Below are 246,525 nucleotides of genomic sequence, written 5' to 3' on the forward strand. Positions count from 1 at the left end.
CTCCCTCCTTTGAGTGAAATATTCTGTGATGAGACACTGCAAGGTGTCTGTGTTATTTTGAGCAAGCTGCAAAGGCATCGCAGTGAGCAGCTCCCTCGCCCCACAGTCACAGAGTTCAGGCCGATTTGGGACAGAAATGGCAATACGAAGCCCTCGAGCGCCCTGAAAAGTCACCGAGTCCCATGGGAGCCAGGTTGTCCCCATCTCCCCTTCCCCGCTCACGCCTTCACCTGAGGAGCCACTGCCACCTGCATGGCTGCTGCCCGGCGTGGGGAAGGAGCCCCTGAATTATTTTACTTTACAGGGCGTTTCTGCGCCCTGCGCGCTCACCTGCTCTGCGCTGCAAAGTCCCGCTGTGCACGTGGGCTCTGCCCACCGGGAACTGTCTCGTCCCTGTGGGTGCCACAGAACCTGGGGGGACGTGCCAGGTGTGACCAGCCTGGGTTGCACCTCTCTGCCCCAGGAAGCGTGGAGGGTCAATGGATCACTTATTTCTGGACAGGTAAGGAAAAGTCCAGTGATGCAAGCAGGATTTGCAGCTAGATGCTGGAGGGGAAGAGGGACCATTGAAAGTTGGGGTTTTTTCCAAAGAAATACATAGCCAAGTTTGTTGTGGGTTTTTTGTGTTTAAATAAATACAGAAGAGGTAAAATTACCTCTTTAGGTATTTCTTTTATAGCCACTGTTTCCCTGACACCTCCATTGGAAAGGACTGAAATCCATACCTACCTCCTTCCTCTGCATCACCTGCTGCTGCGCTCGCCCAGACCAGCGCCCGGGGAACCTGCTCTGAACTAGGTAGCCAGTGCATAGATGGGGATGGGGATGCAGGACATGTTCCTTTTATGTGTCTCTCTCTGTAAAAAAAAAAAAAAACAAAAAAAACCAATCAAAACCAATATGTGTGCTGGGGGAGTAGTATTCCTTTTTGGAGACTTGTAAGGTTGTCTGTAATAAATTATACAGTGTGATGCACTTCTGGAGTGTGTTTTTATAGTTAATTGAATATTTTGAGTAATAATATTCTATGCAATACGGTTGGTTTTATTATCCTACTTTATTATAGTTTTACTGTGGTAAACTACCGCTACCACTAACATAAGCTATGCCTACTGACAAGGGATACAGGGTATGGCCAGAGCACAATGGCTTTGGAGGATGTATTGCGTTTACAGGTGTAATGAGTGCTATCTCTGTAAATGCACTATCTTCTTCCTTCCTGCAGTTTATATTTAGAAGACCTGCAGGTGAAATTTGGTGGAGCGAGTAGTCACTGGCAAGTTAGGCAAATTCACCTGCGGGTACCAGCTGGGGCCAAGCTGCTGAGTATGAACAGCTATTTCCGTACCTCCTTTCTGCACAGAATTTGCACTTAATTTCCTCGATTCCTCTTTGCTGGAATGTGGTTCACCAAGCCTCACCTCACCCTCGCCTCCCACCGCAGAGGATCCAGCCCACGGTACACAACACCGGTCTGCGCAGAGGGAGCTGGTGGCTGGGACGTGGAGAAGAAACATCCCCTGCGTGCCTGCATCGCTCTGCTGCCCCGGCCAAACCCCCACTATCGCCCACTTGCTCTGTTTTTCATGGGTCGCTGCTGGCCGGGGGCAGAGGAGATCCCTCCCGCCTCACCGAGCATCCCTGCATCTCTCTGAGCCACGGGGTTTGACTTTCTGTTGCTGCTACCAGGGAGATGTGTTCTGTCCAGTTAAATCTCAGTGTGCTGACTCAGTGAGTGTTTTATGATAATAACACAAAACTACTTTTATGTAATAAAATTGCCAGCCTCACAGGACACTCCAAGAGCCTTTAGCTCATCAACGAGCTAAGCTACCGGCCCCCAAATCTGCGCAGGGCAGGAGAGACCCCGTTTCTCTCTGCAAGAGCTCAGCAGCTCCGTCGTACAACCCGGTGTCTCACCGAATGCGCACTCAGGGATGGAGGAGTGCCTGACACACCTGGATGGGCTAGAGAAACGACGGGAACCTCATGAAGTTCAACAAAGAAAAATGCAAAGTCCTGCACTGGGGAGGAGTCACCCCCCCCCAGCACGAGTACCAGTACAGGATGGGTGCCAACTGGCTAGAAAGCAGCTCCGCAGAGAGGGACCTGGGGGTCCTGGTGGGCACAGAGTCAGCCGTGAGCCAGCCATGTGCTCCTGTGACAAATAAGTGCCCCAGCACCCTGGGCTGCGTTCAGAACACGGCCAGCGGGTCGAAGGAGGTGATCTAAAAATACAGAAGTGAGCAATACACGCTTCAAATAGTTACCCAGACTGTGATTTTGCTGTGGATGTTCCAGTTTATGTGTTCTCTATTGCAGAAAAAGTAATTAAAATGCAGGTTTCTGGTGTGAACTTCTGTAAGGGGAAGGATCCCATTCCTCCAGTCTTCCTTCTGCCGGGAAAGCAACAGGAGTTAATTTTGTCAGGGTTTGAATGGAATCCATAGGCCCTGGTGTGCATCCAGATTTTTCCGACGTGCAACAATAAACCACTGAGATTTCAGCACTTGACCCAGTGGCCAGATGCTGCCGTTCACAAAGACTCGGTGGCAGCATTGTGGCTCTCACAATGGAGCACTGCGCTACTGGCACGCAGCCCCAGGAAGACCAAAAGGAGCCGCAAAAATAATTTCCTTTCAAGAAGAGCCAAACTGGAAATACGCAGCACCCTCGTGGATGGAAAACCGCTTGGTTTTGGCAGGTGTCATTCTGTTCACTAATTATCCTAAACAAAAGAAAAGTGAATTGTCTGTGTGAGGCTCTAATTAATTACTACCCATCAGGAGCTTCTTATGCAAGAGCTGTCATCAGCAAAGCAGGGAAAGGCACCGAGAAACTCTCTCTAGGAGATCTGAAAATCTGCCTTGATGGCTTATGAAATACCGCAGTGTCCTGCTGTTAGGGAATGAATGGAAAAACAAATGATGAAGAGCGATGGAGGAAAGGAGATCCTGGGGGGGGCTTTTAATGTTGATGAAAAGCCGCAGACGGCGAGGTCTCTGGGCTGTGTGGAGCCTGTGCATGATAAAGGTCACAGCAGTGCACACCTCTGTTTGTATTTCAGCTGTAATTAGAGTATCTTGTCTTGCCTTTCTTACCACCAGCAATGCAAAGCACCTCTTTGCATAGTCCTAGATGGGTCCTTTCTGAATGCAAATGAAGCTCATTTCCTATCCCTGAAAATTACTTTTAAAGTATCCATTCGTGTCTTTAAATCTGCACGCAGCATTAAGGACAGATAACAAACACAAAACTTTCTGGTGCCAGTTTTACAAAGCCGATTCTCAGCAGAGAAACTCATTTCAATATTGAAACCAACGGCTTGTCAGTTGTGTCACTTTGTGAGGAAGAATGGATGTGATGGGAAAACCAAGGAGCAGACTCACCGTTAATTCTCCCAAATCAAAGCTGGCAAGGCAGTGGTGGGAGACTTACACATAGGTGGGCAGGAGACACAGCGCGCGCTGGAACTTGGGCTGGAAAGAAACACTCAAGAGACTTATTTCAAGCTTCAAATGATGATTAAAGATCTGGGCCAGAAGAGCCTGGCAGTGAAATAATTATTTAGTCTTCTGCCTGCCTAATGTCAGAAGCGAGTTGCAGAGACCTGATGCTGTTTTGCTAGAACAGCTTGCCTTCCCTCTGCTTTCAGTTGCGTGGTCACGAAAACACCAGCTGAAGAGCTGCACGGCCGCTGCTCCTCACCAAGTGGGGACCGACTGGCTTCTCAGCTCTGGGACCCACTTTCTGCCCTCGTGGGGGGCTCGGGCCTGAGCCCCCTTTCTGCCCTGCGCACCGTCCCGCACGCCCTGACAATTTCTTCTGGCTGGTGCAGGAGGAAAGATGGCTACAGAGAGATTTTGTCCTACAACTCTATCGCATATGAAGGATGCTTGCTGGGTTTCTTTTTGTTTTCAATCCACAGGATTTTGAAATGCACTCTGAAAATGCAGACAATTTTATTTGCTGCTTCTCTTGTAACTGCAAGTCCCTTTTGCTCTTTTTCCGATCAGTTGGATATGAAAATAGATGTTGCATTAGGAGCCTTGTCCTTATCACTGTATGATGACTAACATCCAATTTCCTTTCAGGGGTTTTAATAGATTGCTCCCTAAACCACTTGGAGCTATCTAGCTGAAGCAGCCACTCCTACGTTGTTGCATTAGCAAGGTTAAAACTGCACTAGCTTTTGCAGAAATCTAACTTCAGCATATCTGAAGACATATTTCAATGCAAGTGCTGCTTTGTGACACCTTCACGGTGCTGCCCAGAACCATTACGTGGTGGCAGCGCCCAGAAACACAGGCCCGGCTAGTGTCAGTGTCTGAGGCAGACGAGAAGGGCCAAATGCCAGCAAGAAATGAGCTCTTTGCAGCAAAGGAAGGAAAAAATCTGCTTGGATGATGATTTGGATAGCATGGGTTTGGAAGAACAGATTTTGCCCCGTATTTTCAAAGCTGACCATGCATCTTCAGCATCCATTGCTAAAACCCTCCATCCCGCTTACTCCATCACCAGCAGACATAAACCAGCTGGCCCGGTATTTATCACTCCACTCTGCTGCTGTCGAATCTACGGCAAAATACAGGGGGGCTTCAGAGAGCATATGTTTCCACTGCTGCCATGTATGTTAGCAAAACAAATAATTAGAATGGAGGTTAATATACATGACTCAGATCACACCCTCAATCTTGTCTTGCCTGCCATTAAAGTGCTCAGAGATATGCCTGACATTCATTGCTCTAAACAGCTGTTGTTTATTTGATCTTGTTTTCTTCTAACTTCTTTTTGTTGGATCAGTTATTGTCAGGCTAAAACACAGAAGGTTTTCTTGTTGTTTTAAAAATTTGCTCTGTTTTTTGTAGGCAAAATGTAGTGTGTGAAAGACAGTGGGACTTTTCTTGCCAATTTGAGATCCTTTTTCACACTCCAAAAAATCACAGGGTTAGGGTCTAAAGTCTAAATGGCTACTGCTTTGGTGTGTTTTTAGGGAGCTGATGTTAATTAGCTGAGCCTAGTAAATTAATTGTTTTGTAAAATTGGTCATGTTAGTGGAGTTGCACCCTCACTGAATTAGACGCATTTTTTGGACAGGATTTTCTAAATCTACTGAAAAACCTAGATGCAAACAAGAAAGCTAAATAAGACCTTATCTTTGTAAGCCTCCTTACGTGGAGAAAAATCATTTCCCTGTGCATTTACCAGATTAACCCTACAGATCGTGTAGCTGTCTTCTTTAGCCAGCGTTACTGATAGACCAGGAGCACTTGTTCAGGCTTGCTCACTGCGCTGACACAGAGCAGTCCCCCAGGAGAAGAAAGCTGGGCTACAGCGGCTGACACCGCTGTGCAAACACTGCGTGTCCACACAGTCCTTCCGCCGGCGGCTGTGGGTTATTGAGGACTTCAGATGTTTGTGCATGAGATGTAGCTTACCTGGGCTGTAGTCTGGATTTGTGAATTTGTGTGTGCATGCGTGGGCGCACAGGCAATGGTGACAAAACCTTGTACTGCAGACCAAGCTGGAGATGAGCTGCAGAAAAGCAGCAAAGAAAAACACCTTGTAAAGAATGTCGGGTGATAGTAATGGGTGCTGGCAGTCTGCATACAGCACTGAGCAAGCCAAAGGACACACGTTGCAGCAGACAGCTACAACTGTTCTGTGCCCTGTTTACGACACAGAGTGACCTGGAAGAGGAAAAGCAGACAGTTGGCTCAAATCATCAAAAGACTATGATTCCTAAGGGGAATGATGTCATCAGTCAAGATGAACAACTGGAAAAAGGGACGAGAAGCATGGGAGCGCTAACAGCCAGCATAACGGGATGTGTTCATCCTGCTGCTGAATTTATCTCAGGAAATACACTGCAATGTACAAATCTAATTGTAGCCCTTAACAGGCAATTTGGAGCCATCCATTCTTCAGGGCTGATCAAAACACATCGAGAGCTGAAGGAAAGAAGGGTGAAGTGGTAGGGGACCTGTCATCTAGACACCTTATGGGCTTCTGAGACAAAGTGTCACAGGCCAGTTCACAGCCATTTGTCTAGGCTCAGACTTGCAGACCAAGACCAGAAAAGGGAAGCCAAAGTCTGTGGCAGAAGTGCCCATTTCATTATGTGCAGCAGTGCAAAAGATGGGATGAGACTGCTGTACGTGCCTCGTGCTTACGATAGTGACCCCAATGCGGCTTTTGTCATTTTCCTGGTGGCAAAAGAGAGCAAATGACTTTGCAAGGCACAGGCACATGTGAGAAGTGGCAAGGAGGGCCCTGACCAGCCTCACCTGGGACCTCCACCCTCAGCCCCTGCCCAGGGGCTCTATTTAAGCTCAGCCCTGGGCCATCAGACCCCCCCGGGCTGTGCTGGAGGAGCACTTTGTCTGTGGCTCCAACACAGCTGCACGTGGCCACGGACCCTCTTGATGCTAGCCTGTGGGCTGGCTTCACCTCTGGCCTGTCTCATCGCCACGGACCTGCCCATCAATCACTGGGATGTGTCTCCCCCAGTTACTGTTGTTGGACCTGATCCAGCCAGAGCACCACTGCCCCTGGAACCTCGAGATGGAGGCTTGGAAATCTGCCTGGGGGAATGGTGAGGTAGTGAGGTCCGTCTTAGAACAAACCAGGCATAAATCTCATAAAATGCAATAGCTGGGTTGGGTTTTTTTTTTTAGATCACTTAAAATGATTTCTCCTAAGCAGCTGTAAGGAAATGGTATGCAGAATAGATTATTTGGATGAGCTTGGGTTGGTGATTTGCAAATATCCTGCCAGAAGTACTGCTGCGTGAACAGAATCATGGAATAACAGAGGTGGGAAGGGACCTCTGGAGATTGTCTAGTCCAAGCCCCCTGCTCAAAGCAGGGTCAGCTAGGGCAGGCTGCCCAGGACTGTGTCCAGTTGGGTTTTGACAGCTGAACAAGTTTAAGGTATAATTTGCAAACGCATTATTTTCCTCTATGGAGAATTGGTTGTGCAAGAATCATCACTTGGGATTTCCACAACTGATGTGGGAAGAAAAAGGCCCACTGAGAGAACAGGTTGAAACTTCATTGAAATTTGTGGTTGTAGCTATCTGTTAAGGATAAATGATCTTAAACCTGTGTTTCATGGTAGTGTGGAGCCTTTAATAGTTGTTTCAAAGTAAACCTGTTTTCCTTTTCCATGTAAAGTATTAATGTTTGTTTAAGTGGCTGGATTACTGGTACTTTACATAAGCAAACATTTCCCAACAGATGAAGAATGCTAGCTTTAATGTTAGGACTTAATTTCTCATGTCTGTTACCATGTATTACTTGTGATCAGATCAGTTTATTAGATAGAACTTCAGCTGGTTCCTTCATAAAATACAAGGACCTTCCAGCCTTAGCTGTTATGCAAGACAAGAGCTGAAAAATACTGTTAGCGGCTATTTTTTCACAGATTTCATCAACATCTAGCCAACAGACCAGCCCTCCCTCCTACAGTTTTATAAACTGGGCTGGATGCATCAACACTTGGGTTTTAGGCTGCCAGCCAGCGAGTCCTCACTGTGAGGATTAGAATTATTCACCAGCAGGTTTCTCTGAAAGTGTCAGCTGTGACCCTGACCACCGCTTTCCACTTTGACCCTCTCAGGGATGTAGATATTCATAAAAGGCCCGGTCGAATGAATCAGCTCTGTGTCTGACAGTCTTGTCAATTAATACTGGGTGGCTGAGGGGGAGGAAGAGGAGTGAAGTTCATGTACTGATCGCTGTACAGAACCAAGGCTGCGGAGAAGCTACAGCACACTAGCAAAGTGACGTAAGCTTCTTCCTTTCTCAGTGCTTTGCCTGAAAGAAACAGTCTTGTCCCATCCTCCCGGCTAAAACCAATACCTGATCCCTTGGGGCAGGGGTTAAGGTGGTGCCTTTTGGGCCTATTACGAAAGCTGTCGAACCTTGAACTGAATCGATGGGAACACCCAGCTTTTCCAAAACAGGGCACAAAATAATCCACCTTCCTGCTGGTATTTTTTCTGCTCTGTTACATATATTTTACAGGACATCCAGTGCTTCCCAGCTAATGTCTGTGATGATACTCCAGGGCTAAGAATTCCCCTGATGCCCAGCCTCCCTCTTAGAGCCCAGTCTATAGTGAAAAATGGGAGTCTGAGCCGTCTCAGCCTCACATCCCAGGAAGTGCTGTAACATTACTTCTGCACTGAAATGCTGTTGTCTTTAACCAAAATATTTTGGTTTTCAAACTTATTTCAAAAGGCGAAATTATCTGTGGAATTACCCTCATTGGCTTTACACTGTGATAAAACCTTTCATGCCACCACTGCTTCCCATGTCCTGACATCCTGACCGCTGCAAGCTACACCTGCATGCTGGTTTATAAATGAGACATTCCTGTGGTTGCATACTATCCTCAGCTTTGCTTTAGGGCTGCACAGAAGTAGGCTATGTTTAAAAACTACATTGCATTTTAGAAGATTTTAAAATTAATAGAATGAGCTTCAGTGGTTTAGTAAGTTACTGCCCTTTTCATACACAAAGCTAGTTGATCTTTTCTAGGGAAGCTAGTCTGTTGGGCGGTGGGGGTGCCTGGATTGCTGTATTTATCTGTTTAACATGCATGATTTGGGAGTCAATAGCAGTCTTCTCATCTGTTCATGAGAGTGAAAAGACTTATTAACAGCCTCCCAAATGAACTTGTGAAGGGATAGGAAGCACATCCTTCGCAGCACAGCTGTTTCATGCATTTCTCACAAATAGGTTTCTAGTAATACTACAAGCAAGCTAAGCCAGGACGGAGTGCCTGCCCTGCACCTTGTCCCTCTTTGCTCAGTCTGTCTTGTCTCAGCTCTTGAAAGCAAAAGCAACAATACTTCTACTTCTGGTATTAAATGTGGAGGGTGAATTTCATTGCCTGGTCACAGGGGCACAGACAGCATCTGTTATACCCCATTTAATTCCCCTCTATTTGATATATATGAGCTATTTCAGCTGCAGTGGAAGGACAGAGATGGGAGCGCAAACATTCATTAATTCTGCCCAATGAATTAATTCATTGATCTCTTACAGTATTCAGGGTATTTGTTTCCTTCCCCTATTTCCAAACTGTCCTATTAATCTCCTAGCAGTCTGCAGCCTCCCATCAGTTTTCACCTGAATTCCTTTTTCTGGTACCAAGACCTTTATGGAAGAGGAGAGAAGATGACAAAGCCATTTGGGTTTGAGGAACTGAGGGCATGGAGGAAAGAAGACAATTGTGGAGGGAGGTACTGGCTGTCCTCTCTGCTTGGTGTTGCAGTACCAAGAAATCTTCTCCTGATCCTCTCTGGAAAGATGAATTTTGGAGGGGGGGGGGAATAAACCAAGAACAAACCCAGAAGATTGTGCAGAAGACTATAAAACAGGAACTATCTTCTCAGTGGAAGTTCTGGGGCTGCGCTGCCTGTTGGGGGAGCGGTGGAGGGCACAGGAACTGCGGGAACGGGGAAACCTTTCTGCCCGTGATGTCCTTCATGGTGCAACCCCAACTAGCTAACCAGCAAAGGAGAGATTGGGGAGGGAAGTAATTTCACCTTAGAGACAGAACAATTGTCCTTTTTCTTTTGGCAGTGGAGTAAGGGCTGTGTTCCCCTTCGCTTTCTCTTATTTTAGCATCGCTAATATCGGCCATCCGCATTCAAAACACATTTGCTTTTACTCCCTTTCTATTTTAATAGGAAACATATCTTCTTTTTACTGTGTTGACACTACCTCACTGAAGGCATTTATTCTCTTCTGTACAAGCTCTCCTACCACATTTATCGCCAAAGTATCTGAGTGCATTAAGCAAAATGACTAACATCTGCCAGGTTATTTTTTCCTCTCAGTCTTCTCCGGAAAAAAAATATGGATGCAATAGCGTCCTATTTTGGTAAGTGGGACTTCTTCCCCATCCGCTTTTACATACACATTGCTCTGTTTTTTTATAGTAGAGAAAGCAAAGCCCAAGAAACATATACTTCACATGGAGCAATAACTGGCGACACATTTATTAATGATATTTAGTTCTTGGTTCATTCCATACCCTCAGATTTGATCCTGAGACAGTTCTACTTTCTGGCCACAAAGCCGTACCATCCCTCCACTGACTGGCAGTAATGAAGGTGTCAGCAACTCTTCATCCTACTGGGCAACCTTTTGGCTAGAGTCGGCTTGCAGCACAGAGGATTAGGAAGGTGAGAACCCTGCATTTGATTTTTGTTTTACAGGGAGCTTGAGTCCAGGATGGTTACCGGTGCTGCTGAGGTGATGTTCTGCAGTGTCCTGTATGCTAGCTGGAGTTTCAGAAGTGCTGTGAGCTTCCTTCCCAGCTGCATCACATTGCTGTACTTCAACTGAGAGGTGACGAAGGCATGAAGAATTGCGCTCAAGTCATGCACCAGAATGGGACAGAAATGGTAAGAAGTCACCTGGAGATGATGAAAAGCATTACTCAGACTGGTGAGAGCTCAGTGTCAACAAATGCATCTAGAAACACTCCCGACTTACTGCCTGAACTGACCACTTGCGCATCATCTCTACATCATTGGCACTTGAGTGTTTACTGTCAGATGTCTGTCCACTGACTGATATGGGACCTTGTAAGTGAAAGGTCCAGCAGTGGAGGAACACGGTACCATTACTGTGAAATAGATGTCCCCCTTCAGAAAGCGTTCAAAGCCTCGTAGTGTATTATCCTGCCAATTCCTGTACGGAAGGCCGTGGGATCCCAGGGTTAAAAGTTTAAGCATGAAGTGACTCTGGAGAATGAGAACAGATGCCTCCCTCCTACCTACTGAGAGGAGGAGACCAATTCATCGCTGCCAGTAAAACTGCTTCATCTCTATGCCTTGGCCTAAATTTGGGCTGAGCTGTGAATGTTAGCTTCAGAGAGATGCACTTGGAGGTGGCCTTTGGGCAGCTTCTCTGTGGACTCTCACAGGAATGGGGAGGTTTGGCCATGAACAGTAGCTGGATAACCTGATGTGCCACAAGCGGGAATCTTCAGGATTTGCCCGACTACTGTGTGTTTGAGAGTTAAATAGATGTCTGTGGGGAATGATAAAGGCATCGATCTTACAGTATTGGTCAGTGTAAGTCACTTACAACCTTTTCACGAGGCTGGCAGGATATCAGTCAGATTTATGGGTATCAAGTCCTTCGGGATGTTTACAGCTGCTTGATAATGAAAAATTTGTGCTCATGAATGGCATTTGGTAAATGCTAGTTAGTACAGCAGTGTAAGAACGGTAAGCTTTGCAGCTTTCAGCATTCAGTTGTAGTGCAGACTATGAGTTCTCAGGGTCGGTGGAATATCTTAATGCCAGAGGCGACTTCTTGAAGTTGACTTGGCAGATTCAGCGGAGCAAGATAAGAATAACACAGCCTGCGATACGATCACAGTGTGAGCTCTAAGGAGTTTCTTAATTCCATCCTCCCTGTATCAGCCTTTGCTATCAGTATTCGAGTTTCCAATAGGACGTCAGAAAGCCAGAGAGCTGTGAAGAGACGAGGATCAGTTGAGTCTGCTGCTGCAAGCTAACATGCAGCAGTAATGACCAGGTCCCCCTCCTATCAGGGTGAAGCTCTGCTGTCTCTTATTAGGCTTTGGAACTTTGTCAGTGTTCACGAATTGTTGACTGAATCAAGATTGCTGATACTTCTTATTGCCAGGGAGTTACAAGATAGTATGTGCTGCCTGAAGGCTGTGAGGAACTAAGAGCAAGACTTTCTTTTTCTTGGCCTTGTAGTCTAGAAGATAGAGGTTTCTTTTAGCCATTTGAGAATTTTGTGTCCTGACATAACTTACATATGTTCTGTGCTTACAGATGAGAGAAAACTCTCCTAAATACTCCATATGCAGCAATCAAGGATTTGCCTGGACCTAAACCACAGAGATTAAATCTAGAATCTAGGGAAGGGTTGCTGAACCTGACCTCACTGTAGAGTTTCACAAAGTTTAACACCCTCACACACCAGACTCTTGACTAGATTTCTTACACATGACTCTCTGACCAAGGCAGCATATGGGGCAGGGGGGAGGCGGAAATCACCTTGTATCTACTCACTGCTCCTGCATGCTATCGAAATGGTTTGATCTACTTGGCTTATCAAAAAGTGGATTAAGCAGTGACTTGATTAGCATGTAAAATACTGTAAGTTTTTGGTTTAGCAGGGGACGGCATAAGAACCACTGTTTGAAAGCTGAAGTCAGACAAGTTCAAATCAGAGTGTTAAGTACATATTTTATTGCTGTCAGTGAGCAACCAGAGGAACAGACTGCTAAGTGGTGACTTCTCTGTCCCGTCTTCTGGCCCAGGCTGGGTGTCTTTGGGAGGTAAGATTTGGTCAAATACACAATACTGAGCAGGAGGAAACTGATGAAATGTGATGGCCTATAAAGTACAGAAGTTCAGGTTAGATCTGGTGCTGGTCTAGCTTGCCTCTTTTGGAGGCAATTGGGACCTGTGTGCCTTATTCTTTCCCAAAAGCACATCCTTCACATGACAAAAATGAAGGCGTTCTCTGCCTAAGGGTGAGGCTTGGGGCAGGGAAAGCCTGTGTACTGGTGCAGATCAGTACGTGCCCACCCATGTGGGGCAGCATATGGGGCCGTAAGCCACCCCAGCACTTTCAGACCTACAGTGCCATCCTGACGAGGGCTTGCAAAGGCTCACAGCTCTGTCTCAAGCAGGGCTCCTGCACACACTGCCACACAGGCTGCTTTGGCCGTTGTTGCTTTGCACCGGGGTGAACTATCCCTGGACAGCCGCCTAGTAAAGCAGTGTGGCACCAAGTGGCCTTCCTCCGCACGAACTGGAGGTGGTCACAGTGGCGAGAGCCTACCTGGCTGCTCTGCAAGGTGATAGCTCCTGTTTCTGCCAAAACTCAGCTGGAGTCCCTGTTGCCCCTGCCTCTGGCATCTTGCTTTTGTGTGAGACAACAAAGTTCAGCTCCTGTGACGAAACAAAAGCATCCTTAGTTCCACATCCAACCATGACATTGGGAAGAGTTGTTCAAGATAGATAGTGGTGCAAATCTTTCTTTTTTGGTACTTCAGACTTGATAGGCTAGTCAATGTTGGGAGTGGTATTTTACTGGCAAGGGAAAGGATGAGGGGATAAGTTATAATGGTGCAAAACATTCTACAGAAATGCTTTTCAGTTGCTTTAAAAATTCTGGCACTGCAGCATTATGTATTCATGGAGGCTGCCTATCTTCTGTACCCTTGTTTGTAATATGAAGTAATGAAGGAAATACTTTATATACCTAAAATCGTGATTTGAATTATAACTGTTAGCAGTCTTTTACACTTTTTTTTACACTACATGCACAGAAATAAATTTGCCCTTATTTGGGGGGGGCGGAATTGAACTTTTGTTCAATTTGTTATATTTTGTGTATGCTAAAAAGCAACTCCTGTATATTATAGAAATCTATCAAGCAGTTATTAACTCTTCATTTTACCACAGCGTAACCGAATAGCTATACAGACAATCTTTTTTCCTTTATGATTGTGTGGTACAAAACTTTCATTCAATATTGTTCTTTTACACTGCACTGCATAAAGACTGGTTTATCAAGGTCTGGTATGGTCTGTACTGCGGGTCTGTGGGATACGAGGTTATGGGATGGTACTTGAGCAAGAATTACAACACAGCAGCCTTCTGTTCGGTTTTCAGAGGCTGTAGTCATTAATCCCTGGAAAAAAATCAAGGGTCTGTGTGTCATCCACAAAGTGTGAGTTTAACTCCTAATTCAAAAGGTTTTATAATGAATACATTTTATTTTTGTGTTCTGAGGTTTTGGGAGTCGGAGTGGGTTCTTTCAGCCTTTTAAACACTGCTCCTCGGTCCTGCAGACTAGAAACTTCCTCTTTCAAAACGCGAACCCCGTTCTTCACATCATGACTCCGGGATACTTGGCCTTTGATAACGACATCAAACACCCAAAAGGTCTCGCATCGCTGTTAGGATCAAACAGAAGTTCCTCCCGTAATGAAACTATACGAAACGAGTTATGCCTACCGTCACTGGCGTTAAGGGGGTGGTGGGGCCAGCCCCCGCCTTTAGCAGCCCGCGGTGAGACGCGTTGCCGTTGCCCCTCTAAGGGACCGGTGGTTCCTCTGCCACGGCCGCGCCGGGGTGTCCTCTGCTCCGCGCCTTAGCCCGCCGGGCGCTGAGGGCCGTGTTTCCTAAGGCACCTCCTCCTGAGGCCGCTCCCCCTCCTGCCCTGCCCCTAGGGAGGCAACGATAAATCGGCTTTCTGCTTCATTCCCGGCTAATTTCTCTCAAAACTCACCTTTCCTCAGCGTGGTCCTTGGCCAAACCCGCCCGGCGGGGCCCGAAGGCGGTCGGTTCCCCTCAGCGCTGGCCGCCCGTCCCGGAGGAGGGCTCACACCCTCACGGCTTCCCGCGGCGGGCGGTGCCGGGGCCGGGCTCCCGCGCAGGGCAGCTCCGGAGGGTCGTTCCCGCCTCCGGCCCTGCCGTCCCTCTCACAGCGGCCGTTGCGCAGCTCCCACCCGCCTCAAAGGCCGGCCCGCCGCCGTTAGCCGCCCCCCGCCGCCTCACGCCGCCCGGGCGGGAAGCGGGACGCTGAGGCGAGCCCGCCCCGCGCCCACGGCGGGGGGAAGGCGTCGCTCCCTCCCGGCAGCTCGGTGAGGGGAGCGGCACGGGGCCCGGCTCAGCCCCAGCCCAGCCTCCGGCGCAGCCCTGGCAGGTGGTGGCCCCGAGAGCTCCGCCGCCTTAAGCCGCCGCTCCCCGCTCACGCCCCGCTGCCATTGCCGGCGCCGGCTGGGGAAGAGCGGCGGAGCCATGGAGCGCTGAGGAACGGCGGCGGCGAGCGGGGCTTGGACTGGGAACCTGCGCCGCCGCGGGGATAAGCGGCAGAACCCCCGCAGACGAAGCCGGGCTGCCGGCGAAGGTAAGCGCTCCCCGGTTATACCCTGCCCGCCGCTCCGGGTCGGGTCGGTAGCGGCGCCGGGTTGCCGCCTGCGCCTCACCGCCGCTCGCCTCCCCCGGCCGCCGCCCGGGGCCGGGTTTCTGTCAGCCCCCGGCGCAGGAGGGACGGGGCAGAGGCTGCCGCCGCCGCCGCCGCACTCCCCCCGGGGCTCCGTTAGCCGGGGGTCCCGGTGGCGGGGGGCGTCGGGGTCCCGGAGGGCTGGGACCTGTTAACGTGCGCGGGGGTCGGTGGGTCGGTCGGTCGGTCGGGGTGCGCGGCATCGCCGCCTGGGCGCGGGGGGTTTGATGGGAGGAAAACATCTTAGTCGCTTGCGGGTTGTTTCGGTGGTTTCGTTAAGTTTTGTCGTACTGAATCACATGGCGTTAAGAACTGATAGTTTACCGAAAAAAAAAAAAAAAAAAAGGCAAAACACAACCAACACGCAAAGCAAACGGGTTGCGGTTTTCCAGAGAGGGAAGGCGTACTTTTAATTGTTGGGTCTTTAAATTATTTTCTTGCGTTTTTTCCCAGATTTCTGTTGGAATCAGTCATTTTATTTTGGACCTGTTAAGGCTGTCTTGTCGTGGCATCGCGTTTCTTTTAAACGTGTGTCCAGGAGTCATGCTCTCCCCGCATGGTGCCAGCGGCTGTGGGATGCCGTGCCTCCCTCCACCTCTGAAATGGGTCAGACATCGGCTGTACCTCCAGAGTGATCTGCAGCCTTGGGTCCTTGTAACCTCTTGTCGGGTCAGCCCTCCCAGCGTCGATGTCTCTGTGACATTTTCTCTTCTAGGCTTTACAGCTATGCATCATGTTCGCTAACATGTGGTTTGAGTCAGTTTGTTTTTTCTGGTTCTCCTTTTCTCAGTTCGGTGTCTGGTGGGAGTTGTGAGTTTAGAGAGGATCTGGAAGTTGAGCGTTTCCCCTGCATAGCTCCACATCAGCTCTGAGGCAACAGCTGCCTGCAAGCCCGTGGGGTGCCGTGCAGGAGAGCAGAGAGGGGTGCTCCTTTCACCTCCTTGGGTGAAGGTTGAGGAGTGATAAATCGGCTCTGATATGCAACGACCTATTTACTGTAGGTCCCGCGGTGTGGAACGTAGCCATGGAGGTAAGGGGTTGTTTTGTGTGGTGCTCAGCACCTGTTGCAATGGGAAGTAGCCCAAGAGGTCACCCAGACTGAAGAGAGAATTCCTGATAGATTTGTAAGTTATCTTAACAGCAGAATTCACACATTGTTTTTTATTTTTTTCCTCTGAAATTCTGATGTCTAGAGGAAGCAGCAGTGAATAAGTTGAATAATTGCATTTGCACATTTAGAATCCAGTGAAACAGAGAACTTTTTATACCGCTTTGAGAGACGCTCATTTTCTGTGTCCCTCACTATTGGCTCCAGAGATGGTGGCCAGATTGTAAACAAATCTCTGATTTATAAATCATCTAGAATCTAAAGCTCTTTAGTACAGAGTGCTTTTCTAGTACACTATTAAGTATACTGGCTGCATACAGCAGATTATTCATTGTGATTATCTGTTTCTCTTGTCATCTAATCTATTTTAATATGTTTCCATGTGCCTGCTCAGGTACTCCAGGTACACCTATATCTTGCTTTGTTCTCATCTTTGGACATTTTAGATTCTAGTAAACCATTTTTAATGCAATGCTTAGATGTGAACCTGAAGTAAAATACAAGATTCAGCCTTCTCCTTGGCTGCTTCTTCCAAATACCTATTCAGGTTGAATTTGCACTCAGATGCAAAAATTCAAGCAAAGTCTACTCTGTATCATGGAGATAAGTGGTATACCAAATCCTGATCCCACGCTATTCTGATATTTGTAGGTAGGACCCTTTTCCCATTTTCTGGTAGAAAATAGGGTGCTACCTTCTGCAAATACAGCCTCTCCTCTTCCTAGCTAGGTTGCAAAAACTCTTCATTGATCTTTGTGTCTTCTGGTTACTGCAGTTTCCTTCTTTGCACCGGTATGTGCCCTTTGTATCTTTGGTGAAAATCTCACTGTCCAAACTGTTTTCCCTACCTGTTGGTCTGACCATGCTGAACGTAATAACTAGATCCTTCTGCTGCTTCCTCCCTTGCTGCTCTGAAGTACCACAGAGACTTATGCAGCTGTGTTTGTCATCTTTCTCTGGCTTTTCCGGGCACGCACCAGCCCCTCTGTTTGCCCAGCGCTTGCCGCTTTATGTCCCAGACCTTCCTATTCTTCCCCAGCCACCCCTGTACTTACTTCCCAGCTCTTTCCACCTCACATGGAGGCTTCCTCTTATTTAGCATTCAAATCCTTACTCAAGAGTCTGACTTCTCTATCAGGAAGTTTATAACAAATTAGCGGACTAATTGTCTCTCTGAACAGTAGTCTTGTTTAAAAAGTCATTGCAATCAACTATCTTGAATCTCCGCATTTAAAATGTATAGCCATGGATAGATTTGTAAAATCCTTCCTAAAATGGCAATTTTAAGCGCTGACAGGTGGGGCCAATTGGGATGATTTGTTTTACCCAAACAACCCTGCCCTGGAGTGATCCACATGGTACAAGCTATCCTGGTATAGATGTGGGTAGTTCTTACACGTTGAGAAAAATAGTGACAAAACGGTGCATCGAGACACCGTTGTTGTTTAAATTAAATGCGTGTTATGCAGCAAACAAAGCACGTAGGTCTTTACACTAGTTCCATTAATAAATGAAATTGTATAATTGTGGCAGTAGGATAAATACAGCCTTAGCAGATGGAAAAAAAAGTATTAGAAAGGCATAGAACAAATGACGATGTGAAGGAACTCCCCTAAACTTGAAGGCTATTGCAAATGAATGCGTGTCTACATACATTAAATATTGCTTCTAAAGCAAAAGGATATTACTTTGGTGTTATTACTCATGCTCTGGGTTTTTTCCCCCCTGTATTTCCCTTAGTTTAGAGAATCAAAATAATTTGTCAGCTTCACTTTCAGATTCTTGCTGCTGCAATGTTTTGGTTTCAGGCAATGCAGAGGAATGGTTATTTAGCTGTTCTAGGTAAAATGTTTTCGCTGAATTTCTTTAGTTATGAATTTGTTTAATTTTCAGCTTTAAAAACTTGTTTTTACAAAAAAAGAACAAATCGATAGTATCACGTTGCTTGCTAAAAACATGCATGAAGGGCGTGTTTCTGTCTTGTTAGTGCCATTCTGCGAGTGTCAAATGCTATTGGTTCTGTTTGTAAGCCCTACATGCCATTACATCTCAAATAGTTTAAGCGTATATGCCTTATTCAGGTTAACATATTAGAGACTATGATGAATGGTACAGAGAAGGTAAGTTAAGAACCTTTCTCCTGGTCATACAATATAAGAACAAGTAGGCATGCAGGGAAATTGAAACATTCAAGACTGTTAATTTTTTTTTTTTTTTTTTTTTTTCACTAGATGTATAATTAGACTGAGGGACTGTTTGCCAGAGTGTTCTTGAAGCACAGAACTTGGCTAGATCCAAAATAATTTCTGTAAATCACAGAAGTATCCAGAAGTATGAAAAACTTTGCAAATACTAAAAAGACAATTTTGGAGAGCTGTAGAAAAGATGTAAATGTTTATCCTTTATAGCTTAAGCCAGTCTCTGAGAAATAAGGCTTGGAGGAAACTTTCTAGGAGAGCAGATTATTCTACGTCTGCCTACAGTGGGATTTCTTGCACTTTCTGTTGAAGCATCTGGTGTTACCGTCAGTGATGAGAAAATAGATTAGTGGATGATGACGGATTAGATCTGTGGCTATTCAGATGCTTAAAAAGTGTAATTCTGTAAGTGCACATGTGCACTCTCAGTTTGGCACTTTCTCATGTTTGTGCACTTAACAATACACTTTATTAATAAGCCAGGGGAATAAGATCCAGAAAATTCCCCTGTAGTTGTCTTTGCTCCTCCCTTTTCTTTCGGTCTGTGTGGGTTTTTTGTGTGTGTGGTTTGTGGGATTTTTTTTCCTCCCCTCCATCCATCTCTCTTTCCTGAATGTTCTCTTCTCTTTGGAAGCTGAGCAAAGAGTGTTATATATATTTTTGCCAATGGGGAATGAGGAGGCAAGTGGAACCAAAAGCTATGTCGTGGGCTGGGTAGTGCTTTGTGCACGTGGTGGCATTTGACTGCCTCCTTCAACCTATGCCTTCCCTTTCACCTGCTGAGAGGTGGCCAGCGGGCAGAGAGAGGGAAGGGAAGATGTCTCGTTATGGGGGGAGGCGTTATCAGGTGTGGGTAGGACACAGATAATGCATTTCCATGAGGGCAACCAGCATTGCTTACTGTTGGTAGGGGAGCCATGAAACCAGGCTATCACAAACAGAGACGTAGGATCTGGAGGGGTCTGTGCAGGTTCAGGGCCTGGAAGAAGTAAGGACAATCTTGGTGGTACTGAAAATGTAGGTTGTGAATTGGGACAGTGTAGACCAAAGGTATTGTATAGAGTGAGTAATTTTATATAGGAAAAAAAGATAGCTTATTTGGGGTAGAATTATAAAGCTTGGTACCTTATGGGCTGAACATCTTTACTGTTAAATCGTTACAGAGGTGAGAGACGGGTAAGAGTTGGTGCTAGCACAAACAAATGGTTTATGATGGGCTGCGGGACAGTGAAATGAGGCTGGATTGGATCTGGCATTTGGGCTGAGGGTGACGTGGGTGGGTGATAGGGAGTTACTGTTGGCTTATGTGAAGTTACAGTAGATTCTGTGGGGTGGAAGTAGCTGAGGGCTCGGTGCAACGGTGGCAGAAAAAGCCACTGGAAATGAGATCTGTCAGGAGCTTAGGTGTTTTTCCCCATGTGTAGAAATGCTACATGTAGTAGTATGACTAACATTAGGGTTAGGGATTGGCAAGCTGTGAGTTGATGACTGTTTCTTTCTGTAACACCAATAAGAGCTGATACTAATGGAGAGACATGCCTTGAAGGATAAGTCTTGACTAGATGGCCGTTAAAGCCACAGGTGGGGCTAGGGTGGAGTTTCTGAGCTTGGGTTTGGAAATGAGAGCAGCTAACACACTGTGTGCTGACTTACGGTCCTTAAACTGTGGTGGCTGGAGCCAAGTAGGCAAATGTCTTTTGATGGGCTCTGAAGATGAGCAGCCTTGCTGAGCTGGAGTTAAGATCCAGGTTTCCATTAAAACTTGCTATGCTTAGATGTTTCCTGGTAGGCAGTCACCCTTGCAAGCAGCAATATAGAGACTGCTTTCCTGTCCCAGCAAGTGGAGTCAGCTCTAAGGTTTGTAGAGCCTTCACTCCATGAAGGATTCCATCTTACCCTTGGTGTAGCCATGCTGACCCTTCCTTGACAGTAAACCAAGCCATTTGTCCCTTGCCTCGCTGGCTTTAGCCTTAGGAATAAACATAGATGTTCCTTTCAGAGACCTGAATCACAAGTTTAGCTAGAGCAGCCCTACCACTGTGGGACGTTCACTATCCAATGTTAAACAGCGTGTCTGCCCCTTTAGTGCCCTGTACCAGAGGTTCCTTCAAACCAGGCCGTGGAGTCTGTCTTGGGGAAGCTAGAGCCAGAGGAATGTCCTGTCTGGGCACTTACAGGAAAGGTGAACTTGATCAAAAAGAGCTGTAAGCTTCATGAAGTTTTGTATCATTGAAGACTTTAATCCTTGTTACTACTCTTCAGGGGTATTTTCCCCACTTGTTGCATTCCATTCTCTGAAAAGGAAAGCACTAAGCTGACTGAGTCTTTTTAAGTTTCTTGTTATAATTGAAACACTAGTTAATTCAGAGGACCTTTCTTTCTCAGGTGATTGAAGTCTTCTGTGATTTTGCTGTTGGTTGACCAAGAAATTTTAGAGCAGTCTGTTTTCCTGTGGGCTCTAGGTTATTTGATGAAATGCCAGTATTTCAGTGTATGATGTACTTAATCTTATGCTGACTTAGTTTCTGATAGCAGAAAAGCAGTGGAAGCCACCAGGATCCTTTGCAATGCATCAGAGAAGTTGAGGTGACTGATGTTCTCTTTATTTCTTGGAGTGCCGTGAATGATGCCTAGAAGAGGATGGAAAACCTCCTCAGCAATTTTGCCTTATGTTGAAGGTCTAGGCTATGTTTCAATGGGAGCATGAGGATGCAAACTATTAGATGACATTTTTGAGAAATACTTTGAATGTCATTTGCTGAAATACACTTCATTTGCAAACAGTTGCCTGTTGAGAACATTAAACTGACCTGACTTAGCTGCTAAACAGTTAATATGTACTCATCTGCTCTCCAATTATTTGCAGCACGGCTGATAATACCCTACTTTTGACCTGATTATAAGCAGCAGATTTTGCAGGGAACAGTGGCTGTTGGTGGTAAAATGTATGCCTTCCAAGCATGAAGTGTTAGTGAGCAGCACAGAACTAAAATGACTGTAGTTAAAACATAACAGGTAATAAAAGGTTGACTAAAAGGGTAACCAAGCAGCAGGTACTAATACCTTTTTTATCAAATACTTGCCAACTTGCACGAACTAGGACAGGTATTGTTTGTGTGATGTTTGCAATGAAAGAATGATTTTTCACAAGGTATTCAAGGCATATCTTGTAAAACAACGCACAGAGCAGAAGCTCTGTTCTACAAGTAAAGAAATAGGAAGAGAGAAAAGGGGAAAGACATCATCTAAAATAAATTCAAGGAAACAGTATGGTCTTGAAGACTAGAGAGAGCTGGGCAAGCATGGCAGAGTGGGGAGCTGCGAATAAGCTGATGCCGTAGGGTGGCTTTGTAAGTCATGTCTGGAAGAGAAGTCATCTCTGCTCTCCTAAACCCAGAAGGAAACCTGACCTGTTGGCAACGTTTTGGAGACAGTATTCTACTGAGGTGGTTAAGTGTTTTTTACAGACAAAGATACCTCAGGGAAGCTGTGAAAGATAGCTGGAGTGAGAGCTTAATGCCAGGATTTTCTCCTCAGTGTACTTTTAGATGTTTTCCTTTTATAACAGTGTTTCTAAACTTGTAAACAAGAAGTTGACCCTTTCCTTTGCTAGAATAAATAATCATGGTATTTTTGTTTTTGCCTGGGGTCCTGGGTGAACTCAGGTGCCACTGACGCACGCAAGAAACAATGTACCTACTGGAAACTAATGCAAATAAAGTGACTGTCTGCAGCATATGAGAAGTCTGGGAGTTGTCGGTGTGGTGGTGTTTTCTCACTGACGTGTAATAATCAGTTTTGGGAAGTAAACTATGAAATGTCAAGAAAAAAGGGGAGAAATTTCCCATGATGGGGGAGAACCTTCTCTAACCTTCTTGGTGCTAAACAAAGCTTAACATTTGAGTCATGCAGATTGATGTGGATTGAATGCTTTCTGCCTGCAAGATGGTCACCAAGTGAAAAATTACTTCAGAGCATTGGCTGAAGGAACGGTACTATACTCAGATTGAAAAATATTCTTGCATTTGATTTTTGTTTCATTCATGCCTTTGTAATTCAGTAATTGCTCGAGGAAGTAATAGACTGCATACCACTTGAATAAACAGTACCAAAAAAATCTTCTGAAATTGCCAGAGCACTTGTTAAATGTGAAAGTTAAATCTGGAGTGGAGCTCCTTGCAACAGGGATACTTTCAAGAGTGCTTATAAATAGTGAAAACAGGAACTTCAGGAAGAGAGGAATCCAAAATGATTAATCCTCAGTAGTAACCATTTCTGAAACTACAAGCCCAAATAAGAAACAGAAAATGATCCAACCTCACAAGAGCTCTTGAGAAGAAAATAAGTATAAAACATATGGAAACCTTCAGGGTGAAGCTGCTCTGTTTGATGGGATTCTGTTCAAAGAAAATCATATTCTTAGGATGCACAGTGTGCTCAGGAATACTAATCATAAATCTCACAGTGCCTGTGTGTGGTATGAGAGCTAAACCCACTACTGCCTATTTTGGTCATTCCACCTGAAGAAAAGGCATCCATGTATAACATTTGCAATCGCTGTAGGCATCAGCTTGGAAAATCGTCACTGAAATAGCACAAGATTCTCCATTTTTCATCTGAGAATGGCTAGTGGTGTTTCGAGTTCACAATAACACTAGCTGTTCTTGGGTGGGAGACAAAGAACGTTTAGAAGCAGGATGTTAAGTGTTATTTTGAGAGCTTGGATTCAGATCACCGCTTCTTTCAGAAGTGCTCCTCTTCCCTCTGGAGAAAACTCTCAGGGTATCTAGGATATATCTTTTGGGATCCTCAAAGGAGAGCAGGAAACTTGTCCCAGCATTGTCATCCTTGAAAGTTACAGAGGCTTCTCCAGGGAGCCTTAGTGGTGAGGTACAGTGCAAAAAAACCAGAGTTGGAGGGTCTGATCGGGTGTAGCAGCGTCCTTGCCTGCTAACCCCGAGGGTTTCGTGACAGATTCCTGCTTGAGACAACTCCAAAAGAGGTACATCATCAAGAAGCTCTGGGCAAATGGTCTGCTATCATAATAATTAATATTCTGCTGTAATAGTTCTTAGGATACCATTCCCCACTTTTTTTCCCCGAGGTATGCAGGGTTGGGAGACGTCAATATACCCCAGCTGGTTCTGTGTTTTGGTTTTTTTTTTTCTTCTTTCTTTTCTCTGTCTCAGTTTTGCATTTCCTTTCTAAAATTCACTCAGAAATTTCTACTATAACCCCTCTTCACTGCACTTTCCTAATGAATTATGTATATATGTAACTTACAGACCTTTGGATGAAAACCATTAACAAAAGAGAAATACTTGGATAAGCAGGATGATTAGAAGCCTGGCACTTTTATGAAGCTGGTGATCTTCTTTTGCCATTCTGAGCTTTTCTTTTGCTTTTAACATATACATAACGTTTGGTATCCTGAAATCCCCTGCCTATACTGTTAAAAGTTTGATGCGTTACTTGCCATGTGTCCAATGTTTCCCCTGTTCTCTATCTGAATTGGGCCTGTGTGCTTTTTCACATTTTTCATTCGTTTTTATTCATTTCTCCAATTTTTGGAGGAGCCACAGGACCATTCTTTTTTCAAGCTGTGTGTGGGTCACTGATTAATCAATTAAAATGTAAACTGAAGACTTTAAATGCCTTTTCTCAGAAAGGCAAGAACAAGGCAGTGTTCAAATGAAGTCGGGCATTAAGAACTATAAAAATAAATACTTGTTTACCTAATGGTTAGTTTTCTTCTGGAGCCTACTGGCATACTCACAGAAAAACATATTTTTTAAAAAAGGAAAAATAATCAGGTCACAGGCAAGTAGCTGACTAGAAGGAAGGAGAAAGATACATTCTTTAGGATCTTTGCTTGTTTCTTAATCGTCCAGTATCAGTGGAAACAATATCTTGTACAAGTACTAGTCTACAAGATTAGTACTCTCTACAAGACTAGTACCGTTCTGGTGTAAGACTCCTGTCATATAACAGTTGTAATGGAATTAATTCCCCAATTCAGTTACTTGTGGTAAAAGTTAGGAAGTACTTGTTAAGCAAAAGACAAGGTATTTGTTTGGACACATGTAAAAACAGAGAAGCTTTATGATAAAAAATAGTAACTTAGCCCTAAGCAAACTCCTATTGACTTTGTGCACATCAGTAGAAATCTTTGGATTTTTCTAGATTAAATATTGCTTCTCTTCTTTGACCTGAGGTATTGCTGTTGTGGAGCTTGCTCGTTGCTCTTATTAACAGGAGGAATTGATGTTAGCGGCACTTTTTTTGTGAGCGCCTTGTTTTATTTATAAAACAAGGAACAAGCATGAAACATCTTCCAAACTCCTCTTCATGGAATGGCTTATGCTTCCACATGCCTCTTCACCAGCAGAAACACACATGCTCCTCTTCTGCTTCACCTTAGGGTAGTGGTAGCAATGTTCCTCCTGCAGCACTCATCTTTTAGGAAACTCCTTTTCTATGCTGGGGTTGAATGCATCAGAGAAGGCATTTGCAACCAGCTCCCAAGAAAAAAATGCCCTTCTGCCTCCCCATAATTCACTATATGATTAGACTGCAATATAGTGCAATCCCTGGAGTAGTTATTGCTTTTTCCATTTTACTCTGCAGAGATGCCTAATTGCTTCTTTATTTGGTAGGTCTTGTGGCTGTCTAGTGGATCGAAGACCTGCATATTGGTAGGCACAGGCACTTGCTTTCCAGTGTAACAATGTAAAACCAGTAAGGAAATGGTGAACTGAAATGGAAGCCTCTACATCAGAGCTGCAATGCTGTCAGGTCCAGGCTCAACTTTTTAAAGTTTACTTGCATGGAGTAGGCTGGGCAGTTGCAGAGCTTTGGATATGTTTTTCAATTTTTTAAGAGGTGTATCCCAGGCAGGTAAAAAGAGTGGATTGGTATGGCAAGGCAAGTGGGCGATGACCGCACGGAGGCGGCTGTATATGTCTGGTTCTGAAGGCAGTGGTTTGCTGCTGCCTGTAGCACTGTTGAACTTCTGTTCAATATCTTATAGTGCACTGAGCAGCGCAGGGGATCTTTCCAGTCTGCAGATTAGCTGTGGATTTGGGAAAATGCAAGCGATAGTTACAAAACCATCTAAAGGTCTACCTGCTTCTTCCCAGAGCCACGGCAGTCCCATCTGCAGTACTTCAGGGTAAATACATAGGCATTTGGTAACCACTCCCATCGCTGTGCCAGAGCACTTTTAATCCAGAGCACATTTATTCTCTTTCTACATTTGTACCAGTTACTTTGTGGTTGTATAAAACAGGTTTTTCTTTAAGAAAGCTTATGCTTTTCAGGAAACCAAACCTATTTTGGTTTTCATTATCAATATTGTGCCTTTGGGAGCAAACGAGCTGCACCTGGATTAATGCTGTGAAGTGCAGTCATGTGGCACACAGCTGTTTCATATTGTTTTTTACTTAAGACATATACTTTCATTATTACTTTTTTTTTAAAGTATGGTTACAATGATAGGTTTTAAAAGGTACTTGTAGGTGTCTAACAGCTGTACTTTATAATCAGAGTAATTAAATTCATAGACATTAGTCGTTGGAAAAAAAAAATTGCAAGCAGCATAAAATTGTTCCCCTGTGTTCTTGTATTTATCACTGCACACTTGGTAACTAAAATGCAGTGCGTGTTTTTACACTGTAAATATAAACAATTATTGTTATCGTTTCCATGAATTTTTTTGATTTAAAATATCTGGAGAAGGTTTTTTTTCCCCTGTTAGAAGTCTGTAGGCTCAGATCATCTTTCCTTTTTCTGCAGAGGAGGGTGAAAGGAGTGTTTTCCATATGTCTGTGGGGTTAAAATTATCCTGAGCGCTGTGTGGCTATGGTTCTGCAGATGAGTTCAGTTCTGCACTCTACAGCTAAAATGGATAAATCTAAATGGAGAAAGTAGCGGGAATGCTTCATTCCCACGTCATTCAGGCTGTAGGAAGTTCAGATTCTCCATTGCACCCAGTTGTCCCTATACTTATGGTTTCACCCTTTTAAGTAGGACTTCTTTTTCTTTAAGTAAACAGTAGACATTTCTGCAAAAATAAGTATATAAGGTGGTATTGTAATTTTCATGTATTAACTCTCTGAGTACCTGCCAAAACTTCTATCGCAGAGACCTGCAGTCATTTGTAAGGATACACAGGCTATCTCCCAAGCCAGATTAACTCAGCTGGATGCTGAGAAGCCTCTGCCTGTGGGAAGGATGCAGTGTGGTGGCTCCCCTTGCTCCAAGCTGTGGAGGAAGGAAAACAGCCAACAGCTAACGTCTGCCCCTGAATGGGCATACAGCAATCCATGCTGAACTCTGACATGGTGCAAGTGCCCCTCTACAGATCTTGACTTACTGATTTTTCAGTCTTTTCCAGCCCGTCACCCTCAAAACAGCTGGCAGTCATCTTGTGGCCTGCCAGGGTCCCACTGTCCTTCGGAATTGGAAGGAATTTGGTGTTTGGAGCCTTTCTACATTAATTAAACACTGTGCAGGTTTGAGGTGGCAGGAGGTCAGTGCTGTTTCATCCCTGCATGAATGGAGCAGGCAAGTGTCCTTCCCTGCCCACCTTGTGCAGCCAGGCTGAGAAAACTTGTCTGTCTTCCCCGTCCCATGGCACTGCCAAGGGAGGTGAAGTCTTCACTTTTCTCCTCTGTTTCTGTGCTGTTGGGTAGAGGTGGCACTTCTGATCTCCAGCTCTGAAGCTGAGACAAGTGAAAATGAAGGGGGCTGATTCTGCACACTGCAACACTGCCGGACCTTGGGATTTGCCTCGAGTTTCTTGCAATTTCCTGCCATTTCCAGCAGCAGAGGTCTGTGTGTTCATACCCTGAGGCTGTGAAATGTAGACCTAATAAATTAGATTCTGACTGATTCTTTGCTTGAGCTCTCAGTAGTTTTGCTTGCAAAGTGCTCAGTCTTTCTCTTCTGGGATGTATTATAAATGCCACTTTCAGCCAGGTTACAAGCTGTTCTGTGCACCACGTTTACTGTAGAAAAACAGCTGAGGATACATCTTTTGCAGATTTATTTTGGGCATCTTATTTGGTTTCAGGAAAAAACCATTTCCTTCTATTCGGAGTTCTGAAAGGAAGGAATATGAGCATTTCCTTATCTCAGTGGAAGGAGATTTGTGGGGGGAGCACCTGAATGTTGGAGCAAGTTAGGAATGTAAAAGCCTTTTGAAAGGAGAAGAGAAGCTATCATATAGTGCCTCCCCCCAAATCCTGTATGAACAGATTAAACTGAATGTAATTAATAACATCAAGAAGAAATCCATTAAGTTGTTATAGTAACTGGGAAGCTAAGGTTTAAAATGTATGATCTGAGTGACTCAGCTCTGGGGGAAGGGATCTGAAAGCCCACATATGGAGAGCTGGCAGCGTCCTTTTCCCTGGTCTCTTCTCTGTCCATATCCCAGGAAGCTCTGCTGTAGGCACGTTCCATGGTTAAGGCTCTCATGAAATCCTGAGCTTATTTGTCAGCAGGAGGGAGGAGTTTATGCTGTCCATCCTATCTGCTGCAAAAACCCATGTGGTTTTCCTGTTGTATATCTGCGTAACGATTAATGCTCATCTCTGCAGCGCGTCTGGTGATCCTTGAAGAAAGTTGGCAAAGCTCGCCCAAAATAAGTGGTCATGGTAGCAGTGCTAGGGCTTTCTGAGAGGCTCTTTCATAATGGGTAATAAGGAATCTGTGGGTTCTTGTATCCTGCAGAGTAGCACCACCTCGTTTCTGGAGGTCCCCTGGAAGGAGGATATCTACTGAGGTTTCAAAAAAGGGAATTTGTTTCCTGTAACTTACTTGCGATCTTCTTATAGATATAGAAGGAAGTACATTAAAATTGTTGACCTCGCTAAAAAATACTTGTGTAGAGTGAATGTGGGAAGGGATTGTTTTATTTGCATTTCTATGTACTTTCATTATTTGCACTCTGTGTTTTCTCTGGATGCAGCTGCTACCACAACAGTACATAAACATTTACCTGCTTCTCTGCAAGTGTTAATGCCAGGTAATGGCATGGATGTCTGAAGAACAGAATGCAGAAAGCTGGGACGCTTCTTTCAGCCTGGTGTGAAGATGTTGTAATCTGGCTGGTTCTTAGCGTGTAATTCTGTACCCAGAATTAATAATAAACCTTTGAAATAGCAAAGGCTTACTATTTTGTAGTGTATCTCTAATGACTGTGTGTAGCTTCTGCCTTAGGAACATTGAAGGTTTTGTTGAGCAATGAATTGCCTAATGGCAAGCTCTAAACCTAGAAATAATTTGGTAGTGTAATGGTCTATGGTGATCCTAAAGTATTTAGACAATATATAGTGATTTATTGCATCTGTTCAGTTAAAAATGAGTATTAAAAAGGCTTGTCACTTTTATATAAGAATTTGGATTTATTAAAAAAAAATACAGCGGTAAGAGGCCAACTGTGTTGGATAACCAGTGTAGACTTCTTGGTGTGTGTTTGACTGGTCTGATTTATCAGCTGGCCTAGTGTTTCAGTTACTTCAGGTTTATGTGGAATTCACGTGCTGTAGATAGACACTAGTTTCTGATGAAATTTAAGGGTACCTGAGTATTTAATTTCTGATCCAAACTTAACATTTTGTCTATCAGTAATTAAGGTTAGAAGTAATCAGGCTCTATTTAGTCAATAGAAATGTTTATTATATTCACACAAGATAAATGCACGTATATTCAACTGTACAAAAATTGCAGGTGAGTATATGGTTGTACTAAAGACCCCAAGGAAATACTCTGTTACTTGTCTAATGTGGGATTCTTTGATCTGCTCTCTGCTGGGGTGACAAGAACAAGGTGAAAAGCTGATACTTCTTTTTTTTTATCATGACATTCTCTAAACTGTAAGAAAGATGTTGATATATTTCTTTAAATTTTGCAGAGAGAATAATCCCTGCTGTAAAATCCATCTAGTGATTTAATACTGCTGTTTTACTACAGGAATACGGGTGCCCTTTAGCTTTTCAGTAGGGTGATCCCAAAAGATGAGAGTTTTAAAACTCATCTGTACTGTTTACACATTGGGGATTCATGTAGCTGGGTGGTAATTTAATGATTTGGTAGGGCCATAGTAAGTCATATATCCTCTTTATCTGCTATCCGTCTTTGAAAATCCTTACCTTTATTTTCATACAGCAATTTATAGAAATGAAAGAAAACATGCAAGTAACCCTAAATCAGTTCTTTTTCTTAACTGACTCAAAATTGTGTTACCTGGGAGTGGTGCGGAAAGCCCTTGGTTGCCTGATGATGCTCTAAAAAGTTGGTGGGTTTGAAGATTTTTCCGTACTGGCGAGATGAGTCTAGAGGGCATGTACAGCGAGGGGCACATTACCATGGCAGTCACATTTTTGCATGGCTGAAAACGGGACTGTACTAGCTCCGTACAGAGGCATCGTGTCTGCACGCGGACACGGGACGATCCACGCAGCCTCCGCAAGCTTCTCTGATGCTCAGCGCAGCAGCGCTGCCTTGCCAGTGGGAGTTTTGTTCTTGAGAGCAGCAGCAGCAAGGCCAGGTCTCCAGTGTGTGATCTTATTCATGGGAGAAGAGCGTAAGCCAGGCAGGATAATCTTTTGTCTTGAAAGCTGGCATTTTTTCTGCTCAGAAGAAAAGTCTACTTTGCCATCCAGAGACAGGAGCGCATTTTTTTGTCTTGAGTAAAGCACATCATAACAACAACATGGAAACCTTGCAGAAATGTTAGGCCGCTCTTGTGACTTACAGCATTTTGTAGGCTGATGTCTCGTGGCATAAAAAGATCATTTTGTGGCTACATCACGCTGTTTTGACTTTTTTGCACTGGAAGAAGCAAAAGCATCATATTCTTCTGCCCTAACCTAAGGTTGGTGTGAAAGAATACTGTATTGATAATACCTAAATATTTTATTTCTGGAAAAAAGATACATAGGGTGGTACATACTCATCTGTGGCGAATAGAATTACCTGTTTTAAAAAAGAATTAAAATATTTCAAATACATTCTTTTGCTTCATTGCTGCAAATGAGGAACTGCCTTTCACCACCAAATTTTCAAATCTTATTAGAAGAGCAATATTAATTGCAATTACCAGCCTCCTCTTTAGCAGTAGTTGAATATCTCTTACTTTATAGGCCAGAGACTATTGAAATGGTACTACCTATTGCATCTATAGATACAAATGCTGACTTTTGACATCAAGACTCCATTTTCAATTGCTATAATTTCTCAAAATTGCCAGCTGTGTGCAGAGCAGTAGTCATTTTCTCGGTGAGGCTGGATGTAGCCACGTTGGGATTCCTCTGACCATGCTTTGAAGAACCTGGGACACTCATACATCCCTATGCTTTGGAATTTCCAGTTTTGCAATTCCCTTTGCAATGTCAGTGTTGAATAATTTGGACAGAAGAGCCAGAATTTTTGTGGTGACGCACACAAAAGAACCGTGACACGAAGCTTGTCCCTATGAAATGGTAAGTCTGTGCTCTGAAGCATGGGAATGCTGCAAGTGGAGGTTACTGAACAGTGCACTCCTCATTAATTGCACTCTCTGAAGTGATTGAATTTGATCAAAACTTTCTAAAGTATGCGGCATGAGGCAGACACTGAGTATTGGAAGTATCACCCCACATAATTAAAGGTTTGAAGAGTTTTAAATAACTAGGAAAAAAATTACAATGACAAGTTTGAAGGAAAATGCTGGCGTTACCACTTTCACCTAACATAATAGCACTTGATTTCTGAGAAAATTGCAGAGTGATCTAAAGTATTCTTTAATTTTTTAAAATAAATTGCTGATAATTTCAGCCTGGAATCTAGAATAATGCAAATATTTTCCCAACAAGCGAAATATCAGATACTGAAGGAAACAAAACAGCAGTAGGATAAAGAAACAGTAACATCTGCTTTGGCTAGAAGAAAAATCCTGGAATAAGAAAGCTTAAATGTTTTTCTAAATCTCTTGTTATAAATTAGTTTTTCAGAATACAAAAATGTCATAGATGCCTCTTAAAGTATATGAAGTAAATATTTTAATGGAATTTAATGAATCAGGTTTGTAGTTGACCATGCTCAGCTAATGCAGTCCTGTCCTCTTTAATACTCCGAATGCCATGCTTTGTCTTTGCAGGTGAGATGTGAAATTTAGTTTGAATTAGTCTCTGTTTCTGTATGAAAAGGGGACTTTCTGAAACGTGGAGCCATTTGATGAACTGCTTATCTTCCCTCCAAAGTGAGAGTGTTATCACAGATGCTTTTAGGTATGAATTTTGGAATGGGTTGAGTTCTCCTGACAAGCCTCAAATCCTACATTTAGCGTTCCTTAGTTCTAAATGAACAATTAAGTTATTTTTGAAACCTCAGAATGTAACTGTTTTCCAATAAATAGTAAATAGGGGAGTTAGGCGAAGATTGTGAGTTAAAAGTAGGTTCTCTTTTGTAATCTGTGCATACACAGCTTGTGTACTCTTTCCTGGGTGCTCTTGTGCAATGGTAAGCATAGCTGGTTCTCCATCTTATTTCTGGCTCTGCTTTGACTCGTAAGTGATTTTGAGTCAGCCCCCCCCCCCCTTTTTTTTTCCTGTGCATTTGTGTCGACTGCTGTAAGGCTGAGCACACTTGCCAAATGCTTTGAGGTCTGTGGGTGAAAAGTGTTGTAATGTTGTTAAATGTATCCAAAACCTAGGTAGATGCTGAGGCAACAGTTAGCTTTACTGTTGAGATATGGCTGTTTTTCTCATGAGAGATGATGTGCATGTTCCAGTATATTTTATAAAATTTTTGAGACAATGCACTGTAGCACGGAATGATTATTCCTGTACTTAATAACAGAGTAACAGCAGCTACTGCTGCACAAAATCTGTGATTTAAAAAAATAAATCCTTCGTATTTCACTAACAAAAATCATGCTGCAGACAGGCAGTGTTGTTAGAAACGATGTATCGTGCGTGGCTAGATGCTGTTACCCTAGAAGTAACCTCATTTTGTACTCATTTGACAGCATGGAGAGGTCTCTCCCAGACTCTTCTTTCTCCTTCCTTGGACTCCTTACAGGATTGTCTTTTATGAGCAGTCTAGGATGCACAATTATGAAAATGCAATTTATCAGCTGCAGAAATCTCCTTCCTGGTGAAGAGAGGACACAGGGGGGCAGGAGACAAATGGCAGCAGCTGTTTACCTTGGCACAGAGCATCATTTTTCCTTTTTATTTAGTTTTTGTGTGTGTCTGTGGTCAGAAAAAGTAGGTACCTGATCTCGCTGTTACTGCTACGGAAGCACTTACTCTAATTGGCCATGGAATAGGTTTTGCTGCAGGCAATTAAATTGTTTTGTTCGGTGGTTTTTCATGCAGTGTTGTGGTTTGAGACTGGGCTGTGAGATGAGCAGGACCTGCCGGAGCGTAACTATCTGGTACAGAAAAGGACCGTGCCGCAGCATGGAGAGCTCTGTCCCCAGCTGTTGGCTAGTGCCTTCTTGTTTGAAGATGCTGCTGGGTATCTGATCATGATTGTTCAGCCCCTCATCTCCCATTTTATAAGCCATCTGCAAATAAGACAGAACAGCAAGAAGTGTTATGGGAGACTCAAGGGAGATTCTTGTTAATTTTTATGGGATTTTTACCTGCTTAAACAGTACAAGAGGAAAAAAAAAAAAAAAAAGAGGGCTGAGTGCCTGGCTAGGGAGGGACTGAGGTGATGCCTGGCTCATCGTGGGGTGAGGGAAGGCTTGTGGAGCAGTGTGGAAAGGGCGTTTATAGCAAGACTCTTACTTGCATGGGGCCTCACCAGAAGGAGCCCACCTTGGCTGCAGCATCGCACCACGACTTCTCCCCTCGCCTGTAGACCTCGTTGGCCCGGCACAGCTGGTCAGCAGGTCGGAGATCTTGCCGCAGCACTGGCTCCGGTATGCAGGGTGAGCTCCTGCCCTGTGATGCAGATGCAAGGCACAGATGTAGCAGTGATAAAAATGGAGTAGCTAAGCCTGTCTCTTGCATAATATGCAGGATTTGAGGGGTCTGCTGTTCACAAGGCTGTTAGCATTTCTCATGGATGCTTTGAACTTTCTCTTTCAGCCTCTTACTGTGCAGTGGGGTGTACAGTTCAGATTTCTTCTCACTTTTGTGGGTCCCCTCCTTTGCAGGTTTCAGCTAGCTTTATTTTGGTTCTCTAGGGACCTCTTGCTGTTCTGATTTTGCTTTTCATCTTTCCCCACTATTCTTTAGCATTTTTTTCAATGGGAAAAATCGGCAAGGTTAGGAATTTTCCTCTGTTACAAGAGTTCTGGAGGATTTGTTCTTCTGAGGATGGTGTTTATTGGTAGGCTTGATGATATACTTTGGTGCTTAGGATCATTGCAATGCTTTGGTGCATGGCTCCGGTATTAAAAAAAAAAGGGGGGGGGGGAATCCTTCTTGGAAGCTATTTGAACTTGGCTCTTCCCATAAAAACTGTAGGGGAAAGAGAGAGCTGAGGATTTTAGAAAGTCTCCTCTTGGACTAGAGCAATATCTGGGTGAGTTTAGTAAGGTACGAAATAAATCGGTGGCATGAGGCAAGTGCCGCATTAGCTGCTGGTGACACAGTAAGTAAGTTTCCCCACGCTGTTCATCCAGCACATGCTAATCTTGCCTGATCTGCAGTGTTTCCATTATCTATGTAGACCAGCAATGCTTAGTGCATTATGCTCCTTTCCTAAAAAAAACACATGGGGAACATGATTTCTATTTTTTTAAAAAGCAACCTACCAATCTAAAGGGGAAAAATTTGTGTTGCGTGCATTTTCTGTTGCACTGTTTTTTGTTGTATTTTTAAACTTACTTTTTTTTTAAAAGCATAATTAATAATTGTTCTTTGCTCTCTGAATGCTGTTCAGCTCCACTCTAAGGAGTGGGAGGCTCTGCTAGTCATTTGCACATGGAACTAGAAAGGTATAAATTGTATCTTTTAATAGTATGCTTCACTTTCCTAAGTAATTACCTTGAAAATCCTGTATGTGCTGGTAGGTAGCACTATTAAACTGTATCCTTTGTTGCTGTCAGAACTGATTTTTAAATTAATTGTATTTGACAGCAATAGTAGACAAACTGTTTTAGAAATAGATTTAAAAATCATTAGCATAGTAAAGAAAACAGAGTAGCATTTCCTGCAATTCTTTCTTCTGCCCAGGCTATTAACATTTGCCTGAAAGTTTCCTGAAAAAAATGTTGTCATATTTTCTCAGCAGTAATAGTGAAAAATATTGCTTGTATTTCACGGGAGTTCTGCAGAGCACATTAGGGCTAATGACAGTAAGCAATGTAATGATACATTCAAATTAGTATTGATTTTCCTATTATAACTGAAATAAATGAAGAGCAATGACAACCTGATTGTACCCTCTGCTGGAAATCAAAGAGTTACTGGAATTTCTGGAATAGACTGACTTGGTTATTCTCAGCTTTAATGATTAGGTTGCCAGAGAAAAGATGAGTCTTTGCAATCCTCTTACCCTTGGAGATATCTCAGTAAGAAACCTCCTAATGAAAGTTAAGACACTGTTTTAATAAGGATAATTTACCCAGTGATAACATGGGAAGGAAGGGGGTTTTTAGAGGTTTTTTTCTGGTCCTGCACAACTTTGACAGAACTGTCTCAAATGTGTACAAAGAATATCCTGCATATAGCATTCGCTTTTTATAAAAAAAAAATTGGTTTAATTTATATTGTAGATAAATTTGCAACTTTATCACATTGCACAGATGCCTGATACCTTAAAAAGAGCAAACTAATTTAGACTTGGTTTGCATTATCAGGCTGTAATTCACAGGTTGGCAATTATGAGAAAGCTTAAAGCAGCCTTGGAAGAGGCCAAACTGGAGTAATCACCTCTCTAGTTTGATGATATGGGTAGATCCTTAGCACTTCCATAGCAAACTTAGTTTATGTGAGAATGGCAGTGACAAGAAATAAAGCTAGTTTTACCTCTGAGGGCAAACCCTTCTTTTCTGGGTCTGTTTTCATAGGTTACAGGCATTTGTGCTAATAGATGCCCTTGCTTTTATTTTGTGTGGTGCTCTGAAGTCTTCTCGGCATTTTATGGAAATTATAATAGGTTGAGTTTTCTGAGGAGGAGTGAGGTTCTTGGTCTGCAGAGCTTACTGCAACTCCAGTTTAGTTGTTTCTGTTCACAAGAAATGGGAAAAGACCACTGAAAAAACAACTTTTTGCTCTCTAAATACGTAGTAAAAAGGGCTCTTTGGGAAATTCTTGTGTACGCGTTTCTGGGAGGCTGTGTCCAAGTAGCTGGACATAATAGTGGTAGTCACAGAGCTAAAAGTTTAGGGCTCAATACTGGAAAAAATAGCCTAGCAGGCAAACTGGTGAAAGGGAAGAAGGTACAGTTAATTCTTACGTGGCTCAAGATGTGTGTGTGATGCAAAAAAAAAAAAAGTGGTAAAATTCCTGAAACTAATTTTTCAGGTGAATGTAATTCAGCAGAAATATTTGACTGTTATTTCTTTGAAGTCTTATTTGTTGTATGTACAGCTTGTAAACATACTGCATGCTTGTTCCTGCTGTAGGTGGATAGCTCCAGTACCTGTGGTGCTGCTGCCATGCTGTGCAGCCAGTTGGCCATGACCTCCGTTTCCTTTTTTGTAAGCAAGCTGACCTTCTTAGCAATCTGAGGGCGAAGTATTGCGCTCGCATTTTGAACTTGCTGGTTTTGTTTAAGGTAAAATACAAACCCATCGCTGTTCAGGTACCAGTTGCTGTTTATACCTCAGCTTGCCTTTGATCAATGTTAAATCCATGTAGGGTTTATTTTTCTTACAAGAAATTGTGTGCAATTTCCAAGCCTGAAGTAAGAGGCCATGTGTTTCGTCTAGAAGAGCTAGACCTGAGATTATAACTTTTTTTTTTTTTTTTGGTGACTGTCACCCTGTCTGAGTACATGATCTTTAAGGAGGATCAAGTTATTTGAATCCCAGCTCACAAATGATGTAATTACCTGTGTGATCAGATAATCTCCTTCATCCCAGCCCTTTCCTTAGTAAAGCTTCTCTATTAATTCACCATTGAGGTTTCTGTTTTTATCTCTGATCATCTTTAGGTTCTGCTGAACCTGAAAGGATCAGCATTTTGTTGCTAGGAAAAATACTGTCCCAGTAATATGTGTCACGGCCCTGGCAGCGCTGCTGGCAGTTGGGAAGAAACAGGTATGGTACTGCAGAATGTGCTGTATTATCTGAGTTTCACCAGGTTTTGTTTTGGTTTTTTGCTATCTTTCAATCTTTGTCTTGCCTTCTTGAAAAGTGGGAGGAAATGAATTTAGAGTATGAAGGAGCCAGATAAACAGCTCTGCTTGCCAAAACCTTTCGTTAGTTCAAAGAACTAGCACTGCGTGAGCAGCAAAAAATGTAATCCTCCTGGCCCTGCTTTGTCTGTGTTTCATCGGCAAGGGGAGTATCTTTAGGAGTGAGAGGGTTAATCTGCTTGTCATGTAACCCTGTGGCTTTAAACCTGCCCATGCAGAAACCAAAATGTGTGGGAAAACAGCGACATGGTAAAATTTGTGTCTTGTATGCCAAATCATACCAGAACTTGCACATTAAGATGCGTTTTAGGAATTTCTTTAAATAGTGGATTTCACACTGGATGAGTTGAATAGCTATTTTTAAAAAAGTGTGTAGGAAAAGCAGGCTTTATCACACGCATCCATGTAGTTTTATCCTCACCACTGTCAGTTGCCAGTTTTGAACCCTGTTAATTCATACCTTCGCTATAAGGCTTTATCACTCTGAAATTGCTGGAGCGTTTACTGTCATTTTTGAAAAACACGGTCACTGAACACAAAAAACTTCAGGTAGAAGAACTAGGTCAGCTTGGTGTAAAAAGAGATCTCATACCCTACCTAGGATATATTCCAGCAAAATGGATTAGACCCAACTGCAGCACTGAAAGAGTACTTTTCCTTGTGGTCTAATATTAAATGCAAAGCCTTGCTGCTTTTAGGCATTCCCTGTTACCCACACTTAACCAGTCCGCTGGGATATAGTTTCTTTTTTGAGAATTTGGATAGTGGAGAGAAACTCCTTGCTTGTAAAAAAAGACTGCATGAATTAGAAAATGTGCATGGGAAAAATTTTCCAGTAAGCCTTTTTGGGGTGTTTTTGTTGTTTTTGTTCCCCTACCCCCCCCCCCCCGGATGTTCATCCCAGGTGTCAGATCTTTTATGTAAAGAGACAAGAATGACTCAGATTTTAACAGAAATTTAGTCATGACTAACAGAAGTCTTAGATTTTCTTGGTAGGCTCTTCAGAAATGCAATCCACATTGAACAAAATATGTATTTCATAATTATTCATGTTTTGCTTAAACTTACATTGACAAATTGGTAAATATTTATAAAGGAAAGGAAGCTGTGGTATAAGAGGACTCAGGCTTCCCCAGAAATGATCTGTTAGTCAGTCTGGTCTCTCTCTCCATGTCTCATCTCCTAGTGTCAGTTCTGATCCTAAAATTCAGCAAAATTTAGGAGACATTCTTAGACTCTCATTCTTTCAGATTTTTTTTTTTCCAAAGGTGTTTTCCTGGATACCTATTTATGTGCGTGTTTGTTTACTTTATTATTTATTTACTTACTTATTTATGTTGGTTTGTGAACTGACATATATTCAGGAGGGAGATACATTTGTTAGTCCCACTGTGGGACGAGCCACAGTGTGAGCTTGTTTGTGTTGGGTATCACAAAGTCTGCACAGCAGGGCAGTCACGATCATCTCAGAGTTGTACTTTATTAAGCACAAATCTGTACTTTATTAAACACAAACCTGTAGTCTGCTTATTTCTTCTGCTTATGCAACTGCTTCCTTCTTTTGTTCTTTCTGTGAATTTTGTCTACATATTACAGTGGAAAATGTATTTATTTCTGGCAGCAAATAGTCATGCCGTATTATTCCTAGGCTGTGCATACATACCACCGTCATGGTCGTCTTTACCTGGATGATATCTGGGACAGTGTCATCTAATTTGCTGTCTGCTGTCAGTTTTGGATTCTTTTTATAACAGGGCTTTTTAGTTTCTCCCAATTGTTGAAGATTAATAAAATTGCTAAACATTCTAGAATTTTATTCTGATACTGTAGTATGACTCTTATGCTGGTAATAGGGTGATGACTTTTCTCACTTCTAGCCTGCTCATCTAATTGTAATATGGATCAAAAGCTAGATAAGGTTTGGAGGGAGAAGTGATGTTGCCGCACAACTGTGCTGCCACACGTTGGGTTTCTAATAGCCATACCACTGCTCTGATGCCTAAAACCACCCCGATTGCTTAGCTGGTGCATGCATGTGGCCTGTTTGTAAGAAGAGGGTTCTTGATCAGGGCATAAATCTGTTTTTCTCACTGGCCTGGGTCTGGTGACAGCCAGCGGTGGATGCCAAGAGGAGAGCAAGCCTGGGGGGATGCGTTGCAGAGTGCTTTCTGTTGTTTTCTGTCCTTTGCCCCTGGATGGTCCTCTTCATCCTTTTCTGGAGGGAAGCTGTTTAGGTGCTTTAGAAGACAAATCGCTCTGCTCTTTTCCAGTGCTGCTTCATACAGGATAAAGCGTTCAGCCCTGTGTGCTGGCACTTGTGCTGAAATGGCTGTGAGTTATGTCTGGCATGGATCTGAGCACTCTGAATGCTTTGGCTGGCAATGAAGGGATATATGTGTGTTGGATGTATGAACCCTAAGGAAATGAAAACAACTGGAGGTGCCTGTGCCACAGCCAGAACTGCAGGCAGACTCAGCTACAGTGCTGGCGTTGTGTGTTAGTGTTTCCTTTGAGTTTGTTTTTGTTGTCTTTTTCTCTCTCTCTCTTTTCCCCAGAGTGATCTGGTTTAGAGGGAAGCAGGTTTGTTACAGCACTTCGCTTGTGCATGGAAGAGCAGATAAGCAGTTAGCTCTTGGAGACTAAGATGTCCTTAGACCTCTGTCATCAGAGGCACCACTCTGTATTCAGATGCTATGCCTGAGAGTTAGTGTGGTTCTTTTTCTTTAAGCTTTTTTGATTTTTAAATAGGTAGAGGTGCAAGCTAAATAGTATTTCACTTGGGCACGATGGTGTTAAGCTGAATCTGAACCCTTGATGACACAGTTGCGTTGTGGCTGTAAGCCAAACTGAGCTGCCACGCTTGAGTGTGTAGACTCCTGAATTCATTGAGGGGGGACGACGACACCAAAGAACAGGTTTGTATGACCAGCCATTGCTGTGGAAGATGGCTTTCAGTACCTGCTGCCGGGGCTTTGAACCTCACAATAAAAGTGAGTGGTGCAGGCTGCCTGCTTTCTGAGACCCCGACTGCTGGTAGTGGCAGGGAAGAGAATTTGGTGCCTAATTTTGATGCCGTATCTGCTCCTCATCAGCTGGGTAGATGGCCAGGGTCTGGCAGCCCTTTTTTGCAGGCAGTCTGAATTGCTTATTGCTGTCCTGAACTTGCACTGCGTGAACAGGTGGTCTGAATACAGTTAAAAATCGCTGATTTCTCAGAGTTAACAACATGTTAGAAGTCTAACATCGCCAAGCCTGAAACTGTTGCACAGTTTTTTGTGGAGGCTTCAGCAGCAAAGTTTATGAACGGCGGCCCTTCAGCAGTCTTCTACCTCAAAGATAATCCTTCCAAGCAGGGGAGAAAATTTGTCAGCACACAAAAGTGGCGCTCCAGCTCTACCTGTTCTTTGGGGAAAGAAAAGAAAAACCCCACAACCCTCAGTGTTCTCTCTATATAATCATGAATGTAGCTTTTTTTTTTATTAGCACTAAATCCACAGCAAGAAAGAGTAGGGGATCTGGGAACACTCCAAGGGGGTTTGTTTGTGCTGGTTTCTCCTGCTGCTTCAGCTGCTCGGCTGTGTTTCATTCCCCTTAGCACGCTTCCATAGTTCAAAGTGGCTGCAGTGTCACCCTCTAAAGAAGGCTGTAATTTAGTGGCTGAAGTGGTGTGTGCGTGCCAGTGTAATAATAAATCATGTTTGTGAGTTATGATTAAATCTTAGAATTGCATACAAATGCAATTCCTTTTCTATGAGACCCAGCTCAAGCCATTCTTGGAGACCTTCTATACTGTACCTCTGAATAGGGCTCATTTAAACAAAACTCTCTGCAAGTACAACCTGTTAGCTTTGATCCCATATTACTAGACATGTTTCAAGGCTTGCTTAGATTGCAGAGCCTTGTGAATACTGGGGTTACTTTTAACATGATTTTACTAAATATTGAATTGTCCTTTCACTAATAGAGAGCTACACTTGCATAACATGCTGCCAAGTGTTCTATGAAAATGGGCAGCAAGTTATCAATCAGCTGGGATGTTAGCAGTTAGCTCCATAGTTTCTTATCAAAACCAGTTTGTTATTGAAAAATACAATTTTTTTCTTTCAGGTTGCCTGTCTGAAGAAATTGGATTTAACAATAAGAATTTTTTATAACGGGGTGCGCTTTAATTTCGATAATGAAGAAAAGCAGAAGTGTCATGACAGTAACTGCAGATGAGGTAAGTTTCTTCTAAAGGCATGTTTTATTTTCCCCAGTACTTTATGAAAATGAGATAAAAAGTTAGTTTTGTCGTCTTTTGTAAGTATCAGCTGGTTTTGCTTTGGTTACTTGTTGATTTCCTTACAGTTGCTTGCAGCTCATATAATAAGCAGAAAATAAGCCTGGCATGTTGAAAACAAACAAACCAACACCCATACTGTGAGAAGTTTAGAGGAGTCTTAAGCAGAGCATACCCTTTACTGGTCTTGGTCAGTGTAGTGCTGGCAGGCAGCAGGGAACATTTGCATACCTTATGGAAGCTCTGTTCTGGATCCCATCTTGGTGCATGTGCTGTACTTGTCTACTTACAAGTGTTTCAGCATCTCTCCCCACTGTTGTTGCTGAACACCTAATGTGATGATGCATGTGTTATTCCATTACTAGACTTGCTAATCATCATTATAATCCCCTATTAATTAAAATCCGGTTCTCATTCCCTGGAGAAATGTATCAGTTTGTAGTGATGGCATGATAACTGCAGCCTTAATTGTCTTGTTTGTCACAGCTGAGGCTCACCAAAGATGGAAAACCACATGGAATGTATATGAAAATATAGTGGAGGAGTGGAACCTAATAGTTAGTGTATCCTATAGCACTCCTTCAATAAGTGTTTCTCGTACACTCTTGGACCACATGTTGCACTGCTTCATAGTCAGTTTGCCTGAGCTTGATGCTGGGTCCACTCAGTTCTTGCTGATTTTAATGAAAGCAGATATCTGAAATCTATTGGGAAGCTAGAATACTCTGCTGTACATTTCTTAAATAATAACAAAAAACATTAAACAGTCTTACAAAGATTATTAATAAAGGCAGGTTAAGTCAGATCCTCATATAGAAGACAGGCTTTCCTTTCTGGGTTTCCTAGGAGTATTTTTGACCTAACTTTTGCTGTGAAAGAGTAGGGTTTGGATCACTGAAGATCTCTAGCATATTTTTGGAAACACAGCATGCCAAACATTTTATACTTCCAGCTAGGTCTTTATGATTTTGATGCCTTAATAACTTCATGAATCTGCACCAGCATGTCTCATAGCACTTCAGGCTATATACAAGGAGTAAAGTAGCTGTGGGCCATGTTGTTTCTTGTCTGGATGCTTCTCATGGTTGTGGGATGGGCAAGCAAGTAGGCAAAGTTGAGAAAACTGTTAGTATGCCTTTCTCTCACCAGTTTTGCTTTTCCTTCCCATGTTGAGATTTCTTGCTGAGGTAAGAGAGTAGAAAGTACCACAGAGTTGACTACTTTAATAGTCTCATGACAATGGAGAACATATTTTCCATTAGAAACTATGAGGCAATGGAGGACTCATGCTACTTGCATTTGTTCGTGAAGGACCTAATAACTGATTATGGAAAAATCAAACCACTCTTTTTTTTAAGTCACTCAGTGCTGGCTGGGAGACCGCAGTGGTAGCAGTTTGGAGGGAAAGTGAACCAAGGGATTTGGGGAGGCTGTAAGGTGGGCTTGGAAAGGTCTGCGAAGGGTGGAGAGAGCAGGGCGGAGATCAAAATTCAGGAGCAGGTAGAAGAAGAGGAAAAATGTAGAGTGGTTGCTATAGATATATATATATACTGATTATAATAACCCTCCAGCTTCTACTGGTAGCTCATCACACGCAATACAGAAGTATTCTCATTGATATTGGGCAACTATATTTGACTAGCTAAATTCTCTGAGTAAGACCAAAACTGACAATCCTCTGGCAGTGCTGTTCCGCTGTGAGAGAACTTCTGGCTTGGGTTTCAGAAGACTTGACAGCCAGTTCTGCAATCATGGTGATGTTTTTAAGTAAAAATTGCTAGAAACTAGAAGAGGAAAAACTGCTTGAACTGATCAAAACCTTTTTTTGAGACTACTTCTACTAGTAATGCCAGACATAGGGTAGGGTAGCCTAGCCAGGAGTTCCTCTCACTGAATAGCTTTTGGATGATTCAGGATGTGCCTAAGTCCAGTATTCTTGGCACCTTTCTCTGACTGGTGATTCCTCAAAAAAAAAGTGGCAAACCAATGTGGTTGTGCTGTGCAGAGAAATGATACTTTAGATGGATGTTGAGTAGAATGTTCTCTGAAAAAGTTTAAAATATCAAAAGTTTAAAATATCAAAAGTTTAACATATCACCAAGGTGACCTGGATTATTGAAGTGTTCAATTAGATTAGAATTAGCTGTTGAATTTAGCGTCGACAAGTTATGAGTGAATTTTCAAGTTCATTCATAACTTGATAAAATAACAGTGCAGCGCAGCCAGACTCTGCTGAGATTTCATCATACAGTTATCTTTTGTGAGTAGCTATAGGCTGTAGAACAAAAATTGAATGTGTTTTATCCTCATGTAGGAAAATGTTTGTTTGCAGAACTTCGTTTGCAGTGGCTTTTCTGTCTTTGCAGAATGCTCTGGATTACCTGGAGTGTGGGCTGAGTAAGTCCTATAGTACTTCCAGCCATGCTTTGGGCATAGACCTCTGGAGAGGAAGAAGATGTTGTTCTGGTAATTTGCAGTTACCACCACTATCCCAAAGACAAACAGAAAAAGCAAGGACACCGGACAGAGACATTGTCTGTAGACCAACAACTCTGCCTTTGTTGACACCTCCAAGTATTGCAATCACCACTTACCAAGACTGGTAGGTTATTTCCCTTTGTTATGAATCTTACACAGTTGGGGTTTTTAGTTTGTTTTGTTTTGTTTTCTGGTTTGGGGTTGTGGTTTTTTTCTTTTCTTTTTTTTTTTTTTTTTTGAAAGGCACTAGATAATCATCTTGTATGTATTAATCAGTATTGTTGATGTCTATCAGTTGGTGTATCATGGATATAAATTTACAAAGTAATTGTCTTTTTTTGAAATTCTACTTCTGTTAAAACCTCTTCTGTTCACTTTTTTTGTGCATCTTCGTGAAAATTTTGTTGTAAATTCTGATCTTGGCCAGAGGATTTGTGTTACTAGCTTTCCACCCACAGAAGAGTTCAGGATGATGGTAGACTCTTCTACAGCAGATTGAGGAAAAAGCGTTTAGTTCTCTGGCTGTTTCCTGTCCAAGTGTTAGCAGAAAGGCTTGGAAAAGCATTTGAATCTGATGTTAAGCTCAAGAAAAGTCCCAAAGAAGCTATAAGGGAGCTGATTAAAAGGGGATTGCTAAGAGGTGAGTTCCAAAACAGAAGCTGAATGTTAAGTGCCAAACAAGGAAATTCATCTAGAGGGAGGAGAGGAAGACAAAGCCCAGAGTGTTCATGTGTTGGAATTGCAATGGTAGATTTTAATGGCAAAATAAGGTTAGATATCCAGCTTGCCATATGAATCTTGAAATGTCATTGCAATGTAACCTTAAAACCTGTACTTTAAACTTCAGATTTCAAATGTGCTTTTGATTCTCGTTTTTTAAATACTCCACTCTCAATTTCATTTGCTGGCTGCAAGACATGTTCACATCATTATTTCCAAGTCTGAATCTGGTTTTAGCTTCTGTTAAGCTCAGCACTCTTCAAAGCTGGCATTTCAGTTTGCATTTGAACAATTAGAGAGGACATCCTAAATTCATTTGTTAGAGTCCTTTAAAAACAGTTTTGCTACTGAAAATAGTTTTTTTAAACTATGCACTTGAATAGATGAGATACAGAAATCCAGGAAGAATTTGCAGGAGCTTTTGTTCAATTTTTGCATTTAATTGCTGTGGATAAATTTAACAAAATGAGTTATCTAATTTCAGATGGATTGTGAATTTTGACAATAAAAGGGTTGGTTTACCTTTATGAGCATTTTATGAATGTTGCCTGTTGTGTATCTTCAGCAATTTATTATCTTGACTGCCAGACAATTGAGTGCCTACTCATAAGATGTGCTTTTAAGAATGACTTAGTTCTGCTCTTTGACTACACCTTCATACACGATTTAGGAAAATGCAAGGAATTGCAATGGATTTATCATTAGTTTCCCTTGTAACACAAGGGGGCATTGCTGCTCCTCTCTTCCATTACAGCAGAATCAATACGTGTATTGTGTCGCACAACATGTATTTTTCTTGAAGGGTATGCCAGTCAAAGAGAAAACACTTGTAAGTGGTACTCAGGTTACTGCTATTTCTTTACTGCTGTTAATCTCTTGTAAGTGAGCAGATAGCTTCCGACTTGTCTGTTTTGCTTGAATCTATCATATCTGTTTATAGCCGTATAGCGAGTTTGGTGTCGCTGGTTAATGCGACCGTGATGCAGAGTGCTGTTCCAACACGTGCTTACGCAGGCATCTTTGCACCCCCTCACCTTTCTGACTTGGGCACCAGTTAAATTGACTGCTCTTACAGCTGGGCAGGAAATGGGTCTAATCTTTCCCATTTTCTGTTTAAGTTCTAGTCATCGAGGGCTTTTGACTAGTTTAGCAGTGTTCTCTACCCCATGCCAGGCAGTTCCTTACCTACGCAATTTCTAGTGACTCGAGGCCTGACCACGCTCTCAGGGAGCACAGTCATGATCCAGATTTTTTTGTGTAGGAGCAGTGCAAGCGGGATCTGGTCCCCAAGCTGTTTGGGCTTCTATATTGTGATTCAGTTCTGCATGAAATATACCCCAGATGCAGGTTATATTTGTGTAAGCCCAGTATGTGCCATTCTGTTGAAACAACTTTGAAATGATATAGGCATTAAGAGACTCAGTGAGTGGGCAATAAAGTGATAGGAAAATTTCAGTGTAGCTAAATACAAAGTGATATATCTGAGCAAGAAAGATTTGTAGCTGCACAACGATATTACTATGCAGGAGCAAGATCCTGGGTATAGGATAGAATCATAGAATGGTTTGGGTTGGAAGGGACGTTAAAGGTCATCTCGTTCCAACCCCCCCTGCCATGGGCAGGGACACCTTCCTCTAGACCAGGTTGCTCAAAGCCCCATCCAACCTGGCCTTGAACACTTCCAGGCATGGGGCATCCACAGCCTCTCTGGGAAACCTGTTCCAGTGCCTCACCACCATCACAGTGAAGAATTTCTTCCTTACATGTAATCTAAAGCTACCCTCTTTCAGTTTAAAGCCGATACCCCTTGTCCTATCACTACATGCCCTTGTAAAAAGTCCCTCTCCAGCTTTCTTGTAGGACCCCTTTAGGTGCTGGCAGGCTGCTCTGAGGTCGCCTCAGAGCCTTCTCTTCTCCAGGCTGAACAAGCCCAACTCTCTCAGCCTGTCTTCATAGGAGAGGTGCTCCAGCCCTCTGATCATCTTCGTGGCCCTCCTCTGGACTTGCTCGATCAGGTCCATGTCCTTCTGGTGTTGGGGTCCCTAGAGCTGAGCGCAGTACTGCAGGTGGGGTCTCACCAGAGCGGAGCGGAGGGGAAGAATCACCTCCCTTGACCTGCTGCTGGTCACGGTTCTTTTGATGCAGCCCAGGATACGGCTGGCCTTCTGGGCTACAAGTGCACATTGCCGGGTCGTGTGGAGCTTCTTGTCAACCAACACCCCCAAGTCCTTCTCCTCAGGGCTGCTCTAAATCCTCTCCTCGCCCAGCCTGTATTTGTGTCCAATAGAATTGCAAGTTCAGTGCTTATTAATGGTCAAAAAATCAAATTAATTGTTAAAGATTTGAAGGAAAAGAGTAGTGGATAAAATATAGAACATCAGGATGCCATGGTAGGAACCCATTACTTGGTCAAATGTTGAATATAGTGTACAGTCCTGGTCCTTCCTCTCAAAAAAGGGTATAATAGAACTAAAAAGAGTTAAAGGCCTCTAAGATGATTCAAACATAAGGAACAGCTTTTGCACTGGGATTGACCAAGGAGGTTCAAACTCTTCAGCATGGAAAAGACACAGCTGAGCAAAGGGATAGGACTGATATCTTTCAAATAGTATGAAGAGAAGAGGTTGTTGATCTATTGCTTATTGTCCCTTCCAGTATGAGAAAAAGGGGGCATCAAATAAATTGGTATGGCAGGCATGAAGCAAGTGCAAGGAGGTGGTTCTTCATGCGGTTCATAGTTATGCTGTGGAACTTTGTGCCGTAGGATACTGTAGGTTCTTGGAGTTTGAACAGGCTCCAGGGAAAGCTTAAGAGATCCTTGGAGGAGTAATCTGTTGTGGTTTCCTTCTGAATACATGAACTCCATCCCTTGTTCAGCTTCTAAGCTGCAAGTTGTTTAGGAGTGGGAAAATATCTGAGGGGAAGTATCATACATGTTTGCTTCCTGTTCCTTTCTGTTCTGTGCTTTTAATATCTTGTGGGAGACAAGATCATGGGCTAGTTGTACTACTGGCCTGACCAGTAAGACCATTTATAAATCTGGTGGTTTTTTTCACCTCTCTTTATGGGTCTTTTTCCTTGGAGCTTTAATAAAAATGCTGAGGCCACAGGCAGAAAATTAACATGTTTTAAGCTATCGGGGCAGGGAAAAAAGCCTTTACATGTAGGGAGCCTAATGTCATTAAACATTGTAAATCTCAGACTGGAACGGGAAAGAGGATGTTCCTTGTGAAAAGAGTATTCTACTCTTAGTTCCATAGGCTTATAGGATAATTCAGGCGGGAAGGAACCTTTGCTCAAAGTGAGGTCAGCTGTGAGGTCAGACCAGGTTGTTCAGGGGGCTTTATCTAGTCTGACCTTGAAAACCTGCAAGGATGGAGACTTCACATCCTCTTTGGGCAACCCATTCTGCTGCATGACTGTCCTCAACTCAGAAAAAAGTCTCCGTATGTCTGGTCAGAATCTCTCTTGATTTGTCTTCTGCCAGTTGTCTTGTGTTTCCTAGTGTTTCAGTGGAAGCTAATGGTGGTGTGCTGTTCCTTGGAAGTGTGGCGTGTATCTTTGTTAGTCCGCAAATCTACCCCATTAATGCAGCACTGAATATTCAGGTTGCGTTGCTTTAGGCCCCTGTCCCTGGGCTATGGAAATTGTTCGGTAGATTTATTCCCTGGGTTTAACTTCAGGATGCAGAGGTTTCCTGACCTTTGTTTATGTTCCCAAAGGTAGACAGTCTTGCTACAGCTGGTACAAGATCAAGTTCATTGGTACTGTTAAGGCAGTGGAGTTAGTGAATCATGCAAAAGGAAACTCTTTACTGAGATTTAAATCATCATTTGGGGTCCACACAACTAAAATGCATAAGTAATGTAAGGTCCAGATTTAGGTTTTCTGTAAGGTAAATCATCATAACTCTTATGTGTCCAATATAAATTGTTTAACATTCACTTGGTATGGTGTGTTTTTCCTGAGGGTCCATAGAGTTGTAGCTGGGAGATGCATTCTACAAGAGATCAATAGGACTCATTCAGAAGCGTGTAGGTTTACCCAAGCTTTCCATAATCTATTTCTGTCCATATGAAACCCCAAAGGCAGATGTGAAACACCTCATTATTATGACACGAAACATGATTTCTAGAAATAATGCCTTTATTTCATTTGTCTAGTGTGCATAGTAGCTATCATCTTTTATGTAATGACTGTAAGATTGTTAAAGAGCTTCCTAGCAATTTTGTGATGACAGTTGACTTTTCATGCTGATGTACAGGTGCCTCATTACACTGTAATATTTAGTGTATATTCAGAAACACATACAAAACTTCTATAAGGGACACTGTCTCTTTTACTAGGGCAGGTAGGGTGGAAGTGAGGCTTTCCATGGGCATTTCATACTAAACAAAGAAGTCACTTCAGTCTGGGGTTTTGTTTCCTATTTGTGCAAGCCATTGTAGTCTTTGTAGAAATTTATCATCTTAACCAGAAAAACAATAACGAAGTTTCTGGAGAGGCAGGGATAGATCAGAACCTGATCCCAGAGGATTGCTCTGAACTGTAAGGTGCAAAAGCTCTGCCTCTGTTGGGGATATTTCTGTTTTCTCCTGTTAACTTGATTAAATCCATGGGGAAACTCTCGCTGTGTGTACTTGGGGTGTGCATTCTGCTGAGCCATTCTTCCAGTTCTTCCATTTCCTGTTAGCACAGAATCTCCGCTATATGCTCATTATTTATCTTCTTATTGTTCTTGTGTTGGAATACTGTTTTGTTTTCTTCTGGATGGTTTATTTAGGCTTACTCTGATCTCCATTGCTCCAAAGCATTTCACTGTTTGTGCTCTGTATTGAGCAGAATGCCAAATGGCAAATATTTCTGTTATCAAATGAGATTTCTAAACTGAGAACCTGGAAGAGAGTTTATGTATAATAATATATCTGTGGTTCTTCCTGGAGCAATTTAGGAAATGCCACATCTGTGAAACACAATGCTTCCCACTACTACCCGTGCATCTTGCACAGCTCTGTATGTTACCAAGCTCTTTGCAAAACCCTACCTATCAATGGAGAATATAGTCAGATTATATTACAACAGCTTCAGTACTTTGCTTTCTTTTAAAAATATTGTTCCTTATTGGTTAGGTGAAAATTGGTGGTATCATCACTGAAATGGTACAAAATTCAACCTGCAACATCAGCACTGTACTACAGACTATGTCCTAAGAATGCACTGATTGTGGAAATTTTGCTGTTCCTGGGATTGCAGTAACTGTGGTTTGAAGTAAAAATTAACAGAATTCAAATACAGAACATATTATTTGGGAGGGGTAGAGGAAAATAAACCTATTCCTTCTGTAAGTAGTAGTTCTGCTGTAGCAGGGAACCATCTGGAGACGTGAGCCGAGTAACAACCGGACACCGATACGGTTAAAGTTGTTCTCCCTTTATTGCCCAAATAGCGTGCTTATATACCTTGTCAAGCTAAACATCAGCTGTCCATGCACCAAAAGCTAAAATATAATTGGTTATACTATCTCTGTCCACGTGCATAAACATAGGACACAATTGGTTATACTAACTCTGTACACGCGCCTAAACATAGGACACAATTGGTTATACTAACTAAAACATGCGAAACTTGTCTCAGCCTAATTGGTTAAGATAAACTGCCGAATTGAGGTTCTTCGTGCCAAGTTCCCTTTATCTTGGAATGTGCACCTGTGTTCTTCTAATTGGCATCTTTCTTTTTTTGTCTTCTTGTTTATTCTGTTCAAGGCCTTCTGAAGGCGTCTGGAATACTTTTGCGACCGTTAGCTAAATATGTGTCCGCAACATTCTGCCACATTTTTTTCAGAAATCACCTTAAATTTAACTTCCAGTGGTAATACAAAAGTAAGAACCGTGAGAGACTGAGCCATGACTTATAAAAATATTTTAACTTAAGATACATGGGAACCTAAAAAATAAATCTGCTTCTGAGGTTGGGTTTTTTTTGTTTTCTTTGTGGTGGTTTTTTTTTCCCCATTTTCTTTATTAGAACTGTGTTTTCTTGAGACCGGTGCTGAGCTGACAAGATCTGTAACCAGCAAAGAAAAAATGGGCAGGCTGACTCCAAAGCAATAATTCCAAGCCAGGTGCAATGTAATAATATTTTGTGTGAAAATAGCAAGGCAGTACACATATAAAATAGCTTTCATGAATCATGCAAGGGAAGAGGTATACAGGATATAGATCTTCAAGTGGCAATCTGAATATAGAAGTCTTTTAAGTTTCTTTTGCACAAATTTTGACTGTATTTTCATAAAAGCTGTTAAAATGTTTTCCACAATCCTGGTCCATATTTTATAACTAAAGCTTTGTGATAATAAATCCAGGCAAGAGGGAAGAATGAGGGTATGAAGAATATATTTGTAGCTACACTTAGAGCATCCCAAATACTTCTCTTACCCTATTTTTTGATACTTAGCAGCTCCTGGGTTAGGTTTGACAGCTAGCTTCTGGTTTACACCATTTCGACACATTTGACTCAGGTCCATGGAGTCATTTTGACAGTTTTGCATCAAGTTTCTGTGTTGAAACAAAAATAAGTTCTATGATGAGTCCCGAAGTGTAAGGAAATAAAGGCCTTAAGAATTCTATTAAGAGTTGATATGGTTAATATTAAATATAGTAAGGAGTGCACTTTTTCAGGGCACAGAGATTCTGTTAAACATTTAGACTGGTATTAAATGCTGTATTGAAATATGTGTGTTGCTAATTGTCCAATGCAAAAGCTACCTCACTCTTCTGCGGGACCAAAATGAGAGCTCACTAGGTTTGAAGGAAGTTGTCTGCTAACAGAGTTGGTTGCTATTTGAATCACATTCTTGCCGCTTACTAAAAAAAGTAACCATGAGTCTGTCTTTGCTTTTTAAGATTATTTTTTACAGCATTCATAATTAATCAGCAAACTGTAGTGTTTTGTGTGTTTGTGAGCTTGCTATATTATTGCTAGTCATTTGTCAGTGACCAGGTCTATAGCTTGCTTGCTTGCTTCTGAAAGAATTTTATTGTGCAGGTTGGTGGTCAGAATCTAAAAAGAAAATATTAAGGGGTTGATCCTGTTTTCCACGTCCATCTGAAAAATCTTCCTGAAGTTGGGGTGTGCAAAGAAGGGTGTGTGGTTGCATTACTGCATTCTGAAGTATGCGTGTGTGGCGAGGGCTGGCGCGTGTATGTAATGTCAAATCTATGCTTGTAGTACTGCACGTTGTTCTCCAGATGGTGATCGTGGGCAAGCAAATTAGATGCAACATTAAAAACAAAACAAAACAAAAATCAGTATAATTTTAGGCCACTGAGTCTGAGACCAAACCGTCAGCAGAAATGCTGACTTCAGCTAGGGCCAGCTCGTAGCCACTGTGAAGCTGCTAGGCTGGTGGTAATTAATTGAGGGATAGATATGGAAAGTTAGAATGATAAAGGAGGATGGTGATTTGCACGAAGGATTAAAAAGGATAATAAAACTGTAGTCAGGCTAGTAAACTAAGCAGAAGGTAATATGCCCAGTCACTCCTTTACATATTTGAAATCTGTAAATCCCATGGAATGAAAGGAAATATTTAGGGTAATAGGAAGCTTAAGTAGGAACAGTGGAAGGAAAACCAGAAGTTCAGAGGGAGTAATGCTGTTTTGGAGAAGCGTGGGACTTTTTTGTTTTGTTTTCTTAAACATTGTTGCAGACAGTGGGATAATACCCTGTGAAATAGGTTGAAGTCTTATTTCTTATATCATTTCAAATTCAACTAGATAAGAACTGAAGAAATATGCTGCAAGCTTGGAATAGAAAAAAAATAGATGAACTGGTTTCCCGTATGATGTGAAAACTAAGAACCTAGGAGGAAAAAAAAACCCCTTAAAAACACGTTTTTGATTTTTATACCTATATTTAAATCACAGAATGGTTGAAGTTGGAAGGGACTGCTGGATGTCATCTGGTCCAAAACGTTTATTAAATTGCATCAGTTTTTGTTGTAATAAAGCAGGATCAATTATTCTGACTGAACATGCTTCCTGTATTTCAAAAGCCTGTACCGCATTCTGTGGGGCATTTACTTATCTTGAGAAAGGAGGTCAACTGTATTCGTCATAACATCTTATATATTCTATGGGGAAAATAGTTTTTAATTACTGTTTCTGGAAAATGTATGTGATAGCTTAGTTTTGAAAATCAGACTTAATTATGATTTGTCCTAAGTTTCCTAACAATATGAAAGATGTAGAGAGTATTGAAGAGTATTAGATCTGGAAACAGTCCTAAACGATTTTGTCTGCTCAGTGATTTTGTTTGTTCTTCAGTAGGTAGAAATATTATCTGGTACGTTCATTTCTGATGCTGAACACTGTAATTGTTAGGAGCTTGGCGTGCCCTCAAGATAGGCTCTGAAAAGCTGAAAATGTTCTGTTGTGAGATAGTTCTTATGTTGCCCACAGGTAGATCATAAAAATTACATAAAGAAGTTCACTAAGGCTTAAATCTGTTTCAGCTCACCAAGGTAGGAGGCAGGGACTGCTTGTCTAGTATGGGAAGAGGAAATTCCTTGAATTTGTTGTCATTGTTGGCCCCCCCGCTCCAGCTTCATTTTAACACCTCACAAAGACATGGAGGAAGAAATTTAGATAGTGAGCTAATTTAGAGAAATGCCTTCTCTAAAATTTTGCTACTTTCTCCCTTAGTAAGATGTTCCCACCAGAGAATATCCCATTCTCATAGACCTGTTTGAAGGAATGGTGGTTCTTCCTGACCAGGAACTATGTAGAGGGATCAGTCAAAGAAACAAACTTAAACCATGATGCTGTCTCAGCACTCACAGTTAGCCAGCTCCCCTGGCTCTGCTACGAGAAGGCTGGGTTGGGGGGGGGGGTGCTGGTGGACCCCCGTCCCCATCTGACATTACACAACAAATCCTGGAGATCTGTTCATAAAAAATCGCAAGAATCCTTCATAATAGGAAAAATGGTGGGCAACCCAAATATATAGGGGTCACTGCTTGCTTGTTTTATACATAGTCAGTACAAATGCAAACCTATCTAAAAAAGAAACTGCTGCAGAGATAATTTGTGCTATCTCTGAGTTATCACTGAAGTTACTTTCTCAGCTAAAAATACACAGATAAGTGTTTTGACTGCCTATATTTAGACATTGTCTGTTGCTGTCAGTTTTTGAAGCTCTTGGATCTTCTTCTCAGTTGGAATGTTTTTTTATTTTTATGTGTTCTAGGCCTAAATAGAATAACTGATTTATGTGTGGTGTAGTTGGTATAGAGGAATTTTAAGACGAAACATAATATTGGATTAATCATAGCTTTTGAATGAAAAATGTCATTGTTTTATAAATGTCTTTTTGTACATAATTTATATTTTGTTATTGCAATATAATCTTTTTCTTAGTTTGCATCTATTTGATTTGTTGGATTTTAGTCTGCTTACATGCTCAAAATGATAGCATCCCCTTTTTGTATGAATTGCAAGGTAAGCCCAGTAATTTTATTGAAGATGATCCTGAAGTTTGGTGCTGCAAGATTTGCCTGGAAATACTAGTCATTCAGAACAGAGGTAGCTGTAGGCACATAAAAACAGCTTTTAATGATTCAATTATAATTATATACCTTGATCCAGAATGAAATAAGACAGCTTGAAATGTATCTAGAATGGAAAGAAATGAGTCACTGTTAATTAGCAAAAGACAATGAAGCTTCTGAAATATTATGTTCAAACTTCATCTTCCCAAGAATATAAAATAAATGGAGATTATGGAAATACAGTTGATATAAAAGCTGAACCAGACAAGACTTTGACACAACTTTCTTTTATCTTTAAACTTCTGACTAATGATAACTTCATCTGAAAGGAAAGATCAAACCCAGTTTGCTTTGTTACCTGGAGAACTACCTTCTGGTTCTCAGCTGATCCATGGCATTAGATAAATTTTTGTTCAGTATTACCCATGATGGTTCTGGTGGTGGTCTGTTCTGTGCTGTTGTGCAAGCAAAGAAGTTGTTTTAAATTTTGCTGTGAAGGTGAGTGTACCTCTAAAACTCACAACAGAACAAAAGTAAATGTTACGTGCATCAAAATGATCTGTCTTTTCCAGTCCCTCCCAGCTTTCTTTCCATGCCTGCTTGCTGGCAGCAGACAGAGTCGTGCCCCCGCAGCATGGTGACCAGCACTGTGCATGGCATGTGCCTACATGGTTTTTCAGCGATGCCTGAACTATCGCTGAAGCTCTGGAAAACAGTGCAAGAGAGAGCGTGAATCCCGGTGCCAGCATACCAATTTGGCCATGCCACGTGGCCTGCACGCCGTCATATGGCCCCTCATGTCTTACACTGCTGTCAAGCAGTAGAGGAGTAAGCCATGGAGTCTAACATTGTATTTGAGAAGGGATTAGGGAACAGAAAATATGAGTGTATTTAGGTTGCTCTGGGGCTGGGATGGAACTCTATTTTCCAGCATTGTGCCATGCCTGTTTAACAGACCACCTGCTTCTGCAGCTCCCACCCTGGATGTTGTGTGTCTGGGAAGCTTAAATGCTTGGAGTTTGATTCCACAGACAAGCACTCATCTCCCAGCCAAAATTCAACAAAGTCCACTTATAAATCACATTTCTAAATACTTGTAAGCAAGCTACTAAATCAGTTTACTAACAACAATCAGTTATCTCTGATCTGTGAGCGGTTCCTCTGATTGCAAGTCCCCCTTGAGATAGGAGTGCTTCTGTTGTCAGGACAGAATAAACCTATTCACTCTGCCAGTGTTAAACCCTTCGTCCTTGGGTTCGGTTGTCTTCAGTGGTTGTGGCTAGTGCCAGACAGAGATGCTAAGGCAGGCCAGTGGAGCCTGCCCTTCGTCTCCAGTGATTGCAGTTGTACCGTGCGTCTTGGGGTCTGTGTCTGTGTGAGGAGACAGCTCCTGCCCGACAGCCTCGCGTGATACGGCTTGTGTTTGTGACTGGTGACTTCTTCTGTGTGTGGATGTAGGAAAGCTGTCCCTGGATGATTCTTCTTGGTTTGTGTTTGCCAGAACATCTCCAGGATAACTGGAAATCAACTCCTCCAAGTACTGACTAATCTCAATAAATTACTTGTGGTCTGTATCTACCTGGCACTGGTGGGTGTCAAATGCCTTTAGACTTTCTCATATGTGTTTTCAGTAGCTATGTTGTGTCCTCCTGGAGTCTTTTTAAAGTTATTTTTTGTATCAATTCCTTCTTGGGTCCTTTGAACAGAGACCCTGATAACATTGAGAGCATCATTAGAAAGAATTAGAGGACCAAGAATGTAGCGTTGTCCTCTGCTGCCGGCCTCAGTCACGTTCTGCAGGTTCTCACCCCGACTGCTGCTCTGGGAGGCTCGTTACCTGTCGCTGGACACTCTCTTTCCATTAAGAAAAACAGGAGACTTCTATACTTGGACAGGCTACAGCTACCTCCTCTCTTTAACCCTGTTTTTATTGGCACTGGCAGTGCACTGGTCTCTAGGGTTTTGGCTGTGAATTTATTCCTTTAATTAAACTGTAATGGACAAAGCTGTATGTGAATTCTGACAATTGTGCACAATGTGGTTTCTATTGTTTCCCAGCACCAAAACACGAGGCACTTGGCAAAGCTGGTGGTTACAACCATGCTGTTGAACAGTAGGTGTAGTGAGCTTTACCTGTCTGTGTTGGGGCTTCTCTAGGGAAAAATAACTATAAATAAATGCACATTGTAAACCTGATACTGTTTAATTTGAGTGAGCTGATAAGGTGTAGATGATCTGAAACATAAAGTAATTAAAGTAACTTGCATGCAAACTGGAATGATGTTTTATCAGTCAACTGCTGCAGACGTAAGAGTCTGGAAGAGCAAGAGTAAAATACAAGACCGAAGCAGACTCGGATTAATGGTGAAATTTTCTGTTCCTATTCAGCTGTCACAGGTGAGACCAATAACAGAGAAATATGTTTGCTCATGAAAATGATTTAAGTCCTTTCTTTGAAAGGAGGAGGAGGAGGGTTGTCCAAGGCTAAACATTCATTTTTGTACCCTTTCCATTGCCTGTGTGAGTGGAGATGTTGCCAACCAAACCTAGCTGTAGTTTTTCAGGGGAATGTATGGCAGGATGCAGAAATGTCCTGACAAAGTGGGTGCCTGAATTGGTTACATAGGATTAGCTCTTATCAGTAAGAATGTTGCTCTGACAGAACAATGTTGATTTTTTTTTTCCACATTTGTTATTGTATTATGTCATTTTCATTCTAGTTACATGAAAATTACAGACACTGATGTTTGTTTGCTTGTCATATTTAACAAGGAGGTTATCTGTGACTGAAGTACAATGGGTGATACTGGCCAGTAGCTATGGTGCCCATAGCTGCCTCTGGACATGGACATGGAGGCATCTGCAGAGGCATCTAGACACGGGCGCGTAGGCATCTCCGCACAGCGGTGAGCAAAGACCTGATCCTGGCTGTCGAATGCTGGTGACTCATGCGAGATGAGGTGCTTACTCACCGGCACAGGCAGGTGCAGCTAATGCTAATCACAGTTGGAGAACACACCACCAAAGGAATAAAACAGCAGCCTGGTGGGAAGTTAGCTAGCCTGTCCAAGCAAATATCTTTCTAGAGATTCCTTCATGCTACGTCTCTGTAGTAGCATAAAGCCTTTTCTCATCACATCGGATGTAAAGGGTTTCTGAAATTGTAAGACTGTTTTGCATTGGCTTCTCTTTTGTCTGGAGTCACCCCAGAGGTCTCTGCCTGTGAAGAATAAGTTGGTTTATTGAATTAATTTGTAAAATATTAATCTATAGCTCTGAAATGAGAAAATAATCGCAAGTAATACAGATTGGTCTGACATATGTGATTACTCACTATGGATAATATAGAAGGCATTTAAATGTTCCCTGAGAAATACTCTAAATCAAGCACAATCAAAGTTGCTAAGGAAATTACCATTACAAATAAGGTATCTTACATCATGCCCCAAGGGCTTATAGTATATAAATTTATTTCCTCATATGTATCTACTAGGAGATAACAACATAAATACCTGTAAGAAAAAAAAATGGCATTGTGACATGATAAGAAATTGTACTTTTTTGTTTAAATACTAAAAAGCACAAGGAACTCACGTAAATTGTGTCTCCATCTTTCTATGGTGTGGTTTACTGTGGGGAAAAAAAAATGTACCAAATCCAGTTTAAGGACTAAATAGCAGGTGAAAGGCATCAAGCTTGCTGTTACTACTGAATTCTTCATCCACGTTCTGCATGCAAAAAATTTTTCTGTGACAGAGGACACCTTGTAGTGCTCTACTCAAGTGGTACAATGACCTGGTTAACATAGATTACTAATTCAGTGTGAACAGATGAGCATCCAAGCCACTCAAAACTCTCAAGGTACATTTCTTAAAGATGAAATTCATTTATTTGTGACTAATCTGAAAAGTGTTCTGGATCTTCTTGACCTTGTTAGAGATACTAGATGTTTTAAAGACCTAAAAAATGAAATAATATACAGAGGCTGCAACTGTTGGGTGCTAAACCAAAAACTAATATACAAGTTGCTTATGGAATGAGGAATAGCCTGTTTGAAAGCGACTGAATGCTAATGAAATGGGAAGAGCTCAAAAGGTCGCCTTTTATATAGGGTGAGTCCTGTTCAACCTTTGCTAAGCTCATAGATGTGGGTAATTTCTTTGTGCTGGTGTCCTGACTCTAAAATAAATAAGGACAGACTTTTCCAGTTGCTGCTTTCTTTTGCAGTTGGCTCAGCTCTTACACTGCAAACCAATGGGTTGCTAGGTACTGTGGTTCTCTCTTCTGTGACCGTTCATAGCGCTCCAAAACATCGCTTCAAAGGCCTATGCAAGAATTACTAGTGTCTGCCCTTCAGAAAATTTCAGAGGCTCCTAGATCTGTGGGAATGGAGATACAACCTATATAATTTTAAACTATTAAATATCGAAAAAAACGTATCTTCCAATGGTAATATGAATTGCAGTGAATTGTTGTTGTTGGCTTTTTTTGCCTCTTAAATGTGGGAAATTTGTCATGCAAACCAGTAATTAGTGATATATTTCTGCCTCTCATTCAGCATCTCAGGCTTTGCTCAGCCTTCTATTAAAGAAAACCTTATTAAGTGAGGGTTGAAGAAGTTTACTACATCAGCATATCTTCACAGGTTCCAGATAATATTTCTTTGCTGTTACATTTATATTATTGTTAAGCACTAGGTCTGTATTGCATTTTTTAGAAGCTTGATCACTGTGCTGTGTTGTGGCTTTCCTTTACTGTGTTGTAGGAAGATATGGCTGATCAAATGCATCTCAAATTAGAATGGTGAATTCTTATTATTCAGGCTAAATTACTATTGTAAAGCATCAGAATTTGGTATGATGGTTTAAAATGTCAATCATAGGTATATGTTTAGGTAGAGGCTGTAATCAGTTTTGCTGCTACTCTGAGGGAGCTAAGAGTAAAATTGGGACTAGGATGGGGTAGAATTAACTAATACTGATTCCGCCTCTAATGCAATCAGTAGCACTCATGAGTGGGATGAATAGTGTACCTCTTGGTCATGATAGAAAGGAAATAAAGAAGGCACGAAGTACATATTTTTTCGTTTCCTTTTGTGTCAGTCTCTTCAGCTTATACTCTTCACCTTTCTTTTCCCTTTTTCTCCCCTTCTGTTGTGTCTAGAGAACTAATTCCATCACTGGAAAGATTTAAGTTCTCCACCACAAACACATGCTTATGTATAACACTGGCTGTACAGCTTTTTTTATTTTCTTGGAATCTTTTCCAGGTTTTAGCAATACTGCATCCAGCTCTTCATATCACTGTCACCTTCCCAGCTCTGTCTTACCAGCCGTTGCTCTGACTTAAAGCCTTGGCTGTCATTTCCTATCCTTAGATTTTTGTCCACAGTGACTTCTATTTTCACATTGAAGCACTATTCCTTGGCATCTGTTTTCCTGGCCACTTACTTTTCTACAGCTTCCAGTTCATTGATGTATTTTTTTGTCTTGCTCTAAGTTTCCTTCTAGACATTTCTCTTTTGTTTGATTCACTTACCCCCCCCCCCCCCCTCGCACCTTTGCCTGTCTCCCATTGCCTGGGTTGCTCTTATTTATTCCCAGCGCTGGCTCATCTCAGCAATTACATCTTCTGCCTTAGGCGTCAAACTGAAGATCACATCCATGTCAGACCTGTGACATTTCCACCACAAATTTATTCCCTCCTCTACTGCAGTCTTTTTAACTTAGTTCTTTTCCAGTACAAGTGACTGTTCCCATATTCTTGACTCTCTATTATACCTTCTCATTTCACATGTCTTTATTGGTTTAGGCCAAGAGAAAATTGTCATTTTATAGCTTTTTTTTCTCCCTTACCTTGGTTTACTTTTCCCCTTTTCCTCAAAATCTTGTTCTTCTGTCCTTTCACAAAAACAGACGTTCATCAGCTGCTCTGTTCCTCTAAACTCATCACTTGCTTCAATGACCCAATTCTAGTTCCAATTTCTAGTCTCCTGCATGATCACTCCTACTCTGATCAACCCTTTTCTTTTATAATGGCAATATGATTTAGCTGACCTGTTGGAGGGGAACAGTGATTTCACTGCCTTCTTGGGATCACATTGCCTGTTCATCTCTCTCTGAGCTAATGGAGCTTATCGGCTTCTAGAGTTTCTCTCCTGGAAGTCCATTGTAGATCCTCTCTCAGCCCACCTTCTACCCTGTACCTTTGGCAGAAATCCAGATGTTAAGTAGCAGCAGTGCTGTGAGATTCCGTAATGTTGCTGGCCCAATAGGTTTTTTTACATCAAATGTGTTCAAATTATAGTCTAAAAGAATGATACTGGCTTCTAATACTCAGATTCTAAGTCCTTCCCTTGTGCATCCTCAACTATTAATAAAGGTTGTAGAGATGGCCATCTCTCCTGAGTGACCTTTACAATCCTGTGTTTGCACAGATGCCAGACTTAAACCAAGCAAACACTGATACGTAGGAGGGACCATCAAAGTCCTTCCAGGACTAACAAGTACAAAGGAACAGATTCTCTTTATTGCTTCGGGAGCACATATTACATGTATGCATTTAGACAGCAAATTGCTTTAACAACAATTAAAAATATGCGGGGGATCTGTGTTTTACATTTTATAATGACTGGCAGACATAATAGTCTTAATTTTCAAATTGTTTGAAAGCTTGAAAAAGATCTTTATCTTTGCTTTTGAAAACAGAGTACTAGAAGCCAGGATTTCTGAAAAGGAGACTCTCTACTTGGTTAAAAATAAGTTTCACCTACATTTCCTTCCTTTGAAAATGAAGTAAAAGTAGTACCAGCAAACCGCAATCCCTTGAAATAATTTTTCTAATTAATTTGTTGTCAGGTTGGCATCATCTTTTGGGGATGCCTTGCTAATGTGTATGAATGGAACAATGACCTAAGTAACAGAGGGGAGCTTCCTAACTGTTTTTATCTAAATGTGCTTCTAGAGAGTGTGCTGTATGGAAGAATTAACTAATTACTCTGCCACCAACTGAAAGTGCTGTGAAAAGTCAACTAGCCAGTCTTCCTTTACTCTTCCCTGGCTTTTTATTTAATCCTGGCAATTATGACTTAGAAACAGGTAAATAATAGTGGTACTGTAAAGAAAAAGTATGTATTCTTGTTGCTTAGCAATTGCTTTCAACACGATGAAGATCAGCCTTTGATGGGAAATTGCATGCTTGAAAACATTGTTTACCACCTATATCAGTTATTCTAATAAAATATATTAAAGTATATTAAAACCTTCTGCAATCCTAGACACTTTGGTAAGCTAGGAAGCTTGTACGAAAACTCACCCCCAAGTATACTTAAACTTTTGAAAATGTCCTTAATTGTCCTTGTTCTTCCAAGTAGTTTCGTTTTCCTGCCAGTGCTACCAGGCCCTTTTCTTTAATCATCTCTTCTCCCTCCTCAACTCTTCCTTTGTATTACCGGCCCCTTTTCTGATGAGCTGAAATTACTTGTTACTCTCAGACTACTGATCCTATTGCACACAATAATCTATATTGATAGACAAATTATTGCATTACACTGTGTTACTGGGATGTTACAGAAGTTCAGGAAAGAGCAAGATGCCTGTTGACCATTTTTGTTTGTATATTAGGGGAACTTCAGTAAACTGGTCCTTGTACCTGGTAGTCTGTCCAGGTGTTCTGGTACCCTAGGTGTTATGTTTACCATTGCCTCCTGTTGCTGATGGTAACCTCAGCAAGTACAGCAAAATTCATTTTTCAGAATTACTGCCAAGTTTATTCTGATACCAAGCTTTCATGCCAGTTAGCTCAAGTCTCTTGAGATGTTCCTGTTCTCACCTCTTCTTGGCTTATCCTGGAGTAAAGCGGCATGTCTTGACAGAATTCCAATACTATAAAACGGTAGAGACTATATAGGCATTGGCTGCACGGTCCTCTGTGCATGCAACGTCAGAAGTTGGCAGCATGAAGGATGGTACCTGAAACGGAGAGAGAGCTGTTCTACAGCCTTTTTCAGGTAATTGTCAGCTCCCATTGCCACCAAGATCTGGAAGATATTTAACAGAAGAAGTACCCTGTGCTAGAGGTCAGCCTTCAAAATACTCTGAGGTTGTGTACCAAGCAACTAGTGTCCTAGACTTCAGCTTGGAGAAGCATCTGCATTCTGGCTACCCAAAGCAGTGGGTGGCACTTTCAGTTTTCATTCTTTATGCTTCTACAAGGGAGAGTAGAGGCTTGCTTCTCCCACAGTCTCCTTTTTCCATCTTATTAGCTTAGCCTGACTTGTGTTTCTTCCCTCCATCAACAGCCTTTGCACATCTTACCGCAGTACCTTCTACAGGCTGTGGGGCTGACATCTCGTTACTAATTTATGAATGTCCAAATAATGAGAAGCACTCCCTTAATGGACAGTGCTTCTGAAACATCTCTGAACTCAGGTAAGGAAAGTACACGCTCCCTACGTACTGAGGAGCATGCCGTTGTACAGCATGTTTTATTGCAGAGTGCTTTTAAAAAGTGAGTTTCCCTTTATTCTCCTTGCCGTTTTAATAGCTTTACGAAAAGGCGTGGAAATACTGTTTCACTAATATCAGATGTATTCTCACAACCCCCCACCCCCCAATATCCCATTTTGCTTCCTGGTGAGTTAGAAAGTTCATTTTTTCTGTTTGGAATTCTAGATTCTAAGCATTTGTGTGGATTTTTTATTTATCATTCAGCATAGCTCTCAAGCTTTCCTTTGTCTTTCACTGGCTGTCAGTACAGTTGAGATGTAGAGTAACAGATCACAGTCTAACACGTCATAATTCCTAAAGCATTAAATGTTTCTGTTCTGCTACTGCGTGAACCTCTCAGTATTAAATAACACTGCATTTCCAGTGTCCTTAGGCTAGGCTCAGGCAGATCTTTCTCTTTTTTTTGTTGTATTTTTGTTTTGTTTTTAAATAAAAGTGAATGGTGAATGGCATAGTAGCAGGTTAGGTGGAATGTCTGGTAACTCCTTTGTAGTCTCCTGCTATGGGGAAGCTCTCTATAGCAAGCCTTTTGCTTGAAGCTGAGGAAGGCACGCTAATGTTTTTGTAAAGTGTTTCGGGATAGATGAGTGAAAAGAACACTGGAATGGGTAGGGACTGGTGGGGATTTGTTGTGTAATTGATGCCTATACTGTGCAATCAACCTCTTGCATGCAGATCAGAGCACTTTCACCGTAGGCTGGCTCTCTACTCTTTCCTGTCTCCTTCTTTAAAAAGAATTATTGTATTTACATTTAAGGTCACCTACTTTTGACCAGTTAAAAAGATGCTTGCCACTCCCTGTAGTATTTATTATGTTCTTACTATCAGCATCAAATCTTGTCTTTAACTTCCTTGCCTGGATTTTTTTTTTTTTTTTTTTTTTAGCCTTGCATGTGTAGAAGTTGGTTTCGTGGTGTTTATGTCCAGAAAAAAATCCTGGGTTTTGTGTTTCTAAATACGTGTATTGCTTAAACTAATTTGAATTAATTTATATTGTCTTTCCAGGGAAGTGCCAGGTCCCCCATCCTTTGGTGTTTCCCCCTATTTTCTCTCCCTGTGCTAGCTTCTCCAATGTTGGTTGCTGGGTTGGGGCTGTGCAGTGGCTGGCAGTGATTTTGCCCTTTGACCATACGTAGATTCCAGGACAGCAAAGCATGCTGCTTTGGAAGTGTTCAGCTTCATCTGTGGAGCATGCATTCTTGCACGCTTTGTTCTTGCGGAATATTATTCCTTGCTTTGTTGGTTTGTTTTTTTTTTTTTTCCTACTAGACCTTTTCTTCCTGGCCCACCCTGAGCACTGCGCACATCTCCATCAGTGCCAATGCTGCTGCCGTCCCGGGGGTCGCACCGGGTGTGCCCGGGGTATGCTCGGCAATGCCCAGGAACAATGTCATGGTGTTAGACGGCTCGTTAAAATTTCATGAGAATCCGACACGCTCATCACACAAGACGGAGCCGAACAGAGTCCAGTTGTCAAAATAATACCGAGCCAATAAGCATGTCATGGGTGGAGCTACTGCAGTATGGGTAAAACTAATGCTGAATGAAGACCTTTTTATTAAACATACTGGGCCTGAATGAATCGGGTTACTTGGCTTGCGACAGACTAGGGAATTCCTTGATTTTATTAGTGCACACTGAAAAATCCAGTGTTTTTCTGTTAAGTCTGTGAAGCCAAAATGCTGTAGGAAAGGGATTGATCGGGAGCTGGCTGTTATGAATTTTTCATGAGCTGGTGTGCGGGGCTGAATGGCTCCGGCGCGCGTCGGTGTGTAGCTGGCAGGCAAGCCGCATCCACAGGGAGGCTGCTGACACAGAAACACTTTGGCGCATTTTCAGAGGGAGAGCTGGGCTGATAAAGGGTTTTCTGACAGCCCTGGCTTATCGTCCTTCGATTTATGCTGCTGTTGCTTCAGGCAGCCTTTCCATTTGGAGCCCAGCCTTGTGAATGAGCAGGGTAAGCTCTGCCGATTTATCAGCGTTTTTAATCTGCGGCGATGCCTGTGTGATGTGTTTTTGTTACGTTTTCTGAATGGTGAGAGCGCACATAACGTCTAAGCTATGACAGCAAAAGATTCTTCTAGGGAACTTGCTACTCCAGAGTCAGAGATTTACATAAGGACTTTCAAAGAACAAATGCATCTAGAGCTCGAGCTTCCCAAGCTGCCTGGGAACAGACCTACATCTCCAAAAATTTCTCCTCGCAGTTCACCGAGGAACTCTCCATGCTTTTTCAGAAAGTTGCTCGTGAATAAAAGCATCCGCCAGCGTCGTCGCTTTACGGTGGCACATACATGGTAAGATCTGCTGGGTATCAGTGCGGGTTTACAAAACTGTGTGTGTAGCTGTGGTTTTAACAGGGAAAAATGAGCTGAGATTCATTCACGGTACTCCCTGCAAGTGTTAAATGAATAGAGCAGAAGGCAGCCAAAGTATGTATAATGCAGTGCCTCCACAATTGTCATTCAGCTTCTGTTCTCTAGAATAAATCCAGCCCATTATTCATGTGTGCCATGGTTAATCTCTGTCGAACAAAGACAGCAGCCGGTAACTTTCCCAGGCGTTATGTTGTTGTAGGTAGACCACATAAATTCATTTCAGAACCTTCAAGACATGTTTTTTTTTCTTTGCCCCTGTCAGCTCCGACTGCAGATGACAGTACAGCGCAGACCGGGCGATTTGGGCAGGGTACTCGTGGAGTTAAATGCTGGAAAGGGCTTTAACTTCACTGTGAGGGGCTTTTAAACAGTTTTTGCTGGCTGCAAATATCCCTTCTTTCAGCCATTTTTTTCAAGGAAACTCAGGTTAAAAGAGTCTTTTTTTTCCCTCCCTTCAAATTACGAACCCCAAATAGTCAATTTGCATGCCATTACAGTTGCTCGTGAGCTGCCGCTGACTGTCAGTTATCCTGGTTAAACCATGCCATAAACAGTAATCAAAATATATAATTCAGGAAAATCTGTAAGAATCTCATTGGTTCCTTTTCTAAATTTACTCTATATGTGTCTTGTACAGTCCACCTTTTACATTCCAAAAGTCTCTATAAATATGCACTAGTTGACTGTGGGAATTAAACCAGAAAACTTTCAGTAACATGAATATTTTTAAAGCCTGCTTGCACATAGCCATATCTGTTACCTTACTATTCCATAGACTGAATCAGAGGAGAGAGGATGAGGCTATCCCATTTGTATCTGTATGGGCCAGTTGTTTTGGGGTATCTGAAATACCCATCCTTGTCTGCTACTTTTTAAAATAGAACATTATTTTAAAATGGTTTATTTGAGTAATGCCGAAATATTTCAAAGCTGTATTTACTTCTAAAGTGAATTACTAATTGCTTAGAGTAGATTAGTAGCTCTTACAGTTGTTCTGTGCTGTTAAACAGTAAGAAAAATAACAGAAAAAACTGTAAACTTTGATACCAGGGAATTGTACTGAGTAGAACTGGGATAACAGACTTTTAAAATGCATTTGGGGTGTAGCAGCATTCAGTTTGAATTAGAATTCTAGAATCATGCAGACTTTCTGCTTTTCTTTTTTTTTTTTTTTTTAATCCAAACAGTAATAACAGCCACCCAAACTGGTTACATGCTGTAACGGTTTCAGTATGTTCTTTAGCTTCCTCTAGCATTTTAATTGGTTGTGGTTAGTAGTGTTTAGGTTTATACACATTAATTCCCTTGAACATCTGTCATATCTCTCAGCATTGAAACAGTAGGGTGCTGCTCATCTTACCCCCACAAGCGTGTTTCAAGAAATGCGTGCTGTGGAAAGACGGTACTGCTGGGAATTAGTAGAGCAGAATGTGGTCAGACTCAACACAGGGTATCTGTATTGTTTGGTGGGGAAAAAAAAAACCCAACCAAACATATATATGTACACAGAGACGTTTGTAGATGTAACTAATAATCTCTACTTGAGTCAACTTGTAAAGGAGGTGGGATTACTTTAGGTTCATTTTTTAATGGAAAGATGGAAGGTTCTCATACTCTTTCAGTTTTTTAAAGTTTTTAATATCAGGTGGTTATGAACTGCACATAAGTGTTTTAACCTTAGATAAGGAGTAAACTATTGCAGAAACGAAGAAAATCACCCTTAGAAAGAAAGGTTTCAAGAATATTTGTGTGCGAGTATGTTTAACGCAGTCAAAACATATAGCAAATCCAGACATATTTTCAATTTGCTTTAGCGTGTTACAAAGCAGGAGGGAATTTAAACTATCTAAGTGTGATACAACATTTCATTAGAAAGTGTGTCCAGCTGTTGCATGTGTGTTGTAGACAGTGTACTTTCAGCTATGTAACTGAATTTGCTTACTAGTTGTAAATTTGTTGTGCAGTGTATGAAAAAATCATCACCTGTGCTAAGCAAAAATGCCACTTACGTAAGGTGTTCTTTTGTGTTGAGCTGGGAAGTAGTATCTGGGTAGCAAAGGAATTGCCTCAGGAGTAAATGTACAAGAAATATCAAGTGCACAGTAATACAAAGCAAGGACATTAATTCATACTGTTGGATATCATATAATCTATAACTTTCATAGCCTCATAAACAGTAAAATTCCTCAGTTTGGGGATTAGTGGTGTGGTAAATTATGATCTTTCATCACCTTTATAATCATTGCTAATGTTGTTACTTGACGAATCTTCTGTTCCCTCTTCTATGCCCCCTGTTTTCAGTTTTCTGTCTTCCCTTGCTCTTCTCCTTTCCTTTTTAACTAATTGCCTTTTCTAGGCATTTTCCTTCTTTTATAACAGAATACATTTCAACTTCTTTCTCCTGATTATGCTGATGAATTCTCTGTCATCACCAATCTTTTCCAATATACAGTCGTCAGATCTCATCTAAAAAGAATAAGAAAAAAAAGATTTTTCAGTTTTGTTTTTTTTTTAAAATCAGGCCACAACTCAAATGCTTCTGTACTCTGAATCTTTCTTTTCCTCAGGATCCAGTTCTGACGACAGTACATGACCAACATGTCACCACAGTTGCCTTCAGACATCTGTCAAGCTGATTCCTTCCTGCTCCAAACCCCTTAAACAGTTTGCCATGGCTGGTGTTGCTGTGTCCAGTCTTCAAATACCTCATTCATGTAAAATAACAGTACCAAAATTCTTAAGCCTTCAATCTTTTTCCTCCACCGGAATCCACAAGTCTCCTTCTTTTCTTGCATCTAGCGTTTTTGTCCTGGAGATCCTAAAAGCCTGTATCCTATTTCTTCCTTTCTGCTCATTCTCCTTGTATCAGATGCATTTTGGGGCTTTTGTGAGGAAAAGAGCAGGCAGTAGCTGACATGACTTGATACCTGCTAGTAGCCATCTAAATTTTGAACATGCAGTGCACCCTAGTTGCAGAGTTTCCTTTGCAGTCCACTGGAGAGAGCACAGCATCTCCAGAAGACAAGGAGACACACTTGGTCGACAGCGTTTTCTCGTGTGAGCCAGTGCTAACACAGAAACAGCACGTTCCTTCTCTGGTGCTCACGGTCTGTTCTCCCTCATTCTGGCCTTTAGCCTGAGGACTTTCAAAGTGATAGTTTTAAAAATAGTTTTTATTTTCTACAGGTCTGTCGTCTTATTTTTGTGAAGTAATACTGTTAATATCATTGGGATTACACCCAAAGCAAGGTCCTTCTCAGCAACGTCTTGGAAGATCCTGAATGTCTTCTAAAAGAAAGTAGATATTTTCTAAGTGCACTCTGCTGCTTATAATACAGTTTTATTTATCTTGCAATATTTATCTTCAAAATTATAAATAGTTCTTCAATAATATTTATACAACCTGAATCACTTATTCAGTTTCTTAATATGTAGACAGTCATTGGCTATGCTGTGTGATGAGCACTAGCTTTTAAATGAAGTGATTTTTGAAATTGATGTTTATTGTCTTTTCTTAACTAAGACTTTTGTGGTTTTTTTTTCAAATTAATTCACATTTAGCTTTCATCACTTTAGTGGTTTTAAGCCTGTTTTTTTTTCTTTATACCTGTTATCTAATTTATAAAGAAAATACAGGACAGAACAGAAATCGTATACTAGGAAATTTTGCTCTGGTTTTTCTTTTGGTTATCCTTCAATGCAATTGAAATACAGACATGTATTTGCTTTTTAAAATATAATGTAAAACGTAAATCATATGCTATCCTTAATTTTTTGAAAACATGATCTGTTTTCATTACACAATAATCTTCAGTGGTGGAATTTAGCAAGTTAAATAGTATGGCACAATCCAGTCAGAGGGGTAGCATTTGAGTTTTTTCCAAGCCTGGTGAATAACAACTGATCGGTTTAATTACTTGAAGCTGCAAAATGTGCTTATAGGCAAATGAAAGCTATCAAAAGATGTCACGTTTTGTTTTGTTTTCTGATTGTTGTGCTTCCAGAACCAAAAAAGAAAGACTTACCTGGTGGCAACCCACACTAGGAATAGTGCTTCAGAAAATTTGATTTTTGGAGACTGTCTATGTACTTGAAATTGCTGAGGATAACAGGCATTTGTAAGATCCATAAATTTCTCCAGTGGTTTGGTCATGTTATGGCGGTGTGTACAAGTTGAAGGACAGAACTCATGCAGTGGAGCGGAGCTCCTGCTGGGACCTTGTCCCAGTTGGCGTCCCTTTCAGCACCAGGCCTCACCACGTCCAACTGCGGTGAGGTGGCCTCTGCCCTGTGCTGGCACCCCATGCCCCAGGGCCCCTGATCTGAGATCTCTTGGCCAGCTTCATCCAACACTTGGGCTAGAGGAACTGACTTCTGCTTTTGAGGCAAAGCTAGGGTCTCTCACCATAGCCTGTCTCCCTGAAAGTACTGTATGATATGCTTTTGGACCTGTTTCAGCTTTGCTATATATATTTAGCAGGATGCATTTCCATAGTTCTAGCGTTGAGTAACACACTTGTCTTTACTTCGATGAGCTAATCTGTTTGTGTTTCTCACTGACTGTTGATGTGATTTCAACCTTTTTTTTTTTTTTTTTTTTTTTCATTTTAGAGAAATAGGATGATTCTTTTGCTTTCTGGAGTTTCTCTTTCAAACTGGGACTGGTATTGGACACACTGCGTTGCTCAGTTATCTACTGAAAGGCCTAGGAGAAACAAACTGTAGTGAGTAGGGAAAAGGATGGGGAAAAACCAGAAGGTTCCTCTCTTTCTGTCTGCTGAATATGTTCTCCCATCTGTCCTGAGGAGAGTCCCTGAGTGCTAGCAGCAAGTGGCAGGAAGGATTCCAAAGGACGTGAAGGTGAGGAGGAAAGAGCCTTTCAGACAACAGAAATAAGCATGCACAACAAACAGAGCCAGCTGTGTAATCTTTAGATACGTTCTGACTGTATATATTGCCTCTAAACCCTGTCTACAACCACGGAGGACAGAAAGGAGAAACTTCTTTCATCCCCCAACCGCTTATGTGGGAAAACACGGTGTTAAAATACTCATGAGCTGTTAAAGATTTAAGCAAAGTACAACAGATTATTATATTAATGATAATTTGATTTTGGTAGATTCAGCCATTTCTGTGAGAGAGGGAGAGAGAAAGAGAGTGGATCCCTTCTCAGAGAAATAAACACTATTTCTGGAATTTGTAATACCTTTAAGTTTTTAATGTTTACAGTGTGCTAATCTATGAGGAATATAGATTCAGAGAGGTATCATGACTTACAGTGGTGGCTGAGACCTGCCTAGAGAATCCATGACCTCCAACTCTCATACACAGGCTTAACTATTAAGTTAATGTTTTCTGTGCCAAAATAGTTTCTTAAGGAAGCTTTACCATTGAATTTAGCTTTGTTGAAAGCTATGTTGATGTGTGAAACTTGCCGTTGTGATAGCATCTACAGATTCATGCTGTATGTCTCCAGGAGGTACAGTTTGCTTCTTACGTGCTCGAGTTGGTTGCCAGGACAGACTGATAAACCATGAATGTGTCTGCCACATAATTTATGCAGTGTAGATTAGCTTCACTGCAGATCTATACACTCTCTGGTCCATCACTGTATTTTTTAAATTTTTTTCAGCTTTTTTGTTTCTGAATAACCACAGCTGGCTCTCCTCAATGTTCTCTGTGTTTTACTTGTATTACCTGGCGTTACCTTAGGAGAACATCACGTGGGTTCCACAATGGTGGCATGTTTCTGTGTCACATGTCATGAGTTTGGGGGTAGTTTGACAAGGTGGGTTTGTAGGTTCTTCTATAATGAACGTCATATGGGCATTCTGCAACAGTCAAAAAATTACTTCAGGTTAAGACATAGATGATGTTCTTGGCAGAGGTGAATTAAAGCAGTGCCACAGAAAATGCTCTGCTGATTCTGTGATGGGTGGATTTGCAAACATAGATTTGGAGAAGTAGAAAGAAGAGAACAGATTTGGGAAGCTACAATGTTGAAAATTACAGTTGCTCTCAATTTCCTGTTGGACTACCTGAATGGGTAAGATACACAAAATGTAAATGGGATGCTACAACTTTTTCCAGGTTTATGAATCAATAGGCAGCATTGCTTGACATGCATGAGTTCCTGTCTCAGCACAATATAAGGCTATAACTGATGATAATAGACATTCGTGTAATGTACTGAAATAGTGACACACAAGCATCATCATAGAATCATAGAATGGTTTGGGTTGGAAGGGACGTTAAAGGTCATCTCGTTCCAATCCCCCTGCCATGGGCAGGGACACCTTCCACTAGACCAGGTTGCTCCAAGCCCCATCCAACCTGGCCTTGGACACTTCCAGGGATGAGGCATCCGCAGCCTCTCTGGGCAACCTGTTCCAGTGCCTCACCACCCTCACAGTGAAGAGTTTCTTCCTTACGTCTAATCTAAATCTATCCTCTTTCAGTTTAAAGCCGTTACCCCTTGTCCTGTCACTACATGCCCTTGTAAAAAGTCCCGCTCCAGCTTTCTTGTAGGACCCCTTTAGGTGCTGGCAGGCTGCTCTGAGGTCTCCGCAGAGCCTTCTCTTCTCCAGGCTGAACAAGCCCAACTCTCTCAGCCTGTCCTCATAGCAGAGGCTCTCCAGCTCTCTGATCATCTTCGTGGCCCTCCTCTGGACTTGCTTGATCAGGTCCATGTCCTTCTGATGTTGGGGCCCCCAGAGCTGAGCGCAGTACTGCAGGTGGGGTCTCACCAGAGCAGAGTAGAGGGGGAGAATCCCCTCCCTCGACCTGCTGGTCACGCTTCTTTTGATGCAGCCCAGGATACGGTTGGCTTTCTGGGCTGCAGGCACACATTGCCGGGTCGTGTGGAGCTTCTCATCAACCAACACCCCCAAGTCCTTCTCCTCAGGGCTGCTCTCAATCCTCTCCTCGCCCAGCCTGTATTTGGGCTTGGGATTGCCCCGAGCCATGTGCAGGACCTTGCACTTGGCCTTCTTGAACTTCATGAGGTTTGCACAGGCCCACCTCTCAAGCTTGTCAAGGTCCCTCTGGATGGGCATGCCAAAGTAAAACAAGATGACTGGTGCAACAGCAGCTGATAGTGTTTTAGGCTAAAATATTGCCATACCTACACATAGAAAAATTATTAATATAAAATATGGTTTTATTTTCCAAGAAATACATGCATAGATTCAATCTCTTCTTTCAGATAAACCTCTACCACTGGGAAGCACTGGAAGAAAATATTAAGTTTTTAAGTTTCTCAAATTTTTTTGTTCTCTCAACACTATAAATAAGTATTGCTGAGGGACAGAGCAGATGTTAAATAATATACGAATAACACTCTGGAGAAACAGCAATATATTAGCTGATTTATTTTCTTCTTGCGGTAAAAAAACCCCCTAATTCTTTTGTGTTGGACAAAACACTTGATTAATCTACTAGTATCTCCTGATAAATATAGACCTTCCCTGTGGTGTGGTATGCTATAGTATCCTAACGTTTTCCACATCACCAGGATGGTGCACTTAAATAGGAATCAGGTTTGACCCAGATTGCCTTGAGTTTTAACTATTTCCAATAAAATGGATTGACAAAAATGTAAGAAGAACTTGGAGTAAGAAAGCTGACAAGAGTATGTAGATTCAAGTCAGCCATTAAATGAGATGAGGAGGGAGGAAAGACATGCAGATAGGAGGAGGGGGAAATTCTGAGGGACCAAAAATGTCCAGTTTGAGGTATTTTTTGACATTACAAACAACATCAGAGTAGGAAAAAGAACTGTTTCAAAACTTCCCGGTGGTGCAGACAGACTTCTGTTGCTTCAGAGATGGGGCCCTACCACGAATGGTAGAGTTGAGATGGATGGCCAGAGTGAGACAAGGGGGTTACAACTGCAGGGGCTGGACTGACCGACCCTGCTGCCAGACGGATCCACCAGCCTCTTTATCTCAGCAGCTTCCCTCTCTGCAGCAGCAGCCACCAGCTGGCTTTGCCGTCATAGGCAGAGAGCGCACTGGGGACATGGATGTTTTTTTGTTGTTGTTTTGGTGTTTTTTGTTGTTGTTGTTGCCATAATAATCTGCTACATTAGGAAGATGCCTACTTTGCTACTGTCTAGAACCTGTTTGGACTAGAAAAGGAGAGTTTTTATGGGTAGCATTAGATGCCTGCACTCACTAGAACTGAGTTAACCTTTATGTGTTCGATGTAACATTGTGTAAAGGCCTTCTGCCTTTTTTTCTAAGCCAGCAAGTTGCATTTTATCATGATAGAGCAATTTATTGCAGCTTTCTCCACAACAGATTTAAATGCTATGAAGGCAAAACATCTGCACAGCAGTTGATGGAATTAAATGGGAACCATTTTATCAATGTGCCCTGAATCAATCTGTACTCGTGGAGAGAGAGTTTTTGTTGCACTTCCAATAGCTCCATGTGTCCAGCATTATGTAGTTCAGTTATTGCTAGGAAGATGATTTTTCATTGTGCAGTTGTGTACAGTGTATGATGCATCGTGATGCAGACCTCGGAAAAGGAGTCTTATTCTGAATAAAAATGTACTGCAGGTCGATTATTACATATGCATATACTGAATAATTTCCATTTCATTGCATCTTTGTATTGGTACAGTAACTGCCTGGATTCCTGTTTCATTGATTTCCGACGTAGCTAGCTGTCTAGACATTGGCATGGAAAAGCAAGCACATCATACCATCTGAAAGCATGCCTCCTGAAAGGAAACATAAGGAGACATTAATCTCATTTTATCAGTAAAAGAAAACAGAAATCAATTGATTTTTCTCTCAGCTCAGGCACAGCTTTTACACTGATACAGGTTGACAAAGTGCAAGTACAACAAAAATGTTACAGAAATTACCTCCTTTTATGATATTAGCATATAGTTTTTACCATAATATCATAGTATTTACTGTATGCTCTTAAAATGTGCAGAACAGCTTGTAAATTAACAGTTGCTTGCTGGCTTTTCAGTATATGAAGAACCATATAAAGAGGTATCTGAAAATTAGAAACATTTTGTGCTGCTACTTTGTTTCAAAAAGCTTTAATGAACCCTGCTGACATTGTACATATGCAGGTAATAATTGCATAATGATGAACAACTTCATTAGGCTAGAGGGAAAGTTTTCTTTCATAATAATAATGCAAAATTAGCTCTTCTATTTTATTGGATTCATTATTACTAAGATAATTGGGGAGTCTGAGCCCAGAGCATTCTGGAGCTTGTGCCACAGAAATGAGGTCTAAGGGAACTTGGCCACGTTCAGAAGGCATTCAGTTCTTGTAGGTTGAAGGGTGTTCTCAAATCTCTGTTACTTAAAATGGTATACTAAGTCAAATTATGTATTACTGTTTAAAATTAATGTTTATCATAGACCTAATCATCCCATTATGACTGAAGTTCTGTTCGTCAGGTGCTATGTACTGCAGTGTTTCTCTTTTTTAAGCAGAGATGACAAGATGGGTGGGGGTGGGGGAGATTTGCCAAAATGAACAAGTTAAAAGCATCCTATCCGATATTGCTTAAGATAAGCTATCCTCTTGCTTATCTATTGATGATTCTATTTTGTATTTTTTCTGAGGGGGTTGGGGTAAGAATGAAAAACAATCAAATATGACATGTGGAAACTCAAGAAGAGGTTGACAAGGAACACAGAGCCAAGGCAAAGAGGAGAATGGAGAGGAAGAAGGGTTGGACAGGAGGAGCTGGACAGCACACTAATCCTGCAGGAACCAGTTTCCTGATGACTCTGCATCAATTCTAATTGACACAATCACTGTTTGTCACTAGCATGTCAGGCTGTCCTTAGGCAGTTACAGCTCTGAGAGCCAGCTGCTGGAATTAAAGACCAATGCCAGACCTGAGCCAGAATTCTTCTCAGCCTTCCAGATCTGACCATCACCTCTGAAACTCCCTTCGGATTCAGGCTTTGGAGGAAGTTTTGTCTGTTTCTCTCAAGTGAGGACCTGAGGTTAGTAACCTACACACTTAATTGCCTCCAGGGTCTTTGCATCTGCAAGCGGTTGTGAATACGCCATGAATACACTGCCAGCCTCAAGGTGGCTTGTAATGCAGCCATCTACTTTTCGGTTAGACTTCAGTGCCAGCTTCCAAATCTTTATTAAACCATCCTTAAGAGATTTGAATGCATGTCTCCTGAAGACTTGCAAACATATATGCGTACTATTACTGTTCAAATGTTGCAGAAAGGAACGTGGGGACTAATTTACCTAGCTAAGAAAGTAAAATCAAGTAAATCCAGGTCCTGATGCTATTCATACAACATTGTAAAACTACTGGGAAAATAAGCAATATTCACAGCGTGAGACACTTCTGCTCCTAGCCCTACCTTATCTTCAAAAACTAGAATTTTATCCTGAAAAATCAAGTTCCCATGAATTTTCATAGCAATAGCATTTGCTTTTAAGAGGCTTAGGTAGTGTACTCTGGCAGGAGTATTTGCTTAAGACATACAGGACCATGTTGTTGAGAGGTTATGCTGGAGAGCCTTACACAAGCATCTGCTTCTTGTGGCTCAGTGCTTTAGCTCTCCCCAGGCACTTAGTCCAGCATTTGAAGTTACTTCTCTGCCCAGTATTGTAGATGTATTTTATAATACTGGTGTTTTCCTATGAATATGCTAAAAGCACAGAGTAGGTAATATAATTTTTCTGAGTTCATAGAATCATCATAGAATCCTAGAATGGTTTGGGTTGGAAGGGACGTTAAAGGTCATCTCGTTCCAACCCCCCTGCCATGGGCAGGGACACCTTCCACTAGACCAGGTTGCTCCAAGCCCCATCCAACCTGGCCTTGGACACTTCCAGGGATGAGGCATCCGCAGCCTCTCTGGGCAACCTGTTCCAGTGCCTCACCACCCTCACAGTGAAGAATTTCTTCCTTACGTCTAATCTAAATCTATCCTCTTTCAGTTTAAAGCCATCACCCCTTGTCCTGTCGCTACATGCCCTTGTAAAAAGTCCCGCTCCAGCTTTCTTGTAGGACCCCTTTAGGTGCTGGCAGGCTGCTCTGAGGTCTCCGCAGAGCCTTCTCTTCTCCAGGCTGAACAAGCCCAACTCTCTCAGCCTGTCTTCATAGGAGAGGCTCTCCAGCTCTCTGATCATCTTCGTGGCCCTCCTCTGGACTTGCTTGATCAGGTCCATGTCCTTCTGATGTTGGGGCCCCCAGAGCTGAACGTAGTACTGCAGGTGGGGTCTCACCAGAGCAGAGTAGAGGGGGATAGATATCTCCATCTATATTGGCATGTCTTCTTGCACCTTCAGATAACCTTAGATTAGTAGATTTTACTCTTCTGGACGTACATGTTTCTATGGGATTTCCTTACCTCACAACCTGGAGTGTGTGCCTGTTTCCACCAAAGACTGTTCCTACTGCAGCTTTCACAGAAACAGAAATAGCAGCATAATGACCATCAATATGAGTAGACTGAGTTAGAGCAGTATTTCCTCTCGCAAAATCAAGCTGTTCTTATGCACCACAGATGGAGACACCTCTCTGCTGATGGGTAAATGGCACGGCACTCAGTGTGAGATTTGCATGGGTTTCTATTAATGGCTGAGTGATTGGGAGTCCCACTGTAGGATTTCATACACAAGTGTGTGATCAGCTGAGGATCTAATTCCTGTACATTAACATGTGAGTGCTCATTGAAGAGGTTCTCACCCCATTTGCCTTATTCCATCCTCTCTCAAGCAAGTTAGGTGGGTAGGAAATTTTTGTATATTTGTATAAAAAACAGATGACGCAGGTAATCCTAGGGAGGCTCATTTTCCATAAGTATTCAGTTATTACAATCATGAGCGCTCTCACACTGTATACAAGGGCTTGATTTCCTGAGGGCTGTTGCCATTATAGAGCTCCTAGCATCCTTATTGTGTATCCTTTATGGTATGCAGTGCCTAAGGGAGCAGTGTCTTTGCTGTGTCCCAGCCATCAGACCGGGCTGGGGCTACCTGGGCACTGTGCTTCTCCATCCATGCTGCCTTCCCCAGTTGCTACTACTGTGGCAACTTACTCTGCGATCATGTATTTGGCTCTGTCCTTATCCCAGTTGCCTGAGTTCTGTTTTTGTCAGGGAGGGATGTGGGATCACAGAGTATTGTGACTGGGAGACATGTGCTTTCCAGTTTGAAGCAGAGAGCTTTGACTTACCCCATTGCATAGGTGGGGCTGCAGTACTCCAGAGATAAACTGGGTTTGCTCGTGGTTATCAGATTAAGTGGATAGAGTTCTGTATTTAAGTATTTCTGAGTGGTTGGCTGAAGCAGGAAAGTTTTCAAAGCAAGTAGTAATTATACCCATCTCTTAACTATGATAACTATAAATTAATGATGGCAAGCTGCAGCCACCCTTAACTTTTGAGATCTGAGTATTAGTGTGTTTTCCAAAGCTTTCTCTTCCCCCTTAGGGAACGTGTCCTTTTAAATCTAGTCAAGGTCTGTATTGTCAGACTGGATCCCCTTAACAAACTATTCTGTTGAGCTGCTGGAGGTCAGAGGTAGAGCAAGGAAACAAATGGCTCTTGCGTTGTCCTTCCAGTATTTGTAGAGTGGCCGCCTCCAGCCGTTGTTGGGCTTGCTGCTTACTTTTCCACTGGTCTGCTGTTAGATTAAACCAATGTATACATTCAGTAAACATACTTATCAAGAGGTCACAGTGTATTCATAAATTATTACAGGGCAGCCCTTTTTATTTGATACTGAGCTCCTTCAGTTCCAGGTGAAATTGATGAAAGTTGCAAATGTTGCATGTTTCTGAATCATAGCCACTAAAGCATTATTTATTTTTGCTCTCAAAGACAGCTGGTAACAAATGATAAACCGTGTCCTTACCACAAAAATCCCCACACCTCAAACCCCCAGAAACCCCTTAAGAACTCTGTTGTAATTTAACTGATATTTGCAAGACAAATGTCCTTAGATACTGAGAAGAATGTAAGAGGAACAATCCTACTGTCTCAAGAGATCTCTTCACCATCACATTGGTAATGAGATGCAGGTGATTACACTGGTATTATGGCAAAGAAGGATCAAAAGAGAGAAGATGGTCCAGGATGAAGAAGGTAACACTGGAAGATGCACATTGAAAGAGAAGCTGGTGTAATGAGAAGCCCACACTTCTGCAAACGTGACCTTGAAATAGGCTTCTCTGGAGTACAGTATCTTGGCAATCTCTGTAAGTCTAGGACCTACAGTCAGCTGCTGCCTTTTCTTCTAGCTTACAGAAGTGTTAAGCTATCATCTCCATAGACATAAGGATGTTTTCTCACACTCTCTGCCTACAACAAAAACACCTCCTTAAGTCACCCAAGACCTAAGGCTTTGCCCTGTTTTCAAGAAGGGATTGATGAAAATCTGCACTACTGTACTTGAAACCTGCCTCCATAAGGAAAAAAAAAAATCTTTAAATGTCAGGCTTTGCTATTTTTACAGCATATCCCAGAAAGAAGATCTTGCATTGCTGTATGCATTCACAATTGTGATACACTGCATGCTTGCTGCAGACAATTATTACTGTTTATCTTGTACTTGTCAGTTGTTACCTTACAATGAAAAAAAATTTGTAACAAGCTGTAAATGCTTTCAATTGGTCAGCCTGTTGTGAACTGAACGCGAATCTTCTTCAACTGTGCTTGGAAAGCCTTGAAGTTTTTTTGAGAGTAGTCTTCCTGCTTTGGCTTGGAATTTCATTTACTCAAATTCTGTAAACTAGGACTCCACAGAAGACCAAGTAAAAAATGTCAGAACTCTGCTCTGTAGGATAGAAGTATTTTCTGATAGGTTGTTTTATTGTATTCAGAGTGTATTTGTATTGTTTAGGATTCACATAATATTAACCATGAACAATATTAGACAGCGTACTCCCTTTGTAGTGTACTCGCTCAAAATAGCCTCAAGGTGGACTTGAGAAATGGGTTTGGTTTTAATGGTTGGTTAAAATAATTTAGAATTAATTAAAAGGACTTAAATTGATGTTATTTTGCAAAGTGAAATTTGAAAAATATTACGAATTAAGATCATGGATCTATTCTGTAAGAATAGATGTGGAAGAAATTACAAATTCTCCCTGTGGCCCGAGATGACAATTGCATTTCTGTGTCAGAGTATTCCTGTCAATCCTAATCTAGATCACTCACTCGCTCACCATCACCTCTATCACTGGACTTCTCATTATTCAGACTCAAATATCAGATCTGGCTTTTTACTCAGTCTTTCTGTTATTTGCCTTATTCTCACTTGTTAGGTAAATCTCAAAAGAACAATAAAATTGAGAAACCGTGATCTTGCTCCTGTGCTGAAGGGATGGGAGATGAAGCAAATGAACGTGGCAGGAGATAGTCAGGCATAATATTGAGAGCTGTGTTATTGACTGTGTAAATAATAAGTATGGAAGCAAGCTTAGAAATATATAGGGCTGAAGTTTTAAAAACTCATTTAAAGCTGTGTGCATGACAATATAAGGCACATATTCACAGATCTTCAAATTATGCAATTTATTGATCATATTGGTCAAAATTTGCAAAACCAAGAGCGTAGCATTAAGTTTTGAAGTTGTCTCTGAGATAAGTGACTACACATTTGAAAATGCTGTCAACAAGAGAGCAACTCGCCCCCCAAGCTGGTGACAATTGGAGCAGTCAACCTGGAGGTTTAAGTCCCAGGCATTTAGTTGTTTGGTTGGGTTTTTTTAGTGATTCCCATCCAAACAAACACTGTATTTCATTGTTAAAAATCTAATTTCCAAGTTGTTAAAGATAAAATTGCTCTCATAAGAAATGTCTTGGTTCATTTCTGATTTCTCTTGTTAATGTGTTATGAAGTAAAGCGAAATAAATTAAAATTATTTCAAGACTTTAGGGAAAACATTTCCTATGTTATAAACACCACAGCTCTGTTCATTCAAATGTACTGGGGTGGAAACTGATTTCTTGGTGAAAGAGCAATTGCTTGTTGTAAATGAGTGGCAGCAGTCATTGTCAAATCCAAATTTTTTTCTTTGTAAACCGAATGGTCCTGGGTAGTAGTGATACAAACTTGAAATGGCATTGCCTGAGGCAAATAATACCCTGTCTAATGTATTTGATTTTGCAAAGATAACAAGCTGAGTTACATTTTTGCTTTCACTTATATTAATGGCTCAAGGAAAGGGAAGATAAGAAACTGAAACAGATTATTAAATCTGCCTTTTATTGTGGTATCACTTAAGGTAAAAGCTAGTGATGCCTTAAGGAATCTTTTGAAAAAAATGTAGTATTTGGTGCTATATAGAGAAAAATAGACTATATATTGTATTTTTGTTAGATTTATAGCAACTGGAGGTTTTGGTAGAGCATTTGGTTAAATACCTAATGAATAATTCGGGGTCACTAATTTATGAACCCTGTCATATACACTAAAAGCCAACTTTCAGGACCTTAGACAAAGAGAATAAATACCCAGCTTTTAGCTAAACAACGACCAAACTGGGAATTTAGTGCGGTGGGAGGGGATGCTGTGATAAGCCTATCAACCTTTGAAGGGCATCAGCTCCTGGCTAAGAGCGGGAATGATTTAATTCTGATAGATTTTTTTTTTTTTTTAATAGTCAATATTAAAATCTCTCACCAGAAGCAATAAGCCTATTATATTAATAAAACACTAAGTTATATGAGCAGAAGCATTTTGATATAAGCACACAGGTGGACTTCAGGACCTTCACATCTATACTCTGTAATTCTGTGAAATTATTTTGTTGAACCAAGTATCTGATGCATTTTTGATGCTGTACTTCTGCCAGGCGTGATATGGAACTGGAAAACAAAGGGGAGGATGTTTCCCTGATGAGCTTGCAGTCTTAATTAACAAGACTTAACAAAAACAATTACCACAGATAAAGGTTAAAAAAAGATAGGAGAGATAAAAGTAAATCTCAAATAGGGACCAGAATTAAAGCAGAGATGTTAGTGTTCAAGAATACTTTGCCTCCACTGAGAACAGCAGACAATAATACAAATGCTTTTCAGAGCTGCAAATGGCCTATTTTCATCCTGGATCTCTTGATCTGCATTTTGAGAAATTTAAATTTTGGATTTCAAAGCCAAATAAAGAATTTCAGACACTTATAGAACAGTGCATTGTAACATGTCACCTTTCCAAGTAGACACATTTTGAAGGCATTTGGGGTTTAAAGTAATACAGAAATCTCTAAAACCAGCAGTATGTTGCAATTGGAAATAACCTTTTATTTTTCATTTCAGTGTGACCCTAGTGTAGGCAAATATCTGATATTCCTCATTTGACATAAAGACCCTGGGCTGGGAATCCCATAGCTTGTAACAATTGAGTAGATATGCCTACTCTAAGGGAGAACTGTTCACAAAAGTTACAGGTGATTTTATCTGAGTGAAAAGAAATAGCAGTGATCACTTAAAGTTCAGAGCTGTTCAGTAACCTTCAGTTGGCCTTTTCTTGTGGCAGACATCTCCTTCAAGTAACTTTTTTGTTGATATGTGCTGGTACAGTTGTCATTTGGGGGTACAATTTCATTTATTTATTTGTTTATTTATAAGAGGCAATAGAGATGTGCTTTTTTTTATGGTGATCTCATCTTTCATAGGGCTTACTGAGTCTCTTAGGATCTAGGAACCAGGAAACTGTAACGGTGAGAATTTTGTGATGTTGAAAAATTGATCTCTGCAGCTGCTTGCAGCTGAAGTGAGTTTGGCTTTGTGCATTGAAGTTAAATTGATGTGATAACTGTCACTGGTTTTGTCACCAATAATTCTTGCCTTGCGCAGGATATTAAAAAGGGCAAATGAATTAAAACCAGAACTGCTACTGACTACACATTTTTATTTGACTTTCTTAATGTTAAATTAATTGTTGACAGAGGTTATTTAGGTAGATTGGTTTTGTGCTGTAGTTTAAATTAAGCCATTGTGGTATTACTTAACATGCAGAAAAGATCCTTCCAAATTTTGAAAAGGTTACTACTGTTAATCATTTCAGGAAGGCAATAAAATATTCTAGTAATGACTCAACTGAAAGGAATAACTAAGATTAAAAACTTCTTAGTGCTTAATAAGTGTGATATAAGGGGGCATACCAAAGAGGAACCTTTGCTGCAGTGTTCAGATGGAAGACTACTGGCTACGAGTGTTTGTAGCTATTTGTTAGTTTTGATTAATTCATGTTGTCAACCCTTGTGGCAAAGGTATTCAACTAAACATGTTGTATAGCTGAAGAATATAATTTGGGGGTGGTGGTGGTTTTGGGTTTTTTGGCTTACTGCCACAATTAAAAAATTGGAGATTCATCACGGGTTAGATTTTGGACTTGTCAAATTTCAGAGGTGTTTGCTGTAGTAGGTATTTGTGGATGAGTTGGATTCTGATGAGCTGCAGAGCTCCCAGTGACTTCACTTTGAGTAAAGTGAGAAACTTCTGCACATTGAGACTCTTCCTGTTTTCCGGCTGGGTACCCCAAACTGGAATCAAACTTTATGCATTTTTAATGTCTTTGTCAATAATATTGGTATGTCTTTTGTGCTACTAGAAATGGCATTCACTTTGGTAAGGTCTTGGTAAGGAGGACTCGGTACAGATCAAAAGAAGGTATGAGCACATATGAATAATAGGTACCTAATGCAACCATTCCTGTTCAAGAATTACTACAAATATATTTTCCATGATATAATTTCTTTATTGAAAAATTGGCACAGATCTCATAGGAATGAGATTCTATTTTTCATTTTAAGACTGTTTTATTTTTAATAATTTTTAGTCATCCTTTCAGGATCACAAAATTATTTTTGAAAATATTCCACTAACCTTCTCTACAGCTTGGTATTTATGTTAAATAGGATGTATAGATATAGCACAAATAAAAGAATTGAGAAACTATGAAGTAACTCAGCGTTATTTGTTTAGCCATGCCACTAATGAGGTCTTCCTTCCCCTCACCCCCAAAGTCTGGAACTAATGAAGAGTTCCTTTAGTTTACAGAATACATGAGCAGAATAAATATTGAAGGATTTAGCATAGTGACATTTATTTATTGTATTTTTGAATGTCTAGCCCATGTTTAATTGTATTTTGTAGATACCCAATGATCATCTGTTTCCTATTGAGCATTCTATTCTGCACAAGCTAAACGATACTCTGACGATGCACTCAGCATACTCTGTGCTCGCAGACTACAGGGCGAGAGGAACTCCTCATCCAGCACAGATCCAGCCTGAAAGGTGCATGGTTTCCTGTTCTGATAACCTTGTTCAGCTGTTAAAAATATACGGATGAGTATTCCTACGGGTTGAGAATAAATTGTCCTTAGTATCAGAGCTTCAGCTACTTGACAGACTACTTGTATTTAGCAAACATTGTGGTCTAGAAGCTTCTTATAATAGTCTACACTTCTGCATTTCATCCCATTATTCCTAGCAATGCTTTTATCTTCTACCATTCTAATGTGTTTTTTCCTTCTTGTATTAATAACTGGAAACAAATGTTGACAATCAGCATAACTATATTAGATGTAACATGCCTAAAAGATGACTGTTTTCTTATTTTAATCTTCCTTTATATGAATCTCACGGGGCCTTTTATGCTTGTTTTCTATTTTCTTTCAAACCTATCTAGTTTCTCCGTAGCACAGACTGTCATTTCAGGTGTCAGCATTGTGTTTGTTTTTCTATGCCTGGAGTATCCCTATCATACTAATTTTTACTGATAAACAAGGGAATTTCGAAGGTTTTAGACATATGATCTAAAGAATCCAATTTCATTTGAGTGTCCTGCTGTTCTTGCATCTCTTGGGCTAATGCATTTTCCTGTAGACAATTTATTTAGCTGAGGTTTTAATCAGCTGTAGCATCCATTTTTTGTTCCTGCTTTTACCCATCTGTACCTTCTGGAGAGCGTATGAATCGGCATTCAAGCTGAGGTGGAATATATTGACTTCACGTTTCTAATCTTGCATTTGATTTTTAGAAACATGGGGGACATCTTCATATCTTTAAATATTTTTAAGATACTGGCTAGCTTATTTAGCTTTTAAAACAATGTTTTTTTCATTCCACTGCAGTAATCCTTTCCTGAGCCGTTTGGGTTGGTTGGGTTGAGCCGTTTTGATTGGTGTGACATGTGTGAGCCTCCTGCTGCTATACTTGGATTTACATTATATGCAGAAGATTAATCTCCAGGTCATCAAGTTTAAGTCTTCTGAGGACAGACCAAGAGGAATTTTCTGTGCTGAATGTTTCTGAGTTGCTGTTTGTACAGAAAGTGCCTTACTGGCATCCAGATAGTGGTTCTCCTTACTCTTCACCTGTGTCTTTTGATTTGCAGCAGTCACAGTCATTGACTGTGAATGCCAGCCTGCACGGGGCACGGCTGTGTTGTTTTGTCCCTGGTGTCCCCATGGGAGGCGGTGACGTTGGTCTGCACTGCCGACGGAGAGCAGCAGGAGTCGAAGTGGCTCCTTGCTCCCGTGGGACTTCATCTCACGGCTTGAAGCATGGCTGGTGAATGTCACGGTTGGGTCTGAGGAGCACAGTTATCACTCAGGTTCATGCTTCGATACTTGGGGGGCTTGGATAATTTCAGGGTCTTAGAGACTGGAAGCAAGACCTATAGTCTGGATGTTCAGTGAGGAGTGGGTGCTAGGAGCTCTGTGTCCAGAGCTCTGTGTCCATAGGTTAGAGGAGACAGGCTGATGGCAGGGGGAAAGAGCTCTGTTATCTACATGACGTGCCACATTTACTTCTTTAATTTGGAAGCAGCACTGCTGCTGCTTCTCTAGCCTGAGAGAGCCTCTCCTGTGCAAAGTGTCAGTCCTGTTTTCCAGAAGAACCCCTCACCATGCCATCTGTCTGTCTGTCTGAGGAAGCAGCCTGTCATCAGCCAGGCAAAGGAGGTGTGTGGCTGCTGGGGCACCGAGCTCCCTGTCAGCTGGAAGGGCTGCGAGGTACCAGGCATGGAGCTATCTCGAGGCACAGGCAAAACAGGTAGCTGCCCGCAAGGGCAGTGGGAAGAGGGCAGCAGCTCGCCTGCTGTGCCCCCAGCTCAGGGGATGGAGAAGGATGCGCAAGAGTATCCCTCCCCAGTACACCCCCAGGCGAGCTTGGAGCGTGGAGGTGCAGGACAGTCCCTGCCACCAGCAGCAGGACGAAGCCCTGCTCTGCGCCATGTCCTGGAAGAGGAGAGGTTCTCGTATGGGCCGTACCAGAAGATGGAAGTGAGAAACACCCTTCTCCCTGCCATCAGCCCCAGCTCGCTGCCCTCGCCTCCACATCAGCCCCAGCAACGTTACTGCTCCCCGTCAGACCACTTGTGCTGCTGCGATGAAACGCAGGCTTTCCTTCACTGCCGAGGAGCTGTGAGCTGGCTCTGCAAGGCACCCTGAGAGACCCCAGGTACTCTGCTGCAACATCATTTTTAAGGCTACAGTAATTAATATACAAATTCTCCTGTAGCCAGGGTAAGTCCCAGAATGTGAGAGGCAGTGTTGCTCTGGGACATGTGCATCTGCAGGAGCATGTGTTTTGACAACTCCCATATGTTGCCACCTACATAAGGAAATGTAATTTCTGCCTGATCAGCCTTAATCCTTCCTCGGTGAGAACACTAATGTTTTGCAAGGCACTTTACTGTTGACCAAACTCCACCGCTTCATCCATCATCGTTCCAGATCTGTCATGTCATTTCTAGGGTCTGTAGATAGATTTACAGTATTGAAGTCTCTCCTGTTCCCGATGCACCAGCACCACATACGTTTTCCAGGAATGTTTAAGCCGCAGCGTGTTGGACAGGGGGCTCGGGAAGCTCTATTATGGGGAGGCTCTTTCGAGAGCAGGAAACCGTCCTCTGTGGAGTACCTGAGCAATACACGCTGTCTCTTCATCCATCCCCTTCTCCTGCACTGAAGGTTTCATTTGGCTGTCACCAAGAGATTATCCCAAAGTACAAATCAGATCCATGAGAAGAGATTAAATTTACTTTTTTTTTTAAGCTGAATTCATCCCAGGTTTTGTTTGTGGGTTTGTTTTTTTCTTTTTTATTGGCAGACTGGTATTGCAGGGCACCATGCTGTGATTGAAACAGTAGTGGACCGAATCCAGTAGTTAAACCAATTGCTGTTTAGGTTCATCTACTATTTTTAATTGGTCTTTTGTCCCTTAATAAGCTATCTGTTGTCCTGTGGATCATGCTGTTAAGTAGTGCAGTGTGTATACTTTGTTTCTGCATTCTCAAAATGTCTGTAGATAAAACAACCACAGTTAAAACAGCAGTCCCTGACAGAGCACCACTGGATTTTGGGGAGCTGAATTTTATGAGTTTTGGAAAGCAATTTGCTTTTCAATATAAGTAGCCCTTCGGTTAATGCATTAACTTTTAAGGGCTGAAAATATCGATGGAGTGTCCAGATGGAGTACAAGTGAAAATGGTTTCAATTTTCTTGTTGAAATAAGAACTGGAAATTTGGCCAGTCCAAAATTTGAGTTGCTGTGTGATTGTGGGCAGTTGATGATCTCTGGTAAAAATGAGGCTGAAAAACAGAAGGTTGCACCATAAACCACAATTCTTTGTTCTGCTTCCAACACAAATTAGCCAAACTGCTGCCTCATTTTGCTAGTCTTGTTTTCAGTGCCTGTTGGTATGCTTTTAATACAACACAGCATGAGAGGTAGCATGCAGTTTGCATGATGTATTTCATTTGTACGTTTTTTCTTTCGGAAGTTCATGGTCATCCCATAAATTGTTTTCTGAATTTTAGTAGTTTTTTCACTAATGGAATTAATACGTATTGCAGATGCAAATAATTCGTATCCGTATGACTTGGTTTAGTGAATGTTGTGATCAGGATTTATGGGCATTAAGTGTACCTAGTTTGTTGACCTCCAGCCAAAACCATGGAAAAAAGAGTTGGTGGAAGCTCACCTTGACATAACCATAATTAGCAGTTTCCACCAGGCCCTGGTGTAAGTTAGTTCACCGTACATGATGAGAAAGGAGAGGGAGAGGATGTGAGTACAGTATATTGGAGACTTCTGCCTTGTCTTGGCTGCTGACTGATACCCAGTGTAGAGGATTTCCTCTTTGTGGTGGAGTGACCATCCTGTTGTTGTTTTTCATGGCTGCCTTGGGACTGCAGTAATTGCAGATGCCAGTCAGGTGAGGAAAGACTTGGCTTGATGCAGCACTCTGCAGAACTGGCAGCTGTCTCTGCTGGGTGAAGCTGGTTGTGTGGAACACCCAGTGTCACCTCCTCTGGCCGAGGAAGAAGGGGAAACTCTGACGAATCCTGATGAGCCTCCGTTGCCCACCCCAAAGCGGTGGGGCATTCTGGAAACGGAGTCAGGAGAGATTTATTTATTTTTTATTTAAACATATTCATGGATGATTTTTTCCCTCTGAGAAACATGACTGTTCAGATGATTCACGGTTGCTTTCTTGTAGGAATTTCAGCACTACAGAATAAGCAATCACAATAGCATGTACTCATGTTGCAGCTTGTTTACTTGAGAAAATATTCATAACACAAATTGTAATTCATTAATCCGTATGCAGCTTCTCAACTACAATTGTTAAATTAATTTTAGAATATTTTTAGCCAATTTCATGGTTATGATCTGCGTGTCAGGTCTGTGTGTAGACATCACACTTGAAGAATACTTCCACTGAAAAGATTGCACTTCTGCTGAAAAGCTGAGCTGCTTTAATATTGAATTATTGATATTAGGCCAACAGAGTGGATAGATACTTTTGCCTACAGCACTAGAAGCATATTGTTTTGTGCATTGTAATCTGTTACAATAAAAATTTTCTTGTTCTTGCAATACATATCTCTGTTTGGCTGGCTGAGCAATATTTTTGCTTGTAACCTCTATGTCCAGAAAGGCAAATATAACATTAGAGAAGCCTGAGGAAACATCCTTGGAGCAAATCACTTGCATTTTCGCATGTTACTTCTATCAGATGTTAGAGAATGTTACTGTGAAAAAGTGTAGTAGACAGAAAGAAGCAAGGTAAGATATTCATCATGAAGGTGTTAGCTTTTGTGGTTGTTTTTAATCTATATATAGAATAGCAACAAAGCAAAGAGTTGTATTGCTAGTAATCATCCTAGTGGTCTGGAGATGGCTAAACGCAGTATTGTCGGAACGAAAATCAAGTTACAACTGATGCTTTTTTCAGGCTTTGAACACAATGCTTGACATCACTGTTCTGAGAAAATGAGGCGGTTATGAGATACTCTGCCCTACTGCAAGTAGTGACGTTACAGCTGCAGGATTGTGTCCAGTTCAGGGACCTCACTTCAAGAAGAAGAATTTGAGAGATTCTGAAAGAAAATGGCAGAAATAGCGAACATTGCCTATCGGGAAAGATTAAAAAATTGGTATTATTTACTCTAGAGGCAATTACTTTCTTTTAGTTACATAAAAAGTTTCAGGAGAAGGAAACTTCTTCCCATGTCTACTGCAGATAGGGCAAGAAATAATTAGCGAGTCCTGCAGCAAGGCAGTTTATCAGGCTATAGGCATTCAGAAAAGATTTGGTGGAAGGATGATGAACAACTGAACTCCATTGCTTGCGCAGGCTGTAAGGTCTTCAACCTGAATCTTTTGTTGAGTGAGGCTAGAAAACTTTGGATTTAGTTGAACCTAGTTTGGACTGTGGGAAGAGACCAGATGCCTTCTTGAAATCCCTCACAGGGATGTCTTTCTGCTCATAAAAGAGGTATGGTGGATATTCAAGGGAACTTCTGTGACAGCACTGAAAAAGATCTTCTGTGACAATGTAATATGTATAGTAAAATAACAGGAGTGAACATGAAAGAGCATTTATCTTAAAAAATATTACTCATTTATCTACTTAAAGTCCCTTTTTTATGCAGGCATGTAGGTGAGTACAAATCTCATTCTACTACATAAAAACAAGAGAAACGAGACATCTGATAACACTACTGCTGTGTAACGATGTTCTCCATTGTAAGTCATCGTACTAAACCTCCCACCTTTTGCCTATTTTGGTGTATGTTGGTACAAATGACTGCAAGGTATAAAGGCTGTATCTGCACTGAAAAGAAGCTGGCAAGGGTATGTAATGCAGTGAAAAAGGAGGATTATAGCATTCACATTACTGCTTTTATCAAAGCTCTTTTCCTTAAAAAATCTCTTTGTTTGATGCACTGCTGGTCTTGCAGTTACCCTGTGCAAAGTACAGTGGCTTCTTAGTAATTGTAATTAAAGTATATCCCTCCATACTCACTATGAAGGCATAAGTCACCTTACATATGTATCTGTTGTTTTGAACCATAGGTCAGAGTGGAAAATAATTGCTGGAAAGATTGATGATTGCAGTTACGTAAGACAGCGCAGGTCATGTATCCCATTTTAGTCGCCCCGACAGTCACACTCTGGTGGTGTTAAACGTGTCAGAGATGTTGCCAGGATAACCTTCCCATCCTCAATGTGACTGTTCCCCGGGCAGATTTATTGAGCTCCAGGGCACACCAGGCGAATCTCAAATCCTCCTGGTCTCTTCAGTGGGCTCCTTTTATTTGCTGGGTTTTTGTCCTCTTTTTACATAGAGGTGCAGCTGTGATCTCTTCTGCTTCCCTTCTCCAAATATTTGTCATCTGTACTGTTGGAAAAGCTAGGTTCCATTAGCAGCCCCTCAACGGTGTGCATCCCCTCTCCCTGATGAGACCAAAGTCCTCTCTCCAGAGGAGGGAGATGATCTGTGAAGTTTTATTTTAAGTGTAGATCCTTAATTAGAGAGGGGAAAAAAAAGGCATACTTGAATGAGACAGTGCAACATCTGCTGTGGACTAACAGTAGTGAAACTGTTACCAGCTTTTTAGGTTTTCCGTGAGAAAAAAAATATTCTTCTTCTGCAACAGGCAGAGGTACACAGGCTGACTTAGTTTGGTCTTTGAGGTCTGCCACCTTGATGACTACAGGAAGATCTATCATTGCTATAGCCAAGTTTTGTCCGTGTTAGCAAATAATGGTAATGGGAGGCTTGGTAAGAGCAAATCTGGAGAGGAAAACAGTGGGGAGGAACCAGTGTCCGCAGAGATTTGTTGTCAGGGTTTTACTTTGGGCTGGTTCCATAAGCTGAGTGCCCGTTAGAGGCTGGAGAGCCCTGGGTGCATCTGGGGTGCACCTTCCAGTTCAGTGTCGCCTGAGAAGCTCCAGTTTGTGTACCTCGAGGCTGCCCCAGATTGCAACCAAAATACCATTAACGAGAACAGCTGGGAGAGTTGCTTCCAAAGTCAGCTTCCAGTGTGAACAAGAGCAGGAGTACAGGGCATAAACGTGGTAACACCGATTGTTGGACATTGATCGTGGTCCCTTCTAGCAGGAAATACATTTCTCTTCTGCTTCAAGCAGTAGTGGTAGAAACCACGGCACCGGTTTCTGCAAGTGGGGTCAGTGAGTATCTGTGTGCCTTGCGTGGTGGTGTCCATCATCTGTATTTCTTCTTCCTTGCTTACAATTAACTTGAAGGTTTTTTGCATGATACAGAATGTGGAAACTAGTGTCGTGAATTGCCTTTATACTCACCTCAAGAATAATAACTGAAATAAAAATAAGGTGAGGTAGTCGGCTACAAATCCGCTACTACCTGGTTACTATGGCAGTTAATCAAGGGACCATGGAAATAATGCAGTCCGTATTTCGTGGCTGGTGCTGTAGCTCTCACCTTTAAATTGGGTCAGTAAGAATGAGGAGGAGCAGAGTCTGCTGGAAGCCTGTATACATTGAAGTGCTTGTCAGTGTATGTGTCTGTAGAAGGTGTATAGAGAGGAGGAAAAGCCACAGTGTCATGAGGCATGAAAGGGATGCTGCTGTTAATGTAGTGCATAGCATGTACCATTTTTAAACAAACAAACAAGATCCTCCCAAAGAGGAAATCTTCCTAATAGTCTTGTTAACCCTAAATTATATCCATGTTGTTTATGTAACAGGAACGAAATTTTTAAAAAAATCCATTGTAACTGTGTCTTGTCTAGCACTTTACTGAGAATGAAATTACTTTATTCAAATTATTTAAATGATGTCCTGTGAAATCCTGATTATTATTATTTAAATACACATTTTTGATTCGGTTGAGAAACTGACAAATGGTACAGCTCTCCCACAGGAGTTTTCACCTGTTTTCATTATTGGTGAATGATTTCAGTTATTGCCTGTATCCCCAAATCTCATTTGCATCTGACTGTAGAGATGAAAATACTGTTAAGAGTGCAGTGGCTGTTTCTATATAATCTCATTGAGAAGTTAAATAATACCCATTTATATTCTGCTTACCATCCATGCCAGAAGATAATTTTTTTCATTCTTTTTTTCACTGTTGTTGTTTCAGAGAATGTTGTAATTGGTTAGGGATGTACATAGGGCTGAAAGTCCAGCCCTCTGGTGTCAAAAAACAGGAGGATTTTCATGGGCAGGATTTGATTTCATAGTTGTCTTTCTTACTAAAGTATAAATCTTTGTATCGTTAATCTAATTCTTGGGTCTCTTCTTGTCTTACAGAACAAGAATAAAAGGCAGGTCTTTATGTTAGCCAGGAACACTTTATACAAGGTTAATTATAATTTTGCGGATAATCTCTTACTCTGATGCCAGCTGTTCTGGACAGAAGTGGATATACCTACCCAGGGTTTGAAATACAGCAACATTACATCCTCAATAAGCTTTTATTTTGTTTATAGTGCATCTTGCATGGCAATTGGCAGCCTGGATGAATGTAACCACTTAGGTACCAGCCTCAGTGGTGTATTTTTCGATTGTTTTATTTTTAATTTAGTAGGACTTGCACTGTGAACCCTAGTCAAGCCATCCTTCTTTTGTATCAGTGACACTTGTGTTCTACATATTTTATTATGAATGTTACATTCTGTCACTTGCTCTTACGTTAATAGCTGCTTTGCTTCACGTGACATGTTGTATGTCCGCTCACCTAGGATTTTGTTCAGTAAGATGAAGTCATGCAATTTTCACTACAAAAAATTAGATTTAATTTTTATTAATGAAGTATGTTATGGAAGTTACCTAACATTTTCAAGGATTAAAACAATGATTACTTCTTTTAGCTGTCAACATCTCTTCTTACAAGCCTCGAAATGTCATTTATATTATGGAGAATTGTAAGGATGTATAGTATAGTATAGGTGTCTAATTACAGGGCCACCTGAAGGAAGGGGCTGCCATGAGAGTGTACTTACTCTTGGCAATGCAGTGTTTGATGGGTGTGCTCTTAATAAAGAAGCCTTGCGGGGGGTTCAGGTCCCTGCAGTCAAGGGGAAGGGAAGCGCATCTCTCCAAAGGTGCCCCGTTATGTCATTAGCAGCTCCAGTGGTTTCCTTACGAACGTCAGGACAGCACAGGGGACAGGCTAACGAGCGTCAAGTAATCCATCTCCTCTGCAGTGGGTAGCACTTCAGTACAATTAACCTTCTTATTTCATGTTTGTGATGAGATGCCCTAATGAATTCATAAATGGAGTGAATTCTGTCCTGTTCCTGGGAGATACTGCTTTGCTCCAAAGAGTCATTGAGTGCTATCAAATTCCTGTCCCAGTAATGGGAACCCTTTCTGCTGTGGCCTGTCGTTATGTCTTTCCTGGTTGTGAATGGAGATCCTTATTTTTAAACAAATTATATGATTTTCAGATTGGCAAGATCCTGTCGTCTGCAGGATGTAGTAAAGTTTAATGCAAACAAATCAAGAACAGTAGCAAATGATTGCATATTTCTCTGGGTTAGCAATAATGAAGAACTAATTCTGGGTATTTATTTGTTTCGGAGAAGGAATTATGATTTTTTTCATTTTCATTGAAGTGGATTCTCTATTGGGAGCAATTCCTGAATGTCCATTTCTTCATTACACAATAATTCTTACCATAGGCATGGGGAGAATGCTTAAGACACCTAAAACCACATACACACAAAGAAGGATTTTTAGTGTTATTTGTAGTGCTTTAGAAGAGATAGCATTAGGATTTTTGACCTTTAAATATACACGTTTTGTGCCTTTTTGATATTTAAATTGAAACAGTATTCTTCCTTTTCACCTCCCTCAGGCTTTAGAATAGTTTTGTGAGACATGTAAATGAAAACTTGAATGGCTTTAAATTTTACATATCCTGATGAAGAAATTAAGGCTGCCATTGTGACTGTGAAGAGGGAATGTGGAAACCGTGATCACAACAGAGGCAGGCAGAGTTAAGGTCTGCAGCTGTAAATAAACCTGAGAAGCCTGAGGTACTTTGGGACAGTGAAAGTTTAGCAAGAAGTTACAAGGGAAAGGTACTGAAACTTGGCTAAAATAAGAAAGAGGATGAAGCAGGGTCAAATAAGCAGTGAGGGGCATGCTAAAAATTTGGATTCCTGTGCCTTTTCTGTGTTCTGTGGTTATACACACACTAATGAGGTGCCAGCACCCAGGTACTGCTAAGATGGAAATGGTGTAAGAAATAAAATACTGCTTTCTCTGTTGAGTTATCCCAAATATGGGTAGTGCATACAGAGAAAACATCCTTCGTGTTGGGGGACTGGAATCAGCAGAGGCTGATGAAGGAAAATAAATGCCTACCAATAAAATAATTCTTTTTTAAAAAAAGTATTTCTTCAGGTGGAAATTTCCATTCTGTCTTGCAGTTTGATGTGTCTCTGTGCTCGGACTTCCAAGGCACTTTGTGAAATGCCAGAAGTTATTCAAACAGTGAAAGCAGCAGGAGTTACTCCTCTTTAACCATCAGAAATCAGTAGATTGTGTCTTGTGGTAAGACTTAAAGTCTAATAGCATTAATTTCTGGCAGGTATTTTCCTTGCATAGGATCTGATTCTGCTGGAATCTTACAACATGTTTTTGTAGTGACTGTTAAGGTTTAGAGTGAGGAATGTGGATGCTGTAGCAACGTTAGGGTGTTTTGTCTTCAATGAATCTGACTTTTCTTGGGTTTTTTTCAGTAGACAGTCTTACTGACTGCATACACTGATTTACTGATAAAGAAAACATGAGGGGAAATTAAGAAAGAAAAAAGTTATTAAAAAGTCTTGGAAAACTTTCAAGTCAGTATACCTGTGTGTTTCATTAATCATATTTGCAGGTGGGAACAAAGCCCAGCAGCATTGCAGCAATGACCAGGCGAGCCAGTCTTGCTGTTATTGGAACCTGCTCCCTCCAGCGAGGCTGTCCTTGCCCACTTTGCACCCGTAATTCAGTGGGACTCAAAGGATCTCTTAATGTACTTCAAATGTGTCAAGTTCTGTTGGCTGTCTGAAACTTTGAAAGGCAAGCAGATTTTAACAGAAATTGAGGGGTTTTTCTTTGGCCTGTTTTTCTGTGGGCGATCATGCCAAAGAATGAGCATCTTTAAACGCTAACATGTGCCAGGCATTCAGCTGATGGATTAAAAAACAAATAAAGGGGGGAAAGGGCAAAAACTGGCAGAAGACAAACTGGTGTGGGTTTTTGCCCTTTTCAAACTTATTTGAAAAATAATTGGGTTTAACTCTGTTGATACTGTGTCAGAGGGGGTGGCCAGACTGACTGAAGTATATTCAGTCACAAGTCATTCGCCATCGATCTGCCAGTTTTCTGCACTGACATTTAATGGCTGTCAGTTGCTCATCATGTTAAGAATAGTGGTGGAGGGAAAAATGGTAGTCTGATAATGGGAAAGCAACCGTTATGTCAAGAAAATGTTTGAAATTCTGCAATTTAATTATTGCCTTCTACCATGAAAGACACAGGTGGGAGTCATTAACTCAAAAATAACCCCCCAAAAACAACCCACCCCAAACCAACCTCTTCTTCAATTCTGATTTGAAAACAGATAATAGTGAAATTACACTAGTATTCAGTAATGTTAAAAATGAGAAAATTGCATAATAAGAAAAAGATTGACCACAGTAATCTTCTTCTCAGGAAGGACCAACAGGTAACAGAAAAGGGGTTATCTTTTGAAATTCAAATGAAGATTTAAAATTGCATACAAGAGTCGAGATACAAGCAAATATATAGTGGAAAAAAAAATACTGTGAAGCCCAGCTGATGAGATTTCTGCCTGAATAAGGTTCACTTATCTGTACTTGAAATCCCTTATTTGGTTCTTAAGCTCGGTAGTGTTTTGGCGAGATGAAAAATTAGTTGCTTTGTATTTGTAAATGGGGAAAAATAGTATGTAGGACAGGCTTAAATTACACCTCTCAGGAAAAAAGGTTCAAAGACCTCTCCTAGAGCTTACAGAGACTACTGAGTGTCCATACAGCCGGGAATATTGCTTGCTTGTTCTTTGTTGCATGAAATAGGGACTTTGAAAAATTACAGAATAATAAGCACAGCTCGGAGTCAGCTAAGGAGCCTTCGCAAGTGCTGACTAACTTTTTTAATAAACAAACACCATTAAAATATAATGAGGAAATGAGGGTTGTGTACCAGTACATCCTGTTGTCAAATACCGCTGTACTGAGCAGCAGCACTTGGCGCAAATTGACCTTCGATTCCTGCCTATGCCATTAAAACAACAGCCAGCTGCAGACCCCTCGTACTTCTCGTAGCATCCCTCCGAGCCGCCTTGGATGCGGGCGTTCGCCCCCCGGGCAGGGAGGGGGTCAGCCCCACATGGCGTGGGGAGGGGAAGGGAGGTGGCGGTGGCTCAGCTGTTCCCAGCGAGCTGTTATATCAGCGGGGAGAGGCGAGAGCGATGCTTTATGCAGCATTGTTGTAACCATGACACTAAGGACGTCATCCCGTGAAAATAGCAGTTGGAACATTTGTGGAACAAAGCTGAAGCGGCTCCGCTTTTCCGTGCGAGGGTCCTTAACAGAGCGATACCATATGCATACTGTTCATTTACATATAGATTAACTATCCACTCTCAGCTACTTTCTGGCTTTTTAAGAACATGCTAAGAATTAAGATTGGAATTGCAAACCAATCCACAGGCTCGAGGAATCATTCTAGTTTTCAGAAAGGGGATTCTTTTACTTGCCAAGAAAGACTGTGCATTACAGGCATGAGCCGGCTCCTCCGAGCGCTGCCCAGTACTTGCAGAGGGGTGGTGGGAGAGGAGGGTGGTGGGATGGGGAGCAGGCACGTTTCTTCTCAGCATTGCTTTGAGTGGCAACTCTGCTGATTCAACCACCTTCCACTTAATAAAACTGATGAAAGCCAGAGCTGGCTGTGCTGTAATGTAGAAGTATTAGTGTGCTGGAAGTGCTATTAAAGTGATTTTTATGGCCGTGTTGAACCCAGAGCGAACCTGTAAATAAAAACACTGGGGGAGGGAGGGCAGCAGATGTAAAAACAGCCTAAAGGTAAAAGAAAGGGATGAAGTAATGCCAGTGAAGAGGGAAACGTTGAGGGAAAGGACAAAAGGGATGGAGGCTGGAGGAGGAGCGAGGAAGGAGGGAGACAAAGCAGGGCAGGGGGTCAGCGGGGCTGACGTCAAGCGCTGGCACCGCCGCAGCTGCCTGCACCGGGCTCGGGCGCTGCCGGCCTGATGTACCTCCTCTTTCCCCATCGTGTCAATGTTTTATACTGCAGCAGGTTTTTCTGTACGGTTTTGTGCCTAAAAGCTGGGAAGGGGGTAGAGACACGAAGCTCCGAAAGAGCATCCCGAAGGCATGGTCCTCTCTGAGTTACGCCGCGCAAGGGAGACGCGTGTGAAATCCCTCTGCTCGTGAGAAAGCGGGGCATCGCGCTCTGCGGGTGCTGCCGTCGCCTGTCAAGGCAGAGCAGGGCTGAAGGCGCGTTCCCTCTCTTCTTCCCTGGCCACCTCCATGCCACGGGCATGGGTTTTTCCACCTGGGAGAATCTAGCAGAGAGTACGGAGATTGCACCTGAGGGCTTTCATGCGTGTCAGTGTGCTGGTGTGTTAGAGTTTGTCACAAGAACACTCACAGTTGAATTTTTGGGGGTGTTTTTTTTTGTTTATACCAAGACCTGTCAGTTCCAATTCAGTTTCCCCCGGAGTGGTGTGAAAAAAGAATGGGATTATAAGGGAATCATCACATTTGTAATGCTAGAAAAGTAAATCCTTCTTTGTTTGTAGCGGAGTTGTTCGACAGGAGGTCATATGCAACAAGGCATGAAGAAAAAAAAAGTAAATAATTACAAGGGAATCCCAGGTGTGCTTCCAGGCTGACACTACCTTCCTGGAGATTTGCAGGATCTGTAGCCCTCTTGCAAGGGATGGTCTTTTTCCCATGAAAATTGAAAGTTTACTGATAATTAACAAAATCAATGAACAGGAAGATTAACTGCTATTTTGGACATTTGACCTCCTTTTCAAAAAGAATGAGTTGTTTATGTTCATAGATAAATATTATTAATAGAGCTCTTTTCTGCTTTAAATAAATTGTCAGTAAAGTTGATGTTAAGCATTTTTGTCTCTAGCATTAAAAATGAGCTACAAGTTTTGAATAATTTTCAGACTTTTTTTGTACTACTCAGAGAAGTAGAGGAAAAATTTACTTGACTTCAGGGAATCAGTTCAGCAGAAATGCTAGAGAAATTAAGATTTCTTTTAATTCCTGTGGGCTTTTCAAGTCTAGAAACTGGATATCACTTTCGTATTAAATGTTCAGGGTCATGTAATGACTTGCCTGCTCCCTTTTAAGCTAAAGGTGCATTTTCTTCCACTGAACGTGTGTTGAGAAAGTCCAATAAATCATAAAGGAGTTACATACCGTGTTCCATGAGGCTCCTGCGAATGTGATCCTCCCAGCTGAAAGAAGCATTTGGGTAAATTTTTCCCAGTGCACTTGAGGGCTTCCATATTGTCTCCAATAGTTCAAAGTCCCTCTTGCTGCCTCTTCATTGAGTGATAGGTCTGACTCATCTTCATCTTTAGCTTACTCATACTTAATATTGAAACATTCTTCAAAGGAAGGAGGTCTAGAAAAACTTTTCACTCCTGGCAACACCCACAACAAAGGCTTGAGTCAATATATTCAACACAAAATAATTGACATAAAAGGAATGAAAATTTTATTTGGCAAAAGACATTTCAACCTGAGAAGAAAGGTAAATCCCTTAACTAACAGCACAACCAAGACAGCATTGCCAAAAACAATCGATCATCTGCATCAAAGGCACTGCCAGTGCTGCTCTTCTGTGTCCTCAGATCAAAGTTTCCTCTATCCATAAATTATCTTCACTAGAGTTCGTTGATGAGGTTTTCATCAACTCCCTTGCACTCTACAAAATCCTGAAGGTGATTTTCGGGGTGAACCGCAGGGAGGAAGGAGGAGGAGAAGACAGGAGGAATGAGCTCACTGAGCAACTTTCTGAAGAGCAAAATAAGTGGCTGCTACATTGATTCTCTTCTGTGGGCTGGCCTAATGCATCCTGGCATTTGTATTCTGTTTTATTGACCAAAGCGATTACTTCCAGTCCTGTTGCAACCTGGTAGGAGACTGTTAGAGTAAGAAACATCCTTGGTGCAACTTGAAGGTGTTTGAGGTTCTTGCGTTGAGCCACGGGACATAAAATGGCAGAAGTGCCTTGATGGCTGCTTGGTCATCAGCACGGGAAGCAAGTCCAAACCTCAAGAGTTTTCGGAGCTGCCAACATTGTCTAGCCATATCTCGATTAGATACAGTATTTAATAAAGATAGTAGTTCTTCGTATTTAGCCTTTAGGTAAGCATCTTGGGTTGGAAGCTTCTCTTATTTTCTATCAATGTTGTATATTTTCAGTCTAGGTTTTCAGCTAGGACAAACTCTTCACTAAAATACAACGTATATTTTAGGATGTTGAGCATTTCCCGTGACTTCAGGCATGGCAGCAAAGTCAGTAACCTTCACCTTACTCTACACCATGCACTATTATGCACTATCGTGCTGTCCATTTTCACACAAAGGCTGATTTTCCAGTGGGGTAAGAAAAGTATTTATTACTATTATGTATGCACGTACAGCTGTATGCTCTTTGTCATCAGTTCTTAAATTACGTTTTCACTGCTGCATGGCTGTCAGTATGTTACATGTATTTGGCCATATTTCTCCTCATATTTCTGGTGTCTACAGCTTTAAAAATGAGCTATACTTATTCAAATTATTTCCCAATGACACGTTGAAGTGCGATTTGTACTACTCCATCTGCTACCTGAGGAGGAGGAAGAGAAATGCACTTTAATAATGAGAACTTCAAGAAGACAAGCATATGCAGTTCAGAATTTGGTTGGGTTATTTTTTTTTTTTAATAGTTTCAGGCTATCAAAGTGGGGCAGAAAGCATTATAGTTCTCAGTGAAAATGCATGGGGAACATCTCTCTAATTGAACCTGAACAAGATAATGTTAATATAAAACAGGGCGTACTGAAACAGCTTGCCGAGGTAGATTCTCCATCATTGAAGTGGAGTTTTACAGGAGTTCTTTCTAAATCAACAATTTAAGATTAAAAACCCATACAATTTCTTAGCTGGCTTTTTAAGTGTAACATGATTGTATAAATTTGTAAAAATGGAACAACTGGGGGCTTCCAGCACGGTTACAAAACTATCACACTGTGCTATTTTTATTGCATTTCGAAGTGGAGTGAAGCATACAGCTATACCGAGTATTTTTTTTGTTACAGAACAGACGCATTAGGTATTTGCCATTTGTAGCTGTAGTTCTTCCCTGGCTTCTACCCTTCAAAAAAAGTCCCCTTTGGATGGCAGGTCGCACACAGCAAAGTTGCATCTCTGACCCCCCTGTGCTGTCTCTTCTCCCTTCTGGAGCGGGGTCCTGATTCTTCTCATCAAAGAAATAGTGCTTTCCACCTAAAAGTTTCCAGGTTTTTGCTTCCCTTTTCTGGATGTCATGCAGAAACTTCTGAGTTTCTTTAAAGGTTTTAAAATTAACTTTTATTTAAAAATAAATAATGCAGAAGAGTTAATTTTAATTGAGATTTTAAGAATTCAGAATGAAAGAATTTAATTTTAGAATTAAATACGAGCGAAGGATACCTGCATGTTTGTTTAGCCCTATAGCACAGAGGGATCTATTAAACATTTAAGGGACGATTTTGCTGTCATTAAAGTCAATGGCAGAAGTCCCTTTGACATCAGTGGAAGCAGGATCAGGCCTTTAGCGGGGTAAAATATGACTCCTTTAGTGCACTATCCATTCCAAATATAGGAAATACCACAGTGGTATTGCCACGGTATTTAATGGTGCTTTTTATATATTTAACCTGTTCAAACATTTATTTTTACGGATTCACGCACTCTCTGTATTCTGACTCATAGGCACTAAAAGAACTAAACTTCAATATTTTATTCTAATTCCTAGAGTATTTAAATGACTTTTGAAAAGAGCTTTGCCATAAATAATTCAAGTACTAGAATATACTTGGTTAAATACAGATTTTGTGTTTTCATAATATATGTGAAATATGGGGTTTTATTGCTTTTATATATTTAGCATTTTTACAAACTCCCTACATTTATGGAAGAGTTTCTAATTGCCAGCCATGGGCCTTGGGAGTTTCCTTCTTTGTGCCTGTGTGATGAAGAGTTCTTTCCCAAAGAAGTCATTAGAGTTATAGGCTAGTAAGCAGGTAGGTACTCTTTTAATATAAGTGTGTATATACGTGTATATAAAAACATATATGTGTGTGTATATACGTATATGCATATAAATACGTGTGTATATATATAACATATAAAATACTGAACTGGCAAACAACTCAAATATTTCCACCCTGCCCCACAACCTGGTTGCAACTGTTTCAGAAAAATGGCTCTCAATCACAGAAGCAATTGAGAAAACAAATGGTGTGCCATTTTTAGTATATTGTCTCAAGAGAAGGGCTCATAAAATGTGCATGAAGCTAGTCACAAAAATGGCTTACAGTTTTCCTTCTGCCCACATTTTTTTTGGTCCAAATGCTGTGTTCTGCACATTGCAGGAAGAGTTCAAAAAGGTCAGCCCTTGCAGCAGGCTACACCGTAACGCGGCACTGGCTGATGTATTGGACTTGGCAGCTCCTTGTCTTCAGGGGTTCCTTGGTAACTTCATTGCTGAAGTAGGTGACCTGTTGTTAAAGTAGAATTAGCCTTTTGTGTGCCTTCAGGATTTTCCCCCTCAAGTTGCCCTTGCCTTTGCATTTTTACAGATTAGCTATTGATTTAAAACATTCGTCATCATTTTGAAGTGATGTAAAATGCAAAGCAACTGTCTCCCTGCTTGACGCATCAGGTCAAACGTATCCTTGGACCTACCTTGGACCAGCACTTGGAGAGGTGCCACCGAGGGCTCGTTTGCCTCATAGAGATCTATTCTTGACTTTCTTCTAGCGTGCTTTAGTCAGAGATAGCCAGCCCATGATTTGTGCGTGGTTTGTGGTTCAGAGGGGACGCGGATGCTGCCTGAGTGCTCCCTCCTGTCCCCCTGCGCTCTGGCTGACAACTGAGAGCTGCTGCTGCCACCCGGGATGCCACCAGATAATCCCTGGTGTGAGCTCAGGCTAGCGTAGGGTTTAAACCTCTGGGTTAGTTTGGGGAATTTTGTGTAATGTAGAATATTACATAAACAAATAGATCCTTTCTACTTTTCTTCCCGCCACGTACACTTTGGTTTTTCTTTTGTCCATGATTAAAAAAAAAAAATACTAAAATGCACTTTTTGGCTCAGGTTTCTGTGCCATCCTTCCCTAACGGCGATGGGCTGAGCTCTTTACAGAGCCGTTGGCATTGTGAATGCAGATGAGCCAACGCACGCTAACAAACATAAACTTTAGCTGGTGGCTGCTTTATATTCCAGTTTTGCTTGTTTAAATGTAGCAGACCTGATGCACAGCTAAAGCAGTGAGGTCAGCTGAATGCCACATCTTCCACTTTTCTGGATGTTTTAACCGGAAAATAAATTTGACCAGTTAAAACAGGTAGAGAGGGATCCGGCCAACCTGGAGTTTCAGAGCTGCTGCGTTTCTATGGCAGAGGTTTGTGAAGCAAGCAGTCACACAGTTCACAGTGCCATGGGAACAGCACTTGTATAATGCTTTTTAATCCACTGTAATCAAGTACATAATCAACATAATTAATTTCTATACTGTTGCTCTCCTTGGTTCACATGGAAAGCTATCAGAAATTGCTAAATTGGTCCTAATTCAGGGGAGTATTTTCCTTAAGTATTCTAGGTAATTTCCTTTTTAGCTAGCTGCTAATTGCTAATCTTTATATTGATGAAATTTGTTTTACCTGATGTTACCTTTACCCTCCTGCTTTGATTTGCCTATGTGGAAACACTACTTTGGGAGTGATGTCTCTTTCTTTGCAAAAATTTAAACCCGGAGAATAATTTTGCTCAAGATCTAACTTTTCATGGCTATGTTGGAAGGCCTTTTCACTGTTAACTGGAGCTCAAATACTGACCCGTGCGAAGCATGAAGTTTGCATTGTCGCTTCATTTTATTGTTTGTTTTAGTTGAATGATAATGAACATTTAAATGATGATTTCTAGGAAGTTAATGACTAAGATAAAGGACTCGGGGCTGTTCTCTGCAGTGCCTCATGAGTGATACCCAGCATTTCTGCACGTCGCCTGGATGATCAGGTTGGATGTGGGTCCAGCGTGGAAATAAAACCCTCCTCCCCCCGCTCTCTGTGATTATTTATTTTGTCACTAATGGTTCATTCTTTGCCATTCCTTTTCTCCCTGATGTTCTGGACTGGCACCGCCTCGTTCTTGTCCCTGTCAACGTCAGCAGGGTGCCAGGATAAGAAAGGAGCGCTGAAGGGTAGCAGCGATGCTCACAGCCTTGTGCTATTCCTTCACGCCATGGGAAATCAGCCCCAAAGGCTCTCTAGTTTATTTTTCTCAGTTTGCTGAACTTGGCTGCACAGGATTGAGCCCAGTACTGGGCAGAACCAACTTTGCATCCTCATCCTCAGATTCCCAATGAAACTTCCATCTAAACTGAACTCCAGCTGGGTTAATTAAGCACAAATTTTAAAGTTATTTTCATCAAGACAAAGGAGTGTGTTCTGCTGTCACTGTTGCAGACACAGTCTGTGTTTCTCAAGTTGTTTTGTTTTTGCTTTTATACATTCCTTTTATACTGAAAAGGGGGATTATTATAGTTGCAATTACCATGGAAACAATTACCATAAAGTATTGATCGACCAAGATAGATTAGTAAGCACAAAAGGATAGAGGTTGTCTCTATGGAAACATGGACATTTAGAGCTTTTTTTTTTTCCTTAAGAAAATAACTAGTTTCTTTCCCTTAAACAAGTTTATAGTCCAGTTTAAAATCACTTTGTAGTTTTAATTAAAATTGCTTGTGTAATCCACACTGGTTTTTAATATCATTCATTTGCTTTTTATCTTGAGAAAATCTCTGAAATAGACCTTTTTTTAAAAAAAAAGGACTTGCCTCATTTGCACAGCATTTTTTCATATTAAAAAGTAGCTGAAATGTATCATTAATTGTTCATGAAAAACAGGTCAACAGAATAGGCCATTTGCTTCTGAAAGTTAGCATTTAGTAGGGTTTTGTGTTAATGGATTAACAAAGGAATAACTAACCTGTTATTATTTTGAGTGGCACAGGGAGTTCAGCATTCAGTAATGCATTGTAGCATTAGCTGTTGGTTATTCCAGCTCCTGCTGTTGGATCCAGGTGAGCATTTGTATCCAGTTCACATACAAAATGGAATTCAAATACTTCATCACTCAGAAGCACACCCTCCTCTTTTTCTAGCAGAAGTTGATCGTATTCCTCCCGGTGGCTGTCGTGACTTGAGTTCCTTGTGTTTTGGGTTTGGCACCAAAGTGAGTCTGAATGTTTTTGCCATGCGGTCACTCCTGTCAAGTACTCTTTTGTTTAGTAAGAGCTGAAGTTGGATGACTCCTTCTAATATAAAATATATAGTTACTCATCTTGAGAATATGCAGCGCTTAAGTAGCTGGAGGTTTTTTTAGTCACTTCTTGAATTCCTCTAGTGAAATGAAATGAGAATGGGGTCTTTCACTGTTTCGTAAACGGTTTTAATGCTCAAACCTCTAACGGCAATATTTAGTTCTTCAAGCAAAGAGCAGTTTCATTAAGCTGTATTCTGTGTATCTTTAACTGCTTGTCTTTTCTTTTTAAATTTTATTGTAAGTCAGTTTTTGCCAGTGCTGGAACTTTCTGGCACGTTCTGTTGGGAGATGGTCACTCCCATGCAGGTTTACCTTTCCGGTGCCTTTGGTGAAGGTGTGGGTTTGGTAGCAGCTCATCCAGGATCGTTTACATAAGCCTTCTCTCCTAATCTGGAGCTTGGTTTGTGGAAATAGGTCTTAGCACTGTGGAGATGGGTTTTTAAAATGGTGGCAAAGGAAGACAAAAAGGAGAAGAACTTGAAGGGTGATCTGATAAACAAGCAAATTACGTAATTTTATTCTTTGTTGGTCCCCCCCCCCGCCCCCAGTGCTGAGAAAACCACCTTCTTTTCCTTTCCCCTATGGGGAAAGCAGCCCTGAATGCAGAGATCAGTATTGCTGTTGCTAAACTTGTTGATACAATAGTCGTAGTCTCTGCTCTTTAATAAATGGAATATAAAGCTTATTGTTTGCCTGCGTTCTCCTCTTTGTTGTAGTACATACTGCTTAATGCAGTCGGAGAGGTGCCCACCAGCGTCCACAATCACTCAGTTGCTCCATCTCTTTGCTAACTGGAGAGGACTGTTGTGTTTTAATGGGTATTTTTTTACTTGACTGTACATAAAACATTCAATGAGCAAATCTGTTCTTTTGGGATGTGAATTGCCTGGTCCACTGAAAGGGCTGGAGAAGTGTCATTGTAACTGGAAATGTGTCAGCGTCCTCTGAGGGACGCGTCTTTCGTTGCGCACAGAGGGAACGTGTTTTCATCGAGGCAGCTCTGATTTACGTGGTCAGGAGTTCTTGAGCCTAACGGGCACGGCATGAAGCTAGAGCCTCATCAGGGTATTAACTGACAGCTGATCCCAAACAACAGTGGAGCAGCGTGCTATGCAGGGATCATTCTTCCTAAGTGCTCACTCAAGTTCTAGCGGACAGATAATGAGATTTAATGTAAACCGTGTGCTAAAGAGAGAAAATACGGAAGTCCTGATTACTGTAATGTCCTGCCGTTTTCACCTTCCCAAGTGCAAAACTGTTTTGCTCAGACTGTCCCAGATAAGGAGGAGGTAGAAGAGGCTGACCGGCCATAAAGGTGGGCAGGGGTGGCTCCGTGATCCCGCTGCTGGGGAGGTTGGTTTTGCTCAAGTTGCACCTTCTGTTATCACCAATTAGTACAAGTTTCTCAGAGCTGGGTTTTTCTTTAACAGTAAGTTTGTACCACACCAGAAAACAATGACAGCTTGCTCCACAGATTGAACGAAACAACACCACTATTTGGGCTTGCTGTGCATTAGCGCAATCCTGCAAAGGGTGCAGGGCTTATCATTTATCTATTCCACCGTGCTGCTTTCTCATAAGTACTATACTCATTCATAAAATATAAGAAAAGGGGTTATATCTAAAGATGGTAATCCAATATAAACATTTTTTTCTGTGTACTATGAGCTATAATTTAAAAAATGTCATGCTATGCTTATACATAGCTGAGCCTTCATTACAAATGATGTAATTAAAGGCATAAGATATTTAGTTCTGTGTCAGATTTTTTACAAATTGCTGGTTTCAGTAGCGCAGGTGGTTTGTGATGTTTCTTGCCATAAGTTGCTTGAATTTATTTTTCCAGTTGTTTGTGTAGGTTTACAAATTCAACAGCCATATGTAATATTTATGCCTTTTCAGGGGAAGTTAAGATTTTAAGCTTTATAATAAAAATGTAAATCTATATATAGCACCTTTCTTCGTGAGAAATTCCATGTGTCATCTAGATATGAATTACTGAAATTTCATGGCAATCTAAAAATATTTAGCATGAAACACAGAGAAGGGGCAAATGCAGAAAAAAAAAAAAGAGAAATAGGCAGGCTTCTGCTGGATAACAAGGTTCAGCAGTAGAGCAAATACTGTGTATGAGAAACGTAAAAAGGTACAGTCTCATTACATTTGAAAAAGAGGGCTACATTTTACTTAAAGATATTCACCTGACTTCTCTGTTTGCTAGTCTCAAAATAAGTAGGATGAAAACGATCTCTTACCCAGTCGACAAATGGAGAGGAGAGCTGAACCCCGTCGCACGAGGCAGGGGTGTCTCTGCCGCAGCCCCCTCTTCCCCACGGCTGCCTCCCACCCCAAACCTGCCCTCCAGTATGGATTGTATAATGCACCAGTGCTAGACTGGGAGTGTTGGACTGTCAGATAAGGAAAGGCTCATCCAATTTCTGCATATTCTGCATAACACTTTGCCGCTAGTGATTATTATTACAAGTTAAGCGCAAAAAATCCTTTCTGCTATTAGATTTTCCTGGTCTTTGTCCTGGATTGCGTCGCTTAGACTTTTGAAAACTTTTATAATTTTAGACTTAAAAAAAAGTAAAATAAAAAAATCCAGACATCCTAAAGGTTCTTCTTGGTCATGGAAAATATTTTTCAGTATATACAATGGCTGTCAAAATCACGTTGACAAATTACTGTAACATGGACGTTATGCTGTTGACAGAAACATGCTTAAGAATTTAAAGAATTACTATTGAATGCTAATTAGGTTTTGATTAAATGAATTCTGTGGACAATACTTTCTGTTTCCTGGGGGAAAATGTGCACGGATTATACCAGCACTGCTAAATATTTGAAAGTTTATTTCTGTTTTAAAATTTTCTTTATGTGCAAATTGTATTATAAATAATCAGACTGCATTTTGAACATTGGTTTCATGGAAATTCTTGAAATTGTTAGGCAGCATTGCTTATTGGAAGTGCAGGCATGGACGTTAGAGCCAAGGAAAAGCATGACTAAATCATCTGTTGCCCTTTGATAGGCACATTGGATTCACATAATAATCTTTAGTTTCATTTCCTGTTTTTAATGTATTCAAAACAATAGCTCATTTTTCTAACTCAAATGTGTATTCTAGCGGTTGACATTATTTGTCATAGAGTCTTCTCCGTCAAAAACTTGTAAGGTCACCAAACACCAAGGTATGTTGTCCAGATAAACTAAATTCAAGAAGTTTAAAATCCAGATCTCTTGGTATAAACAAGCTTCATTATTACTGGAATATTTTTTTTGCCTCTAACATGTGAGGGCATGTTAAGAGGATCGTTTCAAGAAAGGTAAATTCAAGGGGTGGGTTTTACATTACGTTACGGATGAGCTGTGGGCAGAATTGTGTTCACCTCGTCTGACAGTTAATTCTTGGATCTGGGTCTGCCTCCTCCCAGCCTGCATCCCTCCTCCTCCATTCCTGCAATTGCATGAAGTTTTGACATTAAATTATCGTAAGGCAAGAGGTGAAATCTAAGGGGACACCTGGTAAAATGCAGACTTCTGAAAAACAAAAACAAGTAACAGGTTGCAGAAATGATTCTGCTGGATTTCTCTGTGCAATGGTGCAGCATTCGAGTGGTTAGAGATCTTTATGGTGCTAGAAGGAACCAAGCATCACCAAAGCAAGCTATATTTTGTATAATCGAACATGTGGGGTTAAAATAAACACTGACAGAAGGGGCTTTGCATTAGAAAACTGCAAGAAGAATATAATCAAGTACTAAGAAGTTTGTTAGACAAAAAGGAGAAAGGTCAGCTGCTATGCAGTGAGCAGGAGTTAAATGCTGACTTGGGTATAGGTCCAAAGCGAAGAAAGCAAGCTTATTTAATCCAACAGACAGGAATGAATTATTAAGACCTGACAATGTAAGCTGAAAAATGGAAAAGTTTAGTTTAAATTGCACGTGAGTAGGTGAATGGCGTTGCGTGTTCTGGTTGCTTGTGCTGTCAAGGCATTGGATTCCTTGACCTTGAGCAAGGTCTGAACCTTTCCTCTCCTGCGTCTACAGAGAGCTCCGAGAAATGGAATGTGGAAGACAAAAATTGTTCATCCACGTTTTAGCACGGAGACTAGAAAGGAGGTGGAGTGTGGGGTTTCTTCTGTTTTGTGGCTGTTAGCTTCAGCATCAGCATATTTGGAAAGGGCTCAGTTAGCATCTGGTGGTGGCCGGTCGGTCAAGGGAAGGGGACTGGATAAGGAGACTGCCCTAACTCTGTTCACATCCCCTGGCTCTCAGGAGCTGAGGGTAGCAGGCAAAGGCACCAGAAGCCCTCTAATAAAAACTAGTCGTAGAAAACCTCAGCTTTCTTTCCAGATGACCTGCGGTGACCCTGTCTCTACGGCTTCCCCACATTAGTATTTCTAAATAATTGTTTTAGAAGCCAGCTGTAAGCTGTTCTCACATTCATCACTTTAATCTGTGCTGTGGCTTTCAACGTATCAGGTTTGAGACAGATGTATCCTTATAAACTAATGGTGCTCACCTCTGATTAAATGAGTGCCTCTTAATTGTAAAACCAGAAGTTCACCCTGAAAATATTGCATAGAAATTGGTTTTCATATTTAGCTAAATACTCTTAAAAGGTTATTTTTTCTTTTATGCAATTTTACCCGTTTTTCAAATTTTAGAATATAGTGATTCTTTTGTATCTCCCTTTTAAAAATCAAACATAATATAGTCCAGAGGTCACCTTACTGACAGATGCTGTTTCCCATTCTGCTCTGCATTGTTCATTATGTTTATATCTCAATTATTTCTAGCAGTGTGCACACAAATACAATATTATTCCTGTTTGCACTGTCAACAAAAACATTTGCTTTCTGTTCTGTGTCTTTTTGTGGTCTGGTTCCCTTCATTAACACAAGATATGTTCAATATTTAGTGTTATGTAAATAAGTACCTTGATAGTATGTTAAACGTTTCATCAATTAAATTTCATATTAATTGAAGAGAGCTTGCAAAAAAAATGTCCGTTTAAAGGAAAATAAGTCCATTAAGGTAGGAAAAGTGGCATATAAGAAAGAATGCAATGTCCTTGTCTGCTACAAAACAATTGCAGGCTTCCAGATTGTATGTAGTTATTTTCTAATCTTTGTAAGCTCGTCTCCATGCAAAGTGAGCATGATAACTTGCTGGAGATTCCCCTGCCAGCATCCATAAACAGGAATGTACAAACCTCCTCCTTTTCGTCATGAAACAATCAGGCTGTTGAGACAAAACAAAGCAGTTGGGTTTTGGGGGGGGGGGGGGGGGGGGTCGGGTTTTTTTTTCATCCCAGGGTGTCTTTTTTGCCTTTTAGACTCTGGTATCATGAAGTGTCATTTTTTGTAACTCGGAGTCATTTGACTGAAGTCGTTTCTACTGGTATTGGAATTTGTGTAGTCAGTCCCTGCTTTAGCTTGAAGACTTGTTTTAGCAAGCGAGCGTCACAATTTTTTGCCATCCAGCGCATGCAGCAATCAGTCTATACATGTTGGTCCAGATGTCTTACTCAGATCTCTTGGGGAAACTGTGAGTAATATTAAGGTTTGTTCTGCAAACCTCTTCCCGGGAGGCAGGTGTCAAGAGCAAAAATTTGTTCTGCCTGTCCTTGACATGGGGACAAGAAAGGTCCTCCGGTGAAGGCTGGGTGGCATTTTAACAGTACGGGGTGGAGGCTTCAGAGGAGAAAGCACCATAAATTTGCTGTCATCTGTAACTCTTGAGAGATGAAGACTGATTCTGATGAATCTAGTTGTAAATATGAAGTAGCTATTAACATACTTACACAATGCTCAGCACCACTTATCAGAATATAACCACTAATATTCTGGCTGTGTGTTTAATTTTGGAAATTAGGAAAGCAAGCGGAAATTACTTTACACAGTAGAGTGATCTGATAGAGCAAGAGGAAGGGAGTAGTGATATGATACAGGAAAAAGCTGAATATGTAATAACAGATGAAAGCCAAGATGGGCGTACAGATGAGCCCAGAAGAAGACAGAAGATACGTTAGTGTGTGGGCTGCCAGTAAATGTATATTAGTAGGAGACAGAATACTGGTGTCTGGGGCAGGGGTGGCAGAATGACAAGGCAGGTATTTAAAGCTGAAAGATGAGACTCGTGTAGAGATTTTCTTCACAGATTCTTGTTTTAGTACACTGTTGGCATCAAAAAGAACTGCTTACGTGTAGCTGAAAGCAGAGCTTGCCCCTGGAGCTCTGCACACAGAGCGGCAAAAATCAGCACTGCGGCAGGCAGGAAAAATCAGAAAGTTTGTGATGGGGACAGAGAACATGAAGTGCAGTACTTGGAGATGACCAGAGAAAAGAATAGCGAGTCAAACAATACGCTTTCGTGTTCTTCTTTCTAGAAGAAAGTATACAAATCGTCTATGGGAATGACCCAAAAGGTTTTCTGTAGTAGGACATGAGATTTCTTTGGGCTGATGAGTTAGTTCATGTTGAGTCAATGAAGGCATCAGCCTTAGAAAGCAAGACATTCCCGCTGCTCATTTGTGTGGCTGTCGCTGCGGATAACGAGTTCAGCCCACACTGCCACTTGTGGGCTCCATATTAATGGGTTTGTTTCCTTCTGGTATCAAAACAAGGACAGTGAGAACTGAACCTCTGCCCACCACAAGAAATGGAGAGAAGAGGAAGAGCGCTAGAAAATCTTCAGCCTGGGAATTTATATCACCGACATTACCCTTTTCAGTATTGTCTGTTGAATCTGGTGGTGCTTGGGAAGGACCTATCAGTAACAGTGGATGTTCTCATCATGTTTCTCCTTCATGTTTATTCTAAAAGAAGTCTGAACAGGGTCACAGAAAAATTAGGTCCTGCAATAATCAGCCCCTCGAAAGAAGCATAAAGAACTATTTATGCTGTATTTGTAATGAGAGCCGGTTCGATACCGTTAGTCGTACCCCTAATTTAGTGTGAGCTAGAGCCCTAGGTGGTCAGCCCTGTGCACTGCTGAACCTCCAGCCCCACGGCACTGCTCTTGGAAAGCCCTTCCAGGGTAAAGAGCCTGACGGTCCTCCCTGTGCAGAAGGACACGAGCCACCCCAAAACTTCCCAGCCTGGTGCCCGGTCAGACTTGACGCTGAAGCGAACCAAGAGGAGCAGTCCTGTAGGGTATGAGAGGGCATCTCATCTCAGCCTGGAGCTGTGAACACGTCCTACGCGTTTGTGGGATGCAAAAGAAGCAAAGCTGGCCAGCGCTTGGGCGCTTTCTCAGTGTATTTCAGTTTTAACAAATCCCTGTTTTCTGCTTAATGTTTTCTGATTTTTAAATGTAATTCTTGGTGGCCTTGGGAAGTATCTTCTGAATCCCCTCTGGAAGTTGGTGCAGACAGTGTCTTTCCATCGCCTGAGCCTTCTTCCCAGGGGTTGCAATGTCTCTCCTGACCGAGTACAGGCAGTACCTGTGGCTGCACGGTCTGCTTCTTGTCCCCGCCGTGTATCGGATGACCATCTGAATTAGTTTTGTGCTTTTGAATTTCAGGAAGGTGATTTGTGGACGTGATTATTTTATAGAATCTGTAGCCATCCAGGTCCTGTTACTATTTATTGTTCTTATAACTTGCTCTGGAGCTGTAGGAGCTGGTGCAAGATTTTGGGTTCAGGTATGAATTGTTTGTTCTGATGGTCAAGATTTTAATGGGTTTAGTTAGGACGATACCAATGCAGATGACTAGGTCTCCTTTTAATTTTTTTTTTTTTTTTTTTTTTTTAAATCTTTGGCCCTTTAGCTGCTTTGCATGTGGGGGGCCTGGGTCCTGTTTTGGCTGGGATGCCACCAAGTAGAGCCTCCACCTCCATTTGCTGGTTGCAGAAGGGCTGGGCGTAGTTCTCCTTTCCTCCCTCTCGCAGGAGCTTCGGAGGACCCGAGGCGTTAGTTTACAGACCAGTAGACGTGGTGTTTGCTGAGGTCTGATCGCTGTCGCCGTAAGGAATCGTTCCAGGGTGCTGCCCATGCCTGTGCGCAGGGATGTGCGGAGCTGCTTTGCCATAGGAGCAAGTCAATGCATCGCAGCTGAGTTGTCATTTCTGGGTTTTGTCTATGTTATAAACATAATTTTGATGCTATCTAAATCAAATTAGGGTACAGCAGAACTGTATTTCTCATGGCGGTGGCTGCATGGCCCCTGTAAATCAGTTTTTTACAAGGTTAAACATATTCATGTTGTCCGTTGTGAAAAAAGTCTGGGTTGAATATTGCAATATACAGAGAAGTAACCCATTTTCTATTTAAAAATGAAATTTATCTATTATCAGGTTTAGCAGAATTCTGTGATTAGAAACATTAGGTAGAAAAGATACTTTTTTTTTTTTTTTCTTACTGAGGCCTTCAGTGAAATTTTTAATCTCAAGCTGAAACGCTTTCATCTTCTATAAAAAAGGTGTTATGAGATATCCCTGCAAGCTGCAGAGCAAACCTCAGACTTGACATCTCTGCTTGTCTCCCCACCACACCAACCCATCAGGTCAATCAGCTTTAATTCCAGCCCCCTCCCCACAAGCCCCAAGCTGCTAAGAAGCCCATCTGGAGCTTTTTTTGAAATTCAAAGTAGAACTTTTCATGTGTAAGTGTATCAGTTGCTACTTCCATTTCAGTGGAAGTTGAGGGATTATTTTTCTGTTACTTCAGAAGGAATATTTTAAAAATTACAGGATGCTATCCATCTATGACAGTAAATTGAGAAAGCCCAGGAAGTACGGGGTAATACTGTACAGCATATACAGATTTAATGTTTAAAACAGTTTATAAAATCTCGTGTGCTTACCCATTTTATATTTGCCTCTGAAATCCAAAAAGAAAAAACACATCATAACTGACAGCCTGTAAATCTTTTCAAGATTTTCAGTTGATGGTATAAAGTACTGTTAACAATGGTTAGTTTACACAAGTTTTTTAATGAATTTTATAAATCTGATAGAATAAATGGCCCAGAGGAAACCGCCAGTATATACACATCCCCAACGGGCAGCATCAATGCTAGCAATGAGTTCTTGCTGCCAGTGGAGTATGACATAGGTTACATGACAAAAAAATTAATAATGCTCCTCAGGGACTAGTTTTATGTTAATTTTCCAGAGTTTTTCAGGGGACACTTTATGATCTGAAATGTTCAGCAGATTCAGGAAAAACTTGTTTATGAAGAAATTCCTGTTCTTTTATGTACTGTATTCTGATGGTCTTGTCAAAAAGGGAGTGGTAGATGGGGCAGATTTGTAGATAGGAAATACCAGGAGCCATGAATAAGAATTATTGAGCTATGATGTGTAAGGGAGAAATCATATTGACAAGTATTTGTGCCTGATACTTGTTATCATGTGAAGTTTCAATAACCTTCTTTGAAGGTTTTATTTTCTCTAGCCTGTTTAGTTCAGTTCTTACAATTAAAAACATGTTAACTTTGAATTATAAAAGTATTATTCTAATTTATTATTCTCAAAAAAATGCCTCTCTCCTGAAGAAATGCATCACACCTTTTTAGAAGTAATATTAGAGATTGAATTTCAGGTTTTAATTTGTTGTATTACAGCTATAGGGAATAAATTTCGTAAACTGAAAGTTTACTCCTGTGAAATACTCCTTTTCGATCCATCTTTTTCAGCTGTAGTTTAAAAGCATCGAGTTTTTTTAAACATCTAAGTAAATAAATAAATTCCCTCCCCTCAAAGGAATATTACTTTTGTATAACATCACTTAATCTATATCTCTGTCGTTCTTATTAATTAGTAGGTATACCTGGGACATTCCTGGTTTCTGGGTAGATTTGCATGTTTGCCCATCACCTCTTAAGGCATTGTGATAAACTTCACTAATCCTACCTCATGAGCAGCACTCATTGCTCATACTTCTGAACAGACTAATAAATATGTATTTCTTTGACATCAGTTCAGACATGAATCATACAGATTTGCATGCACAAATGAGGGCAGGGTTGCTGGATTCTCAGTTTGCCAGTCCCTCCCTCCAGCTGCCCCATATGTACTTATTAAACGTGGGGGAAGGAAAAGCATCTCCTGCGACCAAGGGTTTGCCATATTTTCTTTATTTTTAACAAATACTACAGTAAATGCAAAAAGAGAGTTTTCATTGTGTACATACCAAATAAGAGAGATTTCTAGACAACCACTAGTTGATCTTTGTTTTTTAAAATGTAAATTCTTATCTTTCTAATTTCAAGAGCATCTTCTATCTTCCTTGTATTTTCTTCTGAATAGCAGCCACAGCTGTTAAGGAGAATGTGGACAGACTATAAAGTCACCCAGATGGTCGATAGCCCTGAGTTTTAGGTAGAGCCAGTGCCCCTTTTGGTCCCACATCTGCTGCCACCCTTTTTTGCACGCCTGCAGGCGGTCGTCCATGCGTGTGTCTGCGCTCTCCATGCACTGAGTGAAACAGGGTCATCGAGCAGTAGACTTCAGTTCCTGTTCCTTATTTCTATAAAAAGGATTGCTGTGGATCTTCGCTTTCCAGAGAGGTGAAGGAATGAAAAATTCTGCATAATATGTCATAAGTAGGAATTTATCCAGGCACAGCAGGTCGCTGGTAGGAGCTAACCTACGTTCCCTACATTCAGGATGATTAATAATTAATGCCAAAAGCGTTAGAGATCTAACTCGAGTGCATTGCTAGTACATACAGAGGGAATATATACCTCCTGTTTTGTTTTTTTTTTTATACATATATTGTATTTATCTATATCACAACGAATTCCACATGCTTTATAAGAGTAGGGTGGGCAAATGACTTTTGCCCAAATCTGATTTTATTGACGTGGGGTCATGGGAAAAATCATGTACATTGAGACCCGTTCATTCACTAGGGTTTGCCAAATCAGGATCTCATCTGATGATCAGGTATCAAAGTGAATGAACAAAGAATATGGAAGGTATGGATCTAAGGGCAGCTATTGCAACCTGCATAGGGGTTTCTCATGGAGCATATATCTCCATCAGTGACACCATAAGTGATGTGTTGCATGCTAAGCCTTGTAAATTTGTTTTGGGTAAACCTGATTATTTGCTGTATTCAAGGGGCAAATAACCTCTTCCCTTTATACTTGATACATTATTCATACATCCTTCTTGGAAATACCTGGTGGCAGTACTAGAAGAGTCAATTACATTTTTTAAAACAAAATCTTCCTATTGTGTTTTTGAAGGGTATGTATTTTTTATAACTGTAATGTGGATGGTCAGTAAGCCATTAGTATTTTTTAAAGACAGTGTTTTTCAAGATGCATACTTTCCTCATGAAAAATGCATGTGTTTTGATAACATAAATTATCCCTGTGCTTCAGTTCAAATTAAAATCAGTTCTGATGATATAGTGAATATTTAAAAAGTCTGTTGTTTGTTCATAAAGAGCTGATGGGAATGATGAGTATACTTTTAAAACCAGCAACAATTTCTGGAATGAAAATCAGATTCCAAGCAGAGGCGAAATAGCATAGATTTAAGTGACAACTAGAAGAAGAAAGTAAAGACATCTAGGCTAACTAATACAGGAGCGTAGTAACACTGACAGTTACATCAGCTTACCCCACACGATGGTCCGGCTGGGTGCTGAGTGGGTAGAAAGCAGCTCAGCAGAAAAGGGTTGGGGGTCCTGGTTGAGAAGTTGAGCTTGATCCAGCAGCCTGCCCTCGGCAGTGAGGGAGGCCAGCCCAAACCGTGCTGGGTTATCAATAACGTAGCTGGTCGGTCAACATGGTGTATCAGCAGAGGCTGAGAAAACGGGGTTTGTTCAGCCTTAGGGAGAGAAGGGGAACGGGAGATCTCATTGCTGCTTCTAGATGCCCGATGGGAGGGTGTAGAGAAGATAGAGACAACCTCTTCTTATAACGTGGGAAATTCTGACTTGCTGTAAGGAAAAAATGTTTTGGTTGGGTTGGTCGTCAAACACTGGGACAGGGGCCAGAGTGGCTGTGGGATCACCAACCTTGGAGATGCTCAAAAGCTGACAAGGCAAGGCCCTGAGCAACCTGGTCTAGTTAGACCTGTTTGCAGCAGGGTTTGGATGAGACTCTTCCAAAGGTCTCTTCTAACCTAAACTGTTCTGCAAGTCTGTGATTTCTGTGGTCCAGATGGATTAGAGTCCTTTCTTGCATATTGGCCAGCTCAGATATCTCAGGAAAAAATGTAGATGCCTTGCAGCTATGGAATAATCTGATTTCTTACTCAAGACCAGCTGTAACACTTGCAAGTTCCTGCATATTGCTGCTAGGAAAAATCTTCTTACAAGACCACTATGAAAAGAGGAGGAGAAAATAGAGGAGGAAAGGGGAAAGTATGGTGATGAAGCAGAAAGCAGATGAAAATGGTGTACAAGTATTACACGCTGTCATATTCTGCATCTCAGCTGTAACCAGCATTATTCTTTATTGCAGACATTTCAGTTGGGTGTATGTCAAATGCAAGATTTTCAGCAGGCAATGAAGGAGTGAATCTTGGTAAAAACTAGTCAGAAAGTTGATTAATTTCCATACTAATCCATTCAGGTAGGCTTCCTGGGGTTTCCTCCACCCAAGGTGTTTCATGGTGTCCTGGCAGCCCCCCGTGCCTGGGGAATCCCTGGGCTACGGGATAGTGCATCCCCACTCCCGCTTCCACCTTAAATCTGGGAGGCAAAGCACAGTAAATCCCAATAGTTTTAACTTATACATAAAAAGCAAGATGAATGACATATTCCTACTATTACCTATGAAGGTAAATTTTATAGAAAAATTACCATCTAATGTAAGAATATGTAATTATTTAGAGGATCTTTCCAAATTAAAAATGCTATCAGAGAGACCTTTATTCAGGTGGTAACTGATACCTTCTTGGAAAAATACAGACAACATAAAAATCTCATCCACTTCAATCGTTTATGTTATTTTAATTTCTTTGTGTTCTTTGTGAGAAGACTGTTTTCAGAGAAGCTTTACAATTTAATTTGCTGACTCCCACACGTGGCACAATGCTATTGCCTCACAAATGCAGCAGGTTAATGTGTAACCTGGAGCAAATCAGACTGTAATAAAAAAAATGAAACATTTTGTTTTGCTTGAAACCTAATGCTGTTATCTGAGTTGCCAGTGAGGGTATCAGAATGTCTTCTACTGTCTTTTTACTTTTGTATTAGATTTGCCTCTAGTAAGGGGTTATAAATAAATTTTATATGTTGGTTCCTAGAAATTAGTATCTTTTTAAAAGCCTTCTTTCTGCCACCTGGGCTGCAGTCTATGTGAAAATAACTTATGTAGTTCATGGCAACACAATTTTAATGGTTCCTAGCCTGTAGTTTGCCTGAAAACTTTTAATTCAGAGTTGACATTGTGTTTAGTTGATGGCAACTCTTCCTCTCAGTTAGCATGTGTGGCAATCAGGTCAGTGAGAGCAACTCAGTATTCTTTGTGTATCCTTCAGTGACCTAATGCTGGAGCTGCATCATGTCCCCTTCTTTCAAGGCAGGTAGTTTTCCTTCTTGCGTTAGCCACAGTAGCAAAGAGCGTTAGGAAGAATCCCACCCTAGCCAAGAAGCCTTGCTAATGTAGTCTCGATCGGCAGGACAGCTAGAAGAGAGCGCTTGAGTCATCACATTTAGCCCTTTGCAGAGACAATCCAAAAGTGCCCCCACACCACCACTGCATTTTCCAGCACCCTTTAATAAACTTAAAACATGCTCTAAAGGGCAGAGGCTGCATCTGTATTTTGGTCCAGGAAGAAAGAAGACGACACTAAAGATGTCATCAGTGTCCTCTCTGCAGTTGCAGAGCACTTGTCCACTTGTCCACATAACTTCTAGACGATCCCATGGTTGGTCATTGTACAGAAGATTTAATGCTCCTCTCCATGACACTCCTTGGTGGTTTGAGCTGGTAGGAGAATTTCTCCATGGCTCCAGATGTCGTCCGTTGGCTCCCAGCAGGGCACGCTTACCAGCTCCTAAAAATGTAATGGTCCTGAGTGCAATTGTGCTTTTGGCATCCGTACTGTGGAGGGAGGCAAAATGCTCCTCTTTGCTCCCCGCAGAGCATTATCTTCCTTCCCCATGCAGACCTAAGTAATCTGGTGTTCTCTAGAAGGCCAGCTTAATAGGCGCTTATGTCCAGAACTACTGTCATTGGCCTTGCCATGCTTACACATTGCCAAATCTTGCTGGATTTGGACCATTAATATAAAATTTGGAAACCATCTCAAAGAAAAAAGACACGCTTCCATAGCTGCATTGCCTGTTATGCATGGTTTAAAAATGAAATACAAGAACTGAGAGTTTTTTAGCATAAGCATTATCAGTATTTGGGGAAAAAGAAACCTGAATACATTTAATTCTTGTTTTTGAAAATTTGCAGTCAAGTGGAAAAATAAAATCCTAGAGGGGGTATTAAATGACTGCTGTCAAATACTGCTGCATACAAAAAACGAGAGGGTATTGCTATAAAAGTATGCCATCACCTTGCTATTTTAAAAAGCAGTCCCTCATTTTAATAAATGTTACAGCTATGACAGTGGACAGAGTCGTTTCAGTCTAGCAAGGGGCTTAGTTTGCACCTCTTCCCCAGAAGAAGGGCTGCCATGAGAATGTTTCAAGGTCTTAAAGTGTCACAAGTCTGACATGGGTGGTGTTCCTTTTTGGCATAAAGCAAGGAACAGAGTTTATTGACTCTGCTTTCATGGCTGTGAGCCGCTGCATATAGATGATTGCGTGGGTTTGTGCTCATGGTAAGCCAGGCTGAGTCCTCACCTGTGCCAGAAGGGACAGTCGCGTCATGGTCAGCCATGCCACAGCTGATCCAGTAGAAAATTAACTTGCAAAACAAACAAAAATATCTATTTCTGTGCAGCTCAACAAAGTGAACTCCTCAGCCAGCAGCAGGAAGGAGAGGGCTGAAACCGCACCGTCCTCCGTATTTTGACACCTAAAGTGGACAGTTTTGTGATTGCACCCATGTTGACCTTCCTGAGCTGGGCTGATTTAAAGGCATTTTAGGTAATGCTTGTGCTGTATGAACTAACTGGCAAGGCATTTACTGGGCATCTGTGATTTCTGCTAGGCTTAGTGCTTCTGCAGCGCTTGGTTCGAGCAGCACTGGGTTGCTTACAGCCAGCGCATTCGTGCCCAGGTGAACCGCAGTGCAGAGGAGACTTCAATGGCTGTGAATAAAACCTGCAAATCTAGCAAAGGAGGGAACCCAACGAACCAACCAATCGTAGTTGTTGACTCTACAGCAATATATAGGGGAAATGCAAGAGTCTGCTTTACCTGGAGTCATTGCCACAGCTGTAAGGACAAGTTTTGTAAAGTGCCTGAAGTCCCATGATGAGGAGGTCCTACAAGCTCAGCCCTAGATCAGACCAGGGACTTGTCTTCTTCCTCTCTCCTTAGGTCTTATATTTCCTTTATATCAATTAAAATTTTGTAGAATTACAGTTTTTCAAATTTTTCATCCCCAGTATTTTACGGATTACATTGCTGCCTCACTGAGTTGCATTTAACAGTAAGCTGCGGAAAGGGAAGTTTCTTTTTCGTCTTCATGTTTTGTTTTAATTCAAGTTTTGATATCTGAATGTTGTGCATATTGAGCTTTGGACTAGCAGAAAGATTCATGACTGTATCTTGATTGTATTGAGAACTATGATTTTATCCATATTGTATAATGCAATGCCATGGACAATGCAGTAGCTTCATGAAAAAGTAATTATAGCACATATGTACAAAAATGAAGGCATATTCTGCCATCTCTTCTGGAAACTCCTTGATGTAAATTGAGGCTGGAGCCCTCATTTTGGCAGTTGACTTCCTTATGGTTTTAGCACTGTGATATTAATTCCAATACATGCCAGTTCCTTATTTTGTTTTGCATTTCTTTTGATTCGAATGAGGGGAAAACAGACATCAGCTCTGAAGGATTTCTTAAAAAAAAAAAAACCCAAACCCAATTCAGATTTTCATTGGAGACTCCTGGGTAAATCTAGCTACCGCTGCTGCTCAACAGTGTATTTTTATCTGGGAGCTCTGTCTCTGCAGGTAGCTGCGGGGGGTAGGCACTGTAATACAGGTTTTATGGTTTCCTGGTGGAATCCCACCGAATCTCACAAGCCGCTTCCCGTCAGCAAATTCCCCGTTCAGCAGTCTCCGTTGCAGGCATTTGGAGAGATCATCTGAACGCTTTTTATTTACCAAGCGTATTAAAACGCCCACGCAGATGTCACTGTGGGTTTCTCGGTGAACACTGTATTTAAAATGTTTAGACTGCGTGTTACTTGACTGATGGGGTGCAAATGGCTCATTTTCAGCCATTGTTTCTACTGGTTAGATTGTACCAGTTACTTTTTTAAAACTTCAGAGGTGGTAAACAAAGATGCAAGGATATTATTGAGTGGTTTTTATAGGATGGATCTAACTGCTCTCTCTGCTCGATGGCTGGGTTCGGGGTTGTGATGGACACATGAGCTGATCATCTCGCCACTGACTAGTGCTATCAAATGTACCAAATGTGACGGGACTAGCGCTGGGCCATAACGATGAATAATTATGAATCTATTTTAAATTGCATTAACTGAAAGACTAAAACTTCATTTGAAAGGGGATGTTGAACTCACCTGCAGGCTGGATTTCCTCAGCAAACCTCCCCTCCCAATGCACTGCCCACCACTTGGGCATACACCTCTTTGCAGACTTGGGACTGGTAATTTCAAATACCTTTTGCCAAGCAAATGAAGTGCTCGGAGGTATGTATCAAATGGGAGGAGAAAGCTGTAGGTGTTCACCTGAAGCTTGCCCCCAGCTTTTTCTCTCTCTCAAAGATTTAACTATTTCTGGAGCATCTGCAGACCTGCATCTCCGCTCCACATTGCCTGTAGCCCAGCATTATTGCTCACTGCTGCTTCTCCTTTGGGCTGAGAGTTTAATGACTTGCAGTTCTTCGGATCTGAACCTCTCTCCTCGGAAAACTGGCCGGTGGTTCTCCTGGCAATTGGGAGGTGGAGATTTTCCAACAACTGCTTCACCTCTTGCTTCTCCCAAGCACTGCTGGTTTTCCCTTAGAGCTACATATCTGTGACAACTGCTTATTTTCCCCATGCTCTTCCCAAATGCTTCTCTTGATTTATCTCTGTTGAAGACCAAGTTGAAGACTAGCACGGTTCCTTTTTTGCCAAACCACCACTAGACGTTGCTTAACATTATTAGCAGTACTACTATCTTTAAAATTAAAACTTCTAAGGACATTGATCCTTGTTTCTTTCTGAAGAGCAGTGGAGTATAGAAATAAAAGTTTGATTTTTTTCTTCACCTGGGGATGTCTAGGTACCAGTCTGGCCTTATGATCCTTAATGATGTTTTCTACTGCTTTATTTTTGTTGCAGTAACAGAGATAAAAAGTATATGGTTCTGCAGAGAAAATCCTTCTTTTGTACAATCTTACAGTGTTCCGACCTCAGAATTTACTGATTAGGCATCAAATACAGTAGTCAAAGCCAGAAGAAATTGTTTCGGAGGTCTGTAAGCTTTAATTTGATTCCCTTTTGAATTGGCTCGATGTACTGAATCCTTGCTCAAGTCAAGTCCATTCTTTCTTCTTACATGATCTGTGTATGCTCATGAAAAATAAATATGAACAGTAAAAGAACTCTGAATTTTTGTAAGTATCTTGCTCAGAATAATAATGCAGTACCATGAATTCAAGAGCAGCGGGGACATTTGGGAAAGTTTCACAATACACTGACAAAGTCTTTAGTTTTTCATTTCATAACTCTCATTAGGTGCTGCTTTGGAAAATATTTTGTTACTATAAACTATTCAACAGATTTTTTTTCCCCCCCTGTTTAAGTATTCGTGTATTTGTGCTGTAAAGATTTAAAGTAAGGATGTGGGAGAGGGCAGGAGGAGCCAGCCCAAACCTTTTTCTTTCAGTTTGCATCTGGTCAGCCTCTGGTGATCACGTTTTATGACTGCCTGGCAGAAGCAGATGGATCATACACAGGACAGCTTCGGGCAGGTGCTTGTCTTGGAAAAAGTGCTTTTTAAAAATCGGTCTTATGTGACTAGCTCAGTCATTGAACTCTATAGGAATTAAGTTACTTTGGAATTCTTTTTTTTAATTTGTGCTTGCAAAGCAATAGGGCATCAGTAGCTCAGGCTGTGCTCTGGGTTGCTGCAGCTGGATTGCTTTTCCACCCAACCCAAGCATCTAAATCGAGCTCAGGTTCAGCTGCCGGCTGCGGGACTCGACAGGGAGAGAAAAAGGCAAACTCCCTTCATGTACAAAAGTATTTTTTGCATTTCTGAATATCATGGCTCTGATCTCTGACCTCTGGCCAAGGCTAAACAGAGGTTGGCCACATTCAGGAAAGCTGAAGTCCTGTGAAAAACCACCTAATAGCTTTGTACTGAGACAGGGAGCCAAAAGAATCTCAGTAGATATAATAAAGGGAGTCTGTTTCCGCACGTCAGTACCCTGTCAACTTGCAGATCACTTCTTTTGGTAAGGCTAAGTCAAATGAGTTTCCACCACTTCTTTTTCAACTGTCTTAACTAATGCTAACATCTTATGAATTCTTATATATTCCTGAGCTGTTATTAAATAGGACTGCCATAAGTTCTGGCTGTGTTCATAGATATTAAGTGAATTTTATATGCAGCGCACATTTGGATGGTTAATTTTTATTCCAATAAACCAGTTCCACACCTTACATCAGCTCGCATCATTGTGCAGTTCCAGATGTTCTGTCTATTAAATTTATGTTTGCATGTAATGCGTAAAGTTTATTATAAGAATGAAAGTGTTGTTTAATTCTTGTTTTATCTCACACCTTCCAGTTCACATTAAATTATTAGTTTACATATTACTTTGCTGCAATGGAAAAGAGCTCTGCTTCGTGATAAAAGAGTAGAGTCTAATTTTAAAGAGTTATGTATTTGCTGCTGCTGTCATTTTGATGCTTTCCTAGTATGTGATTTTCGTATTTTTCTATTACTCATGTTTGAAATAATGAATGTTAATGCCCATAAATTGTCACAAACAAAAAATAGAAAAGGTTACAGATTATTATTGCATTTGCTTGACTAAAGATTTTTTTCCAAGATTTAACTTAGAATACCTTTTCATATTGTTAAAGTGTGGCTATAGCGAATTGCCTTTCTAGTTTTCAAGGATTATCTGATTAGAGTGTAGTGAGCTGATCCCTGTCTTGAAGCCTGCCATCACTGGCGTTGTGGCTTGGGCAAGTTGATCTCCGTGCCTTGGGAAGATATATGGGGAGATGTGCACAGGTAGTGTTGCGTTAAAGCATAAAGAAGTTTGGCAGAAAATAAACTCCCTTGCATTCCAGCTTGTCCTCAGATATCAGAGGGGCTGGGGGTGGCCAGGCTTAGATTCTGAGTGATGTCCAATTCAGCACTATAAGTCCGGTTGCGTTCAATATATTGAACTATCACAATTACAGATGCACTAATAGTGCACTGTACTTTCAATTTAGTCGCGTTCAATGAACTGTCATGGCCAGACTTAAGGAGTTTGGTCGCGTTCAATGCGAATGCTCACAGCTAGATTTTAATGAATAGTACAGTTTATTAAAGCAACGGTACAGGTTCTTTTGGATTGCTGGTGATAAATACACTGTCTGCAAAGCACGTGCAAATAATAATACAGTCGACTGCAAGCACACTAAATTATGGAAAAACTCTATAGAGATTTCTAAGTTTCCCAGGGAAGCACTCGGTACAGCCAAGGGTTGGAATCTCACCCAACAGGCATCCCTGGCAGGGGGAGAAGAGAGGTTCAGCCTGTTGGCTGATCCCAGAAATCAGCGATGTCCTCCTGACTTGTCTATGATGGTGTCTTCCCTAGCATTCCTCCTCTCTTAAGCCATTTTATACTATTTTCTTATTTTTACATGGAGCTTGAGTGACTCTAGTCATACATACCTTTATTAGGATTAGTGTAAAATCTCCTCACTTTACTTTTAAAGGTATAAGCTAGAGAAGTTGAGAGCCCATGCTCAGTAAGGAGTGGTCGGACCTTGGAGGCAGGTAGCCTTTGAGATGGAGGTGTGTTTTGGTATTATAATGAGATTACAATGAGCGAATTTCACCCAGAGGACATGATTTAGCGTGTCACTACTCCAGAAGCGGGCACTTATGATATAAATCAGAAGTAGGGCAGTAGGTTGACAGAACTCCCATTATTTCACCTCCTTGCTTCAGTGGATTCAATGCAAGGACCTACCGTTCTTGTTCCTATCATTCCAGTTCCCATCCCTGTGATGATATCGCAGAGCCTGGCCGTGGTGTTTCTGCTCTGCTCCACCCTCCGTGTTGTTTCTCAGAGTCAGCAAACCAAGCTTCCCTGGTGTTGCTAACATCTAAGGTTGCAGTTTGTGTTGCTTAGGGAATTATTATGGAACAGATTCCTTGCCTATCCACTGCATTCCACCCTGGAGGTTTACCTTCTTTTAAGAGGTGGGCGTATCAATAAGTCAGCTCCAGCAATCATTCCACAGGTAGTCCACAAGGAAGGTGCATCTTGCTGCCTCCAGCTCTTTATGGATCTCTCTCCCGAGGGACAGTTTGGGCATACTGGCCTGACCAGTGGGTCTCCAGCTCCAGGCTTGGGATTCCCTGCTAGGAAACTGCATCTCTGTCCCAAGCATGGGTAGCTGCCAAATTCAACGGGATTCATGTGTTAAGCTTTCCTGCAAGGGGCTGCCAGATCGGAGAAGCCTAATTTGTGGATCCCAACAGGTTGGGGTGGGAACTAGGTACAGTGGTACGTAAGCCTGTGGACTCTTGGATAGATGCAAAAATAGAATATTAGGCATGTGAATAACCTTACTGGTGAAAGAGAAATTGCATATTGATGGATTTTTGTGGATCATTTGCTCGGAGTTGATTCTTCTGAATTTACATGCAGTTTTGGATCTGTCCTTAGTAATTTTTTTTAATATTCATATTACATTTCAGTATTAAAGCACTACAGTTTGGCAGCATTTTATTTATACTGAATTTTTAGCTTTGTAAAATTCATAATGAATTCATAATGAGCTACCAGGACAATTAGCAAAAACGGGGCTTTAAAGTGATGAGCGTGTGTAGCGCATGGAAGAAGATCTATTTCATGTGCGTGGTGGTGAAGTTGGGCTTGTTGAGTTAAATTTTCAACAGTAGAACTGGGTTTTTATTAACAAGTATTATCATAGCTCCAATGTGCCTTACTTATGCCGACTGGCGTGCTGGTGACATGTAACCAGTTATGTTTAATTATTTGTTAGCAAAATATGAGTTTATCCTAGCAGTTACCTTCAGCCAGATCTCCTAACTGCTGATAGATCAGTCTCTAATTTTTTAGTCTTTCTGGGACAGATTTCCAGACATTCTAAAAAGATCTCATTGAAGTCAAAGGCAATTAGATAGACATACCGGCTTCCCTCAGATAAAGGAAGAGTTAAAAATTAGTGCACCATGAGAAGGATATAGCTGAAAGCACAATAAATTACTCTTTTCAGTTTTGAAAGCAGTGAGTGCAGGGAGGAGAAAATTCATAATGAAAAAGTTGGAATAAAATACATATTAAGCTGTTTTTTTTTAAACAAGCTGAATTATTCATGTGAAACTGAAATCCCACGGAGGGGCTACTGTGAGATTAATAACCCACTCAGCCTTGTTAATGTCACTCGAAGCTCCCTCGGTAGAATTACTGTCATGTACAATTAGACTAACATTAATCTATATGTTACTGTTTTCTTTAGCAGAAATGACATTAAACTTGTTTGTTTCTGATTCTATTAACTAGATACAATTTTCAGCTAATATCAGACATAACAGTTCTCAGTTGCTCTTCAAATAAAAAAAAATATATATATTCACTGGCCTAGAAACCATTTTGTCCAATTCTTGTGTCTAAACATACCAACATAGGGGGCTAATGTCTTCCAGATGTGCTTCTCACATTGGGGACTTAGAGAAAAATCAGGTTCAGTCCAAGTTTCCATTCTCCAAAGTTCAGGAACAAATACATCTTGCAACTGAGACTGCTCACCACTGGTAATGCTCTTTTGAGCTGTGAAGCCTCATAGGTTTTCAGATGTTCACGTTTAAGATTTTGGTGGAGCTTTTGATTCACCACAGAAAAATTGGCCGGTATCCATGTGTAACATGATGCAAGAACAGAGGCAACCGTAGTTGCTTAATCTTATTGACACAGACTGGTCTTGTTGCTTATGCTCCCAATGAGGGATGGTTCTGTGGTCCATATCACCTTCCACTACATTTAGGCATATTGATGACTTTATTTGACATACGACATGACTTACCATCTTTGTCATCCATAATGTTAAGTCATCTGTTGCAGAACAGAATCGGCTGTACCCTAGAGTTTGGAGGAATGAAAAACATTAAGAAGCTCAGCTTCCCATCATTCAAAACAAGATAGTTTTCACACCAGCTGCTTCCCAGTATATGTATTTTCTGTGACAACTGGGGCAATTTTCTGTCTCAGCAGGTAGATTGTCTCTTTGCAGTATGTTGAGCTGTATACAGCCGTTGTTTAGGAGGAGCTGAAGAGACAGAGGCATGATATTAGGATCGAACACAACTCTAAGTAAGTGGATCTTTTCTCTCTGAACAGTAGGGGTTGAGCTGCACTTCTAATGAAGCATTTCTTAGGCAGACAGAGAAGTGTCATTTATCAGCCGTGAATTGCCGCATTTAGGGGACTAGATCCATCTCTGGATTTTCTGCTGTTGTATCAGTTGCTTTCAGAATAGAGAGAGAATTTAATATCTAACCTGCTCTTTGGGGAAAAGTAGCAATATATTACATACTGCAGCAATAATTTGTATTTCAGCCGGCCGGTCTTCCTGCAGCTGGAAGCATGGGGCTGGGGGTATATGTGTAACACCCATACGATCACACCTTGACATTTGAAAAGGTCATCACTTTTGAGTTAACTACCACTTCTTGCTTCAAGCAGTGAGATCCTGACATGCTGTACATACAAGAGTATTGTAACATGAACGGAGAAAGACATTTCACGAATGCCTGTTTATGATGATTGCGGACCGTGCTAAATCTGTGTAGCTTTGCTGCAATTCAGGGTTGTTTATTTGCTGTCAATCGTAAAAACATTGGTAACAGTTCTGTCGTGATACATTACTCTTCAATTGCTGTATGAATAATAGAGAAACACCAAAAATACAGATGATGTTGGGTTGCACGTGGTCTCTGTTGGAGTCCTTCAGCCCTTTCTTTCAAAGGAAGGTGCAAAGCACAACTGACTGAAGAAAGGAGAGGATGTATTCTTCTCAAATCAACTTAAATAGAAAGGCAAGTCATGCTTATCTTGCAGGGAGTCACTTCAGTCCACAAAGTAGGAAACCTTGCTCAGTCTGACCCTACCTATGGTATTTGTAATGTCAATGTAATTCTAAATCCTGGTCTTTAATAGGACAAGGTTCTGTAGAAGTAAGAGAAGATGGCCTCCTAGCTCTCCATCAGATTTCTTTCAAGGCTGTCTGTGTTAACTTGTATATTATGGTAGTTTTAGTCATCTTGAACAGTTTCTTACTTACAGAAGCAGTAGACTCCATAACTTTTCCAAGTAGACTACAGTAGGATCTTCAACAGGATGTTCGTCATCTTCTTTTCCCCGTAATGATGTTTTCTGCCCCAAAGGCTGTTTATATCTTGTCCTAAATGTATGACAGAACTAATTCCTGGTTAATAGAAATACCAGATTTACTGCTGTTTGTGGTAGTATGTGGGGGTCATCTGTGAAAACACACATACCTCCCAAATCCAAAACACGACAGTCTTACTTTGCTGACTCAGGAGCAGTATCTACATACACACGTCTATTTGCTTGTGATAACATGAGGTGAAATTTTGCCTCAAGTCTCTTTTTCTCCTCTTGCCTTCTCTGCCTCCCATTACTTAATATTCTTTTTTTTCCCCCAGTACTTCCCCTGTAAATGACCCTACCATAGATTGCCCACTCAAGTCTAACAGACTATCTGCTTCTGATTTTGTGTGAATCATTTAAGGGCATATGTTCCAGTTACAGCACATTAATTTCCTTTTAAAGTATAGTCTAGACACATAAGAAAATACAGTATTTCAGTACAGAGCTTCACGTTTTCAGATGGTGATTCGAGATTCATCTCTGCATCGACTCTTCTCAGTAACTGCGATTCTTCTCAGGACAGTGCTTTGGTCATGAGATTAAAACTCTGTTTCAGCAAGGAACTTAAGCACATATTCAACGTTAAGCACAATAATCTTTATCCATAACAGCATTCAAATTCCATTCCCTGTGATTTACCTCTGTTTCTTCAACTGATTGAACTCACAAGTGTCATGACGCTTCCTTTTATTGAAACTCGCTCTATTCATTGTGGAAAAAAACCTGCAGTGTAATGTTTAATCAAAAAGACATGATGGTCAGAGAATAAATCTTCCTTATTTTAAAACATTTATACAAGGAAAAGGAAAATCTATCAGAAGCAAGTGAGAGGATCTCCAGAGAACAGCAAATACAAGTTAAGGGCTGTGAAACAGTTTCACTCCCGCGTTCAGTTTTGCTGTATGAAACACGAGGTTATAATTTTGTAAATCTTGGTTTTAATACTCTGTTTCCCCAAGTAGCCTAGTAGTAGAATTTAACAGAAATAATGTTTTGATAATCTGTTCAGTGCATAGCAAAAATACCCTATGATTTATAAAAGTATGAAAATTAACAATAGAATTAGAGAATGATATAAAATTACAGATTTATAGAATAAATAATTCTGTAATTCTTTAAAACTTCTTCTTAGGAAAAAATATCAGCTTTAGAGTAGAATTTAATAGATAATTCTTTTCCATTTATCTTTTCAATTAATTTTTTTGTAGAATTCAATTGGCATCTTTTTAATTGAAATGATATAGAGATTTTCTACAGTAAAAACACCAAGGAATCATAAGCAGAATAGAATTGGCCAGTATATTTTTAAACTAAACTCTTCAGTTCCTTTTAACTAAGTTCCTCGGGCCATATTTATATTTCTAGTGAAAGAATCTACCTACTTTCTGTGACTACAGGATTTTCATTCTTGAACTATTTTCATGTTGTGGATGTGTTTGTTAAGAGTGTAGCACTGGGACTGCAGTAACAAATACAAGCTTTTACCTTTGGTTCTGCTGGGAAAAGTAGTGCTGGTGAAAATCCAGAGCAGTTTACTCTTTGGGCCATTCTGTATTCTGACTCCTGGTCAGTTATATCATAGAATAGAATCATTGAGGTTGGAAAAGACCTTTAAGATCATCGAGTTGAACTGCTAACCTAGCACTGCCAAGCCCACCACTAACCCATGTCCCTAACCACCACATCTACATGTCTTTTAAACACCTCCTGGGATGGTGACTCAACCCCTTCCCTGGGCAGCCTGTTCCAATGCTTGATAGCCCTTTCGGTGAAAAAATGTTTCCTAATATCCAGTCCGCACCTCCCTTGGTGCAACTTGAGGCCGTTTCTCTACGTTTATGAATATAAAGATTTGGCAAGTGGACATCGTGAAGACCAGGACACGCGTGTTTCTTGATCCCGCTGGCTGAAGCAACCATGCCAGCTCTTGCCAGCACTTGTACAAGTGGATCTCTGGTGGTCCAGCATCTTACTGCGGTATGAGAAAGGATTTTGCTCCTGACTACAAAAGCTCTATAGCTAAGCCAATCAATATTATGTTGAATTTTATACAGTAGTTTATTGTAGAGCAAACAGTATTTGGCTAAAAGTCAGTGCTAACAATAGTGCTTTGTACTAGAGCCCGACTGACAAGGTATGTGCGGGTGGTGGTACTTGATGGTGCTTCAGCCTTTGTGGCCAAATGTTGTTTACAACAGGCACTAACAGCAGCACGTTGATGGTTATTCAAGGTTTTAAAGTCTCCTAAATGAATAAATGTTAGCTCTTGATTGTTTCAGTTTTGTTTGTAACTTAAAGGTTTTCTTTCAATCCTGGTGCAGAGTATAGCTAAATCCAAATCTACCAAATTCTTTTAAATGGGCAAACAATTATATTTTTTAGTGTAATTCAATGGTTTTATTGTTTTGGTTGATACGAAGACTTACTACTCCAATAATTGAGATAAGTGCGTTTTCATTGTGTTCTATTGCTAATAAAATAGTTGCGATTTAACATCTTGCTGGCTAAAAATAGCTAGACCTTGGGCCTAATTACAGAGTTTTCTTTTGCTTAAGATGGTGTGCGATGGAGGTTGAAAGGGTTTGTTTCCAAGGAAACAAATGCACTGCACTTGCCTTGCATCAAATGTTTCCCGTAAGAAAATGCCATAACCAGGCTCCCGGGAGAGAAAAGTGTCGGGGGGTAACGGTGGCCCGCGTGGAGCCTTTTTCTAAAAACATCTGGGTTCGTGTTTTCCTGAAAGTGGGAGCGTATTTCTCAAATTGCTATTTGGGTGCATGAAAAAAGCAGTGTAGTGTCAGCATCCTAATTCTGGCGTCTCAGGCTTTGTCACCCCGGCTCAGCGGGGTTTCTTTTGTGCAGGTGTCAGTAGTGCTCTTGAAAGAATATGCGGTGCTATAAGAACATCCTTTACGGTTAAAATAATACACCTGCTATTTTATATTACAGCTCTACTTTTCCATGTAACTTTTATTTTCCATATTAGATAAAGAAAGTCAACATATTTTGGGTAGACATATTTTTGGCATTTTTATGTGTCGCTACTCTCAGGTGTCACGTAACACCTGCAATGTGAAAAAGGGCTGAAGAGTGCAGAGGGGAGATGCTTCCCGATTTCTTGCCCTTTTATCTGAAATTTGGTTTTGTCAGGGAAATGGGAGCAATAAAAAATGGTTTGAAAGTCATAGTAATGGGCAAAGAAATTGGAAAGAGTCCAGATGCCAAAGTCCAAAAGTTTTGTGCGTGTGTGTATGGTGTTGCCCCCACCCCCCCCCAAAGCTGGAAACATTTAGGAAGAGCATACCTTCTCCCTCTTCCTGAGACAGTGATATTTAGAGGGTAGGGTACGTAAGTGATAAGGAGTAACAGTTAAATATATACACTCACGATGCCAGGCTGCGACGTGGACTATTCTGAGATGCATGAGTAAGTCTCTTGAAGGACTTAAACCTCTTCATGAAATCTGTTCTGGGAATAGTATTTTTTCATCATATACCATAGGTCATCTAGAAAGCCAGGCAAGAGCAGTCCATAGAAAACATCACTGATGACGGTGGGAAAGGCTCTTCTAAGGGGCACCTCTCTGCCAAGAGAGGCAGATTTTGTGCGGAACAAGTCTGTCCTTCCTACCAGATCCTGGACTAGATAGGACTGAAATATCTCATTTCAGCCCTGGGGTCTTTAGAAACCATGTGTTTCTACCTACAGTGTTGAACTGCCTGGTCAAGCTAGATTAATCAGCTTTATCTGTTTGAAATTAATATGTTTGCATTAAATTATGTGCAATGTCATTTCTCTTTCAAAACGTTGTTACAATGCCAAACCTCAGTAAAATAGATGTATGTTTTCTGTGGGGCTTTGGCAGAGCTTGCACTCTTGAATAGCAAGATCCCCAGTTTCCTGCAAAGCCTTTGCTGGCAAAGCTCAGAAATTTCACCTAGTTCAGAGAGTGACGCTTTGGGGATTGGTAAATCTCAAGTCTAATGCCCTGGGAGAAGCGGTGCTTCCAGCAACAGCGGGAGAGGTGTGTGGGTGCTGTAATGCACACCGGCATCGCCCAAGGCTGCCGAACCCTGGGGATTGGATGCTTTTACACTGCTGGTAATAATGGCAGGAAAAAGAGCATCATCTGGGCGAACACCTTCTGTACTGCTGCGTGTTATAAACCCCTCCGGTGCACCTCTCAATGACAGGGGGGTACACGTGCTCACGTGAAGCCGATCCTCATGACGCTGTCTTTGAAAGTGCTTTGCCTGGAACAAAAGTAGGTATTCCCTCAAATTCCATCGGGGTATACCTGTTATCTAATTAGGTTCAACCCGGGCAATAAACTTAGAAAATCAAAAAATAATAATGACTTTAAGAAGTCCTTTCCCTCTGCGTTTCTTTATGTCCATTGTTTCTGTTTTGCAAAGCTGATTTCCCACTGGGGAAGATGGGAACATGAGGGAGATGGATTCTTGACGTATGTACCTTGAGAATAATGGTTCTGTGTATTCAGTGAGAACAAAATATAATAGTTAGTTATGTTAAGTGACAAGATGTGTTGCTAAATACACGGGAAGAGCAGGTTTGCAAAGAGCACATCATTTTTATTCAGTCCCATTTCAGCTCATCTGTCTTGCTGCTGCACTGCATTTGAGATCTCTGCAAAGTGATCCCGATGGAAAGTATTCGGATGGATGTTTAAATGTCCATCTAGCTCATACATACATTAGTTTAATGGCCACAAGACAGCAGAAGTATTTGTAAGAGATGAGGATTGTATAAAAACAGTAAATGTTGTGGCCATGAAGCTGTTCTCTCCTTGATATAGCTTCCAAGTATGTTTCTTGAAGTTCGCTAACCTTTTTGTTAAACTATAGTTAATATTCTCTTGTTTTCACCTTGCTTGGCCACTGAAGGATTTGAGTGGGGTTCCCCATGCTCCCCTTGCTTAGGGGTTTGCAGTTGTACAGGAACAGAGACTACAGCTCAGCTAATATAGCAAAAAAGGAGAAAATGTCCTGCGCTCAGCAAACCACCACCACTTCTTTCATGCCCCCAAGTGAAGGAGATTTAAAACCAGAGACCAGCAGTGCTAGGAGCACTGAGAGGAGGTAGAAGTACCCACAGCACGTCTAAGCCACCCTGGAGCTCACCCACCTTGGACCTGGTTCAGAGCAAATTATTGCCATGTGCTATATGTATTTCACAGTGTGCTGCGCTCTGTGACAGGCATTTAATGACAAAGCATGACTTACTTTGTAGAGCTAACTCTGGGAAATGTTCTGGGATAATGATGGCACATTCACTGTTTTCAAATTATTTAAAAATTATCACTGTTCTGATTTTTCACAGTTTTAGCATGCCAAAATCTCCTGGCTTGGATGAATGCATAGAGACGTGTATTATTCTGCTGCTGGAAGTTAAAATGAGAGTGATTTCAATAGGAAAAAATATCTATTGTCAATATAAGTTACTTCTTTGTTACAGAAACATAATATATCATTGAGAGGGAAGTTTCAATATGCCAAGGAAATGATGTATTAAACAAAATCTTAACATTGGTAAGTTTTGCAATATTGTCTTAGCTTTTTTAGTTTTCAGAAGGAGTCTGAGAAACTGAACATTTCCTACAGGGTTCAAGATACTGTATTATCTTCTTTAGAGTGAAAATCAGGGATTGTAATATTTGTTAAAGGTAGGTGAAGAGCCTTGTTCCTAGCCTTGTAGGTAAGAGCCTTCTCTCTGGCCTGCCCCAGATGGTTGCACTCAGTATTTGACTGCTGTAAGGATGTGATACCTGGAGATGGGTGCAGTGGTGACAGGCTGTGCTGGGACCAGCCTGTGTTCAGGAGCTGGTGGTGGCCATTTCACGTCCAAACAAGTGCTAAGTGGTAAATTTGCAAAGATTTGGAAGCTTCTCCTCTTGGGGTTCGCTTGGGATCACCATGGCCATGGCCAGGGGTGGATGTAAAATACTTGCTTGCAAGTGAGAAAGCATATGGAGAATGTGATTGAATTTTCCTGTCTGTTCTGGGGCTTCCTCCCTGTCACGAAACCAGATGTAATAGAAAATATTTTAAAATATTTTTGTGCAGATGGATTTGTACTCAAAGGAAATTGAGAGCATGATGGGAGTTAACATTACAGGAGAGAGCAGAAAGGAGCAATCTGAGTGCCTGAGGAAACTGCTGCTTTCCCTCGTCTCCTGTCACGAAATAGCTCCTTAAGTACTGCACTCCGAAATTGTCATCTGCTTGTTTTAACACAAAATGCCATCATGTAAAAATACCCCTTCTTCAGTCAAGGAGATACGAAAGCTAATGCTCTCAAAAGCTACAGCTTAAAGGGTTGAAGACATGAAAAAAAAAGAAAAAAGCATTGAGGGTTATAAGTCATAATATTATGACCTATGTTAAAGAGGGAATTATTTTTTTCATGTATAAATCAGTGCTGTAGGTGAGGCCTAGGGAAGCCAGCAAAGCTCGTTGCTGCTGAGTGCCTTCCCACCCGCCGCCCTGGTCCTCGTACTTTATCACGTCTAGAAATCCGGTCCTTTACGTAGGTGCCTAAATTTGAGTCAAGCTTTAGAGTCTGAAAACACCAGGGCCACGTCAGAGCCCAGGGCTGTGTTTATGGGGGTTTATTACTCATCCAGAAGACGTCCAGCCTGGTGTGGGGCTCAGATTTTCTTCCTGGCCTGCAGCAGGGAGTGGGAAGATGGAAGAGCGCGCCGGCGTCAGGCGTTTGTTCGGCATCTGCTTTTCCAGATGGCTCCACCGATGGCGGGGGGACCCAGAGTCATGGCGTGGAAAGCTTGGGAAGCCTCACGATGCTTGATACGTTACCACCTAACTACTCTGAGATGCCTCATCTCTAATTATTAGTCTGCTTACAGGTGATGATATTCTGATATGCAAGGAATTACAGCACTTTTTCTCTGTTACTTCATTTAGTTTCATGCAGAAAGCAGCTGTCAGTGTTTCTTCCCTAACCGAGGTAATACAGCAACTGCGTGTCCAAAGAAGTGGAGCATCGAGAGCAAACAAATGTCGTCTTAGGCACAGAGCCTAAGTTTCTGGTAGTTTCTGTTTCCATCAGATAAATGGTGCTTGGTTTTGGTTTAGTCACTTCGCGTGCTGCGGTGGGAGCTTGCATCCCCTGCAGCATCTCTTCCACAAATTGGTTTGCGAAAGCTTTAGAGGTTGGAAGTAGCCAAAGTGGAACATAAAATTAAAGCTCCCTAAAGATGCAGTAAAACTCAAAATATAATCCAGATGGAAACCTGTTCAATGCATGTACTTCTGTATACGGCACATTCCCAGCTTTGAGATTTTGGTGTGCTCTCACCAAAAAAGTGCATTCTAAAGATGTCATCATATATGCTGTTGACATAAAATAGATAAAAACTCTCCCACTAATTAATTGCAAGCTAAGTCAGTACTAAGACCCCTTGGAGATTGTTTTGAAGAACGTGGCACTTGGTATTCACAAACCAGCTGCTGTTGTTGATTCATTATGTTATTTTCTGTTGGAAACTTTTCAGAAACATTCGCTGGGAGGTTGCAGGATCGAGTATCAGCAAGCTGATTTTCCTTTTTTTCCCCCCCCCTTTGTTTAGTTTCCTCTCTTTTTTGTACAGGCTCTTTCTGACTCTCCCACTTTACCCACACCAGTCTGGTACATCGTTGGTGGCTCACTGGGCTGCGGTACGATGTAAGAGCTGGGTCCTGCATGTCGATGCACGCTCTGCAGCGCAGAAGGTGATGCCCCGCGCATCGCTCTGTGTCCGGTGCATGCTCTTCCCTGTGCGGTGGCCAGCAACAGTGGGCAGAGAGGTTTGGGGGTTTCTGCGAGGGAAAAGCCTGCGCTCTGGTCTGAAGGCAAATGCCGTCTCTCGGATTTAGCCCCCTTTAAGTGAATGGTTTTGCTTTGAAACGCCTCCTCTTCCATGTTAAGTTGCTTGGCTTGAGTCTTACCCGTTAGAAAATACGGTTTTATTTACGGGAAGAGGGGAAGGAAGGTGTTGGTGAGAAAGATGGAGGTGATGTATCTGTTTCGAAAAGATGAATCGTCCTGGGGGGAACTTTATTTTTGCATTTGTGGAGGAGAGATTCAGGGTATATTGATAGCATCGCTCCAGAAACTGCAGTTTCCTGCTGCCAAATGACTTTTAATGATACCGCTTTTGGAAAGCATAAAGTGCGTGTGCCATCTCCCGCCTGTATTTACCCAGAGCTCTGTAGACCGAGTTCAACGTGAGTGTAAGACAACGTGAGGGAGCCCATCATTCACGTTCAGCACCTCTTAAACACCCATCGCACAGGTGTAGGGACTGCACCAGCTGCAGAGCAGGGGAAAAAACAGCCCTGAAGAGTTGAGTTGACAATTAAACAGTCATCTGGATTGGCAAGAGATTTCGGTGAGCCTGTCCCTAATGAATACATACCTATAATTATGCTTGCTACTTTCTGCTGTCCAACACTCGGCTTATTTAGCTTTGTATTCCTGCGAGGTCTTTGGCATATGCATTTTGCAGAAGAGTGTGTGAGATCCAGGTCAGATTTTGGAGCCAGTAGTTTCCTGGCACACCAAATTACCTGCAGGTTTCAAGTCAGCTTACAGCAGGTGTAGCTTATTATTTGGTGAATAGAATTCCAAAATTCAAGAAAAATAGATTATCCTAAAATTATGTTTGATGAGCTAATTATTTTGAATAGATGTGTATGTTTTGTGATTGCATTTCTTAATTAAGTATATTTTTCAGTATTACATGGAGAACGCTGGTATTTAATGTAAGGGTTGGCAAAGTAATGTTCCTGGAGCTCTTGGGTCAGTCCTTGGGCAGCCTATTTAAGAGAAAGAAGGAAATTTGAATTGCAAATCAGTATTTCATCATTATGAATCAGTGTGGCCAGAAAGAAGGAATGAATGAAAAGCTTCTGCGTGGCTGAGTAGTTGGTTTGGTGCACAAGCAATTGCATCCTTTCCAAATCAATAGATAGCTTTGTACTCCGCAAAGCAGCCTGTGGCAGCGGCACGTGACAAAAAACCCCAACAATATAAACATTTGCGAAAGGGTCGATACTGCTCTGCAAAAGAGCTAATAAAATACCGGGGAGCAGCATTGGAGAAGTTAGTTTCTGAGTGGTTTTCATGCTTTTTGATTATAAGCTAGGGTGTTTGCATGTTATCCTGATTATTCCACTATTAACAACGAGGAGGAAGACAAAATATTCCTCTAAATATATTTAGTATTTTATTTATTTATCTGGGGTGAAAACCCCATTATACTCTTGCATTAGGATAGGGTCTTTAACCTGGAAAGAGGCAGCATCGAATGTGCATATTTTTACAAATATGCTGTGCTTCTGGTTTGTCTCAAGATATCCAAAATATGAGCTGATTTTTTTCAGGCTGCTGTATCTGTGCCTTTCGAGGACAGAGAACATTCCTGAGCCTTCGCAGCGACCTGCTGTTGATTGAGGGAATAAAGGTAACGAAGTGCTGAAGGGCCTGGAGTGTTTCAAGCCAGCACGATACCAGGCCAGCTGTGCAATGGCTGCATTATGTAACTTTTCTGAAAGACATGGAAAAAATGTTACGTGCTGGTTGTCTAGCAAATGGTTTTGAAGAGTCTGTGCAATTTTTCACAAAATATTTGAAGTTTCCCTGGTGGAGCATCGGTGTTGGGGCTGCAAGGATGGACCGATGGGACTAGGACTCATCATCAGTAGGGCTTGCAAAGCCATTTTGTCCTCTAATTAATAAACATATTAAATATGTAGATGTGGCACCCAATGGATAAAGACCAAAATGAACAATCTGATGATTTTTTGAAGTGTGTAGGAGTAGGAGGCAGGGCACTCAGCGGTGCTTAGACCCAGAAGCGAGGTAGAAGTGGGTTCTGATCATAGCCCTGGGAGTTATATTCATTTATGTCATGTTGATACTGCAATTGCTAGTCTTTCATTTGGGTCTTCAGTGGAGGATAATTATTCAACTGTCTGAGAAGCTATAGGAGAAAAAAATGGGAGAATGACTTATTATTCTTCCCACCTGGCCACCATTTGATTACTGCCATGTTCCCTGCAATTATCCACATCAAGTTCAGGATGCTCGATGAAGGGAAAGGTTGGAAGCGTGAAGAGAGATACCATACAAATGGAAGCAGGGAGAGAAAATGCGGAATCTCAGTGGGGTAGGACAGAAAAGAAGCAATAGTGCACAAAAACGTTTGTTACCAAATTAGCAGTGAATTAATTTTATCTTGTTCGCCAAGAATAGTGTTGAAGGCCAACGTGGCAGACTTTCTATTCATGAGGGACATGCTGATGTTTTTTCCCAAGCATGGGGGGTGGAGAGCACAGCCATTTTAAACCTCGTAATATTTTAATGTACCAGCCTGGGAGCTGGGGAAAAGCTCAAAGGGCAGAATCATGTAGGACAAGAGGAGGACATTAAAAAGGAATTTCTTTGAGTCACATGAAATCGTGAGAGTTTTCAACTTGTTGGATGCGGATTGGATGAGAAGCCAGCGGAGTGATGGGTGGGAGGTTTTTGGGGGTGACACTGGTTTGTTTCTTCCCAAGCCCACGATGTTGGCACATCCAGTGGGAATGGCCCAGAGGCTTGGGTTAAGTTCATTATGTGAGCTGAATTTCTCTTATTTGACAGCAAATTAAATTTCAGCCTGCCCCATGGGGGGAGTTGCTTAATTTAACTCTCACACACAGTGTTTTTCATTTATGAAAACCATATGAGGTATATCAGTGGGTTTGTGATGCTGGGTTTTGCTGGCCTGACTGTAAGTGCCAAGCGTGTATAGAAGAAGCCTGTGATGCTGCGCTTTACTTCACAGAAGAAATGGAGGGCACAGTGATCTAGAATTCTCGCATCATTAAGAAATGCCTGAAATGTCTTCTGAGCTGAGTTTTCAACTATGTCCAAACCAACATGCATTTCCAGCATAAGAAACATCACTTTTGAAAAAGTAAATTCCCTTTTCGAAGGCAGTAACAGCAGAATTGATGTCTCTGCTGGCTGCATGTAAAAATGGCCATTTGTACAACTACCTGTTGTACCAGTAGTACAATCTGCAGGCTGGAGTTGAAGATGTGCGTGTGTCTGTGTATCTGTATATTTATCTCCATCCGTGTATGTTTGTGGGCCTTTTTCATATCCAAGATGCATAATTCTGTGGTCTACACTGATCTGAAAGCAAAATTACTCACCACTGCGTGTAAAACTGGCTCCTTTCAAAACAAATTGGCGGAAGAGGAGATGCAGCAAAGCAAATGAGAGGCGCAAACTGTTTGCGTATTGATTATCCATACTCTGTCTTTACAGGTACGCTCACTTTTTTATTATACTTTTAAGTTGCCCCTACATTTTTATAAAATGTTTTTTAATGTCAGTTGAATAAAATATGATTTCATGTTTCACCTAACAGTTACAGAAGAGGAGCAGGTAGTTCTTCCAGTCTGGGTTTTTGCTTAGCTTTGACTGTGTTGGTGCAAACTGTTGAGTTGTGACTTAGTATGTAACGACATTGCCAGTCTACCCAGTCCTGTGTATTTTGAAATTGGATTTGAGGTCTTAATTAATAAAACAGTTACTCATTCCCCTTTCCAGTTTGGACTTACAACGCATGGGCAGGGTGGTCTGGCAGGCTTCAGGTCTCGGCATAGGGACGAGACTCCTCGAGCCGTGGGGTGCCATCCCCTGCTCAGTGCCCCAGGCTGCTGGGCTCCCATCTTGCTGCTTTGGGTACCCTCCTCTCTGTGGGTAGGGAACATTCTGCATCACTTATGACTCTGATGAAATGTAAAGCCCATTTATACATCACCTATAGAAAGCCCATTTAGACATGTTTGCTTATGCGTTTGATTTCAGCTGATGATAAAATCCCTTGCTTGCGGTTGTCAAGGTGAAATGTCTCGAGACTTCACTGGGAGAAAAAAAATCCAGTAAACGGAAAATTTGCTTGTACCTAACTGTGCATTTCTTGACATTGAACTTCTTGTTTCCCAAACAGACGGAAGCGCAGCATACCCTCCAGCCTCATTAGCGTAACCCCCTTCCTTGCCCCCGCGTCGGGGTGGGCGGAGATGCTCCCTGGGCAGGGACGCGTGGGCAGATCCCCTTTTCAGCGTTCCCAAACCATCACACTGTTGCTGCTGGAAGCGCTTTATATTCTCCTTTATTTAACCAGCCCTCCCTTTGTCCCTAGATCCCCTCCCCGGCTCTGCGTCCCCAGCGCCGATGCCGGCGGAGGTGCAGCCTCGCCGAGCGCCAGCGGCAGCCCCGGTGCGGCTGTGGGTGCGTGGTGGGGGGCTGGCAGCCAAACCCCGGGCTGCTCTGCTGCAGAAAGCCCTTTTTTCGGGAGCTGCTCCCCGCACGGCTCCGTGGCGGCTGTCTTCCCACCACCCACCCCCTGACGTCTCGATGCACCAGGGAGCTGTGCTGGGTTTGATGTTTAGCGGCGGGATTTAGATGTAAATCTTGTAAAATTCCATTTTATGCAGAGACACGCAAATCTGCTCTCGCTCAAAGGCTCTGGGTGAAGTTGCAGCTGCGGACGTAGCTGCTGGGAGGATTTTCCTGCAGGCAGAGCACCTCTCCAGCCAGGGGGAGGGAGGGCTGGAGAGGCAGCTAGGGATGCCGTCCAGAAACACAGACCCATCCCTGAGTGACAGCAGTAACGCAGAGCACGCCCGTGTTTGTGCAGAATGACCCCTTGCAGGGAGCTTGCAACCCTCTGAAAGCTTTGCCGTTTCTTCTAGTTTGGTGGGATGGATAAGCCAGGCCTTTTGCTGTAGAGGCGTGCTCCCTCCTGCCTGTAACCCCTAACCTGGACAGGGACCTGGGTCCTCCTCGTAGCTGCCTGCACCCCGTCACCCCGGGAATGTCATCCCTCACGTCCGTGGTGCGGAGCGGGTTACGCAGGAGGGACCTGGGAGCGGAGTTTCTGCAGCGTCCGAAAACTTTGATTCGTCTGTGAAGGCAGTGAATGAACGAGGGATATGACCTGGAAAGGATAAACAGGAAAATGGGGATGTTTCTCCAGCTTGGAAAAGGCTTGCTTTTTTTTCGCCCCCTGTCTCAGGATCACTGGAAGGGATTATACAAATGAGAGCAGGAAACTGCAGTCAGGGCTTTGCCAGAAATAGATTTTTTTTCTTCTTCTTCTTCTGATATAAATGAAGAAATATGGGAGTCCGTAGAGGCTGTTCCACATGCACCCTCACATTTTGATTGCCAAGTCATTTGCATTCGTATATAAAGTGACATCCACCCTGCAATGGGAGTTGACATGTAATCACAAAGAATAAAAACTCCTGGAAACATCTACGTGCCACTGATACAACTTCAGAAAAGAAGTTTGGAACAAGTGGAAAATGTACTGAATATTTTCGGACCAGTAGAAGACAAGTATCATCTTGGAAGATGTTAAATATTAATTTTTTACCTAATCGCCGTCATTCGTGGATTTGGTAAGTATTACTTGGTTTTGTCCGGATCAGAGCAGTTCTGGTGGGCAAAAGAGCTTGAAAGTGTGCGATTTTACATTTGCAAAAAGCAGCTGCTGAACGGAAGCATTGATAAGGATATGCGTGTTCCCCAAGCTGTAAGATTGTCACGGTGCTTGCTGAATATTTTCTTTTCCTCTGTCTTTCCTGATCAGATTTTGATCTCACAACGCACCCTCACAATGCCTAGTAATTGGGGGGGTGTGAAGAGGATGGAGAATTTTCTATTGTGCTTAATTATTTTTGTTATAAGATGTGTACGAACATACATTTTCATTTTAAAAAGTAATGAGTCACTAAAATGTCTTTCCACTTGGGTGACTTCATGGTGTTACCTCTGTACCTTCTCAAGTCTGTTGTCAACTACTCTTGCATTTTAATAAGCAGATGGAGCTGCCGCTGCTGCCTCTGCTCTAATCTGGTCGTGTTAGGGCAGAGGGAGATGTGAGGGAAACTTCAGAGGCATGTCCCGCAGGTTTGTGTTTGATAGACTGCACCGAAATGGGTTTCCTTTTTATAGGTAAAGGTCCGCGGTTGGAGTTAAGGTATGAGGTCATTGGGTAGTGTGATATATATGGACTTACAGTTGCAGATATTCTCTGTAGTCTATACAGCATCTTGTAAGAATACAAAAAATAGAGAGAATTTTACATTCTAGAACTTCAAATACTGTATTCTGTAGTCTTACCTATACACATAGATATTCTGGTCTTACATAGAATTTATTCTATGTAATCTTATTATTGCTTATAATCGTTTAACTGTGGCTCCCTCTGCATTAGGCTCCGAGACGAACCTATAGCTTAGTATTTGTATATATTAATAAAAATATCAAGGCTCTGAGCGTTTAAATGGTGCTGTAAAGATACACAGTTAGCTTTCCTTCTCCAGAGCACAGAGTCTGCTCATCAAGAAGGGCCGTGTGTGGTGTTTCAGGGACAGGAGAATGGAAAGGTAAATATTTAGAGAAGAGGAAAAATGCATTATTGTATTATCGGAAGACCTCTGGTTAAAGCAAACGTTAAGAAAGGAAGAAACGGGGCCCCTAGAAACAAGGAGGCAGCAAGAAGGGGAAGGAGGGAGGGTCCCACCGGTTGCTTGAGTTCTCCGTGCGAGGTGCTGTGTGTGCTCCCTTCCCGAGGACAGGTTCACGTCGGTGAGAGGTTTTCTTAATTAAAAAAACCAACAGCGTCTGTCATTACATTGCATAAACATTAGGGCTGTGTCTTCCGCACTCAGAGAGGCGTGGATGAATCTATCAATAGCTGAGATGAGAAGTACTGCTCTGTGGGGTGGGATGGACGGCGAGGTTGTTCCCCTTCCCGCCGCCGGCTGCGCCGGCCCGGAGGAGCCACGGCGGTGGCACGGCGCTGCCCAGACACCCCCCGTCCTTCTGCCGGACAGACCTGGTGGCCCGTGTCACCTCGCCGGTTCACACGGCTGCTGTGTGCTGGGGAGGCCAAAGGGTGTTGGTAGCGCGTGTCCCTACCCGGCCGAAGCGGTCCAGCACGTGCTGTTCGGGTGGCTGTGCTGGCCACCTTGCTGTTCTCGCTCTCTTTGACTCCTGTATTCACTCCCCAAGCAGATGTAATGCTTGCAGAAGAATAAGGACCATGTAATCAAGGTGTCAGATGTACAACTGCTGTGCAACGCGTCACACAGTCTCATAGTTTCAGACAAGCACGTTACCGGCATCCGGCATCTTTGTACCAAAATACTTCAGCTTTCCTTTCTCCGTACGTGCCCATTTGTCTGCAGCGGTAGAGGAGAGTTCAGATGTGCTATCCAGGCGTGCGTGTTGAAGATCCTAGCAGGATCTCGACAAGCAGCGGCCACGGGAGCGTCAAAATCTGCATAACATTGCCCCTGCAAAACTTTTTTTGTGTGCGAGCAAGCTCCGAAGGCACCCGGCCATGGGGGATGTGGTCCGGTGCCGGCAGATCAGGCCGGGCGAGCTCAGGAAGGAAGATGTGCCTTTGCTGCCAGCACTCAGCGACGTGCCAGATCTGAAGGACGGAGATAAGTGAGGAACCATGCGGCTGCGCCTGACGCAGCAGCAGGTGTTGCTGTGCATTAGCAGAGCCCGTATTAGACCTATCTTGGAATTATTACCATGGCTTCCCCTTGACGTTTTGGCAGGGGGAGTTGTTGGTTGAATTTTACAAGTTCCTCTTGAGAAGAAACCCTAGTAGTTTAAGACAGAGGAATATTGGATCAGGAGGAAAGGGGTGGGAAGTGTTAATCGATTTGCCAGAATTGCAAATGCAGTGAAGAGGAGAGACTGTGTGCATTAGTTAGGGACGGTGCTAACGCCTGTGCAGAGCAGAGGGTGTTACGGAAAAAAGTGTTTCAGTCGCAGAAAGGAGAAATACATTGCTGTAGTTGCAAGAGCAACGTAAGTAATTGTAGCTCTAGGAAGTGTAGAACTGACATAAATGCTCAGCGGGACCGTAATCCTAAGAGGGAGGGTTGTCAGAGATGGGTCCTGCAGACAAGTGGGGCCATCGGAGCCGATTTGATCAATCAGCAGAGTTTCATGTAATTTAAAACTGTACAGCTCAAAGGGAGCCCTGTCAGTATATTGATTTACAAAGGAGGGGATAGGGGTTATCCTGTAAGAATCCACGTAACCTGTGCACAGGTGGAAATAAAGTATATTCTAGTTACAGCTTCAGACTGAATCTTGCTAATCATGACCTTTGTAACTGCCGGGTTGTGTGTTCAGAGCATGCATCGGGGATGAGATTTGTTGATTACTGTTAGCCATTTGCACTGTATCTTCAGGCATTTTGTTCCTCTTTTATGCATTCTTGGTCCTTTTCTGAGCTTCCCTTTCCTCTGTCCCATCATGCATAAGCAAACTCTTTAACTAAACTTTAAAAAAAAAAAAGTATTGTAGAGGTTGGTGGAAGCGTAACTGTTCGCTAGCCGGAACTATCCAAAATGTATTAATTAAAATAAACAAATCAACCAAGTAACCATTCACTGACAGGTGGGTATGTGAGTAAACGAACAACTGCTCCATATTGCAAAGGGCTCGTTAAAACCAGAAGCTAACGATGCGTTTCAGAGAAGCTGTTTAAACAGTGCAGCCTGGGGCCAGCCCGCATGGCCTTTAGGTTTGGAGCACTGAGTTCTCCACCAAGTTCAAGAGAGGAGCTGGTGGTTCCCATCCATGCGTGGACGATACGGGGCATCAGTCGCTGCTGCTTTCGGGGGGGAGAGGGGAGGGCTTTGCGCTGTGCTGAGGGGTGCTCTGGCTGGACTGGGGCTTTGGAAGGTGTTGTTCTGGGGAAATGGGAAATAGTTGACTGCAGTTGGGAGTACACTAGCCTATCTGTTCTTGTAAATGCACGGTGGAGAAATGGGAAACTTCATGGTCAGCGTTTGTTCATAGGGACGTTTTAAAACTCAGGTCTGTCCCCTGCACAAGTGATGGAGAGACTGAACGGCAGCTGCATTGTGTCGATCAATAGAATCATAGAAGGATTTGGGTTGGAAGGGGCCTTAAAGATCATCTAGTTCCAACCCCCCTGCCGTGGGCAGGGACACCTTCCACTAGACCAGGTTGCTCAAAGCTCTGTCCAACCTGGCCTTGATGGAGGAGCAGAAACTCTGTCAAGAGACGATGGAGCGGTGGAATGAAACCCCAGGTCTCTGCTTCTGGCTGGGAACACTGGGAGTTCCTCGAGGTGCTCCACAGCCCGCAGATAACTGCAGTCAGAGTGGCAGGTGCTCTTGGCATATCTTTGTATCAGTACCGAAACGTAAACGTATTTATCATAGGGGTGATAACCACGGGGTGCAAACCAGCCGTCCTGACACTAACTCTTTCAACTCACTTGGTTCAAGCTGAGATGTTTGCAGTTGGATATGAGGCTGGAAGTGTTTTTCATGTTGTGGTACCATCTATACTGACTATGATTTTTAAACTGAGTTTTGAAGTACTCAGGTTTTGGTCTGGGAGTTAATCCTCTCCAATATCGTGGGTAAAAATCTGCTCTACCTTCAAGTTTTCTTGTTTTTGTGGGGCTTAGCTGTAACTTTAGATGTACTTAAAACATTTTGGTTGTCTTCATGTATTAATTCCATAGCCTTCTATAAATAGGTAGTATCTTCAACAAAGGAACGATTTATATGCAGAGGGTAGGTTTGAGAGACATAACTCTAACTCAGAAATCTGTAGGCACAATTTAGAAAGAGAAGGCCAAATATTTCTCTTGTGCTCACAAATGGCTGTAGGAAGCATAAAGAATACACTGTTGAAATGTGTCTGCAGCGAAGACAATGCCTGGCTGAAACGGGATTTTTAACAATAAAATAATGGGGATTTAATTGGGTCTGAGCAATGCAGCGTTTGCTTTCACTGTTTGAAAAGCTGGTTACGGAGGGATTCTGGTGGAGGAATGGTGCTTGGTATTTAGTGACCTTTCCCTTTTCCCTTTTCTTCGTGCTGTATGTTTTCAAGTTGTTTCTGGCTATATTTTCATGCTGGTCTTGCAAGGCAGAAGATAAGAGTTAGAGCATTTGAGGCTGCTCTTGTTGTATTTACATTATCATATTTACATTAATTATCTTAACTTCCAGTGAAATAATCTATGTAACTTTATTTGGATGGGAAACTCTTTTTAGCCAAGTTCATGTATATCTATCTTACGTACATGAAGTTATTTTTCCAGTCTTTTCCTTCTCCTTGTTGACTTGTCTAAGATGCAGAGGTCTAAGTCCTTGATGCAACCACCCCATGCTGTGTGGGTCCCATCGACAGATCGGGGTGAGCCTGGATGGAGGAGCTGCCCTGGTAGCTCAGTAGATGCTATTCCCCAGCCTGGCTTCGGTGCGTCTGCAGTGAATACCCTTTAATTTAGGTGGCATCCAGGGATGACCAGGAAGCCACATGCCAACTTTCTCATATGAGTCCAGGTTCTCCCTGAATGATTTTAGAGGGGAAGGCAGTGGTCTTCATCCTAATGAAGGGGGATGCCATTGGGTGCTCTACTGGCTTGCAAAGGTCTGCTGATTAGCTTCCCTGCTCTTCAACCTCTGAGCATGCTTCTGCGTCTCTGATTTTTATACTTCCCTCATCACCGGTGTGCATAAGCTTGAGAGATTAGTTTTAATTGTGCTACAGAGAGCTAAGATAATTTTAGTTTTTTCTACATGATCCGCCCCACTTCCCCGCTATTGCAGCCGCATCCTGAGACCTTGTCCTGGCCACCACCACGTTTCCACCGCTGATACCTGTTCTTCCCAGCATCTCCCCATCGCGTGCTCTGTGGTGGCTTAGGAGATGCTGTCTGGCTCTTCAGACAAGTGCTGTGCAGAGCGGTCCTGTGCCATACCGTGCTCGTGCAGCTGGATTTAATGTCTCAGACAAGAAGGGCTGGATGAATTGGGACAATTCCTTGATAAACCGAAGGTGCCGCGAGATGAGTACGTGTGGCTTCACAGCATGCAGCAGTAATTCATCGGATCAAGCGGTATCACGGGTTGATTTCTTGCTGAGCTTGTTTTCATGTTTAACAGTTAGGTTGATAGAATTAACACATTTTCATTTGCTTTCCTTAAAAAAAAGCTAAAAAAGATAAACTTCTATTGAAGGCTTGCAGTCATTTTCTTTTCCAGAATTTATAGTGAGAGCTACATAAAAAAGCAACAGAACCGTACAAGTAATGGGGGGGGGGGGGGGGAATATATCCTGTTAAATGATTATTAAATCCCTTTATATGCCAAGCAACACTTTTGTTACTTTGGAATTTTATTTTTTCTTCCAAAAAAATGAAACTTCCAGAATTTAGTGGAGAGCTTTAGCGCTTCAATACGCTCGCCATCTGCAGTTTTTAATACCATTTTCATTGTCAATTGTACTGAACAAAAAAATTATTCTCCAAGTAATGGGGAGCGTTTGCCGTTGTAAAGGCTGAAGCAGCTCTGCTTTGGTGCAGTGCCAGGGGTGCGTGATTGATCGTATCTGTCTGAGCTGTCACCCTGCGAGGAGCAGCAGACCCGCGCAGGCTGGGTGCGGTGCCGCTGTCTCGCAGAGCTCTAATTTCGCTGGCCCATTGACGTCACTGGGAGGTTTCAAACCAGCCCGGTATGTCTAGTAAACTTGCACATAAATGAAATAATGAAAAACCAGAAAGGCTGATTGCTAGCGCAGCAGTCGTGGGCGGATCGGGCTGCTGGGTTTTCTTTGAGCATCAGGGATCCTTCTCTTTTTAAGAATATATTTTTTTAACCTTTTTGTACCTAAACGTAAAGAATGGCTTTTAAGAAAGCAGCAGCATCATTACAAAATGATTCTAAAGATGCAAATAAAGGCTTTGCGGTAAGAGAGTCACGTTTCTGAGAAGTCTCTGCCTGCCGTGTCCTCAGGCCAGTGTCGGACGTGGGCTGTGTGAATATGGATGTGTGAGCTCTCATACCAGAACAATATTGACTTACAGGGATGCATCACTGGTAGCTAATTCACAAGAATAAAAATGAGGTTTCTTCTCTCGGAACACCTTTCCTGTTTCATTCTTTTTTCACACCCTTTATTTAGTTGGTATTTTAATAAAGAAAACTACAATTATAAGAAGCATTGAGGATCATCTGTGATAAATTGAACAAAGGCTATAAAATGCTGAGAAAGGGGAGGCTGGAGGGGGGGCTGCAGGAGAAGACCTGCTGCTGCTTACCTGCTACACACAGCCTAGTCTGCCCAAAACTGCTTATTATGAATAGTGCCATCACGTAGCATTTTAATAATTTTGCCGGGTGTCTGCAGAAACGAGCTGTAGTTCCGTGAGGTCTGTGATGCTCCTGCTATGTCAGGTAGATCAGCTGAAATGAAGCATAGCTCATTAGAACATTGCCTTGCTGAGAAATACCGGCACCTCCGCTCAGATGGATGCTCTCTGTTCTTCCGGAGTTAACCAAACAGCTTTTTTTACTGTAGTTCAGACAGTTTAGAATGTAATTTTACAACACTCATAAAAAATAAACATGCTGTCGACATTGTTATATTATGCGGAACGGCATCTTTTTGTGTTCTGCGTTACAAGCTTCAGGATCTTTCTTTTGTATATGGTTGCCCTCAAATTTATGAAGCAAAGATGGCTCACTGCGAACCGGAGGGTGACCAGTGCATGGTTCGAGACGGCAGCCAGACGCTGACATAAATCTGCCATAATCCAGAGTTTCCCAGGACAGAACCAGTGGAAATAGGAGTTGGATAATGATGACAGGTTTGGTTTTGCAATGTGGGGAGAAAGGTTTTTAATCACACCTTATTTCCTTTAAAAAGTCCTTCTGAGGAATCTCATCTACATGAGGAATAAATACCATTAATTACAAATCTGTGTTACTCAGTGCTGACCAGGATGTAAGCAATGACAGGACCGCGTATGGGAAAATACTTTGTTTAGTTCTCAGGGTTAAATTTAGGCTGAGCTTTGGACCGGGGGAGCAGAGGGCAGTGCCCAGCATCCGTCCGTCTTGCTCTGGGCATTGTGTTGGTAAGGGTGCTCCTACACAGGGTGTGCCTGGCTTTATTCTGTGCAGAAGCAACTTGAGCAGAAGTAACTGGAGGGGAATGTCGCATGGCCCCTGGAATAGCGTTTTCATTTTTGCCATCAGCAAAGGGGACAAATTGTAGGAGACCGGTTCATTGGTAATGTGGAGCTATTCTCAGGATGGCAGAACTGTAAATTACAAGCTATGGGAGGGTGTGTTTAAAGAAAAAACCTCACTTGACTTCTAGAATTCTTTGTATATAACAAACCCCAGGTCAGTAGGAACCCAAAATTTCACTCATTCCTTTTGCAGGATCCAGATTTCAAGCCCGTTTTTCATTGTGTTGTTCACTGTAACAGCTAACTGCCCAGAGATTGCCTTACATGCCAGTAAGTTTGTAGCTAAAAGAAATCTTTATCCCAGTTATTAACCTCTGTAAAAGAGGTTTATGAAGGAAATCCCAATAAAGCTTTAGAAACAAGAATCTGCATTCCTAAGCCTGCTAAGATACAAGAGTGGAAAAAGCCCCAGAACTTCTTAGAAACGCTGAGACCCATTTTTGCATTCCCTGCTGCCAGGGCCGATGCCGGTGCCGTGCCATGCCATGGCACAGGGAGCAGCGGCCCACATGCTCAGCATCGCTGCAGCAATATTCCCGCAGCGAGAGCCCAAAGCAGCCTGGGTCAAGACCCTGCCGTGTGCGTGGGCTATAATAGTCCTTAGTTATATTGCCACCTATTTCTTAACTGAGTCTCTCACTTTGTTTGCTTTATGACAGCGTCTGATTCCCCGGCTGACCGGCTGGGTGCTGCGGGCAGCGAGCAGGCAGGAGCTGCCTGGCTCCCACCTGGGGCTCCTGTGCCTGTCGCCTTTGGGACTGCTTAACAGACGAGTGCTAAAATGCTCCAATTAGTGCGTGTGTGCTAAGATTTGCTTTCAAAAGACCATCAGTGAGTCAACTGTGTTTGTCTCGGGGAAAGGCTGATCCCTGACTAACACTGGTTGGGCACTCTTGCCAAGTTTAAAATTAAACCTTTAAAGCAATAGCCTGAAACGGAAAAGAAAGGAGAAGAATCAAACCCAGCAACCTCCAGCCAGCTTCTGTCAGACCATTTGTTATTGCGGGCAGAACATGTTTTCCATAATTTTATTCTTGAAAACAGCTCAATAGTTTTTGCAGGAACTTTCCAGGCAGATTTCATCCCGAGCAAGTCAAGCTTGGCGAGGCTGCAGCATCACGCTGAACACTGGTTTTTGCAATGGGAAGTTTTCAGCAGTTTTTGCTGTGTGCCTCCCTCTGAGGTATTTATACCTACTGTGCGTAAGTGCTAACTCCAAATAAAGTTTAAGAGTTAATGTAAGCAGTAACAACAAAAAAATTAAACTAGCTAATTCTATACTGGTTAACATAATTCTGAAACTATAAAAACTCTCATGATTCCTCTCTTCTGATGGAAGACTTCCCGTATTTCCTTTTTCTTTCTGTTTATGTGTTTGCCTGGATTATGTATCAGCATGAAACTTGTGTTTGTAATACAAGTGTCAGATGTGGACTTTGGTATTAAGAAGATTCCCTTCAGCCTCCCCCTTTGCTTTCCAGAGAGCTGCTGGACCACGCACAGCATCTGCGACAGGGAGCGGGGGGGGCCTCTGTTAAATGCCACATGCTGTGCCCCCAGATTTGCTGTTCAATGTGAAGGAGTGATGCTAAGGTTTTCTTTAGGAGCTAGTCCCTGAAAGCTAGAGGACTTGTGCACCTGACATCTATTCATACGTTTTCCTGGATGAAGGCATTAGGTGTAGGTCTGCTAGTGAAACGACAGTGAATTGAATTAATCCAAAGGGCCCGATTCCATTATAAAATATTTTTAGAAGCCATGGATAAAACATGATGGGTCGATAATATAAACTACTGGAATGAATGCATCATTTGATGATTTAAGTAACACAGTTTTGGGATAGGAATATAGAAAAAGCAGAGGACTGGAAAAAGCAAATACAGTGTGTGTTTGTAAAAATGCACAGGTAGTAGTCTAGACAATTGCTTCCACAGGATTAAAATCTGTCATCGTTAAAAGCCTATTAAAAGCAGATTTGCCACATTTAAAGGAGCATATATTGTATTGCCTACACTGGCTCAGAAGCTCTTTTGATTTCAATGGTTTGGCCCACTTTCAAAAGCACAAGCATGAGCAAAACACAGCATATGTGATTGGTGGGTTTGTTTATAGAACTAAGAGAATTAGGAGAGGAACTGAATTTGATAGACAGTATATATTTGGCTTTTAGGCGAGCATGAAATACAACTTTGAGTATTCAAGTTGACTCCCGTAAGGGGAGAGCTATAATATGCCCAGAAAATGGGCTGTTAGCTAAAGATGTGAGTGGGTGGTCCAGGGAGCATCAGGAAGATCCTACAAGGACAGGCTGCTTCAGGGAGCCTGTTATTACCTAGCCTGGAGGAATTAGCATCTGCAGAAAAATGAGCAGAACTCTTGTTGGCTAAAGGCTGAAAAAACCTCAAATAAATACATGGTTTCCTGCATGTTAGTCAAAGAGAAGGAGAGGGAGCTGGGAAGGGTGGATAGCAGCATGGTGGTCCTCTGGGTAGGCTGGCAGGAAAGGCGAAATGAGGATGAACTGAAAGATGCTGAGAATAACACAAGAAATAAGCTGGTAGTCACCGTGCAGCCTGGAAAAGACCGTTTGGCACAGCAGACTCGATATCTAGGGCAGCGGCTGACGTATTTCCAAGGAAGTCACAGCAGTTATTAGGAGTTCAGGGTTTAAAGCAGCAAACGAGGCAGATTTAGGACGAGGCAGCAGTGGAGTGTGCTGCGGGGTGACCTGCAGGAGCGGGACGGACAAGGTGCTTCGTGTTGCTGCCCACTGATTCAACCGACTTCGTGATCTCAGAGAACCTTGAACCTAGTTTGAAAACCCCATATGTGTCATTTCAGTGGTTTTTTTGCGTTTTCCACCCTGGTTCCAAGAACACGAGCAAGCTGCTTTACCTGGGAGCTTTTTGGGAAGGAGCTTGCGCTGCAAGTGAGATGAGCGTGGGGGTGCTGGACGTGGGGCAGGCAGAGCCTTTCTCTTGGGGGGGGACAGAGGAGAGGACGGGGACGCGTCCCCACCGCGATGGGGAGGGACTTGCTCATGCTCGTGAGAACGTGTAAGTGGGAGCCTGCTCAAAAGCAAACGTTGTACATCTGGATGCTGCTTCCATTAACTCGCTGGTGCATGATTGCTGCAAAGACAAGTAAAGATTTTCTGTAATTTTGTGTGCTTGTTTGGAGGACGGAATAGGAGTTGTCTTAAGAAACCAAAAGAAGATAAAAACAGCTAACATCCTAAGAGGAAAGCCTGAAGAATTAGTGGCTGGCAAAATCTGAAGGTGCAGTTCATGTAAAAAAGATAGAAGCAAGTACCTTGAGGTGGTAGCGTGTTGGTAATGTTTTCTTGTACGCTGAGTACCGGATGTTGCTTGGAGATTGAAAAAACAAGTGTTTTCACTTGTAATACATACTAGATCATTTAAAAATGCACAAGGAGAGGGTTTTATTCAGCCAAAAAGTAAACTTTGGGTGTTCCTAATGTTCTTTCCAGTAAATGTGTTGTGAAGGTAAAGGATCCAGGCATACTTAGGCATGTGCATAAATACCAGAAGGTGAAAAAATAGAACATGTTTGGAAATGAGGTTGTGAAGTTGGGTGGGGGAAGTCCTGTCTTAGTCCTGTCATACTGTCAGTCTCTTACATGGCGTACGTGGGGAACTGCCCTACAGTTCCCAAAGACTTCTGGTATTCACTGAAAATGGCAAACCAGCCACACTTAGGTGTGGTACCTAAGCACAGATAGGGCCTCTATGATGTAATTAGGTATTTATTAGAGGAAACTGTTGGTGTTTCTAGCAGGTTTCTTGGAGGGTAATAGAGTAGTCTAATAGCAGGACATTTCTAATGTTTCATTTGTTATGCATTTTGAATTAAGCTCTATCAAACTGATACACCATTCCACTTTAGCTGGCAAGGCACATATATTTTAATCAGATGATCTCTTTCTTTTTGATAAACTGCCTCAGATACCTGTACTTGTTCCCTTATGTTTCTGTAAATCCATGTGTATTTTTCTCTCAAGGTGGCATGTTTTAGTTACTGTGTGTAAGAGGGCTATCCTATGCTGGCAGAACGAGAAGGGTATGATAGGAAATTGTTACCTGAAAACCCATGCAGTCAGTATATGCAGATGCTAATTCTGTCTGATGGAGAGCAGATACCTTCAGGTTTGGTATCTAAAATTCACTGCATTCAAGTAAAATATTTAACAGCTTTTGTTTTTATGATATGACCACATGAATCCTGAAACCCCAAATCTGTTTCATTTAATAGTAAGTCCCTCATGGCTAATTTTGTATGCAGTACACAGAGGAGCATGACTATTCTGGGATATGATCCCAGTAACAGTGGTGAGTCATCAGCCACAGCAACAGTAATGATATGAGGATCTATTTATTACTGCTCTTCTAAGCTGTGAGTTCTTCTAAGCAGTGAGTTCATCTAGAAATTATGTAATTATTCCTCCTGGATGATTTCTCTTATTGGTTTGTAATTACAAAATATTCTCAGAACACTTCTGTATTTTAAAATTAAGTCCTCAGAATGACTTAATGCGAGAAGAACTAAGATTAAATCTTACCTTGTTTATATTCATTTTATTTGACTTTATCAATAATACAGCTTTCTAGACGTTGTTGCACAAACTTCACCTTTTTTTGCAAAACTGTTTACCGCATCATTCACTGTTTCCTAAGTTTGTAAACAAATACTTGGGGTGGAATCATCTGGTCTTGGAAATGGGTAGGAGGGGAAATTCCACGTAGGAGTCCGTGGCTCATTGTTTCTTGGGTGGGAGAAGGGCTGAATCTGTAGCTGTTGGAGGAGTTGTCCTCATCGCCCCCGAACTACCGGCTCTCCCCGGAGAGGGATGAGGAGATCCAAAAGCTTTTAGGGAGCGTGTGCTGCCACTCAAGTCCTCCCCCAGTTGGTACTTGTTTTCATAAACAGCCTTCCTTGCCAAGTGCTGGTCTGTGCGTGTTTACCCCAAAAAAAAGCAGCACCACTACTCTGCAAAAGTGAGAGGCAGGTTGTTGGCAAGAACTTTTTCCTAAAAAAAAAGGAAAATGGGTGTTAAGCCCTCTCAGAGGCCCCTGGCACGACCTGGGTGTCGTGGGAGCCTCGCATGGAGAGCGCGGGGATGCTGCTGGCCCCAGACGCAGCCCTTGGACCTGGTCTGGAGCTCTTGGGCAGCATTCCCAGCCTGGTGCACCCCTTTCTAGCAGTGTGCGAACACTGATTTGTCTTGCTGTTTTACACCAACTTGCACCCTGCTTCTACAGTTCCTTTTTAGATATATGCAGTATTTGTTTCTGTGTTCTGCATTGCCAGAAATCATGGGGGAACCCCGTACCTATTCTGGAAGGTGACCTCCTTAAGGTCTCAGGCCATCAAAGCATTGCTGTGCCTAGATGTTCCCATATCCTGGGTGCAGGATACCCCGGTTTACCCTTTCAGATGGCTCCTTCATCTCCTACCTGCACATGCCAACACAGCTGTATTGAATTTCTAGGGACTGTACAAACAGGGCTCACGCTTACCCCCACAAAGACGTGATTCAGCAGTGCATCAGATATCATCATTTACACCAGCAGAGGAAATCATCACGAAAAATATATTGAGAATTAAAATTTCAGGTATTTTTTTCAGACTAATCCTTCTCCGCTAGCTGTGGGTCTGCTGTACTCATCTCTGCATGGGCCAGCTCACCCCGGTGACTTCAGCAGCTCAGGAGGGCTGCTGAGCCCTCCTGGTGCCACACATCATGATGCTCTCCAGCCCTCAGCACCAAGGAGTCTGAAATCCTTCCCTGGTGACACTCTTGGGGAACATATCTGGAATTGTTAACGAGCATCAAGAGAACAGCTATCCTTAGCTTTCTGGACAAGAGGAGCCACGTGCCATCTACTGGAACTGGACCTATTTCTACAGAATACCTGGCTTGTTTCTGGTCACATCAGCCAGAGCCTGTTAGCAATGACTTTAGGGGAAAGGAAACTAAGACATCAGAATTCACTTGGGTAACGTTCTGATTCCCTGCCGTGTTTCTAAGCCTGAATCCTTGTGCTTCACTTGCGGCTCTTGAGCACCAGGGAAATTGCCCCGATGTTATCATACATTGGTGCATAGGGTACAGCATCAGAGTCAGAAGATCTTGATCCCTGCACTGTTCGTCATATTCCCACCACTGTTTCTGCCCACCTGAAATGTTGAGGTACGCTTGTTTATTTGTAGGTAGGTGACAAGTTTGTCCATGGAAAGTTGCCTATTTTTTTTTGTCTTTGCCTAGAGCTGAAAAGAGAAAAAAAAGCCTTCTGATAGACTTCAAAGCAGCCCATGTTCTTGTTGGTACCTATGGGAACAGAAGATGCTTTCATGTTTGTCCCCAGTTGAAATCCCGTTGTGAGCTGAGCCACAGCATATCCAAGAAGTTCATTTTGGTGTGTAGACAGGGACCTTCCCAACCAAAATTTTACTGGCAGTTTTGTCACCCACCGGAGCAGATCCGGGGCATTTTGGCGTAACCTGACCAGAGACAAGATGGAGCATGAAGCAGTTTCCCTGTAGAGTTGGTGTATTTGGTACTGAATATATTTGGCAGTGATTCAAAGGCTGCAGATTAAAAAAACAAAGAAATAAACCTGTTGTATCTTGCCACGAGTGTTGTGGGGAGCCGGAGGCAGCAGGTCTGCTGGGTGCCAACAGGGCACCAAGTCAATAAGCCTGCAGAATTTGGCCCCAAAATTCCCCTTTGACGCAACGGCAGAAGGAGCCGTGATGCAGCTCTCTGCTAATGAGAGAAACCTGCTCTCCCTTCAGCTGTTGCCTAATAATTTCCCAGATGTTTGCAATTTTCATATAAACATATCATAAAATAATTAATCTCAGAGAAGCAAGGCTGCAGCCCTCGGTGGGTGTCCGGGGAAGTCACTTTCATTCCGCCGCCCATTCCACTCGGCTGCTGGTGCAGGCGATGGAGCTGGCGTCGGCTGCGCCGGCACTACGGCACGTGAGGACGGCAGGTCCTCCGCTGTGATGCTTAATGGAAATGTGCGCCTGCTCCTTGGCATCCAGAAAAGCTTAAAGCGGAGGAATACGGGTCTGTTAAACTGCAGTGTGTGCATTGCCGAATTGCTTGCTCCTGAGAGGCTCGACTCTTTGGGTTTTCTGAGGAGTTAGATAAATATTTCTTAGATTTAATCTCTATTTAGAAAGAGAAAAAAAGTGATGTCCTTCTATTTATAATCTATTCCTTAGACCTGTACTATAAACTCAACACGGCCTGAGTATTTCAGAAGTTGTACAAAGGGCAAGCTAGCAAGGCTCTTGAAAAGCTCTATATCACATTTTATTGTTCAGTTATCTTTCGTAAGTCTATTATTTTTACCTTGATCATATATAATTTTGTTTTAATCTTTATTATATGCTGTATTTTGACATTTCTGTTCAATTTTCATCACTTCCTTAACATAGGAATAGATGTTTAAAGATGGTTTAGCAATTAGTTTGGAAGGAGAAGTTAATTAAAAATACGAAGGCAGTGGTGAAATGGGTCTGTCTTAGGTACATCATTCCCAGTTCTAATGGGTGTTTCTAATTAGACAACTTCTTTTTTTTTTTCCAGTTCAAGTAAACGCAGTAGATTTCTGTCTTAAAGCATTCAAAGTGGTGCCATATATGACATGGTGAGGTGTAAGCTGGAGGTATGGATTGCAAGAAGAGCTGTAAGGTGGATAAGGAATGAGCTGCAGGGGAAATGCAGTGAAATTGGTGGTACGGCAAGGACAGCTCGTAGGCTGGAGGAAGCTAGCAATGGGGTTTCTCAGGGATAAATCCTATGTCTGCTCTTCTGAAGTATTTTCATTGCTATGTTTGTGTTGATTCCATCTTTTGATCTTCTGTACACCCTCTGTTGCACGTTGTGGTACAGCACTGGAAGGATTGCCTGGCCTTGGTGAAGTTCAGCAGTATGGAGCGTAATGTCTTGTATGTAGGGATTAATGAGAAAAGCTTCAGCTATATGCTGAAAACTCATTAGCTGCAAACAGCTGAGGAGGAGAGTCAGCGTGCTGACGCGGGGGGGATAATTGCAAGCCGTGAGCCCAGCGAGTGGCTGTGGTCCAGCCAAGATGCTGGTGGTGAGACCTCGTGGTGGAGCAATGCCCGCTGGTGTGCAGCACCCCGGGGCATCTCTGCTGGAACAGCTGGGCAGGTGTGCTCAAAATTTGAAGAAACCAAGTATTCGGGAGAAAGCTTGGTAAGTTTATGGAGGAGATTGTCTGGTGTAGAGCCTGCGGTAGCGGAGGACTGGACACAGGGACCCACAAAGTTTCTTCCAGATTTCTGGACCTGCCGTGTAATTGCTCCCATGCTATTATGTGGGACAGGGTGTTGGCTTGGGTGGGAGTGATTTAAATACTGGGTGAGGTGAACTTCCCACTGAAGTGCTGCAGTCTGTCCCAGTCCTGATGGTCTCAGAGTTCCCAGCTCTTGGTCTTTCGGGAGCCATCCCGGATGCAAGCCCCTTACCCAATGTACGGAGTCCAGCTGTGGGATCAATGGCTCGGTGTCACCTGCTCGCCTGTGACCCTGCAGTGGGCCAGCTCAGCTCAATAAACCCGTGGAAAACTTGCATTGCTTTGCCTCGGGTGAGCGTTGTCCCAGATGGGAGCAGCGTGGGGGGAGCGGGGCCAGCCCCGGGCGGGCTGAACCCTGGAGAAGCTTTACCGTAAAAGCACCCAGGGAAAGATATTGAAGCCAGCTGGAGGAGGTGCAGTCAGGGATTTCTTATAAATCATCTCTACTTCTAGTAAAGCAAGAATCCCCACACGTGTCAACAATTCCCGCCTCTGGCAAAAGCCCCAGGGGCATTGAAGCTGGATGACATCACGAGGAAAAGGAATGAATTCACGTGGAGGGTGACGCCAGCAAACTAAATTCCCGGGTTTGCCAGCTGAGTTGTGCCTTACAAAGCAGAGCAGAGAAAGGCTAAGCACCCAGAGACATTCAATACGTGTCTTTCTTACTTGTGACCTGTGTCTAGTTTTGGGACCAAGAGCCTGTCTGTCTCCTAAACAAATGTTTCTTGTTAACCCTTTCTGATAGCAAGGAGCAGAAAAAAGTGGTTGGTTCTGCGTGCTGTCCCCATCAAGGGCCAGTGAGTGTGAAGTGGCGACCACAGCTTGTCTCAAGAGAGTGGCTTGGGTCGGCGAATCCGCGAGAAGAAGCTGCGTCCTGCCTGGTTGCGAAGAACCACTGTGTGGATGCGTACAGACTGCACAGCATTTGGAAAGACGCCCACCACTCGTAGCAGGCACAAACTAGTCCCCCTCTTGCAAGAAGCAAGACAGAGAGGATGCCCCACAGGTCCAGGGAGCATTGCGCTTGGCCGTCCCGTGTCACCAAGCCGCTCTGGCACGTGCCTCTCCACCTCCCGTAGGGCCACTTGGCTGCAGAGCTCCGATGTCCAGCCAAGAGAAGAAAGGCAGGGTTAGGAACTTCTTCATTACACGTTGTCTGCTCCCGAAGCTACAGTTCTCTTGAGATCAACGTGCTTCTTGATGCTGTCTGAGCAAGGATACTGACTTCTGGTTTGAGTCCTGGTGTTGGGCCAAACTGCCAAGTCTCTCACGACTGCCTTGGTAGGGCCATCGAGCTCCCGGTGTTGTACGACACCGTAACTCTGGGGAGGGCGAGTCTGCCTGGTTGCAGCTTGATTTCATTGATTTGCAGTTAGAGATGCTTATGAGAATAGAGACTTACTGGAGGAAAGTGGCAGCAAAGGAGATGCTGTGGCTGTATCTAGCCAAGTAGAGTGCATAAAAGGGCTTTCTTGAAAATCTAGAGAATAAATATTAGCTGAAGGAACAGACATCTATGAGTAAAGTTTTGAAGTGGGTATATATTGAATGTCCTAGATTCACTCAAATCACAAAAGGCTGCCTACATGTTTTTTCATCTGTAAAGATAGTAAATTGTTTGGAGTGGAGTCTGGAAGAACAAGCTGACCCCCTTTTGCTTTACTGCAATAAAATTACGTAGTGTTTTAAAAACCATTTTATTAAACTCTACACTTACTGCTGCTTTCCCAGACCAGTTTTAGCTCCAGTAGAGCAAGCCCAGCTAATGAGGTCAGCTGATGACTGATGCAATGTTATATATTTATTTCAGATTAAATGCGTTAAGAAGTGGATTCTGGCAAAAAGAAATCCATTCTCAGAAGGAAACAGAGAAAATTGCCAAAGCTCTAGCAAAAGTATTGCCTTCAATCAGTTCTGGCATGTCAGTACAACAGTATGTGGAGGTATAAATAGCGTGCTGCTAATGTACGTTAGCCGTGTCACTTAATGCATGGCTGGAAGGTGCTGGGGCTGTAGCAGTATACACGCAGACAAGGAACATTTATAGAATAGGGACGGAGTTTCTAAATATCGACAGCCCCCTCCCATAACGCTTTGCTTTCCTTGTCAGCACTCCCGTGCATCTGTAAATAAACTCGGCAATTATATCTTCTTCTTCAGAAGAGGTGTAATTCTGCAGCTCTGGTGCTGCGGCGCTGAGTGCAAGCGAGCAAGCGAGCTCCGGTGCCAGTGAGCCAAGGCCACAGCACGGCTCCTGCGAGCTCGCAGCTGGGGACCGAGCAGCAGCCGAGATTTCCAGCCCAAACTCTCCATCTCTTTGCTTCTCTGAGCTTAAGTCATGAACTCACCAGTCACACATTTTAATGCAATTTAATATCTTTTACATGGCTGCATTTTCTCTTCTGTTATTAAAAAAGAAAAGGAAAAGCTCTCATGGGCATGAATGAGGATTTATGTAATAGGTTGCAATGGCTCCATCAAAGCCATTGTGCTCTATCTTGTGAATATCTATTTAATCAGTGGTTTTAAAAAAAGACCTTATTTGTGCTAAGTGATTTTTCTTTCATAGACTCTGGCAAGAATTTCATACTCCTGTGAAGACGGAGCGCAGCCAGTCCAGATACTCTAGGCTTGAATGCTGCTATTGAACTGCCTTTATGCTGGAAAGAGGTTCAAGTACTAAAGACGCTATTCAGATGATTATGGAGCTGCTACAAGAGTCTAGAAGGAGCATTGCTAGGATGTTACTTCCGTGACAAAGTACTGGGGTTTATTAACTAATCTATTAAATTCAAGTCAATAAGCAGCTCAGTTATGCTCGCTCACATTTTCTACATCACAAATTTGCTTGAGAAGCCACATCCTTCCGAGGGTCACCACTGTAATTTAGGAGTTAGTCCAACTTTTGATGTCTTGAAGGCACCCAGAAGGTTTCAGCCCCTGCTCCCAGAGAGAACTCTGCTCCGTCAACCCTCGCAAGAGTTGCCCTCGCCATGCAGGTTAAGAGCAGTTAAGGCAGCTTGACGTGGTCCCTGCCACCAGCGAGCCACCGGGCCAGCGTGTGGGAGAGTCACAGCGGGGATGAGATCCACCAACGTGTCCGTGGTTGTGTTCTCAGGCTGTCTCAATGGTCGGTGGCTTTTTGCTTCCACCTCATCCAAGGAAGTGAAAAGGGATGGGAATTAATTCTGGCTTTGCTTACTGAGACTAGTGGAGCCTGTGGGCATAAATTTAGACAGAATTTGGTTTCCGTGGGTGGCTGGTTAACAGCACGCACAAAAAAAAGGTTGCGTTGTTAGAGTAGGTCACAGAGAACATTTCTTACAATCGTAAAGTAAAAAGCTGTGATGAATAAGATGTGTTCCTACCAGTAATAAATCTTTGCACTTAAGCAGGGTGACTTCTACATGGCTTCTCAGCCTGGCACATGCCATTTTCCTCTCCGCTCTGCTATTGAATATGCTGAGCAGTCTCCCTTGCCCAATTAAAGCAGTACCTTGGCAGAAAGCGAAAATCACAAACCATTTTGGGCTGACTCTGCTAAGCACAAAAGGGCTTGACATTAGGGTTTTGTTCCCCGGTTGCATCTCATGCCACCCAGCTATCTTGTTTGCTCTTCACATGACTTGCCGTCAGGCCCTTGATATCTGCGTGGCATTTTATGTTCCCCTTGGTCAGATGTTTTGCCGGGTGACGCCAGGTTATTAATATAGCGTGTCACATTTATTCTGGCTGAGCGGTATAAAGGGAATACCCGTTGTTTGTCTCCCACCCTGGGTCTGTAATCTTGATCTTTTCCAGACGCTCCCGGCGGCTGGCAGACAGATAGCAGGCAGTCCTGCTTGCCCTGGGACTGATTGGTTTCTTGGCCATCATCCAGTTCCAAGTACATCAACATATTTGCAGAAAGGTTTCCTAACCTGAAAACTCAGAGCTGGCCCGATCTCTTACATGAAGGAAGGAAGGAGTCGGATTTCTGCTGGAGTTCAGCAAAAGCACGGAGAGCAAGGGGCAAAGTTTCAGGCACTGCATCTCGGTTTGGGCTGGAGAAGGCAGATGCCTGAGCTGGGCTGGAAGGCTGTGGGCTGGTGCTAAGTCTCCTTCCAGTCTCCTGCTGGGGTTTAATCTGAGCTTGAAGAGGCTAATTTTAATCCATCTCTCCAATTTAAATGATATGGCTAGCAGCAATCTAGCACATGCAGCTTTTCTGCAAGCAGACGAAGGGTTAAACACCCCCGTTCGGTGCTGAGCTGCAGGAAGAACGCTCAGGTCTACAACTTATAGAATTATTGATCTGAAAACCGGTATCGAGCACGTACCACTGGGCTCAGCCCTCGCAGGAGGTGTTGGGCTGCGCCGGCGTGTTTGCTCTGTGCCCGGGCATCGCTGGGGCCTGGGCTGCGTGCGCGGTGCTGGACCCACTGCTGCCTGCCCTGCCTCCCTGGGGCTTTCAGCAGCTCCTTACTAGTTTCAGGTGTTTACACTCACGTGTTTCATCAGCGAAATCAAACATTTCTTTCTCCCCCTTGGAATAACGCATCTGTGCATACTGTCTTCAGGTTTTGCATCACTGAATGTTTTCGCACAATTTGTCAATATTTTTTAAAAGGATCCATTTTGGATGTTGATTACCTCATTAGCTCAGTACAAACCTTTATCAATACAATAAAATACTCAGGATGTCTAAATCCTATTAGCTCAGGAATGAAAGTTTTACTATAATGACGTCAGTCTTAAACTGCAATCAGGTATAATGATTTTGTGCCGTGCCTATACATTTATGCTTATTCACACTGAAAACTTCACCTTCTGCGTTATTAAATGGTAATCAATTGTAGCAAGTACTCTGCTAATATTTCTTCCTAACCTCCAAGTGTTTGTGGGCTGTATTGCTGCATTGTTTGCTATTACTGGACTTGATGATTTAGAGCTGCATTTAATATAATTCATAGTTTGGGGCTGCAATGTATTTTGCTCTGTGCTCCCACGTCTCTATTTCTTTTGAACAGTGCAGCTTTATGATTTGTAGTAAGTGACTCCAAAATAGTGATTCCAGCAAGTGATTTTCAACACGAAACAGAGCTTCTAAGGGATCACTAATTAAGGAAGATCAAAATGAGCCCTGAAGCAGGTCTTGGGAAGATTTGCAGGTCTAGAGAAAATAACTGTGTTATTAAATGATATTTTGGGTGCCAACAGTGCACTATCTGCTTTCACATCAGAGAAATAAATCCTTCCCAGGAGGTTTTTAGGAACGCAGCACAGAGGAGTTGGTTGAGATGCAGCGCGTGAGGAGGCTGTGTAGGAGGCTGGCAGGAGCTTTTCTGAAGGGCTTCATGGCAAGACGATGATCTGAGGTAGGTCTTGAGCAAGGAGATAATTTGGCAATAAGAAGACGCAGACTGTTGCAAGCACAGACATGCTGTAGGGGAGTCACAAGATGGTTGTGAAACTGCGTGTAGAGGAAGTGGCAAGCTGGGAGTTTCAGCTGCGCGATGGGAGCCAGGAAGGGAGCAAAGATTCCTGCGCCGTCTCGGTGAGAGCAGGAGAACTGGGATGAGAACCACGCAGAGGGGCTGGCCTGTGCGGACACACACTCCGGTTTGGAAGACTTGTTTTGGGTGGAGAAGCAAGCTGTAAGGATGCTAGAAAGGTTAAAGGAAAAAAAAAACCAAACCAAACAGATAATGGATATCTTATGTAATGGGTAATAATGTTTGCCTCCTTCCGAAAGTGTTCTGCGGTCAATAACTGGCAGGCCTGCAAGGACCGACATCCTGAGCTCCGCCACACCTGGAAAATCTGGGGCCTTGTTTTTACTGTATGAGCTCACCATTTGGCATAAACTACATGAAATATGCTGCAAAACTTTTGCCCTGCCTGGCTTTTTGGGCCCATAGTCACTCCTATAGGAGGTTTTGTTCTTGCTGCCCACCATTTCTGTCTTTTTTGCTCTTCCTGCCCACCATTTCTGTCTTCTCTCCATGTCGTAGAAGGTTTTCCTTCTGCTAAATTGAGTTTGCTGCCCAGAATTATTAAAGCTCATTTCAGAGCATGTGATTTAGTAGCAGAAAATAAAAACCTGTTTTTAAATTCACCCTCTTTTTCTCCCTTTTGTTTTCAAACAGCCTGAGGAGGAAGGGAGGGAGTGTGGGCAGGCAGAGTATGTCACTGCTGGTCACTGCCGAGGCTGCGCTCGGCTGTCCCTTCCAGCTCGCTGTCGTTAGTAAAAATGCAAATGTATGGAAATACTGTATTGTGCATGTCAGCAGATGGCACGCTTTGTATTTACTGCCTCTGCCTGCGCGCGTGCTGAGCTATGGGGGTTATCTAGAGCTACGGTAACGGCGTCGGTGGCAGAGGCGATGCCGGAGGTGTCTCATTTGGGATGGTGCAACGTGCTTCTGACGCCAGCCCCTTGCTTGTGTCTCGCTTGTGCCTGCTGTGCTGGCCGGGCTTCGGCTTAGCGCAAGAGAGAAGGGCTTTGGTAGCCGGCTTTCTGCCTTCCCTGTGCGGCGCTGGGGAGGCAGGAGGGGGGCAAGGAGACCCCAAACCTGGCAGCTCGTCCCTGTGACATCCCCCCAAATAAGCGTGCTTCTAGAGAGTGGATGGATGTTCAGTGGGATACGGCTCATCCGTGGTGACGCACAGACGCTGACGGGGAAACGTGGGCACCGCAGGAATCGACTGCCTCCAAGTGAGCCGGGACCCGGGTTCCCTCCCGTGTCCGTCAGGGGCAAAGCCCGAGTGCCAGTTGTGGGATGAGGCTCTGTCCCGCAATGTTGTAGTCAATTATGCTATTAATCCCACCAGTAACAACATCAAGTTGGTGTTTACCCCCATCACTCCTACAGGAAAGCTGTTCAGTGATCTGTCTGCTCTCGAGGCAAAAATTTTTCCTCTCATTTCCAGCCTCAATTAATTCCTGTCTGTTTTACACCCACTTGTTCTTGTGCCAGCATTGTCCTTTAGCTTGAAGATCTCACCTCCTCTGCTGGCCTTTGCCCCCGGTACACGTATGGAAGCAGGGCATCATCCCTCAGCGGGCGTTTCGGCAGGATGAACGAGCTGAGCCCCTCTGGCCTTACCGTCAAGACCCTGACATGTTAATGGTAATAAACCAAACGAGCAGCGAGAAGCGCAGTGATGGCTGCGGCTGTGGTTGACCAGAACGAGTAAGGAGCTCCAATTTAAAATCGTACCTGTGAGCCATTTTTCTGCATTTGTTTAGCTTCAGTGACGACAAATACCGTGATTGCCAGTGAAGTACTTATAGCAAATATTCAGGTGAAGCTGTATTAGCCACAGGGTACTGGTATCGTTCGTTATTGCAGTACCCTGGAAGAGGGTGCTGTTTCCGACCATCCATTCCGTACATGTGCCAAACCACTTAGAGTAAACATGCGACTTTCTGCCAAAGGGCCAGGTTTTTCCATCCTTAATATTTTGTCCTCAAATAGTACCAGTTGGCAGATGGTTGTGATTTGGAGGAGGCTACTTTTGCATTAAGCTTCTCCTGGACCTGAAATGATCAATAAGAGCTATAAAGAAGATTGCCCTTGAAATCATGTCAGTATACGTTGCCATTTGCTATGTACAGTGTCTTTTCCTGTTGATATAAAAGATGAAGAGTACAGACATTTGAAAGACGTGAAGCAAGTAAAATTTCGCTGAAATGTGCCCAGCTGATTAATTATTTTGGGGAGGGTCGAGTCTCCAAAGGATTTAATAATCTGAATACCATCTTCGGACATTTCATTGTCTTTTTGCTGGCAGGGAACAGATACAAATTATGGAGATAAATCCAAAAAACAGGTCAAATAATTATTTTATGAATCAAGTGAAAAGGCTTGGTGCATTTCTCAGTGCAGCAGCTTTCCACACATCCACTGTTGGACTTCTGGGTGTTGTAGATGGGCTGAGGGTAGTTTCAAACATGAGTGCAGAAAACCTGTAAATCTTCTGACAGAAAGGCTGTCTGTCCTCCCAGTTCAGAATAGCCAGGTAAAATGGAAAAATCTGTGGTCTCTGTAACTTGTTAAAAATTACTGTCATTTTATTCCTGTCTCCAGTCTGACAGCAGAACAGCTATTTGATTTGTAGCTGGTGCCTTTGTGCAGCCTGTTGCAGCCGGACGGAGTTATGGCAGAGCAAAGTGGCTCGTTGTGAGCTTGCTGGCCTGTTTGAAAAGGCAAAAGTGCCTCTTGGAGTCCTGCCAGGCAATCCTCTTTTTAAGGTCAGGATGAAATAAACCATGACTCTGGCCGGCAGCCTCCTGATGCTCCAGTTCCGTACAGATACGGCAACACTTTCCTACGTACTGGAAGCAGAGGTCGTTTGCTGTATGTGACCCTTGAGACTCGTGCGGCTGGCTTGCATTTGCCATTAGTGCACGATACACTTTGGGAAGAGTGTTAAGAGCAGGTTACACTTAATAAGTATATGAGATACTTTCAGAGGCATTAATAAAAGGTGCAATATATGACTGTAATTCCCCTTTTGTTACCAGTAATACCCTGGTGGGGAAAAGGCGAGACTGGACCCCGTGTACCCACTTGCTGGGTGGAATTACCCACCCCAAGCTGGCTCTGGGGAGGGAGGGGGGCTTGGCCGTAGGCAGGAATGCTGTAAGGTGTCCTGGAGCCCCACCAGAAGGCACCGGGCTCAGCTGCAGCCCTGTACCGGGGTCCCCATCACACGAGGCCGCCGCAGGCAGCCTCCTCCACGGGAGCCAACACCCCTGTCCTGCCTATTGGCAAAAAGTGTCTGTAAAATGTTACTTACGATGCTTAGATGCAACTGTAAAAGCTGAACTGACACTGAACAGAGCATAACAGCCAGGCCAGACTGGGATAAATACTGTCCCATAACTTGATTGTAAACATCTGTGCCGCAGAACAGCACCGTTTCGCAGAGCAGGTGATGCCAAAATCCGGCGAGTGTCTGCTGAGGAGCACCGTGCTGTCCCCATGCCACCTGTACCGCTGGCCACGGGCATGCGACTGCCTGTCCAGCACCTTTCCAGCAGGGAAAAGGTGGCAATTGTCCCTTTGGGGAGAACCGGCCGGGTCCTTCAGCACACCAAAAGCACAGCCCGTGTGCCGGAGCAGAATGGGTCCTGATGAGCTGTGAGCAGGGTGGAGGGTGCTGGGCAGAAACACCCGCAAGGCGAGGAGAAGAGCTGTGGAAGTGCTGCACAGGGAGGGTAAGACCTCGTTAATACCTCAGCTTGGGCAGCAGCAGTAGGGAAGAAAAGCAGCTGCTCTGTCGGTTGCTAGCTAGAATATTTTCAGGAGGAAAAAGCCCTTAGGAAGCGGCATTGCTGGCTGTGCTAAGAGTGATCACGCTCACACCCGTCTGCATTTACAAGCTCTGGAAGTGAAAATAGGGAGGGTGTCTGCTGTGTTTGACTATGCCTTGCATTTTCCAGAGATTAATGGCAGTGAACCATAGTAAGATGATAAAACAGCCCAGGATGTACATTCGGAAAAATAACAACTGGTTTATAGAATTCAGGATTTCTTCTTTGGGGGACTTAAATAACCACATGATGTTAGCTTGTTACAGGATAACGTCAAGCTACTTATCTGTAGTAAACATGAAAAGGATTAGATTTTTGGAACCCTCCGTGCTAGAAGAAAATCCAAACTCATTTTTACCTCTCTCCTGTACTTTTCCAACCATCTCCTGGTGACTGTTTGGGCACAGTGCAAGGCTGCAGCCAGCTCGGCGCAGCACTGCGTGCCGTCCTTAGGCATGCACGGTGGCTCCGCAGCGCGGTGGCTTTCACCAGTGCCGGTGAGTGAATGGCCATGGGGAGAAATAACAGCTCAGGGACCTGATGTGCAAGATGCTGAGAGTTTCAGGCAGTAATTGCTGCAGACACTGAACAAGCAAGTAGCACAATGGCTTCTTTGTAGTGAATAGGGCTTTAAAAAACTAAATGAGCGCTTTGTAACATCCCTTAAAACCCGACAGTGCTCGTGCTGAGCTGGTAGCTGAACTACGTTTGCTGCCGTACAAACCATGAGCCTCGCTAGGGTACTGCTGACGAGTTATGCTGGAAAGCTGTAAGGGCTCTGGCTGCGTATATTCATTTTTATCTTTGTGCTACGCTGAAGAGGGACCGGGGTTGCAAAGGGAACGCCACCAGCTCTCAGGTCTGCCTTGGATTCCGGGTGGTGGAATCAGGCAAACTGCAATTCAAAGCAGTTTGTAAGCACAAGGCAAGTGAATTCCTGGCCCCATCCTCCACGACAGCAGGCAGGCCACGGATCGTGGCAGGGGGCTCTGGTTATTCTGCCTCTGTTGTACCCATTGAACAAGAGAGCTGCTAGGAAGAGTGAACTTCTGTATTCAGAGATAACAAAGTCAAATAAACATATATTTTTGCTTTGTGATACATGCAGAGGCTTAATAACATGTTTAGCAGCAGATGACAGTTTACATTATAAACACTTAAGTAAGTGCTGCTGGGTTTTCCGTGCCAGGCAGCTGTGATACACGGTGCTGGGGGGGGGGGGGGTGACTGCAAGGAGTTCGGTGGCTGTATTTCAGGAGGCACGGGTGTTTAGGCTCTGGAGATAAACAAGAGTTAGGAGCCACGAGGGACAAACCTGACAGAGGGATTCAAACACTTTTGAGAGGCCCCTGAGTGCAACAAGATTTTCCCCTTGGTGGGAGAAGCTCAGGAGGGGAAATAAAAGACTAATACCCACGGCGTGGAGAGTGGTCAGCCTCATGGAGCCTTGTGCCGGTGCTAGGGCATCTGCATCGGCTGTCGGTGTGCTCAGCTCCGGCATGCCCGCTGCGTGTCTGATCCTGTTTCATTAAGTGCTGATGGTTTCAAGCACAGACTCTTCCACGTGAAAGATTATTTAGAAAAAACAGCAAGCTGTTCTGATAATGGGAAACAGGTGCACAGAATTAGATAGCAGTGAGAAGCAGTTGTGCCTGTACAGATCTGAAGGTGTAAGAAACAGCATTTTTCATTGCTAATGGTGTTAAAAATCCAGCTGAATGTCTTGGTGAGAAACAGGGCTCTAATGATTATGAGAGGATCTTTATAATTAGCAGAGTCTGCCCAAACTTCCTGAAATACTTTATTTTGGAAACGTATTTGGTACCATAGTAAAGGTGGTACTGCAGTTAGAAGATCAGGAGTAATGCCCTCAGGAATGAGTCTGGGAAGGCAAAGCAGATGGTAAGCCCTCTTGTAGAGTCAGTGCTGTCATCCTCAGGAAAAGTGTAAATTCGTAACATAAACAAAAAATACACAAGCCTGCCTGGTTTGATAGACTTAAATGTGTCTATCTTTGTGGTTTATATTGCAGATCTAGAAACAAACTGTGGGGCTGTGTAGCTCTCATGGTAACCATTTGACTTGCAATGATTATTCAAATGACTCTGAATTACATCAAAATCATGGCACAATCCTATTTCTCAGGTTTTATGCCAAATCTTACCACATTACAAGACTGCTGGCGGGCAATGCTAATCCAGGGACAATGTGTTCCCGACACTGCCTCTTCCTTATTGCTACTCCACCAAAAAGTTTTGTGCCAAGACCCCCTCGCAGAGGTAGATCAAAGAGTTCGAAAGCCTGAATTGTTGAAGAAGTTGGAGGCAGCATCTTCTGTCGGGACACCTTGGCAGCTGCCGTGTTTTCATGCGAGGGTCATGCTGTGCTGTGAGAAGGAGCAGGGCTGATTTAGGATTGATTTAGGACTGGTTTGATGGGAACAGGTCCTCATGCATGCGGCAGGGAGCTGGCCCCATCGCTGGGTGAGGGCAAGGACGGCTGGAGGGCGATGGGGAGTCCCACAGCAGCTTGGTTGGACTTCCCCCTGTGATAAAGGACTGCAGTAGTTTTTAATGCTGAGAAATTGTAGTCATCACTGTAAAACTGCAGAATTTGGACAGATGGGGGTTGCTTTTATTAATTTTCTTTGTTTTGCAGAATGACTCATGAAACCTCGTTGCATTTTACAGTTGAGCGTGATTTCTCCTGGCTTGCCGTTGCGTATTTCCTCTGTTCGTTACCGTGTTACAATCGCATCTTTCCACGGGTCCAAAGCAAGTGCCCCCTTAGCTGCTTGGCAGAGCCAGCTACAGCTAACTCCTGCCACCTGCTGTCTCCTTCTTTGCTCTTCACTTTATTAAGATCCCGGTTTATTAAAAAATGCAGAGGGACAAAGGAGATGGAGGTGCGGCTGCCCCGTCGCTTGCACTGACCTCCCAGCTGAGCATTGCTCTGCAGCCACCCTGCTCCTGCCGCTGCCGACCCTGCCGCCTCCTCTCCTCCACCACCACCACCAGCTTTCCTCTCATCCGAGCGAGTAAGCGGAGAGCCTGGATGTTGAGTTTAACCGTAGCCTGGCTCTGGAGAGAAAGCCAAGGAACAGGCTACCGTCCTTCACAGCTCTGCAGTGCTGAGAGCGGATGGAGACTCGCTGGGCTGTGGCGCTGCCCCGGCCGTTGCACCCTTTGCCTTCGCCGCGCTGGCTGTGCGCTTGCTGGGGTGGGCTTTGCTCGGTGGGCCTGCCGTTCCCTTTGGCTGGCGCTGGGATTTGTGGCTTTCTGTGTCCAACAGGTTCCCCTCTTCATCTGCTGCTGGGTTTCTGCTGGTGGTCAGTAACCCTGAGAATATGCTCACCTCAGGGGTGCCGCTCACCTGCGCTCATGAACTGCACATTCGTGAATCTGCCGTTAAAACAGAAGGGCCTCAGGAGACTTGTTTTTGTCTGTCAGTCAAGTCTTTGATTTGCGACTATTTTCTGGCATAGGGATTGCACCACTGATGCATGTCAGTGGTTAACTAACGCCTGTCCCATACAGACACTGTCGCCTTTCCTCCTACGGAGCCAGGTTTTGGCTCTGTGCAAGTGGGCTCAACTCCTTAGAAGCCCTTGGTGGCCTCCAGACACGCCGTCACCCCCTGAGACTGTCACAGCCCTTGGAAATGGTGGCTGAATAAACCTGATAACACATGCTGGAGGCAGGCGGGGAACGGTGTCACCTCGGTGCTCTGGAGCTCCCAAGACCGTAGAGCAAGGCACGCTTTTTAGGGAGGAGATCTACGGGGGACAGGTATTTATGTAACTTATCTTGAATGATTTATAGGGACCTTAGGTACCAGGTTTGTGACCTGTGTGTTTAGGTAACACAATTTTAAGTCTCAACAGTGCCCACTTAATCCTGAGCATGCTGAGCATCCACATGCTCGTGCAGAAGAGCCCCTGGGGTCGGCACGGGAGGTAAGGGAAAGCAGCAGCACATCATGGTGGATGACCGTGCTTTCGGCCAAAGATATTTCATCCACCATCCCTTGGTATGGACATGGGGTGAAGAGCAACTGTAGAATAACAGATCAAGCGTTTGCTGATTTTTTTACCTCTGGAGCTTGCTGCCACTGCTTTGGAGCTCCTGTGCCATCATTGTTTCACAAATAGGGTGTCTTGACTGCGAGCGCTGCTGCTTGAAGATAAACTGCAAAGAAAATTTTAGCTTTTTTTCTCTAGGCTATTGTAGTGCTTTGTACTTTGTACTTTGCCATCCTTATTTTTAACTAGACAAATGCAGCTCTATTTTCCACTTAGGCAAAGACTATGGGGTGCTGCAAACTTTGGAGAGGACCCTGACAATCTGCAGAGTATTCTGAACATGATGCCACACTGATGATTAAGTTTTTCCAGCAGAGCTCATCAGTTAACTTCTGATGAAAAAATTTAGTGGAAAATGCAGCTCTGAGAGGGCAAGTTTACAATTGAATTGCAATTCTTACCAGTTTCAGAAAATGTTTGTTTGGGAGATGTTTTTTGCATCAGGACATGATTCCAGATGGGCTATTGTACAAACCAAGAGTGATTGGTGAACTTAACGTGCAGCAGAGATTTGAAAAACACAAGGTTAAGCTCTTGCTCTACATATCTCAGGCCACATTATCCTAATGTTGGGTCATCTGGGGTAAAATAGTTTCCCGTTTTTGACTTCTTGTGACTATTAAAAAGCCATTACAGCAGAGACTTAGACCTGGGTTTCGGCCATCCTGGTGAAGACCTTGCCCACCCAGCCGTACCGCTGGGAGTGCCTGTTCACGTGCACAAAACTGGACACTCTTGGTAGAGAGATAACTACAAACTCCTGGTTAGCCTTCACTTTGGGGGGGGGGGGGGGGGGTTCTGTTAGCTTGATGGCTGAGCACATGGTTGGCTACGTGCTGGATCAGGCCCAAGGAGTGGGAGCCAGATGAGGGGGCCAGCGTGGCTGCAAGCTGAACTTGTGGAAAGAAATAAAAATGCCTTTCCAGCTGGATTAACTGCGTGATCCGTGCTGCAACGTCCCAGGCGCTGGCACGGGGAGCACGGGCAGCGTGCAGCCAGGAGCTGGCTGCGTGCACGCAGGGTGGCTGGAAGCAGCCACGGCACTCCGAGCTGGGCGTCAACTGTGCTGGGCTTCTCGCTAACGCAGCCTGAACGTCTCCAGCTCATCCCAGCGTGAGCTGCAAGTCCTGTAGAAATCCAGAAAACTTGCACGGTTCAGGCAAACTGTTTCCTGGGGAGCACTGCCTTTGCCAGGGTTTAACCTCCACCTTTACCCAGGTCACAGAGCATCAGGGCTCCCTCTTACACCTCCCGCTACGAAACTGTTCACGTCCTCCGAAGGTACTGAAAATCTCCAGGATTTAGGTGGGAATTTCTGCAGGAGTGACTCAGAATAGGCCTAGGCTGGCAGAGAACTTCTTTTTTTATGGTAAAAGGGGGAAGGGGAAGGGGATTTGAGTATCTTCCACCCACCTCAAGGCATAGAAGCTGTGCTACAGTAAGCCATGCAAAACCAGATCTTTGGTGGATAGTTCCCCTCTTACTAAACTTACTCCTTTACTGCTGAGTAGTCGTCTTCGCAAAAGAACCCCTTATCAGCCTTGCCCCCTGCCTCCCTCCCTCCGCCTCTTACACAGTTTTTAAACCTCGTGTATTAACTTTTTCTCCCAAACCAATCGCTAATGTCTACCAGCAAGGAGCAGGTGCAGTATCAAACAGCCAGAAGCAGCTCTGCTCAGCTAAATGCTCAGATTCAGTTCATTGCTGTATTTCTATTTGTGTCAGTAAACGAAATGTTCTCGATTGAAGGTTTTGCAATAAAATGTTTTGAGTAATCAGAGTTAATTTTCTGAATAGGTATGGATTAATTATCAGCTGGCTGTTGTTTGTAGATGCCATAGTTACAGAGCTGAGTTTCTTCTGTTGATTACTTTGTGGCTACAAATGTACTCAAGCTGTCATTGGTAAAAGAGCAGATAATAGAGTAAAAGAAAAGAATATTAATTGAGCAATTACCAGTTTCAAGATGTACTTATGCAGTTGGGTAAGTAAATGCTACAGTGAGGCATGGTAGATGTAGGAATCTCCTGCAGTGCGTACTGTATTATACTGGTGCCCTGCCTTTGGATTTCCAAAGAATCTAAAAACCTTTGCACTGGTGCTTCTGCATTTTTTAATTGCATTAATGAAATGCATGATCCCATGCATTTTTTAATTCTTGAGGAACCGTATGTGGGACCAAATAGCACGAGACCAAAGTAGTTACCCTCTATCTTCAGCCATGAGGAACAGAATAACTGCCAGGAGACCTAGTCTTTCATTGCTCCACCCCAGCAAGTAGTTTCTGGAGACCTCAAAAATAGTAACTGTCTGAGCACCCACTCCCTCCCAAGCACATACACAGCTGTAAATAAATATTTATGTTATAAACGTAGCTGCTTAAGCAAAGTATGCAATCCCTCACACGCAATGTGTTATTACTGGTATTTGATAAATTTTTCAGTAATTCGTCGGTTGTGGTTCATACAAAGTAGTTGGTGTATGCCAGGAAGCAGCTTGCATCAGGAGCTGCCACGTCAGGGCATGCAGCCTGTGTTTCCCCATCGCTGCTGCTTCCAGGGCAGCTCCTGCGTCCCCCTCTTGCATCGCTGGATGCAGTTTGGTCTCACACCACAGCTCAGTGCTTCTCCAGGAGAGGCATTCAGTTTTACTATACAGGAACCTGAAATCCTTCTGCAAAACCGAAGACTGAGGTTGTAGTTGGTGCCTGGGTTTTGAATGGTGAGAGAGTTTGTCCCCTGCTCTGCATCCTTCCTGCGAGTACCCAGAGAACCATGGACAGGCTATGCCATAAAGTTTGGATTTTAATCAGATTTCCTGATCAGGAGATAGAAGGCCTTAGTGCTTCGAGGTGTCTGGTCACTGTTGGAACAGGGGAGAGGGTGCCTTTGTTCTGAGCCTGCTTGGTCTTTCGTTCTCTGCAGCCTCATGTCTAAATAATGCAGGTCAAGTTCAGCGATGGCACCTTCACGTCAGTGGTTTTCTGAGACCTCCTCTACCTGTGATTCCTTTCTGCAGTGTTTGGTGTTTGTTTACCTCTTCTCATTTATCCCTCGGTCAACCTGTATTGGTATGTATGGACTCACAGTAGAGAAGGAGAGTAAGCCGAGATACGTGTTTCAACTGGACACAGACTCTCTTATTTTTTTCACAATTTTGTGCATTACTTTCAGGTCTACCAGAGTTTTTGCTGGCTTTTTTGCCTGGATACCTTATCTGCCTCCTCGTGCAGTAGTGAAAAGCATTCTGCGTGCTCTGCAGAGTGGAGGGAGAGACGGGGTCTTCCCTGCCACCATGCTCAGGTCCCCTTTTGACTTAATATGATGAGTGGGGGCAGGCAGCAACGGGGAGGGATGGAGAAATGTATGGCAGGGATCGCAGCTCAATGTTGTGGCAGCAGTCTGAGTGCATGCCCAGCTGGGTGGTGCGGTTAAGGGCGGTCATCAGGCACAATAAATTGGGAGACCATTGGGAATGAGGAGAGGCACGTGCCCTGGTAGGAGCGAGGACTCAACTCCCACTGCAAATGAGATGAAGCCTCAGACTTCCAAAAGCAAGAAAATTCATACAGAACACAGCCGTACTTCACTTGGCTTAGCTGGAACATGGTCACACATATGGTATTTATATCAGATCGAAATGCCCAAGCAAATGAAGCCAACCTGCTTATTTTCAGGGTTTACGAGGGGTGTCACTTGCTAAAGTGTCCAGGGTGACTTCAGCCACAAGTTGCAGCAGCCAAGTTATGAAACCGTAAGAAAGTGAGTGTATAATGGAAACAGTGACAGAAGGTTTGGGGCTTTTTAAAAATTTTTTAAACAGTCCTCCATTTTGCAGCCCAGCTGTTTAAAATGCACTGAACTAATACCTTGCGTGGCTAAGACGTGAACTATGGCTGAAAAGAGACTTGGGCATCCAGCTTGCACAACTGCCAAGTCCTCACCGATCTCTCAGGATTTCAAAAGTTGGCTTCCAGAGCAGATGGGGACAGGGCTTGGCTGGAGGATGGTGGCATGTCATAACCTCTTCAGTCCCTGTTATGCCTGTAAGGCTCGGAGTGAGATCTGGCAAATCGAACTCCCTGACTTGTGCAAACACTGCAGCCACGGGGCGGCATGGGGAGAGCTGCAGAGCTTGGTGATGGTGTTTAGCTGCTGCCTGTTCATGCTGAGAGCGACAGGAGCTGTGCTGAGCTTAGAGAAATTCAGGCTGAAGGAAGACTGAGCAGATGTAGTCAGGAAAGAAGCCTCAGGGGTAAATGTTTTATCATAATGCAGAGTCCCGCTTGCGTACAATAGAAATATGCTAGCACGAGGCTCCAGTAAATGTAGCCCTGCGTCTCCTGTACTGAGCAAATGACACGGTGTGGGCAACGCAAACGTGACACATGAACTGAAAAACATCTTTTGGCAGATGCGCGTGACACACAGTATGTGTTTTGTTCACAGCTTCGATGTGGAAAATGGCCCGTCACCAGGTCGCAGCCCGCTGGACCCGCAGGCCAGCTCCTCATCAGGACTCGTATTGCACACGACGTTCCCGGGCCACAGCCAGCGCAGGGAGTCGTTCCTGTACAGGTCCGACAGCGACTATGACTTATCACCAAAGACGATGTCCAGGAACTCTTCTCTCCCAAGTGAACAGTAAGCATAAATTCAGTCCACATCATATTTTACAGTAACTAAGAGCTTTACATGGCCTCCTCTAATCCTCAGAGCTCTGTTAAGAGGAGCTTAGGGGTGGTACTCACATTTCATAGTGCCCAAGATGGGTGCTTTTATGGTCTGCCAAAGCATGACTTCCCTCTCCCCATCCCTTCCTTAAAATATTCCCCTTTTCTCCATAATTTAGCAGAAGTGCTTTCAAATCTGTACCCTGAAATAACAGAGAATTTTTGCATTTTACATTTCTTGGTATTAGCTCTTCACGTGGGAGTTTGTGTTTGGGGCGTGAAGCACTTGCAGCTAACTGCAGGGTAAAGCCTGGGCTGTGCTCAGGGCAGAGACCGCTGCAAGCTGCCCATGTCTCCGCTGGACCTGCAGGCAGGAGAACCCTGTCGCTCCAGCGCTTGGCTTGCTTGCACCCTCTTTTCTCTGTTGCACTCTCACTGTGTGTTCTCAGAGCCTGGTTAACATCATCTCTGCTTTTTCTTAAGTAGGTAATGCTCCATTGGCCTGGACAATAGAAACATGACCGTACTTACATTTACAGTATTACTCTTCTCCATCCTGTTTTTTGTCATGTGTTGTTCGCTAGAACTGAGCGGAAAATGCAGCAAAAAGCCGAGACAGATGGTTGAGCTTGAGAGGATCAATACAACACAGAGTGTGGAGCTTAAATGAGTGTCCTGGATTTGCAGCCCTTTATTTTAAAAGGCACAGTTTAAAGTTTTAAAGTGACCATTAAGCTGTTAAAAAGTGCTCATGAAAAAAAGTTTAACTGTTATGAAAGCTGTGCAAGTTTCATCATGAAATAGAAATCTAAATATTAACGAGATCCAAGAGGAGAATTCTCCTGAAAGAGAACATCCCTCCTTGTTAGTTAACATTTAGTAAATATTTACCGGAGACAGAGTAACCACTCCAAATTATGCAAATGCCATGTTTGGTGTAAATGGTGGATTTTAACAATTGCCCCATGTTCCCAGCAGTGTGCTGGAGGAGACAGCTGTGCTGGGGCGGGGAAAGCCCCATCCAGCTGTGCCCACCACCCTCATTTCCCCCAACTTCATAGCAGTTAGAGGTGTCCATTTACTGCAGGCACTCGGGGGAGCCAGCGTCTCCACGCTGACCTGGTTTTGACATCAGCATTGAGACAACTTTCATTAAAATGTAGGCTTAGCAGCACTGATACCTGAGTCTGGACAAGTTGGACGTGATCTGTGGCAGCACAGTCAGGGAGAATACCCCTTTGAAGGGGTCCAACACTGGCGGACACCTTTCCAGAGTTGCCTGAGGCAGCCTGCAGCCATGCCTGCTCTCCTGCCCTCGCTCCGCGCATCAGGTGGACGTCATGACAAAACTCCCAGAGGGACGGGAGGCACCGGCAGCCACGCAGGATTGCCTTGCTTTCCAGCTGCTGTCAGGTCTGTGCTGCACAGCAGTAGCTCTGCCCTGCCATGTCTCAGTTAGGTAAATCATACTGGATTTTTCATATATGCACAAGTGCTATACATAATATCGCCAAAAAAAAAAAAAAATCCCTCTTATTGACGGTGACGATGTATTTTTCTCAGAACTTCTGCTCACATCTTCCGTGATGAAAACGCCCGGATAAAACCCAGGGTCTGAATAACATTAAAGACTGTGACAGAGATAACAAAAGCCAGGAAATTCAAAGCTGACCTTTCCCTGGACCGTTATGGGGTTTTTTTCCACCACGGTGCAAGCATGCTGCCTTAACTTTTGAATTTCCTGGCTTTTATTGCCTGGTGTTGCCAATCTGAACAGTCGCTCCAGCCGGGTTGTTTTGGATATACACTGTGAGACCTTTCCATTAGGAACAAGATTTTATGTAGTGTTAAATAAACGCTGCATGGGTTAATGTTGGTTTGGGTTTTTATTTTGTCGCGGACGCTGCCTGGGGGGAACCTCCCTCTGTAAAAGTGAATGACGCCCTGTTTGAGGTAAATTTACACGTTTTCTCCGTTTCTCCTTAGGCATGGGGACGACCTGATTGTCACACCTTTCGCCCAGGTGAGTTGGCAGCCCGCTGGCCTCTCAAATTAAAAAAAACCACAACAACACAAATCAAAAAAAAAAAAACCAACAACGAAAACCTCAGGCGGAGAAGATAACGTCTCCGGTTTTGCCTCCCTCACAGGTGCTGGCGAGCCTGCGAAGCGTGAGGAACAACTTCACGCTCCTTACCAATTTGCACGGCACCTCCAACAAGTAAGCCCCTCGGTTTTTCCTTCCTTTACGGCTCGCACGCAGCAGGGACCGGCGCCGGGGGGGGGAGACCGAGCAGGGGCGGCGGCGGCCGGGGAACCCGGCCGCCGCCGCCCCTGCTCGGACTCCCCCCCGCCGCCGGTCCCCGGGCTACCGCCGCCCTGCCTGCGGGCCCACTCCGCCGTTTGGGCGGGACGCCAGGGGGCGCCATAGCGCAGCCCGCCGCGCGTTCTCCGCCGTCGTTGCTCCCCTCAGGGAACACCGCCGCCGGGGTTATGGCCACCGACCCGGCGAAGCCCCCGTTTCCCCTTCCTCACGCCGGTCTTGTGTCCCCTTGTCCCCGAGAGAGGCTCTTGGCTTGCCGGTATGGCGGTCCTCACTGCTCAGTGATGGCGCCTGGCCGGAGAGAGCGGGAAAGCGCGGTGTGGCTGAGGAGGGAGCGATGTATTTCTGCTCGGGAAAGGGAGTGCGACGCGTTTCTGGGCATGTTGCACGGGTGTGATGTGGTATCATCCTCACTCTACCACCTTGGCTGTGCCAGGCGTTCGTTAAGCGCCCAGCTCAGAGCGGAGGCGTCGTCGGTGTTCGTTCGAGCTGCGGTGCTGCCGTGCGTTTCCACCGTTGTTTCACAAGAGAGGCGGTCACGGCCAAAGGGTAGACACCGAGGAAGGAAACCCCGAGCACGAGGCTGTGGGGACGGTAAGGATTTCCCTGGCAGGGCAGGCAGCAGCGTCCTGCAGCTCGGCTCCGTGAGGGCTGCCCAGAGAACTGGCCTGTGCTGCGGGCAAGCCAGGGATCCTACGTCGCTTCGTTTGACACTGTAATTGCACCGAATGGGGAAGGTGATGCGCTGAGCTTAAGAGGAGGATGTTGTTTTTTATACCTGCTGAACAGGAGAAACCAAACAAACTCCTTTTTACGTCTTTGTCCGGAACCACCGTTTCCCCTTAGCTATTTATAATGAGCCAGTCATCGTCATTTTCTGGCCTGTTTTGCCCCAAGAGAGCTGTTTTGCATGAAACCAGCATCATTCGTTCCTGGTGACGTCGGTTACGCACCCACCCATCCCACCCTGGGACTGGCAGGCGCTGCTTGCTCGACGTGTCCCGCTGGCACCTGAAGCGAAGGATGAGGTGCAAAAGTGCACTTCAGTGGGACGCCAAGGGCTTGCTTCACTGCTGCACGCGTGAGCGGCATCACCAGGGTGCCCACCGTGGACTCTTCTTTCTGCCTTCCAGTGCAATCTTGTATTTTACATAAAGCCCAGCTTTTTATCCAGGCGTGAGGTTTTCCTCCCGTTGATTTCTCTTTGCAAATTCTGATGGGAAGGAACCGCCGCGTTCCAAGATGGAGGTTAATAGAAAAACAGATGGCTGAAATAGATTCCTTTTTTTAAGCTTTGCTTTTTTGAACAGCTCGAGCATTTCAGCAGTTCCTAATGAGGAATCTGCAATTGGATGGGGCCGGAAGGAAGCAAGGGCGTAACCTGTAGGACACACAGGCATCTTGCAGTGTCCTTTTGAAAACATTCCCAGATTTGATTGAGGTATAAAGTCATTTGCCCAGCCAAAGTAAAAGTCGTTAAATGTTTAAACCATTATATACCAAACATCCAAGTCCGTGGCGGAATGTGCTTCCAGGCACTGCAGAGCTTCCCGCACAGTTTCCAAACAGCTCTGCTGGGTTACAGCCGTGCTGCCAGCTCATGATTTTATCATACATCTCATGATACGTGGTATTTTACTTCAACTTCTGCTCTGGGGATCATGAGAACCTTAGCTTTTCCTTAGCCCCTCCTCTCCCCTCTTTTTTCCTCCTCCTCCACCCCTCCTGGCCCAAGAAAGAAAAAGAGGATGCTGTCCCACATATTTACAGAAATGCTGGAAAATATGAATGCTAAGGGCTGGAGGAAAAAAAAACAACTAGAAGTCATACTTTTTGGACTTTAACGTCAGGGTTTTTAAGGCAGTTTCCTGATTGGAAATGAGGAGAGTATGATTAATGGTTTCGGAGTGCCTGAGTTTGGCAGACACAGCCCAGGACACGGTCAGAAAGCATCCGGCGCCTACTCCTCTTAATACCCGCCGGCGAGAGAAGGAGCGGGAAGCGGGAGCCATGTACACTTGAACGTGGTGGTGTCTAAGAAGGGACTAAGAAGTGCTGCCGAAACCCAGATCTCTGGGTCTCTGTTGCCTGTGCCCTGGCTGCCACAGAAACCAGGATGGGCACAGCCAGGACGTGATTTGAGGATGCCAAGAGCGGTGCCATTCCCTTTTCAGGCTCTGCAGCGGGGAATACCCTACTGAATACTGGTTCATCCCTCCCCACCCCCCTGAAGGCATGTCTGTGCAACTCAGCGTGGGGTTTGGAGATACCTGGAGCACGTCTCCCCAGATACTGGAAGCACTGCAGCCACAGCGTGGTGTCCCTGTTGGGGAGTTTCTGTTTTTTAGAGATTTCAAGATTTGGCTTTTCAAAGGCTCAGCAGAGGCAGGTCGGGGCAGATTTTCAGGGAAGTCGGCATCCAAAATGTGTGCCCTGTGCTGAACCCTTCGAAGAATCTGGGTCCCGCAGCTCCCTCCAGAAAAACCGAGCCTTTGAAATCCCAGCTGGCAAGCGGGTGCTGCGCCCAGGGGAGCCTGCTGCTGAGGAGCAGGCTTTGGAGCCCCGCCGGCCCATGCGCTGCTGGCAGATCGGGAGGCTGGGGCCGAGGGTTTGGAGCTGGACTGTAGCTGCGTTACTCTAACGCAGATCTTACCTGGTTAGCAAGGCCTTCCTGGAGCACTTCTGAAGAACCCCCTGGAGCTACAATTGCAGCAGAATTGAGCTGCTCACTTGCTTTGATTTTAGCTTCAAAGGAGAGCTGGCAAATAATGGATGTTTCAGTTCAGTGGCTGACTCAAAAAATTGGGGTTAGGAGGTTGGCTAAGAGAGAGTGTGGGGAAATCTGGCTTCAGTTAAAGTGTATCAGAAGCTTCTTAGGGAAGCAAAAGCCCAAAGTTTCGTTTTTGGTCAGCCTGAAATACTGCATTCAATCCAAAATGAAGTATCTTGGGTTTGGTGTCAACTCTTTTTTTTAACTTCTTTAAAAAAGAAGTCTCTTTTTTCCCAAGTAAATTATGGTTTCAACTTGAAAAGTTAACAGTTTTATTTGGCAAATCTCACAATAAAGTATTTTGACATTTGGAGAAATACTGCACCCTTTTTCCAGTCAGGCCCTGTTTGCTTGACTTGAACCAATTTTTCAAATAGCTTTTGGTCCTTCCAAAATCCAGACTTTTCTGATGAAATTGTTGCTCCTAGTCAAAAAAATGTCCTTCAGCTGTTTCAGGGCTTACACTAGTGACTGCAGCGTCTTCTTACTTGCTTCCAGGTGCAATTCAAACTGTTAACTGTAGGGTTTAAAGCTTTACATTTCTCACCTTACCTACGGCATTGCCCTGCAGCCTTTTTGCTGGTGTAGTGTTTGACGTTACGTCAGGGTCCAGTTCAGACCTTGTAGGGAAAAGCTTTTCAGGAGAAGCCCTTGAGTCTGGGGGACCCACTGACCCCTTCAAGCACAGAGACCGGCCCTTGCTGACTTCCAGGCATACTTTGAGCAGAAAGTTGCAAAGGCAGTATGGGATGAGGGCACATCTTTCCTGGTATACCTTCTTTCCAGCATGTGTGTGTGCCTAGCCAGGGGACGTACGTCTCTGGGTTTTCCTAATGGATATATTGATACTGCTCATTAACTGCCAGATCATTTTAAAGTGTTTTGGTCTTCTTTGTGAGTATGAAAAAGGATTTTTAACTGTGGGAGTTGGCAGTTTGAACTGCCAACGGGGTTTGAAAGGATAAAATAATACCTATTTATAGAGTATTCTTTATCCCTCTTAGGAGATCTCCAGCAACGAGTCAGCCACCTGTCTCCAGAGTTAACCTGCAAGGTATGTGTGTGACTTTGATAATCACCTGCAAGGTCCAATGCAGACGATGCTCGTTGCACATCATTTTACTAACAGCTGCTTCTCTGCCCCCTCCCCCTGGTGCAGTTCTGGGCTCGTAGAGCTTCTTCTGAGTTATTCGTGCAAAACCAATACAAGAGAACCATGAGGCTCAAATATTGTTATTTTAATAGTTTGGGTTTTGCGTTTACCCTTGTATGTTAGCATAAAAGATGAACATGATTTTGGTTTGATAGTCATGGCCACAGTGACTGCTATTCTTCTGAGTCCCTGTGCTGCACAGGCCTGGACAAGCCCCAGCCTACAAGCCTTGAACAGGCTCAGACACAGCTGGGTTTTTTTTATCCTGTTTATTTCAGTTTGTTTCCATGTGATCTGTGTAAAAATTGCAATCTCAAAAACCTTTCTCAGGTGAAACTTCCTCTGCTTTTATTAGGATGCCCTGGAACGGCATTTTTTTGTTTCATTGTTTGCTTGCAGTCTTTTGAAATCTACATTTAGCAGTCAAACAAGAGCAGAAGTCAGTGAGTGTGGCTAATCGCATCTTCTTTCCTGTCTGCTCCCCCCCCCCCTGCACACGGTGTCCCTCAGTCGCCTTGTCCTCACCCTCGTGTCGGGTCAGAGACCACAGCAAACTCAAGTAGGTTTGACTACGATCATGGAGGAGAATAACACCGAGCAAAGCCTCCGGACGGAGGGCACCGGGCAGCACACTGCGTACAGCTTGCGCTAGAGCCTGGGCGAGCAAGGGACCCCCGAGGGGGCTCAGCGTCTGCCTGGGGTACCAAAACAAGGTGGGGCAGGCAGCAGTGTGAGCCCAGTGAGCGGAGGCAGGGAGCAGTCGTGGTGGGAGCAGGGGGCTGCTCAGGTGGGGTGAAGTACTGAGGATGGGAAGCAGAGGCAGCCTGCTGTTTGTTTATGACAAATTTCTTTATTTCTACACCTGGGTTTAGCCATGCAGTGCTGAGGCCTTGTAGGACCCCTCTCAAGAGCAGAGCTGGCCCTACTTGCACTAATTTAAAGGTTACTCCCACAAAGAAGTAGATAAGATTTGGAGGAGTGCCATTTGTAAGGTTTAATCTCAGCCTTTCCAATAATTATGTGCTTAGAGGGACTAATAAAGCTTAATTTTTACGGTGTGTGAAGCCTGGATAACTAACTATCATTTCCTTTCATGCTGTGTATTATTTACTGTCTGGGGACACGTATAGACCTGGAGACTTCCAGATTAGGTTCTTCAAAACTTGTTAATGGAATGTGGAAACCTCTGATGCAGAAACAAAACTGGACAACACGATCTTAAACTCTTCTTTCACTCCCTCTCTGGGAACAGTGTCGAGTCAGAGCTAGCAGGAATGCAACTCGTCACCTTATTTAAAAATCTGTTCTAGCAAGACTTTGATTTTGTGGCCTGTGTGGAAAAAATCATGGAAAATTTCGTAAGCTTTCCATAGATCTGTTTATATAAGTTAGAGAATCTAATAATGAGGAGAGAATTCCCTTCCAGGAATTTTTAGGTTAATTTTCTTAACACTTTCTGTGGAAACAATTGCTTTCAACCTTTTAACACTTTGTGGATGTTTTTCTACAGTATTTCCAACATGAGCCATAGGAAACTTGTTACTTTTTAGCTAACCCAAGCTTCTAATGCTGGGAATACATGAAAATTTCAGCTTCCTTTTTGACTGAAGGGTCTGACACACGTAATTGTAGAGCAAGATTTGTGTTACCTTGCAAAGCTCAAAAAGAGAAAGCAACTGAGAAGAATCCAGCTTTTAGCATTTTTAACCTTGTGATCCTGACTCATGGTTTTTAATGTTTCAGTGCTAGTAATTATGTGTGGATAGGTGAATATATCTAAAATAAATTATATTAACATCTGCCCTGAGATGTAAAAAAAGAAAATGTCCAGATGTGGAAATGAGCCACGCTGGATGCATTTTCAGTATGCAGATTTTTATTTGGTAACAAAAGGACTGTGGAAGAAAACTGCAGCTCAGCAGCTTGTGGAGTTTTTCAAAAGTAGAAGAGTACAGGCTGGATTCATGGCACCTCAAGTAAATGAGTTCTTAACCATGAATCTAAACTGACTTTAGGTGAAGTCTCCAAATGAAACAAAAAATGTGACTTATATCATGAGAACTTAAGTAAATTGTGATAGTTTGTAGATAAGAATAAGAAATATTTTTGAGATTGATAGGAAATTGTGTAATATTTCCTACAGGAAAGAAACCAATATTGACATTATTAGTGAAAAAGCCTGGGGTTCTTAGTTAAACGCAGTTTCAGGTTATTTTTGTTGATGAATTTTACCAACTCTCACAGGATCTAGTCTCTAGGCTGAAGCAATCTCTTCCTGGCCAGCCTAAGACATTGCATCTGCCGTACTGTCACACCCCTGTTCTGAGGGCGTCAGGACTGAGATTGCTGAGAAGGGACAGCAGCTCTGACACAGTGAAGGAAGACTCTGAAAAACAGCCTGATAGAGCTGTCACACTCACAAATTGTCAGGTAGTTTACAAGGCTTAGAGTCGTAGCCGAGAGAGGGGATGCGCTCTTCTCAAGTGGGGCCAGCGCCCAGACACCTGCCTACTTGCTTCTGTGAGAGGCTGTGTACCCTCAGCTCACGTTCTCCCTGCGCTCACGTGAAAACAGAGGTGTAGTGAGGAATGCCAGTGTTACCCTATCCTGCAGTTAATTTATTTTCTTATTTTGTGCTATTCTAGCATGTAAACCAGGACCAATCTGAATTTCTGACCTTATTTACTTTTTGAATTTGGTGTCCCCAATTTGCTGCCCAGAGTGCATTCCAGGTTTCTGTAGAGCCTCTCTTGTTTCCCGTGGAGGCTGTAGTCATTCTGTACAGCAGTTCCCTTGATCAATTTGGTGATTGCCTTCCTTTACCTCTTTACAGCCTTCGTTACATATTGTAACTCATTTCAGTATAGCAGAAAACAATGACAGCTGTTTACTTTCTAAGGAAGTTTCCATTTAAATGCAGCAAGAACAAAGATTTTTAGGGGATTTTTTTTTTTTTTTTAGTGTTTGCAGCTTTTTTTCCCTAGATGGCTTCTGATTTGGAAGTTAAGAAAGGAAGGAGAGATTTTCCTACCAGAACACTTCCAGTTATGTGCCAATGGCTCCTGTGTCTGAAAGGACGCAGAGTGTTTTTCCTGAAGGTTTTGGAGAAGGAAACAGTAATGTTTTGATTGGGACTAGGCTGCGTTACATCCCTCTAGGTAAAAAAATGTGTTTTGAAATGAAATGTGTTTATATTCTCTAGATTGGTTAGTTGGCAAAGCTCGGAATTTTATTTTAGCTCTCCCGTGTCACACATTGATTCATAGATTTACCGCAATCAGTTGACATCAGTATGAGCACCTCGTATATGTCTCCTTTTATTTGTCATTAGTGGAGTGATTTATATCCTGTTATGAAAAGTACAGAACTCAGGGTTTAAAGCAAACTAGCATACATTAATAAAATTACCCTGGAGGGAGACAAATTACATTCAGCATTTGCACGGGAAGTAATACATGCCAGCTGTTTACTCCAGCTAGAATATTGCAGGATTTGTCAGTTGTTTCAAACGGAGAGGAGCCAAATCTGTTGCTAGTGCACTCCCAAGGAGTTGCATCACTGAGGACCCAGGCCCATAGCAAAATGAATGAGCTGTGTCAAAATTATGAAATTCTTTTTCTTTTTTGCTTTCATTTTCTTGAAAGTATGAAAAATTCTGGCCAGGTTTTTCATAGGACAAAGTGCTTTCAAAGCCAATCCCAATGTCATTGTAAATTTCAGAGCTTTCTTAACCTTATAACCACAGCCATAAAAGGAAGAGGAATATGTATTGAACATCCTGTGTTCTGTCCTTGGTATCAGCTTAAGTAAATCTGGCAGATTTTTTCCTGTTATTTTGTTATAACTGCAGATCACAGGAACGAACAAAATTGCTTTTATGAATTAACTGAGAAACCATAACATGGAAATATGAAGCCATAGCAAAAAATACATAAATCCTTAATTAGCTCATGTACTCCACAGCTGGGAAGGATAATAGGAATACTTCAGGCCATGAGGTTCCTAAGCGATACGTAGCATTACAGAGCGCAATTGCGCAGGGCCAGGATTATGAACGGGTGCTACCCAACTACCTTCTCTGGAGTTACAGAAACCATCATATAAACACATTGTCACAAACACATTGTCACACAAGTGTCTGTGATGTTTCTTTCTCCTGTTCGCCTTTTTTTTTTTTTTTTTTTTAAATGCAGCCTCTGCCACAGTTACTTTCATTGACCTTTGTGCTACCTTGGGCTCAGTGAAGCCTTCTCTTCCATCAGCACCTTCTCTTCTCAATTCAGCTCTCCCCTCCCCTGGCATCAGTGAAAGGTCTTTAGTTCCTACCCAATCGATTCAACTAGTAAAATCTTTAACCAGCAACAAGTCTGGCGGTTCCTGCTTAGTTTTGTTCCTTCCTCCATATTTATTTAATCCACTGGCCCTAATTCCCTGTGGATTAAATCATCATTCACTGGCTGCCACATTCAGTCTAAGCCTCTCTCATTCTTCCACCCATTTTGGTACAATCTTTTCTCCATCTGTTTTGTTTCTTCTGTATTTTTCCCAGGACTTTTTCATATTTTACCACATTGTTTCTCTCAGCTCAGCACAGGATCGGTGCTGTTTGCTTAGGTTCCTAATATCAAGGCTTCTCCCTCACTGCTTGACAGTGCTTGTGTACCCGGTCTTCATGTTTGTCTGGACTCGCATGGGCTCTTCATGCCATCACCTTACCTTTGCAGTGCATGTGTAAAAGCCTGTGCGTTCCCTGTGGGCACTGCGGTAAATGAACCCCCTCCTCTCCGTCGCAGAGGTTGCAGAGAAAGCACTGTACCACTCGTGACACAATGGGGAGCGAGAAGCGTTTCTGGACGAACGGGGGGACAGGGGAGAGGTGGCACATTTCTGCCAAAAGATCGATACCCAGATGAACAGTATTTTCCTATACTGGTTCCTTTGATAGGCTGCTGTATTTAAATGTTACTGATGGCTGATAGGAGCAAAGCATAGTGTTAAGGGTCAAACAGTGTTGTGTGCTTCCCAGAGCTGTGAGGGGTTTGCAGAAACTTTTCTCCAGAGCAGGCAACCAAGTGCCCCTTGGATACTTTCAACACTGAATAATTATAGTCTGTCCTCACAATTAATTATATACCTAGCAATATAATATAGCTGATTTGCTTTGCAACCCGAGGCCTTGGGGGGTGTAGCGCTTTGGGATATGTCACACACAGGCTTTTCAGGGCTCATGGGATTAAACCTTTGTTAAAATTCCTCTCTGGGGATGGGAGTGAAAGATTGGTATTTTTCTTGCTGGTGCCTTAGCCTCTGCTTTCCTGTACATCTGCACGTTTGTCTGCACTTCTCACATGCCTTTACACGAACTCAAAACTTGTACTCTTTCATTTTTTATGTGGGTGTAAGTTGTACACAGACTCGTGCACGAACATTTGTATAAAGCATAAACAAAAGACTGGATAATGCTGGTGCTTGTGCTAATGAGAGTCCCAACTTCTTGTAGGAGTTAACAAGCCCTGTGCATCAAAGTCAGCTCTTAGTTACAAATATCTATAAATCCCAAGTAATTAGTATGGAGCTAGTGCTCTTGCACCATACTTCCTCTGCTTGGCGCGCAGAGAATGGCTCTGGGCATATATGAAATAGAGGATTCATTTTGAAATGCTGTTGGTCTGCTGTGAGTTTGGCTGATGATCTGGCCTTTTGATTTTGAGAGAGATTGTACAAGTCAAGTAGATGTGGTGTTTTAGGCTTTTAACAAGAGTGCAAGAGGAACCATGTATTACCAAATAGCTGAGCTAGAAATTAACTGGTTGTGCACAGTAAATTCAGTGGTGCTGTAGACTTACCTATAAATATTATCACCTACAAATATTATTTTTAACGGATGCAGTGCTATAATGTTGCAGATTCTTTAGAAACGAAGCAAAACTCTAAAAGAAATGAGATAGATATCAGCTTAATGATGTGACTGAGTAAAATTAAGGCTGTTGAATGGTAAAGTGATTCTTATTGCTTGGAGAAATTAAAAGTGCATTTCAAAGTGAAGCTTAAAAGTTACCTGCAGAAAAAGCAAGCGCAGCTGACCAAGCTCCAGGCAGCACTGGGGACGTCCAGAGGCTGTTTTTTGCTCTTCGGGGGTAGTTCATTCCCGCCGAGAGTCCGTTTCGTGTGTTGCGCCTGCCTGTGAACACACACCCCCTGAAAGTTGGACTCATGCATCTTAGTAAGTATTTCAGTTATGCTATTGACGTCAATGCAGTCATTAAATAGATTGCCGGCCCTCCCATCAGTAAACCTGTGCCAAAGACCTAGAGGCAGACACATTTTAAAAGAAGAACATCAGGTTTTCTTTTAGCATTTGGAGAGAATAAGGGAAAAGTTTCTTCTGAAGTCACTATGCTTTGCAATAAGGGGAGGGGGGGGGTTGCTTAATTTTCTAAGACTCATTTTCTGTGATAATTGCTGCATTTTATTTAACACACTTTTGTATGTTACTGTGTGCATAAACAACTCCAAATGAGACTAAAGAGTAATTTTTTGCAATCAGCTCCAGCTGAAAAATGACACTCATTTTAGGTCTCCCAGCTAGTTTTATTTCTGTATCAAGTAACAGAAGGTATTCAGGCAAACCTGTTTAGCCTTTGACTCCAGAAATTCTGCAAGGATTGATTTCATGACATCTATATAAGAAAATAGCCTTCATTTCTCCTCGGCAGGCTCTGAAGACATACAGGCTAATCATGACTCCATAGCAACGGATAAAAACTGTTTTCCCCTCTGCCCCACCTGTGGATGTCACATGAAGATGCTACACGTGCTGCTGCCATCAGGAGCCTGTCACTCCCTGGGGCTCAGCTGCCATCTGCGGCCATGGGGCGAGCGCCTGCGATGCCAGCGGGACTCCCTGCGTGCACTCACGCCGTCCTGCTGTATTTCTGAGGCAGGCTGGGCTCTCCTGGGCTGGCCGAGACATCCATTCATCACCGTGGCCAGGGAGATACCTACCTCCCAGAACTGCCGTCTTGCCCATTGCTGAAGGCAGCCCCGGGTTGTGCAGTTCTCCTTGCCCGGTGTCAGGAATGGCTCCGGCCATCAGACAGAGGCTCCAAAGGGGCCGCAAGCTGAAAACCTAAGGATATATATAGATGGCATCCTCACCCAGGTGGAGGGAGTACCTTTCCTTTGACAAGATAAGCAGGTATGTTCTAATCAACAGCAGCAGTGGACTTTTGAAGAACAGTTGAGCAGCCAAACCACTGTTTTTTTTGTTGAGGTTGTTGTCATTTCACTGATGATACCACACTTGCTACATAGGATAAAACCATAAAGACAGTCACAGGTTATTAAATGGGCTTCTCTCTTATGGATGGCTTCTTTTGGAATGATCCAGGCAACTGTGAACCCAAGGTGGCAATGAAGAGATCTTTGTAGTGGCATGCTCTCATTGTGTCCCCATAGTCACTCTGCTCTTTAAGCACAGGTCAAGCCCTGAAAGCCCTATATTGCTTTACTCAGCTCCCATTTATATTGGATTGCTTAAGGCCTCTGTGAAGACAATAAGACTTTGCCATTGCTAATATCAGAGTTGATAAAATCTGTGTTTCTTTTGTTTTCTGCATAGAATGATAATAGTTGCTGTGGGTGAGATTTTGACATCGCAGTCTTCAGTGTCCTGAATCGGTTCCATATGAGTTTGAGAAATGTGTACTTGATCTGAGAAAAAAAACAAACCAAAACAAACAAAAACACCCAAACCAAACTTCTGGCAGGCCGAGTTATTTTTTTTAGGTCGTGGGGCACAGTTTGTGCATGCCTTAGTGATGAATAGGGTTCTTCATTGTCCCACTGATTTGAGCCCCTTCAACTTCCATGTCATCAGCATTTTCCAGCCAGTGGGAGCTGAAACGGACTCCTGAAAGCACCCATCAGCTCATCCCCGCAGCAGCTATATATAAGTTTCTCCTTCCTCCCCCGAGGTTGAGCTCACTGCTGCAGCATTGTGTCCCGGACACAGCTGGCCATGGGAGTGTGAGAGGCTGCATCCAAGTATCTGTGCGGAGATGTTCCCAGGGTAATGCACCGCACAAATCCTAGAGCCACCAGCCTGTCCTTGGACAGTCCCAATGTTCAAAACTTTGTCCTTCTGCAGGATCTGATTCCAAGTGTAAGTTGCTTTCTTGTTGTGTTTTAAAAAGTAAGTATTTCTAACTTTGTGTTTTGATTGTCAGCGGCCAAATCATTCAGTCTGTAGTTGGGCAGGAACTCCTGCTGACGGTTTTGTATTTATTAGTCTTGGTGGGAGCAGTGTTTGATTCTAGTTTGTAGGGGCATGTACAGAGGGTAATACATCTGGCCTTGATGGACAGAATTTGAATTTGCCCGTGTCCTCTGTAGGGTAGACATTTTGCCCACCAAAGTTAATTCTACAATTATAGGGTAACAATTATAAAGATTAAAACTTTAAGAGCTTTTAAAATCAGTATATAATCCAGGTAGACTTAAAAGAGGGAGTAAAGGATTGCTATTGCACTTTTCCCTCTCTTCAGTTACGGAATTGCATCCATTCTGAGGTACGGTTTAGACTCACCGATTCCCAAATGGTGATACTGAACAATGAACGTATTGACCGTTTTCAATGTTCAAATCACCCAGAAATGCTCTGGTTTTACTATCAGTATTTTTCATCTCCTGATTGACTAAAAAAGATTTGTATAGTTAAGCAGGGTATGCTTATTAATGTAAGCATAATGTCATTGTGCAACTGGTAGATAATGTTACGCTAATAGTTAATGAAACATTTTATTGTAATATTGTTTTCTCTGTAAGAAGTGTCTGTAAATGACAGCCTTAAGTATTGTATAATTGTGATACTTTTTTGACAGAAAGGAAACAACTGTTAATTATTTATGGTTATTAGTAAAACATGCCAGGTTCTTAAGTTAATTCAGTTCACTGGAAAAATATGTGTGCTTACAAAGATTTAAATTTTTTAAGCAGTAGACTTTAAAAAACATCTGAATACGTCTATCCCTGTGGAATATATTTTCATGTCTAAAGGTATGATTGATTGAGTTTGTTGTGTGTTCAGGCACTTAATCAGTTTAGAAATTCAGAATGTAAAAAGAAAAGAAAAAAAGACCACTCCAAAATCTAGCAGGCTGTTGATTTGACAATTAAGTCTTTTGATTTTGCATTCAGTACTATGCCTGTCAAAGGCCAGTGGCAAACAGCCTTTCATCAACCAGAAGAGGAGTAGGATCTGACCCAAGGTTAGACGCTGGTTTTTATTGTTTACTAGGAGCCATGATCAGTGGTCATTAATCACTACTAAATACTTATGTAGTTAGATTTAATTTTAAAAGAGCTATGCTTTTAAACGTAGTTATTCTAGTATAAATATCCTGCTGTCATAAGTATACCTTTCCAAGAGGAAATTAAACATCTGTGCATGTGAAAACTCCTCTACCACACCGCCACACTCTTCAAAAAATTTCTTAAACAGACATTTTTGCATTGTACCTAAGAGACTCCAGGTTCCAGGTGTTCAGAGCAAGGCTTTGGATCCAGCTTGTCAGGACCCTTAGAGCATGTTCCAGACACCCCAATGTTTTCATTTAAAATGGGTTGAATCCAGTTAGGCCTTACATGCTGCAAGCATGTGTTTAGGGAGGTTTTACAAGCTTAGCACTTAATACCAAAATGTTTCTAAAATGTCACATTTTACAAGCAATGTATTTTTCTTCAAATACCATATATTAGGTTGACAAAAGCAGGACACAGTTAGAGCAATTGTTGCGTTCTCTGAAAAAACAGCATGCTATTCTGAGAAGTGGAAAAGCCAGCCTGTCTTCCTGCTCCCCTTCCCTCCCTCCCTGCCTCCTTTCCTCTCTGAGTTTCATGAGAAGCGACCTGAAATTGTGGCCCTGCTGTTACTGACTTGAGTGCAGGACATTTGGATCCGCACTGGGAGCGCTCACGCTGGTCTGGGACAGCCTGACAGGACATGGTATAACCGTCTGCTCTGCAGGCACTATCATCCGATGAGTTTAGCACAGTGTGGGGCCAATCCTGCTAGCAAAAATTCAAAGAAGTAAACATTCACAAGTTAGCAAACACAAGTGCAAGGTCTGTTGATAACAGATCTTGCTAGCATTGGACAGTTGTGAAATGTTTTCCTCCCATCCTTCCCAAAGATACTTCTTGAAGAAGAGAAATCCAGATATAAGTTTCCAGTCTAAAACTGCAGTATTTTCTGTATTAGCGGTAATACTTCATGGGACATGGTCCACATCCAGATCCTAGTCAAATACGTATGCTGGGCCTTCATCTTAATTCAAGTTCTTTGGGCAGGGTATTTCCCGAAATTCCTGTTACTGAAATGTCACGAAGTGTTTGCAGCTTCCTGGGTTTCAATTGTATTGTGTGAAACTTTTAAATATTTCCATCCACTTACAGTGGGAACATACTACCCAGGTAAAAGCCAAAAATCTGTTACTCACACTTTATAGATCAGGAACAAAAAAATGAAACACAAGAAGAGATGATGCTCACACCACATTTTTTCAGCAGCAGCTGCTCGTTCTGAGCCTGCCTTTGTAACACATCCAAGTGTGGTCAATTTAGCATGCTGCTAGAATGTCTTTTATTGCAAATTGCCTTAAATGGAAAGTCGTGTGCAGCTTAAAATCAGATGTTTCACAGAAATTGTATGAATTTCACTGAACTTACTTCACAGAATTAATTAGTTCAGAGAAGTAGTGTGAATGACAGTGCAGAGACCTTGGCCAAGGCTAACATGAGGTGCCTCTATTATGCTGCTAAATGTAAGAAATTCTGAAAGGTGCTATATAGCATAAAACTTAAAGCATAAAAAGTAACCACTGGAATAATCTGCAGTAGACCAACCCATATTTGCCCTTCAGTGGGGAACATTTCCATTTCCATGTCCATTTAATCTGACATTTTAACTGAGATTGTTAATAAGGGTGCCTTTAGTATAGCTGACATTTTGATTTCTTTGAACTCGGTTTGAGGTGCTTAAATAAATATATTTTGAGGGCCTTAATGAAATGTATTTTGAGAGTAAAAGGCTGTTTTTACCTGTGCTGGCTGTAGGGATTTGACAAGCGCTTACACTTCCAATTCTGCCTGTCATTGCTGGGTTTGCGTTTATCCTCCATCTGCCCCTTCAGGGCAGCGCTCTGATTGCTTAGCTCTAGTGTAAACAGCCTGATTTGGGTCAGGACTGAGACCCCAGATTTGGGGAAAGTAGTCATACAGGACTCAGACCTCCTGGTTTAATCACTTTCTGGCTAGAATGATCCAGATGTAAGAAAAAACCCACAAATCAATTATTTTCTGGTGTTCTATATTAGCTATTTCTGATTATGGATAACCACGTAAGGAATCTGATGCTGTGTCCCTGGCAATGTCGGGGAAGAAACGGTCCAGTTCTGACCTGTGTCCCAAACACATCTTTTAAAAAGCTGGCGACTAGGGTGTGATGGCCTCAGTTTGAAGGTGACACAGAGGCACAGTGGAGATCAGCATGTGAAAGGATTAATATGGAATATTAAAAGCTGTCAAAACAAATGATGCTGGTTTGTAGGATACTGACATCTCCCTCTTCCTCCCCACCCTTTTACCCGTGGGACTTACTCTGTGATTTTAAACAGATTATTCTAAAAGGCTGTACGTGCAGTTTAGTAAACATAAAGCACACTGAGTCACAGCTACAAACAGCTGAAATTGTTCGCTAGGGTAGATTAATACAGATGATTAGCACAGTGAATATTTTAGCTCTGTTGTCAGCTACTGCAGGTCTGAAGATTTTCAGTTTTGTGACTTGAGGCTCACTCCGAACGTTCAGAGTTTCAGTATGTGGACATGCAAAAAGTGAATCCGTACGTCTCATGGTGCCACCAGAGAGCTAGCTGAAGGACAGTAGCTTAACATGCAAAACATTCCGCATTTTCAAAAGATGGAGGATCATGGATTAAGAAACAACTTTTTTAATTGCGTGTGCTTTCAGATTGTTCAAGCCATTTCTGCTGGTTCTGCTCTATGACCGACCCACGGTCTGCAGTGAGCAATACTCTGACTTCCCACAGTGTCGTCTGGTACAATTACAGATCAGTCGATAGGGCTTACTCAGAGTATCACTTGAAAACCAAATATGTCAAAACGGGTCATTTTTTGCAACATGCTGCGTGCTTGAGTGGCTCTGCTCAATGCAGAGTAGCAGTATCTCTGAGTTTCAGCTGTAGGATGACAGTCATAATCATTTATTTTGAGAGGCTAAATAAGGGCAGGAAGTTCAAATAAAGTAAATCGGCGAGGTTGACATTATTACCCTTTGGGTACATAAAATATCTGTTTTAGGAAAACAGATTAAAATTCCAAACTAAATCAGTTTTTTAAGCTTCTGTCCTAAAGGATAATGCTTTCAAGAAATTACATTTAGCCATGAAAAAACAAACATTTAATTATATTTTATAATTAATATCATTTAAATGGCTGGCATGGTGGTTCAAAACATAACGGATGACTGTATGCCCAGTCTTTCCAAGGCTGAGAGCAGGGCATATGGACACAAAGGTTGATACATCTTAAAGAATTCCTATGAATTATGGTTGGGATGCTTCCAGGAGCAACATTCTTAACTTTCATATTGAAGACCTTAAGGAAATTAAATTGAGAGGAAATGGAGGATGATTTTGTGTTAAATTGTAACCTTTACAGGAGCCAAGGAAACTGATTTAAACAGGTCTAACATTTTACCAATAGCCTGTTCTACATTGCTATGGTGACGTGGGTAGCCTTATGGCAACCCTCATTTAAAATTTCTGAATAATTTTCCTCATGGAGAGCTAAGGATTATTAATAAACTTTGTCTTTACATCTAATGCCAGCGGCCAAGTGGAACTTTTCAGGTAGATCAGCACTGTGCTTTGTTCTTCCAGGATTCGTTCCTGAGGTTCCTCTTCCATTTCCTACTCCAGTATTTGTTTCACCACAGTCAAAGGACTTTCACTCTTGACAGAATATTTAGACCATAAGTTTTATTATCTCCAGGTTAACCCAGTTCAAAACCTGATTTAATAGCTGCAGATGGGTATGTGGATGAAAGTAACATCTGAATTCTGTGTCAGATCCAAATGCAGACCTTTTTGTTTGTGGTTTGCAAAACTCTTATGAAACAGTGAAATAGAGTACAGTTAGTCCTTTGCATCTTTCATGTTTTGGTTGGGTTTTTTCCCTTTGTTGAATTAAAATCGTTGCTGTGGTCTGTCTAGATAGTTTCTTCCTTGTGTTAGGCCTGTTGTGAAAGTCAGCTCATGGTTTCTCAAGGAGGAGTTTCCAGCGCAGCAGCAGGGGCGCAGGCACGCGGTTTTGCACAGATACGTGCACAGAAAGACAGCTCAGGAGAGGCACTGCGTCCGGGCTCAGCTGTGGGCCGGCACGGGCAAGAGCCCCGGCTCCAACGCGCACGTCGTCGGTGCGCGGCACCAGGTAGTGAAGAGCTGGAGTCCTCAGACTGGCTATGGATGAGCCGGCTCCAGAACCGGAAGCCGTCTAGCCACAACAGCACAGGATGGTGCCCCACCTAATTAAGCCTGTTGAAAGGCAGGGCTAATTAGTTTAGGTGGAGTGCCTTGTTAGCACAACCATGTTGTTTCCAGGATCCAAGTTGGTTTCCCTGCACGTGTAAGCTTACCAGCCCTCTCCGAGCCAGCCCACATGTATCAAATGAGATAATACACTGCATGGCACAGGTAAATCCTAAGTGGGTAGCTAGGTAATTTCATAATCATATCCTGATTTTTCGGTGTCTTTCTCACACTCGTGCATTCACATGCATGTCATGTGCTCAGGAAGAAAACATTTCTACTCACACAATAAAACCTTCATCTTACTGTGATCTGGCCTTTCCTTGTTTAACTAGAAAAACAAAAACACAGTCTGGGCTCCCCATGATTTACGGGGAGTTGGGATTGGGATTTCAATCCCCAGGCTCAGCTCTAGGTCAGGGCTGGAGGCTTCCTTCTGTGGCCCATCAAAACCAACGGTCATCTCCGTCCCCAGCCTGCAGCTCTCTGGGCTGTTTTCCTCACACTTTGAGGAGCGTGTTAGTAAAGGTGTGATGGGGTTTCACTTAAATTTAAAAACTTGTAATGATTGTGATCTGTCTTCAGAAATGTGTTCAAGGTATGTGTTTATTTCCTTATGAAACATCATCTGAAAAATAATTTTCACTGTTCTCCTTGCAGCTCTCTCCTTTAAATGCAGTGTCAGTCTTTTCCACTTGTGTTATTAGACCTGGTGTAGGAGAGGTACTCTCTTGCGTCGTACTTTTCCTCCTGTCTTGTGATTAAGGCAGGAATCCTACAGGGCAACAAGGAATCAAGCCTGGTCAGTAAAATGATAACGTGCCAAACCGTGTGTTTGCACCCTGAGATAAACTTGGAACTGAGCAATCTTTCCCGTTCATTTGACAGGCCAAGATTAGATTCTGCCCCCTCTTGCCATTTCTGCTTCTCCCTCTCCGTGGACTGAGGAATTCCTACTATGCAGGCAAATCCCGTTCCCAGATTCCCCCATGATATCGCTGCTAAGTGACATCTGACAAGATGCTTCCTGCATTTTGTTACTTCCATTTGGCACCATAAAAGCACTGTCACTTACCCTTCTGATTTGTGGCAGCTACGCTGTATTGTTCACTCCGTGTGGCTGCCGTGGGGGGGAAGGACACTGCAGAAACCGGCACTGCCTTATGGTAAAACACTCCATCCCACCCTACAGTGAGACGGTATCTCCAATCTAAATCCTTCTTCAGAACTTCTCCAGTTTTCCTTGCTCCTTAGCATTTCAGATTAAACCTTTAGGCTTATCTTCAGATCAGAAATTACCTCTCTGGGAAGCTTCATAGTCTTCTATTAGCCACCTTAAGGTGTTCTTAGTGTTTACGCCTCATTTTTGCACCTCATTGTCATGCAAAAGGAGCAGTGTTAACTTTGCTTTGAGAATCTTGATCTTTAATCTTTATACTGTAGCATTTTTAAAGTTGAGGTTTACACAGCCGTTTTAGAGTGCATGCGTATCTTACACACGTAAACACACAAAATAAATGTAAGAGTACTTTTTTAGTTTAATTCAGGACCCTGACTTTTTATTAGCTAATACTTTCCAAGTGGTTTCCAGTGCTCCATCTCAGTTAAAAAGAGATGTTAGTATTATTTATTCTGTGGGAATGAAGATTCATGATGAAACATCTTCTGCACTCTGCCGCAATGCCCACTGAAGCTCTGGTCCTTCTCTCTGAGCAACATTTGGTAAATCCACTTCTTTGCAAGGCAATACTTGAGTAGCATCCTCTCCCTGTTTTCTTCATTCTTTTTCAGTCTGTTTTTGAGGTGTCTGTGGGGATATCACAGGCTCTCCCATCAGCAGTCCCTGAAAAACTACAGCTGTACCCCCCAACTGACTCCTCCTTCAGTTCAGAGCTTCAGCTTCTTGTGCTCAGCCAGGCACTATACCCAGGCTGAACTTGTGAGATTATCCCAGGCGGGTATCTCGGCTGTTGGTTGCCTCTTCCATGTCATCACCCTCTCCTAGAAGGAGCGATGCTCTTGGTACTCGGTACCCTGCTGCCCAACCCAGGGGACCCTGGACACTGACATTAGAAGACTAATGGTAAGTGCTGCTTGTGGGCACCCACAATTATTGCCACGAAGCCTGGCAAAATTGAGTTGACTTCTCCAGCTCCCGCGATAATAAACCGCAATCACCCTACTCTAGACTAATTGGTAAGCAATTGCCTAGTTACTGCTAACAGTCAGTGGTCTGTTCAGTGAGTTGCCAGCCTGTGTGGGTCCTCAGTGACCTGATTCTCATGACCTGGCTGGTGATCCACCCCAACCAGCCTTCACACCAGTACTGGTGGGTATGATCAGGACTTTTGCAGGTTTGTCCAGTTCTGCCTTAACTGGCTTCATCAGGGCTTGGTTCTCGCTCCAGGCTGACTTCTTGGTATGAGTTTCCTGGAAATGTTTCATTTTTTCCTTAGAACGGTGGCTGGGCCCCCATGACTGATCTCCTGCCGCTCACCTTGGGGTGGGTTGCAGGAATCGGGATCAAAGCAAGGCTGGGGGGTCAGGGTGCCCAGCACCAGGGCTCTGCAAAAACTCTTCTGTTTGCTGCTGAGGGCTTCCATTTACTGCTTGGTCTCAAGACTCCGTCATTGTCATAAGGTTAATTTCACCTAACTTCAGCCACCTAAAAATTATAGACCAATCTTACGTAGTGGCTGGTTTTTGAAGAAAACGTATTGCAAGCTTGGGAGCAAACCATCCTGTTGTGCAGGAAGATCAGGAATTTCAGCAGAAGCCAACTCAGTGAAGCAAGGAGCTTCTTAGCGAGTCGAAGTGCAAAAAGAGAGCAGGCGAAGAGCGAAAAAGACTGGTAACAAGGGAGGGATGTACAAGCGCTGTTTGGGTGTGTGGGGTGAAGTTGAGCAGACCAAAGGCTGATGGAGCTGTGACTAGCAAGGGGACTCCAACGTGGGTATGGAGTAGGGGAAGAAAGTACAGAAAAACTTAATTTATGGGGGGAACAGCCTAGTGACAGCTGGTACAGGAAAGGCCAAAGTACTCAGTGCCTTTTTTGTCTCAGTCTTCACAGAGTCTTCACCCAGGCCCTGGCACCCCCCAGCCTGCTTGGGAAGGAGAGGGCAACAAGGGAGCAGTGGGTTAGGGGCAACCTAGAGGAGGTGGACATGTTAAAGCCCATGGTGTTGGACAGGATTCAGGCTGGAAAAGCTGTAAGGTCCGTGTGTGTCATTCATGAAAAACTGTGGTGCTTGGGAAGGTCTGTAACAACAGGAAAAAGGTCCATCTTTGAGAAAGGCGAGGGGGATCTGGGGAACTATGGACTAGTCAGACTCTCCTCAGTCACCGGAGAGGTCACCGAGGGTATCCACTGGAGTCTGTTTCCAAACACGCGAAGGACAAGAAAGTACATCGGGAATGATAGACACAGATTTACCAAGGGCAAATTGCGCTTGAAAGCCCCAACCTCCTTCTACAAGGGCTGGCGGGATGGCCTGGCTGTGGGGACATGGAAGGCCATGGGTGGGTATACCTGCTGCAGTAAGCACTTTGGCACCATTTCCCACAGCATTCCCATGTGGAAGCTGAAGCGGCGTTGGCTGGACAGACGGACTGTTGACAGGGTTGGATATTGCTGGACCACCAGGCTCTAAGGGTGGTGATGAAGGCTGCCTGTCCAGTTGGTGGCTGGTGACAGGAAGGGTGTGGTGTGTCTTGCCAGTGCCCTACAGCTACTGGAGCATCAGGCTGATGCTGGTGATTAGCTGGGGATAGTCCTGCTGTGGGTGGGAGGCTGGAGCAGATGACCTCCGGAGGTCCTTTCCAGCCAGTTTCTGTGACTGCGGGAGAGAGGTGCCTTCTGTAGTTAATGGAGAACGACAGGCACCTCCGGAGGGTGATTCAGCCCATTGCAGCAGTCGTGCTGAGAATAGACCAGGATCACCCCTTGGAGGTCCCAGCCACTTTCCACTGACTGTGCGGGGAGCTTAGGTGATTAACTTTTAGATGGCTAAAGATAGCTCAGATGAGCCCCCCCACCCTAGTGACATTTCTCCAGGCTAATATTACTGCTTATCGGTGTTGCTCAAATTACATTGCAGCTGGCTCAGTGATCGGGCGGTGAGCGCGTTGGCTGTTGACTCAGAAACATCACTGCTACTATGGCAGTCGAGTGACTAGCAGACGTCTCCTGTGCTTTGCGTCGTGGCCGAGTCACGCTGCAGGCATTCCTCCTGTCACTGGAAGCCTCCGCTTCAGTGGTTAAATGAGCTGTGGCTTCTTCCTTCTTGGGATAGCTGCAGCATGGGGATGTGAAGCGGTTTGGTTTTGTGTCATTCCCTACAGGCAAGAGGTTTTTCTTTCTCCCTTTCATATTGCTTTCTGTGGTCCCCATGCCTTCACTCGGTGAAGCGTCTCTGCTTGCTCCCTGGAGTCTCCCAGTTTGAACCTGGATGTGTCCCCGACGTTCTTGGCGGGTGCTGTTTTAATCACTGCCTTGGCGTCTTCAGCAATTTTGGAGCTGTTTTTCTAGGGGCTGAGTTTTCCCAGCAGCCTTTCTGGGCAGCTGAAATGGTGTGTCCCAGAAAGGACCTGTCTTTAATTAGGGAACTTACAATGCCAGACTCCTCAGCAGTGTAACAGAAGAGTTCATTTCTTCTCTCCTTGTTGTTTTGAGAAAAAAAATACAAACAAAAAAACCCAAAAGGAAAAATGCCCCCCAAAATCTTGGCCTTATTTTGCCTGAGGTTGTAGCGCATGTCAAACACTTTCATCAACAATTTCGGTATCACAAGCATTATTCCTGGCAGCAGCATCTCACTCATTTCCTGGCATTTTTCGCAATTAGCAGTAGAAAGCTTTCACTTCATTTTTTTGTCTCTATCTTCCTCTATCATCTCTGAATACAGACTCCATTGTTTCTGCTGCTTTTGAGCCTATGTTAAGATTTTGTCTGCGTTCCCCCACAGCTGGATCTCCTCCAGTGCCACCTCTTCAGTGTACCTCCAGCAGTGGCTTTGCCAGTTAATCCCATTGTCTCTCTTTGCAGGGGTTTCGCTACCCTGGCCTCTCTTACCACATCTCATGTATTAGCGCTGGGTAACAGAAAAGTCCACGTTTCTAAAATAGCTTTTTGCTAAAAGCGTTACTTTGAGACATGCTGCTCTCCATTCATTTGCATGCAGTGCCCGTGCCCACGCTGCCTGCAGCCTGCCCGTCGCCTGCCGAGCTCTGGCACCCGCTGGCCCCGCTCCACATCTCTCCCGGTGCCCAGCGCGGCTGCATCGTGCCAGGGAGCAAACGAAGAGCCCTTCGCTCTTACTCCCACCTCCCTTGCACACCGCAGAGAGGGTCTGCAGTGTAGCTGCAGGTGTGAGAAATGTGAGAGGGGACAGCTAGAGTTACTGGTCGAACTGGAGTCCCAAAAATATGATCGGGACGGGGGAGAAGGGCAGGATTGTCCATTTGTTCAGGGAGTTGCTCAAGAGCATACTGGCTCCACCTGTTCCACAGGTGCTGGGGCTTTGTGCCTTTCTTAGCACATCTGCACTTATCTTTGCAAAAGATATAATTAGTTTCATTGCATACAATGAAATGTTGGGAAGGAGGGGAAGTGCATCTAAATACTCTGTCGTTCCCATGATTTTAGATCACTCTGTAATTCCAGCCCCACGGTCCAGTGGACTGGGAGTGTGCAAGTGTCCATAAACCTACAAGAGGGAACATGTCTGTACGCTGGCAGCGTTGCCGGCACGTATGGCGTTGGGTAGTTCTAGTGGATACATCTTGCTTTTGAATAATACCTTCTTTTAGGTACATGTCTAGCTTTTGTGCTTGAAAAAAAGTCAGAAATCTGGTCCATAGACTCCCTGAATATTGGAAAACGTACAGGGCATCTATAAAAGAAACCTGTAATTACGGGACACGGGGTTTTTTCAGTGCTTGCAGTTTGTAAGATGGTGCTATCAGACTTGGACATTTTCACTGCAGATTTTAAATGAATCCTTGCAGTTGTGCTCTGTGCCTTTGATTTTGCTTCCTGTGAATTTTCAAACCCATCTACAGAACAATTTTCTCAAATGTGTTTGTTGGATCTTTTAGAACAATGGTTTAATTCAAGGAAATAGCTCTCTGCTCATGGGTAGTCATGAATGCACTAACAGGATACATTAAACAAATAAATTATTTGGTGTCAGTTATTCACTCAGCATTGTCAAGGATAAATATGTAAGCATGTCCGCACAATCTGTAAGCAACCACAGATACATTAGGGAAGGCAAAGGGTAAATGGCTGACAGCCTGCACAAGTCCCTATTCTATCAAGTTTTGGCATGTCGTTTGTTGATAAACCTGTTTTACTGAACATGCTCCATGCTCCTGGGTTTTAGAGTGATGCTAGACACTGGCTAGTAATTATTGCAGGGCATATAACGAATCTCACTTTCTGAAGTTGAAATAGCCATATTCTTTTGTTGAAGGGAACAGGAGGGAGCACCTTTGGTGATCAGGATCTATGTGACTTTTATCTAAGCCATGACCACATGAGTACCTTGTTAAATCACGCAGGCCACCCTTCCTTTTTTTCCTTCTTCTCCTTTTCCTTCTCCTTTCTTTTTCTCTCCTCTAACCTGCTTCAGGACTTAAAATCAAATGGGTCTCGGCTGAAGCACAGATGAGTTCAGCTGGTGGATCAGTCTTTTGTGGATCAGATCGTATGTGTGGATCCCACAGAGAGGTCTTCTGCCAGCTTGCTTAGGTGTAAGCTCTTAGTCATTAGTAGTCAAGGACTGAGAAATGTAAATGAAGCCTTCAGTAAACATTAGTGATATCTATACTGCTCACAAAATAATAATATGTCATTCACATGATTACACACAAGGATCTCCCTTCTCTTCTTAATCTTTTTTGTCATCTATAATAATGACAACAATTATGATAATCTATAATAAATATAGTATGTTGTTTAATTAAAAATGGGTTGTCTTAAAGTCCTCTGATGAATTCTAAGCGATAAAGACTCATAATGTATATTATTATGATTTTTTAAGAAATGTCCATATCTGAATGTGCTTTCTTTTTTTTTTTTTTTAACTTTGTAAATGATTTTAAATATCTGTAAATAAGCCAAATATTCAAATATTCAAATAAAACCTCCTATGGATTCACACTGAGAATTACGTACATTTTAAAATTGCACCCTTAATGCTATTTTCAAGTTAGGCCCCTGGGAGTGTGCTTTCAAACATTTCCTAAAGCAGAGTTTTCAGTGCCTGCAAGCAGTTTCATGGACCAGAAAAAACATTTACATGTTTCCATACAAGGACATGAGGACTTCAAAAGCCCCAGCTCACCTTAAGAGCCATAGTGGAGCTCAGTTCACCAAATCTACTCATTACTGGCCGTTTGTTTCCTTGTCACTAGTGGGAGTTAGGAAGCATTTTCTTCTGTAATACTTACATTTTAATCTTTTGATTCTTATGAAGGTTCATCTGCTTCAGGTTTTGTTGAATTTTATCAGTTTGTTAAACATTCGGGGAACGTTTCAGTGCCTGCCTATTGCCACGTTGTACGTACTGGATTTGGGAGCAGATCCAGTATTAAAGCCTTGCCAAGGCAAAAGTGAGCAACTGCTCTCATTAATTTTACTTCTAAATGCACAGATTTGATCCTGAGTCTGAATTGTTGTTGAGGTAAGGTTAAGATAGAGTGATAATATTTTTTATTAAATCAACTGGAATCACTGGAAAATGGGCACTTTGGTGACCTCAGGGGCTGTCCCTTGAGCCTCAGATGAATTGCTGCTACGAAGGCAGGCTGGAGCTGAGCGCAGAGTGCTTGTGGGAAGGACGGTCTCAAATGTTGAAGAAGTTTATAATTATAAATAGCTGCAATTTATTGTAGCCAGGATGCAATTAAAAGTAAATAACCCAGAAGATGTCTTACTGGCACTGTAAACAAGTGGCTTTGCATGTGGAGTAGGATATGCTGTGTTAAAGTTGGTAGGACTGCTATAAGCTGCAATGCCTTGCTTTTTAACCGTCATTGTAAAAGTTTCTCTTTGAATTTTTTGGCACCCCATTTTGATAGAGACTATTAAGGGGTTTTTGAGTCTTAATACTCTACATGCCTACAGTTTACGAGCGAAGTTACAATCCATTACAAGTAACTATTTCTTTTCTTTGCAGAATTAGGAATTAAGTCTTTTACCAGTACAGTCAGTCCATAATTTGATCTTTAAGAGTTGAGGACAGCCGAGTTTGTAAAGATGTCTGCAGATATTTGTATTCAACGTTTCTCACCTGCCAAATTGGACAATCTGTTCACGAGATAGAAACCCATTAGTAATATTAGGCTGCTAGATCATGGAAAACTTAGTTGTTTGGCACCTGCAATATTCTACTGAGCAAAGAGGAGAACTGCAACTCCTCTCTAACTTTTTTAATTCACCTGTTTGGGATCTGGTATTTTGGCCACTCTTAAAACTTTTTAGCCTTTACACTTTCTGCCAGAAGCAAGACATGCTATGTCTTAATGTATTTATTTAAAGGGGACTAGGGTGGCAAGAGAGGATCATGAGGGAATCAGGAGAGAGAAGAACTCACTTTGAATTTTGGCGTTTGGATCTAGTTTCAAAATGTTTCCTAAGTTGTTTCATCTCCTGTGTCAGTCGAGGGCAAAGCCACCATTCACTCCTGCAGCTTGGGGACTAGGGACTCTGCCCCACCATCCCGCCTTGCTGCCTCGTGGGGCTCAGTGCTTTTGGATAACAGGATGGGGACAGTGAGTTCGTGGGTTAAGAGAGGAACCACTGCGCGGCTGCGGCTGCAGATAACATTGGCCTCGTGCTCAGCGAGAGCGAGCGCAGGGGCTTGCATGCACAGCCGTGCAGTGGCAAGGGGCTGTAGCTCTGTGCTGCAGAGAAGCGTGGTACAGACAGGGTTGGTGGGGGACCGTTGGGCAAGAGTTCATCATATGAAGCCCCCTTCTCATCTGCGACACTTCATAGGCCTTCTGGTGAAGTGCATGTTTTCTCTTACGCTGAACCACTCCCAGAAAAGAGGATGATCTCCAAAACCTCTCACTTTTCAAGTATTCAAGAAGAAAAAAAGCCTCAAGTCCATATTCATTAGCAGCTCTCACCATGAGAAAATGATAGCATGGCCAAGTCAGTACATGGGAAAAAGCTTCTAAAAATGGGCTGCTAAGTCACTTCTCTAGTGAGAGATACTGTATGTACCATCATCTTACAGAGATGAAAAAGAAATAGATGGCAAAAAATACCAAAATGCAGTTTTTGCAAAATACTGGCACATAAATGAATTACATTTCAGTATGCTAGAGCGTTCTAAGTGCCAGTGGAAAAATATTAAACAGTGTGCTGCTTCTGAGGGCTCGGCCAGTCTGTCCTCTGATGGACTGGCAGCAAATCAGGTCTTGTGACAAAATATCACTGCAGTTCCTGCTAAATTGCCGCTGGGATCAAAAGCTGTGCACAAACAGCATGTAATACTTGAAAACTGAAATTAACTCCTTTCGTTAATTAGTTCTTTATTCTGTCTCGGAAATGATTTCACATAGGGCACTAGAAAAAATGACGGAAATGCTGGTTATAATTTTACGGGTAAGGGCTTGGTTATGCAACACCCAAATATAAACCGAAACATGATACAGTTGAAGATGTATCATATAGTATTCCAGGAGACCACGTCCAGAAATTGCAGGACTGTTTCCGTAAGTGACCACGTGCATCAGCTGTACCAGGAAGGTTATCAAAGTCTGTGAGTGGAGAAGGTCTGAGAGTGTTTGTGGCAGAGGGGGTTGCCCTCCTGATGTCAGTGGGACGCTCACATGAGATTCAGGGAAAGATCATGTCGTGTAGCATCTAAACTTCTGTTTACTGTTTACGTGAATCCCTGTAGTGACACTAGATACCGCTCAGTGAGAGAATCCCGATGCACTTCATCTTTCTCCTCTGACACTTCTTTTTCTTTCCCCCTGCTTTTGTAGGGTTCCTCTGTTCCCCCGCTTGCATTTTTTAAGCCTACCATTGCTTCCAGTCCCCTCCTGTGCCCCACACGGCCACCTCTTGCAGAAGCAAATGCTGCTGCTGCTGCAGGCAGTGCTGGCACTGAAGCATCACGGGGCTATCGAGAGTGTACCATACTCTCGTGTATCGTGCTGTATGGAACGCAACACTGGCTGTGCCATCTGCAGGGGCTGATGCTGCAGGACCACTGAGCAAGGTGGAAGGTGGCGAAGTGCGTCAAGAAGGGAGGAGCTGCTCCTTCTCGTAGGGTCTGTGTTGGGTTCTGCTCTGAAGTATGTTTTCCCGTATCAGCATCAAAAAGTACTGTTAATTTTAAAATACTCAGATGCGATTAATGTGGTATATATCCATGAATATTAACTATTAAGGAAGTTAGAAAATTTATGTTATTCCCTTTTAAGATCATTCCTACAGAAAGTTATTACATTCGTAGAAGAGCAACTTCTAATTGGTGTGGTATCTGTTATTTCTGGATAGCTGTGTATCTTACAACATTTCATTAGGGACTTGGAGTATGTATTTTAATTTTACATGCTGTTTTTCAAAAACACCTGGTGCAAACTTAGCGTTATCTGTGGAATCATAGCCAGTGCTTTCACCATTTATTTGTTAATAGTCACAAGAAGTTAACAAACAGGAAGTTAGCAGAGTTGCACGTACCCAAGGAGGGCTGGTTTGATCATGAACTGGGGTTTCCAGACTGATTTGTCTCAGACTGGGTCACTTGGAAAGTGGCTTAGGACACAGTTACTGAGTTTCTAAGAAGGGTCGAGCTCGGGCTGCCTTCCTTCTGTTGAGGAAGATAGTGTCTTTTCCTCTACTGGACTGTCTAATTTCTTGAAACTTGTACGAATGTGGTATCTTTGACGTACTTAGTGGCCGAGGAAATTGTGCTAAAACTCACCAGCGGGTTCAGAAATGACTGAGGAAGGAGGGCAGAGAAGGTGGAGAAGCTGAAAGACATGCAGACACCTGGAGGGAGGCACACCATCAGAGCCTCATTTCACAAGACTCATTTCCTTAAGAAAATGAGTGAAAAAATATTTAGATTAGTCAAAACCAAAAGACACTGAAGAATTCACTTAAGAAATCACTTAAGGTGATGCATCTTTCCCTGGGTCGAAGACCCAGCTGGAGCTGTGGGCAGGCCAGGGGAAATGTGCAGGCTGATGCAGTGTCAGAAAAAGCAAGTTCTGAAAGAAAACGTTAACAGTGCTTTTACATGGAAAAACACTTCTTCTAGACTGGGCACTAAACAGCTTTTGAACAGTAACAGAACTCACCTTTTTTTTTTCCTTAAAATTATATTTAGCAAGAACTGTTTACTATCACTTTACTGTATCTTTGCCATTGAAATAACTAGAGATATTTTAAGTGGCAGTTTTCAAAACATCTGCATTTAAATCGTTAATCTATTGTCCTCTAAATGTTTTTGTTGAAAAGGCTTAAGTAAGTGATAATGGTCGTATTTTTACATGAGTAAACCAGGCTTCAGCCTGAAGGGATCCCCACTGTTCACAGGCTTCCTTCAGGTAGCCTCACTGAAATGAAGCAGAAAGGCAGCTCATGCTGCAAGACACCAGTGGGAAGGAGGGATCGTTTTGCACAACTGTCCAGGTATACTCTGCTAAAAATTCTAGAAAACATTTAGAATATATAAAACATTGATTGTATTTTTATCTCATCTACTAAAAACTAAAAATAAAATTTTAAAGAATTTAGAGCTGGCAGTAGCCTAGTACCAAACCCTCTTGCTCTATACCTGAGCCCCAAAGTTTCCTCATTTGCATTGTTCTCCTTAATATGTAATATCTTTCCTTGTTTTTTGGCTGGGTTGTTTTTTTTTTCCTTTTATTACACAAAAGTCAGATTACAAAGTAAAGGAATAGCCTGGACCCTTCCTCAGCTCTGGGGAAAATAAGTCCTTCAGTATCAAGTATAGATTTCTGTTCTTGGTCTTGCATTGCCCTGACGGTTCTTTTGGAGGTGAAGACTTGAAGCAAAGCAATACTGGCAGCAGGTCCTGCAACCCCGACCCTGGGCAAGGCTGGAAATCCCCAAACGGCTTAAATTAGGGTTAGTGCCACAGTGAGCGTATCCCTTCTCCTGCTACAGGATTGCACACGTAGCTCGCGCCGTGGTTGTATGTCATGGTCCTGCTTACTGAGAAGTCTTAGAGCCGGGGAACACGTTACAGTAATGCAGCACATTTCATTATTTAAACATATGGTCAGCTCCTCTTTAGTTTGTCTGAGGAGATGATTTTTTTCCTATTCCTAAAATCATTATTTAGCCCGTGTTAGTTTTATCAATGCAAACATTTTCTATTACAAGGAATTTGAGCCCTTCCAGGTCAACTAATTTACATGATGAACTGGTTGATAGAGAATATGCATGTTAGAAAGGAAAATATGCCCAAGTTCTGTGTGTTTTGGCTATTTCCACCTGCTTTTGGATATATGTATCACAGAAGTATGCAAGAACGAGATTACTTGCCATGTTTGGAGCTCTGTGAGCACAGAAAAAACATTAACTTTCAATGCCACAAAGATTCAGATTTACTGAATCTTTAAAATGTGTCTGTGCCAAGTGCTCCCTGCGAGTTTATTGCTGAATTACTCTTTGGCAGCGTTTATTTTCTGCCACGTACCTTCAAACATTGAACATACGGTCTCTATACAATACTTATTAATGATGTTCATTGCTTTATGGATATGGTGCACGAGGAAGAGGATGTATCCTAATGAAGGGGGAGATACTGGCACGAGGTGCCGCTCCTTCCCCCAGGGCCGCGAGTGTTTGATAGGGAGGGCAGTGGTATACACACGTATGGGGCATATGTGCGTACAGCGTACGCGCTATACAGCAGAAACTTTGCTGAGTGCATATCATAGCAATCCTGACCTGTGATGTCACTGTTACCTGCTCAGCCAGTGCTATTAGAAATGCTGAATCCATTAACTTTGACAGATTTACGGGGTAAGCATATGTCACTGGTATTATGAGAAGCAGTTACATTCATGGGGAGATTTTATGATTCACTATCCGCTTATGTAAACCTTAACTTTTACGCCGAGAGCCGCTCAGGAGCATGTTGTCCTGCTGGCAGGGTCAAGGAGCAGAGCTCGGTGGGAGCAGGGGCTGGCGGGCTTGGGGAGCAGGGCTGGCAGGGCTGGGGTGCAGGGCCTGCTGGGGAGCACGGGCGGATTGCACCGGAGCGTGGGACCAGCGGGGTGCAGGGCTGGCGCGGCTGACGGTCAAGGCTGGTAGGGAACGAGGCCAGCAGAGCTGGGGAGCCAGGACCGGCAGGGAGCCGGGCCGGCTGGGCTGGGGAGCGGGGCTGGGGGGGGCAGGAGCAGGGCTGGGGGGGCAGGAGCAGGCCGGGTTGGGGAGCAGGGCTGGGGGGGGCAGGCCCGGGGAGCCGGCTCCGGCAGGGCGCAGGGGCCCGGGCGGGCGGGGAGCGGGGCTGGCGCAGGACCAGCATCCCGGGCGCGGGCAGCGCGGAGCGGCGGGGGCGGCCCGGGCCCCCGCAGCGGCCCGGGGGGGCGGGAAGGGCCGGCGCTCCCGGAGCCGCAGCCTGCCCCGGCCCGGCCCTGCCCTGCCCTGCCCGGGGGGCGCCCGGTTCCCCGTCCCGCGGGGGCAGGGCGGGCTGCGGGGCCGGGGCGGGCCGGGGCGGGCCGGGGCGGGCGGCCGGGGCCGGGGCCGTGCCGGGTGCCAGCGGCGGGCGGGGATTTGCTCGCCGGCGGCGAGGGGAGCGCAGCGGCGGCCGCATGATGAGGGAGCGGTGCGGCACCTCCGGCGGTGCTGGCGGCGGCTCGGGCGGCCCCGGCATGGAGAGGCTGCCGCCGCGCCAGCCCGACTACATGTCCGTCTGCCTCTTCGCAGAGGAGCCCTACCAGAAGCTGGCCATGGAGACGCTGGAGGAGCTCGACTGGTGCCTGGATCAGCTGGAGACCATCCAGACCTACCGCTCCGTCAGCGAGATGGCATCCAACAAGGTGAGCCGAGCGGCGGGGGGGATGCGGAGCGCGGCACGGCAGCCTGATGCCCGGTTCTCCTGCGCGTCTGTACAGGAGAGCAACTCCCAAGTTACTGCCGGGGAAGGAGGTGCGGGTTTCCCCCCGGGGGGGGGGCACGGCGCGGCCGGCTTGGGGAGAGCGATCCTTACCGCCGGGCTCTTCTCTGAGAAGTAAAAGAGGTTTCAATTAGCGCCGGTCCCTTCGGAACCGATCTTACCAGAAACACTCTTGAAAACGCCCGCATTTCACAAATTATCACTTCAAAAGTCAATTATCTTCATTGTTGTCTGTCCGTAATAATGGCAAACTCTAAACATTGTGGTACGTTATTTTATTGCTGTTTTGTCTTTCGGTAAGCGTTTAATTTTGTTTTTAATGTGGTGGGCTGGCTCGGCACCGCTTGCCAGCATATGATGAGGGTGCGAAGTCAAAGATGGTGCATAGGGAATGAGCTCCGAGAGAAGCTGCTCGCCCGCCTCCCGGGACGGTTTTTTTTTTTTCTTTTAGTTTTTAATGCGCCGTGAGCGAAAGGGGAGTTTTGCGTTTTTCTGCGAGTAAGGTGCTAAAATAAACTAAGAAAAGTACGCTGTGCTAAAAGTCAGAGAAGCAGGAGGGAGAGCGGAGTCCCAGGAGAACGCTGAGAAGCAGCAGAGAGGAAAGCAAGCGAAACGCGAGGGCTGAACGCCCTTCTCTGGGCAACTTGTGGAAGCTGATGTTCCTCCCCCCCTCGCCCCCATTCCCGGTGCTGGAACCAGCTCCCCAGCCCCCGTCCTGCCGAGCCACAGCATCGCAGATGAATTTCGCTTCAGCATCTCCCCAAGCCAGACCGTAACTTGCCGGAGTGGCTGGTGCCGGATGGAAGGCGCTCCCTCCCCCGGGGCCCGGAGCCACCTCCCTGCTCTGATCCAGCCGCTGCCCGGGGCAGCGCTTGGCTGCCAGCAGAGCCTTCGCACCTCCGGGACAGGCTGGCTGCTCCCCATCCCCGTGCCTTGTTTTTTTCAAGCGCAGTTTTTGCACCCAGGTTTGAAGGCGGTGTTTGCAGCCGTGCGTTGTGCGATGGAGCAGGTCATATTGTCCTAGGCTGAGCTTGCTCCCGTCTTTGGGGTGAGGGCTGTGTCCGCTGCATCTATGCCTTTGACCAGCTGTCGCCGTTAAACCCGGTTCTGAGTTGTACTGCACCAACCCGATGTTATTATTTTTTTCCTAATCGGAAATTAATGAAATCAGACATGCTGAATCATAAACTGATTTTATGGAAAAAGTTGAGCAAAGAAATCCCGTGTTATTTCAGCTTCCTCCTCTGTTAGTGATTACCACGACGTGCAGGGGCAAAGGAAGCAATAAAAGTTTTATAGACCGAGCTTTCAAGAAAGGCATATTTTATGTTTTTTGAGTTTGTGTCGAGGGAAGCCAGGGTGAAAGTTGAGAAAGGTTTAGGCTGCAGAGAAGGCTGCACGGCCAATGTGGACGCTGATGCCCTTCGTTTTGAGATTATTTTTTTTCCACTGAGTGCCAAATCTGGACTTGTGAAGGTGAAAGACTAACTATATTGCTTGTTATACTAATTACAAATTGTGCTCCCTCTGCGTGCAAATGGCTTGCAGCTGGGTCGAGCAAAAGGTTCCCGAAACTTTGTTCTTTCACAACCGGTTTCTGAAATGTCTGTGTTTTTTGGTCAACTTCCAGTATTGCTTTCATCTGTGAAAGAAGAGCATAAAATGGCCTCACACCTCGCTTTCCTTTCCTTATCAGCAGTAAATATTGACACGAATTAGTTTTGGGGGTTTGTGGCTTTCGGGTTCAGACGTACAATCTGCAGAGTGATCTCAGAGTGTGAGAAGCCGTTGTGTTGGAAACGTGCATCTTCAGGAGGAGGCTGCAACGGTCCTTAATTGGTCAGGTTTTGCTATTCACCACGTATCCCACTCAACTGCCTGCTTCGGTCAAAGGCATTTAAATTTGTCACCGGTAAATAGTAAAACAGTCAGATGTTTTGAAAACAGGATGCTTGGGCTCCACGTTATTAAAGAAAAACGGAAAGAGAAACAGTATAGATAGGAAGAAAGCAAATAGACTCAGCATGCTCCCAAGTGCAAGAGCAGTATAAACAGTGACCTATCTTCCTGACCTCCGCTCTCGCCAAGTTCCTGGCCCCGCGCCACCCAAGCCAAACTACGTCATTTGAGACTGATAGTAGGCATGGCACAGCTGTTGCAAGTGTGACTCGAATTTCCTGTCTCCTTCCTGACAGACGTAGTTTAGAAAATCCAGAGTTGCAACAACAGCAGAGAGAGAGGGAGGATCTCGGCATACGTGTTCACGGGGTGATTCTCAGAAGTCCTGCACCAAAAAGGAATCGCTGGGGGGAAGCGCCATGCAGGACAGCATCCTGGCTTTAAGCTGATGGTTTTCGGAAAACATCAGTTAAAACATGTGCGTATACTTTTTTAAGATGTGAGTTAATTACAGGAGAAGTGAGGAAATGAGCAGCTAATCTTACTGTGAGCTAACGAGCCTGATTGCACTGACATCAGTGTGAGCCAAGGGAGCAGTGCCATTTGCACAGTGGGAGCCTACAGTCCCACGAGCGGGGTCGGACATAAAACTGGCAAAGAGGGGAACTGGCAAAGAGGGGAACTCTGTTCCCCGGGTGTGTTGTCAGCGTCCGTGAGTCCTGATGCATTACCAGAGCAGTACCTGATCCACGAACCAGCCCGAGTCCCTTGCGCTCCAGCTGTGAGCTTCTACTAAGTGCCCTTAACTTTCTACATTAGAGAAAAAAACTGCCTGGAAAACTACCTGGTTGCAGGGAATGCAACTGACATGAAGGGAATATATTTTCCTAACATTGAACTAATCTTTTGCTGTGAGCAGAGTATGGCACTGCAGCTTTGCAATGAAACAAAATTACCTGTAAAAGGCTCTGTAGGCACTCAGTGCTGCCTGTAGAAGCAGACCGCACATATTTACATTATTGTAACATATATATTCTTTTTTTCCTGCATTTATCACCCTGTCCAACTTCCAGCTCAGGCAACTGCTGTGTCTCAGAAGGATTTGTGAGTCATGGTCCTGCTGATAAAGAGGGGGTATCTTCTCTCTTGGTGGCCACCCTGTAACGTTGCTTTTGGCATTAGGCAGCTGTCCGCAGCCTCGCTTGTCCTGCAGACGGAAGCGCAGGACCCCCTTGGCTCTATTACCTAATATAGCATTTGGGATCTGGGGGAGGACATGCTCAGTGCATCCTCCGAATCATAAAAAGGAGCAAGTATTCTTGCCAGCTGCAATGCTGGCCTTGCTGACTGCAAGTTTTTACGGGGCCGTAATATCATAGAAATGAGGGATGGAAAAAATGTAGTATTTCTCAAGAGCTACCTGCCTGTCCGTGCAGGATACAGCCCAGATCACGCGTAAAATGGATATATCTGAATGGACCTAAGCAGCACCTTTCCATCTCTTTAAATTAGACCAGTCTTATTTAGAGGTTTTTGCAGTCCATCGAGTAAGTAAATGGACAGATAACGTAATTTGTGGTCTGTGGGGATATTCTAATTTTGAGTAGACGGAAGTGTTGTCATCAGGGTGCCTGCCTTGTGCTCTCGCAACTTTCAAAACCCACTTCTCTCCCTGTACTCTTCCCTGGGGGACCCATCCCTGCCAGCACTGCCTGTGCAGCTACAAACACCTCAGAGTAAATCCTTAAACTCTCTTACTTCAACTCTTTAAAAGACATCTCCGTTACTCCCAAGTGCTGAATAACACAACTCAAATCTTGCCACCCAAGGCCGTTTTCAGCCAGTGGCTCAGGGCAGCAGCACGGCGGGGCTCTGCACTCCTATCTTGGTTGCTTGTGAGCCAGAAGCCACTAAGATAAACATAACTGATTTCGTTTTGCTTGTATTTCAAAGGGCATTTCGGTCAGAAAAGAGGAGCAAGGCCGCACCTAGCTTTCAGGAGACAGTGGCTAAATAAACATCTGGACACTAATGTAAACTCCTGAGGTCGATGGTGGAGGTCGAGCGTGGCGCGGGGCCAAGTGCCAGCAGCGTATGTGCCGGGCTGCACAGCCTCCGCGCTCGCTCGCTTGTCTTCTGCCAGTCCGTCAGCCCCGAATGTTGTCCTCTTCGTACGTGATGTTTCCCTTAAGTGGTGCCAGGCTGTTTAGTCGTTCGCTTGCTTTTGCTGTAACTTCCTTTGTTTAATATGCTTTAAAATAGCCGAGCACTGCACAAAGAGAGGCTTGTTCACTTGTGCAGCAGCCAGCGAAACAAAGAGACTTCCACGTCTCCTGTTTTTACAAGCCGGGATGAATCACTGAGCTCCGCACGCGGTTCCCCCGCCGCATACCGGTATTCCCCTCGCCCGGGGACTTGTGTTATGGAAACAGGGATCCGCGACCGGGAGAGCTCTCTGGAGTGTGACGGGCCAGTCGGAGCAGCCCCTGGCATTGCTCTGCAGCAGTCCCCGCAGAACTGGTCCCTGCAGAGCCCTAACACACATTGCCCGTGTCAGGTTTGACGTCGTGTCAGGTTTGACGTCAGCATGCTCTGCGGTGGTTAACCGTTTCTTAGTCGTACAGCTGCTGTCTGCAGAGCGGGACACTAGACGATCATTATGCTCCATGAGAACTGCAGTAGGAGCTGTTTCTATCTGAGGTTGGGAATATTCACTCCATCTTTGGTTTATCTGATGGCTTTTCATTTGTGTTGAGGATGTCCTTGTTGTAGAGGACAGGGCACTGTATTCCTTAAGGCAAAGCTGTGCACGATGCAGGAGCCAGACTTTTTAACAGAGACACTTGGGAGTGGTGAACATGAGGTTCCAGTGAAGCCTGCTGGGTGAGGAGGAGCCAGCTCTGAACGGTGGCTCTGCCCCACACTGTGAAACCCCTCAAAGCTCCTTGTGGATGTTCAAGACTTGGCGAGCTGGGTCCGAGTCAGCTCCTGCGTATCAGTTCTCATCACTGTCAAATGGACTTCTAGGGTAGCTGTCTCCATATCCATCCTATTCCTCCTCCCTTGCTCTTTGGCCTCTAAAATAAATTATTCTGATTATATCAATTATGTCATAAGAGGGGGGCAGAATAGTAGGGCCTTACATGGGCTTATTTAACAATCTAATACTTCGGTCTTGCGAGCCCTCTGGGCTGTCAGTTTCCAGATATCTTAGTTAAACTGATTCAAATATTTAAAAAACAGAATATTGGAAAGCTGCACCATTGCCTGTGAAAAGTGTCGGTACAGTATTAGGAGCCAGGAGCCGGTGCCACCGTTCGAGATACCCTCCTAGAACAAAGTGACTTTGAGTGGCGGATGCTTTCTCATCTTCTGGGACCGTTGCGGTAAACGGGTGGGAAGAGCCAATATGAAGGAGATCCCGTGGCCACGCATACCCTACGTGCTGCTGCTGCACGTCTAGATAGCCACAGCAGAGATGAAGACTTTGGGGTTTGAATTTTGGTTCAAATCCACCTTCCCAGGAGCCTTTCTGGGGAGCTGCCATCCTGTGGGACATGACGGTGCCCAGGACCTTCTAGCATGTCCTTTAAACATTTCTGCTTGTACTAGGATGTGATGGGTTTTAAAGTTCTGCATTCTCAGACTTTTACGTTATAGCACATTAGGGTGGGGCTTAAATAAATAATAGCTCAAAGGCAGGTTCAAAATGAATCATGATTTGAGGGCAGGACTAGAGAGTGACTAACTGTTCAGAGCAGTGACCTCTCTGGAAGTGAAGTGAGGATACTGGAGATGCATGAAATCTCGGAGGAGAAGCATCACTTAGGATGAGGGTGAGCTGTGAAGGATTTCAAAGTAGGATTTAATCCTCTGAGCAGTCCTAATCCTGATCCTGATTTTGTGGACCGGACCAGTTTCCACAGCCCAACTCTGAACGTCTCGGTTTTTACCCAGTTGCAGAGCAACTGCTTTCGGTGGGGCAGCTGGTGATCAAAATATTTGCACTAAATGAAACTTAATTGAAAGATGTTGCGTTATCAAAGCCGGAACATGTTGTGGAGATGTATTGGTTTGAAGGCTCATCCATCAGAGCTCTTAGAGGGAGAGATTCCTCCGATTAAAGCCTTTGCTCTGTGTTTCAAGCAAACAAACAAGAAGTGCCTCACCTTGCTGCTGGTTTAGCACAGCTGGGCAAACGCCACATAAAAATTATTCTGCAAATCATTTGCCTATCTCTATGTGAGAAGGATTTTTCATTTAAATATATTTACATTAATTAGTGCCTTCCGTATGGTTTTGGTGCTTGCATTAAGCTCATTTTCATTTTGGCAAGACCAACTGCCACCTTTTTTGGGAGGGGATACTGTATTGTAGAGCTACACTGACTACTTCCCAGAATTTACTCTTTATCCTGTGTTTTCTGAAGCAAACGGACTTCTGTCAATTAAAAGTTGCCAGAGTTTTCTCATCATGGGCATCTTGGAAGAGTCATCTCAGGGCACAACGTTATTTGAATTTTCCAAAGCCTGTTCTCCTACTCAGGTAAAACCCCAGCTGGATTTGCCTAAATGATGACTGCAGAGCCTGACTCAAATTTAAATTAAATTTAAATTGCTGCTTCATACGATTAACAAAATCCCATGTTTAATTGCATTGCTCTCTTGTTAAATGACAAATGCTTTTCCCTCTCAGTTGTTTATTTTTTTTTTTTTTTTCCTGAAGATTGAGAATATAGTCCAGGCATATTTCATCCGAATGTCCAGCATCTCCTTATGGTTCACCCCCAAGCCCCACAGGTGCAGGGATGCTTCTGCCTGCTCCCTGCCTGCCCTGGCAGGGACGAGCGGCTGGGGAGGCTCTCTGGTTTGTGGGCTCTCTTTACGTAGTCGTTTGGCTTCCTTTGGCACTCGAGACTTCATCAGTGCGGTTTGCATGGGTGTGACTGACAGAAGATTTTGGTCTGAGATCTGCAGCCTTCTGGAGCGCTATCTGCTCTCGAGGCCACAGATGTTGTCAGTTGCATCAGGTCTTTCTTTAATCAACTTTATGTCAACAAACAAGCTGCTGTAGGTTTTAATTTTGCTGTTGCTTCTTAGCCTTCAGCTCGGGCTGGTGCTCATCATCTCTTCTTCCTGATTTTCCTTTTGCAGTTAACATGGCAAACGTTTTTCCACCTGGTAAAACTGTATAAAAATTATTTTGCAGAACAAATGTTTTTGCTTCTTTCTGATTTTATTGACTCGCCTCTCGTTTGAGTGAAGAGTAAAAGCAGCGCTGGGATGAAAAACTGGTATGAATGCTCACCATGCTGTGCTCAGCTGCTCTGGAAAAGGTGGTACTAGTCTTGGGAGTTACCCCTTGCCTGTAATGTGCCATTTGTGTGGTCCTTCCTCCTTACCGTGCAATTTGTTTTATGTTACAAAATGCACCTTTCAATGACGGAGAGGGAGTGCAGTTCCCAGGGGATCGCTGCTGTGCTTCTGTCTGGTTGAGAGCTCTTGCTGTGTGCGGGTTGGTACTTTCTGGTGAAGAAATCCATACAAAACCTAGTAAGCTGACACATAGACTCAAGATACAGTTGAATGTATTAACTGGCTAGAAGAGACCTATTCTTAAATATAGGAAGAGCATTTTGGATGAAGCAGAAACCAACCTGAGCCTCTTCCAAAGGAACCCAGAGCTTCAGTTCAAGCTGCAGACTGGGCCATACCCCACTGCCGTGTTTTTTCTGCCCAAGGAGACAGACAATATGTGCTTTGTCACACCACGCAGCGTGAAATCTTAAACTCTCTCCGTCCTAGTATTTCATATCAATCCAAACAAATGTAAATCTAAACCAAGGGCTGTTGGGTACCAAACACAATGGTATTGGATACACCGAGACTTGAATTCATCGGCCATAGATGCTGCAGGACTGCCCCGACCGAGGAGGTGGTAAGCAGATTTGGCCCTGCAGGGTATGGCAGGCATTTTCTCCATGTGCCAACAAAAACTCAGGCAGGCACACCTTATAAACACATGACACATTCATTTTCAGGAAAGTAAACGGGGTGGTTTCTCCATGACCTTACCAATTCCCCAGCATCCGGCGGAGGGGGGTTTTCTTCTGCCTTACCAGTTCCCAGCAAGTGAGTAACATGCCCCGAGCCTGCTTTTAAATAAGGAAATTCAGTATCGTTTCTAAGCAGTGCTAATTCACAGTGCTTTCCTTGGGCAGGATCCTATAGGGAGTTTTTCCTTTCCAGCATTTTAATGCAATTTGCATATTTCAAGTCTCATTTGTCTGGAAATGAGCTGGAAATGTACGGGTGATAACACTCCTGCTTCAGGTTCCACTTCATCAATTTTAAGCCCCGTGTTGCATAAATATGTCCCACCCAAGGGAGGTTCTGCCGCTTTCAGAAATGCTAAACTTTACTGGTAAAATGTGAATATTGTTCTGTCTACATCAGATATATGTTACTGCTTTCATGAGCAGCCACATGCTGATTTATGGCAACGTGCTATTTATTTATCAACATTTACATTGTGGATTTTTAAATTATTCTAATAACATAAGGCCAACAAGTTGGTCATGATGTTACTCCTTTAAAGTCTTCCTTTGAACATATGTATAAATCAACTCTCCTTTGATGTGAAATTGGAGATTTCATAACCGTGTGTTTACTTTTTGGTTGAAAAAATAAGCTGAAGGGAAAACAAAACAAAAAAAAAACCAAACCAAAAAACAAATAGTACTTTGTATCTCATTAAAAATAGTTTCTAGCACATTAAAAACTATATTGTTTTAGGAAACAAGAACTAGAAAGAGTTGCAAAAGCATTTCATTTTTTTAATGACTGATAGTTGACTGCAACCATTCCACTTTTCTTCAGGCACTGAAATACGTCTGCAGACTTTCTCCTTTAGTACTGCTTAGTGTGAAATGGGCTTATTTTTTCTTTAAACATTTAAATGCACCTCCCCATCATCCTTCATGTGAGTGCTTAAAAAGGAAAATCGATAGAAATTATGAAGTAACAAGGACAGTGGCAAATTTGTTTGACACAGTCCTTTCTGTAAGTGATGTAACATCAGGAAAGCACAGATAAATGATCAGGTTACTGCTTCTATAAATTAATGAATTTTAACTCTTTTGACTTGCAAACTTTTTAAGAAACAACAAAAGAAATGCTCCAGCACTCCAGAATCAGCAGGTTTTCCAAATGTAGTTTGGGGAAAAAAACGAGAGTAATGAAAAATTAACCTTCAGCGAGTTACAAGGTGCTCGTGTGCCAGAGATCTGCTTCCCTGCCCATCTCAGGAGTGAGCAGGGGCTGTCCAGGTTTGGTACCGACCGCTGTCCCGGGACACCTGGGATCGCATCCTCTGAGCCTCGCTCTGCCTGAGCCTTTGCTCAGGCAAAATCCAAACTCTGGGATTTTTGTCTGCCTGGTGGTTAGGTGTCTCTGTGCAATACGGGAGTGAGGTATCCGTGTCAGGAAGAGAGGGCTAGGTATTTACAAATATTTCTTCTAGCTTCTCAAACACAGGCGATGAGATTAGTTTTTTTAAAAAATCCGCAGTAGCGCATGAGCATCACATCCCTTCCCTGCGAGCGGCCAGAGGTCCAGACAAAAGCATTACACATTTGCTGTTTGACCTGGTTGCCGTATACAGGGATGAGTAATTTCCCTCCTGTGTGTAAATAGTTTCCGGCTGGACTCTTGTTCCCTCTTTGTCACATGGGCAGGTGAGTGTCAGCTCTTCTAAGCTCCCAGTGCTGGGCCTCCAATTATTCCCAGGAGAAGAGCTGTTGAAATGAATGGAGTTACACCAAAGTTTAATTGCACCTCTGGACCTGCAGTAATTTACCGAGGCAATTAAGCTGAGAAGGATTGAGCCCAGCTGCCTTTGCATGGAAATCAAAGGCGAAAGTAACCCTCGTACCACAAATCCTTTTGTTCTAAGGATTTCTAGGAGCGGTGGAAGAGCGAGGGATGTAACGTTTGCGTCAGAAGGGTGGGTCACCGGGAACAGAGTTTATAAACATTTTTACACACTGGAGATCTGCACCGATACTCCTCCATCAAAGTGTGGGGTGGGACCCCACTCTCCTTAGGTACTCCAGGCTGGAGCCCCGCAGCATCTTAGCAGCTCTTTTATCTTGAAATTGCCCTCAGCTCCTGCAAATGACTAAAACTTTTTTAAGCAGCCTCTTTGCATAAGGACTCTTGGCCTCAGGGAACCCCAGCTGGTATAAATCGACTTCAAAGGGTTTACATCAGCAGCAGATACATCCTCCTGTCTTTATTCTCCCTGTAAAGCACCAGGAACACCTCTGATGCTGTACTCCAAAGGGCAATAGGAACAGGAATAACAGCAGGACTGTTGCTGGAGCCGGTGTGGGGCTGGAAGGACCAAGAACACGTGTGCCTCTGCGTGGCTCTCCCTCCTTCCTAGGAAAGGAGGAGAGTAGTTTCTTCCATAAAGAGCCAGAAAGGTGGGATTTTCCACACTGAAGCACCAGGGAGATTTCCCACATGTGGCTGGATGCTGCCCTGCACTCCACCCTGTGCCGCACGTGGTGGTCCCAGAGCCAGCGCACTCCCAGTGTGCTTGGGCTCCTAAATCTGGCAAATCCTATCATAAATTAGGCCAAATTTTCTTCCGTTGCATGAAAACGAAGGCAAGCAAGCCTTGCCTGCAGAGTGTTTGGTTAGGATGGGGTGAAGGACCAGCTTTCGAGCGGTTGAAGGAGCTGCCATGCACTCAGTGCCGATGCCACCACCCTCCCGCACGCCCGCAGAGGTCCCCACGGTCGTGTCCTTGCAGAGCCTTGCGCTGGAGGCCAGCGCTAAGCCCCACGCTGCAGCGAAGAAGTAAAAGCAAATAGTACAACTACCGGTGCAGAGAAAACAGAGGCAGCGAGGGTGCAGTGTGGGCAGCCAAGAGGGGAACTGTGAGTGAACTTTCCCAATGGTAATCAAGGAAATTACCGCACACACGCACAACTGGAAAGCTGGAAAGAAACTGTGATTCCCTTTACCAGAGAATACATGAAAAAGGGTCACTGCTGGTAATCAAAGAATGATTCAGTTTCTGGGAGACTTAATTTGGTTCAGATGACTTCTGCAGTTACTTCAGAGCATGCAAAACAGGAAAACTCCACGCGATGCGATGGCTTTTTCTCACACAACCCTCCAGATGGTTTTAGACCTCTGTGACGTGCTGGGAAGGCCAGCTGTACCGCCATGTGTATTTGGTTATTAAAAATTTCGGTTGGGGCTTCATCTTATTTACGTTATCTGCACTCTTTTCATCAGTTGAATGTGTTAATTGCATGGTCCTGTGGTCGGAGTTTGGGGTAGAGAGAAGGGAGCCCCAAGCCCGTTTGCTGATTTTGCTTCTTTCTAAGGGAAAACCCCCTTGAGTCGGCATGGGCATCCCCTCCCGTGTACATCTTCGTGTGCGCACGCATGTATTCTTATGTATGCTTCAGTTCCTATTTGTACAGCAAGGTTATCAGTGCTTATTTCCTTTGTAAAAGGCACCAAGACGATTATTAATTATGAAATTAACAGCACACGTCCACATGTTGCTGATAGGCATTATCGTAATTGCTGAGCTGAGGGCCATGCTGTGCTCATGCACAAGCTCTTTAAAGCAGCAACACTTCTGTTTACTTAATGGCAGAGCAGTTGGTATTTTCTCATAGCTAGCGTGCAATCTGTTTGTTTTACCCTTTGCTGTCAAATCGATTTAACGAAGGGTTCATTACTGAGGTTTGCACATGACATCAGTCATTGATCTGTGCAGAGAGGCAGCAATGTGCTTTCTCCCCGCAGGCGCCACAGGCAAATGGCACAGCAGTTCAGAGGAAGCAGTGTCGCTCCAGAGCATCCTGACATCAAGGGAAGCTCAGGAAAAATCCCAGATACCCCCCACGAGCAGTGAAGACACTGCGATTACCGAGTGCACCATCAGCATGCCTCGCTCCATGCTGAACTGTGGTGTTTTCAAAAGGATATTGTGTTATTAAGTAAATCCTGCTTAGGTGCCAGCATCATTCAGATGGTAAATTGCAATAAACTTTGCAAAGCATGTGGGTATTCTCATAGCACTGTGGGTGTCTCGGCTGGGTTTGGCCCTGATAGTCCTTTTAGCAGTGCTGTAATACTGCTGTCTGCGTTTATAAAAGGTCGCTGATTAAAAGTCTGAAGAAGTGAGCAAGATTAAGGCTGTTGGAGGAGATGAAGGGGACAGATTTCTGGTTAAAGATCAGATACGAGAGTCCCAAGGTCTTTTATCTGTCCTCATCTCTGCTGCAGATGGCTTGGGTGACCTTGTGGAGGCCATTTAATTGCTTTGTGCCTCTGCGAAAAGGCAGCAGCTACCCTTTGTACCTTATAAAGCCAGTTGTGAGGTAAAGGCATTTTTTTCAGATGTTTGTCCACCGCTTGGGATTATTTGTCTGAAAGGGGCGATTGTATAGAAAACCTGACTGATTCAGTGCTGCTTAAAAGTGTCATCATCTGATTATGGTGTTTTCCTTGTAAAGATAAAGGCCTCCATCCAGAGAAATGTTTCAGCATATGCTTCACTGTGAGTCTGTGGGCGTGCTCACGTGTTGGTGGCTGGTGCTTGTGACCGGCGAAAATACGTCACTGTGAGGAATGATAGGCTCAGAGCTCTCCTCTCCTCCCACGGGCTTTCTCTTACTTGGTTTTCATTCTTGCTGCCAGTCATTCTCCATCACTAAGGTTTCTCTTAGGAGTTTCAAAAAGGCTTTTGTCCCTCTTGGTTGGCATGAAGTTTAGGGGAGACCCTGTGAGCCAAAGCCCCATGCCCATGACCTCCTGGGCAGCCAGCGTCTTTCACATCCCACTCCTGCCTGTGTCCCATGAGACAATATTTAAACTGGTTGAGTAACCCAGAAAGTGAGGCCTCGCGGTGTGACGTTCACACTGGCAGGGCAAGGCAGGTTGCTGCAAAAGAAGACAGCAGAGATGGTGGTGGCAGAGTCCGAGCAGATAGCACCCCATCTTTGGTCTGCGCAGATAGCCACGTGGTAAAAGGGAGGTGGCACCAGCTTTCCACCTCTGATAATCATGCATTTAAGGAGAGAAGAGGGTGGGTTCACAACTTGATTTGCTCTACGTGGTTCTTAAGGCCGAAGGGCTGAGTGGGAGCCATGCCTGGCGAGCGAGGTGTGATTTTCATGGTGCTCAGTGCTGGTCCGGCAGCCGGGGCAAGCAGGGAGCTGCGGGCTGTGCACGGGCTGTGTGCGGGCTCTGCGTCGCCCCGCGTGTCCCACAGCACGTGAGGAAGCCTCGTGACGTCATGCGAGGCTGGTAACATTTAATGAAGGCAGTTGGAGAAAGGAAATAATTTTAGGCCAAAGGTTGCACTTTTATTTTAGGAATCCTGGCTGCTGTCGTGCGGCATATTACAGCCAGCAATCACCAAGGACGTCCTAAAGCAGTGTGAGTGCTGCACATCAGTGGTGATTCCTTGCTGTGATCTGTATCAAATACACAGTACAATGTGCTTTTCTTTTGATTTGATGCTAAAAGGACAGCTACAGCTTCCTGATAAAGTGATTGCATTTCAGTTTAAAATAAAAATTAATGATCAAATCTTGAAATTTGGATTGTGAATATATTCTTGTAAGAAAGAATTTATTAATTGCAGACTGACGTTACAGATTTAAGGTTATTATTAGTTTATACCTTTTACCTGAAAAATATTTCCGGTTTGTAAAGGTATATTTTGTTACATTGCTACGTTTTGCCCTTTACCATGTAGGGGAAAAATATTCATGATCACACTGAAAATGTGAAAAATTATGCTTTTAGAAATCCATAAGTGAATACTTGCTTTGAAAATCCTCAGTCTCTGTAATGAAGAGGATTAAAACAAAGCAGAAATGGAGAAGAGACTGCTGCCTACTTTTGACTTATTTAAATATGCACAGAGCTTCCTCCATTTTAATCTTCCTTATGAAAAGATGGCTGTGTTACTAAAGCTGGCAACCCCTCAGAAACCAGCATCATTTTTTTGTCGTACAGTTCAGCTGAGCAAGGCTGATGTGGAGTGGGGACCCCCTTCAGCCAACTAAGCAACCAGGACGATTCATAATTCATAAGTGCTTCCAGCCATCCAGCTGAATACATTTGGATTAGTTCTCGTTTCTTCGTGCAATCCCTGATTTCATTATTCTCTCCTGCGAACAAATACACCCACGTTCAGCCCTCTGCAAAGATGCTATGCCAAGCTTGGCTTTGTCTGGGATTAGCAACTGCCGGGCTTTGGGGGATCTCTGGCTTTGATGAACGCTGATTTTTTTTATTGACTGGGGAAGGGGGGTGTCTGTGTGCCCGAGGAGCTCTCCTGTCTGACCGGTGATTTCTCCGTGAGGATTTGTGGACGGTGGCGTGGAGTTTTCCAAAATGCCTGAAGCAAACTATTTGTTATCTGTGTCTTGGGGTTATATTAAGGTGGGTTTAAATCCTGAAGGTTTATGAATGACTGGTTTTTTGTGCTGTATTGCTTGGATAAAACCTCTGTAAGGAAAACATGCTTTTTAAATGGTTCTTTATGTGTACTGTATGGCAAGAGATAAACGTATGTGTGTACTGTGCATGCAGCATACATGTATGTAAATTTTTTTCTCCTTTGGGAATTCACTGTTGCGGGATGAAATGATGCAGCAATGAAAATGTGTGATTAGAAAATTAGGAGGATCATAGCATGTATATCTGGGTGAACAAATGCTTGAATCCTACGTTTTACTGTAATGATCCAAGCAGATCTTCAGATCTATGGCTTATTTCTTCTCTGTTTTGTTCTGAACGTATGCAATTGCCTTTTACTTGCGTAATTCAAAATGGAGCAAACTTATAAAATTCAGAACAAAAGAAGGTTATAGGATGTGGAATTTAAAATCAATACAAGAATTTGATCTTTCAGAGAGACTACCTGAAACGTTGTCTTCTCATTTGTTACAGTAAAAACTAATGTGCATCCTTGGAGGAAATTAATTTTGCAGTTTAGTGTACTGAAAAGAAATATCTAGTCATGATGATGCTGAACAGTATCTAAATGAAACCATATGTCACTGACTCCATTCCAAATGTCTCCAGAATTTTGCGTTTAGCAGCTTGTTTGTGGACTTGCTTGTGATATAGCTGTATTAATTTGGAAGAGCATTCAGAAAAATGCCATCTTTGTGTATGTGCTTTCCCCCTCCCAGTTCAAGAGGATGCTGAACCGGGAACTGACACACCTCTCCGAGATGAGCCGCTCTGGCAACCAGGTGTCCGAGTACATTTCCAACACTTTCCTGGGTAAGGTGTTGCATCCCAAGCTTTCGGGTGACTCAAAGATAACGATTAATGGCAGTCTAACACCCACCAGTCAGTGCTTGTGCCCAGTGTTCCTTTGGGGCAGAGCATTATTTAAATGTTTCGATTTTTCAGTTTCAAAATGGATATGGGGAGGAAAATAATACAGTGTTTGAGTAAGCCTATCCACAGAAGAATTCCCTCAGCAAATCAAAAGATTTTTCTGTTCAGATTGAATTAAGCTATTGGTAGCTGCATTATGCATATTTGTTTTTTGTGTTGACCTTATGGAAAGGACAAAGTCACACAAGCCCAACTGCATACTCTCATCTTTGCAACTACTGCCTCATACAGCTGCATCTTCCCCCTTCAGAGACAGGGTTCAGACAAGTAGGTTGAGCCCAGACATTTTATATATCATATAGTTTCTCATTTTGCACTGGAAGTCAGAATGAAGAGTAAAGAGAATATTTTGCATGTCATTAGTTTTATTGGAGCTCATAGGACTACTGGCATGAATTAATCCTCTGTGTTTACAAAATAACCTTGTTATGGAAAATATAATTTTCTGTGTTTTCAAGCAGCTTTAGAATTTGTGACCATTTGCAGATAAAACGAAGCTTAGCACAGGACCCTCGTATACATATCTCTGAGTCCAGCAGCTTCAAATGCTGAGTGTATGTGGGATGTCAGAGCTCGGGGGGGACTCATGCCCTGTGGTTAAGATGGTCCAGAACGCATTCACTGTATGACACGCAATTATTTCCATTAAGGGATTTTAAAGTGATTTCAATAGCCAGTTGCAACTGGAACTGCTGCCTGCATTTAGGATACATCACATCATTAATAATCCATGTAAGTCTGTAGCTGCTTTGTGGGAATCCATTGGCCCTGTCTTATCGCTTAGCTTAATCATGACATCCAGAACATGAATTAATAGAGGGAATAGAAGCAAGACTGCCTAGCTGCCAGCCAGCAGGCCACTTCTTCAGCTGGAGAGCCTGAAGCGTACACAGCGCGCCGGGGAGCATGACCACCATGGCATTTTCAGGGAGTTTGTTGTTCATCAGCTCTTGCCAGTAGGCATATGTCTCTGGAGCAGGATGTGCTGCAGCAGAAATACTCAATGTGGCTTGATACTGTGGACCTGATATAAAACTAATAAACCCCACATACACTCAAGTTAGTGGAGCCTGTATCTCAGCAGGGGCTAATTAGCTGAAGCCGCTGCTGGTCCTAATGGGGCCGTATTATTCCCCGTACTCAGGCTGGGTCCGGTAACTGCATTTCCCTTTGCAGGTCTTGACAATGGTCTTGTTCATTCCTATTCTGCTTCTTCTCACATGTTCTGTAATGGTGATGTCCTCGCTATTTTGTGGCAGTATGAAGGCCACTCGATGACTTAGGGCCGTGTTAAGGCTGAGTGGTGCAGGCTTGCCAGATTGCAACTTGATTGCTCATAGTAAAAATAAACGAGTAAAGCTTTTAAAAGGATCTTAAAAGCTTTTTTAGGAAGTCATGCTGTTACATTTTTATGAATTACCACCCCCCCCCCAGTTTGGTTTAAAATTAAATGAACGCACAAAATATCAGGAGTCTACAACTGGGGAAGTTGAACAAACATTCATTTACCTTCAAACAGTGTTTGCTAGATGGAGATAACTTACAGATACTAAAACCAGATCACATGACTTCATTCAGTCTCTCGATTTTATTAAATGAGCTGAGGAAGGCACCAAGATGCGATGTCCTCTGCAGAGGGGCCAGTCCTGCAGTCACCATTTGGTCAGTGTGAGCAAGGACACAAGGTTTAGATCCGTATGAAGGACAGATGAAAAACGGTGGGTTTATCGTTAGCTGCATCACATAAATGGGGAAGATCATGATGGCCTTTCAGCACATGCCTTTTCCTAAAGGTTGAGGGGTGTTGCTGCCGCCACCACCACCGTGGGGACGTGATTTAATAAATTAGAGATGTATGTTCAAGAATGTCCATTTTACGCTGCCTTAGTGTTAGTCATTGCTAAGGAGATTATATAGAGGAAAGTCCTTCTGTTGTTCAGCAAAAACACACAAGGGAAACACCCATTGATGTCAGCTTGAGTGTTGCTGTGAATAATGGCTTCCTTCTTAATTGCAGTGTTGCAGACTCACTGGTAGTTCTTTATTTCAGAGATTTTTAATTAAGCCAAGGCAAAAGTAACTAATGCATAGATGCCTAGTCCCTCCAAAGGTCCTCAGAGATGCAAAGGTGCAAAGAGATTATAGTAGCCTTTTCTAAAAGTCCATGAAAAAATGGTTAGTATGAAAGTAATGAGCCACTGTATCTCCGTTTTAATGCAGCAAATAAATCAGTAGTAAAGGCAGTAAGTAGCATATGAGGATAGATTTATTTATTAAACACGTCTCCACAGCGAAGTTTGTGCCCCACTAGGTGCCTACTTAATGTGCACTAATATTGTTACTATCTCTGAGCATGACAATAGTAATATGGCCTGTGCATTTATGTTATTCTATACATATTTGTAAAGGGCAAACCTTTAATAAATCAGTGACACCAATTTATTATTGGGTTGGTGTTTTAAGAGCAGGGGGTATGGAGATGAGTTTGGCCCTTATAAGTATCAATAGAGCGAATGTGAAAATACATGCTTATATACTTCATTGAGGAAAAATGTGTTGTTTGAATATATATTTTATTTTCCTGAAAACAGGTAATAAAAATTAATTGAGACCTAGCCATAAGCAGAACCTGATACCTTTCAGACATGAAGAGCTAGCTCCTGGACATGTGCTGTGTCCCCAGGCGATGCAGCTTGAAAATGGCTACAATGAAAGCAGCCTGGCCTTCATGTCCCAGCAGGGCTCAGTGGGAAGGTTCAGTCTTGCAGAGGGCAAACGGAGGTTATGTGACTGTTTTGCTTTGATTTCGGTTCAGTTCGGTCCCAAAATCAGAGAATGCCCCCAGCAGAAACACATGGGTTTGAACTGGTGGGCAGAGCCACTTAATCAGCAAAGCTAAGGGTTGATTTTAGGGGGTGTGATGGGTGCTCGCACTGCAAACAATGTTGACTCATTTCATCTTTATTTGTTACAGACAAGCAGAATGATGTGGAGATTCCTTCTCCCACCCAGAAAGACAGAGAGAAAAAGAAAAAACAGCAGCTCATGACACAGATCAGTGGAGTGAAAAAATTAATGCATAGTTCAAGCTTAAATAACACCAGCATTTCACGATTTGGTGTGAAAACAGAAAAGGAAGACCATCTGGCCAAGGTATGACAGATTCTTGCAGTTCTGGGAGAATCAGTATTATCTGGAAGCCAGGGATGGACTGCTCCCCGCCTTGTAAAACTGGAATCGGTATCCTTGAAGTGATGCAGCCATTACAAATGCTGTAATTAATGGTACCAGGCCCTAACAGCATATTCTATGTTCATAAATTCCTTGAAAATATCCCTAAAATAATTTTTAAAATGTGATGAAGGCTGAGGAGAGCAATTATCAAACACAGGAATGTGTAACAACACTATGTCCAGCAAACTGGCTGTGCGGCCTTTGTCTCTGTCAGGGCATTTCTTCCTGCTACCTGGAAACACACATCACAAATAATTCACAGAGAAATGTCGTCTCCTTGTACAAGTGCTTTGGCATCAGCCCTTCACAGTTACTCTGTGTTCATGTACTTTATTAAGTACGCATGTCCATGTGCTTACATAATTACCATAATGAAGATTGAATTTGCATCTTTTCAAACTTCTGGAAAATGCAAAAGACTTGGTGCAAGTGATAAATGCAGAATTGTCTTGAAGAATATTGTAACTATTCTCTTTTTGTCCTTTCAAAAGGAACTGGAAGATCTGAATAAGTGGGGTCTCAACATATTTAATGTTGCAAGGTATTCCCACAACAGGCCGCTCACCTGCATTATGTACGCTATATTTCAGGTTTGTGATTTTCTCATCAAATCTGCTGTTCTTTTACAACACTATTTTAGTTTCTAATTGCTTTCTGTTTTGTTGCCTTCTACAGTATGACATCCTTATTTGATATATGCATGTATGCTTGTACCATTTATTATACAGGAGCGAGATCTACTAAAAACATTCAAGATCTCATCAGACACTTTTGTGACGTACATGATGACGCTAGAAGACCACTACCATTCGGACGTAGCTTACCACAACAGCCTCCATGCTGCTGATGTTGCCCAATCCACGCACGTTCTGCTCTCTACCCCCGCGCTGGATGTGAGTTACCTAGTTTGAGTTAAGTGCTTTGTGTTGGGCAGACGTCTTAAATTTGGCTTAAAGGTGGGGTGGCGGCTTAAAAGCACCACATTGTCTACGTGAACCTAGGAGAAAAACCTTAAGCTGAGTCAATCACCAGTAGCACTCAGACTTGCAAAAAGCAGTGTGCTGCCTGCCCTTCTGAGGGCTCAGTTTACTTCCAGGGAAATCACCATTAAGAAATTTCAGCAGCAGCTTTGCCTGTAATCTCTGTTTCATCTTAAAGAGCAGATGCTGCTTGTAGACCTTTCTTCCGAGTAAATGTCTTGTCCTCAGAAAACTGATTTAAAAAGCACAATTTGTTTCTCTGAATCAGCCTCCCAAACTGCTGAGAGATAAAACATAAGGACTTTTCTGACAAATTCCTTTTTTCCTTCCTAGGCCGTCTTCACTGATTTGGAAATCCTTGCTGCAATTTTTGCAGCTGCAATTCATGATGTAGATCACCCTGGGGTCTCCAATCAATTTCTTATTAATACAAGTGAGTTTTGTTTCAAATACAATAATAATTTCATCTGCAAACTTGGAAACTAATGGAAATGCATTTTCCATTACAGCGAGGTCACAAATTTTGACTTTCAGACTGCATTGCTTTCTCAAAATATTGTGCAGCAAACTAGTTAGATGGTTTGAAATAAAGCAGTAATTAAAATGAACTTCCTAACAAAGGAAGCTATTGTAGTATGATTTGCAAAGTGCCCTTGAATCTTGTGAATATTACTACTTGCTAACGCATAATAATTCTTCCACTCCTGAGTGCAAATTTTATCATTACTAGAAGATAAATAATGCTATTGCTATTGACAACGATAAAGCTAAATATTGTGGTTCATATTGTGTTCTGCAACAGACTAAGCATGTATCTTGATTGCAAAATATGGGTATTGTTCTTTTTTGGAAAGTGTTTGCAGGATTCATGCTTTCTGTTGTCAGTGACTCTGAAGCCCGTAACTAAGTCAACCGAGTACTATTTTGTTCATTAGAACAGAGCAAAGGGCTGTTTATATTATATACATATGTGCTCAGATTAGAAAACCGCGCATTCTTGGCACACATGAAGAAAAAAAAACTTTTCCCGATTTATTGCATACAGATAAACGTTCGGTACCAGGACAAGCGTTTGCTGTTTGAAATCACACATTTCACATGCTGGAGTCACATACTTGTGTTGCTTTGCTAGATTCTGAACTAGCCCTGATGTACAATGACGAATCTGTCCTGGAGAACCACCATCTTGCTGTGGGTTTCAAACTGCTTCAAGAGGAGCACTGTGACATCTTCCAGAACCTGACCAAGAAACAGCGTCAGACGCTCAGGAAGATGGTGATCGACATGGTATGAACTATGCACACGCTGCTCCTCTTCTTAAACAAAAAAATGGCTTCTTTTTATGGTTGCCCGTACTGAGATCCTATTTTCACTTCTGTAAAGGTATTGGCAACAGATATGTCCAAGCATATGAGTCTGTTAGCTGATCTGAAGACTATGGTGGAAACCAAGAAAGTGACCAGTTCAGGAGTCCTCCTTCTGGACAACTACACAGACAGAATACAGGTACATCAGCCAAGTTCCCTGGATTTTGTGTATTTTGTTCGGGATTGAAGAAGCCATGCTCCTGTTTTTACTGTGGCTTTTAAATGGACCATATACAGAAGCTACTGACCTAAATTTTCAGCAATCATTTTCTTCTGTTCTGCACCACAAAGAGGTACAAGGTGGTCCCATATCTTTTAGATAAAGGGGATTATGTTTTTAACACTTAGAGCACAGAACTCCAAACATGCACGTTCTTCTGAAGTTAATCTATAAGGCTGAGTTTTTGAGGGCTCCTGAATTTCCTTGCTGCTTTCTTCCATTTGTTTCTCCTGTCGAAAAAGTATAGCAAGATTGTTACAGCATTGCGAGATTGAAAGAATTTATAACTCCATACCTAAAGCAACTCTCACACTGAGCTGAAATCAGTGATGTACAATCTGTTCCCTATATAATCTGATCCTTGATTTACAGAAATGACAAAGCAGTACTGGAACAGGGCTGCATAGTTAGTAGGACAAGATACATCCTGATCTTCTCTCCACTTTGGTGGCCAACTTCTTAAGAACAGTCTCATGGGAAAACTCTCCCTACATTTTTCTTTAAGACTGCTGCTGTTAAAACAGGTCACTCTGTTGCTGTCTAAATCCTTGCGGCTACTGTTAGTCAGGCACATTTTTTGTGTGTGTGGAGGGGATATTACTCATTTAATACAGTAGGAGCATTTAACCATCTGAGAGCATGGAAATAAATTTTGAATGGTGGGAAGCACCTGCATTCAAAAACAAACCTGTATGATGTAATCGACATTGCCACAACTGCACCCCCTGTTAAGTATCAAGTTGTCTGAAAAACATACAGCACGTTTCACTTTTGAAGTGGACCATAGCAGCTAGTCTCATATCCAGAGATGTTACGATGTTAATATTTTTATAGGCTGTTGCATAATCGAAGTGTCTTGTGCTTAAATGTCCTGAATTAAGCAAGCAGATACAGCTTGAAACCATCCTCTATTTCCATTTGATTTTATGAGTTTTCTGATTAATGTAATCACAGGTTCTCCGAAATATGGTACATTGTGCAGACTTGAGTAATCCCACAAAGTCTCTGGAGCTGTACCGGCAGTGGACGGACAGGATCATGGAAGAGTTCTTCCAGCAGGGAGACAAAGAGCGAGAAAGAGGAATGGAAATCAGTCCAATGTGCGACAAACACACAGCGTCAGTGGAAAAATCACAGGTAATTGGCCATGAGCTGCATTTTTGTACTGCCTAAACTTGTATTTTTAAAGCGGAGACAAAATTCATCTGCTTTCTCTAGCACAATTAGGCAAACAGCCAGCTGTTCAGAGGGTTGGTTCTGATTGACCCTGACATCCAGCTGTGCCTGAAGCTCATATAGACTGGCGAGGCTTTTCAGACTCCTTTATGTACCCCTCGGCATCTCTTCATTTCCAAACGCGTGTTCATCTTGCCCTGTTTGTGTCCCAGTTTCCAGAATGAGTTGGTTTCCTTTTGTTCCCCAGGCTTGAAAAGTGCAATTCTGATCTCCCCTTCCTTCTGCCAGGTCTATTCTGCCTTCACACCCTCCAGCCTCCTTAATTAGCACCTCCTAAACCTACTGACATCATGCCCCGTGTTAGACATTTATAGCAATGCCTGCCCCATTGAACTGCTTCATAGGAGCTTCTCCCAGCTGAGAGACACTGGAACTGGACTTCTCCACTTCAGGACACTGGAAAAGTCTGGATGTCAGTTGTTACTCAGTCTCGTGCAGAACAGTTTTGCAGTGCGTGATCTAGCCGGTTAAGTTAGAGGTCTGATGGAGCTGCTGTGTGCTGGGTGAAGTCAAAGAAGTATTTATTTATGTCAATACAAACCTTAAAAGGAACTGGATATATCTTTTTCTTTTGAGATTAACTGGCTCATCCCTAGTTCTAATTCATAGATTAAACAGTTATAAGGTCAGATTTTGTTCTGACCTGTATAGCAGAGGGCGTAAAATTTAACCCGGTTAGTCTGCAATGAAGCCGGTAATTTATGTTTGCCTAAACATATTCCAATCTTTATATAATGGTGTCTTGGTTGTTGTTTTTAAATGACTTTAGCAAGTCATCATTGAGGTTTTTCAGCTTGAATAAGTAACAAAATTGATGATAATTATTTCCAAATGTCCTCTTGGGCTAAGCCAAGTGGTTTCAAAATTATTCACTCAACCGCGTGGTGATTTTGTTGGAAAAATCTGTCTTATTTGTTAACCTAACAAGAAATGAATCCTTCGGCCAGGCTTGGCCAGAAAATGCCCATGTGCTCCGCATGTGAGCTCCAATTAATTTTTTGTTTCACATATGCACTTCACAGAGGTTTCAAAATGGCATTTTTGCTATGCAAAAGGAACAGGGATTGCACGAAATGGCTACCATTGAAATCCCAACTAGTGGCAAAGGAGAAAGGGAGGTGGTATGTCCGTTCTGGAGTGAAACAAGGAATTGGTTGGAAAATAGTATGCAAGTATTGCAAAGCTCTAGATGTTGCCTCTTTACATCGAAATATTTTAAGATCAGTGCTCAGCCACCTGGCCAGCTATTCCGTGATTTGGGATGTTTGTTTAAAGGAACAATGTTTAAAGGAACTTCACTGGTTACGAAGTGACCGATCTCTAGCCATTGGTGCTGTATAGCCCTTGAGCATTTTGGGTGGTGGTGAAGCCATCGGCTAACCATACAGAATTTTTTTTCACTTTAAAAGTGCTCCGGAACATGTGCTGCAGGAAATTTTCATCACCTTTTTGTTTAAGCTGCCTCAACAGTATGTTACAATTGAATGTTAATGGTTCTATTGACATCCTGTTGTGTCTGAAGGAGGCATGTGTGATTTCCAAAGCAAACATCTGCACGTTGAGTCTGGCCCCTCTGAGAGCCATTTTCCTGCTGCACAGAAATGTTGTCCAGCGGAGCGAGGAGAGAAGTGACACATTCTGCCAAGACGGAAGAATTTCAATCCTCTTTATGGCCATTCAGTTTTCTCCATCCTGGACGTACGTCCTCTTAGTCAGACAATTGAAAAATGATTTAGCTCAGAGCTTACGCGCCAACCGGCGGAAGGACTGACGGACTCAGCCACAACCCTCAATGTTTCCACCGCTGGCACGTCACTCCATGGAAGTCGGGCAACAGCGGTCTGTCCGCCTTCGTGCAGGAGGAGTACTTCTTGGGATGAGCTGACCTGCTTTCTGCACTCTTTCCAAAACAAAAGGAAATCTCCACCAGGGCCAGCTCTGCAGAGAAGCACGGTGGCTGCTTTGGCAGAGTAGAGGAGAAATGCTGAAATGTTTAAAGGTGCAGGACCACGAAACAGTTCAGGATAGGTACAAACTACACACCATAGTAAAATATGCCTGAAGGTCAAACTTCAGTCCGTAAAAGCAGTGGCATTCGGCGCTAGGGCGGGTGCTCGCCCTGGGAGCACTGGCATTTTCACAGCCGCCAGCCACATCAGTACGCTGGGGTAACAGCAGAGCTGCCGTAAATGCACCAGCCTTGTCTGCAGTCACCAGGGAATCCTATCGGAGAGACAGCTAACTTTCTCAGTGCTTAGTGTAGAGGCAACGATCCCCTAAAATGCCTCTCTGCACTAACAGCTGGTAAGAGGCATCCCTCAGTGGGATGTTCCGTCTTCAGAGCGATGGCTTACCCCGACTTCTGCAGGGCAGGGGTTGATCCGCTGGTCAGGAAAGGACGTCTACGGGGATATTTAAAATCACGCATGCAGCCAGGGATGGGATTGGCAGCTCCATCACTGAGTTTCCAGGTGGCTCCTGCTTTTAGTTAAACTTTCATCCAAGGTTTGATTTTGGACAAGACGTCAACCTAGCCTAAGGTTGTAGGTGCAGCTTTGGGTATCAGGTGATTATGTCTGCAATTAGACTGTGCTGGTTTGGGAACTTGCTCTGGGGCGGGTCTTTTGCTTGTAAAAATCATGTATTAACAGCATTTGAACTTTCTGGACACCCATCTGCCTCTAGCCATTCCCCTCCCCTAAGCATGCATGTTCCTGTGTTTCTCAGGTGGGATTCATTGACTACATCGTCCATCCGCTCTGGGAGACGTGGGCTGACCTGGTGCAGCCCGACGCCCAGGACATCCTGGACACGCTGGAGGACAACAGGAACTGGTACCAGAGCATGATACCTCAGAGCCCATCTCCTCCGCTGGAGGAGCGGGGCAGGGACTGTCAGAGCCTGATGGAGAAGTTCCAGTTTGAACTGACGCTGGAGGAGGAGGATTCGGATGGACCAGAGAAGGACGGCGAGAGCATCGGCTACTTCAGCAATACAAAGACACTCTGCGTGGCCGACCCGGGGGAAGAGGACCCACAGAGGGAGGCGAACATAGAAATTGTGACAGAAGATACGTCTCCTGTTGACACATAATGTCGTGTACCTGTGTGAGTGGATTTTAAACACTTAATGAGCATGCAAGCAGTCTGATGGACTAGCCTGCAGCCTGGGTCTGAGGCCTGTGTCTAACATTGGCTAAAAGATCTTCCCAGCTACTTGAGATTGGAGTCAGGGTTAAAGATCGTGTAGTGAATGATTGCTCAGGAAATTAACAGGTGATTTACGTTGTGGTTTAAGCCTTGTCAGCTAAGAGCATGGTGTTGTCCTGGAGCTGGCTTGGGTTGTGACTGAAGAGTAAATGACACACAACTGAGAGATTTTATACTGTTAGTTTTGGAATTTATACCAGTTAGACTGATAGAAACTACTGATTAATAACTCTCCATATAAAACCTGTCCACCTGACCACCTGTCTGCAGACCTGTGTGCCTTCTTTGTAAACACTTTCATGTCTTTTCAAGAGTCTATTAATTAAATACACAGAGTTTAGTATAAAAAACGACACAAAGTGTTTCAAAATTGATGGATACTTTTTTGATTCTTCCTGTTACAAGAAGCAGTCTTCCTTTTTTCATGGGCAATACCTGTCACTTTATTGCAGTTAATCACTTTTACAGATTAATAGAAGGGAAACCCTCTGTTTTGCGTTACTGCACCTTTAATTGTCTTCTTAATACCCCAGGCGACCCATTTAAAGTCACTTCATGCCACCGTGCACCATCTCTGTTCGCTTGCTAGGAATAACAGTATTTTTTCCTCAATGGGGTTTTATTTTTGTCGTGCGCAGGATAGAGGGTAGTTTGTTTCCATGGCACAGCGCAGTACATATATAATAAGCGTGATAAGGCAGCGTGTGACGCGCGTTCCCCCTCGGCAGCTCCTTGGCTCAGTGGAATTTGCACGCTCGGACATTTGTGTTTCTCTCGCCTACCGTTCACGTTTCCTAGGTTTAGGTCCACCGTTCTCCTCCTGCACTGCCTTGAGCTCTAACACCTCCATTACTGTTTATAACAGTGTATTTATTACGTAATGTATATACTGTAATGTTTTGTAAGTTATTAATTTATATGAATTAACATTGCCTGTCGGCGGCGATGTTAATTGTGTAGAAAACTCGGAACAAGAGTTGCCTTTTTTTCTTGTAACCTTTTGTATTGCATAAAATACAAGAACCTGAACATAGCTGAAGAGACAGACGCAACCCAGGAAGGGCATTCGGGTGGCAGCCGCCCGTGGGGGGGTTCGTCTTCACGGCGAGCCGAGACGGGGGGACCGGACCCCAGGGCAGTGGGCGAGCAGTTGGAAGTGCTGAAAACCTAGAGGGGGGGAACCGAAAAAAGAAACCCCCATGAACGGGCCGGCTTTTAAATGTCACGTTCCAACTTCTGAACAACCCAATGTGAATTTCTATGACAAAAATGTGAACTGATGTAATAATTGTGCTGTGAAACTTCTTCTGACAAAGCTTGTCCGGCATCGTGAGCGGTGTCAATCTCAGTTTGTAAAATATGTTTCAAGCTTTTGGTCCAACTTGTGACTAACTAGTTAATGAAAATAGCACAGTTGTGCATGATCAATGGGTTTGTATGTCTGTTGAACACTGCATTGTTCCAGGTGGTTATTTTATTGTTTCCAAAAGTTTCACACAATGTATGTTATAGTATTATATATTGTGTTCAGATGCATTCTTAAGAGATTTTTATATGAAGTGAATAAATGAAAGCATGACCCTGCCTGCGGCTCTTTGTGCTGCTTTTTTTAACAGGTCGGCGCGGGCAGTATCTCGACCGCAGGCGAAGGCGGCTGTGCTCGACTGGGACCCAGCTGGCACCCGGGGCGGGGGGTACAGCAAAAAACCCCTCCTGTGGCCGAAACCCAGCCGACACGCAGAGCCCTTGTCTTACGAACGGGAAGAGTTTCTGCTGCCAGAGGGCACGGCCGCCCTCTCCATCGTGCCGGCTGCGAGACCTTCGCCTTCCTGAGCGGCAGCCGGCGGCGGAGCGGGGCCGGTGCCGGTGGCAGCGGCGACAGGAAGGCGGTGCAGACAGGAAGGCGATGGCCGCGGCCGGCAGCGCAGCCTTCGCCCAGTGCAGGGCGGCACCGGGGGCCGCCTCCCGGGATGCTTTCATGTCCCGGCCTGACCCAAAACAACTGACTTTCCAGTAAAAAAAACATCCTGCCGGCAGGCGGTGGTGGGAGGGCAAGGGGATGGCGGGGGCCCTGCGCCACCGGGGACTCCCCGTGGGCCACCCTCGCTGCGGGTGATGCCGGGGGAGCCGGCGGTGCCTGGAGGAGACGCTGCTGTAGCACCGCGTGGGTCTCCGCAGGCTTTCCCCAGATTCGCTGGCTCCGAAACGAAGCCACGTGAAAGCGCAGATCCCCCATCCCGCCCCTGCCTTCCCACCCAGCACTTCGTGGGAGCAGCAATTACCAGCCCGCCTTCGTGCAAACACCTCCGGTCCGGATGGAAGGGGGCTTCAACCTCCGCTGACCCCGAGTTTGGCAGCGGGCATTGGGACTGGATGTGGGGGCAGCCCCGTGCCGACCGGCCGCAACACCTCCCGGGGTGTTTCTCCCAACACCTTGCCAGGGTTTTAACTGCTGGTGACACCTTCTCGGCCGTGCCAATACCGATTTCTCTTTTCCAGTGAATTCACCCCCCTATGCATCATTTACACGTGCCTTTGCTGTGGCGGTTGTGTCCAGGCTGTGCCCGGCGCTGCGCCCGTGGCTCCCGGGGATGCGCGGAGATGGGAAACGGGTTATCGGGCTGGAAAAACATTTGCAGTTCTGGGTGGAGAAATTGGCCGACTAGGACAGACAGCAAAGAGCTGAAGTTGCCGGTGAACCGCCAACCCACGAGGTCGTGTGTCCGGGTGCAGGGCTGACGTGGGCACGGGGTGCTCTGCCCTGGCCCCCTCCCCTCCGCCGGCCTTCGCTTGCTTTATTTCTTTCCTTTCCAGTGACCTAGTTCTGCCAGGCAGCGGCTTCATCGTGAGCACATGCAAAGACGGTGGCGTTGGTTGCTCTGGCCCTGAAATAACAGCCTCCTTTCACTTCTCCTTCTCTGCAGCAGCGGAGAAAATGCTCCGATGGCAGCTACGTTGCGAAACTAACCCGAATCCCTTCTGTTTTCCTTCCGTTTTTGGGGTGGGAAATCCCAGTTCAGGTGCGGGGCGGCTTGCTGCCTCAGTTTTCCTCCTTTCCTCGGGGGATGAGGACGCGCCTTGGCTCTGCTTTACCGTCCTCACGTCCAAAACCCCCGCTGGCCCCAGGCACCCCGTGGGGTTTGCACGGTTTCCTTCAGCATCGGAAGCGCGTCCGCGTGGAGGCAGCCATGCGGTGCTTCCTTCTCGCTCGTTAGCAGCCGGGATGGATGGTGCTGATGGGTGCCTGCTCCCCCTCCCCGCTGGTCCCCCCCGCCGTGGGTGCAGCCCTGCTGCCTCCAGTGACCCCCCCCAGCAGGTCCTGGCTGCGTCCAGAGGGACTGGGAATTGCCGCGGGGGAGAAAACAGGATGAAAAACAAAACCTGCAGGAAAACAGGGTGCAGAAAGCGTGCCTTTCCGGAGAGGGGCTGGCTCCCAGGTCCGCAACTGGGGCGTGCAACCAGCCGCGCAACCGCCGTGTGTAATGGCAACGTGCAACCGGGGAATGCAACCGGGGCTGCGCGGCCCGGGTGTGCGGCGAGGGTTCGCAACGCTCACCGGGGCTGGGGGCTGTGCGGGGTCGATGGCGTGGGACCCCAGCCCAGCCGGAGGGTCTCGGGACGAGGGGGAGCACACGCTGTCCCCTCCTTGCTGCCGGCGTTACTGATGGATGTTCCCAACAGTCCCTACTTCGGCAGTGGCCGAGGGACAGCCGTCCTCGAGGACGTAGTTTCCCGCTGAGGCCGCAGAGCTGGGGTTTCAGGGGGGATTTCCACCCGCGGGCATCAATCCTGGCGATGAGCCGCTGTTCGCTCTGTGCCGGGAGCAGAGCCGGCCCTTCCCAGCTGCCCCGGGGACAAGGGTCCCGGCGAGCCCCCGCCGCTGCCAGGAAACTTCTGACCCCGAAGGTCAGCGTTGTTAATAGAAACCATGATGCAAAGAAATAAAATAACAAACCAGCTCTGTTGCTTTTTCCCATGGCGCACAGGCGCTGTGCCTGCTCTCCTGGGTGTGGGGACGGTTTTCCATGTTCTTTTTTCCCCCCGGTCCGTCGGAGTTAGGGACGAGCACGGGTGTTTCCACCTGCCATCCGCCGCAGCAAGCCGGTGCCGGTCGCTGCCGCAGCCCGAGCCGCTCGCAGGGTTCTCCACCGGTGAAAAGCGTTGAAGAAATCTTGGGTTTCTTCCGAGGAAATGCTTCGAGAATGCGGATTTCTCGTCTGAATAACGACACGCAACAGCAGCTTTGTGCCAAGCCATCGGGCCGGCGTTTGTGGGTGTCCCGTGCCCCTCACTGCGGCCCTGGCTGGGGACAGGGATGCGGGTCCCTGCGCTGGGGCCACCAAACGCCAAACATCGGGATGGCTGAAGTGGCAGCAACCGCCTCCGGTTTGCATAAGTAGCAAAACCACCTTTGGAAATGTGCTTTTATTGCAACGGGTGCTCGCTGCCTGGAAGCTGAATGCTTCTTCTTGCGTTTCAGCCCCACCAAGGTTTGCTTCATGTCCATCACGTTCTCGTGGGGGATGCCCCATGTCCCCAAACCCACCATGGTCCACAGCACCGTGTCCCTCTGTGTGCCAACCAGCAGGGTGGAGCATTTCCCAGGTTGTAATCCAACCGTAAGGATATGCAAAGTGCTGGAAGCAGTTTGCTAGCCAAGGAGATTTAGGTGCCACTGGCTTAGAGTTCACGTGAAAGTCCTATAGATGAAAAAAAAAGAAATGAAAATTCAAAGCACTGACAGTTTCGTAGTCAAAAACAGGAAGGAGCTGGGAGCTGGCGCACAAAGCACAGATTTTATCGAGTCTGCGGCTCTGGAATGGAGCCCAGGGGCTCGTGGCACCGGTAGCCTCCGTGCAAAGGGGAGGTGGGTCTCCTGGTCTGGCAGCGGGGACGCCGGCTGGGATCCCAGGGCTGGCTGGGAAGAACAGGGCAGGTTGTGGTCTGGCTGATGCAATTTAAGATGCATTTAGGTGTTTTAGCTCTCCCAAATGTCCCTTTTGGGGTGACACAAGGAGCCCGTCCCCGAGGGATGCCCGTCCCCAAGGTCCCCCAAGGTGCTGGTGAAGGGCTGACCCACAGGGGACAGCAGGACCAGCCTGGGGACATCCTCATCCCCACAGCAAGCTTCTCATTGCAGAGAGAAGATTGCTGCAATTAAAAAAAAAAAAAAAAAAATATATATATATATATATTGCAGAAGACATTTCCCTGCAGGAGGGGGTCATTGCTGGCAGCAGGTCCTGCCGTGGGTCCCACACGGGGTCCCTGGCTCCCCCCCCGCCCCATTGCTGGTATTTGAAGTAGCTTCGGATGGGGCCAAGCAGAGGATTTTGGTTACGTGAAATAGTTCTGTTTTATTTCTTCCTTTGCCTTTGCCACCCTCCTGCCGCGCTGCCTGGGATGGGCCCTGCGAGCGGCCCTGCTCTGGCCGGCCATCGCACCGCGCTTCGGGGTGCACCCTGCTGCGGTTTGGGGTGCAGCACGGCACACGTTGGGGTGCAGCGTGCTGCAGTTTCAGGGTGCCCCACGCGGCTATTTTGGGGCTGACTGGCTGGCCTGAGGAGGGGGTCACCGCCACGCTGCGGACACATTTCAGCCTGTGACGACGGCAGGGCCAGAGCGCCGTTCCCAGGGAGCGTGGGTCCCCTCGACGCGGGGCTCAGCCCGCTGCAGCACCCATCCTGCCCGCGCACAGCTGCCTGCACAGCTGTACAGCTCCATCTGCCGAGGCCCCAGACCACTGCACAGCGCAGCGCGCACGGCGGGACGCTGGACGGCCACGATGTGCACGGCGGGGATGGCCGCTGCGGGGGACACGGCTCGGACACGCACTGCAGGGACGCACGCGGTTGGGGTCCAGCACAGCTGGAGCCGTGCACAGCTGGAGAGGTTCATGGCGGGGCCCCAAACAGCTGGAGACAGGTCCAGCCGCAGTCCCACGCAGCCAGGGCCGCGCACAGCTGGAGCCCTGCACTGCTGGAGACTGAGCACAGCTGGTGCTTGAGGATGGCTGGATCCTGAGCACAGCTGGATCCCTGCACAGCTGGTGCTTGAGGATGGCTGGATCCCTCCACAGCTGGATCCCTGCACAGCTGGATCCCTGCACAGCTGGAGACTGAGCACAGCTGGTGCTTGAGGATGGCTGGATCCCCCACAGCTGGATCCCTGCACAGCTGGATCCCCCCACAGCTGGATCCCTGCACAGCTGATCCCTGCACAGCTGGAGACTGAGCACAGCTGGTGCTTGAGGACGGCTGGATCCCCCCACAGCTGTATCCCCGCACAGCTGGAGCGCCGCACAGCTGGAGCGCCACACAGCTGGATCCCTGCACAGCTGGATCTCTGCGCTGCCGGAGGCAGTGACTCCAGGTCTGCTTTTGGGGTGCTCACCTTTGGGGATCTCCCCGCCTTTTCTGCCACGTCACACAGACGTTTCCCAGCACGAGCCCCTGCTCTCTCCCCGCTCCGAGGTGATCCGGCATCGCTCCCTCTTGCTCCGTAGCAGCTCACGGTTTCGCACGCACTGTGCTGATGTGCAAGTGCAGCCGGTCGGACCCAAACCGACCTGTCGGACCCATCGCCCAGCCACGGCCCAACTTCTTTGTCTCCCACCTTCTGTTCCTCCCATCTAACACGCCCCGCCTTCAGCTCCCACGCTTTTTCCGTAGGGTCTTACTACACGGATCTAGCAGAAAAATCATTTTTTTACAAGGGAGGGCTAAATGTTTCTTCCCTGGAAATGTGGGTCACATTGCTGGTGGCTGGAGGACACAGTCATGTGAAGGGCATTTTATGGGTGCTTGACCAAACATGACATTACCACCACATCAAAGGTGGGGAGTCACGAGGCTTGAGGTTACGCACCGCAGCAGCAATAAGGCCGAGCTTTTGACTTCCATTTGCCTTCAACTAGGCTGGCCATCATCTCTCCGCAAAGCGTGCTCCCATCCAGCCTGCAGCAGATGTCTGGAAACACCCTCGAAGGGTGAAGGAGACACCGGGAAGGCCCATGCCCTTTGCAGGGGGGTCAGAGAGCATCTTCTCGGAGCTTTGGAAACCAGCAGGGGCAAACGCTTTCCCTCCTGCCTGCCCGGGGCACTGAGGGTCTTCATGAGCATCACCCTCCTCCTCAGGACTACCTGAGGACCCTGCGCTGGGCTCTTGGGCAGGGTGGGTGCCGTGCCTACACGGCAGCCGGGGTGATCACCCATAGGAGCATCCCCATGCCCGAGCAACATCCCTCTCCGCAGCAAAATACAGGCAAATCCTTGCAGCAGCCCCAAAACACGCTCTTAGGGCTGGGGGAGCAGAGGTGGGAGGATTTCACAGCAGAACGGCGGTAAGAATATTTTCAGTGTTAAAATAACTTTTTTTTTTTTTCCATAATCTCATTCTCGGCTGAGCTATTCGGGTTGAAACACCCCCCCCAAAAAAAAAAAAATCAGCCCCAGCCAGGCAACTGTCAGAAAGCAGCAGCGTGACTGGGGGGTGCTCAGCTGCGGCGCTGGGGAGGGGGGAGCGGGACGTGCTCCCCGAGGGTGCCCACGTCAGTTGCATCTCTGTCCGAGCTGCACCCACCCGTGCAGAAAGCGGGGCTACAACCTGCACCGGGTTTTGCCGGACCCACGTGGGTTGTGCCGGTTCGGCTCCTGTGAGGGTGCAGCAGAGCCCTGTCGCTCTCAGGGAGGGTGAGTTTGCTCCTGCGTGGTCGAGGTTGTTGTTTTTTTTTAAAAACTATTTAAAAGTTAATAAGCCATCGCGCCTAGAGGGAAAAACAGGTTTGAAATATTATTGGATTTGGACCAGGGCAAAAATTCCCAGTTTATCTGCCACTGGGGCTTCCCATCGCAGGCAGCGTGGCAGCACGTGCAGGCAGGCGCTGCGGGCAGCATGGGGGGTACCCGGGGGCACCCGGGGCTGTGCACCGTGGGGAGAAGCCCCCCCAAGCTGGCACTGGAGCAGAAACGAGGTGCTAGGTGGTGCATCTTTGGCTCACTTTGTTTTGCTGTGGATCGTAGGTAATACTGGTCTCGTTCTTTGAATTTTTTTTTTTCCTCTTGCTAATTGATACCGTAATTAAGCTAATGCTTAAACTACAGGGAAGAGGGGAACAGCGCAGGAGGTCGGTGCCTGCTTTTATTTGTTCTCCCGTCACCCTTGGGGTGCAGCATTACAAGTGAGATGAATGTCTCTAGGCAGAATTGGATGAAATGGTATTTTGGGGGCTCACCTCTGCGTGCATGCCCAGGGGCGTGCATCGGGCTCCCCCTTCCCCCTGCCCAACGGGGATGCTGGCTGCAACGCGGGGCGGGGGGTTTCCCCAGCCCGGAGAGGTGTTGGGAGCCGGGGTTCAGCTCTGACCCCCCCGACCTGGGCTCAGGGGCACACGGGGAGGTCCGTTCCCATCCTGGAAGCACGCTCGAGGCTGAAGCCCTCAGCGATCAAATCCAAAATGGGCTTAATTATATTTAGGACCAGGCGCACGGTGTAAAGCGGGGCTGCTGGCTGCAAAACCCCGTGCTTGTGGGGCGCGCGAGGACTTTTTCAGTGTTCCTGAATGCCTTCTTTCTAGCAAAAAAAAAAAAAAAAAATGCAATTAACAGTATTCCCTCTGCCGTCTCTTCTCTGACCAGTTGGGTGGTTTGTCCCTTTTGGGCCCAGAAATGGTGACAACCTGGGGGCATGGGGGGCTGCAGAGGTGCCAGGGGCAGGGGTCTCGGCTCAGAGCCCCGTCTGTCCCCATCTGGTGTGGGAGGACGGCAGGGCCGGGACAGCCCTCAGCTGTGCCTCGTCCCCATCAGGGTGCTGGGGCAGGTGATTAGCCTGATTAGCCCCTGATTAGTAGGAGTGTGGGTGTGGGTGGGGGCTAGGAGGAGCTTTTTGTGCAGGGGAGCTTGCTGAGAGGAGGAAGAGGAGGAGGGAGCGGAGGAAGGTGTTCCTCCCGGCTGGGCAGAGGTGGGTTTCGGTCACTGCTCCACCAGCAGCGTTGGTAAATGGGTATTTCTGAACGCGGCACCTCTTTGCAGAGCGATTTGCAGCGATACGGAGCGGGAACCCCGGCCGTGTTGGCAGGAGCAGCTCGCGGGGCGTGCGTGGGGCTCCCGTCCTGCCTTTACACCCCAGGGCGTAGCCTAATTACCTCTGCTTACACGATAGTTATTAAATAAGGCAGAGTTGGCTCTGGCAAGCGTTAAATCGCTCCTTGAGCGCGCACGTTGTGCCTCTGCTCTGCCAACACCCTCGTGCCACAGGGGCACCCGGCCGCCGCTCGGCGGAGGGGCCCTGCTCGGCAAAATGTGAGTTTTGGGGGGCACCGAGCGGGGCTGCCGGCTCCGGCACGTGGGTGCGTGCCACCCTCCGTGTCCCGCTTGTGCCCGGCGATGGAGGCGGTCGGTCCGGTGGGACGCTGTGTTCGGTTTCAGGGGGATCCCCTGCCCGTTCCCAGCCCTGGTGTGACTCGTGCCGTGGTTGCGATTAGGGGGGCTGCTCGTACCGAGGACGGTTTGGGGTGCTGCGGGATGCGGCTGTGCTGGTTCTCAGCCTGGGCTGGGTGCTCGGCAGGGCGCAGAGCATTTTGCAGGGTGCTCCCCCACCCCGGGGCTGTTTCCCTGCGTGCTGGCAGGGCAAAGCAAGAGGCAGCACGTGGAAAAGCGTGGGCAAGGCTGGGGGGAGCGTGCCTGTGCCGTGCTCCCCTCCTGTTGCGTCCCCAGCGAGCCTCCTCCGTGCCAAAGATTTGCTGTCCTCCGTATCCAGAGGAGAGCCGAGTGCCTTGAGTCTGTCTTTAAACACACGGTAAGCACGTTTTTCCCAGCGCTGTTGGGAAAGCGGGCACCCCAGCCGGCATCCCCAAAGGGCTCGGGCACTGCGGGCGAGGGCTCGCTCCCGCGTCTCTCCTCGGAGCAGCTCACTGAGATGGAAAGCGCTCGGCGGTTCTTTGTGCATGGGAAAACCCGGGATGAATAGAGCAAAAAAACTAATAGAGCAGAAGGTAACGGGCTTTATTGTGGAGCGAGGAGCAGCTGCGTCCTGAAAGGGGCCCTGTGCCCGGGGATGCGGGCAGGCGCTGCTCCTCTCCTCCTTCCAGCCCACGGTCCCCGGTGCTCCCACCCGGGGCTGTGGCAATGAGCTCCCCGTGATGGGCAGGAAGGGATGAGCTGGGGACTGGTAGGGAGAAGCCTTTTGAGCAAGGAATTTTGTAAATATGTCGCTTTATCAGAGCCCATGCAAGGGTTTGGGTTTGTCTTTAGCTGACCTCCAGCAAAGCACAAACGTCCACGTTTGCAGGGAGGCTCCTGCATCCCAGGATTTATAACCTCCAGCAAACGCCCACCGACCTCCAGCACCCTGCATGGAAGAAATTAATTTTATAGGGGAAGAGGCAAATGGTTGAACTTTGTTGGAAAGTCTATTTTGCAGGTGATGGGGAGAAATTCCCAGCGCTGCGTGGTGATGGGAGCTACGGGTAAGGAGGCTGCCGGGGGTCTGGCCTCATCTGCTGGGCTTCCACCAGGAGCAGATAAAGGATGAGCTTATTTTCAGTAAAGGTTTAATTATGGTTTAGCGAAAGGGTTGTGGACCCACGTATGTGGAGATGTAAACAATCCACCGGCTGCCCGTTACTGCCGTTAATGCGGGGGGATTTGCCAGGGCCAGATCCCGCGCGGGGATGAGGCTGGCGGATTTGGGCTTTATTTAGCAAATCCCCATCCGTGCTGCACCCCAAGCTCCTCGCCCGCCCTGGGGCCACCGTGTCCCCGGCCGGGGGACGAGCCGGGCTCCTCCGCTCCCGCGGCGCCTGTCACATGTACCTAAAGCATGACTTTGCTCGGATGTGAGTAATGCACTCCGGTGACTCATTTTCTGCCTTTTTTTTTTTTTTCCTCTTAAAGCCGTTGACTTCGTCTGTTGATGTTTACTTGCAGCCTCCTAATGCGTATCCTTCAGAAGCTGCCTGAGATTTCCAGCACTTTTGCTGAGAAACGTCCATGTGTCAGCCAGAGTGGTTGGAAATGGTTTGAAAATCCGTAAATAGTGATTTTTACCTTGAAATAAGAGGAGCTTGCTGTGCCTGGGGAGGCAGGTGTGCTCCAGCAACGCGCCGGCTCTCCCTGTGCCTCCCGGCTTTGGGAAGAGCCCGTGCAGGTTCGCCGTGTCGTTAGTGTGGGGTTAATTTTGCCCTCGGAAAGATGAGTTTCGGTCTTGCCACATGGCAGGAATTATTTCGTAAGGTCGAGGCATCCCGCAGAGCCAACTGAAGCTGGAGCTGCGCTGTGGTTAGCAATAACCTGTGAGTTTCCCACCTGTGCCAACACAGTATATGCCAGCGCAATGCGGAGGCTGCCATAACTCGGCACCGAAATGGAGGAATTTGGTGAAGATAACTTATTTACCCATTGCCCAGCTTGGGAGGGGGGGCTGCAGGGGAAATTACAGCTCTTCTCGCTTGTTTAAGGAACATAAGCCCTGCTGAGGAGCGTCAGAAGCGCTGTGGGAGGTGGGCTGCCGGGTCTGGAAGCAGAGTTGCTGGGATGCGGGATGGCTCCAGCAGCACCGTGCCCTGCCGTGCGACAGCTCGATGAATTTCGGAGGATAACTTATTTTGGTGTGTCCAGGAGGGATTTGGACAGGGAAGGTGCGTGCCCACCACCTGGGCGTCCTGGCACGTGTGCCAGCCTGGTTCCTCGGGGTGTTTTGGGGCTGGTCTGGGGGGGGCAGAGGAGCAACGTTCAGCGCGTTGCGCTCGCCCTGGGATTACAAACGGATTTCCCGAAGGCGCTGGGCACCCTTCCCTGCAACCCTGCTGCCCGTGCTGAAAGCGCAGGCAGCTAAGGCAGGTCGCAGGAGCTCCTTGCGAGGATTAAACAAACCATCTGTTAAATAATCCCGTCCCTCCGCCCGGGCGCGCGGTGGCATTTCTCACCGGCCGGGGACGCTTTGGGGCTGGGGACACTTGATGCTGGAGATTCTGTTGTGGTGTTGAAGCTCACTTCCCCACTGGTGAATCTAAACCCTCAGAAGTGCTTGGCTTTTGGATTTTTTTTTTTTAATGGGAAAAATGTTTTGGTGGTTTTTTTTTTTAAATGGGGGGAAAAAAATCGATTATTTTTATTAATGGGAAAAACGCTGCGGGTATTGCTCTCCCTGCTTGTGAGCAGGGTCAAGTCCTGAGAAATGCGTGTGGCTGCCTAGGATGGTCCTAAAGATGGTGAAGTTAAGTTTCCATCCCAGACACAAGGTCACCCCGAAAAGCCGCCTTTGCGAGCGCTGAAACGGGCT

General features: G+C 43.9%; 1 protein-coding gene and 1 long non-coding RNA gene across 7 annotated transcripts; one reads left to right on the plus strand and one right to left on the minus strand.

The window, feature by feature from the left end:
* The first annotated feature begins 14,731 nt into the window (after positions 1-14,731).
* On the plus strand, positions 14,732-235,830 carry PDE4B (phosphodiesterase 4B). 6 transcript variants are annotated; one of them, XM_052800444.1, is made up of 17 exons: positions 14,732-14,924; positions 40,740-40,851; positions 43,278-43,513; positions 174,454-174,648; positions 176,664-176,700; positions 176,828-176,898; positions 180,775-180,824; positions 208,461-208,573; positions 223,787-223,880; positions 226,975-227,153; positions 227,726-227,824; positions 227,963-228,127; positions 228,548-228,647; positions 229,347-229,501; positions 229,598-229,720; positions 230,756-230,938; positions 233,765-235,830. In XM_052800444.1, the coding sequence occupies exons 2-17, from the start codon at positions 40,810-40,812 to the stop codon at positions 234,128-234,130; spliced, it is 2,208 nt and encodes a 735-aa protein (XP_052656404.1). In that variant the 5' UTR covers positions 14,732-14,924; positions 40,740-40,809; the 3' UTR covers positions 234,131-235,830. The 6 variants fall into 6 exon arrangements, with proteins under 6 accessions (XP_052656404.1, XP_052656409.1, XP_052656405.1 ...); XM_052800449.1 differs by lacking the exons at positions 14,732-14,924; positions 40,740-40,851; positions 43,278-43,513; positions 180,775-180,824 and adding exons at positions 63,999-64,460; positions 179,813-179,832; positions 190,478-190,512 and having other exon boundaries at positions 176,828-176,865; positions 208,430-208,573; XM_052800445.1 differs by lacking the exons at positions 14,732-14,924; positions 40,740-40,851; positions 43,278-43,513 and adding an exon at positions 64,000-64,460.
* On the minus strand, positions 97,789-100,941 carry LOC128147668 (uncharacterized). The gene is made up of 3 exons (XR_008237064.1): positions 100,784-100,941; positions 100,414-100,596; positions 97,789-98,681 (listed from the first exon to the last, which is right to left on the minus strand). It is a non-coding gene; the product is annotated as an uncharacterized LOC128147668 (long non-coding RNA).
* Positions 235,831-246,525: the final 10,695 nt, after the last annotated feature.

This window comes from Harpia harpyja, chromosome 11, assembly GCF_026419915.1.
Source record: "Harpia harpyja isolate bHarHar1 chromosome 11, bHarHar1 primary haplotype, whole genome shotgun sequence".
In the NCBI taxonomy this organism is placed as follows: domain Eukaryota; kingdom Metazoa; phylum Chordata; class Aves; order Accipitriformes; family Accipitridae; genus Harpia; species Harpia harpyja.

Coding starts and splice junctions, on each gene's coding strand:
- PDE4B (XM_052800444.1), top strand. CDS start 40,810: ATGAAGAAAAGCAGAAGTGTCATGACAGTAACTGCAGATGAG. Junction 40,852..43,277: donor TGACAGTAACTGCAGATGAG/GTAAGTTTCTTC, acceptor CTGTCTTTGCAG/AATGCTCTGGATTACCTGGA. Junction 223,881..226,974: donor CATTTCCAACACTTTCCTGG/GTAAGGTGTTGC, acceptor TATTTGTTACAG/ACAAGCAGAATGATGTGGAG.